The sequence below is a fragment of the Vulpes vulpes genome, chromosome 12 (assembly GCF_048418805.1).
Source record: "Vulpes vulpes isolate BD-2025 chromosome 12, VulVul3, whole genome shotgun sequence".
Classification (NCBI taxonomy): Eukaryota; Metazoa; Chordata; class Mammalia; order Carnivora; family Canidae; genus Vulpes; species Vulpes vulpes.
The window spans coordinates 16,032,407-16,288,411 of record NC_132791.1 but is presented as its reverse complement, the minus strand read 5'-3'; the positions used below and the strand labels follow the sequence as shown (position 1 = coordinate 16,288,411).

General features: G+C 40.8%; 4 protein-coding genes, 1 long non-coding RNA gene and 1 other non-coding gene across 14 annotated transcripts; 2 read left to right on the top strand and 4 right to left on the bottom strand.

Moving 5' to 3' along the window:
- Positions 1-12,716: 12,716 nt before the first annotated feature.
- On the bottom strand, positions 12,717-35,512 carry PGAP4 (post-GPI attachment to proteins GalNAc transferase 4). 6 transcript variants are annotated; one of them, XM_026013336.2, is made up of 2 exons: positions 35,423-35,512; positions 12,717-17,445 (listed from the first exon to the last, which is right to left on the bottom strand). In XM_026013336.2, the coding sequence occupies exon 2, from the start codon at positions 17,365-17,367 to the stop codon at positions 16,156-16,158; it is 1,212 nt and encodes a 403-aa protein (XP_025869121.1). In that variant the 5' UTR covers positions 17,368-17,445; positions 35,423-35,512; the 3' UTR covers positions 12,717-16,155. The 6 variants fall into 6 exon arrangements, with proteins under 6 accessions (XP_025869121.1, XP_072583939.1, XP_072583937.1 ...); XM_072727838.1 differs by having other exon boundaries at positions 35,189-35,427; XM_072727836.1 differs by lacking the exon at positions 35,423-35,512 and adding an exon at positions 34,540-34,672.
- LOC112930892 (U6 spliceosomal RNA) lies at positions 32,379-32,481 on the top strand. Its single transcript, XR_003237226.1, has one exon. It is a non-coding gene; the product is annotated as a U6 spliceosomal RNA (small nuclear RNA).
- Positions 35,513-55,100: 19,588 nt separating the features above from the next.
- LOC140594557 (uncharacterized) lies at positions 55,101-56,468 on the bottom strand. The gene is made up of 2 exons (XR_011995474.1): positions 56,340-56,468; positions 55,101-55,195 (listed from the first exon to the last, which is right to left on the bottom strand). It is a non-coding gene; the product is annotated as an uncharacterized lncRNA (long non-coding RNA).
- Positions 56,469-56,625: 157 nt separating this feature from the next.
- RNF20 (ring finger protein 20) lies at positions 56,626-82,594 on the top strand. Of its 3 annotated transcripts, XM_072727835.1 has the most exons (21): positions 56,683-56,830; positions 57,982-58,136; positions 60,895-60,967; positions 62,907-63,074; positions 63,194-63,341; positions 63,496-63,678; positions 68,114-68,232; positions 70,018-70,164; positions 70,342-70,419; positions 70,615-70,734; positions 72,258-72,437; positions 73,388-73,523; positions 73,852-73,973; positions 74,093-74,463; positions 75,665-75,782; positions 76,390-76,539; positions 78,586-78,798; positions 79,641-79,766; positions 79,924-80,064; positions 81,146-81,247; positions 81,477-82,594. In XM_072727835.1, the coding sequence occupies exons 4-21, from the start codon at positions 62,958-62,960 to the stop codon at positions 81,651-81,653; spliced, it is 2,748 nt and encodes a 915-aa protein (XP_072583936.1). In that variant the 5' UTR covers positions 56,683-56,830; positions 57,982-58,136; positions 60,895-60,967; positions 62,907-62,957; the 3' UTR covers positions 81,654-82,594. The 3 variants fall into 3 exon arrangements, with proteins under 3 accessions (XP_072583934.1, XP_072583936.1, XP_072583935.1); XM_072727833.1 differs by lacking the exon at positions 60,895-60,967 and having other exon boundaries at positions 56,626-56,830; XM_072727834.1 differs by lacking the exon at positions 60,895-60,967 and having other exon boundaries at positions 56,716-57,278.
- Positions 82,595-87,749: 5,155 nt separating this feature from the next.
- GRIN3A (glutamate ionotropic receptor NMDA type subunit 3A) lies at positions 87,750-239,037 on the bottom strand. Of its 2 annotated transcripts, XM_026013172.2 has the most exons (10): positions 238,086-239,037; positions 193,544-194,148; positions 175,716-176,763; positions 139,841-139,986; positions 135,819-135,934; positions 127,486-127,637; positions 97,364-97,528; positions 96,465-96,541; positions 91,609-91,937; positions 87,750-89,608 (listed from the first exon to the last, which is right to left on the bottom strand). In XM_026013172.2, exons 1-10 carry the CDS (start codon positions 238,782-238,784, stop codon positions 89,562-89,564), a joined length of 3,384 nt encoding a protein of 1,127 aa, XP_025868957.1. In that variant the 5' UTR covers positions 238,785-239,037; the 3' UTR covers positions 87,750-89,561. The 2 variants fall into 2 exon arrangements, with proteins under 2 accessions (XP_025868957.1, XP_025868958.1); XM_026013173.2 differs by lacking the exon at positions 87,750-89,608 and having other exon boundaries at positions 90,748-91,937.
- Positions 111,415-111,927, bottom strand: PPP3R2 (protein phosphatase 3 regulatory subunit B, beta). The gene has a single exon (XM_026013174.1). The coding sequence runs from the start codon at positions 111,925-111,927 to the stop codon at positions 111,415-111,417; it is 513 nt and encodes a 170-aa protein (XP_025868959.1).
- Positions 239,038-256,005: the final 16,968 nt, after the last annotated feature.

Sequence of the window (256,005 nt, the reverse complement as noted above, 5' to 3'; positions counted from 1 at the left end):
AGCCCAGAATGGGGAAGTGCGGGCCACAGGCTCTATCCTCTAGGGGGAGCTCATGCTCTTTGTCTAAGATCTGAGAAACCCTTTATTTCTAGTAAGGATGAGATGGCTTCAGAACTGGGTTAAGATAAATGCTCTGGTGCGTCTTGGTCGTTTTAGATGTTTCCTATTGAGTTGCTTCCCTCCTTGCTCCTCCTCGCAGCTGGTACTGTAGGGGGAGTCTGAGTCCTCCTCCCACTCGAAAAATTTGCTTCCTTCACTTGGAAGACAAAGCAAGAACCAGGGTGAAGTCCCCCAGGCAGGAGGATGACTCATGTAGGCGCAAGTCCTATTTCCTAGCCCAACCTAAAAAGATAGGCGACAGCAGGATTTGGAAATGATTTTCCCATAGCTGTCGCTTGTGCACATACTCTAAGGGGGTGTCCTTTGCCAAGATACCGAAAGGGGGTGGCAGGACAGGGTTTAGAAATTTGGGACCCAGACATACTTATCATTTACCACAACTAACAGATAGATTTAGATATTTTCATTTTATTTTGTATTCATGTTTTCATGATCATTTCATGACTACATGGTTTGTTGATTCAAAGTTCTGTTGAGAACTTGGCAAAAATGTGATTCAGAAACTTTCTAGAATTTATTTCTTTGCAGCAATTATATGTTATAGGAAGATCCTAGATTGATTCCCTTCTTTTCATCATGTATATTTTTATAATCTGTCAATGTTTCCATTTGCATACTCTTACATAAGGAAGCCTAAAATAGCCTCTGATTGTCTCACATGGAAAGTTAAAATGGGGTCTCTCAGTTTGTATGACATCCCAATCAAGGGAGATGGGAACATTTCTTCTTCACTTAATTTAACTTTTGTTTATTTATTTATTGACATGCAAAAGCTGTACTTACTTGATATATACCACTTGATGAGTTTAAGGATAAGCATATACTCATGAAACCACACAATATATACCAGTCATATTCATCACCTCCACAAGTTTCTTCCCATCTTCGTTTATTATTATTACATTTTGTGTATGATAACAATTAAAACAAGATATTAGCAAAGGTTTAGCAGAAGATTTAACATAAGATCTTATCAAGTTTTGAGGCGTCTGGGTGACTCAGTGGTTGAGTGTCTGCCTTTGGCTTGGGTGTGATCCCGGAGTCCTTCCCCATAGGAAGCCTGCTTCTCCCTTTGCCTATGTCTCTGCCTCCTTTTGTGTGTGTCTCACGAATGAAAAAATTAAATCTTAAAAAAAATCTTATCAAATTTTAAAGTGTATAATTGGTATAGGCTCAGTGCTAACTGACCCTTTACCATTTGATGAATACCTTTCAGTTTCCCCCCTTCCTCAGCCCCCAGATGCTAGGAGCCACCATTCTACTCTCTGTTCAATGAGTTTGACTATTTTAGATTCCTCATATAGGTGGTACAGTGTAGTATTTATCTGTGTTAAACTTGTTCTACATCTTCTCAGTTCATCCATGTGTTTTTTTTTAAGATTTATTTATTTATTTATTCATGAGAGACAGACAGAGAGAGAGAGAGAGAGAGAGAGGCAGAGACACAGGCAGAGGGAGAAGCAGGCTCCATGTGGGGAGCCCGATGTGGGACTCGATCCCTGGTCTCCAGGGTCAGGCCCTGGGCCGAAGGCAGCGCTAAACCGCTGAGCCACCTGGGCTGCCCCATCAGTTATCCATGTTGTCAATAATTTGCCCTTCCTTCTTTTTTAAGGCTGACTAATATTCCATAGCATGTGTACAACACATTTCCTTCATCCATTCATCTGTTGATGGACATTTAGATTGTTTCCATTCTTGGCTGTTGTAAATAATGCTGCAATGGCTACAGGAGTAGAGAGATATTTCTTTTAGATTCTGATCTCATTTCTTTTGGATGTTACCCAGAAGTGAAATTGCTGCATGATATGGTAGTTCTATTTTTAATTTTTTAAAGAAACCTCTGTTCTGTTTTCCATTGTGGCTGTACCAATTTACATTTCCACCAGCAGTGTACAAGGGTTCCCTTTTTTATTTTTATTTTTTTTTATTTTTTTGGGGGGGTTCCCTTTTTTTTTTTTAAATATTTTATTTATTTATTCATGAGAGACACACACAGAGAGAGAGGCAGAGACACAGGCAGAGGGAGAAGCAGGCTCCACGCAGGGAGCCCGACGTGGGACTCGACTCCGGGTCTCCAGGATCAGGCCCTGGGCCAAAGGCAGCATCAAACCTCTGAGCCACCCGGGCTGCCCACAAGGGTTCCCTTTTCTGCACATCTTGCCAACATTTGTGATCTCTTGTCTTTCCGATAATATCTATTTAATAGGTGTGAGGTGATATAGCAGTTTTGATTTGCATTTTCATGATGATTCGTGATCCAATTTGCATAAGTGTAACCAATTCACATGTTTAAAAAATAAGATGGATTCTGGTTACAGCCCTAACATTGGGGCTTCTGCAGGTTCTGGGCAAAGAGGAAACTTTGGCTCAGTTTGGGGTTTTAGTGTGCTTCATCTTTGAGAGACTGTGCCTGAGGCTAGCCACGGGGCTGAGACTACACACGGGCACCTTGAGCATATAAAGGCGGCCCTTACGCATCCTTTCTGACAGCCTTGGGACTGCCTGCTACAAAGACAATCCTCAGTCATACTTTTTTTTAAAGATTTTATTTATTTATTAATGAGAGGCAGAGAGGCAGAGAGAGAGAGAGAGAGAGAGAGACAGGCAGAGACAGGCAGAGGGAGAAGCAGTCTTCGTGCAGGGAGCCTGATGTGGGACTCGATCCCGGGTCTCCAGGATCCCGCCCTGGGCTGAAGGCGGCACTAAACCGCTGAGCCACCTGGGCTGCCCTCAGTCATACTTTCTAATATTTTTGAAATTGGGGTGAATCTTAAAACAAGTGTCATTTTATTGCTTTTGCTTTCCCCTCCAAAAAAGCTGTTAAAAGCTAGAGATATGGTGTGTCCTTTATAATTGATGAGGGCATCTTCAAATCAAAGGGACATTTACATAACTCATTTATAGAACTTTAGATTTATGAAGTGTCATAGCTGGTAGGCATTAAAGATCAGATGATTCAGCAAACTTTAAAGGCTTTTCCATTGTTTTCTGAATCTGGTCTATTTTTTCTTTCTTTCTTTTTTTTTTTACATAAGTCTTTAGAGAAGCTCTAAGGAAACCAACAGATCAAAGCACAGTGAGGTAATAGGTAACCCAGCACACTTACCCTCCTCTCTGCTGACCTACACTCTTGAAAAGAGCTTTTCTTTATTTTTTTTCCAGATTTTTATTTATTCATGAGAGATACAGAGAGAGAGAGAGAGAGAGAGAGAGGCAGAGACACAGGCAGAGGGAGAGGGAGAAGCAGGCTCCATGCAGGGATCCTGACGCGGGACTTGATCCCGGGTCTCCAGGGTCACACCCTGGGCTGAAGGCGGCACTAAACCACTGGGCCACCGGGGCTGCCCGAAAAGAGTTTTTCAAGAGGACTTTGAAACGTAATGAAAAGTTGCAAGCCAGCTCTTTCATCTTTGGTGCAAAAACCACTATGAGTCTTTTCTAAACAACAATTTTACTGAGATATAATTGACATAATAAGCTGCAGATTTGTAAAGTGCAACTTTGATGTTTTGACATGTAGACACCCATGAAACCAGGACTGCAATCAAGATATTGAATATACCCACCATCCCTAAAAGTTTCTTCATGTCCCTTTATAAACCCTTCCTCCAGGAGCACCTGGGTTGCTCAGTGGTTGAGCATCTGCTTTTGGCTCAAGTTGTGATCCTGGGGTCCTGGGATCGAGTCCCACATCAGGTTCCCTGCAGGGAGCCTGTCTCTCCCTCTGCCTGTGTCTCTGCCTCTCTCGCTTTGTCTCTCATGAATAAATAAATAAAACTTTAAAAATAAATGAATGAATGAATGAATGAATGAATAAATAAATAAACCCTTCCTCCTTACCTCACCCCATCTCATCTTCAAGCAACACTGATTTGCTTCCTGTCCCTATAGGGATTAGTTTTTATCTTCTAAAGTTTTACATAAATGGCATCATACAATACATACTTTTGTTTGTTTGCTCTGGCTTCTTTCATTCAGCATAATTACTTTGAGATTCACCCATGTTCAAGTTTTTCGTTGCTGACTAGTATTCCAGTAGATGGATGTCCCTCTATGTTTACCCACTTGCTGCTAATGCACATTTGAGGGGTTTCCGTTTTTAGCTATTAAAAAGCAAGCTCTATAAATATCCATTTACAAGTCTTCATGGAGACATATGTTTTCATTTTCCTTAGGATTATTACCTAGGAGTGGAATAGCTGGAGCTGATCAAATGGTAGGTCCATGTTTAACTTTTCAAGAAACTACCAGCTTGTTTTTCAAAGTGGGTGTGCCATTTTATGTTCCCACCAGCTGTGTATGACAGTCTAGCTGCTCCACATCCTCACCAACACTTGGTATGGTCATTAAAAAAATTTTTTTTAGCCACCTTAATGCATGCGTGGGGGTATCTGATTGTGGTTTTAATTTGCATTTGCCTAATGACTAATGACGTTGAGCATCCTTTCATGTGCTTATTTGCCATCTTCTGGGTGGAGTGTCTGTACATTACTGGTCCTTTAACTGCTTCAGAGTTTGTTTTCTTGTAAAGTTTCTGCAGTTATGAGAATACTTTGAGGTATTTTGCTCTCTATTTTTCTATTTTAAAATTTTGTTGACAGAGCTGTTAGATAAACAGCACCATTAGTCGGAAATAAGATCCATGTAAACTAACAGCTATCTAGGTAGGCTAGAGCTTACTGCATAGACGAAGACTCTTCATGCTTACCCAGGCTGGCAGAAACGAAGGTGAATGGAGGAAATAATGACATATAATTGAGAAACAGTGGGAGAGGTTGAGACAAAGAAGCCAGGTAGGGAAATATTAACTCTTCCCCACCCAAAGTCTTTCCTTTCACACTGCCTCTATCATAGCCGAGCTCTCACAGTCTTCCCCCCCCCCCCCAAATTACTTTCTAAATTATGATTATGGAAGAACTTTTTGTGATTTCACAGCAAACACGTTAAGGAGATGACAAACTTAGCTCAGCAGCAGAATCTAGCTGCAGGCTGTTCCTTGTGGTAAGGCTCCCAAGAACTTTTTCTTTTCTTTTCTTTTTAAAGATTTATTTATTTATTCATGAGAGACACAGAGAGAGGCAGAGGGAAAAGCAAGCAGGCTCCCTGCAGGAGCCCGATGTGGTACTCAATTCCGGAACTCCAGGATCACGCCCTGAGCTGAAGGCAGATGCTACAACCCCTGAGCCACCCAGGCGTCCCTCTCAAGAACTTTCATAGTGGGCCTCTTGATCAGAAATGCACAGATAGGCAAAAGAGTGTATCCATATACCAGTGTCAACCTGTAGTAAGTCTCGTATTTTTTTTTAAAGGACTTTGTACAAAAATGCAGTAATAAGCCTACAGTTTGCATTTGTCTAACAAATAGGTGTGGAAGAGTGAGGACACTGCCTAGACTGGGGTTCTGGAGGCGATCTGTCATGGAGTGAAATGGGCGTGGCCCAGTGTAAAGGACTGAAGGGTTTGGGCAAAGAGGAAAGTGAAGATGGCACTCAAGATGAAGCAGGGTAAAGAGCTAGGGGTAGAAGAGGTGAAGAGGAGATGGAGAATCTGCACCCAGCTCTCCTCCCTTTTCCTCATTGGCCTGTAGGGGATGAGGCATTTCTGCTGTTCCCACACCTTCTGTCCACTCTTCTTACCACCTTCTGTCCAGGTCCTTCCAGGGGGAGGAGGAATTGCTCAAGCACTCAAAGCACAGGGCAATTACCAAACTACATTCTACTAGAGGGTGGAGTCTCTGAGCTGATGTTTCTTCTTTCGCAAACAGTCCCCTTGCTGCAGTGCACTGGGTCAGGGCCTGGACATTTGCCCTTCTACCTAAGTACTTTTGCATCAATTGCATGTGGTCTGTTCCAGATCTTTCCATCACTCTTGAGTGATAAAAGTGATGCAGGCCTTCCTGAGATTCCAGGCCTAAATAGCATAATCTAATTTGGCTTAACAAAGAGGTCTGCACTGGCAGACAATTGGGTGCTTACTTATCAGTTAATAAAAAGATATTTTATTTTCCATTTGGTTGTTCTCATGTGCACATTCCATCATTAGGGATCCCTGAAGTTGTCTGAGTACTAGGACTTCAGCCACTCAACTGAGACTCTCACACTCCCCTAGTTAATCCTAAACAAGGTCCCAATCCAAAGGGAGCCCAAAAAAGAGGCAAAAATGGTGTCCAAGACAGAAGGACTGCAACGAGGGTCGAAGTGCCAGAAATTCAGAAGGTAAATAGAAAGTGGTAACAGGCTCCCTTTGAGCTTCCTCTCTGGGTAGAAAGAGACTTTATGATCCAGCAGTGAACAAGTCAGACATTGTCTGATGGAGGATTAGAAAAAAAGGGGTGTATGTGGATTTGTCATGAAAAAGAAAGAGAGAGTGAGGGAGATGGCACAGGACTGTGCCCCCATTCTTGGACTGTGCTGAAGCTCCTAATAAAGAGAAAACAATGGATTAAACAATGGAGTTTACTCATGAGAAAGTTTTTGGGACTCTAAACTATAAGCAGTACTGATTTGAAGGGGGCTAAGTCGGTTGAATGTCCAACTCTTGATTATAGCTCAGGTCCTGATTACAGGGTCTAAATAAGGCTCCATGCTAAGTGGGGAGTCTGCTTGAGCTTCTTTCTCTCTCTGCCTCTGCCCCTCTCCCTACTTGCACTCTCTCTCCCTTTCTCTAAATAAATACATAAATAAGTAAAATCTTAAAAGAAAAAAAAAAGAACTGGAGAGAGGACCATTGTTTCCGCTTTTTTCCAGAACCCAGCGCTGATCTGTAAAGTAGGTATTACTACTTATTCGCCAGAAACTGTTTCACTACGGTTCTTCTCCTCTTTCATATATACAGAGCACCTCTCTGTACTTTTCAGCTGTCTTGCAGTTGATTGGGGCCATGGCTCTGGACATTTGTAGTCTGATACGAAGAGCTGGTGAGTAACCAGTAAGCCTTTTCTTTACTTTTCTTTAAGCTTGCTTGGTTGACCAGGGAGGTTTCCTGCTCCTGATGGGGCAGCTACGGAACTGTGAAACTTCTCTGAGCCTGAATTGTTGAGTTGCTACATGGAAATGTAGCTACATGCTACATGTCCTAAAGGGTTCCCCAGATCTTTATTAGATTTTATGGCAATGAGAAATAAACCTTTGTCATGGCAAGCCACTGGGACATTAGCATTTGTTCTTGTGCCAGTCTGGCTTGGCCTACAGGACTGATAGTTTGGTAAGATTCAAAAATAGTAACCCTGGCACAGACTACCATAGCAGGGGAAAGAGAAAGGCCCATTAGAGTTACCTTGCAGACAGTGTGGCACCAAAATAGGAGAGGAAAGACAAGATAGGTGCTATGTGGTAATTGTGGCTAGCAAATTGCTATGTGACACATACACATAAGGTGCCCTTTTGGAGGTTTTTGAGAAATATTCAAGCGAGGATTTTAAGGGGTGGGGAAGTGTGTCAACAAAGAAAACTTTGTATTTTTTAATATTAACACAAATTCATTTGTACTCACAGGCTGGTGAGACTAGGTGTCTCTAGTGTTAATTGAGTGGTAGGATATCTTTTGTTGGGGAGAGCTTGCAATTCTAGAACTGATTGTAGTTCTTATATTCATCTTTATTCCTTTCTTAAAGAGTGAACTGCCAAACACTGCTCAAGAAGTTGCTAGAAATTTCAGGATCTCCCTAGAGTTCACGTCAGATTTACCTCTAAACTGGGATGTCGAGTTTTCTTGGTGAACAGAATTTCGATGATTTCAATTGAAACACGATTTCAATTTCATAGTTTTCTCATGAAACTGAATACAGACAGGAAAATACTTTCTAATGTGTATATATATATATAATATGTGTATATATATAGTGTGTGTGTGTGTGTATATATATATATATACACATACTATATATATACACATATTATACATACATTATATGTATATATTATTGTACATTAATATACATATATTAAGACTTGCCTGTTTCAGAAATTTCTAGCACAGTTCATACTATACATCAAAATTTATGTGACTACTTTCCAAAATTGTGAATTTGGAAAAAAAGATAAAGAGCTCTTGGTGTGCCCCAAGTCAATAATTCAGAACAGTTCAACAATGTAGAAAGCGGGACGCCTGGGTAGCTCAGTGGTTGAATGTCTTGCCTTCAGCTCAGGGTGTGATCCCGGGGTCCTGGGATTGAGTCCCGCATCAGGCTCCCTGCAGGGAACCTACTTCTTCTGTGGGTCTCTCTGCCTCTCTCTTTCTGTCTCTCATGAATAAACAAAATCTTAAAAAAAAACAACAATAGGCAGAAAGCATGATCTTCAGTTGTCAACTGGTCAATCCCTTATCCGATTTGAGTTTGAATATTTATACTTCCTTGAAACTGGCAGCAATGATCTTATTGTTTCTTATTTATTTATTCATGAGAGACACAGAGAGAGAGAGAGAGAGAGAGAGAGGCAGAGACACAGGCAGAGGGAGAAGCAGGCTCCATGCAGGGAGCCTGAGTGGGACTGGATCCCGGGTCTCCAGGATCACACCCTGGGCTGAAGGCGGCACTAAACCGCTAAGCCACCCGGGCTGCCCTCTATGATGTTTCATGTTCAGCAGCTCAGATAGATGCCCTATCATATTGGGAAGAAAATGAAGTCTTATGGGCCTCTAGGAATCTGATAAGCTAAGCGTCTCATAGCTTTTGACACCCCAAAACAATTAATCTTGCTGTGGTATCTTTTTTTCAAGGCTCCTATGACATAACTCTGTGGTTATATGGTTAAATATATCTAATCTAAATAAAATAAACTTCCATGTTGCTTCGATTTTGAAATATCATATGAAACAGCAGAAGCAGGAAGAATATTAAAAGTCTTGACTACTTCCTCCAGAAACAGGGCAGTCACTGTTCCCATTTTGCCCACCAGCTATCCATATCCATCTTTCTGGCTAACAAAAGCCCCATTCTGTTTGGGTAGTGGGTAGAGAGCACTTGAGGTCAAGAAAGATAAGGCCCCATCCAAGCTGCAAGGGAGCGATTTGGGATTGGGCTTATCCTATTTCCCTTTTCCTGGGCCAGATCCAAGGAGAGGATCTGGCCCATATCTGGCCAATGAAACAAAAGGAGAGGTCTCAGGGAGACTTCCTGAAATTGTTCTTCCTGGAAGAGAAACACAGAACTTGACAAGGAGAAAAGTTTCTTTATACCCCAGTCTCATCCCTCTTTGAATGTAGCCGTGTGAGGACTTACTATTTGAAGCTGTAGTAGCCATGAGCAAAAGATGGTGGACAAGGGGAGACAATCTGGATCCTGAATGACACCAATGCACTACTGAGTCTGCCTTCTCCAGACTGCTTTCTAGGGTGAGAAAATCAAACATCATTATTGCTCGAGGCCCTGGGAGACTGGATTCTATTTGCAGCCAAACGCATCCAGCCTTACGCTGCAACTATCTCTCACCCATTGAAACCAACCTGCAAAATTTGCAACACACCTTCCTGATGTATGAGATGTAATTCTGAATTTTAATGTGTGTCTCTGCCTTAGTGTGAGGATTCATGTTTAAGTGTGACAGAAGTTAATTTGGCTAAACCGGTTTTCTTCCCCTGGTGTCGATTGGCAAAGTGAAAGATGTGATTCTAATCTCTTCAAAGCTTTTTCTGTTTCAAATATGGGAGTGTGTTTCTGCAGAGTGGGGTGTTTCAGTTAATAGTTCAGCGAAAGTAAAAAAAGAAAGTCATCACAAGGAAAGGTGTTTTTTCTTTTTTTTCTTTTTTTTTCTTTTTATTGTGCCTATATGACAAGATAGATGTTAGCTGAACCTATCGTGGTAATAATTTCATAACATATGTAAATCAAACCAGCATGCTGTATGCCTTAAACTTATACAGTGATATACGTCAATTATTTCTCAGTAAAACTGGGAAAACATTTTAAAATAAGAAAACTTGAATCATCTGAATGAATATTGCTAATGGGATAGAGGCATTTATTAAGATGGAGATTAAACACTATATTTAGATTTACATGTGATTAATTTGCTTGATGTAATTCCTTGCAGAATAATACACGTTCTATGATTGTCAATGTGATAGACACAGACCACTCTTTTCTCTTAATAACTTTTAAAACTTAGATGGTTTTTCCTCTTCTTGTGCAAAAGAAGGAGAGTACTCCACGTGTAGATTCCAGGAACCCTGCCTCCTTTATCATAAATTCATTGCAGGAGCTAGATGGAAGCCAACCTTCATTTGGTGAATCCTAGCTGGCTATGGATTCTGGATGTATTAGGGCTGGCAAGGGTTTTGTTGATAAGGACAAGAGGAATTGCCCAAACGTGGTGCTAAGAAGAAATCTATCTAAACAGACTAGTTCACTTGTGTTTCCAAAGTATGGGCCACTGACTGTACAAGCAACCAGGTCTTTGGGTCACAGCCATGCCAGAGCTTACATCTTTTATCTGGATAAAACCAAACTGGGGTAGCATACAGTCTTTTCTAAAATGTTGCCAGTGTACGAGTTTTGCAGAGAATTCCCATTTAAATAAAGCCATACTAATACAACATAAAAGAACCTAAAACTTGTGTTTCAGAAAAGCGAACCTCTAAGAGTCACCTCTTCCTCACATCTAGTCGCTGGAAAGTTTACCTCTCTGTTCTTGGTTTGTGTTAAATTGTATAATGTTTACCAAAGGCCACACCTACCACCAGAGCCACTCACCCCTATAACCTGAGTTCACTGGTACAGTGTGGTGATTGTTCTGTCATTCTCTTTCCAGCCTCTTGGCCTAAAAGTCCTCGAAGAGGCTGTAGACTCACCACGGGTGGTGTTCATGACTAGATGATTCCCATTGGCAGCACCAAGAAGATGCAGCAGTTGCAGCCTGAAAGTAAAATCCCAGCCTTGGCTTGACAGTAACACACAGGAACACTCCCCTCCCCGCCCCAACACACACAACCCCCAATGCACACACTAGAAATAAAACCGTAACAACCCCAAAAAGCAGCTGTACGGTGGTGTAAAAAGGTCCTTTTCGTACTTGCCATTCTCCCTGTCTGGAATGCATGTAAAACACTTCTTTTCACTGGGGTCAGAATTGTACATCATAACGAACCCACACTACCCGGACCTGCTCTGTCTCTCCTAAATTTTCTTCCCTAGTCCCTTCTCTCTTCTACTGATATTCCTCTTTCCCATAGTCAGTTCCACTGTAGATGCTTCTGCTCTTCCTTTTCTTTTTTCTCCTTCCTTCTTTCTTGCCTTTTTTCCTTTCTTTCCTTCTTTTCCTCCCTTTCTTTTCTTTCTCTTTTATTCATTCATTTCCTAATTTGTATCAGGTATTGTTCCAAGATCTGGGCATACAGCAATAAATGAAAAAGAAGATTCCAGACAGTGTGAAGTTTATATCCTGTGTAGGGAGAAGGAGGGGGGAAATATCCCAAAATAATAAGGGAATTTCAGGTCATGACAAAAGCTTTGAAGAAAATCACTGGGCAGGTGATAGATGGGCCTGGGGGTTGGGAAGGGAGGAAGACTGCTTGAGATAGGATGGAAAGTTTATTGGGAGGGATTACAATTAAGTTGAGGCCTGAATTATAGGAAAGATTCAGCCAAAGGAAAAGTGTTCCAGATAGAGAGGATGGCCATGCAAAGGACTTGCAGTAAGAATCAGTGCAGCAAGTCCAAATAAGTAAAAGCAAGCTGGTATGGTTAGAGGCTGGAAAACAAGGTTGGGAGTGGTAATAAGACATGAAGTCAGACAATTTGCAGGGGCCAGATCGCATCTGGCCTGGAAGGTAATTTAGGGGGCTTCATTTTTATTCTAAACACAGTAGGAAGGGCACCTGGGTTGCTCAGTCGACTAAATGTCTGCCTTCAGCTCAGGTCATGATTCCCCCTGCTTGTGAGCTCTCTCTCTCAAATAAATAAATAAAATCTTTTAAAAGATAAATGCAGTAGGAAGCCAGGTCCTAGCAAAGTAATGAATTATTTATCTAGAACATTGACTATTCATTGTTTAGTTCCTATGCATTCATAGGCTGGTCCTATAAAGATTTCACGACAGTGGGGCACACAGGAAGAATTTATTACAGGGGCACCTGGCTGGCTCAGTCAGTGGAGTCTGTGACTCTAGATCTCGGGGTTGTAAGTTTGAGCTCCACACTGGGTGTAGAGAGTACTTAGAAATAAAATCTTAAAAAAAAAAAAAAAGAAAAGGAATTTATTACATACGGAGTTGGAGACACACAGGAACAGGTGAGATCCTTTGCTTCACTCTACATCTTTGTCTTCCTCTCCCATCTCTCAGACATCTTAAAGCTACCCCATCCCTACATACTTACGCCATCTTAAAGCTACCCCTTCCCTACATCCTTGTTTCTTTTGGATAAATTCATCATTTGGATTTGGATTTTCATCTGTTTTTATCCCAAATTATTAATAGAGATGCCTCTTTTGAATCAGTTCATTCATCCACATTATCTGTGTAGGACATTAGGGAAAAGATCAAGAAAATCTGTTAAGTTCTAAGCCAAAAATCCCCATTCATTACAAAGTGATGACTCACAACAAAGCTACAACCCAAGTACTGGAGTGACCTAGAAGTCACAGCACATTTCCACTGCAGTTCTAATATATTAAGTACTTTTTAATTACATTTTCAATCATTTTTTACATAGTTCTCAAAGGTTTTCCAAATGAAATCCAACCTAAGAACAAAAACAAAACCAGTGCCAGTTAATGAGCTTTTCTCAGCAAATTCATTGTAATTAGGATAAAAATGTCCAAATGGTTCACGTGACTTAAAATTAGCCAACTTCGTATCACACATTACTATAACTCACAATGTATCGTTGTATGTATAAAAATCCCACAGTAATCAACTCCAATTAGAATGCCTCTCTACCCAATTTAAGTTACCAATTAAATAAATTCTACCAAATAAGGTGTATCCAAGGTAAATTAGATTAATCTTATCATCCCATTAATCCGATTTATATTCTCCAGTTGCATGGTTGTATTCTCACTCTTCTTTCTTTAAATAGCAATAAAAAAGAATGCACAATTCAAACGTTTCCACTTAAGAAGTACAACAAAACCAGTTGTGAATTTTAAAGCAAACAGCCCATAATTGTGAATGGCTACCTTGGAACTCCAAAATGGTGTGTGTGTGAGTGTTTGTGTGTCTAGTTTCAATACTATTCACATTAGAAAAATCCATCCATAGAAATGAGAGAGAATGACAGAAGTCTTCTCAGGATGCCTCAGTGGAACAGGTGCTTTTATTTGAACTGATATGTCTATGCCAATATACCCAGCCACAATAGGGAACTTTGTGACAATAGGGAACTTTGTGACTGGGTATATTTGCATAGACATATTACTTCAAATAAAAGCACCTGTTCCACTGAGGCATCCTGAGAAGACTTTTGTCATTCTCTCTCATTCTCCTCTTAGTTAGGCCTGATGATTATTTAAACCCTGAAAGGTGAGCAGGTTCTGTTAGAGGCCTTCACCCTCCTGGTGATCTATGTCCCTTGTGATGGAAAGGGGGCTTCAGTTCTCCTCTAGCTCCCCTGCTTAGGATTAAATGAGACTTCAGCTTTGGTGTAAAGCTGTCAGTTGTCCTAATTAAGGACAGCATACAAAAATTGGGCTCTAGGAATGAGGGACAAAAGGGAGGGAGATCCAGAAGAGGGTGGAGATAAAACGGAAGAACTGAGCCTGCCTCTGCAGAAAATGTCCAGAGACAGCAGGCCCTAGTTAACATCTACAGGGGGAAGGCGTCTTAGTGTATAGGTAGAGAAATCTGGCAAGGCAAAGACGGCTTTAGCCATCCAGCATGGAGGAGTCAGAGGGGAGGGACATCTGCATGCGGTAGACAACTGAATCAGAAAGCAGAGATATAAACCAGCAATGATTCCCAAGCTTTTGCCTGGCTGGCTTAGATGTGACGCTCCTGCTGCTGGGCAAAAAACATTCACAAGGAGATCCCATCGTTAATGCAACAAACTCTAATGAGTTGTAGGCTGGGGGTGGTTCTGTTCCTGAACATGGGATGAACCAGTTACCGGACGAGGATGAAAGGAGGAGTGGGATCTGAACACCTTGGTAAAACATCCAGTAGCTCTGCTCACTTTGGACTTTCCTGAGGGACACATAATGTCTCAAGAGAACAGCACGACACACATTCAGACCTATTTCTTCCCCAAGACCAACAGGACAATGAGTTTCTACCACAGGAGCTTACAGAGATATTTTTCAGTCCAGGTTACAATCATATTCTACAAAAGAGAACTTGACAACACAGATATTGAGAAAATGAATGTGGTTAAGAAAAAAGTGCAGGAGCTGGGAGTCAGGGGAGCAATGTTCCCATCCTGGCTCTGCTGCCGTCCAGCCGAGCGAACCTGTGGAAACACGGTTTCACCTCCCTCGGTCTCAGTTTGTTCATCTGCAAACTGGAACTCCCAGGTACCGTCTTGGTGTTCTCCAGGGGATCTCCAGATGGAAGCTCACTGGAAATTTAAAAAGCAAACAGCAAACAGCAAACAAAGACGTGGCATGGAAACAAACTGTCGCCGCTTGTACTCCAGTGTGGACATCCATCTTCATAAAGGGACTTGTTGGCCTCTGGTCTCATAAGTATCATCAAAGGACATTTAAGCGTAACTTTGGAGTAGTTTTCAGATGCTAGTCTTGGAATAAGCTCAAGAGGAGTCTCGGATCATTTCCAGTCCGAACGAACAATTGTTTTTGGCGTGATCGGAGGTGGCGGTAGCTGAAAGCTGAGCTATATTATCTTTCACAAATCACAATGACAAGTCAGCCTTTATTCGAGCAGTTTGGTCCAGGCTGTCTACTCCCTGGGTGGGAGCTCTATGCCCTATTGCACACTTTAAAACAGCATCACTAGTATCTTTATCCAAAATACAATTTGAGTGTTCCACACTTATTACAAGAGAGAAAAGAACTCATATTTGCCAAGTGCCTTCCACGAGCTAAGCACTCGCTAAGTGTTTCACATACATTCTGTCATTTAATCCTCAAGGCAGCTCTAAAAGGTAGGTATCGCCATCCCCCATTTTACAGGCGAAGAAACTGAGACTCTGAGCGCTCGTGACTTGCTCAAGTTCGCATCACTAGGGCATGGCAGAGATCCAAAATGAAAATTCAGGCCTTTTGACTTCATAGTCTACACTTTAGCTTCTCTGACATCATGATGCCCAGAAGGAAAAAAAAAAAAATAATGAGGGGGAACGGTCAGCCAGCAAAATTAGAGAAAAGGATATGCTATTAGTAAAGGGCTCTCCCGCTTTATATCATTCTGCAACGTCCAACTTTGAAAGAACAAGAATATGATAGAAATGTTCGCTGTGAAATCACGTCTGAACATAAGCCAACTTGACTCTGACGAGCTGGAAGGCGCCTCCAGATCGTGTTGTGCCCTAAGGTTCTCGCCGACAATACTGACCATCAGCACACGGCAGCTGCGTGGGAAAGCAGGGCCAGGTAACAGGAGCGAGATCACCTGCCTCCGGGTCGCCGGGCACGGCAGCGGCTTTTGCTACAGCAGGTCAGAGACACGAATGCAGCCTGCCCACGTGGCCCTGCCTCTTGGACACCGACTTTAAACATGCATCCACCGTCAGGCCCTGTGGGCAGGAAACCGATTCGAAAGGATCCCACCTCTCGCCAACCTCTACCCTTAAAATCCTAAAGCGGCCCCGTCTCCGGACTTGGGGCAGTCACGAGCCCTATGACAAGGCAGAGCTGAGGACAGCTGGAGAAGGTGACTGGTGCTGAACTGGCCCCTCGGGGCTGGGTCCCAGGGCGCGAGGCAGTGTGGCTGCTGGAGGGGCAGGGCCCCCCCCACCCCGGCCTGGGCTCGGACATCGGCTCATCGGCTCCTGCCAGTCACCAAGGCCCTCGGCTGCCTCAGCGGCCGGTCCCCGACCACGACGACGAGCGACGACGAGACCCCCGCAAGCAGCCAGGTCCGGGGAAAGCACGCGCGGCGCCGGGAGGGCCAGGGAGGCCGAGGCGGGAAGGCATTTCGGGGCACGCTAGAGCAGGCTGGGATGGAAGTTGTACCGGAGGCTGGAGAAGAGGCCGATGTGCTTCACGAGGTTGGGCTCCACCACGTAGGCCCGCTCGCCCTTGGCCCTCAGCAGGGAGTAGAGCGCCATGTCCTTGCCGAAGCCCTTGTGGCAGTACACCTGGGACAGGTAGGTGAGGGTGCGGCGGGCGGCGGGCGCGGGGAAGAGCATGGCGGGGGTGCAGCACTGGGACGCGGGGACCACGCTGTACAGGGCCGGGCTCAGCCGCCGCAGTTCCAGGAAGTAGTGGCGGCCCACCAGCTCCACCAGCCCCATGCTGTACAGGGAGAAGAAGAGCAGGACGGGCCAGCTGAAGGCCGGGCGGCTGGCAAAGCGCATGTACAGCCAGGTGAGCAGGGGCCCCAGCAGCATGCCCACGCCCAGCCACTCCAGGATGCGCATGGGCTCCGGGTTGACGTAGTGCTGGAGCCTCTCGGGATGGTAGAGCTTCAGGTAGAGGGCGTCTCGGAGGTGCGGCTCGGAGAAGCGCGCCCGCAGGAGGTGCTCCAAGACCGGGAAGATCTGCTCCTCCGGCACGGCGTCGTCCTCCACCATCAGGACGTAGTCCGGGTTGTAGGTCTGCAGGGAGGACTCCAGGCAGTAGACATAGTCCTGCTTCTCTTTCTCGAACGAGTTGGTCGAAGGGTCGTCCCCATAGTCGTCCTCGGTGCCCTCATAGCGGTTGGCCACAGGGACGTACTTGGACAGCAGCTTGGCATCGAAATGGCTCACGCTACGTTCCACGTTGCACAGGAAGAGTTGGTGCCCCTCGCACTGCGGACCGCACTGCTGAAGAAGCCGGTGGAACTGGGACACCACCTGCAAGACATAGTGGAAGCCAGGCTGCCTGTCGACAGTGATGATGGTGATAACCAGCCAGGGGCGGGGGGTGGCCTGCCAGACGATGGGCACTGAGCCATTGGCAGAGGGCAGCTCCTCGAAGTAGTGGAGGGCAGCCTCCCCCTCTTTCAGGCTTTGCTGCAGGAACTCCTGGCTCATTTGGTTCAGATGCCAATGGCGCAGATAGAAGTAAGAGTGCAGAAGGCGGTGACAGGCCAGGGGGGCCAGCAAGCCGAACGTCACCACCGTTAAGATCAAGAGCTGGATGGCAGTGCTGCCCCAGGAGAGCCGCCTCAGCCTCCGGAGGAGCATGGCAGCTGGAAGGGCTGGTGTGCTCATGAGCTCAACTTCTGGTCAGGTCTGGTCCCGAGAACAAACCATCCTGGAATGCAGGCCCCAAACTGGCACAAGTCAACCCTAGAGACAGAGGAGTACAGAATGTTAGGAAGCTGTAAGAAACCCCAGGGACAGAACTCAGCACATATCAAGCCAGAGATTCTAATTCTACATTGTGGCTACTACAGACTTAGAGGTCTTTCCTCCGGGGCACCTGGGTGGCTCAGTGGTTGAGCGTCTGCCTTTGGCTCGGGTCAAGATCCTGGGGTCCTGGATCAAGTCCCTCTGCCTGTGTCTCTGCCTCTCTGTGTGTGTGTGTCTCTCATGAATAAATAAATAAAATCTTAAGAAAAAGAAGCATTTCCTCCAGGATACTATTCTTTGCTTGTATTGGTAATGATCCCTGGGATCCTGTCATTATGTCTGAGAGTAGGGAAATCTTGGTGTACCCAACCAAGCCGCCATACCCGCAGATACCTGGTTAGGCTTACAATGTGCCAGAAAGTCACCAGGAAGCCAGTAAGATAATTATTTCATCTCAGCAGCTACATAGACGTGCATTCTTTTTTTTTTTTTTTTTTTTTTTTTTTTTTTTAAATTTTTTTTTAATTTTATTTATTTATGATAGTCATACAGAGAGAAAGAGAGAGGCAGAGACACAGGCAGAGGGAGAAGCAGGCTCCATGCGCCGGGAGCCTGATGTGGGATTCGATCCCGGGTCTCCAGGATCGCGCCCTGGGCCAAAGGCAGGCGCCAAACCGCTGCGCCACCCAGGGATCCCTAGACGTGCATTCTTAAGATGGAAAAAGCAAGACTTGATACAAAGCAATTGCACATTTTTAATTTTTTTAAATATTTTGTTTATTTATTCATGAGAGTACACAGAGAGGAGAGAGAGAATGGCAGAAACACAGGCAGAGGGAGAAGCAGGCTCCATGCAGGGAGCCCGACGTGGGACTCGATCCCGGGTCTCCAGGATCAGGCCCTGGGCTGAGGGTGGCGCTAAACCACTGAGCCACCTGGGCTGCTGGCAATTACACATTTAGAGTAAATCCTGAAGTGAGTGTGCAGTAAGTGCTGGTTGACGGGCTATGCGTAGCAATTTCTGAAAACTGTCTTTTCTGCACATCCCAACCAAGAAAATGACTATTTATGAATCCTTGTCTTTGTCAAGATCTTCCATTCTTATTTCTCTAATCTCATGCAACTATACTTGAAACTGCATATTAGTTAAATCTTGATTGTTCTCCCATTTTATTTTTTATAGCACAACCATGGGAACCAGTGTGTCTCACATGCAAGCGAACTCCTGAGCCCCAGACTCTGGGAGGGGAGGAAATATCTGAATAAAAGTCCATGAGCGGCTCTACCAAGAGGGAGGGAGGGATAGACAGAGATGAGGATGGAAGAGACTTGCTCCCAACCTGGTCCAGAAAGGATATTGCATGATGTTACAGCTCACAGTGCAGGCCGGAGGTCAGGCACACATGTGACTCCCCATGCAGGCACTCAGTGGGTGGCAAGTCACATCACCTCTCCACAGCTGGAGGGGCCTGGCTGACTCAGTCAGAGGAATGTGTGACTTTTGATCTCAGGATCCTGAGTTTGGGCCCCACGTTGGGTGTAGATGACTTAAATAAAACTTGAAAAAAAATGTATACATAAGGGGGTGCCTGGGTGGCTGAGTCAGTTGCATGTCCCACTCTTGGTTTCAGTTCGGGTCGTGGGATTGAGCCCCACATCGGGCTCCATGCTCAGCTCAGAGTTTGCTTGAGATTCTTTCTTCTTGTCCCTCTGCCCCTCCCCACATTCGCACACACACTCTCTCTTTGTCTAAAATAAATGAAGCCTTTTTAGAACATGTATCCATTATAGAAACTCAAGTAATACCTTGGGAGTAAGTAGGTCTAATAATCTGAGGGAAAACAGACTAATCCCGAGAAACAGAATTAAAAAATATTATTTAAAGATTTTATTTATTTATTCATGAGAGACACACAGAGAGAGAGGCAGAGACATAGGCAGAGGGAGAACCAAAAAGCAGGCTCCCGTCGGGGAGCCCAAATAGGGACTCAATCCCAGGACTCCGGGATCACAACCTGAGCCAAAGGCAAACGCTCAACCGCTGAGCCACTCAGGTGCACCCCAAGAAACAGGATTAAAAGGACAAAGCCAGTACAACACCAGTAGTGTCAATCCAAAACTAAGCAAACAGAAGGTAAACCTATAAACCTCTTATGTCGGAAGCATAATAAAGTGTGCACACATTTGGAAGAAACTGCCTAGCTTGTGAGTTATCTTGAAGGAAGGCCCACCCAGGTACCATACAAGGTTGTGGGATAGCGTTCAGGGCTGTCAATTCCATGTCCTGCCCTTCTTGGGTACACAGAAAGACCATATTCCCTAGCCCATCTTCTTCCAGGTGAGGTCCTGTGACTAGGACTTGCCAGGAAAATATGAGCAAAGTGACAGCTGTGACTCCTGGGCTAGGGTGGTTGAGAGCAGATGCGCCTTCCAGACTTTCTCATTCTCCATTTGCCAATGGAGTGGACCTGGAGGGTGGAGCCACCAGATGGCCCGAGCCTGAGGTCTTGAATGACTGCCCAGAAGAGAGGTCCCTCCCACTGCTCACCTCAGGAGCCTCCCAATCTAGAATGGGCTGTGTGGGGAGTAACACATAAACCACCGTGTCTAGTCACTAATGACTTCTGGACATTTTTTGTAAAGATTTTACTTATTGATCCATGAGAGACAGAGAGACAGAGAGAGAGAGAGAGAGAGAGAGAGGCAGAGACACAGGCAGAGGGAGAAGCAGGTTCCACGCAGGGAGCCCGACACAGGACTCGATCCTGGGACCCTGGGATCACACCCCGGGCTGAAGGCAGCGCTAAACCACCTGGCTGCCCCTGGACATGTTTAGTAGAGCAGTTTCTTGTCCTCCCACTTGAATTTTGCAGAATACCAACTTCCCTCGATAGGATAATGACACAATCATTCAAGAAAGTCTCATTTCAGCATCAGAAGCACATTGTACTGTAGGACCCCGAGGGGAGACAGACACCCCGGTACTTAGTACAGGATCTGGTTAGTACCCGCAGAGGGGAGTAGCCGGGAGACGTCTGAAGAGTGTGCAGCCCCAGGCCTGCTGGTTCGTGAACGTTCAGAGTACGATAGACGGATGCTTCTCCCTGCGAGCTGCTCAGGCCAGTGGAGTTAATCATGTGGACGCACATCCCCTTGGCCTCACCAGTTTCTCATCACTCCTAGTGGAAGCCAAGGACTGACCTGGGGTTGAGCTTGTACTCCTGGTGAGGAATGGAGCCCCTCAGATGGCTTCCCGCTCACCTTGTCCTCCCTAGAGAGAGCACACCCGGGAGAGCCGTACCCACTTAGAAGAAGGAGCAAAACACAGTCAACAGGATAAGGCATGCAGCTGGGAGAGTGCCAGGCACACAGTGAGCACAAACATGACAATGTGATTACGATGACGGTGCAGAGCTCTGTGTGTGGTGTAAAATCCCTATCCACACTCCTTCAACACTCTCTTCCACTGACAGTTTCTGGTAAAGCAAGAATGTGACGCTCTTTTGTCCAGACAAGTCCCAGGGGTGGGATGTTTAAGGATTTTGTGCATGGGCGCGTGTGCGTGTGTGTGCATAGTGATTAAAATATAAATCCGATCATATCATTCTCCTGCTTAAAATCCTTCTTTAGCTTCCCATTGCTCTGTTAATAAAATCCAAATTTCTTTTTTTTTTAACATTTTATTTATTTATTCATGAGAGGCACAGAGAGAGGGGCAGAGACACAGGCAGAGGGAGAAGCAGACCACTCGAGGGGAGCCCGATGTGGGATTCGATCCCAGGACCCCGGGATCACGACCTGAGCCAAAGGCAGACACTCAACCACTGAGCCACCCAGGTGCTCCTAAAATCCAAATCTTATCATGGTCCACAAGACCCTTTATGATCTGGACTATGCCCTTCGCTGTCATCATGTGCTACTGGCTCTTTCTCAAATTACTCAAAATTAGAGGTTGGTAATTTATTTCTGTAAAGGGCTAGGCAACATACTATCTCTGTTGCATGTTCTACCTATACTTTTTAAAAACTCCTTAAAAATATAAAAGCTATTGTTAGTGCTCCAGCCACATAAAAACAAGCTGTAAGCCAAATTTGGCCAGCAGCCCATAGTTCACCAATCCCTGTTCTAGACTATCATTCTCTCATAGAAATATAGGGATATAATGCAAGAGCGACATAGGTATTTAAATTTTTCTAGCAGCCGCAGTAAAAAAGTAAAAAGAAACAGATGAAATTAAGTTTAATAACACATTTTAAATACATCAGAACTGGGCAGCTCCGGTGGCCCAGTGGTTTAGCGCCACCTTCAGCCCAGGGCATGATCCTGGAGTCCCACGTCAGGCTCCCTGCATGGAGCCTGCTTCTCCTTCTGCCTGTGTCTCTGCCTCTCTCTCTGTGTGTGTCTCTCATGAATAAATAAATGAAATCCTTAAAAAAAATAAATACATCAGAACTATTATTTCAACATGAAACCAACATGAAAAATTATTAATGAGGTATTTTATGTTCCTTTTTTACATGATGTCTTTGAAATCCAGTGTATATTTTACATTTTACAGCATATCTCGATTCAGACTGGTCACGTTTCAAGTAATCAAGAGCCACGTGTCACCAATTAGCAGGGTAGCTCTAGACCCACTGATCTTTCAGAACAGTGACTATGCTACACTCTTACCCAACTCCTGGCCTTTGCTCACACAACTCCCACACCCTGGAACATTTTATTCCCTCACCTTCCCTGCTTCTTCATATAGATAGCTCTTTCCCATCCTTTAATCCACTCTCCCTGGCCCCTGCAAAAGCAGGAGCTACTAAATTGGTACTCACATATTTTGCTAGTGGGAGTATAAATCAGCACAACCTCTGAGGAATTGATTTGGGAATATCTAAGAGAACCACTAATGACTCAGCAATCCCATTTCTAACATACCTTCTTGGATATATATTCTCATGTGTGAGAAATGACTTGCAGTATCATTTATAATAGCAAAACACAGCCAAGGGCTCATCAATTGAGAATGAGTCATCTAAATTATGATACATCCAAAGAACGGAATACAAAGTACCCATTAAAAGCAAGCAAACTTGGAAGAGAAGAAGATGGTAACAGAGAAGGCTCCTGAACTTCTCTTCTCCCAAGGACGCATTAAATGTACAGCCATACCATGAGAAATTCCCTGAGAGAAATCCAGAAACTAGCTACGGATCCCCTACACCTAGGGAAAATGAGATAATACCCATGTTGAAAGGGTAGGAAAGAAAGGCTGAGACACACTCCAGCCAGAAACACCCCCACACCCCCACACCATATAGCACCATATGATGGGAAGGGAACTTCCCATTCCTAGCTTCTCCCTAAGGAGTAAAGGGTTTAGACCCCGTATCTAGCACCCTAGATTTTTTTTAAGTTTTTTTTTTTAAAAAGATTTTATTTATTTATTCATGAGAGACACAGAGAGGGAGGGAGGCAGAGACACAGGCAGTGGGAGAAGCAGGCTCAGTGCAAGGAGCCTGATGTGGGACTTGATCCTGGAACTCCAGGATCATGCCCTGGGCCAAAGGCAGGCACTCAACCGCTGAGCCACCCAGGGATCCCTAGCACCCTATATTTTAAAACTCCTACTTGAAGGATGGGCTGCCAAACTATCTATCTCTAAATGCCAATAGGGCTTGCATCCATGAGAATAACAGGACCATAGCAAAAAAAGAAGCAGTTCTTAGTGGGTCCATGAGCACTTGCCACTTCTCACTCCAGGGCTCAGTACGCAGGGAGCAGGCAAAAATGACCATCCCCTCGTTTTTCCCTGGAAGGGTTTTGTGTGCATATTTTACAAGTTCCCACCAAAGGGTCTAGCTTCTAACTTAGCACATATATTTATAGGAGCTTCTTAGATTCTCCCCAGAACCCAGGGGGAACCGATTGGCACTTCTCCCACCGGATCACTCCAATGATAAAACCAGGTCACCAGTATCTCTCTGGAAGGAGCTTTTACACAGGCCTGGTGCTTCTGCAGCAACACCTGAGGGATGCACCCCCGGATCACCTGGCTCTAATCACCAATGGTATATGACTCAAAATACTGTGGGAACCAACAGATGAATTCAGTAAAGGCGCAAGATATGAGATCAACACACAATAATCGATTGCATATCTATACACTAACAAGGAGAAATTGAGAAAACAATCCCATTTACAATAGCTTCAAAAAGAATAAAATGCTTAGGTATAAATTTAACCTAGAAGGTGACAGATCTATACATGAAAAACTATAAGACATTGTTGAAAGAACTGAAAATGATACAAATAAATGGAGAGATATTCTGTGGTCACGAATGAGAAGAATTAATATTGTTAAAATGTCCATTTGACCCCAAATGATCTACAGATTCAGTGTAATCTCTATGAAATTTCCCATGGCATTTGCCACAGAAATAGGAAATACAATCCTGCAATTAGTATGTAACTACAAAAGACCTCGAAGAGTCAAGGCAATTTAGAAAACATGGGAGGTAAGCTCCTTAACATTGGTCTTAGCAATGACTTTTCTGTATTTAATACCAAAAGCACAGGCAACAAAAGCAAAAATAAACATGTAAGACTACATCAAGCTAAAGAGCTTCCACACAGCAAAGGAAACCATCAACAAAATGAAAAGGCAACCTATAAAATGGAAGAAAATATGTGTAAATCACAGAGTAGACAAGGAGTTCATATCCAAAATACACAAAGAATTCATACAACTCAATAGCAATAATAATAATAATAATAATAATAATAACCAATTTATTTAAAAACAGGCAAAGAAGGACCTGAATAGATGTTTTCCCAAAGGAGACATATAAATGGCCAAAAGGTACTTGAAAAGGTGCTCAACATCACTAATCATCATGCAAACACAAATCAAAACCACAATAAAATATCACCTCACACCTATTAAGGTGTCTACTATCAACCAGGCAAGAGATAACAAATGCTAGTAAAGGGTGGCTCAGTGGTTGAGCGCATGCCTTTGGCTCAGGGTGTGATCCCAGGGTCCGAGATCCGGGATCGGGTCTCCCTCTGCCTATGTCTCTGCCTCTCTCTCTTTGTGTCTCTCATGAATAAATAAATAAAATCTTAAAAAAAAATAAATGCTAGCAAAGATATGGAGAAAGGAAGCACTTGTATAGTGCTGGCTAAAACATAAACTCGTAGAGCCACTATGGGACATATGGAGGTAGAAGGTTCCTCAAGACATTAAAAATGTGTGTGGAGGTTCCTCAAGGCATTAAAATAGTGTGGAGGTTCCTCAAGACATTAAAAATAGAACTACCAAATGATGGTGCAATCCCACATGTGGGTATATATCCAAAGGAAACAAAATCACTATCTTGAAGAGGTATCTGGCATTGCAGCATTATTCACAATAGCCAAGATATGGAAACAACCTAAACATCCACTGGTGGATGAATGAATGCATAAAGAATATGTGGTATATCTACGCAACAGAATATTATTCAGCCTTAAAAACAGAAGGAAATTCTGCCATTTTTGACAACATGGATGAATCCAGGGGGCATTGTACTAAGTGGAATAAGGCAGAGAAAGATAAATACTGCATGGTATCATTTGTATGTGGAATCTAAAAAAAAAAAAATGTCAAACTCATAGAAGTAGAATAGACAGTTGGTTACCAGGTGCTAAGGGGAGGGGTCTGGGAGTAGGGAGAGGTTGGTCAAAGAGCACAAATTTTTTTTAGTTATAAGATGAATTAGGTCAGAGGATCTAATGCGTAACTCGGTGACTACAGTTGACAATACTGTGTTTACTAAGATACATACTGAAATTTGCTTAGAGTAGAACTTAAGTGTTCTCACAAAAAAACAAAAAAGCAAACTCTTCATATACAGATATGGAAAAATTTTAAGATATATCATCAGTGAAAGAAGACATAGAAAATTATGCCTAGCATGCTACCGTTTGTGTAGAGAGGCGGGGAGGGGAATACACTCAACGGGCACACTCTTAAATCCGGGTATGACCAGGGAGGCCCTGAAAGCACCAAATCTTCCCAGGCCTGTGGCTTCCTGGCTTATTTTCTACGATCTTGCTAAGGGGCCTGGTGTGCTTGTAGGGGTGGCTTCAAATTTTCTGCGCAAAAGAGGTCTGTATGTTCCAGCTGGATAGAAGGGGAGAAGATTTTCTTGAAGCCGTTCATCAAGCAACAAGATGATTTTCCTTCAATTTTGTTATTTATGTGGGGCAGGAGAAATTAAGGAGATGTCAGTCCTATCCAAGCAATCTGCACTGCTTAGGGAATCCTTATACTTCCCCTTGACATGCCAGGCTCCTGATTCTCTCTGCCCCCTGGCAGGTGCGTCGGGAGCACCTGGTGCTGACATAAAGACCTTTAATCCCAGGCAGTTTCCTTACTGGAGGCAACAAAATCATTAACACTTAGAAATACCTATCTTTAAAAATATGGTGTGAGACTGCTGTTCTCCTGACCATTAGGGAAGGAATGGGATTCTGTTCAGAGGACACATGGTCCCTGCCTCCACAGCTTTTGCTGGAGTGATGAGCAGCCCAGGCCTTCAGAGCTCATGATAACGACATGCATTCTTGCTCACGGGTCGGTGGATAGCTGTGGTTCAGCTGGGTTCAGCTCCAGACTGCAGGTCAGAATTGAGTAGTTCCATGTACCTCTTGTTCCTGGTCAGGTTGCAGAAGAAACAGCCATTGGGCATGCTCTTTTGGCGGATGGCAGGTACACAAGAGTCAAGACATGAAGATACATTTACAGCCTCACTTAATTAAGCATGCATAGATTAAGTCCACTCACCGTGCACTAGCCAAAGCAATGGAGCAGGGAGGTTTACTCCTCCAGAGCAGAGGAAGGGGAAAATGAAGGTTCAATGGAAAGCAAAAGGAGCAGGCCAATTTCTAAGCCCTCAGAGAAAAAAGAAAGGCTCTGGCAATCTGCTCAGAGTCTTGGACATTTCTAAAATGCTCACAAGGCATCTGGCCCCCATATCATTATACACAGAACGAGTCAGGACAGACTATAGTAATGACCCCTGCATCTCAGGCGTTTATAAGAAAAGATGTTTAATTCTTGCTCATGTTACCTGTCCACTATGGATCAGTTAAGACTCTGCTCCCCCTGTCATTTGCACTCCAGGACCCAGGTAGATGGAACTGCCTCTTTTCTAGACATTGCTGGTTTTGTGGCAGAGGAGAAACAGAGAGAGCAGACTATAAACAAGCTGGCTCTCAAAGCCACAGCTCAAAAATGACACACATCATGTCCACCTTCACCGACCAGAGCAAGTTACATAATAACTCGAGTTCAACAGAACAGAGCTACGTCATTTTCCTTAACAAAAGACATGTGTCCACCTGAAGCCAATGTTTAGGGAAATATATGTCTTGAAGAAAATATATGTCTTGAAGAAAGACAATAATGCAATCTAGCACAGCCATCTGGGGCCATGGGGGATGAGATCAGATCCTTCAATGATCAGATGACTTGTTTGCCTAAAATCCAGCCACGTGGAGTTAGGCAGGGATTCAAGACTATGTTATTGTTTGCTTTTTAACACATATTTTTAGGATTTAACCAATTGCTGCACAGTGGGGTGTGGTGTTCAAGGCCTCTTACAATTTATTTCACTTTACTGACTTGGTTTTAAGATAACTTATTTGCAGGCAGCCCGGGTGGCTCAGCGGTTTAGCGCCTGGCTTTAGCCCAGAGTGTGATCCTAGAGACCGGGGATCGACTCCCACGTTGGGCTCTCTGCATGGAGCCTGCTTCTCCCTCTGCCTGTGTCTCTGTGTCTCTACGAATAAATAAATAAAATCTTAAAAAAAAAAAGATTAAGATAACTTATCTGCAAACAGGATTTTGCTTTGGTAGTTTTAGGGAAGGAGGTCTCTACTTCCAGCCCAATCTGGGGGTGGGATAGAAGTAGGACCATGTCTACATTATCACTCTGTCTTTTTCCAGAATTCCATCATCACTCACGGTATTACTAGCTCAGGACTGCTGATGTGGACCAATGGTGTGGACTGATTGGCATCTGTGTGGTGGCCTGGAGACAACGACACCATCACAGCCTCGATTCTGCGACATAATGATCACTGTGTTCTTATCTATGCCTTACTGGTGCGCTTTGAAACACAATCATCTTGTAAATTGGATTATGTCTGTTATTTTTTTTAAAGATTTTATTTATTTATTCATAGACACAGAGAGAGAGAGAGGCAGAGACACAGGCAGAGGGAGAAGCAGGCTCCATGCAGGGAGCCTGATGTGGGACTCGATCCCGGGTCTCCAGGACCACACCCCAGGCGGCACCAAACCGCTGCGCCACCGGGGCTGCCCGATTATGTCTGTTATTGTGTCTCAGACAGAGGGCTCAGAAAAGACAGTGGAAGACAAAGACACCAAGAAATGAACATGAAATAGGGCTAGAATGAATAAATACAGCAACGATGACAGTCATATTTTACTGCAGCTTCTAACAATTAAGCTGGGGGCGCCTGGATGGATCAGTGGGTTAAGTGGCCAACGCTTAATTTTGGCTCAGGTCACGATCTTAGGGTCATGGGCTCGAGCCCTGTGTGGGACTCCGTGCTCAGCAGGGAATCTGCTTGAGATTCTCTCTCCCTCTACCTCTCCTGCTCATTCTCTCTCTCTCTCTAAAATAAGTACATATTTTAAAAATAAAATAAAAAATATTAAGCTGAAGGAGTCACAAAGGCATGTGAGGCAGTACACCAGGCTAAGCATCAGGAGATAAGCAGGGCAGAGGACTGTTTCCCAAGTCTGCCTTCCTACATGAACGGCACCACCACTCTCCCAGGAAGGTTGGGTCCAAATAACAGTACGTTCTGACTTTTCATTCCTATCCAGTCACTTCCCAAATCCTAGCCAGCCAGCCTTATGGCCTCATTTACACCTCTCTTCTCCTTTCCCACAACATGCCCTTCTGCACCGCCTCACCCTATTACTTACTCCTCATCACCTCCAGGCCAGCTGATGGCAAGAGGCTCCTAACTAGGCCCCGAACTTCCAGAATGAGCAACGGATTGGAAGCCAAAAGATCTTGGTCCAAGGTCTGGTCCCAACACTCACTAATTAGACCTATTTGTAAAGAAATCATTTATCTGAGACTCTTCTGTCTCTGTCAAGGAGGAAAATTAAAAATACCTCATTGGGATCCCTGGGTGGCTCAGTGATTTAGCACCTGCCTTTGGGCCAGGGCGTGATCCTGGAGTCCTGGGATCAAGTCCCACATCGGGCTTCTTGCATGGAGCCTGCTTCTCCCTCTGCCTTTGTCTCTGCCTCTCTCTCTCTCTCTCTCTCTCTCTGTGTGTCTCTCATGAATAAATAAATAAAATCTTAAAAAAAAAAAAAAAAACCTCATTGGGGCACCTGGGTGGCTCAGGGATTGAGCATCTACCTTTGGCTCGGGTCGTGATCCTGGGGTCCTGGGATCAGGTCCCACATCGGGTCCCCTGCAGGGACCTGCTTCTCCCTCTGCCTGTGTCTCTGCCTCATGAATAAATAAAATCTTTTTAAAAATCTTAAAAAAAATAAAAATACCTCATTTATAGAGGCATTTTGAGGATGAAATGAGACACCGGCTTTGAAAGCCTTTTGTCAGACAGAAAATACCGCAAACGATGGTAATGTTTTACGTTATCAGCATCTGACCCGCTGAAGCACAGGTCTGAACGTGGTGCTCTTTCCTGTGGAACTGCTTAACGGTTCCCAATGACTGTAGAATGAGGCCCAAATTCTTTTTTTTTTTTTTAAATTTTTTATTTATTTATTCATGATAGTCACAGAGAGAGAGAGAGAGAGAGGCAGAGACACAGGCGGAGGGAGAAGCAGGCTCCATGCACCGGGAGCCTGATGTGGGATTCGATCCCGGGTCTCCAGGATCGCGCCCTGGGCCAAAGGCAGGCGCCAAACCGCTGCGCCACCCAGGGATCCCGAGGCCCAAATTCTTCACAAAGATTCTTCCCAACCCAGTTTCAACTATCTCCAGCCTTATTTCTTCTCCTCACACAGGCTACTCAACCATTAAAAATCACCTCAAAAGAGACTTCTTAAAAGCCAACCCTCATCTGCCCCAACCAGAAATAACCTCTTATTTCCCAAGTGCTTGGCCCCTTTACATAAATTTACCCCTCAGAACATTCATTTATCACTTTCTACTTCAGACTGCATCTATGTATAGCTACCACTTATTAAGCTCCTATTACATATCCACGTTCTGTAGTAGACTCTTATATCTATTTCATTTAACCAAAATAGCAACTCTCAATCAGGAATGGAACTAATCCATTTAGAACTTCCATCTAGATGGAACTTTCCATCTAGATGGAAAAAATAAATGCTACCAATTGAAAGCAGGAATTAAAACAGAGGAAAAATTCCAAAGCCCATATTTTGTCCGCAATGCCTGCTGCCTTCCATGGCTTCATTCATGGCCTTGACTTATGCCCTAGTCGGACTTAAAAATATTATGTTAGTGGTTTCAGTCTGATAGATCTTTGGTATCCCTTGCAGCCTCATCACAGTACTATATGCATAGGAGAAGCTCAATGTTTATTGAGCAAATAAATGCCCATAGTCATGTCCTTTAACATCCATGGATCTCAATTCCTCAGCTATAAAATTGGGGGTATCAAAGAGCATGGCCGTAGACTGTGCAGAGATCAACTTACTTGTACATGTCTGCTGAGCACATATTATGCGCTAGGCACTGTTCTAAGCATTTCATCATTCCTCATAAGAAGCCTATGAGAAATACTATTATTCAGCCTGTTTTATACCTGAAAAAACTAAAGACACAATTAATTTGTCCAGAAGATTAACAATACTTTTTTTAAAATTTTATTTATTTATTCATGACACAGAGAGAGAGGCAGAGACATAGGCAGAGGGAGAAGCAGGCTCCCCGTGGTGTGCCCACGTAGGACCCAATCCCAGGATCCCAGGATCACAACCTGAGTGAAAGGCAGACAGACGCTCAACCACTGAGCCACCTAATAAAGTTTTTAAAAATGGGTGGGAAAACTTGAATCCAGAACCCATGGATTGGTTCCAGAACCCATGTTCTCAATCAATAGGCAATACTGTCTCTGTAGAGATGAGAAACTCAAGAAAATCAGCTGAAAAATCATTAGAAATGGTAATAGATTTCAGAATATGAATGTAAATATTAATATGTAAAAATTAATAATATAAAAATATGCAAAAATAATATAGTATTATGCACAAACTGCTACACCTAATCAGACAATAACCAAATTAATTAATGGGATAAAAGATTCCCATGAAAATGGGGTAAAAAAACCCTAAAAAACCTAGGTATAAATTTTTTAAATATGCAGATAATATACACATACTTATAAAATTCTACTGAAAGATATTTAAAAAGTCTTTAGTAAGTGGAGAGACATAACATTTTCCCGACTGGAAAGCCTCACTAATGAAGGAGGATAGAGATTTCTTTCTCCAGAATTAATCTCTACATTTAACATAATGTCAGTTCAATTCACTTCAAGAGGGAGTGGCCCAGTTCAACGAAAGGGCACTTGCGTATAAACCTATAAACCGGTGCAACCTTTGGAAGGAAAGTTGAACCAGTATCTATAAAAATTTTCTATGTGCATCCCCCTTGACACAGAAATTCTTTCTAGGAATCTATCCTGCAGAAATGCCAACACTTGCTACCAAAGATGGACAAGGAATGTTCATGGCAATTTTGTTTGTAATATAAAAAAGGAGAAAGAAAAAGAGGGGGGAAGGTAGGAGGGAGGGGGAGAGAGAATAGGAGAGCAAAAAAGAAGATGGAACAGCAGGGAAAGAAAATGCTCAGCAACAGGAAACATATTTTAGATAAATTATACAAAGGGATGACAGGAGCCATTAAAAAGGAAGAGAAAGCTTTATCTATACTAACATTTAAAAAGTCTTAGCTAGGTCTCTGCTATGCGCTGAATGTGTTCCCCGCAAATTTGTGTATTAAAACCCTACTCCCCTTGAGGCACCTGGGTGGCTCAGTGGTTGAGCATCTGCCTTTGGCTCAGGTTGTGATCCTGGGGTTTGAGTCCTGCATCAGGTCCCCACAGGGGACCTCTATGCCTATGTCTCTGCCTCTTTCTGTGTCTCTCATGAATAAATAAATAAAATCTTAAACAAACAAACGAAACACAAAAAACCCCACCCCTAATCCTCAACATGATGGTATTTGGATATAGGGTCTTTTTGGGGAGGTCATTAGGTGTTGGCAGTGGAACTCTCATGCTGGGATCAGTACCCTGCTAAGAGGTGAGAGAACACACCTCTCTCTGCTCCCTGCCAGTGAGAACACAGTGCAAAGGTGGCATCCATACACCAGGAAGAGGGCCCTCAGCAGAACTTAGCTACGCTGGCACGCGGATCTCAGACCTTCAGCCTCCAGAAAGAAATGTTTTGCTGTCCACACCACCCAGTCTATGGTAATTTGTTACAGCAAACTGAGCAGATTTTAAGTCTCCAAGGGAAAAATAATACAAACCATGTCAATGCAAATTGTAGAAAAATGTACCTAGTATGGTCATTCTATTTTTAACATGGAATATAATTTAGTGAAAAAGAGATGAGGTATGGAGGAAGGAGGCTTCCAGTTTTGCTTTCAACACTTCTGTAGCGAGAGTATGTATTACTTTTATGATAATTATTAAGCATTCACTCAACAAATACCAAGTCTTGTACTGGGATGGTGAACATGACGGCCAGGGCCCCTATACTCTGAGAACCCTTGTTATCATAATCCAGTAGAAATCCAAACAAGATTTTGCTTATTTCTTTTGGTGATGCAGGGAAAAGTTATAGTTAACTTGACCAAAGTATTCTAAGATTTTCTGGAACTGGTACTAATAAAAACTGCTAGGAAACTTTGCTGGCACATATACTAAAATTGGGAGGATGTAGCAAAGATTAGCATGGCCCCTGCGCAATGATGACATCAATTTTACCTAATGCTTCTTTTTTCTCTTTTTACTGTGATGGTGGTTACACTCGATAAAATTCATCAAAATATACATTTAAATGGTATGTTTTATTGCATGTAAACTATACTTCAATAAAATGTATTTTTCTAAGAGCCAGGAAAATGATAATACAGAGTAATAGAATCTGCCTAACCAGATCTTAAGCCTTAAGACTTCAATAATTAAAGTAACATGGCACCAGCACCAAAATACACTAATAGACAGATGTGAAAATCCACACAGATACAAACATATAATAATGTAATCTACCATAACTCAATCAATTTAAATCAGGGGTGAAAAAATGGATTTAATAGCTTTATGGCAACTGGCTAATTCTTCGGGAAAAGTAAATTAGCTCTCCACTGTATAACTTAAGCTAGAATAAATTTCACATTAAAAATTTCAAACAAAAGCTTAAAAGTAACTGAAGAAAATATACGGAAGAAAATGTACATATTTTAGGAATGGCCTAAAGATTTAGGAAAGCCCCTTCTCATCAAGGTCCGTAAACAGAAACCATTTTTTTAAAAAATGACTAAATGGAAAAGTTAAATTTGTATATAGTCAAAGAAGAAAAACTGACAAATCATCTAAAAGATTGGGAAAGACTACTTATCATAAATGACACAATTACTACTTTAATGAGTAACGTATAAAGAGTGCTTAAAAATCAGGAACAGAAAGACATTCCAGTTGAAAAAGGGGCAGAAGAGGGGTGCCCGGCTGGCTCGGACAATGGAGTGTGCAAAGGCTGATCTCGGGGTTGTGAGTTCAAGCCTCACACTGGGCATAGAAATTACTCTCCCCAGGGCGGCGGGGCGTAAGAATTAAGACAGTTCAGCCCTGCAAATGCAAAAAGCCAGTACACAGAGGAAAAGGTATTAATTCCCCCTGGGTAATCAGACCTGCAAATTAAATCGGTCTACTATTTTTGTCCACCTTATTGGTTTAGATGTTCGTAGGCAGAGAAAACTTTAGGAAGATATCCAGGAAATCTCAACAATCCAGATGAAGTCGTAAGGGATCTTTATTTTCTCCTTTCCATTTTTTTTTCTGTTTCCCGAAGGCTTTGTCATCCTCTTACCGTTTACCAAAAAAAAAAAAAAAAAAAAAAAAAAAATTCTAATAATCTTAATAACGTTAGGTGTTAGACACACATAGTTTTGTCCTGTCACCTCCCAGGGTAGGTACCTGGTGCAGTGCACTCCAGCAATGCACCCCGGAAAAAAAGCGACCCCCCCCCCCCCACCAGGTGCGGTCCTCCCGGGAACGCACGTGCACGCACACGCACACGCACCTGCAGGCTTCGCTGACGGGCCGCAGGGTGAGGTCATGCCGGAGCCGCTCTGCGCTCCCTCCGGGGCGGCCGGGGGCGGCCGGGGGCCTGCGGGCGGTGCCGGGGTCACACCCAGCCCGCAGGAGCCGGGCCCTGGCACCTCGGGCGGGCGCAGTGCGGCACCGGCAGCGCCCGCGCGCGGAGGCCCGGAGGAGGCGGCGGCTGCGGGGGGTCCCCTGCTCCTCGCGCAACAGACCACGCGGGCGGGAGACGCAGCCCCGGATCTAGCGTCGGCCGCTGACCTTGGCCAGTCCCCGCCGCGCTCGGGCCTCAGTTTCCCCACCCGCGGGTCGAGGCTGGCGGTCGCGATCGCCGCGCCGGCTCCCTCGGGCGGGTCTTTCCGGGAGCTGGGAGGGACGCCTTCCTCCGCCGGGTCGCCCTTCCTCCGTCCGCGGGCCGCCAGGTGGCCGCTGCAGCCCCACGCCGCGGGCGGCCCCCCCGGCTGGCGGGAGCAGGCGCTTACCTGGCGCTCCGGGCGGCCTCGCGGCGCGGCGCGGCGGACGCGGGCGGAGGCTGCAGAGGCGCCGCCGCCGCCGCCGCCGCGCGCATCCCTGCCCCGACCCCGGCCCCGGCCCCGGCCCCCGCCCCGGGGTCCCCGCGGTCCTCGCGCAGGAAGCGGCCGCGCCTCGGGGCTGCTCGCTGCCCGGGGCGCACGGCCGGGGCGCAGGCCCTCCGCGGCCGCCCGCGGGCCCCGATGCGCCAGGGACGCGGCGCGCACCTACCCGGCGGGGGCGGTCGGCTCCGGCCTCCGCGCGCCGCGGGCCGCCCCCGCTCACCGCCGCCGAGGAGCCGTCGCCCGCCCCCGAGGCCCGGGCCTCGCCTCCTCCCGCGGCGCCGCGGCCGCGCCGGGTCCCCCGCTCGGGCAGGCCATGTGACCCGCGAGCTGCCGGGCGGCCGCAGCCCCCAAAACCGGCTGGAGGGGGAGAGGGACGGCGGAAGGCGCCCACTGATGGGCAGAAAGGGAAACGCAGGCTCCGGGGGAGGAAATGGCAACGCGGCAGGCTTGGGGCTCTGCGCTCTCCGCGGCCGCCGCGGGCCTGCCGGCGGGTTCTCGCCGCTCGGAGTCGGCTTTGCCCGCAGCACGGAGATGAGCGACGCCACCTGCGCCCCATCCCTGCCGCGCCCAACCCCGCGCCCGGCGCCCTGTGAACGTCCCTCTGCGTCTCACTCATCCCTGGACATTACAGATCGTCATCCCCGATTTGCAAATTTGCAAATGACGGAAGACTTGAGAAGCTAATTGCCAAGTGCAAACCCTCCCTTATTCCAAAAGCTAGAAATGTAGACCTTTATGCAAAAAAAAAAAAAAAAAAACAAAAAAAACAAAAAACAAAAAAAAAAAAAAAAAAAAACATCAGAAAGGTGGGGCACCTGGGTGGCTCAGTGGTTGAGCGTCTGCCTTTGGCTCAGGTCCCTGGAGTCCTGGGATCCAGACCCCATCCGGCTTCCAGAGGCAGCCAGCTTCTCCCCTCTGCCTATGCCTCTGCCTCTCTCTGTGCCTCTCATGAATAAATAAAATGAAATCTTAAAAAAAAAAAAATCAAAAAGATTTAACCGGAGCACCAGCCAGGCATGGGAGTTAGGTCTGTGGCTCCTTCCACTTACCTGTCAGTCTCCCAGGACTGGCTTCCGTGGTTCAAGGACCCATCCCCACCCTTCATTTTGGCAGATATTTATCCAAGAATTGTTCTGACTTCCTGCCAGCACCATAGAGGAGGATGAGGTAAGAATGAGACCGCCTACTTTCAGACTTCTTTTACATGAGAAGGTTAAAAATTTTGCACAGAACATCTGGGAGAGGGAGCCGAGCAAAGGGAGAAGAGACTCATGAAAGAGATGCCTGTAGAGTGGCCCTCGTTACTAATGAAGGGCTTTCATGCATTGACAGAGGTCATTTCGGAGCTTCATCTCTCAGAAATCATTTTGTTAATAGGCCACACAGGTTTAAAAAGGGATCCAAAAATAACTAGGTAAGAGCTGAAGGAGATCATTTAGTGTTCATTGTGAAAGTGCCAAATACAAAGTATGTAATAAATGCTCATTTAAGTGGTATGCGAAGATGTGATCTGTCCTACATTGTAACTTTTATTCTATTCTCTTATCGTGGCTGAAACTACCTAAAATCTAGGCACCTCTAAAAGAGCAGTGAGGTCTCAGGCCAACTCGGTCTCCAATTGAGAACTGCGGAATATTTTTTCCCTTCAGATAGGTCATCAGCGCTTGTTTGAGCATAGGTATGCACATCTGCTCCTGCCTTCACGGCTGCCCCAAGTCATGCAAACAGGAAGCATGTTTCTTTTGTGAGAGGAATGGAAGGCAGCATGACATTTCATCTTGGGGCATATAGAGATGTATTCACATAAATGAAATAACATCTCTCAATGAACAAAAGCCCTTCATTGGAAAGCTATTATTTTGGGTCTCAAATGTTCTGGAGTCTTCCAGAATCCTATTTTAAGCAAATATGGTTCTGAATGACGTAATACTGGTGGTATGAGAAAATGGGCACATTGGTTGAAAACAAGTTCTGAGGAAGAGGAGGACAGGCAAGCGATGTGGAATGACCCTGGGGAGGAAAAAGGAAAGCCAGAGGAAAGTGAAAGCCACTCTGGCTTCCTGCAGTTTCCACCTCAGGGTTTTGTTGCATTTCTAATTTTAGGTCAGTTTGCCTTCTCCGCCCAGGGGTTGGCAAACTACAGCTCATTGCTGTTTTTCTGCAGCCCACAAACTAAGAATGGTTTTTTACAATACTGAATAGTTAGGAAAAAAATATTTTGGTATATGAAAGTTACATGAAATCCAAATTTCAGTGTTACTGGCACATGACCATTCATGTACATGTGTCTGTCTACGGCTGTTATCGTGAGTTGAACAGTTGTGACAGAGACCTTATGACTCACAAAGCCTGAAATATTTACTGTGTGGTTTGCAGACACCTACTCTATAAGGTCTCTTCAGGGGTCCCGAGATAAGGCAGTAAAGCCAATAAATAAATGCTCGTGAGATTTCTTATGTCAGCATAGCTGGTACTAGATATCAAGTTCCCTTAGAATCTTATCTCCATCCACCTGGGCAACCATCCATCCACCAGGGCATCCATCTGTCCCTAATTTACAACTGATATTTATTGAAGTATTGTTCTGACATGGTGGCAACACCGTGGATGAGAATGAGATAAGAATGAGCTATGTGGGGGTGCCTGGGTGGCTCAGTTGGTTAAATGTCTGCTTTTGGCTCAGGGTCCCGGGGTCGAGCCCCACATTGAGATCTGTACTCAGTGGGGAGCCTGCTTCTCTCTCTCTTTCCCTAAAATAAATAAATGAAATCTTAAAAAGAAAAAAAGAATGAGATGTGAGTCCTGCTCTCAAGGAGTCTGTCATTAGGAATGACGAAGTATATGTACGACTGCATAGGCTGACAGCTGGATCTGGTACAGAGAGCAGCTTCCCACTCCTGGATCAGTTCCAGACCTGCTACTGCCAGACTTCTTTTACATGAGAGGCTAAAAAAATGTTTTATTATTTTTACTTTGTCTCTATAAAATTATATGTGATTAAACTTTATCCAGTATGAAGAGAAATGATTTGAGGTTGTTTCATGCTCAATTTATTTTTTTTCAAAGATTTTATTCATTTATTCATGAGAAACAGAGAGAGAGAGAAGCAGAGACACAGGCAGAGGGAGAAGCAGGCTCCATGCAGGGAGCCTGACATGGGACTTGACCCGGGTCTCTGGGATCACACCCCGAGTCAAAGGCAGACGCTCAACCGCTGAGCCACCCAGGAACCCCTCATGCTCAACTTATTAAAATCATATGAGAAGGCTCTAATTTCCAGGATGGATTGTAGTTTTAAGGGTGTTTATTATTATTTTATGTGATTATCATTATGCATGGGTAATAATAACTATATTTTCTAACACAAGAGCAACATGGAGCTAGTTTTTCAGATTAAAACCCAAAGTTGAACAGCTAGCAAGGTATTTTATGGGGGGGGGGTGCGGTAATCAATTGAGGTATTCTAGAGAGAGATAGGAGGAGTGGTAACCTGGGAAAGACCAGGAAAATTCTTGGAAAGACAAGATTCCAAGATTTTCTGGTTCTTATTTGGCAAGCCCCCTCCTTTGTTCCACATTAGCTACCTTGCCTCCCTTCTGGTAGGGAGGGTTTTTTCTCTTTTTTCTCTTCTTTTTTTAAAAAAAGAATAGTCTTTGGGGTCAAAGAGAGAGATTAATCATAATTCTCATCATGTGTCTTATGTAAGGACTTCTATTAATAATAACATAAGAAGTGCCCTTGAAATCACCACCCAACATGGAGTGGTCCCTGGGTGGCTCAGTCGGGTTAAGCCACCAATGCTTGATTTCGGCTCAGGTCGTGATCTCGGGATCGTGAGATTGAGCCCTGCATCAGGCTCCAAGCTGGGTGTGGAGCCTGCTTGAGATTATCCCCCACTTTCTGCTCCCCGCCCCATTTTTTTCTCTCTCTCTAGTAAATAAATAATATCTAAAAAAAAAAAAAGAAAGAAAGAAATCACCATCCAACATGGAAACCAGAACCCTGACAACAGGTTCCATCTGTCTATATGATCCTTATTCATCTATCCCCTTGGATGCATTAAAAAAAAAAATTCAATGGCACTTATTGAAGACAGTAAGGCATCAAGGGGGGTCATGATTGTAGTTTTAGGGACCCCTGAAATGAGGTCTTGAAGAAGGGGATTAGACTCAACTCTGAACATAGTGTGGACAAGTGGGACTGTATAGCCAAGGAACAGGATAGGGATTAGTGTAGAGCAAATCACTAAGTGGAAGGAAGCATCAGATGTAAAGGGTGATTCTGGCTAAAGGTACTCAACAGGACTCTTGCTGAAGATAAGCCACAATGATCAGATATCCAGGGTGAGGTTTCTTGCTAAATTGATTTAGCAGGGTTCTGGCTAACACTGGATTTTACAAGGAAGCGTATAGAAGGGTCTAGAAGAAGATTCAGGAGCCTGGCTAAAGTTTAGTCAAGAAAAGAATCTTGTGAAGTTGTGAGGAAAAATTTTTATTGAAACTGTTGCTTGAAGCACCTGGGTGGCTGAGTCAGTTAAGTGTCTGCTTTGGGCTCAGGTCATGATCCCAAGGTCTGGGATCAAGCCCTGCATTGGGTTCCCTGCTTGATGGGGAGTCTGCTCCTCCCTCTCCCTCTGCCTGCAGCTCCCACTCCTTGTGCTCTCTCTCTCTGTATGTCAAATAAATAAATAAAATCTTAAAAAAAAAAAGAAACTGTTGCTCTATTAAAACACCATAAACATTTCGTTAAAGACACACTGCAGACTGTCCCAAGAAGTACCTACAATTTACCTGAACATTCTTGGTTTCCTTTTTCATCCACAGTGAGAAGATCTATGATTCCTCACCACCCTCCACGTTGGAAATTGTGTCTTGGTAACCTCTAACCATCACCTAAACCTGTGATGCTTCCCATTTCACAAAAGAGAAAAAAATCCAAAAAGCAGAGAGCTTCTGGTGTTAAGCCTCAAAGTAGACATTCTAATCTATTTTTATTGCAGTAAAACTTTGATTAGCTGGAACTAACTAACATTGTGAATCTATGAATAGTCAGATCCCTCACTCTGCTCACCTGACTTTGACAGCAGAGCATAGATAAAGACATCATCTCTCATCTGGTAATAGTCTATTCAGTCTTAGCCTCTGTAGTCTTCCTTCTAAACAAACCTGCAGAGGGCTAACCCCATGAATTTTCTAAAAATGTAAACCAGATCAGGTTTCTCTCCAGTTTAAAACACTCCACCAGACCAAAAGTTCAAGCTCATTTGCATGACAGATAAAGCCATTCATAACCATGGCCTTTGCCAATAGACCCTGCCCTGGGGAGGATTACCTTTCTGGAAAATGAGCTCATTGAGGGCACGGAGCAGTCTTGTCATACACCAGTTGTGTTTAATAGGTGTTTTTGGAATAACCAAATGAATGAATGAAGAAATGAAGGAACCAGTAGTAGGTAGGCCTGGATACTACCTATGTTATAGCCTTTGAAGTAGCCTTGATATGGTGGAGACTGTAGTTGATCCTTGATACCTATAAGCAATAGTTGCTTTATAAAATACAATATGGTATTCTTGCTGTGAGTCTGATTTTAAATTGTACTTGTTTTTATTGTCTGATGTCCAATTTATCTTATTTTACACGCAGAGTTCATAAGTGATCATTTATTCAAATTTCTAGAGGGATGTCAAAATTTTTATTTGATTGGCATGCATTTAAAAAATTTTCTTATTTAAATATTTTTTATTATTTTATTTGAGGGAGAGAGTGGGAGAGAGCGGAAACAATGGGGAGAGGGAGAAGCAGGCTCCCCACTGAGCGGGGATCCCAGGGCTCTGGGATCAGGACCTGAGCCAAAGGCAGATGGTTAACCTATTGAGCTTCCAAGCACCCCTAAAATTTCCCATTTAAATATAAGTATTTAGATTTTTTTGTTTCAAATAACTCTTTATATATAATTTTATATTTATATATATATAGTTATATCAAAACTGATAGTACATAGTATAACTGGAAGGAAGAACTAAACTTAAAAGGATATGCTGAAAAGATGGCGTTTGTGAACACAATAAATAAAAGTTCCCTCCCCCTCCCAACACCCCCAACAAAACAAAAACAAAAAAACCAGTTGTAATGTACATGGAAAATTGTGCACAGCAGATTTTTTTTTTTTTTAATAAAAAGTAGATTCAGGAGCACATCCAATTATAAATGATTGTTAGGAAAATCATATAAAACAATGGAATACATAAAAGTGTCAAGAGTAATCCTCAGGGTGTGAAATTCCTTGGTGGCCAGATGCCCATGGCAAACAGAAATTATCCTGGCAGCTTCACTAAGAGGCCGATGTCCACAGAAGATTCTCCAGGGGATGCAAGCAGCATGGGCAGGTGGAGGATTGTGATAAGCAAAGTTTGTGTTTTTTTAATGTTGGGGAAATGGCTTTTCTGCTTTTTAAGGAATACCTAAAGTTACAAGGGTTGAATATTAAGTGAATATATTAATGTGGAAATTCTTTTTTTTATAAATTTATTTTTTATTGGTGTTCAATTTGCCAACATCTAGAATAACACCCAGTGCTCATCCCGTCAAGTGCCCCCCTCAGAGCCTGTCACCCATTCACCCTCACTCCCCTCCCACCTCCCCTTCCACCACCCCTAGTTCGTTTCTCAGAGTTAGGAGTCTCTCATGTTCTGTCTCCTTTTCTGATATTTCCCACTCATTTTTTCTCCTTTCCCCTTTATTCCCTTTCACTATTATTTATATTCCCCAAATGAATGAGACCATACAATGTTTGTCCTTCTCCGATTGACTTACTGCACTCAGCATAATACCTTCCAGTTCCATCCACGTTGAAGCAAATGGTGGGTATTTGTCGTTTCTAATGGCTGAGGAATATTCCATTGTATATAATGTGGAAATTCTTTTTTTTTTTTTTAATTTCTTTTTAATTTATTTATTTATGATAGTCACACAGAGAAAGATGAGAGAGAGGCAGAGACACAGGCAGAGGGAGAAGCAGGCTCCATGCACCGGGAGCCCGATGTGGGATTTGATCCCGGGTCTCCAGGATCCCACCCTGGGCCAAAGGCAGGCGCCAAACCGCTGCGCCACCCTGGGATCCCTAATGTGGAAATTCTTAAAACCTATCTTTTTTTAACCCTGTAAGTTTAATTTATAAATCTGTTTTCCATTTAGAAATCTGATAGTTTTTTTAATGTAAATAAGCAATTCCCTTTTTTAAAGTAATTGATTTTAAATTACATTTGTATAATGCATTTGATTTTCTTATATGTTTTAGTTGCCTGACAATAAACTCAACACTTTCATAAGCAGAAGCTTAAGAAAACTACTTTTGTTATTAGTATGTTAAATAATATGTTAAATGACTTAAAAATCTGTTAAACAACTCTTGAACACCTAATACATTTCTGTATAGAATACCTCTAAAATTTTGTAACATTCAAAGCAGTTTCTACATTCAAGCAAATTCTCCTGTGTCTTCCAACTTTAAATTATAAGACTGACTGCCAGATTCTCTTAAACATTGTAAACAAACACAGCTTTTCCTGAATTAAATGGAAGTGTTAATACTATGTGCTTTTTAATATATATATATATACATATATGTATATATATTTATTTATTTGAAGGGAAGAGAAGTGAGGGAGGGAGAGAGAGAGAGAGAGAGAGGGAGGGAGGGAGAAGCAGGGATGCTGAGCAGAGGGCCAGACATGGGGCTTGATCCTGGGACCCTGGGATCATGACCAGAACTGAATTCAAATGCTTAACCAACTGAGCCAGCCAGGTGCCCCAATACTATGTGCTTAATTAATTCATTTTCTCTGTACTTAATGATAAATCTTCCCAGGATTGAAAAGTCACTCACCTAAGGAGAGTTGTTTTAGCTTCTCGGGGAGGCTGAAGATACTTGGTCCAAAATTCAGGAATAGGAATCATTATATATCTGACGTATATATCAAGTAGTCTGTTATAGTTACAATACCACCCTGTGTATTGGGAATTTGCTTGCCCATGCCTCTTAGAAATAATTTTGGTTACCTAATTTTCATTAGTAACTAACTTCTGTCAACTGATTGTATCAAGACTCTGCTGCAGTGCTAGCAATTTATATTCCTCTCATTTTTTCCCCCAGAGATATAGAGAAAGAGAAATGGGCAGGCAGTGGGGGGAGGGACAAAAGGAGAGAGAGTACCCCAAGCAGGCTCCAAACCCAAAGTGGAGCCCTGTGTGGGGCTGGATCTCACTACCCTGAGATCATGACATGATCCAAAATCAGAAGTTACATGCTTAACCAACTCAGCCACTCAGGCACCCTATCCTCTCCTATTTTTGTCAAGCTCTTGACAGCAGCCTCACAGTGATTCTTTCCTTTTATTTCCCTAGAGGGAGAGAGAGAGAGAGGGAAGGGGGAGGGAGGGGCAGAGGGAAAAAAAGAATCTCAAGCAGGCTCCATACCCAGTGTGGGGCCCAAAGTGGGGCTTGATCTCACAATCCTGCAATCATGACCTGAGCCAAAATCAGGAATAAGATGCTTAACCAACTGAGTCACCCACGCACTTCAACCCCATAGTGATTCTAAAAATAGGTTATACCTAATTGATATAGTTTCTGTTTAAAGTTTACCTATTTTACAGTTTATGCTCATTATAAAAAATTTACAAATATAGTCAAATAAAAAGAAAATCAAAATTTCCTGAAAGTAAAACTCAAAATCTAAGCTAAATTAAACAATTATTAATATCTTTATGTGTTCCCATTCTCTCATTCTGTGGGGACTGTGTGTGTGTGGGGGATGTGTGTGTGTAACAGGACACTTTTGGCTGTTTGAGGCCAGCAGTGACCTCACTGCAATTTCCCATCCTTCTACATTTGCATTCATTGCAATGCTGAGGTTTTTATTTTGGAACTAGAGAACATTTGGGTCGGAGGCAGGATGAACAAAGAGAAGGAAAAACTAACTAAAGGAGACAGGATGGTGTGTATCTCATCCTACTTGCTGAACAGGGAGAGACTCTGATTAGAGTCAGAAATAGAATAGACCATCAAGTCTCCACTGTTTTCCTCATTGCTTTTCACTAATGGGGGGATAGAAACAACTCCAGTTGGGAACTTTCTCCCCAAAATAACCAGCAGACACTTCCACTGGGACTGCTTCTGCTTTGGAGAGGGGTGGCTCAGAGATACCATATTTGAACATACATATAAAGTGATAATATTTTAAATTCATGCAATCCTCCAACTGATGCTTTGAAGGCTGTATTAGTTTCCTATTGCTGTTGTAACAAATTGCCACACACCTAAAACAACATACATATATTCTCTTATAATTTCGAAGGTCAGAAGTCTGTCTTCTGGACTAATCAAGAGGTGAGCAGAGCTGGTTCTTTCTGGAGGTTTTAGGGAAGAATCTGCTTTCTGATTTTTTTCCAAGTTCCAGAGGCTGCCCACATTCTTGGCTCATGGCCCTGCATCACATCACCTTTTCTTCCCCTTCTTCCATCAGCCCATCATTTTCTTACCTCTTTACTCTCTCTGCCTCCCTCTTAATAAGGATCCTTTAATTACATTCAGAGCTCACCTGGGTAATCCAAGCTTATCTCCCTGTTTTGGTCCACTGGGGCTACTATAACAAAATGCCATAGACTGGTGGCTTATAAACAACAAACATTTATTTCTGACTGTTCTGGAGGCTGCTAAGTCCACTATCATGGTGCTGTAAATCTGGTGTCTGGTGTGGGCCAGCTTCTTTGTTGATGACTATCTTCTCCCTGTAACCTCGGATGGCAGAGGGACTAGCCAGCTCTCTGGAGTCTCTTTGATAAGGGCACTAATCCCCATCATAAGGGTTCTGTTCTCATGACCTAATCACCTCCCAAAGGCCCCACATCCTGATACCATCATCTTGGGGGTTAGGATTTCAACATATGAGTTTTGAGGACACACAAGCATTCAGATTTCCCCATCTCAAGATCCATAAGTTAATTACATCTTTGCCATATAAAGTAACGTACTTACAGGTTCCAGGGATTAGGATATTGACATTTAAGGGCCATTATTCAACCTACTATGTGCCTACTATTTGCCAGTTACTACTGTTTGAGTTCCAGAGAGACAGCAGTGATTAAAATGAGAAAGCTCTGAGCCTGGACAGAGTTGGGGTTTAACGAATAGGTGGGGAAGGTGATTAAACCATGCAAATCTTATAAGCCTTAGCCACTTGATTAGATTTTATTCAATGGGCAATGGGAAGCCAGGAAGTAGCATTATTCAGTTTGTGTTTTTTTATTTTTTAAAGATTTTATTTATTTATTCATGACAGAGAGAGAGAGAGAGAGAGAGGCAGAGACACAGGCAGAGGGAGAAGCAGGCTCCATGCAGGGAACCTGATGTGGGACTCGATCCCGGATCTCCAGGATCACACCCTGGGCTGAAGGCGGCGCTAAACCGTTGAGCCGTTGGGGCTGCCCCAGTTTGTGTTTTTTTTTTAAAAGATCATTCTAGGGGCACCTGGGTGGCTCAGTCAGTGAAGCATCCTATTCTTGATTTTATTTATTTATTCACGAGAGACACACACAGAGAAAAGCAGAGACATAGGGAGAGGGAGGAGAAGCAGGCTCCTTGCAGGGGAGCCTGATGTGAGCTCAATCCCAGAACTTTGGGATCACTTCCTAAGCCAAAGGCAGCTGCTTAACTGCTGAGCCACCTACGCGTCCCTGTCATTAGATTTTTCAATGGCAGTCATGGAAGCAATCAGATAATGCAGTAGGATTTCCAAGTGATTAAAGGAAAAAAAAGTTAGAAACCAGAATTTTATATCCAGCAAACTGTTGTTCAGATACAGCTGTTCAGGATGACAAAACGCTTCTCAAGTACAGGCAGTCTTCACTTTGCACAAAAGTGCAGGGCCAGAAGCATGTGCAAGCAGAAGCCACACAGAACCAATTAATAATGAGAAAAGTTATGATTGTTTCATGACCTTAAACATTTTTGCCAAAACTTTAAAAGCTGTCTTACTGTTGGTTGTAAATGTATGGGGAAATGAAAAACATAGTCAAACTAAAATTTATTTAGTGCATTGAAATTTAAAGCCTAGAAACATCGAGAATTAAATATTTTATTTATTTGTAAAGAAAGTATCAATAGCAGTTTGATTAGTGCTTACCTTTTTCTTTTCTTCATATAAATTATGACATAAAGGAGTTAATCTGTCCTCAACTCTTTGTTGTCCACTTTGAGATTTCTCTGTCTTTCCTCGAATAAATTCCTTGATGGTGTTGCCTTTGGAAAAGGTTTTCCTCATCAACAAATAATATGTGATGATCATCATAACCACTTGGGTGTCCTGATTTCCTGACTCTGACCATAAAGAAAACTTAAGTTTTCTTAATATCCTCATAGCATGCCCATGCAGCTTCCTAGCAAGTCAGCCACAAATGAGTATATGCAATGAAATGGAATGTAAGCTTCCAGTAACCTCTCATAACAGAAAATGATGTATTCACTCATTCATGCTTCAAAAACTGAGGTGTAACTACTGAGAGCTGAGCTTCTTAACCACCTTCTCTAGGAAGTTTCCCTGTTCTGGAACAATCTGTATCTTGCTCAATAAAATATTCAAATTAAGTAAATTCTCTGAATTTTCTTTCGGCAGAAGCAATGAGCGGGATAGGGTGGGGGAGACCCTGTGGTTTAGTGTAAAGTTATTCTTGAGGTCCTCGTTTTGTTTGGAGAGCTTTGGTGTTCAGCCCAATGACTGCCATGAGCAATACGTTTCTCAGGACTCACCTCTGACTCTCCTTGAAGCTGTTAGATTAATTAAATGAGGAGGCTGCTAGACCGGTGTGATGTGGCACTCATGCTGTGGTGGCTGAGTTAAGCAAACCAAAATCTAAGCCTGCAAACGCCACAAGCTTGCAGAAATGAAAAAGCTAAGGGCAACTGATCACCAACAGCCAACGAGGCTTTAAGCTACACCTAATCAGTAATTTACTTATTTTGCTTATTCCTTTTTTTAAATAGAAGTCTTTCTGCTAGCTCCTCTTGGTAGAGTACTCCTAACTGCTTGCAGTTTGGCACTGCCTAATTCGAATAGATTTTTGGTCAAATAAATTCTTACAGTTTTTTTTAAAGATTTATTTATTTATTTTAAAGAGAGAGAGAGAGAGAGAGAGAGAGAGCATGCGGGGAGGGCAAGGGAGAGGGAGAGAGAGTGTTAAGCAGGCTCTGGGCTGAGCGGAGCCTGAAGTAGAGCTCAGTCTTATGACCCTGAGATCATGACCTGAGCTGAAACCAAGAGTCAGACACTCAACCCACTGCACCACCCAGGTGACCCACTCTTAAAGTTTCCAATATGCCTCGATTTCTTCTAACAAGCTTAAACCAGGCTCTATTCAGTTTCTTGTTGTAGGGGTAGAGGATGTCTTTTAATAATGGCAACAATATTGTCTCTCTCTCTCTTTTTTTAAAAAGATTTTATTTATTTATTCTAGAAACAGAGAGAGAGGCAGAGACACAGGCAGAGGGAGAAGCAGGCTCCGTGCAGGGAGCTCCCAGTGGGACTCGATCCCCGGTCTCCAGGATCACACCCTGGGCTGAAGGTGGCGCTAAACCGCTGAGCCACCCGGGCTGCCCTATTCTCTCTTTCAATAGCGAAGATTGTGCTTGATCAATTTACATATTAAAATCCTTTCAGATTTATCTGTATGTAAATAGTTGATATATAAAATATTTGATTTAGAAAATGGAGTGAATGGAAGATGCTGTGGAGACAGAAAGTGGTATAAATCCTCACCTGGTAGCACATTGGTTTTTAAAGGTTTCTCATTTCTTATAAAAATGAATGCTCCACTCACATCCCTATAATCTGTTTACTCCATTCAGGAACACATTGTAAGCATACTTCATGTTAAGAAATACAGCTCCAGATCATCATTTTAATGGCTGTAGAGAATTTTATATTTTGGATATCCCATAATGTGTCTAGATTGATTCTAGAATTTAAAAATGACAAATAAGACTGCAGTAAACATTTTTGTATAGTCATATTTAAACAATTATTTGCTGTTGTTTTCTTTAGAATACATTATTAGAATTACATACTCTAATCGTTGGGTAACTGGGTATGACTTATATTTTAAACTTTTAGTACAAATTGACAGATTGATGATCATTTTAAAAAGTAGGACAGTCTTCGTGAGAATGAAAAAAATACAAAACAAGATGTTCAGTACTTCAGATATCTTAGCATTTGCTAGCAGCTTAAAACTACACATCTCTACTGTTATTCTGCTTGCTAAGGCCACATTTCAAATAACCCAATCAAATTAGGCTTGGTGATCACTCAGGGGTAAATGTCCACATACATCATTAATAGCTTAGTAAAAATAAACACAAGCTAAAAAGAGACCATACCATACAGGTCTTAGAGGGAACTAGTCTTCAAGGTTAACGGACATTTGAAATGTCAATGCAGTGTCAAAACGTGCTCCATGGCGTGGACATGCTCAAATAACAGTATCTTTATCACTGTACTTTTGAATTGCCCAATACCCTGGCATACAATTGCTTTTAAAGCCCTATTCAATTACAGGCTGCAAATAAATCCAGCCTCTAGGCTGGTGCATAAATTATAATTTGAGGTTTTGTTCAATAACTATAGCATAGTGACTTAATCTACGGTGAAGGGAAAATATTACCAGCCAGGATTATGGTTAGTAGAAAAAGCAGGGAAGGGATGCTGCCTGAACTCCCTCCCAACTGTTCCAAATAATATGATGTGTCTCCTGCTTTATGACTCTCTTCAATAGGAAATAATATCACCATCCTACAGTAAAGACCAAGCTAGCTTCAAATTCCAAGAGCTACCTGTGAGAGGTGACACATCAACTTAATTAACTTCACAGCAGACTCTGTGTGTGTGTGTGTGTGTGTGTGTGTGTGTGTGTGCGCGCGTGCAAGGTCAGAGTGTCTCTGAGGTTTTGAGAGTGACAGAGGAGGAGTTGGCAGAGTGCCAGAAGTATCAGGGGCTGATGCAGCTGATGTTGGTTGGGAAGACTTTACATGAGCTGAGGTGCTTGAGGCAGTCTCCGGTTTCTTTTCTTTTTTAAAGATTTTATTTATTCATGAGAGACACAGAGAGATTCACTGACATATGCAGAGGGAGAAGCAGGCTCCCTGCAGGAGCCCGGTGTGGGACTCCATCCCAGGACCCTGGGATCATGCCCTGAGCTGAAGGTAGCCGCTCAACCCCTGAGCCACCCAGGAGTCCCATTGGACTCTCTGGGCACTCTCTGTTGACTTCTCAACTGTAGAAAATTATAACTGAGCTAGTCATCAGTGTAGTCAGCCTTATTCCTCTGAGGTGGGGAAGCGGTGCCCAAAGGCAAGATTTGAAACATATAGTTCTGCTGCAAGATCTCCTTTTTTTTTTTTTTTTTTTTTTTAAGTAGGCTCCAACAGGGGGCTTGAACTCACAACTTGAACAAGAGTCTCATGCTTAACTCAATGAGCCACTCAGGCATCCCAAGACCTCCTTTTAACTAGATTGGCTGCTATGCTTTTAGGCATCAGAAAGTCATAAATGGATGTATTGGAATGAATGTGAGTAACATCTTAATGCATACAGTTCATTGCAGTCAATGAAGCTTTAAATTGATACACTATGTCAGTTATATTATGAATTCTTTACTGACTGATCTCAGAATTGTTTAAATGCTAGATGTATATAGTCATCATGAGCCACACAAGACAGCACATATGCAATCAATAAATAATATTTTTCAGACTTAAGTAATGTACAGGCTCCTCTCTAAAGGAAAACAAATTTACCATGGACCACCTAGTGCTTACATAAATTATTGTTATTATTATGTTAGCTAAAACATATATAAACATAATCGTGGAATAAATGCCTGTACTTATATAGCTATACAAATCAAAACATATATGAATTTAATATAAAGAAAATCCAATAAGCTTCACATGAACAATATTTGACATGATGCTTGTTGTTTTGCTGAAATTAAGGCCATACTTGCACTGTGAACATGGTGTGTATAGATTCTTTGGAGTTCAGTGGTCTAGCTCACCACTCTTGACTGCCCATTGGGGAAGATGACTGACCTCTATTCAGGTGGTTTCTTTTGAGACTTCTATAAACTCCAAGACTGAGAGAGAGAGAGTGTTCCTGGAAACCTGATGGTCCAAATTTGTGCTCAGAGAGGGTGAACTGGACAAGCATGATTACCCTGGCCTGGGATAGTGTTTATTTTGTGTGTGTGTGAGAAATTTTTTATGAGAAATGAATTTTGTGTGTGCCAGAGAACATTTAAGTTCTACTTCTCTTAGCAAATTTCACTTATACAATATAACTTAATTTTAAAAATGAAAATGAGATTATACTATTCATAATGTCATGGTGTTCATATTATGACCATAAAGTTATACACGTTTCCCATTGTGAAGCTGTTCCATAACTTAAGCCAGCTCTTCTTTTTTTAAAAAAAGATTTTATTTATTTATTCATGAGACACACACACACACACACACACACACAGAGAGAGAGAGAGAGAGAGAGAGAGAGAGGCAGAGAGGCAGAGACATAGGCAGGAAAAGTAGGCTCCCTGCAGGGAGCCTGATGTGGGACTCCGTCCCAGACCCTGGGATCACGCACTGAGCCGAAGACGGACACTCAACCATTGAGCCACCCAGGCGTCCCTAAGCCAGTTCTTCTTGAATATATTCAAGAAGTATATTCACTAAGTACCTTCTGAGCTACCCAGGTGTCCCTATGCCAGCTCTTCTTGAATACATTCAAGAGAATATTCACTAAGTACCTTCTGATTATTTATAAATGTGGCTTCATGCACAGATCAGCTACAAGGAATATGTCATCTTATTGAAATAATTAACAAGTCAGCATTTTGGTTATAACATTGCATATAAGCTTGGATAACAAGTACTTTATTTAGTCCCTTGATCACTCCCAGGAGTTCCTAAAATTGTTGTGTATTTGACCCAGATGGGACATAGGTGACTTCACCTATATAATGCCACTCGGGGAGGAAACTTTATACTCATCAGCAAGCCTTCCCTAGGGGATGCCCCCTTCTTCAATTGTGTTTCAAATTTTAACAGTACCTTTATTGTCAGAGCTGATGGGTTTGCGCAACAAGAGCTGGGACATAATCTGGAAAGTCTTAGTCAAAGGAATAGAGACTTGAATTGGACTTTAGAAGACAGATATGATTTAGATGGTTGACCTAAATGGGCCAGTCAGCTGTTCACTTCTGAAAGACACGATTGCAAGATGCTATTCAGCAACAACCATCAGGAAGCTTTGAAAAAATAAAGGTTTATTTCTTCCAGAGCCTGGAAATTAGTTTATCTGGAGCCACACAGTGAGTTTGGGAGGTAGGATGGTAGCAGGTGGAGGGGTAAATATCTACAAGGGCCTGGGGTTTTGCTACTATTGGGGTTGGGGATAGGGGCTAGAGTTTCTTGGACTCGCTATGGTTGTATCTAAATGTAAGAGTGTGAATTTAAAATGATAGCAGAGGGACATGTGGGTGGCTCAGTGGCTGAGTGTCTACCCTCGGCTCAGGTTCTGATCCCGGAGTCCTGGGATCGAGTCCTGCATCAGGCTCCCCACAGGGAGCCTGCTTCTCCCTCTGCCTATGTCTCTGCCCTCTCTCTGTGTCTCTCATGAATAAGTAAAATCTTAAAAAAAAAAAAAAAAAAAAAAACAAAACCCAAAGCAATAGCAGAGAAAAAAACAAAACAAACCAGTGGCCTAAATGATCAGTTCTCAAATCCACTAAGATCTCTAAAACAGAGGAACTCAGGGGGTGGGGAAGTGGTCTGGCTCTTTATCCAATCTTGTGGCTGGCAATGTGTTTATTCAAGATAGTATTATTTAAGGTAGATGCCTCAGCAATCAAACCTATAATCATGTACTTGCATTACAAAGAGGAAAGCCAACTATGATGGGTTATTCTACAACATATTAGAAAAGTAGCAAGAAAACTATCATTATTTGCTGATTCTACAATTGTTCTCCACCCTCTGCTCCCCACCCCCCTTAGTCAACAAGAAAGTTTTCTAATAGGTCAAATGCAAAGATATATATAGCACTTATAAACAATTGGAAAAATATAATGTAAAAAGTCTTATTACTGAAAGCAACAAAGCCTCAGAGCTATCTAGATACAGCCTTGATAAGTGACATGAAAGATTTATAAGAAGAAAACCATGAAATCTAACTAAAACATAAAGGAAGATTTGAGATAATAGAGAGGTAGGATGTGTTTCTGGTTGGGAAGACTAAATATTAGAGAATTTCATTTCTCCCTAAATTATTATATAAATAATAATTAGTTCTATAAATAGAACAATTTAGTTCTATAAATAGAACTCACTATATTAACATCTCAATGGAATTTTGTTTGTAAAGTTTACAAACCTTACAATATCAATTGTTTTGATTCCCTGCTCCCTCCATAGGCTCTATTCCCAAATACCATCACACTGAGGGAGGGGTGGCACATGAGTTTTGGGAGAACACAATTCAGTCCATAGCACTGGGTTGTTGAAAGTGTTAGAAATGGGCTCTTCCATTCTCCCCTCTGCAGGAGTAAAAACAGCCCATATCTTTGGAGTAAAATACAATAATCTCTTTACAAACCGCCATCTGAGTGATCAAGAGGTTGTCTGTGGGCTAGGAATAGGACCACCTTTCAGCAAGACTCTTGAGTTCATTTGCTGGAGTCAGGTGGGAGACCAGACCTCTGTGCCTCTTAGCAAGACTCCAAAGTGACATTCTTTGAACTCTCATAATTTTTGGGCCACCAGCGCTGGCTATTAGCAGATGCTGTGATGTGTTGCCAACCTTTAATGGAAATCAAAACTATAAAAATCTTAGTAACTTAAACATAGCATAAAAACATAAAACCTCAATTCTATGACTGTACCATAGACACAACATAGCTTTTTAGGAGAGCATTAAATGAAGGGTGGCTTCTTTGACAATTTGTGACTAGATCATCTCTCAGGTTTCCTGGCTCCGTGGACTAAAGCCACAAGCATGATCCACAGAAATCATTCAAAGAGGGCATAACATAGTGGACCCAGTGATCCTGGGAGAAGGAGGCAGGGGTGTGGGAAAGAAGAAAGATGTGTTATGGCGATTGTCTGTAAGTGAGGGGAAGCTGAGAACAAGGGGGCTGGTTTCTGCAGGATTCTCTCAATCAGGCATAGCTGGGTATCACCACTTAGTGTTCCTCAAACATGTCCAAAAGGGGGGCATAATTAACAAAAGTAAGAACTTGCATTTCCAGAGTTTTCCTCTGGAGATTCTGATTCACTAAGTCTAGAGCAGGGGCCATGGAACCTGCATGTTTATATTTAACACATGATGTGGGATCCCTGGGTGGTGCAGCGGTTTAGCGCCTGCCTTTGGCCCAGGGTGCAATCCTGGACACCCGGGATCGAATCCCACGTCAGGCTCCCGGTGCATGGAGCCTGCTTCTCCCTCGGCCTGTGTCTCTGCCTCTCTCTCTCTGTGTGTGTGTGACTATCATAAATAAATAAAAATTTAAAAAATGATGTCAGGCTGGATAAAATACAATTGGATTAAAAGTAAGGATAAATAAAGGAATTATGTTTAGTACACAAAGAGCCCAAGCTAGGGTTTTAGAAATATTTGAATGCATGGAGATAGAACAATAATCTTACCATAGAACATTTTCAGGGAGCATAGCCAAAACGGTAAACAAAAATCCAAAGCATTTTAATTTTTGTCCTTTAGGAGACCATTAAGCCCACCCTAAATAGTTGGCCAGGCTTCTAAGACTTAAACTGAAGACATGACCGAAGGGTTAAATTGAAGACGTGACCGAAGGCAGTTCAGTATTCTGGAACCAAAGCTTGAAGAGAGGAACTGGGGATGAAAGCGTGTCACCTGCTGCCACCTCATGGCAGAATTGTGCAGTTAATAAAGACCGGTTGCAAGTCAGACTAGCAAATGCTGGTCTACTATTTATGAGGGCCAAATTTATTTTTCTAGGCCTATCCTTTTCCCTCTGGATTAAGACGTCGGACAGGAGGTGGCCTGTCAGAAATAGGGAATATGTTCAATGAGAGAGGTCTCTGCCATCCTTCCCTTCATCTATTCCATTCCCCCAATTATTTTGAGTGAGGCTACTTCTTTGAATCAGATGGGCAATGTCAGGGGTAAATGTAAAAAGTCTTATTCTTGAGGTGTCAGGTCACTGACTGGGGCTTTAAGAAAAGATAGATATCACCAGGATTTGGAGAATATATATGGTTATCAACATGATGAGAATTGAAAGATTCTATAAATATGTGCTCTCTTCTTAATTTTTCTGAGTGTGGGTTGAAGTTAGCGGTGAAGTTAGCACTCTGAAGTGTGGATTGAAATGAGGGGTGTCCTCACAATTTCCCTGAGACTCTCTTAGTTCTGCCTATCTTTGTGTTGGCTATCAAGCTGGTTGGCAAGAAGTGTCCAGCGGTTTCAGTCCTCACACAAAAAATTGGGAGGATAAGTAGACTGTTGTAGTATTCCAAGCAATTAACTCTGATCAAATGGTCCATTGTTAAGACTAGGATTTTGCTTGGGGAATGAGGCTTAGTACTTACATTAAGACAATCTTTAGGGATGAAAGTGAAGTTAGCTTCCCCTAAGACATAGGGGACTACATGGATACTCGAATAAAGTCCTGATTGTGTTCTGTTAAGAAAGTGAGGGGAAATGATGGATGCTGGGTAGGCAACCAACAATGTTCATTTAGTATCAGTGATTGATGTGTCACAGTACAACACACAGGTGGTGATAACCAAATGAAACCCAACTAGTGTGAGGCAACTGATATTAGTGTAGATTATAGTAAACAGAAATAGAAGAAGATGCATTTCTCAGTTCTAGACAATGTGACCATGCAAGACTACAAGAATATTGGAACATGTTAGAGCTTCAGCATTTTCAAGGAGTTGATAATCTGTATTTGTGTGTGTGTACACATTTTTATTATAACAAAGCAACCTGTACACTTCTAACGTTTAAAACTGAGCATCATCTTTCCTTTCCAGTGAAACAAAAAGAAAATTAAAAAATAAGCAGGAACAAAATCACAATAGAGAATGCCAATTCCAAATAAGATCCTACAAGTTCTGCTGACTCTCCCATCGAGTGGCAGGGCTCACGTCATCATTAGAAGAGAGTTTTATTTTAAAAGTGTCACGATAACCTGGATTTTTATGTCAAGTATCTTATTTCGAATGTTGTAAACTAAGTTGGTTTTTGTTTTTAACCAGCTAGTACTGCCCAAAATAACCAAAGCTTATGTGGTGACCAAATTCAGCTTGTGAAACCCTATTTCACAAACTTTAGGCTAGAAGAACCATTGCTTCCCATTCACTGGTTCTGTGGATACAAGGCTTGTCAAGAATAGAGCAGTCAAAGGAAGGAAATCAGAGAGTTAGTGTCATTATCTCATGCAATACATTTCAGTAGGTGAGTCTGATGCCAGGAGGGGGGGGTCTGGGGGGGCCCAAGAGGGTCCTGCAGGACTAGCCAAGAGGATCCTTAGCTTCATGAAGGATGAAAACCAAACCTTAGCCAGCAGAGAGTGAGAGAGCGTTCATTAAAGACATAAAGAGAACAGATACAGATGAAGCATCCAGGAGACTCAGAAAGGAAAGGAGCATGAGTTTTGTCTTTATTTGGGGTCTGGGGTTTTGAGGATGGTTCGTCTGGTGTACATGTCCTTTTAGGAATCCAGGTACCAGCTGGAAAAAAAAGACAAGGGCCTGGGTGTTATTTCTTGGAGCCAGGGGGTCTTGGTATTGAGATGTCTAGCTCCGGTGGTCTGAAACATTCATATGATAGCTTCTCCATTCATCCTCACCTGGTCCTTCCTTAGACGTTATCTATACTAGAGACATCATTAACTCCTTGTCCCTTCCAAGGAGGCAAAAGCTATTTGCGTTACGAGGCATGTGTAAAAGTGGGGTGCAGATCCTAGCAAGAATAGAAGCAGGAAAGGGAACAAAAAGCAGATTTTTGTGGAGTTCCTCAGTTTCTCTATCTCCGGTCCCCAAACACAGTTCTCAGGCTTCTGCTTCAACTAACAAAATCTGAATTCCATTGGAGCCAGTTATTCCTTTCCTGAGTAGCAAACTACCTTCGTCCCCAGAATCACAAACACTAGTTTACCCTCTTTCTTCATGCACAGGTGAAGACCCAGCGGCTACAGGGACTTCTTCCTACTACCAAAAATCCAGCGTGGCCTGGGCTTGATCCATTTTTTTCAAAGCTGCCTAAATTCCATTGGTCTTCTTTTTTCTTTTCTTTTTTTTTTTTTTTAATTTTTCTTTTTGAAAGATACGGCTATCATTCTTGCATCTCGGGGCCCCTACCTGATGTCCTTGGGCAGTTTCTCATAGTTCTGAGAGGCATACCGTTTTTTTTTTTTAAATTAATAAGTTAGATTGATTACCTTCCTATCATTCAAACGTTTAGGCATTTGGTTTAATTGAATGGGAAATAGCAGTTTGTTATGGACTAAAAAAAAAAAAAAAAAAAATCAATGCCTCATTAGGTTAAAATAGACTAATGTTGAGATCAGAAACTACTTATTGATCTATGTTTCTTATCTTTTCCCTGGTCAATTTCTTATTCTAAGGAAGCAAAAAAAAAAAAAAAAAAGCAGTTAACTGTCAACCCAGTTTGCACCTTAGAATCTCGGGGGCTGGAAGAGCGATTGAGGAACGAACGCTTTTTTAAAAAAATGCCAGACCCTACCCTCCAGGGACCCAAACTCCCCAAATACTTCTCTAGTATGTTGGCAGGGCTGTGTATATGAAACCTACAAGCCCCAAAACCCATCAAATCTTTAGGACTTTCTCCAGAACCCCTCAATTCTGCACGAACCGGCTCGGAATAACCCCGGCGGGCCGTGCCGGCGGCGAGGTCCTTCCGCCCGGAGATGGACGGGACGGCCAGCCAGTCGGCAGTCAGAGCGAGTCTCCCGCGTACCCGGAAGAGGCAACGGAACCAGGCACTTTATTCCAGTACAAACACTGGGTCGCAGCAACAGTGGCCGACGAGCTGAGGAAGCCAGGGGCGCTCTCGCCCGCGACAGCGCGGAGCGGCTGCACGCTGAGGTCGGCTGCCTGGGCGTTGCTAGAGCGACGGCCTCTGTTTCCGGGCGCGCGGCGCCCTCGCGGGACGTCACTTCCGCCCGGCCTCGTTGAAGCCCCTTCCTCTTTCGGTTCCCTTCTTCCTTTCCTTGGCCCCGCCTCCCGGAAGCTCCGATGGGTCCTCGCCTGCGGGTCAGGGGTGAGAAGTGGGGGCGCTGAGCGGACCCCGGCGAATAACTGCCCGAGTTCCGCTCTCCAGCGGCGCGAGGCGTTAGAGACCAGGTTAGATCTCGGCCGAGGGCGCTGCGGGACTGTGCGGGGCGTCGGGAATCTCCACCCTCCCCGGCTGCGGGGCTTCCCTCTCCTGGGCCTGCCATTGGCCGCGCGGGAGGCTGGGGGTCCCTGCCCCCTCGCGACTCGGCTTGGGGTTGCGGCCGGAGCCTTGCCCTTCTGTGTCCTCTCTCCAGGCGAGGTCCGACTCGGGTTACTGCCGCCGCTAAGCCCCCTTTTCCTGGAGCTTGGCTCGGAAGCGGGGTAGTGTGTCGTCCCGGTGATGGCAGGGCCGCTTTCTAAAGCAGCGAGGTGCCTTAGCATCCATTTCTCCTCCTCTGAGCTCCGAGACCCCGGGAGGCAGTTTGGGCAGACAAGAGTATTTGTTCGCCTCCCCTGTTGCTGTGAGGAAACTGAAGCTCTTGTGGAAGTCCTTCCAGGCAACACGGCTCCCTGAGAGGTAGAATTGTGATTCACGCTCAGGTCTGGGCTCCCTAGGGTTGCACCGACATCAGGAGGAGCGCGTTTGGCGATAGGGAGGAAACTGCAGATACAAGAAAAGGGAGCTGGTATTTCTGAGTGTGTGCTTCGTGTGCGGCGTTATGCTTAAGTCCTCTCTGTACTAACTCATCCTTTGAAAGGGGCACGGTCATAATACACTCTTAGGCCTGGTATAGGAGACTGAGCCTCAGTGATGCTACACGGCTTGTTCAGTGTTAATGATTCAGTGGACACTTCTCAGGTCTCTTTCAGCTCTGTGTTGTTCCCCTCCCCCGCCCCCCCCAACACAATAGATTTGGTTCCTGTCCTATTGAAACTATTATTCTGATTCTGGCATTTCAGGAAGTGAGATTTCTCTTTTTTCTTAGGCTCTTCATTCTTTGCCCATTGTCCCATTTGTCTTACTCCTTAGCAGCATCCTGTTTAGAAATTAGTAGTTGCGTAGATTCAGCCCTGACTCTTAACTCCACACTTCACTTTTTTCTTTCCAGGAGGAATATGGGGATTGTGTTCCTTGGTATGAAGTTCATGGATTTAGGTTAAGAGGCTGGCCAGAAAACTTGCTAGTTTTTACTTTGTAAGTGATCTCTTTATTGTTGCTCTTCTTTCATGTCTTACCTAAGTTTCTGTTTTTTTTTTTTTTTTTCTCCCCCCCTCTCCAGGAAGACAGCTATCATCTGGTGCCAAGATGTCAGGAATTGGAAATAAAAGAGCAGCTGGAGAGCCTGGCACATCCGTGCCTCCAGAGAAGAAGACAGCCGTTGAAGATTCAGGGACCACAGTGGAGACAATTAAGCTTGGAGGTGTCTCCTCCACGGTATGTGGAAACAGTTCTATGAGAGCGTGCTTTTCTTTTCTCAATTACAAGCCGAAAGTAAGAATTTATGGAAGCCTTCTGGTCTAAGAAAAATTTATTTGAAAAGAGGGAAATAAAACAGGCAAAAGTAGGTGAAATGATGTGGTCAGTTCTGAAAAGAGTATATTGACATTTGATCTTTATTTTCAAAGGTATGCTTCTGATCTCTGGAGAGTGTGGTGCCTGATACACATTGATTATAGGCATTTAACAGTGGGAAACTGTACGGTCATTTTTCATTCACTGAAAAGTTAGGTGCTAGGTACTAAGAGGCAGTATTCCAAAATCACTGAGAGAGTTGTGGTGGGTCACAGTCTGAGGCCAGACTGCCGGGAATTCACTCTCAGCACTAACACTTTCTAGCTGCATGGCTTATCCTCCCTGTGCCTCTTCTCCATGTCTATAAAATTTAATATGGTACCTACTTCATTGGGTTGTTGAGATGATAAAATGAAAGAGCCCCTGTTAAGGGTCGAAATGTTACCTTTAATATGGTAAGTACTCTTCCATGTATGTGAGCTATTAATAATAATTATTGGGCTTGGTATTATGACTATCATGGTGAATAAGATAGGTACTGTCCTTGCTATTATGGAGTTGACAGATTCATTAGACTGTTCTACACCAGAAGCTTAGAGTAATGTTATATGTCCATTAGACATCAGAAGTTCACTATAATAAGTGTGAATCTAGATTAGGAGTCTGTATTCTGAAACTCAGCCATGGGGATATGGTGTTAAAATGCTACATTTGTATAGCTTATGAAACCACATCTCTTCCTTATTTGAATTAGGCTCAAGATGAAGGAGAAAATGGGAACATTCAGAGTAAATAGTTGATGAAGTGTCATTTCTGAGTCTGTCTGGGGTTCAACTACTCTGTACTGCTGCCAGGAGGTGATTTTGTCTTAACACTGAATCGCGTTATGCATCCCAAGGACATTTGCTAATTCAGTAAATATAAATATTTGTTGAACATCTGTTATTTCTAAATACTATGCTTTACACTGAAGACAACCCCTGGACTTCAGTTTAAGATGGCACTGCCAAGAGACCAGACTGTTCTAATATTTATGAGTGGGAGATGTGATGTTCATAGGGATAAATAGCCATAGGCTCTAAGGGAAGCAGACAGGATTCATCCCAGTTTGGACATTACCCACAAGTCATTAGAAGGTCTTAAGCAGGAGAGTAACATGCTCTGACTTCTGCTTGGAGAATAGATTGTAGAGGAGCAAGATTTAGAAGTTGAAACGTTAGCAAAATTGTTCCCTCGTTCCTTTGCCCTCTTCTCCTTCCCATTATGGGTGGGGAGTTGGGACATATCTCCACTGATTCCTGCCCCAGTTGGTTGAAGGTTGCCTTTATAGGCAATATCTCTTCTTCTGCACTTCAAGGTTGCTGTAGTGAGCCAGCTGAGATTGTGGAATAAAAGTTGAAAAGATTCCAGGTGGCTTGAGGTGGGAACACTGCCTGTATGAATGGAGCTGTCCACCACGGCTGTGCTGAAGTCTGGGAGACTGACAGGACATGGCATGGGGAACAAAAGTGTCCACTACAGGAGACTGTTGCAGTAATCTTTTTTATTTATTTATTTATTATTATTTTTTTTTATTGGAGTTCAATTTGCCAACACATTGCAGTAATCTTGATGAGGCATCATGTTTGCATGGGTCACCGTGGAGGTAGTGTTGACAAGATTTGCTAATGGAGTGGATGAAGTTTATGAAATCCCCAAATTTGGAAGTATAGACTGTCCACTGAGCTAGGGAGAAGTAGGAGAGGAGCATACTTTTTTGGGAAGCTGTGGAGGATGAATCAGGAATTTGATTTTTGATATGCAAGTTTGGGATACTTATTAAACATCTGAGTGGGTAGGTGGTTGGATACTATAATCTGCAGTCTGAGGAGAGGTCGGGGTAACGCTGTACATTTGGAAGGAGGTATTTAAATCCATGAGACTAGAGGCTCTAAGGGAGTGTAGATATGGAAGAGGTTTGATTGAGAACAGAACCCTGAAGTGCTGTGATGTTTTCATTTCAAGGAGATGCAAAGAGACTAACCCAAAGAGACAGAAAATGAAGTAGATGGAGAAGAAGAGTGACTGGGGGCCCAGAAGTCAAATGAAGAGAGTTTCAGGAAGGAGTTGTTCAGGTGCTGCTGATGGTTTGAGTAGGGGGAGCACTGAGACATTTGGTTTAGCAGTGGAAGGTTCTCAGGAGCCTGGATAACCGTGTTTATGGAGTGGTAGTGCTAGAAGTCTGATTGGAGTGAGCTGAAGAGAATAGGAGAGGAGAGGAATTAGAGAAAAGAGGGTAGAGACCATGCTTTGCAGGAGTATTGATGACTTTGTCTTTGCAAGACAAAGAAATGGGGCATAAGCCAGAGGGAAATGTGGGGTTTAGGGAAAGTGGTTTTGTTTTGTTTTTAAGATAGGAGCTATTACAGCAGGTTGATTGAAATGATTTGGTAGAGATGATAAAGCTGATGAGGTAGTAGAAAGAGGAGATGGTTGCTGGTGTGAATTCCATGAATAGGGGAGAGAGCGTGGGATGTAACATACAAGTGGGGAATTGGTTTTAACTGGGAGCAGGGGCAGTTGATCCATAGCAACAAAGAGGAACACAGTGATATGAGTTCAGTTGTAGGTAGGTCAGTAGTTGCAGTTATGAGAGATAGATGTGGACATTCTCTCCTGATTGCTTCTATTTCTTTTTCAGTGAAATCAGAGGCGACTCATCTGAGAGTGAGGATGGGGGAGGAAGTGTTGGAGGTTTGAAGAGACAGGAGAAGGTATGAAGTAGTCATCTTGAAGAGGGAATGGACTAGAGAGATCGAGTATTGTTGCTGGGCAGCACTGAGGACCTACCTGACTCTGATCATGAGATAAAGTGAGCCCAGGCAGCACAGTACTTTGTTTTGTGGTCACATTCAGCTGCATGGATGTAGGCCTGGAGTAGTGGAGAGTTGGATGATACCAGGGGTGGGGTTTTTACCAGGTAGGTGTGGAGAAGGAACAAGGACGGAAGAGGTTCTAAAAGGAGATGATTATGACTGATCATGGAATTCAAGTTCAAGAAAGAAAGGGAGTGAGGAAGTGAGAGGAGTGAAGGATGGGAAAGATAGAGGACCAATGGATTGTAGGTGCTGGAGAAAGTGAAGAATTGGAGTAATCAGGGAACTAGAGAGAGTGAGCTGGAAAAGTAGGTGGTAATTGTGGGAAATGGGGTGTTTGAAATTCAGCTTATAGAGAGCATACACGTACAGCTCAGGCTAAGTATAAGAATAACAGAGTTTGGTGGCTGAGGGAGGTAGAGGACAAGATCATTGGAGGAAAGGAAGTCAACGACTTGATTTGAGATACAGGAAAGATCATCTATATGGGAATTGTAATCCGTAAGAACCGTGATAGTAGTAGCATTGGAGAGTGATAAGCTAGGTACCAAATCTTAAGGAAACGTGGGGAAGTGATCGGCACATTTATAGACCAGTGCAGGAAGGCAGGGTGGCAGGAGGATGCCTGCCTGTTTCCGGCCCAGGGCAGTGCTGGAGAAATGTGCAGGGAAACTGTATTCTCATCCTGGTTTCAGTTAGAGCAAGAAGGGGAAAGGAGGGCTCAGAGAAGAGGTTAAGGATATCTTTTATTAATGGTATTAATAACTATACGTTTGGAAAACTATTGACTAATTTGGCATATCAAGTGTTTTAACCAAAATGGAAGAAGGAGAATAAAAGCAAAACAGGACATTGGTGCTCTAATAAACAGTGCTTACTTTAAAATATTCATGAACTTCGAGGTAAAGTAAAAGTGTAATCCTTTCCAATCCTTTGTTTCTGTGCCAGGGATCTCCCTCCCTGACCTCTACCTCCCAACTTGTCCTAGGGAAGTAGTTAGGGAGAAAAGTTAAAGATACTGAGAGAGGTGTGGAATTACTGATGGAGTGATATTTTTGCAGAAACAGAAGGGAATGAGAACCTGAGCACAAGTTGAGGTCAAGTATGGAAGATAGTGGAGATAGAAGGGATTGACAAGGAAAAAGGAGAGAATTAAAATTCTGGAAGATCTAGATGAGGATTGATATATGGGGATAAGGGCACAAGGTATCTGGAAAGATAAGATTTTATTCAAGGAATTTAAGGTCTCAGTTGTGACAGAGTTACAGATAATGACAGAAGTCCAAGACATGGCCTCTGAAATGTGTGGCTGAAGCACAGTGGGGGAGATACTCACTGGAGTTAAGGAATTCAGAATGCAGCGTAGCTGCTAGAGGATTCGATGGTCTGTCCACATGTGTTCATGTCCACATGTGTATTGCGCTCACTGCATATGTTGGCAGGCACTGGGGCATAGAAGGGCCCAGGTGCCGAGGTTCTTGATTGAGTGAAGGGCAGTGCCGTGGAGATGGGTGGCAGCGTTGATCAGGGTGGAAGGTGCTCTGGCTGGACAGTGGAGCCTCACAGGACTTCGTGGATGTCCATGAGAAAGAACAGTGAGATGGGCAAAGGTCCAAGTCCTAGTATATGAGTGACATTCTCACTTCCCATCATTGCACATTCTTTCCTTTTCTTCTTCTGTTCCTACTTCTTATCCAATGATTTGTTGTAAGATTTTTTTAAAAAAATGAACAGCTTTAGTCATAGGCAATAACAAATTAATGTGACCTTGTTGAATTTAACAGCTGATTTGCCTGATTTCTTTGGGGAGACTAATAAAATTGGTTTCCCGGGGCAGGAGGAGCTAGACATTCGAACACTGCAGACCAAAAATCGCAAGCTGGCAGAGATGCTGGATCAACGGCAGGCCATCGAAGATGAACTCCGTGAGCACATTGAAAAACTGGAGCGAAGACAGGCCACTGATGATGCCTCACTGCTGATCGTCAACCGGTACTGGAGTCAGGTAGCTGCCTCGTTCATTTGCTCAGGTTTTTATTTGAGCATTTTTGTTCTCAGCACTCTCTTCATTTCTCAAGTTGTGTTCTTTTGGTTTTTCATAAATGTTGTACCCACCCTTCTCAGTTTGATGAAAACATCCGTATCATCCTTAAACGGTACGACCTGGAGCAGGGCTTGGGAGATCTCCTCACAGAAAGGAAAGCCCTTGTCGTGCCTGAACCAGAGCCGGACTCTGATAGCAATCAGGAACGGAAAGATGACCGAGAGAGAGGTGAGTATTTGTAGTGGATCTACCACCACATGCTGTGTGGGTGTTGGAAGTAGAGCTTTGCTTTCAGGATTTCCATTTGAGGCAAGAAAGAAGACTTTGGTATTTCCAGTTTTATCATGTTGACAGCTTCTTTTTTTCCCCTCTGTGTCCTCAGGGGAAGGGCAAGAGCCAGCTTTCTCTTTCCTTGCTACTTTGGCCAGCAGTTCCAGTGAAGAAATGGAATCTCAGCTGCAGGAGCGAGTGGAGTCCTCCCGCCGAGCTGTGTCCCAGATCGTGACTGTCTATGATAAATTACAAGAGAAAGTGGAGCTGTTATCGCGCAAACTAAATAGTGGAGGTGAGGCAAGAACCAGGAGACTGAGAGAACGGGGAAAAATAAGAGCTCACCTTTGTATGCCGATTTATAGTTTGCAGACTTAACGTATTTATTTTTGATTAAATTCCTTGCAATCTAATTTCCAGTATTACTAGTAATACCTGTAATGTCGTTGCTATGGCATGTTAGTATTTTCCAAGTGTTTCATATTTTGAGGCACACGGTAGTCCTGTAAGAAGGTGAGGAAAGCCTAATTCTGAGGAAAGCCCCATTCTATTTATTAAACGCTTTTATAAGTAGCAAAATAAATTTTATTATTTAAGGAATAACTGTTTCTGGACATTTGTGTAGTATTGGCCATTGATTTATTTATTAGTGATAATATTTTATTTTAAATATTGGTAATTATTTAAAAAATTTTGTTGGTTAGATACTGAACTTTAATTTCAAAGAGTCAGTTTTTTAAAGATTTATTTATTTTAAAGATTTATTTATTTGAGGGAGAGTGAGTGAGTGAGAGAGCACAAGCAGGGGGGTGGGGCAGAGGGAGACACAGGCTCCCCCCTGAGCAGGGAGCCTGACATGGGGCTCAATTCCAGGACCCTGGGATCATCACCTGATCTGAAGACAGATGCTTAACCGACTGAGCCACCCAGGCACCCCTAAAGAAAATTATTTATTCAAGAGATAGAGTCTGAGAGGTGGGTGGAAGGGCAGAGGAAGAGGGAGTGAAACAATCTTAAGCAGGCTCCATGCCCATTGTGGAGCCTGACTGGGGGTTTGATGTCACCACCGTGAGATCATGACTGAGTCAAAATCAAGAGTCAGATACCCAGGCATGCCCAAAGAGTCAGTTTTAATATGTTCTTGTTTTTGTTTGTTTGTTTGTTTGTTTTTCTCTTATCTCTAATATTTTCAAAAAGAGATGGCTCAGGTTTTAGAGCTGTTGAATGATTTCTGTTTACAAAGATAAAAGAGGGGAGGCTGGGTAGCTTAGGTGGTTAATCGTCCGACTCTTGATTTCTGCTCAGGTCATGATCTCAGGGTCATGAGGTGGAACTCTGTGTTGGGGTCCGCCCTGGGCATGGAGCCTGCTTTAAGATTCTTTCACTTCCTCTCCCTCTGCCCCTCCCTCTTCACACAAAAAAATAAAAAGATAAAATATTATATGGATGGAGAAGTGTCTATTTGAGGTAATTATGTTACTAGTCAGTGTTAATGGGGAACCTTAGAGATGTATAATATAGTAAAGTATTTGTGCAGTGAAGTTGCATTTTAAATGCCCCGATTTCACATTTTTAATAATCACGGTCTAGTTGTAATATCGTAATTTCTCTGATTGCTATTAAGATGTTTAACCTTTCAGGGTGCCTGGCTGGCTCAGTCAGTTGAACATGTGACTTTGATCTCAGGGTTGTGAGATCAAGCCCCACATTGGGGATGGAGCCTACTAAAAAAAAAAAAAAAAAAAAAAAAAAAAAGATTAATCTTTTATTTCTGAAAGTAATACAGAGAATGTAATGAACCATTGGATGAGCAAATAAGAATTTTATTACTCTAATTTTCTTTAAGGATACTTGGGCTAAATTATCAACAGAATTAAAAAATGAGAGATGTAAAAGACTTGTGCGTATTTGATGGGAAATGGTTTCTTTTGCTTTTCTATAAATGTATTTGTGTATTTAATTATTTGGATAACAGTTTTAGAATATACAGATCAAAAACATTTAAGAGTAGACTACAAAAGTTCTCCCCTTTCACTTCTCAAAGATAATCATTGTAAGCAGGTTATAGTACAAAGCTTCGTGTCCTCCTAGACGTTTGTATTCGTATATCACATCCACTTGTGAGTTCCCAGTTAAACTCTGTCCCCTGATGTAGTGCCGTGGCTCACTCTTCTTTGTTTCTCCAGTGTCTAGCACTGTATCCGGTATCTAGTGTGTGCTTAGTTAATAGTGAATAAGTGGCTATAAATCACCTAATATAAACTGAGCTGGGTGTTCCTTCTTTTTCCCTTGGCTATACTTGACCAGTTGGATGGTATGGTTAAATCCTAGTAATATGCCCGTGGATAAGCCATATGGATTATGGTACATACCATGTGTATATTATATGCAGATAATATGCCATGTGCAGAGGTTATGCCAGTGTTAAAACTTGATTTTATAAATGAAAGTCAAGTAAAAAAAAATGGCTATATTTTAAAAGGAACTAAAATGATTAGCATACTAAACAGTATTTTAAAATTATTTTTGATGGCATGCATTTTAAGGTTAGAGTTTAAGTTAAAAAATAAAATAAGTGGGACGGACGCCTGGGTGGCTCAGTGGTTGAGCATCTGCCTTTAGCTCAGGGCATGACCCTGGGATCCGGATTGAGTCCCACATTCGGCTTCTTGCAGGGAGCCTGCTTCTCCCTCTGCCTCTGTCTCTGCTTCTCTCTCTGTCTCATGAGTAAATACATAAAATCTTAAAAAAAAAAAGTTATAAATCGCTGAGCTATTATTTATAGCATAAAAGGCAATTGCTGTTGATAAGCTGAACTTGCGAAGAGATAAAGATCTATAAAGTATGAATTGTAGCATCAACTATACTTTTTTGGCAGTTCATTTTTTTCCCCATGTTTATTTTATGTATTTGTTATTATTACTATTTTTAAAGATTTTATTTATTCATGAGAGACACAGAGAGAGAAAGAGAGAGAGAGGCAGAGACACAGGCAGAGGGAGAAGCAGGCTCCATGCAGGGAGCCCAACATGGGACTCGATCCCGGGTCTCCAGGATCATGCCCTGGGCTGAAGGCGGTGCTAAACCGCTGAGCCACCCATGCTGCCCCCCCATGTTTATTTTATCTTTGGTTCAAAAGAATTGTATTTATCAGCTTATTAATTCACTATTTATTGAGCTCTTACTGTAGTCTAGGCTTTGTTCTGAGTATCTCAAGATATTAAAAGGACTGAAATTCAGCTCCTCGTTCTTAGCTTGGATTATGAACCAGAAGCTTTGAGAACTTTCAGAGCATATGTTTTTTTGACCGTGCTCATGGGTATTCTTATTTAGTAGGTGTGGGATGGATCCTAGGGAAGTGTCTAATCTTAAAAGTTCCACAAGTGATTCTGTAGGCAGTCCTGGTTGAAAACCACAAAACCCGCCACATGACCATCCTGTTCTGTATGGTGTTTGAGTGATGCCAGGGGGGTAGTAGGAGAGACCATAATTTTTCCTCCTGGTAACTGTCTCTACAGGGCATTATTATATATCCTGAGAATATCTTGTTTCACTTGCTAACATTTGGATTTGAGCTATTATATTTGTCACTCTAATTTGAAACATATTAACTTATTGTAATAAGGTCTGTAAGTTTATCTACTTTCTTTGTAAATTGTAGTGTACATTTTGGCTTTTGAGCTTCAGGCGTGCCCCTTGCATCCTATTCTAGAACATGTTAAATAATTCTAGGCTCTTATGTTTACTCTTCCATGATTTTATTTTATTTTATTTTATTTTATTTAATCTTTATATATCAATCATCACTCTAAACATTTATTTATTTATTTTTTATTTATTTATGATAGTCACAGAGAGAGAGAGAGAGGCAGAGACATAGGCAGAGGGAGAAGCAGGCTCCATGCACCGGGAGCCCGATGTGGAATTCCATCCCAGGTCTCCAGGATCGCGCCCTGGGCCAAAGGCAGGCGCCAAACCGCTGTGCCACCCAGGGGTCCCTTCTTCCATGATTTTAGAGGTGCTCATTTGTACAAGGAAATTTCTGTTCTCTGCCCTCCCCTTCTTTGTGTCAACAGAGAGACGTTTCATGTTGGTGTTAATGAATAATAGGAATTTGTGATAGCCTTATGAAATAGAATTTTATTGTTATGAAGTCTAACTGATGAGAGAGATCCTCTATCTTTTCTACAGTTGTAAAATGTAGTTTTTTTGGTGATTCTGTCTTTTCCAAATAAAGTTAAAGAATCTCCATTTCTCTTCTCATGGCATTTTGACTTTATAGAAAGGAATGGGAGGTAAGTGACCTTGGCTCTGTGTCATCTTCTACTGAAGCACCAGAATGGCTTATTTCCTTAAGCAAGTCATTTAAGGTCTGGGTACTTTTTTTTTTTTTTTTTAAGATTTTATTTATTTATTCATGAGAGACACACAGACAGGCAGACACAGGCAGAGGGAGAAGCAGGCTCCATGCAGGGAGCCTGACGTGGGACTCGATCCTAGGTCTCCAGGATCATGCCCTGGGCCAAAGGCAGGCGCCGAACCGCTGAGCCACCCAGGCTGCCCAAGTTCTGGGTACTTAATCAGTCATTTGAGGATAATAACAACCAGCCTACTTCTTGAAGGTTTTCAGGAAAATAAAGTGAGATAGCATGTTAACATTTTGGTGGGATGCATAGTTTTAAAATTTGACACTATAGATGCTAAACTAAAGTGCAGTTCTTCTCCCTCAGATAATCTGATAGTGGAAGAGGCGGTGCAGGAGCTGAATTCCTTCCTTGCACAGGAGAATATGAGGCTCCAGGAATTGACAGACCTCCTTCAGGAGAAGCATCGCACCATGTCTCAGGAGGTACTTAACCCGAAAGGAGAGAGAGTACTTCTCAGTGGCCTGTGGCAGACATTGACTCAGAATTTTGAGTACTTTGAAGGTCATCTGTCTGTAGAATGCCTATTTTTATATTGAAAAGCATGCAGAAAAAAAAAAAGAAAGGAAAAAAAAAAAAGTATGTAGGGCAGGCTCAAGTGACCAGTTCTGAGCAATCAAAATCTGAGGAAAGGTTAAGGAGAAAAAATAATCACATGTTTCTTCTAGACGTGTGCCTCTGTTAAACAGACACTTGATGATATTAGTTTTTAGGAAGAAATACCATCATATGGGGTTTTGTGAAACAACACAGCAATCCCCCCAATAATGAATTCCCCCAAATATAAAATATCATGTACAATGTTATGAGGAATGGGTTGGTAGAAATTTATCTTTAATGGGCAGTAGGAGGTACTGTTGATCACAGCCTGGGAACTTGAGGAATGTGGGTTTTCAATCCAGACTTGGGTGGAAATAGTGCCATGACCAAACCATGTCAGGATTTGGGTATTTATTTATTTATACACAGTGATTGAGATAAAGTGATAATAGCCCTTTAAGATTTTTTTGACTTTCCTGATTATTGTTTCAGTTTAGTTCAAAGGATATTGTGCTGAAATTTGACATACTTTAGTTTGGCCACCCATGCCCTTGTGCTTATTATTAGTAAGTTAGTAGTTACCATCTATTTAGTGCCTAGCACTTAAGCACTTGAGTATTATCTCTAATGGTCAAACGATTCCCATCTTACTGCTAAGAGAACAAAATCAGGGTGGTTGATGAGTGGTCTGAACCCACAGCCAGAAGGTGATCAAGCTGTGATTTGGATGTAGGTCTGTTTTACTTCAAAGTCATGTTCTTCATCGTGCCATTGTTTTGTAAACTCCAATGCCAAGGTCCATGCTGGGTGTTCTTATGAGAATCGTCTGGGAAGTTCATTAACACATGTGGATTCTTACAAGCCTTATAAAGGGTTAGAGTAAAGCAATAGATTGGAGTGTAGTAGAAAAACAGAAGAACTGCTGTCATGTTGGAGACATAAACTAGGTGCCACCAAAATGGGAAGGTTCATCTCTACTGGGCCTTTCCCAATCCTCATGTAATATTACGAAGCTGGAGAGTGACGTTGCTTTGCTCAACTTAGCTGATGTCCATTGTGGCTTTTGTGGCTGGCTGCTGATGTGGCCTGTCCATTGGGTGGAAACTCACCTTCGGTTGTCCACTAGAACGCCTGCATGTTGTCGCCTCCAGCGTGGCAGTTTCAGTGTGGTTAGACTTCATACATGGCACCTGGTTTCTTCCAGAGATTGAATGTCTCAAGAACTTCAGGCAGAGTCTGCATGGCCTTTCAGACATGGCCTCAAAGTTACATAGCATCATTTCTATTGGGTCACTAAAGTTGACCCAGATTTAAGAGGAGGGGACTGTGCCACCACCTCTTGATGGGAGGACTATCACAGATTTTTGGAACCATTTTTTAAAACCAACAAAGGGTAAGTATAGATTAATGTGAACATGTAATAGTTTTGTAATTAAAGTTTTCATGATTGTAAGTGACCCAGAAAGGTTAAAAATATCTGATTTCATTTTTATACTCATGCATTGGGAAGAAAGTGAAGGAGCTTCTATTTAAATTTTGTTTACAATGATCCATAAGCGAGGATTAATTTTGTGAAATTTGAGATGTAAGATAGTGATGGAAGGTATTGCTTTTCTGACTCCGTATTTTTTTGGCTTTCTCTTTCTGGATGCCTTGTCTTTGGGATATAGTTCTCCAAGTTACAGAGTAAAGTAGAGACAGCCGAGTCGCGAGTGTCTGTCCTAGAGTCCATGATCGATGACCTGCAGTGGGATATTGACAAAATTCGAAAGAGGGAACAACGACTCAACCGACACTTAGCAGAAGTTCTCGAACGGGCAAGTGCTGTTTCATTCAGAGCTTAGGGACTAAGATCACTTTTAAGGAATCTGCTCAGAAAGGGTGGACTTGGGTAGTAGTACCTGGGGACAAAATGGACTCTTTAAAAGTATTTTGGTGATCAGACTGAAATCTTAGGGCCTCTTCTCACTAAAGAATCTTTTTCCTTGCTGTAGGTGAATTCGAAAGGTTATAAGGTCTATGGAGCCGGGAGCAGTCTCTATGGTGGCACAATCACTATCAATGCCCGGAAGGTAAAATCGGTGACTCCCTTGGGACACATTTTTGAACTAGTATCAGCTGTTGTGCTGTGTACTTAGGAGTTCACAAGTGGCAGAGTGGGGTTTTGATGGAAGAAGGGGTTGGTGACGGTGGAAGCTTAGGAATGGAAGTGATTTAGAAATTCTTTTTCTTTATGCTTGTTTTGCAATTTTCCTGCTTCTCTCCAGTTTGAGGAAATGAATGCAGAGCTGGAGGAGAACAAAGAGCTGGCTCAGAACCGTCACTGTGAGTTGGAGAAACTTCGGCAAGACTTGGAGGAGGTCACTACGCAAAATGAAAAGCTGAAGGTAGGAGACACCTTTCTGAAGGGCCGTGAAATGAATCTTCTCACTGATCAACTCACATACATACCGGTCAGGCCTCATAACTTATGAGGGAAAAGAAAAATGTGAGTTTTGGGGCACCTGGGTGGCTCAGTGGTTGAGCATCTGCCTTTGGCTCAGGTCGAGGTCCTGGGATTGAGCCCCACATCAGGCTCCCCATGGGGAGCCTGCTTCTCCCTCTGCTTATGTCTCTGCCTCTCTCTTGGTGTTTCTCACAAATAAATAAATAAAATCTTTTTTTTAAAAAAAAGTGAGGGCAGCCCAGGTGGCTCAGCAGTTTAGCGCCACCTTCAGGCCAGGGTGTGATCCTGGAGACCCGGGATCCAGTCCTACGTCAGGCTCCCTGCATGGAGCCTGCTTCTCCCTCTGTCTCTGCCTCTCTCTCTCTCTCTGTCTCTGTGTCTCTCATGAATAAATAAAATCTTAAAAAAAAAAAAGTGAGTTTTTTTGGCATACCAATTTATTTACTTATTTGTACCCTGCCTTGTTCTGGAAAGTAATTATTACAATTTTTTTTTTGGAAAGTAATTAAAACAGTCTACAAAGATGTATAGACTGAGCCAAGATGTCCTAACTTGGAAATTGTTGAGAAAATTGAGGAGTAGGGTAAACTGGGGTGATGATCCAAAATGTATTTAAAAAAATGTGGCTTGTGTACAAGATACATGCATAGAGCACTTATACACCATAACAGGGTCAGCTATCACATGCAGTAGTGGCAAATATGGGTCACAGAATTTGGCTCTGCAGTACCTAGATATCAAAACCGAGAAGGAAACGTGATCAGTGATAGTACCTATTGGTTCTCCAACCTGCCTGTTAGAATTTTCTCTCCCCAGGTTCTTGGAGGGAAGGAAGAAAGTAGATCCTGAAAGTCTTCCTATCCCTCTTTCAGTAATAGCCACGTGTCTTTTATAATTTGATTTGTTTCTAGGTAAATACAGGAATAAAGATGTTTGAACTGTACAAACAAAACAAAAAACCCAACCTGAGTTAAATCGGTTAAAGTGTTTACATAATTAAAGCAAACCATTGCTTAAGAGAAGCGTAACTTTTTTTGATACAATGTCAAAAGTATGTTTCTCTGTGACTTCTCATAAATAGAACCAAGTTAGTGACAGGGGTCCTCAACTATGTTTTAAGAATTAAACATCTTGACAAATTTCATAAGGTTTCTCTGTGTCCCCACATCTGATAGATTTCACAGGGCTCTTCTGATGTTATTGGGTGTAAGTTGGTACATGTTGTAAAACATATCAATTAACACAGTTCTTGGGTGGAGAATACAGGTACCTGGTGTCACCTCTTGGATGGTCAGATTTAATTTGATACAGATTTTACCTAAGTGGAGGAGTGGGCAGAAATAATCCATAATCTTCATAAACCTTGTCTGAAATTACACAGACCTCATAGTGTTTAAGGTTTTATTTCCTGTCTAGCATCTAGGGCACAGACGCTAGCTTCTGATGTTTTTGGGCCCTCCTCAGGTGGAATTGCGGAGCGCGGTGGAGGAGGCAGTTAAGGAGACTCCGGAATACCGCTGTATGCAGTCACAGTTCTCCGTCCTGTACAATGAGAGCCTGCAGTTGAAAGCGCACTTGGATGAGGCTCGGACTCTGCTTCATGGCACCAGGGGGACCCACCAGCGCCAAGTTGAGCTTATTGAGGTAACAGCCTTGCTTTGTCTTCTGTATATAAGCTTTTCTGCCTCATAAATTCTATAATTTTACCCTCTCATGAGCAATTATCTCTCATTCGGCAAACATGTTTAGAGTGGTCATAGGCCTTTGCTCTGCCGGTTGGTGGGCATCCTGCCATCAGAGATCAAACAGCCTCGCGGGGAGAGTAGTGTCCATTAGAATGCAGAGTGGGACAACGAGGCATACTTAAAACAGGCAATGATAAAGGAGACGGAGCATCTGATTTGACTGCAGAACCTTCCTGATACAGCTTGCCAGAGTAAAGTGTGAATCTTAAGTTCCCTGGTAGTAAACTTAAATACAGGTTTTGTATAAAAATGGGTTCACTGGTAGAAAAAATAGAAGGGCATTCCCAGCAGTGAGAGGAACAGATTTAAAAATAGCTGAGCATGGCGTGGAGCCTTCTGTGCATGGGCAAGAATAGTGGGTAGAAGCTGCCTCCCCATTTATAAGCCATTATAGTGTGTCAGGGCAAATGTAAATACTGGGGTTTTTTTTTTAGGCAGAAACTTTTATTCATGTGTTCACTTCTGTACTTTCCATAGTCCTTAAGGTAATGTTTGTCATAGTTGGTCTTGTACTGTATGTCTGGCAAATGAATTGAATTTAATGTATCTTACCATACATACGTTTATATCCTGTTTTACCACTTTGTACTTCTAGTAAATTACAACATTCTCACAGGTAGTGGCTATTTCCCTTGTTTAATATCTTGCCAGTTCTCAAGTCAGTTTTTGTAGCTAACGGGTGCTCATTAAATGTCAACTAAATTGGAACATTGTAGAGTAATCCCTCCGAGTATTTCTTTTTTTTTCTTCTTAGATCCTTACTGGTCAAAATTAGGAAACCTAGTAACAATATGATGGTGTTTCCACATTTGGATACGAATTTTTGATTGCTTCCCTTTTTGTGTGTAGCGAGATGAAGTTAGTCTTCATAAGAAGCTGAGGACTGAAGTGATCCAGCTGGAAGATACACTGGCCCAGGTCCGCAAGGAGTATGAGATGCTGAGGATAGAATTTGAGCAGACCCTTGCTGCCAATGAGCAAGCAGGTATGATTATCCTTGCTCCACCCTGCAGTTTGCTGCACATGCTTCCCTTAAAAAGCATAATGTGGTCACCCGAATTTGTTAGTATTAAGTGGAGCTCAGATGTCTTAAAGACCCTTAAATCAAATCCTGTAATTCATTTTGGTTCACAGCCTGGGTGTTTGTTTTGCAACTCAGATTAGCCAATTTTGTTTTCTTCTTCTGAGAAGGAATCTGTCTTTTGGTAATTTTCCCTGTTTCTCAGAGGTCCCTGATGTGTGCTGCACTTTCTCTCCTTGTGCCTTTGCCCTTAATCTCAGTTCTTCATAACATTGCTATTGCTGTATTTAAGGCCCCATAAACCGGGAGATGCGTCACCTCATCAGTAGCCTCCAGAATCATAATCACCAGCTCAAAGGGGAGGTCCTAAGATATAAGCGGAAACTGAGAGAAGCCCAGTCTGACCTGAACAAGGTAACCAGGAGGGGTAGAATCAGTGCTGCCTGCTGTTCCGTTTGTCAGGCTGGTCTCGAGGGAGGCGAGTAGTGTGGTTACAGTAAGTGGTGTGCTTCTTTTCTGTCTTTGTCTCCCAGACACGTCTGCGCAGTGGCAGTGCCCTCCTACAGTCTCAGTCCAGTACTGAGGACCCAAAGGATGAGCCTGCAGAGCTGAAGCAAGATCCTGAGGACGTACCTGCCCAGTCCTCCGCATCAAAGGCATCTCAGGAGGAGGTCAATGAAATTAAGTCCAAACGGGATGAGGAAGAACGAGAACGAGAAAGGAGGGAGAAAGAGAGAGAGCGAGAAAGAGAGCGGGAGAAGGAAAAGGAGAGGGAACGAGAGAAGCAGAAACTGAAAGAATCAGAAAAAGAAAGAGACTCTGCTAAGGATAAAGAGAAAGGGAAACATGACGATGGAAGGAAAAAGGAAGCAGAAGTTATCAAACAATTGAAGATTGAACTCAAGTAAGAGAATTTAGAGTAACTGTTTCTGACTCACAAGCTGAGGTTAGGACATCATGCACGAAATGTTTGGTTGATGGCGTGGGTTATAGAGTGTTGTAATATTTCAGGTGTAACTAAACGTACAATTAATTGTGCTCTCAATCCTTAATCAGGTGTACAGTCCTTAGTACAGGTGGCTTGCACGGGCTGTTGCATAGTCTGGGTCAGTGGTCAGGTCTCAGTAAACCCTCCTTGTGTAGCCTTGTTCTTCATGAATCCGAGTCAAGGGACAGGATGTCATGATTTAAGCGATACAAGAATTAGTGAAATTAACTGCTTGGGGATTGCTACCCTGAACTGTAATTTAAATCATATTAGGTTGAGTTTGTATCACTAGAACTTGAACAATGTTGATTTGTTTGCCTGGCAGTTAACTAGTTTGTGTATGTATCAGATCATTTTAAGAGCTGTCTTAGGAGGTTTACCCCTGCGAGCATTGAAATGGTAAGACAATCCTGTTGGTTAATGAAACACCAGCGTGACTTCACATGCTGCCCCTTCTCTTCCTGCATAACCAGTAACTTGTCTGGGAGAACTAGTTATTTCTTGTTTCCCGTTGGTCGTGCCTTTATTGATACTTAGATTTGAAGGACAGCTGCGCCCAGAACGTTTGAACTTCTTTGGTATATAAAAGTATAGTAAAGAGGTTTGATAAATTAGTAGATGAAGATTCAGTCTTCAGCTGATGGCTGATCACTGCACTATTGAATCTAGTTTTCTACCCTTTTTTTCTGCCATTCTTTCCTCTTGATCTCTTTAAGGTAAATGTTTTTTTCAAATGTATCAGAATCCTCTGGGTGACTTATTTAAAGTATATTCCTGGACCACATCACAGACCTGCTGAATCTCAGTTTCTAAGAGTAGGGCCCCAGAATTTTACATCTTTAATTAGGGCCACAGGCATTTATTTTTATAGCTTTATGTTAGAGAACTTAGTCTGAAGGGAGAAATGATTCCATTATCCAGCTTGCTTTTCTATAGTTTCTGAGTATATCCACAAGTCTCCCGTTGGGTCTGTGCAGAAGATTTATCTTTTAGATCTGTGATATAAGGTGTAAATGGAACTGTTGTAAACTATTTTGCTCAGTTCCAGTTTCCCTTGCTCTGATCTCCTGTGTTTTCTCATTACACCCTTCCCCTCCCCCTACTACCCTCATCATAGGAAGGCACAAGAGAGCCAAAAGGAGATGAAACTATTGCTAGATATGTACCGCTCTGCCCCAAAGGAACAGAGAGACAAAGTTCAGCTGATGGCAGCTGAGAAGAAGTCAAAGGCAGAGGTAATCTAGTCTGCCATTACCTGTCATTCTGATTACAATCTGTATTTGTGGGATTTTCCTTCACATTTCTGAAGGATGTAGTTTCTTTCTTTATCTTTAAAGTCAGTGTTTAAAACTCAGCGGCGTTTTCTTTCCTTTCAGAGACCATCTAAAATAAAATAGATTTCTGTATTCTCCACCAGGTAGTAAGGTATTTCACAATTTCTGGGAATAGGAGTAACCTTTTCAGACTTTTTATTCCCTCTTTCCCATTAATGATTTCCCCATAAATCATTGTTACAGTGAGTTTCTTTTCTGATTACTTTTGGGAAGAATGTCTTAGTTTCTTACAATTTGGAGGCCTTAAAAAAAAGGTGAGAACCACTATCCTAAAGAGAGGTACACGTGCACTTCTCACCAGTGTTCCTTATACAAGTGTGTCACGTTGGAACGAAGTGGAGTTACAACAGTGTTGTGCTGTGGTGGACCAGTATATCATTTTTCTCCCTTTCTAATTCTGTCAAGGTACTTTTGGTGTTGGGGGCCCTCCATTTGCACGTGATTAACTGATTTTTGAAGTTTTATTACGGTTTTTTCTTCTTGTATGTGTGATTCCTTACTTCTCTAGTTGGAAGATTTAAGGCAAAGACTCAAGGATCTAGAGGATAAGGAAAAAAAGGAGAACAAGAAAATGGCTGATGAGGATGCCTTGAGGAAGATCCGGGCAGTAGAAGAGCAGATAGAGTACCTGCAGAAGAAGCTGGCCATGGCCAAGCAGGTGGGGGCACACTCTCTTCATTTAGTTAGGTTTTTAAGTAAATGTTACTTGACAAGTTATTGACAGTGCAATTTTCTTTCATTCCATTTTTTTCTTTTTCATGAATACGTTTTTCTCCTATATGTACGTTCGTTTTTATATTGAAGTCTTTCATTCTTTATTATTTTGTTTTATGTATTTGTGAGGCAGGAAATTTACTTTTATTTTCAAATGGATAGCCGGTTGTTCAAACATTGTTTATTGCGGGATCTATCCTTCCTCTGCTGATCTGGAGTCGGGGATATAGTGAGTATAAATGAAAAAATATATATTATGTAAGGTTTTATGTATGTTATGATTACAAATATATGAAACTAAGAAAAAAGAACTGTAGAGATTTTTCTTCTCACAATGAACATATTTCTTTTTTTTTTAAGTCCCCATGAATTTTATTGATTTTCAATATTAAAGATCCCGAAAATGGAAAAGCTATGTACATAGTACACTGTGAGGAACATCTTCACTGCCTCTAAAAAATAGCAAAATGGCAAAGTGAAGGAGTTTTAGTGGTGATTTGATCATTAAGTACCTTGAGAAGAGGAACTTTATTGGAACCTGTATGCATTCTTTTTATAAAAAGTGGGCTTCGGCTTTTCTTAAATTTGGTGATTGCCAATTTTCTCTCCTTTGCTCTTTTTAAAAAAACAAAAATTCTTATGAGGAAATTGTACCTCATATGAACCTCTTAATAGGTTCTAGTAGCAGTGGAAAGGCATATGTACTCTTATATAGGATAACTCACTATCTTAAAAATATGTTAATTCTCCGTAAGTTAATGTATAAATTTAATATGATCCTAGTAAAAATACTGATTTTTGGTAGTAGGCAGACCAGTATTAAAGTACATGTGGAAGAGTAAATAAGAGTGGCCAGTAAAACTGAACAAGAAAAGCAGTAGGGTTGAGGGGTGGCCATTCCTATCAGATGTAAAAACATGAAGTTTCAGTAGATAAAATAGCTTGAGGCTAATATAGACTGTTAGGACTGAATAGAAAGTCCAGAAAGAGACCAAAGTACCTATGTGTATTTAATATGTGCCAGAGATACAGTTTAAAGTCAGTGGAGGAAAAGGAAGACTATTAAATGTGGTAGGGCAAAAAGAAACAATAATACTGGAAAAAAGTTGGGTGTATACTCAGACACTTTTATACTAGGATAATTTCCAACTGGGTTATAGCTGTAATATTAAAGAAGTTAATCCACTAAAAGAAAACAGACAAATTCTTTATAAATTTGGATGGGGGAATCTTTTTAACTGTTAATATAAGTCTAAAAAATATGAAAAGAATTGATAATTTCAACTTATGAAAGAAGCCCACAAAAATTCTACCTGGCAGAAACCACTGTTAGCAAAGCCAGAAGATAATGACAAACAGGCAAAAAATATTTCTGACTCTTAGCATAAAAGGGCTTATCTTTCTTCAAGAAAAACTCCCCAGAAATGATAGAGAAGAAAACCCAACGCCCTAATAGAAGAATAGGCAAAAGATAAGACTCGTTCACAGAAAAGGACACAGATGGCTCTTACACATCTGAAAAGATGTCCAGTCTCCTATTAACACAAAATGTAAGTTAAAAATATTTTAGATACTGTTCTTCACCCATCAGATGGTTGTGCAGTACTGTTGGAAAGTCTAGTTAAATTTGATATTTCAGTTGTGGGGAAATCATGAGAAAATGTGAAGGTTTCGTGATAGAAGTTCACTTCACCAACTGCTACTTGATCATTTTGCTAGATTATGTATGGTATGTGTAAGCTTTGTCTACTTTGTGGATACAGATCACCCAAGCATCAGACCATCAGTGCCAGTAGCTTCAGATAATAAGGGCTTCTTTTGTATTCCTAGGGCTAACCTAAGTGACAGAACTAAGCTTCTTAACACTGAGTCCCTCTGTCACTAGGTTAATTTATTTCTGAATGAACACTGGGAAAATTTAGTTTCCAGTGCTCATTTCTTTGGAGCTAAAAGATTTTATTAAAGTGAAGGTTCTTTCTCCTTATTTTAGGAGGAAGAGGCACTCCTCTCAGAGATGGATGTTACAGGCCAGGCCTTTGAAGACATGCAGGAGCAAAATATCCGTTTAATGCAGCAGTTGCGGGAGAAGGATGATGCAAATTTCAAGCTCATGTCTGAGCGTATCAAGTCCAATCAGATCCACAAGTTGCTCAAAGAAGAGAAGGAGGAGCTGGCTGACCAAGTTTTGACTCTAAAGACTCAGGTAATTCAAATAAAGCTTTCCAGAATTCTGTTGAAGTAGGGGGCTTTGTACGTGAAAGTATGCCTTAATGATTATGTGGTATTAAAAAATAAGAAAAAACCCTAAGAACTACATGTACCTTGTAAGCATTCTGGTAAATAAATTATACATCTCTGCAAGGAAGTACAGTGTAGCTGTTAAAACAAATATGGATCTGCTAATATGGAAGATGTTATCCTTAAGTGGTTTATTATCCCTTTTATGTTAGTAATGTGTACGTTTTGTGTATATGTGTGCTGTGTATTTTTACAAATTTCTGGGAGGCTGCATGAGAAACTGTGAGAATGGTTACCTGATTATCTCTGGGTATTGGGATGAGAGCCTGTGGGTGTGTGACTTTACTTCTTACCCTTTCATGTTAATTTCACCTTGTGTGTGAATTTCAAGAAAAAGGCTGCTTTAGACCTTCTAGCCATTCTGAAAGATACACATGACCTTTATTGGAGCTGTAATTTTCATGGTCTAGTATGAATTGCCAGGCTTTGAGAATTAGTATGGCCGAAGGAGATGAATTTTTGTGAATGGAATTCCCTTTGCTTTTGGCAATTTGAGAGAAGAATTTTCAGTGGTTTCCTAGACTCCTGCTTGAATCATCAACAATGAATTTTTAACTTTTTTTTTTTTGTATGAAAGGTGAAGTATTGTGCTCTTGCATATATTTTGAAGGGTTCATAGGTAAAGAACAGTGATGGTTTGAGATTTCTAACAGACTCTCTTTGTGGGCCTACGGATTAGCAGCACCTAGCAGTTAATTGTTTTTTTCTTTCCTGTTTGTGTTAAAAATCTGATTTTCTTTTTCAAAGGTTGATGCCCAGTTACAGGTAGTAAGGAAATTGGAAGAGAAGGAGCATCTGTTACAAAGCAACATTGGCACAGGGGAGAAGGAACTGGGTCTTAGGACTCAAGCCTTAGAGATGAATAAACGCAAGGTATGATTGCTTACACTGTAATCTAAAGTGATGATTAATCTCAGGGGAGCAAATAAGTAGGACACTGATGAAATTACAGGTTCACTTTCTTCCTTGAACCGGGTTAACATTTTGCCTCACTAGAAATAAGATGATGCTATTTGTATGTCCCACCTAGGCGATGGAAGCAGCCCAGCTGGCAGATGACCTCAAAGCGCAACTGGAATTGGCTCAGAAGAAGCTACATGATTTTCAGGATGAGATCGTGGAGAACAGTGTCACCAAAGAAAAGGATATGTTTAATTTCAAACGAGCTCAGGTAAGAGCAGTTGTGTTTTTTTTGCGTTTCACCTTTTAGGTATTTTCTGGGCTCTGGAATTTTACGAAAGAGTCATTGGTCTAATGTATGTCATTTTCTACTTGATTATAATAAGTTCCTTAAGTGAAGAGACCAAGTCTGTTTTCTTCACTGCCATACCCCTAAAGCCTATCCTGATACCTAGCACCTGGTGGGCATGAAATAAATACTAATTAATTGAATGAATTGGTGAATTTGTAAACTAGCAACATACCAAATTAGAGGATTTTAAAGTTCTGTAATTTTTCTATTTTAGGCATGTCAAATGTTTCTCATGATAACTTTCTATCCTTATCCATACATCTGTAAATTATTATTGTTATTATTTTAAAGATTTTATTTATTTATTCAGGACAGACACAGAGAGAGGCAGAGACATAGAAGGAGAAGCAGGCTCCCTGTGGGGAGCCTGATGTGGGATTTGATCCCGGGATGGTGATTTGAGCCAAAGGCAGACGCTCAGCCACTGAACCACCCAGGCATCCCACATCTGTAAATTATTTTAATCCAATCTACCTTCAGCTTGAAAAGAATTACCTTAAAATAAAGTGGCTTATCTAGTTTTTCAACTTTTTTTTTTTTTTTTTTTAAATAAACTATTTCTGTAGAACTAGATTGACAGTAGTTAGGCGCAACTTGAGTTTGGTGACAGGGTTATGGTTTTTTGCTCTGGAACAAAAGAAGGTATTTGCCATCTGTAGTTCTCCGCATCTCTAGAAGATAATTGGATTTGGGACACCTGGGTGGTTCAGCGGTTGAGCATCTGCCTTTGGCTCAGGGTATGGTCCTGGAGTTCTGGAATCGAGTGCCACATCAGGGTGCCTTCGTGGAGCCTGCTTCTCCCTCTGCCTATGTCTCTGCCTCTCTCTCTGTGTCTTGCATAAATAAATAAATAAAAATATTTTTAAAAAGATAATTGGATTTGAAAGGACAGAAAGTGCAAATAAAGCACAGCAGAAAGTTCCAAGTTGGAGCAATTTTTTTTTTTCTCAAAAATGGCAGGTCTAGGAGAGTATTTCTAATGTGTGCTGTGTTACCGCAGGAGGACATCTCTAGACTCCGAAGGAAGCTGGAGACCACAAAGAAACCAGACAATGTGCCCAAATGTGATGAGATCCTGATGGAGGAGATTAAGGATTACAAGGTTAGGACCACAGTGATTTCTTTGTGTGTTTTTTTTAAGTGGTCTACTAATAGACTGGGAGAATAAATGCTAAACTTCCTTACATGAAGGTAACCAGGGGATGGTTTATTTTAGTGGGGAAGTGACACTCTCATCTTAGTGCATACAGGGTTTCCTGGTTGTTTGCTTACATATGATAGCCATTTAAACCTTTACAGTTGATCAGACTCTGATTTTTTTTTTTTTTTAGGCACGCCTGACCTGTCCATGTTGCAATATGCGCAAAAAGGATGCTGTACTTACCAAGTGTTTTCATGTTTTCTGCTTTGAGTGTGTAAAGACACGCTATGACACCCGTCAGCGCAAATGTCCCAAGTGTAATGCTGCGTTTGGTGCCAATGACTTCCACCGCATCTACATTGGTTGAGCCAACCCAAGAGAAGAAGAGGGAATGGCTAGACAGGCACTTCTTCATTAACCACCAAACCTCTACCTCTTCTCTCCTTGACTGTCGCCTGTAGGGCAGTTTGTCTGTCAACTACCTTTCCTTCACAGACTTCACGTCCGGGTTCCCCTCTCTAATGGCTAGATGACTTCAGGGAAAAAGACTGGTAAAGGCAAGGCTTGGGTTTTAGAATGAATTAGAAACAAACAACTCTTATTTGTCTTCCCGCCAGCTTATTTCTTTCCTGCTTTTAGGTGTCTCAGCATTTTCTTCTTCAGGCTTACCGTATAATCTTGGACTTCCATTCCTCCTGAAGAAGTAAATTGGCATATTTGACATGGAGAAGGGAACAAAGAAGAATGGAGGCCTCTGGCTGTGTTGGAGGGTCAGGGTGATCTTTTAGAAATAAGCTGTCTCTGGGCACAAACATTTCTTGAGTTGGGTAGTAAACTTTTTGTAAAGTTGGATTATAAAATGGTGTAATTGTGCTACCTTTTCCTGGATGGATTGAAGCCTTAATGAAATTATGTCCAGGATGATTCAGTCCATTTCCTATTTACTAACAGAGTAACTTGTCAAGGTCAGCTGGTTTCCATGTTCAAGTTATTTAAATTTTGAATGTTCCACTCATTAAAAAGTCTTTAAATTTCTTGAGGCCAGAATAATTTCCATTTCAGTAGCCCTTTTGATCTTACAATGAAATCAAGATTGGAGAGGATGGGGAACAGGACTGAGATGATGAAGAGATCTTCTGGGTACTTCAGGAACTTGATATGGGGAGGCCTCAGTGAGCTATGAATTACTCTCATCTGCCTCTCCCTGAGGATTGCTGTAATCCCTGTTTTCTGGAAGATTCCCTGTAATGTTTCTGTAGGACTTTATACTCCACCATCTTCAATTAAAGCAGGAATCAGTTTGTTTTAGAGTTTGTGTTTTTCTTGGGCAGCAAGTGGTTTGGGTTTGGATTTTTACTGTTTATGGTGCTTGGCTAGGAGAGCTGGTTGTCCAGCATCGGGGGAATGCAGCCTGTGGAATGTTGTGGAAGAAACCACTAGTCCCATGGGATTTATGGGAACTTCCTCTAGCTGAGAACAGCAGAGAGCCCCTTGTCCCAACTAGTTTGAAGTCCCAGCAACAGAGAGAGAGAGCTCCTAGAGACATTTTGAGATAATTACCAAAAATAGTGGTGATTTTTGGACAGTGAGGCTTCTAACTACGGAAGAGGCCAATGAATGGGCTCCAGGAATACCCACACATTGTATACAAAATTTTGTTTGTGTTGTATGTACATTCTTCATAGCTTTTTTCAGATTCTCAAAGGAATTTTGAAGCTTCATAAATCCCACAAAGGTTAAGAACCACTGCTCTAGGAGGACCTGGGTAGCTCAGTCTGTTAAACGTCTGACTCTTGATTTTGTCTTAGGTCATGATCTCAGGGTCCTGGGATTGAGCTCCACATCAGGCTCCTTGCTCAGTGGGGAGTCTGCTTGAAGATTCTTTCTCTCCCTCTGCACCCTACATCCCCGTGCATGCATTCTCTCTCTCTAAAATAAATACATCTTAAAAAAAAAAAAAATCGGGATCCCTGGGTGGCTCAGCAGTTGAGCATCTGCCTTTGACTCAGGGCACGATCCTGGAGTTCTGGGATCGAGTCCCTCAACAGGTTCCCTGCATGGAGCCTGCTTCTCCCTCTGCCTGTGTCTCTGCTTCTCTCTGTGTTTCTCATGAATAAATGAATACAGTCTTTAAAAATAATAATAATAGAAAAATTTAAAAAAAGAATCACTGGTCTAGATCCATAAAGAATATTTTAGAAATTGCTTTAATGCTATATGTGATTCCAACTTCAAGGATTATTGATCTCTTTTTTCTTTCTTCTCTCTTGTTATCTTGGAAATTGTCTTGGCAATTTGGACCAAAATTAGGATTGATGTGCTATAAGACATATATCTTAACTACATGGCTTGGCTCCTACTATATTCTTACCTCTATAGGGATCTTTTTCAAAGGTGCTCAGCTATTTGTTAGCTGTTGCATTCTTACATGAATTTCTATTGGGATTCCTTGTGTCATTTTGTTTTTTAATCTCTGTCCAGATCCACAGGCATCTTTGTTCTTCAAGGGCAGGAGTTCTGTGCACCTAGTACTGCGTGCATGCCATTTGAGTGGAATGTGATTTGTTATTTTGGGGATTCATGGGAAGATTCTGGAGAATAGAGAAATGATCACTTGTCTTCTTTCAGACCTATTGGGATGGTGATACTCACTTTTTTTTTTTTTTTTTTTTTAGATTTTATTTTTTATTTTTTCACGAGAGACACACACACACACACACACGGGGGGGGGGGGGGGCGTGCAAAGACATAGGCAGAGGGAGAAGCAGGGTCCATGCAGGAAGCCTGATGTGGGACTCGATCCCAGGACTCCAGGATCACCCTGGGCCAAAGGCAGGCGCTAAACCGCTGAGCCACCAGGCATCCCCTGATGCTCACTTTTTGAGGGAAGCTGTATGCTGCTCTCATCAATTTCCATGATCAGTTGTTGGTGTGGAATGCCTTTAAATTTTGATCTTTAAGGTTTTTGCTAAGGATTGTCCAATTGATAGATTGATTGTCATTGATAGATAGACCCAAGTACTGGTGAGTATGCAGAAAAGTTTTGACTAGTTCTTACCATGGAAGTCTACCTGATTTAACATGATAAGACAGCTACATTGAGAGTTAGTTAAATTGGTGGGTTGTGTACATGTTGGATTGGGTTTATGCAATAGGAAGTATGGAAGGTATGGAAGTAACCTAAGCATTTCCTAAATCTGTAATTGTCCCAGCACACAGAAAAATTGAGCTTTACTCCCTGGGGATTTCTCCCTAAATTTGTTTTTTTCCCTAATGTCAGATATTAAGGTCTTATTTGTAGCATACTTCACAGGTACTAAAATTAGGACATAGAAAGAGCACTGTCTTCTTTTTTAAAAAAATTTTATTTATTATAGAGAGAGTGTGTGCACAGAGAGAGAGAGAGAGAGAGAGAGAGAAAAGCAGATTCCTGCCACAGGGAACCTGACATGGGGCTCAATCCCAGTACTGAGGGATCCTGACCTGAGCTGAAGGCAGGCGCTTAACTGACTGAGCAACCCAGGCACCTGGAAAGAGCAATATGTTTACAACGTAGTCCTCACTATTCAGTAGTAGGCCTAGCCCACAGCACCCCGGACAAGTCTGCAAGGTTAAGTTAATGCAGCTCGTTGCTTCTGCTAACAGTTCCTCAGAAGTCTGCTTTATTGGTCCAGTGTGTAATTCAGACCTTACTCTTTTTTTTTCACTCCTTTAAGTAGAAACAATTTTTCCTCATATATTGAAGTAACTTCAAATTTGGATTATCCTAAATATAGAACTATGTTAAATTTCCTTTCATGGTGATAACAAAAGGAATTATTATGAATTCTGAAACTGGTAACTCTGAGGTAATCCATGATAGCTATGGCTTTTTTTTGTAGGTTTAGTCTTTTTTTCTTCTTTTTTTTTTTTTTAGGGAAATTGAAGACAAAGTTGGAAGCATGGTCTATTTGTATTAAGAGTAATGCCATAGGATTTCAGGTTACTGAATCTACAGAGTGGAATGGTTTGAAGACTAGGATGTGGAAGTTAAAAGGGACTTCAAATCATGTCCTTATTTTAGAGATGAGGAAACAGGTCCCAGGGTCACTCAGTTTAGCAGCAGAATAAAAATGTGGCAATCAGACCTCTGTTTTTTTCTTTTTTTCTTTTACCCTAAGTGGAGACAGGTACCAACAGAATGCATGACATCAGGAAGATAATAAACGAAAATACCTTGAGTCTTTTAAGTCTTTTCTGAAAATTTGTAATTTAAGTAGGATCTCTGCCAGGCCCTCGATTAGGACTTTTTCTTCCCCTATTCCTTGAGAGTTCCCATAGCACTTTGTTCCAGAGCAGGACTGAACCAAAGGGATCTTCGATTTCTCCTTATTCACCCAGCCCAGGCCATTTGTGCGTTTGTTTAGTGCTTATTGTGATTCCAGGCACTGGGCTAAACATGTTTCTTGTGAAGTCAGACTTTGGATGAGTATGGCTCTGCCTCTTGTCAGCAGGTTACTTCAGCTCTCTGTTTCAGGTTCTTAATCTATAAAATAACTATATTACAGAATTGTATTGAGGATGAAATGAGTCAATATGTATAAAACATTTTAACAGAGTACCTAGCAACTAGTAAATGCTCAAAACATTAACTTTATTGCAAAGAAATTGAGAGGTCAATTTTTCTTCTATATTTTCTTCCTATTTCTAGAAATAAAAAATAAAGACTGACATCTTTAGAATCTAGACCAAATGTGTTTATTTAGGTCTGTCTCTCAGTCCACCTGTCCTGGTTAAGTGATGTCATGGCCAAGTCATTCCCAGTCAGCAAAAAGTTAACTTCATTTGCTCTCTGCCCTACCAACAAATTGAATGCGTGTGCATGATAGCCAGTTCCACCTAGCTATGAGGACCCTGATTTTTTCCTATAACCCTCTTTTAGCTTAAAGTCCGTTACTGGTTCCTGAAGTCTTTGGGATACAAATCCAATTTAGCATAGGTTATCTTGCCTCTGCTTTTCTCTTTCCAGTCCAGTCTGTTACCACATGTGCTTTATGTGTATCATTGAATTATTTGATGTTCCTAAGTTTTTTGATTGTCATCGTTTCCCACCTCTGGAACTTAGCACATTGCTTTTTTTTACCTGGGATGTTGGTTACCCTCCTTTCAATTTCTCCACTGCGAGCATGTGCATGCACGTGCACACAACCACACACACACATGCATGTGCACGATGTCTTTTTTGCCTCTACAGTACCCGATGAGCATTTATCAGAATATACACCGTGTTGTTTTGCCAGTTTGTGTCTCCCCATTGAACTGAGCTCCATGGGGTCAGAATCTGCTTTTTATTTTTCTCTCTCAAGCAGCTAGCTTGATGCTTGGCTCAGAATAAACATCCAAACAATGGATGATTGTATGATGCAAAACAACCTTGGGTAAGTTAGCAGTTGAATTAGGTTACAGTAGGTTTATATTTGTCTGAGGTTTGACTTGAGTGTATTCCAAAAGAATGTGTGTGAAGAATGCATCCTGCTAGCAGGTTCATGATGGCAGGTTTGCCAGCAGCTAAAACTGCCAGGTGTGTCAGAAACCCGTGCCTGAGGCTGCAGGACTGCTGAGGGATTTTCAGCTCTATTTGTACCAGTTCTCGGGCCAGGAAGCCAAAAGAGACGTCTAGAACAGCTGTTTCTGTGAGACTTGTGCGCTGCAGTGTTGAGTTCAGTGGACATGGCAATACAGGTGCAGTACGTGCATTGGTGGAGCTGGGGGGCAGGTTGAGGCATGGGTCAGACGCACTATGGCAGAGGGACTGAAGGGGAGTTGGAGGAAGGAGAGGGAGTTAGTCATAAGCCAATGATCAGAATCCTGACGACGTCAAATAGGTGTTCTGGAATTGCACTGCCTGTGTGTGAATCCATCTCTGCCACTACTCTTATTAGCTGTGTGAGCTTGGACAGCTTCCTTAATTCCCTGAGCCTTAGTTTTTCCATCTGTAAACTAGCTGTCTAGTTTATCTACTTTAGGTCTAGAAAGCCTGTGTCTTGGGGTCTAAATGAAGCTTAAAATATGCTTAATAAATGTTAGCTTCTAGATCATTGTGTATTTACAGGTTGTGAAAGGACAGATTGTGAGATCTCAGAGACTATGCCCATCCTATTCACTCTTGTGTCCCAGCACCTGGCACGTAAATACAGGCCATGTAGCAGATGGTTGTTGAATTACTAAGTGAGGGTGGCCAGGGCAGAATTTTTTAGAGATCTCTCAGTATTGTGGCTTTTCCTAGAATGTCTCCCAGATGAAGCTATTTCATTTATACTTTGTGATGCCCAGGCTCTGAGTTTTCTCAGCAAATTTTGTGCCACGTTGACTCTACTGAGGAAACAGTGTACATTATAGCATGAGTGAGTCTCCTGTGAGGAAGGAGCTGGTCCCATGTCCACATCTGAATCCCCAAAGACAATGCCAGCAGTACACCAGAAAGTGAAGTTTCTATCTGAACATTTATTCCACAGTCATAGAAACTGAAGATGGAAAAGACCTGAGAACATCTAGTCCATCCACATGGTTGTACAAGAAAAGTGGCTGGAGCAAAACAGCCTGTTCACTTCATGCTCACAAGACAGCATTTCAGTTCTTCCTGGAGTGGAGCGATTACACACACATTAAAATGAAGACACAATGCAAACACTCTTTACAAACCTTAAGAAAATACTTCTAAGTACATTATTTTCATAAAACGATTAGGAACTAAACTTAAAAAGAGTGAGGGACTCCTGGATTAGATGGGTGGCATTAAGGTGAGTAAAGAAGGGAATAACTCAAAAGTGCAGATAGTGAAGTGGCTTTGATGATCAGAACTCAAGTTCTTTCCATGACTGGTTGAATTTTCTGGTTTGCTTATCAAAAATGAGTTGGGAGGAAGAGAGGCCCTAAAGTAGTTTCTTTCCCCTTCATTCTTTATCCACACCGAGGAAACGCTTATTAGCTCCAAGGCCCTATGAGACCCAGCACCAACACTGAGAAGCTCACTGCCCAGAAGATGTAGCTTAGTTTGACTTGGCAGTTGCTTCACTGACCACTTGTCTGGTTGGCGCAGAAGCAGCAGCCCCGGTATAGGGTTTGTGCAACAGCAAGATCCATGAATAATGGAGTCCCCTCCAGGCACATTAAAGACCTCAAGTGATTGTGTCGCTGTGGCTGCCCCACTTGTCTGTCTCTTTTTTTCCAACTTGTCTTTTAATTGTTGGAGGAATCCCCCTTGTTCCTCTACCCCAAGGCATCCACACTCTGGGGCCTTATAATTATTATTTACATGAACCACGTTGCCCTATCTGTTCCTGCTCACCCCGCCGTATATTATTGTGTGCTTCCTGTGCCAGGAACTTCCCCTTTGGAAAATGGGGTGGGGTGTGCTACACAACCAGGCCGTCTCGTTTCCCAGCAGCAGAGCTTGGAAAAGAATGGGCCTTCCTGATGTCATGAAACGGGAGCCCGGAAGAGGAGGCAAGCATCTTTCTCCTTTACTAGACTACCACCCTCCACCTGAAGCCTTGGATCTTTGTGTTTTTGAGCCCGAGGGAAGTTGAAAGAACAGGTGGAGCAGAACAGAAAGGAGGGTTTCCAAAGGACCCACCATTTCATGAACTCTTTTTTATGAAACACAACACACTGTTTCACACACTGCAAAACACTGGTCAGTTACTACCGATAACGACAACCACTGCTACTTGAGACTGCTTCATTCCACCACAAGCAACTATGCAGTTTCTCTTCATCCAGAAACTGGAGGTGTTTCAAGCGATGCTGATGGCAGTAAGCCTGCCTCCAGCCCCTGCTGCTGCTTGCCCCGTCCTGGCCGCAGTTTGGCCAAGTAGTTCCTCAGTAGATACTGGGGAAGCCGGGCACTGGTCATCCGCTTTGCGGGTAGGCAGGGCCGTCTAGCTTGTCACCACTGCTCAGAGTGCCTCAGTAGAGAAGCTTAAGGTAAACCCGAAATACAAAAATCCAAACTTACAAAACAGAGACATTAAGGGATAATTAATTGCATTACAAAAGGATTCTTTACTTTACAAAAGAATTCACCTCTGGGTTCCTTTAAATAGCCAGCTTCTCAAGTACAGTTAGTCTGAGTTCAGTTACAAAAATGTCCATGTACGTTAGGAGCATGGCTGTCACGTTGAGTTTAGAGGTACACCCGCACGTCGGCCTTCCAGGCCGCGCAGAGGTTTGGGGCGCGCAGAGCATGATGGCAGGGTCTACGGCATCCTCAGCACTTGCAGACGGGTGGGGATGGCTACGAGGCATCATCTTCCAAAGGCAGTTGCAAACCTACGTCTGGGCCTGGGTGAGAACACGGGAGGACAGGGCATTTCAAAGCAGGGTTGTCCTTTCTGTTTCCAGGGCTCCCCCCCCACCCCCAACACCCGTCGTTCCCTCACTGTTTCATCTGCAAGGTTACGAAGTCTAACTAGAAGCCTCTTACCTCCCTCATCAGTCTCCGTGCCTCCATCCACCCCAGGGTTTTCTCAGATAATTAGCCAAAGTGCTACCTAATCATAGCTGAAGGGGTTCTCTTTCCCTGGGGGCCTGGGTAGCTCCTGGTGGGAACGCAGGAGAAATTTTTTGATTGCGAGCCCTTCCAGGGATGGGAAGCTGTTCCAGGGCACAGTGCGGGGACAGTGCTGTGGATTCGTTGTGCGCATTCCCGTTGATGAGTCCGGAGCAAAGGAAGTGATAAACGAAGTCTCGTCCTAAGTGGTCCCCTGGGGTGGGAGCGGCTGTGTGGAAGGTGAATCAGCAGGTGTGTGCTAACATCTAAAAACCTCTTAAAAAGGCTCTTCTCTCCAGGCTGGGAGCAGCCATCGTTCTAGAACAGTGCTTCCTGAAGAGGAATTTTTGGATCACGTGTGTCAGTCACCTGGGGGAGTGGGGTTAACAGGTTTCTTAGCCAGACTCCCCACCACTTCTGGGAAAAAAAGGCCCTGGCAATCAGCATTCTAACGGGTTCCTAGCTGCTTCCCATCTACTCTAGCCCTGGGAACCGATGTGCCACGGTTCCCCATGACGTGCCCTTCCTGCATGTGTGACCACGCCGGTGCACCCGGGACACGGATGCTTAGGCAGAGGGGGAGGGGAAGCCAGGTTACTGATGATCAGTTCCTTGGGGGCGTCCGATGGGGCCTAGGGGAGAATGGGAGGGACCACATCTGGCCACAGCCCCTCAGGGAGGAGTGGGTGTCGGGCTGGGAGACTGCTCGGTGGTTACCTGTACAGAGATGGACGGCACAGGGCGCACCGTCCCAAATGTTAAAGCTTGTGGTGTTTGCAGGGGAGGTCCGCTTTTGGGATTCCTAGAGCTCAGGGGCTAATGTGTGGTTCGCAGAGCCTTTTAACTCAACCCACAGTGCCAGCTCGCGTGCCCCGTGTGGGCAATAAGCAGGGATAGTCCGGTTTCATCTAAGGCCACGTCCTTGCTTTGCTTTTTTTTTTTTTTTTTCCTTTATCAAAGGCACACTCTGTTGCGGAGATGCTTTGCTAGATTAGAAGTACAGTCCTATGCATGCATTAGCCAAATTGTTTTTTCTGGCCCAGCGCTTTGGTTCTTCAGCATGATGGCCGTTTTTAACACCTCTTTTGTCTGTCCTCTGTTCCCTCTCACCACATCCCTGTCCCCTTCCAGAGTGGCAGGTAAGCCGTTCCTACTAAATGTTGGTGAGGATGGTGCTGGCGATGCGGGACCCTCTCAGAAAACATGACTCTAATCAATCCTTGGTCTGCTGTGACGCTAATGAGTTCACTTCATTATTTACAGACCCACACCTCTGGCTCTTATCCGGCTCCCCGGTCAGAATGTAGGAACAAGTCTAGATGGGGGGAGTTAGATCAAAAGCCACAACCCTGGAGAATCCTGTTCCATACTAAAAATAAAACCAGGTATGAGTAAGCATCTATCTCTTGTTGGTGACAGTGCAGAGAAAGGGCTAAAACCCCGAACTACTAGTGTGGCACCCGGTGAGAAGGTTAGCAGGAGCCAGGGTTGCCTGGTCATTCATAGATCCTTTCCACAGAGTTTACCCCTAAGTTACCATCCCTGCTCCGAAAGACCCCTTACCCTGGAGAGCTAGGGAGTCGGCTTGGGAAGGGTGACTGATCACCCAAAAATCAGGCTGTGGCTGATTTTTAGGCTAGGATGGGCAGACTTGACCTCTAAGAAGACCTAGACCTCCATTCCCCACACTTTTGTCAGTAGTTACAAAAGAGCATCGCAAAGTGTCTCAAGGGCTCAGAGGAATGCCCAGAACCGAGAAGGGGAGCGGCAGGCAGGGTCACCTAGGACTCACAAGTCCGGTTTGTCCTTTGATACTCTTCAAGCTCCGTCTTCCTGCTCACAGCCAGCTGCAGCTCCTGCCGGATCACCTGAATCTGCTTCTCGAGCTCTGAGAGTTCCTGCATCACTGAGTTCCGAGCTCCACTTAGGGAGTCCGCCTTCCCGTTGGTGGTCAGCGAGGCAGGGAGCTCTCTCCTCCTTGGAGGGAGCGGGATGTCCTGGTGGGTCCGGACGCTCAGCTGGTTTTGTCCTCCCTCATCACTGAAGATGTACTTTCGCCGGTTATCATGACTCAGATTGGAAGTATTCCACACAGTGAGCTGACGGGGTCCCACACTGGACCTGGGAAACAAAGACACTTTAGATTCACCTTCCACTCTGCAGCTCTCAAAAGTGCTGCTCCCCATCTGTTGGCCATTTCAAACTGAATATGGAGCTGGGTGTGTATTCAGAGAGGAAGTAACAAAGCCACGGATGGACTACCTGCTGAGGTGGTGTAGGGACAAAAAGAGCCATTTTACTGTTCTTTTCAACTGAAGTTCAAAGCTTTGCCAAGACTTCCGCTGCCCTGAAATTGGAATGGATCATTGGGAGGGCGGAGGGACCAGGGTGTGGCATATATCTTTTATGAAGAACCTTGGCCGTCTTTCCATTTCCTTCCTACCGGTGAGGCTGAGCGAGCAGCACTGCCTTGAAACATTCAATGGCTACAAAAATGGTGCTTTAGTAAAAGTGAGAATCTGTTTATTCACCTCTTGGACTCTAAGCATAAGCCTGCTGATAGATACCATAAAACAGCTCATCCTCTGTCCCATAGGACTACCCTGATGTTTACTACTTGAGTTTGAGGAGAATAAAAACATTCAAGCTGCGGGTTTCAGCCAAAAGTGTTCCATTATAGGGAAGACTTTATGTGGGTTGAGAATGATAGCTCAGGTCTGAAGCTAAAAAGAAACCCCAAGAAAGCCTCAAATTCTTGCTGGAATAATGAAAGTCAATAGAAATAGATTCACAACCTTCTTTCAAGCCTGAAAGAATTCCACTGTCTCGGAGAGATGGCTGTGAACAGCAAGAGCTACTGCTGGACAGGCCCAAGAGAAGGGGGATTTGGTGCCCGAAATAAACTTTGACAGTTAGATGCAGTGAGAAGAGTTTCTTGCCATAAGAACAGACTAGAGCCCTAAGCAGCATGGCAGTTGCTGTCTTCTACTCTTGTAGGAGGAGGAGGGTTATGACCATTTTTGCATTTGGCCATGGGGCGAACCTAAGTAGAAACGCTCTGTTAAGTTCTTGTGCTTTTGTTCCCAACGATGTAACTGAATCAAGACTTTATTTCTGGGCTCTTTCTTCCCAGGAGAAGAAGGGGAGGACCTCCAGGGGAAGGAGTAGAGGGAGGGCCAATAAAGTCTTGATTCAGTTACATGGATGAGAACAGAAACACAAGGACTTAATAGGATGATTCTGTTTCATTTTGCCCTCTGGTTGACTGCAGAAATGGTCATAATCCTTTATTCCTCCTTTCCATCCATGTCCCTCGGTACTGGGACTTTGTGGCTCAGCTCTATCAAGGAGGATTCAAGGGGAGAAAGTCTGGCTTTCCCTCCTTCTTGAATTTAGTCTGGTTTCATGACTTGTTTTGGGCCAAACTAGCAGAAATGGCAGGCAGCAGTTCCACACTTAAACTTTTAAGAAGCCTCGTCCACCTCCACTAAGGGTTTCTCTCAGAATCCTGCTGCCGCAGTGTGAACAAGTCCAGACCGATCTGCTGATGATAACGGAGAATGTGGAGAGAGTTCCCAGTCTCCCCAGTGGACCCAGCTGAGGCCATACACCCACCAGCCCTTAGCTGCTTTCCCCCCTCTCCACAAGCTGCCTGCAGATGTATGGGCAAATGTAGCCAAGATCAGCCAAAGTCTGGCCCAGACCAGTAAACTGCACAGCTGACCCATAGATTGCTAACTCGCAGTTGTTTAAAAAATTAAGTTATTGAGATAATTTTCTCACACACCAAAAACTAAGATACCTGCCCCAAGCTACTAAAACGCATATTCCAAACTACCCTGCAGTTCATTTACATTTCTCATAGTCGCATATAAATGAGTGAGTGGCACCAGAGCTTGACTTTCATGTGTCCTAGGCAGAGTAAAAGTCTATAATGAACCCACTTAGAGCTCCGCTGGCTTTAAACCTGGGTCAGGGGTATGGTTAAAATTTTAAATTCTAGTCCTATAGTTCCCTTTAATTTTTCCTTCAAATCTCTTCCAGTTGAATTTGAAAAATTTCGAGACAATCTTGTTTGTGTTTGTGTTATGTGGATTATAATTTTTTTATACCTTCGGGCAAGGAGAAAGGGAAAATGAGGGTGTATTAGAAACCTAGTGGGATGAAGTATAGACCAAAACTTATATGAAATCCCAGGTTGAATACACCAAAGACTGGGTAGTGTCTTGCAATATTTACTTTTTTCTCTGCATTAAATGGAAAAAGAGCAACATCTACTTTGGTATCATGGCCCAGAATTTCTTTAGGCCTTTGCTCAAATCCATATGTTAATCATTTGTTCATCTATTTTTTTTTAAGCTCAATTAAATATTTATTTTCCAGAGGGTACACACACATCCATCGTCCCTGGTCCTCAGGGCCAGACTCATCTGCATACACCCACTTATCTATGGTTTTATTCATTCTATAAATATAGAGCATGCTGGAAGGATGCCAAATTGTAGCAGGCCCAGGCATTTGTGTAGGTACTCTTCCAAAAAAGAGGGAAAGAGTTTTCGACCCAACAAACCTAACTGTAGTACCACAGAATGATTCATAGTAGGACACCTGCACATTTTCCTGGCATGTCCAGGCAACCACAGAAATCAGGCAAGTAGAGATAGCCAATCTGGTTTTCTCCAGAGCTTTGTGCATATATCTGGGAATAGAATATAGAGAAATAAGCAAAAGCTGGATTCCATCACAAACTCTATCAAGTGCCCTGGTAATTGACATGTGGCTCTGGGCCACCTATGAATAGAAGATGACAGATACTGATGTCAGAATTGGTTTCTCATTGGAGGCCTCTTCAGCATTTTGTTATGTTTTCTATGGAAACTTCCTGAGCCTTGGCATGTAAGGTGACCAGTGGGTGAACTGCACTTGGCACTTAAAATGAGCAAAACGAGCTTCCACAGACCAATTCTGTAACCTTGGAGTTCAATACTCCACTGGAGCATTCAGAAAAGGGATGACAGCTGTGGGACCTCAAACACTCACTGCATTTGAAAGGTTATGGCTGGGTGTTGGGTAGTAGGGAGGTGGCACCGGAAGTGCAGGCCCAAGGTAAGCCAGGAGGGCATGTTCTGCTTTAGTGCCTCAAAATAAGGGTCTTCAGGAGGGAATCTGCCAAGAAAGTGCATACACTGAGTGAAAGACACATTTGGTGCCCAACTCAGGTGAGAGAGATGTGACTAGGAATCACACCACGGCTGGAAATGGGATCACTGGGCTTCCTGTTTCTATTATGGCTGGTAAACAAATGCTTTGTCATGAGATGATGTCTTTGCTGCTATGTCTGTCTGTGTTCCTCTGGTTAAAAATTTGTTTTAATTGCAGAAAGAATACATGTAACATGACACAGGACAGCTGTGACCTGATTAGTCTACAGCTTGTCGCTGACAGGGCTGCAACATGATCCAGGAATACCACAGACTGAGAGGGCGAGAAGTGCTCACTGACTGGAAAGAGAGGCTTCCAGAGAGAACGGAAATGGTTCTGACAAGCTAGATGCACACTGGAGACATGGGCACAGCAGCCGTCCCAGAGGAGGTATAAACAATGAAAATGAATGATGCCTTTCACCCCCTTTTTCCTTTTCCTCGATTAGGAGTGGGAAATGTGAGGGGCAGATTTCAAAATCACCCAGAAAGCCAAGCTTTGAGCTGATGATCTGCCACAGATGAGAGTCATTTAGAGGCAGTGCCCTGAACTGAAGGCTCTGGTGTAAGGGAGGAAGAGGAGGAGGAAGAGGAGGAGGAGGAGGATGAGGAGGATGAGGAGGAGAGGAGGGCCACCGGGGCAGCATGCAGCACAGCCGGCCCCTTTAGCTGCACCAGTCATCCACAGGCTGGATGTGGGGAAGGCGGGAAGCTTCGGTGTTCAGATGTCCTCTCTGCATTTACTGCTTGTTACTTCCGATCCATGAGACGCTTTGCTGGGCATTTGTAAGTAAGAGTGCCAGGAAACGAATTAAGCAGAACACGTCTGTTGCATATTTCAAATATTCCTAGGAGTGCTGGAAAGGAGTGGGGAGCAGAAAGGCCCCACGGAGCCCACATGCCAGAAAGGGCACACTGCAGGAAACGAATTGTGTGCAGTACTCATGAATTAGGGTTTGCGTGTATTTTGTGCACAAGAACAAGAGCTAAAATAGCTTCATTCCCGGGGCTTTACCTGTATTATTATCTCAATGAATCCTTACAGCCTCTCTAGGAAGTGAGTACTGTTTTTATCTCAATTTCACAAATGAGGACATTGAGGCCCAGAGAAGTTAAATAAATAATTTGCCAAGCCACACATATGGCAAGTTGTCTGGGACAGGTTATGATCCAGGTGCCTGACTCCAGAGACCACAGCCGTGCTTTTAACCATACGTGGCCTATAATGCATTTCCCTGTCCATTATGTACAGAGAATTTTTTTTTTATTCTGTCCTATTTCTGTTTGAAACCACACATACTCTTACTGGTTGTGTTATCAACAACTTGGTCCTGATCTGATCTGAATTACTTACACATAATTGCCCCTATGTGTAGGGAGACCCAGTTACATGTCTCCGCTTTTATTTTCACAAACATAAAGACACCTGGCCCTGGCCTCTTCTTACCTCTTTTCCACACGTTTTGTCTTGAAACGCTGCCGCTTTTCCTCTCCAAATGATGTGTTTAGTGCTCTGTGTAATCTCTGGCAGGAAGAACAGATTCACACGTAGAGATTATTAGAAACATACAGTTAATTGTGTATCTCACGGTTAACAGATCTTGGGCTCTCGAAACAAATTTCCAGGGATGCCCGAAAACGGATCAACCTTCAGCCCGAAATCTCAAGAGAACCAAATTCTAAGATATTATTCTTATCTAGAGGGGGAAATAAAAAAAATAACTTGGTAGGAAGCTTAGAAATGCTCTGGTTTGTAAAAAGGCACATGATACAATGAAGATACAACTAGCGTGTGGGGCAAAGGGCCTTGCAGAAGTGCTAGAGAGGAGTGTCAAAAACTTAAGTGCTGGCATCTGGGTTACTTGACAGAAATTCCATCCTGTGGCACTCGGCTTTGGCACCAGCCAACTTCAAAGCTCAGGGCCACTGAAGATGGGGACAGAACAAGGGCTGCTGGGTTCATCTAAAGGGCAACAGGGACTTCAAGCTCACTTAAGGAGTTTCAATTCTGGCTAGAAAAGTCTTTAGGAAATACACCTCTCACACCATCTCTTCAGGTTGTCACTATTAAGTGAAACGAGGCTGAAAACAATTCTATGGCTTCCATGTGGGCAATAGTGGAGGGTTCCATGAAAGGACGGGGAGTTTTGGGGTAGGCTAATTTAAGAGGGAAGCGAATTAATGAGATAGAAGGAAAAAAAAATGAGATAGAAGGAACTCCGTCTTCTACACCAACTGTCTACACCACCCTAGTTTTCTTGGGAACTTGTCACCCATCTGACTTGGCCTCTCCCATCAGTGGGAGTTCTGAGGTTAGGATACTGGGCAGGATGCTGTGGCACTCACCTGGCTGGTATGGAGCCAGTACTGTAGCCTAGATTTGTTCTTGATTCGTGGTAGTAGGAGCCTGTACACTATGTGCTCACCAATGGTTGTCAAGATGGATAGACCAAATCCGATGCACAGCAGCACGAAAAGTCCAGAGAAGTGTTTGATGCCCATTTGCAAAGTCTATGGCGGAACAGGAAAGGAAAGGCCATGAATGTGTTGCTTCACCTGGCCCCATGCTGATACATGTTCCTGGGACCCAACGAGAGCTGGAGATCACCCCTCCCTGTGTGCTTGACCGGCTTCACTACAACGTGTTGTGGATGAACCAGCCTGGACCGAGGGCCACTGCCCGGAACGCTTCCTGGGAGTCCTATCGTATGACTGGTCCCAGTGTCTGGACCACCCTATAGACTCTAGAGAGAGACTGAGAGGTAGAGGGACACAGACCAAGAATTGAAACAATTTAATTTCCTAAAGTGCTGCAGAGTTGTCAAGGAAAGAACCTTTCTCAGGGACACAGAACGAGTAGGTTTAAGGGGAAGAGATGATGAGTTCAATAATTTTGACATTTAGATCTGGTGGGAACATGGAAATCATCCACTTCAATGTTCTCATTTTACAGATGAGGAACCTGGGACCAGGGGAGTGAAGTAAATTCAGGCAGGCCACAAAATTAGTCACAGAGGAGGAAAAGATAGGACCTAATATTTATTGACTGCTTACTTTTTTTTGCACTGATCTAGGTATTAAAACCACAATTTACAGTTGAAGACACTGAAGTCCTTGCAGCTTTTAAGTGACAAAGCTGGTCTATAAGTCCATGTTTGTTTAGCTATGAAGCCTGGGCTCTTTCTGCTGTACCCCAGAACAGCAGCTAGGGCACCTGGGTGGCTCAGTCGATTAAGTGTCCAACTCTTGATTTTGGCTCAGGTCATGATCTCAGGGTCATGGGATCGAGCCCCAGGTTGGGCTCTGCACTGGGCTTGGAGCCTGCTTGAGATTCTCAATAGTTACAACAACTATATGTGGCAGGTACTTTGCTAAGTGGTTTACATATGAGATCTAAGAGAATCCTCACGAGTTCTCTATGAAATGGGTATTTATTATTCAGTCACGGGTATCAATGACTACAGAAAAGACAGACTTTTGACACAGTGAGTGTGTATTTCAGGCACTGGTTGAGAAGTACCACAGGATTCGGATAGGAGGGTTACGTCCCTGCCTTTAATGGGCTTGAGTCTAGGGAGGAAGCAAACAATTTATACCCCATGATACAGACACTGATCCATGCCTTCTCAGTTTTGTGGAGAAGTGGGCTCATGGGATAAGACGTAAAGGGAGAGAGGTAGAATGTGGAGGCTTGGGTGAGACGTAAGCACTCTGAAGTTTGCAGAAACAGGGAAAGAAGTGACGTCTGGCACCAGTGATGTAGGGGGTTGTGAAGCAGACCGTGGTGGCTGAGGGGTAGGTGGTGCAGGAGGCATGTGCTGTGAGGAAGAACCATACCAAGCAAGTCCTCGGATGCCAGTGCTTAGAAGCCTGATGTCATCCCTCTGCCGGGGGCTTTTGGTCATCATCCTCATCACTGATAATTATTTATCACTTAATATGTGGCAGGCACAGCTTTGAACACTTTATCACTCACAACTTGCTTACTATTCATAACAACCTATGAGGTAGTTATTGTCATTGCCTCCATTCTATAGGTGAGGAAACTTAGGAACAAAATAACTTAGCTACTTGTCCAAGGTCACACAACCAGCCAAGATTAGAGCTGGGGTTCAAAGTCAGGCAGTCTAGCTCCAGAGCCTATATTTTTGATCACCCTCAAATGACGGATGTCAGTGTCCTCCCATTCTCTTGAAGGGAGTTTCCTTTCTTCCATTCTCCCCGCCTCTACCTCCAGTCCCGAAGAAACACTTAGCCAGACATGGTTCAGGCATGGGTCCGTCTACTAGGTATGCCAGGAAGTCCATCTGGGGGCAGCGTTCAGAGGTAGAACTTGGGGACTCCAGTGGAGTCTGGGCATGAAATCTCTTTCTCCATGACAGTACATCCTCCAGCGATGGCTCTGCATCAGTGACAGATGCTAGGATCCCTGGAGAACTAATGACTGGAGGTGAGCAGAGGCATGACCTGGTCTAGGCCACTGAGAACAAGGCAAGATACCTGGGCAGACCACCTGAGACAATGAGGCAGAAGCCCAGCCCTAGGGAATAAGGAATGCTGCTCTAGGAAAGGGAAGAGGTGTGTCAGGTCCGGAGAGCTACACAAGTACTAGGGCTTCTCCTGGGACATCTCTGCACAAGTGGTGACCAACTGTGTAACGCTGACCTCCAGAAAGTAGGTTACAAATATGTCTGAAAATAGCCCTCGGGCGGGACCTGTCGTAATGCGTACAGGATATGGTTATTACGTAAGGATTCAGTGAGTTGTTGCTGCCATGGATGAAGAACAAAATGGGGGAATTCATTTTTGACGTTAACATCATCAAACATTTGGCACAACGCTTAACAGACTGGCACTTTCTTACAAGGTGCTGCCAAGACGACTGAGAAAAACGCAGCTTACGGTGAAACATCTTGCCTTTATTTTTTATTTTTATTTTTTTATGATAGGCACACAGTGAGAGAGAGAGAGAGGCAGAGACATAGGCAGAGGGAGAAGCAGGCCCCATGCACCAGGAGCCCGACGTGGGATTCGATCCTGGGTCTCCAGGATCCCGACGTGGGATTCGATCCTGGGTCTCCAGGATCGCACCCTGGGTCAAAGGCAGGCGCTAAACTGCTGTGCCACCCAGGGATCCCCACATCTTGCCTTTAAACACATGGCTCCCCCCTCTGTGTTTTTGTGCGTGACAATAACCAGTCTCATTTTCCTCTTATTACCTCAGTATCAAATAGGCTGTATTCAGTTTATTTTACACATTTTTCTTTAAATATTTATTTATTTATTTATTTATTTATTTATTTGATACAGTGGGCACATGAGCAGGGCGGTTGGCAGAGGGAGAGAATTTTTTTTTTTAAGATTTTATTTATTTATTCCTGAGAGACAGAGGGAGAGAGAGAGAGAGACAGTGAGAGAGAGAGAGGCAGAGACACAGGCAGAGGGAGAAGCAGGCTCCATGCGGGGAGCCCAATGCGGGACTCGATCCCGGGTCTCCAGGATCGGGCCCTGGGCTGAAGGCGGCACTAAACTGCTGAGCCACCCGGGCTGCCCGAGAGGGAGAGAATCTTGAGCAGACTCCGACACGGTGATTGATCTCATGACCCTGAGATCATGACCTGAGCGGATACCAAGAGTCAGACATTTAACCAACTGAGCCATCCAGGCACCCCCTCATTTTTTCCTTTAACTTGTTTACACCCATATACTAATAAACTAGTAGATAAAATTACTGTTTGTTTTAAATTGGGCAACTAATATGTGTGCCAGGCATCACATATGCATATTATGATTTTTAATACCCTTTAAATATTATTATCCCTATTTCACATTCAAGGAAACTGAGTCTCATAGAGATTAACTACCTTCCCCAAGATCTTACAAGCTAATAAATGGGGGAGCCAGGTTGTAGATCCAGGACTGTTTGATGCTAAATCCCATACTACCTTTCTTTTCTCTCTCTTTTAAAAAATATTTTATTTATTTATTCATGAGAGACACAGAAAGAGAGGCAAAGACACAGGCAGAGGGAGGAGAAGCAGGCTCCATGCAAGAAGCCCGATGTGGGACTGGATCCTGGGAATCTAGGATCATGCCCCGAGCCAAAGGCAGATGCTCAATTGCTGAGCCACCCAGGCGTCCCCCATACTACCTTTCAAGTGAATACCATTTATAGGTATCCCTTGCTACCTGAACTCTTACCGTCTATTTCCTAAAACAACGTGCAAATATTTTAATTCAAAACTCAACATCCGAATTGAAAATCCGCGATAATCTGCCTGTGAGCACCAACGAACATGTTTAACTTGTGTGTGAGTCTGAGTGATAAGATGTACAGCTGCAGTTGTAATTCAGCAATTCTTCTCCTCGGACGTGTTCCGTGTACTGCGCATTAGCTATGTGCATCTGCCCCACATACCACGTGAAAACTTTCTAATAAAGTGGAACTTGCTCAACTCCACATTTATCACTGGCCAGAGGAAGAAGAGAAACAGTGGATATTCAAAGTCATATCTTAAAAATACATTTAAGCAACACAGACAAAATGATGGGAGTATGAACATCCTGTTCAGAAATGCAATCAGAGCCCAATGGTGTGTTGTCAGGAGCTGCATAAATGACAACAAAGAAAGGCAAACAGACATAAGGTTTTTGTTTTCTTTATCCTGTGGCTTTGTCTGCAGCTTCATTTGATAGCTCACAGCCATACACTTCTGGGGTCTCAAGTCTGTCCTAGGATTTAGCCATGGGCAAATCTCGGCCATTTATGGCTTTTTTTCCATCATACACTCATGCTAGGCCATCCAATCTCACTGAGCTACCTCTTTAATCCATATGTAACCACTCAGAAAACTGCCTTGCTTGACTATTTTGCTAAATGTTATTTATATATGTTATGCTTCTTTAGCATTTTATTATTTACATTGGCATATATTCATTGCATTGTGGAGGGAAAACATACTCTGCATATCACACCCATGAATATCCAATAATTATGCATCAAATAATGAATAAGAAACGGTGTTTTAAATGCTTCCTATTATGCAGAAATCCTTGATGGACTGTTATATGCACTGTGCCTTAGATATTAAACACACGTGTCTAAGGGTGTTTTAGTGATATTTAAAACTGGTTGGGGTTTTTGGATGAAGTAGGAATGCTTTGTTTTTGGTTTTTCTTTTTTTATTTAAAACAATGGAAAGGACTCCCACAATCTAGAAGTTCACCAGCCAACGTATTTCCAGGAATGGACTAGATTCAGATAAAGGGAGATGCCTGTTGTGTCAAATGTTCTAAGTGGTCCCTGCCCAGATTATGAGTGCTCCCAGCATAAAGAGGCCAAGACCACCAATTTTGTTGCTGCCTAAACCGTGCTTTGCATCTTGCTCAGATGTGGACATTTGAAACATCTGACAGCTGGTTAGATGACTAATTCTGAAATCTCCAGCAAGAAATGCAGTTAGAGTGTTTCATGCATCATGCTTCAGATGTCACTGAGTCCAAAGAGCTAAGCCTTCCTAGCCCCCAGTACCTATCTCTCAACATACCAACTGCACACTTTCTCTGGTCCTCTAAGGAGTTGGCTATACTTGTTTTCAATTTCTCTGTCCCCATTCTCTTTTGAACTCATTCCATTTAGGCTTTTTGTCCCAACCTGTAACCTAGACAACTCGTGTCAAAGCCGTCAATGACCTCCACATTGCCAAATACAACAGTTTTCACCTTATTCATGTACCAGGTTGGACACCATTGATTATTTCATCCTCTTTGACATATTTTCTTCACTGCTTCTGGGATACCTCTCTGTTCTACTTCAGTCTTGCTTACTGGTTCCTCCCCATCTTTATGATCATAAATATTGGCATGCCTTAATTCTTTAGCTACATTCACTTTCTTGTCCAGACTCACGGCTATAAATCCTACCTACAGGCCAATGATTTCTAAATTTATATCTTCCCCAACTTCTTATTCAGTCTTGCTGCTAGGATATCTAACAGACATCTCAAGCTTAACACATTGAAATAAACTAATTTTCCTCCCTGACAACTGCTCCTCTCATAGTCTTTCTCTTAAGAGAATCCCCATCCTTGCTATCATTCAGGCAAAAAGTCTTAGAGTCATCTTTGCTCTCTTTCTTTAGCATCCATACCTAGTATGTCTGCAAATATGGCGAACCCTACCTTCAAAGTATACCTAGAATCTGATGACTTCCCACCACCTCAACCAACCACTCTGGTCTATGCCACCATCATTGCTCACTTGGACTATTGAAATAGCCTTCTATTTGGTTCTCTGATCCCCTCAGTCTGTCTTCTGCACAGCATCCAGCTTGGCTCCCTCAACAAAACATGTCATTCAATGTCTGGTGACGGTTTTCCATCTCCTCTAGAGTATACATGAGTTCTTACAATAGTCTAAATGACCTTCCATGATTTAGTCCTGTACTTCTGACTTCATATCCTTCCCTCACTTGTTCATTCTGCTCAGCTACTTGGGCTTCCTCTTGCTTAAGTCTATGGAGCAGTTGAGAGTCTTCATTTTCTGTGCTCTGCCTGCAACTCCTGCCAGTAATCAGTATTGTTCCTCTCCCTCATTTTCTTCAATTCTCTATTCAAATGTCATTTATCAATAAAGTCTCCCCTAACCATGTGGTTAAAAAGGGCAAAACTTCCTCCCCTTCCTTTTCTGGACACAACTTAACCCCCTTACTCTGCTTTATTTTTCTCCTAACATAATATATTTTATTTATTGCCTACTTCCCTTCTTACATAGAATGTAAGCTCCAAGAGGATAGGAGTTTTGTTCATCTTGTTCAGACTGTACCCTGATTGCCTAGAACAGTGCCTAGCATTTACTTGGTCTTCAATTAATATTTTTTGAAAGAACGGATGAAAGCATTCAAAAGCTAGAATCTTATTGTATAATGTAAATGTGTACCAGTTTTTCTCCCTGAACACGTTATTTTTTATTTTTTTAATAATAAATTTATTTTTTATTGGTGTTCAATTTGCCAACAATAGAATAACACTCAGTGTTCATCCCGTCAAGTGCCCTCCTCAGTGCTCGTCACCCATTCACCCCCCCCCCCCCCGCCCTCCTCCCCTTCCACCACCCCTAGTTCGTTTCCCAGAGTTAGGAGTCTTTATGTTCTGTCTCCCTTTATGATATTTCCTACCCATCTCTTCTCCTTTCCCTTCTACTCCCTGAACACTTTTGTATATCTCAGGAGATTTTTTAGAATAATTTTGTGAGGGAGAAAGAGATGGGTATTCTCAATTGATAGATGAGAAAACTGAGCTTGGAAAACTTGCCATCATGACTGCATAATACCAGTATTCATCACTCTGGGACCTAATTGGAGGGAAGTATATTTGCAATTAATAAAAAGTTAGAGATTGAATGCAGTAATTTCAGCTGACTTGTGTTGGGCATGTATTGTATTGATTTTATTTGTTTAGGACACTTTCCTTGGGGAAATGCGTAGTTTTCATTTATCAACCAATCAGACTCCTCATTGTTTGGTCCCTTAAAGCCAAGCATGTGACCTAAGGTAAGCCAATTTGCATTTGAAACAGAGATATTGGCATTGAAAGTTATTTGAGACTGAGTCATTTCCAGTGCCAATGCCTCAAAGTCATAGTCCCTGGAGTCCTGTGGTTCCTGAGGCATTATCAGTTATTCTTTTCCTTACTTCAAAACACTGAGCTCCCCACTATTCTTTTGATAATCCCCTTTTTTCTTGCTTAATCTGTTGCTTGCAACCAAAGAACATGACCCGATAGACTGCTTAAAGGACTAAGCTCCTCTAGCTCCAAGCTATAAATAGAACCTATCTTGAAATAGACTTTATTTCTCAATGTAGAACCCTGAAGTGAATTCATGAGTCTGTTCTAGGAAGATTTCTCTGATACAGTGAGGCTTTGCCTTTCTTTATATGCCTCCAAAAGTTTGGTGTATAGTAGGTGTTCAATACATGCCTATTAAATACAATATGTATCTGAAAAGAAACTTAGTTACAGTTAATCTCAAGATTTCCAGTACCCATTAAAGTAGGCTTCCCCCAGGGTAAAATAACTATAAGAACCAGGGGAAATCATTTTATATTTTAGTGATCTAGTGCGTTAAACTTTGCATTATCTCTTCTCTGAGTCTGTAAAGCCCAATCCTGGTGTTCAAACTGATATTCTTTTTCTTTAGTAAGAACAAGAGTTGGGGACAAATGATGATTTTAGTGAAAGGTAAAGGAAAGAAGAGCTATGGAAAGTCTGAACTATGGATGACTCCTAGATACTTGGAAGTAGGGTGCATACATAGGAAGCAAATACAGTTTCTAATCTAGAAGACCTGATTTATACACTTTTGTTTGCCACCCACTATTTTGCCTGGAAGAGCAGAAGCTCAACAAATTTGGCAGCTTCATTGTTGTATCTATACAAATGATCCTTTGTGGGGGAGGGACAGAAGATGGAGACTTGCAGGAGGCTGGGCTCGGAGGTCCCAAGGACAGCTCCCAAGGGATACAGTTTACCTGGCTGGAGAGTAGGGTAAAAGTGTAAGGTGCAATCATTTGGGATTTCTAAAAAAAAAAAAAATAACAATAATTATGAAGAGGGAGAAAGAAGATGTTCATTCAGAGGATCTGGAATTTTTTCATCAATGAAGACAGATGGAAAGATCACATTTAACAAAAGAAACAAGAGGAGATGATCTGCAAAATCCAGCAGGACAATGCATAAGCAAAGTTAATTAACAGTGCTCACACATTTGCATTAGCAAAATGATGTAGATGGACAGCGACCAGTGTCTGTGGGAAGGTCTCATCACTTTCCAGGCCCTGGGGGCTGGGAACCTCTGTCTTCTTTAATCTGTAATCTGCTTAATGGCTCCGTCAGTGTGGCACTGCCCATCCTGTTCAGGAAACATTCCTTCTGTTCCTTGCCTTCTCCAAGCCCCTGCCCCTTCTAGGCTTCTGCAACCACTTTTTAGCCTCAGACCTGGTACTCAATTTGCTACATTACTCCATTGTGTGGTCTTTTGAAAATCTTGATTTATTATTAAAGCAACTCAGAAAAACATTTCTAAACTTTAGAGACGATTAACCATAATCCTTTACCCATACATAGTTTCTTTTTAAAAAATAAGTGTCTACATCCCATGGGGGGCTCAAACTCACAATCCCGAGATCAAGAGTCACAGGCTTTAGCCAACTGAGCCAGCCAGGTGTCCCTACAAAATACTTTCAGTTCTTATTTTCCTTTTCTGAACTGCATATGAACCATATATATATATGTATTTTCCAAAATTATGTAAATATATAACAACTCTGCTTTTTAAAAAAAATACTATTTTCCAAAAATGTGTATTTACAGTCATTTTATTTATTAATTTAATGGCTTTATTTTATCACCTATTATTTACCATAATTGGCAACTAATCTCAACCTGTCAGGTGTTTAATTTTCTTTAATATTATATATACATGATAAATATTGCTACAACAAAAAAATCTTTTGTGCATAACATTTAAAAATCGGTTTTGATTCTCTGAGATATATATATATATGAGATTCTCTGATATGTGTATATATATATATATATGCATATATATATACAGTGGCTGGGATTAACAAGTCAGATGATATTACTGTTTTGAGGCCTCATGAAGTGTGAAGCATCCTTCACAAAGTGTGAACACTGTAGCTGATGCTGCCCGATGCACAGAATGCTCACATCCCTGCCAAGCCTGTTTTATATGCAATCATTTTTTCTTGTTTTAAACATTCTGATTTGTATTTACTTAGGGAGGCTATTTTTTGATGTTTTTTCCATCTCCTTTTGTATGAATCATATATTTATATCCTTTGCTGGTTATGCATTCCAGACAAGGCAAGGCTTTTTGTTGAAAAAAAACTATTAACCTCTCTCCTAGGTATTATTTATGTTTCTCTAATTTCAAGTTGACTGTTAGTTTTTGTTAGATTTTATTATATGGAGGTTTAAAGTATTATATGGCTATATTTGTTTTGACTATTGCAAACTTATTGTTTCAGCTGTTAGAAAATATTGGTTGTTGGGATAAATGTTTTATGACCAGATGCACTATTTTTGAAAAATAATGAACACTTTAGTCCATCTTGAGCTTTTGTACTAAAGAGTGGAGCAGGTTTTCTCTTCCTTGAAACTTTCCATTTTAGCCACATGCTTCATAGGTATCTTAGCCAATAAAAGGTCACTCTCATCTTGGGGTGGCATGCATTCCTTTATGCTCATTTTGATTTGATTTAAGAGCTTCAGATTTTAAAAATATTGGCAAATAAAAAACTTGTGAGGACAAACATCACATAAAACAACAAAAAAATTTACTTGCAGGTCGGATAAAGCCTATGAGTTTTCAGACTGTAGCCTTTGATGTACACAGCTGTCTTGCTGCTGGTGTCTCTTCAATGTTGTGGTTTTTCATTGTGAACCAGCCAATGCCTTTAAAGTTGACACATGATTTGCTGCTATGTGCACAGTCACCAGCCTTTGGGACAGCTACAGTAACCAGTATGAAAGGAGAGGCGTCCAGTCTGATTCTCAGTCTAGTGGCCTATTACGGTGCCACCTTGTCTTAAAAAACATCCAAGCCATTCCCTTTTCAAGGCATGCAAAACAGATAAAACACAGTAGCCAGATCAATGACTTCCTATATGCTAACAAAGAGATTCAATAGTACAAGTGAAGAATAGAATTTGTAACTAAACAAAAAATATTTCCTGAGAGGTTTTTCCCTGAGAATGCCTCTAAAGCATGATAGACTTTGAGGATAAACCAACAGAGCTAAGGCTGTATTTTCTCCTATTTCAAAAAAAAAAAAAAAAAAAGTGTCTTGTGGTTTGGGATTGCAACATATGGTAGAGAGCAGATACAATCCATTAATATTGGATTTAATAACAACATATTGTTAGTGATCTGTATAGCCTGGAAGTATATTGGTTGCTATTATCAGTTTATTTTTTATTTTTATTATTTTTTTAAGATTTTATTTATTCATGAGAGACACACACAGAGAGAGAGGCAGAGACACAGGCAGAGAGAGAAGCAAGCTCCACACTGCAGTGCATGGGTGCACACTCTCAAATGAATGAATAAGTCTTAAAAATAAATAAAAAAATAAAAATAAATAAATAAATAAATAAAAAAGCCTAGTTCAAGTTCTTGCTTTGCCACTTACCAACAGGGAGATCTTGGAGAAGATTCTAGATCTCTCTACAGCTTCATGCATTAAACCGAATGATGGCACCTACTTTGCAGTGTTGTTATGATTAAATGATATAACAAATTCAACAGTATCTGGAACAGTGGTTCAAGAAATGTTAACTACCATTATCACGCAAGGAGTTGTACAGAACTATATACGTTGGCAACCAGCAACTAACAGAAAAATCAAAGCATTCTAACTTGGAAGTAAATGTGATCTTTCTCCCCAAATATCCATACAGTCAGATCTTTCCAGTTGCTAAAAGTAGAAACAGTTCTCAGTTCAAGGTCATTACCATAAAGCTCTGGGTAACTACATTAAGTAGACTGATGGAGCAATTAGCTTGTTAATTCCAGCCATTCCAGGAGCTGAAATATTTTTCCTCCTCTTGTTAAATTTAAACATGTAATTCAACATGTTTCAAACCCTTGGTCGTAATTTTTAAATTTCCATATTTTATTGTGTACATTGCAGAGTATATAAAAAAAAAAGTCTCCGAGAGGCCTTGTCAGCTAGCACTACACATGCTGACTTTCCTCTTGCATAGTTTCCTCCACAAAGTCAAATAGGTTGGGCTAGAATGAGAGTCTTCTAAACTTTCTCTGGCCAAGAAGTCTCTCGTTACCTCTGCACATGAGGGGGTCGGGAGGGCTATGACATTGTTTCTTTTCTGGATTAGGATTATACAAACATTCAGCTAATTTTACACTGCTATAGCTAAGTACTAAGAAAGAGTTCAAGACGAAGAATTCTTTCCCTTATGTATCTTGATCTAATAGAAGTGGAGTAAAGGGGGGAAGAGAAGGAAATTACAATGAACTCATTGTGCTCTAGGCACTTTACTTTTATTATTATTATTATTATTATTATTATTATTATTATTATTATTTTAGTAGGCTCTACACCCAACATGGGGCACAAACTCACAACCCTGAGATCAAGAGTTGCATGCTCTACTGACTAAGCCATCCAGGCACCCCTTACATGTTTTACATTTTTGAATCTTCAAAATGACCATATGGTGGATCCTCGTTTTAATTAGGAGAACTGATCCTGAGAGATTAAGTAACTTGCTTATGCTCACAGAGCTAATAAATGACCGTCATAAAAACCCAGTTGTTAGCAACTCCAAACCCAAGAGTGTCTGAATTGATGCTATCCTGCAATGGGGGTATCACACAGGGTTGGGGCCATTTCTTGAGTTTTAATACATTTTCTAGGACTGCACAGGAATAAAGGACAGAGACTCCTCTATTTTTTGTGGTTCCTAAATAATCTAGAAAATAAAAAGTGTGGCAGGGAGCCTTGGTAGATGGGTGCCCTGACAGTAATTAAATTTGTGGACTTATTTTTCCTACTTTTGTTTTTTTCAAGACCAGCTACTAGCTTCTTCAAAATATAAGGATAATAGTATCTTTCAAACAGATATTCCTCATCCTGAGTAAAATCACCTGAGTTTTGTCCTGTGTAGGGAGAGAATGTTTCATTGTACCGCTGTTTTGAAAGCCTTAAGCCCTTCCATGGGGGATGGAAGGGGAGTGGTCCACTGTAAGGAAGAGGATTGGTGTGAAGTGGCAAATGCTGGGACCAAGGACACCTTGTTTTCTAAGAACTGACAGTTAAGTGGGACCTCAGAGATCTGGTAAGATCTGCAGTACAGGCAGTGATATACTTACTTATACTGGTTCTCCAAACAAAATGAAAAGTTTTTGCTCCTTCCCGTGATGTGCTAGTTCCACGGTGGCCAATTTCAGTCTATCAACGTGATGACGTCACTAACACAGAGCTAGCAAGAGATGCACACACGTTGCCTTTGCCCAGTGTAAATAGGCTCCAGTACACACCTTGGCTGCAGGTGTATTAGGGTATGAGGAAATATGGGCTGAGTCTTCCAAGAGAAAAGCTTCCTGGGGTGAAAGAGCTCTCAGCTTCCCTGCCAGGCCCGGGGTCTGATTTCTAAAACTAAGTTTAGCTAGTACAGATGGCACCCTGCTTCTGCAGAGACAGGTCTGCCCGTATCTGCATCTTTTGATTGTGTTTGCCTCTGTCCTGTGGGAAGAATGACTCTGAATCTGTCCCTTTCCCTGTAACTGGGGTGGTGGTGGTGGGGCCTGAGTTTTGGAGGTAAGAGCTTTCTGGGAAGGCCCCCACCCTGTTTGGCTGGGAGCAGTCTTAACTGAACTTCGTATTGGGATGGGTAGCCCACCCTGAAAGACTGCCACCGAGGCTGATAGTTGGGCTGGGCACTTAATCCAGGTTCAGTATTTCTTATAAGAGTCCTGAGACCAGTTTCTGGTCAGGAGCTGAAACGATGAGACAGGAGGAACCCTCCAGACAGGCTCAGGGATTTCTGCACATAGGGTGGGCAGTGGGCTGCAGCCCAGGAAAGGGAAAGACGGGCTTTCGCTGCCCAGAGAGAGCTGATCAAAGAGGTGTTCAGCCAAGAGAAATATATCTGCTCCTGTTGCCACCACAGGAAGTTAACAATCCGTCGTGAGAACCTGGCTGCAAGTAAGTCAAAACTATCCACCCAACACCTGATTTAAATTGTGCAATTTTCTCCCATATATAACACCATGAGAGGTGAAGGCCAAGATATGTATATTTTCTCATTTTGGGATTTTTAAAGTTCTTTTTGACTCTTTATAGTTTGGTTTCTGCATCAAAACCAAGAAAAAGGGCAGCCCGGGCGGCTCAGAGGTTAAGTGCTGCCTTCAGCCCAGGGCCTGATCCTGGAGACCTGGGATCGAGTCCCACATCGGGCTCCCTGCATGGAGCCTGCTTCTCCCTCTGCCTGTGTCCCTGCCTCTCTCTCTTTCTCTGTGTCTCTTATTAATAAATAACTAAAATCTTAAAAAAAAAAACCCACAACAAAACAAAGCCAAGAAAAAGACGTTTAGAAAAGCCATTTGGTTTTCTTTCCCCACCACGCTCCTTCATCTTGGTCTCCCCCAGGTAGAGCGTTACCCTGAATCGCTGAGAGAGAAAGAATGAATGACACCGAGTTGGTCATGAGGTTCGTGTTAGAAAAACGTGGCTTGACAAAGAGAAGCACTTCCAAGTAAGTCAGAGAGAGGGCTGCTGGGCTGCCTGGAGCCCATCTCAAAAGGGACAGAAAGGGAAGTAAGGGTTGGTGGGTGGTGCTCGTAAGGAAAAGCTCACACAATTACTACCAGCTTCTTGTGCACCTCCAGGCCTCCGACCGCAGCACTGAACTCCTCGAAGGAGATCTTCCCGTCCCCGTCTCTGTCCAGGATGATGATGGTCTTGTCCACCAGCTGCTGTAACTGCCAGTCTTGCAGGTTGTCCCCGACCATCATCTTCAGCACCTGGAAGAGCTCCCCGTTGGAGATGTAGCCGTCTTTATCCATGTCGTAGATGCTGAAGGCAAACCTCAGCTTCTGCTCCTCGTCGCCCCTGACGCTGAACTGGGAGGCCCCCAGGATGAACTCCCTGAAGTCCACCTCCCCGTTGCCGTCCGTGTCGAAGACGTCGACCACTCGCTGCACCAGCGGGTTCTGCTGCAGCTCGGGCAGCGACAGGAACTCGTCCACGCTCAGGGCGCCCGAGCAGTCCAGGTCCAGCTTCTTGAACCGCTTGCCCAGCCTCTTAATTTCGTCCTGGCTGAAGTGGGAGCACATCTCCTCGGGGTAACTGGCTTCGTTCCCCATTGTGCACGCGGGCACCCCTCGCTGGGGCGCTGGGGGCGCGGGGGGCGGACGGTTGCGGGGCGCGGGCAGCCTTGGGGGGCTCGCGGGACCCCCACGACCAGAGGGAGCCCCCAGCCCCAGCGAGCGGGGGTGGGGAGCCAGGCGGGGAGCAGGGGGGAGCTGAGGGTTGCAGGGGATGGGCGCCCCGGGGAACCCAGAGGCCCACAGGCTGCCCCTGCGCCCTCCTTCCTTCTCTCCTGGCCCTCCTCGATTTTCTCTCTAAATGTTTTTTAAAATTTTTTTATTTATTTATGATAGTCACAGAGAAAGAGAGAGAGAGGCAGAGACACAGGCAGAGGGAGAAGCAGGCTCCATGCACCGGGAGCCCGACGTGGGATTCGATCCCGAGTCTCCAGGATCGCGCCCCAGGCCAAAGGCAGGCGCCAAACCGCTGCGCCACCCAGGGATCCCTCGATTTTCTCTCTAGTTCCCTTGCTAGGATTTTACCTTCTCACCTCCTCACATTTCCTTAGCAAGTCACCCCCAAAAGGGCAGTCCCTCCCCCCCCCCCCCCCCCCCCAGCACCTGTCCTGCAGTACATAAGCTTAATAAACCTGCAAGGCATTAGGGAGGGAAGCGCAGTCTTCGGCCCTTCCTGCTTATTATGCAGGCCTAGTGGGGGGGGGGGGGGGGCAAGTGAGGTGGCGCATCACAGGGTTGGTCTTACACCTATTTTTCCTAAATTCTCTGGGAGGGGAAGCCAGCCTTGATCTCCTTCCCGTTGTGGTCATTGACCCTTGTCAAGGTACGGGGTTCAGGGCCTTTCTAAGAGACCACTCAGATGTCGCACAGGATTTCTCACATGATCACCTACAGGCGGCGACATATTCTTGAGGAATGCACGCAACGCTGGACCCAGGGCATTTTTCAAGAACACACGGTTCCCCAGAATATTAGCCTTGCTTGCCCTATTGTTACTTGGAATTCATCATCTTACAACTGGTCTTCCTCGCTGTTGAACTGGTGCCTGATGGCTGTCCTGCAGACCACTTTGGGAATGGCTGTGATGAGCCCAGAGAAACCTTTGGCTTGTTCTGAGAGTGCCTGTGGCCCTTCTGCGGTGTCACTCTTTCCTCTTTGCTTAAACTGGATTTGTCCTTTCTGTTAAATGGGAATCTGATGCACTACCCCCCCTTCCCCATATTCCTTCTTCCTTTGGAAGCACATCAGTTACTCCAAATGCATAAGAAATAAATAAAAAAAAAAAAAGAAAGAAATCAGATTCAATAGCAATGATGTTCAAAGGGACTAAGGGGGGACCCCAGGCCACTAAATCAAACCCAAGGGGGGCAAACACTCACTTAAAAAATGCTAACACCTTCTTTGTGCTTTAAGTTCAGCCAAAATATCACTCTACGGCGATTGTGCTGAAACATGATTCTATCCCACAACAAAGCTATGGGGTATCTTCCCCAAGAGCTAGACAATTTAAAGGGAAAGGCAAGCTTCGTAGACTACAACAAACCACTGAATTATTATCCCAAGTGACTGAATGAGCTAGATCTGAAAGAAGCATGATAGAGTGGAAAAAATTTAAATGAGAATCACCTAGCATCAGCTCTGAACGGCCCACTCAGTAGCGGTAAGGCCTCAAACAACTTGCTTAACTGCAGTTTTTCCCATCTGTAAAATGGGGCTAATAATACATGTTTGCAGCTGTATGAGGATTAAAGTTGATCTTAACTGATATGATAAACCTTAATCATTATTAATATTACTACTAATTTCAGTACTATTTACCCTGCTGGTGAAGATGAAATCTTAAAGAATGAACAGTTGGCAGCCTGGGTCCCTACGTGTCTGTTGTTTACTGAGCATTCCTCGTGTGCCATTTACACGGCGCCACTTACTGCTCTAAGCATTTTCTCAGCATTGACTTTGGCTCCCCCAGTTCAGCATACTCCTTGAGGACTGACTGCAAACCTTCCATCACAGGCTTGAGGAAGCCAGTGACGACCTCACGGGCCCATCAGGCATGCTTCTGGAGTCTTCACTGGCTTACCCTTGATGGTCATCATGTGGAAAGAGATACTGGCGTGGAAACTTTTAGTAAGTGTATTCCTCTATTCTTCTATGTAGTGAGGGGTAGTGGAAAGAGCATAAGAATTCAGTAGACCAGGTTCCAGTCCCTGATCTGCCCAGATTAGCGATGAGCCCTTCGAGGAGCCACTTCTGTACCCACCTCAGCCTCCTCATCTGTAGAATGGTGATAGTAATTATACCTGCCTTCTCCACTGCATGTGGTTGTTCTGAGAGTGAGATGTGGGCATGCATATAGAAATGTTACGTGAGAGGAGACGTTAACTCCTGGTTGAACAGACACTCTCAGGAAGATGGTCCCACTTCACTAAAACAATTCAGTGTGTTACCAAGAATTGCTTTACTCCTGTCCTGCAGAGGATGCAATGTCATGCTGGATGTTAAGTTTTGGTCAATGTGCAGTTGAGTCCCCCATTGCTCCACATATCATAAACCTCATAGTTCAGCATTATTATGCAGCTCAATGCCATTGCTTCAATGTTCTCTGGCTGTTATTCCTAGTCATTTTCAGTGTTACTTTTCCTCTTTATCACTGTGGAGGGATCTGGACCATTGGACATTCACCGCAGTAAGTAAATTAAAAGGGTTCACTGATTGTGCCGGAAGAAATCAGGAGCCTAATGGCACTTCCATTTCAGCAAGTCATTATTTTTTCCTCAAGAATTTTCAGGGAAAGAACTGTGAGATGGTCACGTGCAAAAATCACTGATATTGGAAAATAAAACCAATAGAAATGGAAGTGATGGATCCTTTGGCTCATTTAAGGCCTCATCTTCCAAGTCAGGAGAATGGGTTTCTGAGCAGTATCACACAGCCATTCTGGGAGCTTCCCAGGTAGTGGGTCATTGATCTTGACCTGGAAGCCCACACCTATCTGTGGTGTTGCAAATTACCATATTTAACATTAATCTGTGTTGAGGTTAGCCATCCTGTAGACTGTGGAACCACACAGCCCCGAGTTTAAAACCTTTTCTGAGCATCAGCTTTCTCATCTGCAAAGCAGGAATAATACGGTGTCGTAGCGACGTCTGGGTGGCTCAGTCAGTTAAGTGTCTGCCTGCCTTCAGTTCAGGTCATGATCCCAGGGTCCTTGGATTGAGCCCCTACATTAGGCTCCCTGCTCAGGGGGCAGTCTGCTTCTCCCCCTTCCTCTGCCCCTTTCCCTGCTGGTGCTCTCTCTCTCTCTTTTTCTCTCAAATAAATGAATAAAATCTTTTAAAAATATATAATGGTGTCATAGTATTATTTTAGATTTGAGTGAGAGAACATCTAAAATAATTAAAAAGCCATCTAAAATAGCATACCATGTGCACCTATCTTTTGTACCCTATCTTCTTTCTTTTTACTTTCTTACTCTTTATTTGCTTTCTCCAAAGCAGATATTTAGCTCTGGCTATGTGTGTTTTGTTTTTCTTGGATGTGACAAATGTTGTTTCAAGTTCAAATCCATTTAACAAATATATATCAAATACCTACTGTGAGCCAGGCCCTGTGCCAGCTGATGGGTCTTCTGTGGTGAACAAGATAGAGTCCCTTGAGAAATAAACAGTTTTGCTATTGAGAGATCTACAATTTAATAAACAGTGTGACTGGAAAGATGTAGCACTATTTGCTTAGTCTTTTATGCGTAACGTGTATTCAAAAGGATCAAGAATAATATGTTTGATTTTCTTTTGTAATTCTGGAAAGGTGTTTAGTATGAGCACTGGTTTCCTTTTCTTTTTTTTTTTTTTTAAGATTTTTATTTATTTATTCATGAGAGAGAGAGAGAGAGAGAGGCAGAGACACAGGCAGAGGGAGAAGCAGGCTCCATGCAGGGAGCCGGATATGGGACTTGATCCCGGGTCTCCAGGATCACACCTTGGGCTGAAGGTGGCGTTAAACAGCTGAGCCACCTGGGCTGCCTAGAGCTTTCAATTTTTAACAATTTCAATTGTTAAATTTGCTATTTAACATTTTCAATTTTTTCATTTGCTATTTAACATATTCAATTTTTAACAATTTCAATAGTTAAATTTGCTGTTTAATTGCTATTAGCAATTGTTAAATTTGCTATTTGATCATTTATCCAATCATGTTTCTTCAACATGTAGAGCACTGAGAAAGCCTACTTGCTGCTGAGTGACTTGAGGCATTAGAAAGTTGTAGTTAATTATAACATAAGGTAGAAAAGGAAAGATGTCATCAGAAACGTAAAGCTAAGAGCTATAAGAATTCAGAGAATTGAGAAGTTGTTGGGAAATTCCTAGAATTCTTGCTGGTAACAAATAGAGGAAGACTTGTCTTTGCAGGAAGTACTGTTTGATCTTGACGAAGACAAGGGGGTGGGCAGGTCCCATAACCACAGAAATGGGAAAGGGAGAGGTGGGGATCACAGCAACTGGTGCAATGTGGCTGAAGGACTGGAGTAAAATACCAAAGTGAAATGGAAGGAACCAGCTCAATGGGACTTTTGAATATTTGGCCAAGATGTGGTTTTTATAGGACACCAAAAGAGTGATAGAAAGCACACAAGAATGACTGAATCAGGATTCTATTCTACAAAGATTAATCGGGCATTGTGAAGGGGAGAGACTGGCAGCTGGGAGGGCAGCTTACAACCAAGGACAACCACATGTGCTTGTCTGGAAAATGAGAGCCTGCAGTAGGCGGAACGAAGCCCTGGAGGTGAAAGGCTGGGTGCACTCAGCTGCTTGGCTGTCGTAGCAAAGTACCACAAACTGGGGCTTGACCAGATGCTGTCTCCCAGTTCTGGAGACTACAAGTCTGAAATCAAGATGTCAGCAGGGCCATGTTCCCTCTGAAACCTTAGAGGAGTCCTTCTTTGCTTATTCCGAGCATCTAACAGTTTGTTGGTGTCTTTGGCATCTGTTGGTTTGCAGTTGCGTAAATCCAGTATCTGCCTCATGCTCAGGGTGCTCTCCCTGTGTCCGTCTCTCCAGAGTGACCGTCTTCTTAGAAGGACGCCAGGCATGTTGGAGTAGGGACCCATCCCTCTAGAGTGTGACCACACCTCAATTTAACTAATCATGTCTGCAAGGAGCCTATTTCCAAACCAGGCCTTGTTCTGAAGTACCAGGGGGTTAGTTCATTAGAACCTCATCATATCTTTTTGGGGAACACAATTCAACCCATAACACCAGGCCTGAAGTCTTACTGGACAGGATGGGGGCGGACAGAGGCGAGGCCCCACATGGGGCTGCACTGGCTCCTCTGGCTGAGCAGCCCCGCGTGCTCAGATGTTGCAGGAGCCACCTAAAATGTGATGAGAGGGGCACCCCTTACGGGTCCCTGGGCTCCCCCATGATGCCACCTTCTCATCTGACGTGTCCTGAAACTCCACCACTTCCCACAGCTGCATCGGGACAGGGGGTCTTCGGAGGCCTTGGGTATGACAGAGGGAATGTGAGCTCAATTTCTCAGCTTCTTAGACTTGATTAATGATGTTTGTGAAGAACAAAAAAAGATGGTTTTTCTGACCGTTTGTGACACTTCACATCATAGCCGCTAGATGGCAAGCTTCCCACATTTCCGAGCTTTCTGGGTTTTTTCCAGCCAGAATCTTGAGAGCCTTGGAAGCAACTACTTATTAGCACGAAGAATAATTAGGGAGGAGTCCTGTTTCATGTGATTCCCCTATAGATTTCAGCGTATGGAAATCCGAAAACCTGGAAGGAAGACTGTCTCTCAATAATCCTAATCAGTTTGAGCACTGTTCACACCTTTCAGTTGCATAGTAAATAACTATATTCATAAATATTCATGACTCCACTGAATGTAACCAGGGGAAAAAGCAAAAACTATTAACAGTATATCATCTTGGGCATAATTTATGCCCAGGCATCTCTTGTATACAAAGGAAGAGACCCTTATTCCATGAGCTCTGGTTACTTGGTCATTAGCAAGGGTGAAGGGGGCACCCGCTGGAATTAGTTTTTCCTCATAACAAAATTCAAACTTCTGTCATGCATTATAAGCAGAGAGCAACAGAGCACCAGCCCCACCTTTGTGATGATGTGGCAGGAGAGGAAAACCACACAGAACTCTAGGGCTCCAGCCTGCCCATCCGGTAACCTGACTTTGAAATACCAGTGATCACATTTGAAGAAAATAGTTAACTGCTGTTTCCCTAAAAATCTGATCCAAGTGCCTCTTAATGGTCTGCATACACCATTTTCAGGTTTCCCCGCTCAAACTTAGAAGCTGAGTTGGAAGAAAGGAATAACACGATACGGTAACAGCTGGTTAGTCCAGCACTCTGCAAGGCAGAAAATTCCAGAATCATGCATTTCCCAAGTCCTCCAGGAAAACAGTCTTCAGTTTTATAACATGTGTAAGTAACACAGAAAAGAATCTTTACGGTGGAATTGTAAGAGGCGTGTAATGATAAGAAGCTCCCGCTTTTTTGGAGACGGGTCCAAAAGTTGGTCCAGAGGGTGCACCAACTGTAATTTCTTACACGTGCTTGTTATTTACCAATTTTTTTTTCTTCTGCACACGTAACTCTATACTCAGGGCAAGAGGAGGGAATATTTATTAACATCAGTATTCTTCCTAAAATAACTCATTAAATATAGAAGTAGATTTAGAAGTAGATTCCATTATCATTCCCAGTTTGGGGGGAAGGATCTGAAGTTTTGGAAGCTGCATGGCTTGCAGGGACACACAGTGATGGAGCGGGGTGTCAAACCTCAGTAGGTCTACTTTTGGAGCTGAAATTTTTCCAGTTATTTCAGACTGCCTTCCATATGGAGATTTAAAAGGATGTCTCTGTGGTAGTGGGAGTAACAGGGGAGCTACACGTCAGAACACAAGGCAAGGTGGCCGTCTATGATCTCAGAATCCCGAAGGAGGGCACCACTAGAAGGGCATAAAGTCCTGTCCATCCAGCAGAACTGGGTGCAGTGTCTCCGGAGGGTGGGGCCAAACCATATCGCTTGCAATATGGTTTGCAATCCGTGCCTCAGTGTCTTGCTCATGCTCTGGCTGGAGGGTTCTTTCCCCTACAGGGGTGACCTCCTCCGGGAAGCCCTCTCTGATTCATTCTTACTCTTCCATAAGTGATTCATGGGCTTGCCTGTGTCTTCTTCTCCTGCTGTCCCTGTGACGATGTGGTGTATGGGGTTTGTTCACAGGTCTGTCTCCCTGCCTGTGAGTTCTGTATCCTCTCTGCATCGGCTGCACCTGATGCAGGGCTGGCACACAGGGCTTCAATACATGTGTGCTGATGAGTGGGTGGGTGGATGGATGGATGGATGAATTTGTTCAGGTAGCAGAGCATAAGAAGGTAAGGCCTTTCTGAGATTGGCCTCCCTTTCTTCATGCACAATTCCACCCCACATCATAAAAGGACACACGTACAGTGTTGTGCCTCTCAGGTTTCCAGAAAGCACTACCTGGATAGGATCCATCTGACCTTATGCTTGGCTTAAATATGAAACTTAATTACTTAGGCTATTCCAAGGGAAGCACTCAGCTGTCAAGGTGGCTCCCGACATACACGGGTTTTCAATTTAAAGCAATCTACAGTCATTAACTCTCCTTGCCTCGCCATAACTTTCATCAGGTTGGATAGCAGTGACATTTTAAATTGAAAAAGGAAGGGGTAGGGATGAGAGGGGCAGGAGGCTGTTGAGATGTGACCTAGTTGTCAAGAGCAGAAAAGACTGCATTAAAACTCACTCCTCCCCCACCCCCATACCATTCCCTTTGGGTTTTAAAGACAAAATGGAAGGAAAACTGACCAGCATTGAAGCCTCTTGATGTGACTTATGTGATCTATTCGGCTTTCAATGTGTAGTTGGTTAATCCTTTCCTCCCCGCCCGCCCCCCCCAAATATTAATGGAAGGAAGAATGGATTTACTGCAAGACAACTCCATTTTATCAGTGAACAAACTAGTAAGTCTCCTATGGGATGCACGTTTTGGTGGTCTTGGGCCATGGTCAGAGATGGAGAGCCCAGACTGGAGGCCAGTCAGTTCACTGTCCTCTGTGTCCCAGGATCCATATCTTTTAGGACAGGATCCCTCTAAACCTGTTAGCCTGAGAACTACAGCGTTCTTTGAGCTGGACATGCTACACAGCTCAATCTTAAGGTGAGAAAACAAACCTGAGAGAACTTTAGTGATTTGTTGAAGGTCACTCAGTTGGTTCGTGGCAGACAAATATGATGACTACCATTCATTCAGCACCTGCTTTTCTAGATGGCAGGCGCTTTTATGTACATTGTCTCTGTTCCTTACACCAAGCCAGAAGCACCAAATATTGTTCTCTCCAATGAGCAGAGGAGACTCAGAGAGGTTAAGCAATTTGCATTCGATGTTTTGATGTACCTTTGTGACGGAGATATTTTGAGACCGGTTATTTTTACATTTGCACCTCTACAGTGCTCTTGAAAACAAATCATTTACCGTCAGCTTTAAAAAAAATAACCTAATAATGAGCTTAGCAGACATCTCACTTCATCTCTGCCCAGTGGTCCCATCCCTTATTAAATGAAGTTCAGGACTGGAGAGGCCATGGATGGAGCAAATTCAGGGATGTAGTAAAGGTGAAGTTGAAGATGAGCTCAGAAATGGAATGGGGGCAAAGCTTCTTATTGTGCACTTCCCTTGAGATTAAGAAACACCGAAAAGTACAATGATTTACCTTTAGACTGGTCCAAAATTTACTTCTCCTTTTCCTTACACCATGCAGTCAAGGTCTCTGAACTCCTGAGATGGAACTCCTTCCCCGGCAATGTTTAACTTCCTGCTTAGTATGTATTTGTTTGTCTCAGCACTCAATAACAGCACAAGGACACCCTTGGATTCAGAGGAATCGTTTAACAATCCGGCAAGGTATGGATTCAATTGAGGTTGAGAGAGGTTAAGTAACTTTTCCAAGGACATAAAGCTGCCTCCTCATAGTAAAGCTGGAGCCACGATGGCCTGGCTCCCAAGTGTTGCTACAGTGGACCTGGTTGCACTTCTCTCTCTTTTCTGACTAAGGCAAGGCATGAGCGGTCTGCCTACAGGTTGGACCTGGGTTTGGGTGCAGAAAGTGCACATTCTCAGATGGTCAGGCTGCGGGCACTTTCCTCTAGCTGTCCCATCTCCATCTTCATCTACCATGAGGGGCTGTGCTAGACATTCTTTTGCCCTTCCGGATCCACTCTCCATCTTTCTCCATCCACCTTTGTGCCCTGGGGAGGTCCTCTGTGGACCCTAGTGATAGGATCCCTTTACCTAAGGCAGTAGTGGGAGATGATGATGAGGCAAGAGGAGGCTGAGGTCAGGAATTTATTCTCTGGCCATTTCCTAGCTGGGTCACTGTGGGTTGGCTATGTCCCTTGTCAAAGGCTACAGCTCCTGTTAGGAAGCCCTCCGCCATTGCCTCCCTGAGCTCTAGGAATGGCTCTCTCCATTTTTCCTCTTGAGCCTAGATATGATAATGGCTTCTTCACTTTACTTGCCCTGGGAGAATGTGCTATTTCTGTTGGTTTCCTTAAACCATACTTTTGCAAATGGTTTCTTAGAAACTCCTCGGACTCTGAGTGTGATATCCATTCTCTGCCAAGACCACTATTTCCTCTTCCTTCTCTACTATTTCCAGTTGGTTAAAAGGTTCAACCAATTAGGTCTTCAATCCATTATTTAAAAGAGATTTAAAAAAAGATATCATCACAGATCTTCATAGTTTTTTAAAGAATTTTGGGAGTTTGCTAAACTGTGGTCTATGGTCTGCCATCTTCCTGTTCCTGGTTTGCAAGTAACAGATTTCACAAAACAGTTGCCCTGGAACCCTAAATTCACTCAGTGACTTTACTAAAAAAATTACATTTTTTGCTTAGTCAAAAGGAAATGGAGGAATTTAAAGTCTACCATACATTTTCTCCAGTGGAACTGAGTGACAAGGAGTCTGCTCTGGGCACAGAGTTGTGTTAGGATGACTATGGAGAAACAACTGAAGTCAATTTAAAATTCCACTCTGAGAACTGCCCGAGTCTGGTCAGCAGAACTGGACCTGCAATTTTCTAGGTGACTCTGGGGACCAGATAAAGCCCTGGAATTAAAAAAAAAATGAGTTTATCCTCCAGAGAGACTGCAGCTAGACAGCTCTGGGGTTGCCAAGAGATGGGAGGTGAATACATCAAGATTCTCACGGGGGAGGAAGTACTAATGTCCAATTACCAGAAATAGGAAGAAAAAGCATCTTTCATGTCATGTTAGTAGGTGACCATATTACTCATTAGCCAAACTAGGATATTTTTTCAGAGTACAAGGGTGCTTAATTACTCTGTGGCTTAATTACTAGGACTGGACCTGGAAAATGGGAGGTCAGGTCAGAAATTAAGAGTAATGTTTTCCACAAAAGCCCCTATTGGGAGAGGTGCCCTCCAGAATATACCTGCTTCTGCTGCACTGTGCACTGTAGCCCTCCCTCTGGGAGGGGGGGGTGAAAGAGTGGGACGTGTCTATTAAACTACTATTTTATTTATTCTACACAAGAAGCCACAGAAGAGATGAAGAAGTGGAGACTGAGTGACTTAGCAACTTGCGCAAGGCAAGCTGATGGTAGAAGCAGGCTTCCAATATGGGGTGTCTGATGTCAGAGCCAGTCTTTGTTTCTCTACACTATCATAGCCTAGCAATGTATGGCATTTAAGACAAAAGGGCTGATAAAGTACTAACAGGTACGCTTCCTTCTTCTGACCTTTTCTGGGAGAAGAGTTAAAAAAAAAAAGCAGGTGGAAAATCATGGATCAAGCAAAGGGAAATCCAGCAGGCACAGGGCCTTCACAGAGGACACCAAGCTCAGCGGAAGATTGGCTTCATTTAATTACATTCTACCTGTAGGTTTTGTGAGGGTGACATTCAGAAATTCTATCTTAGGTTGTACAAGACAAATGTGTCAGCCTGCACAAGGATGTGTACTGCTGTTTAAATGTACACAGGTGAGCATTGTCATAAAGCAGTTATTGCATGGACTGGGAGATGCCATAGTACAGAGCACCATTCCTCAGAAACAATAGCTCCCTGTATGTTCAGAATGTTCCCCGAGGCTGGGAGTGGCCCTCTTACCACCACACATACAGATTCTTCTTTCATTTCTGTCTCTGAGACAGAATTAAGAATACGCATCTCTTCCATTCTCTTCATTCCTACCCCTCCCCTCCTTCCAAATTCAGCTGATCCATACGACCAGGTTGGTCTTAACAATCATAACTTTTTAAAAAAGATTTTATTTATTTATTCATGAGACACACAGAGAGAGGCAGAGGGAGAAGCAGGCTGTCTGTGGGGAGCCTGATGTGGGACCGGACCTGAGCCAAAGGCAGACGCTCAACTACTGAACCACTCGGGTGCCCCAACAACCATAACTTGATCCTGTTATCAGTCTCTTATTCAGCTGCTTCCAGTTCAATACACCCAGAATTTCCCACAGTGCCTCTGCCCTGAATTTGGCCCATTAAAATCCATGGTTGAAAAAAAATTTCAGTGTATTTTGTATGCATCATCTAAACAGTTTATGACTTCTGCTGATTATTTGTTATTCAAAATATGTCCTCTTATTTGTCCATACTTAATTGGTTTTGTTTGAAATTACTGACAGTCCTGGGATATTTATTTATTTATTTATTTATTATTTTAAAATATTTTATTTATTCATGAGGGAGAGAGAGAGAGAGAGAAAGAGAGAGAGAGAGAGAGAGAGAGAGGGAGAAGCAGGCTCCACGCAGGGAGCCCGACGTGGGACTCAATCCTGGATCTGCCAGGATCACGCCCTGGATCGAAGGCGGCGCTAAACCTCTGAGTCACCCAGGCTGCCCTAGTCCTGGGATATTTATGATAAAACTTCAAAATCCTTAAGAGCATAAGTGACCTTGTGGTTAGTATATTTGGGTATAAGCTCAATATTTTACAAGCTTTATCTGACAATTTTTACTATAATCCTATAGATATTCCCACCACCAATTTACAGAAGATGAGGCTTAGAACCGTCAAGTATCACGTCCTATATCACAAACCTGAAAGGGTTAAAATCCAGAACTGTCTCGAAAGCCCCTGTTTTCAACCATGTTGTTATACTGTAAAGAATATTAATATTTTTATCTCAGGATAATATAAAGGGAAACCATAATCACTGGTCAAAGCTGAGAGGACTCCTGTAGATGATAAAATCCAAATACCTTATTGTATAGATGAATGGAAGTGAGTGGGATGAGAGCAGAAGCAACTTTCAATTTGTAGAGTGAGTGTAGAAGAGGTCAGTGATTGCTTATTTAGCATCCACTCTCCCATCTCCTTCTTCCTAAGGGAATCTTGCTTTTGTTTAGGTCTTCTCTATGTGATCATATATTTCAAGGGAAGCTGGCCCATCATCAGTCCTAGGGGATGACTCATGATTGGTCTAATCCATCATGGTGATCTCATTCCCCTCACACTGACTGGATTACATAGAGCAGATGACACAATTTTGGCCAATGAAATATGAGGAAATACACTGCTGGTCTTTGGGGAAGGTTTTCTCACTTCTATAAAGAGCTGCAGGAAGACACCTGAAGATATCTATGAACCTCAGGAAATTCTCCTGATGGAGAGGAATATTAGCACTTCCATTATTTACTATTTATTATGTCAGGTTTCTTACTAGGTCTATACATAAATGATCTCCTCTTCTCAGAACAAAATAGCAAGGCAGGTTTTATCATATTCATTTATGGATGAGGAAACTCAGACTTAATAGCAGTTAAGTCATTCAGTTGTTAATTGGTAGATTCAGGATACAAGTCCAGAAATGTATGGCTTCAAATTTATCATGCTTTGTGGTAGCTCCTTTCATATTGGAATAAATAGACTTCTGCTAGTCTCCAAAAGGATATTCCCCTCTATGTGTCCAATGGGCTCAGATGGTCCCTTTAGCTGATAGCTCCATCTGATGGTCCTCTGAATAACCTAGAGGTGTGATCAGGAGGTGCAAATCACTCTATATGGTTGGCTTTGGGGACATGACTGGGAGACAACTTTTATCTTGTCTAATGTCTTGCTGTCAACCTTCAGTCACTTGGAAATTTTAGCATTAGTTAACCATGGTCACAGCAAATAGTAGAAAACACCAAGCGATTTGTACAATTTAAACTATTGGTTTGTTTGCTTCTTGGCTGACTTGACTTAATTCAGTTCATTAGTATAAGACCAATTTTACTTCTTTTAGAAAGAGCCATGCAAACCACTCCAAATAAAAATAAAAATGCCTGACTAACAGGGTTGTAGTAGGAACCAATGAGTTCATTGGTTTTGTCACATGGTAGGAAAGTGAACATGCTAGTTTCCTAAGTCCCCCATTTTCCTCTTTGCTTTCTTTAAATCTTTGCCCTATGACCATCTTCTCAATGAGCTATAATAGATTAAAAAGGAAGATATGATTCGGATTGAAACAGGGATTATGGGCAGGGTCTGGAGAAGTGAGATTTCAGCTGGGAATTTATTTATTTTAAAAAAAGATTTTATTTATTTATTTGAGAGAGAGAGAGAGCGTGAGAGAGCACAAGCAGGGACAGGGACAGAAGGAGAGGGAGAAACAGACTCCTCGCTGAGCAGGAAGACTGATGCAGGGCAGACACTTCACCAATGCAGCTAGCCAGGGGCCCCTCAGCTGGGAATTTATAAGAGGCATTAGCTGGTAAACGTCAGGGGTAAGAGTATTTGGGAAGGATGATCCAATAACATGTGCCAAGTTGCCAAGGCAGGGAAGCCACTGGCATTTCTCTATCTAAAATAACATTGTGAAAAACAAAAACAAAAACAAACAAAAAATAAAATAAAATAACCATTGTGGGGTCCCTGGGTGGCTCAGTTGGTTGAATGTCTGACTCTCTTGGCTTTGGCTCAGGTCGTGATCTCAAGGTCGTGAGATCAAGCCCCAGGTCGCTCTCTGGGCTCAGCTCAGAGTCTGCTTTAGACCCTCTCCCTCTGCCCCTCCCCCTGCTTGTGAGCACATACACGTGCGAGCCCTCTTTCTCTCAAATAAATAAATAAATAAATAAATAAATAAATAAATAAATAAATAAAATAAATCTTTAGAAAAATAAATAAAATGGCCATGGTTGTGGGAATGCAATGAGGCAGGAGGAAAGTGGTGTGAGATGAGACTGAAGATGTAGGCAGTCCCACAGGGCAGTGTAGCCATGTTCTGCATTTCAGATTGTTCCCTAATTAACATGACAGGCCAATGCAGACTTCTAAGCAAAAGAGTGAACTGCCATGTAGAAAACAAATTGGAGAAAGGCAGGCATGAAAACAGAAAACAGTTAGGAGACTTTTGCAGTGGTCTGGATGAAGGATGAGGGCTTGAACTACAGCAATGACAGTGAAGATGGCAATAAATGGGCATACTTGAGATATATTTTATAGAAGGAAAAATATGGCTTGTTGATGGATGCAAAAGGGGAGATGTGGAAGGCATGAAGGATCCTTGACAGTTTCTGGAATGAGTAACTGAATGGACAGAGGCACCATTACCCAAAATATGAAGCACAGGAGGAAAAGCAGATTTAGGAGAGAAGATCAAAGGTTCAGTTTTTGACAAGTTGAATGTGAGATGCCTGTAGGATATTCAAGGGTGGAAAGTAGACATATGGTTCTGGAGCTCAGAAGAATATTTAGATATGTAAATTTGTGAGTTGTTGGCAAATAGAGGTTATGTGAAGCCATTGTTGTTGACTGTAGTGTTGTGTTTTTAAATGTCTGGCTGATCTTGTACTAGTTTATTTGGCTTCTCTTTTAAATACCTGAACCTATGGTTCTTGTTATATCTTTTAGTTTCCTATCTTAATTATTCACTTTCATGGTTTCTTTCTAATTATATTATAAAGGCACAGCACTACAATAGAAATAAGTGGATTTTGACTATTTGTGGGCCTTGGGCAAATCACTTAGATCTCTAGGTATTAGTTTCTCATCTGTAAAAGAAAGGTTTCGGTTGTTTTCAGTTTAAAAAATCTATGATTTGGTAATCTAAGAATTACCCATTAAGGTGTGTTTATTTTTGTGAACCCACAAAGGATTCATGGTTGGACCACTGGGAAATACTTTGAGTAGATCCTGAAGGATCTACTGAAGTTCATATCATTAGTCCAGTAATTAACAATTGAACCAAACACTGTTAATGACAATCTTAGATACTATTGCTGTAATTCAAACAGCATTTCTTCTGCATTTTGGGATATAACATATAGAAAAAAAGTGGAAAATTCAGACATTGACTCATCAAAATGGCATCATATTTAAATCCAAGACAAACTAGTCTTTATGCAAATTCCTACCGGAATGTACACTCTTCAAGTGGAGTTAGGAGTAATGCAAACATCATGGTGAGTTCTAGTAGATGTAATAGCCTAGATTATTGACCACAAGACATATGTAACAGCATTTCTTCATATTCTTCAAGGTAAAGTGATACAAAGAATCAACATTATCAGCACTCTTTTTCCTTACCTCAGTGACAGCAAAGCTTCTCTTTCCACAGGGAACCACTTTGTACCACTTATCATGCAACACATCCATGAACCCATGTGACTTGTATTGGCTGATTAGCTCGGATATATTGGAGGTCAGTGGAGAGTTGGGTGGGAGGCCAATGCCGTATCCTAGAAGAAAATATAATACCAGATCAGCTTTTCATTCGAGAGGATCCTAAGATGTGCCACCACACTTATGTGATATTGCTATCAGATCTGGTAGCAAGGGTAGGATGAGCTTTCACCATCTTTCTTTCAAAGGACTCAGTAATATCCAAGGTATGATTACTATGCATCTGCTGCCTTTCTGAATAGAAGAGATGAATCTGGAAAGGAGAGGAATGGGCTGTGCACTGTGTTTTGGTGGCACACTGTATTCCAAGGCCTTTTGTCCTTCCTTTCAAGAGAATTTTGAGAAGATACCTTTGAGGCCTTTACCAGGACTAGGATTGCCTACCCACCTCTCTTAGAACCCCTCCTGTGAACCTTAACACACAAAATTGGATTAATTATAATCCCTGGTTTATGACATTCTCTCATCATTGGCCATGCATGAACCTCTCTTGTTTTTATTTTGTCAATTTTTAAATAATGAGACCATGTGAACGTACAATATAAAACGAGAATTAAAACGTCTACAAAAATTTGTCAATAAGAAAAAAAGAGTCTGGTAAGGCCAGGTGTTGGAGAAGATGTAGGTCCATAACATCACTTATTATGTTGCTTCTGCGAATACAAATTAATATAACCATTGTGGAAAATAGTTTGCTATTATTCTGTATAGTTGAACATTTATATCCGCTAGGACTAGTAATTTTAAAGTACATTCCTAAAGAGCTCTCTACAACCATACCAGGAGATATGTGCCAGAATGTTCTAGAGGCACTATTCATAGTAAACATTTAGAAAAAAATGTTCTTTGAAAAAAGAATGGATAAATAAATTGTGGAATATTTACAAAATTGGAATATTATATAGTGTGTAACATATGAACTAGAATTATATGGGATAATATGGATGACTCTCAGCAATACTGAATAAAAAAGGTCAGTCCCAGAAGAGTATAGCATGAATCCATTGTATAAATATAAACACATCCAAAATAAAATAGCGTATTTTTTAGGAATTCATATGTATGTGGCAAAAGTACAGTTAGAAGAAATTCAAGGAACTAATAAGCCAGATATCCAGGATAGTGGTTATTTAAGGCAAGAAAGGCAGGGGAAAGGATGAAGGAGGAACACAAAGGTGAATGTAATGTGTTGTTAGAGTTTTATTAATCAGCTTGGACTCTCTATCCTCACTCTGTGTGGTTTTACTTCCTTTCCAAACTGTTAATTCACTGTTATTCTCTTTGATGAGCCATGTGAAAGGGCTATTTAACTAATTTTATCTTTAGTTATTGGATAACATAGTCAAAAAAGATGTTTCACCCTCAGGATGATTGAGGAAGATAAATTAAAAGTATAGCTAGTTCTTTTTTCACTGATAAAGACTAAAAGGCTGTCAAGAATTCAAAAATACTTCATGAAAACAAATGCTTGCTATAATTATTCTATCTTACAATTTATTTCTGGACATTAGTTTTTGTTCCATTTTTTTTATTGCAGATACACAAATCCTTTTTTAAAAAAATGAGGCCTGAGATGTGTTTATAACCAATAAAAGAGAAGAAATAAATAATGCAGAAAATATTTTTGAATTTTAAAGAGCTGTATGGGATTTTGTCTGTTGCCTAACAATGGCAAGTCAAGGAAATGATGACAACGTCAAGAGCATGATTAGAATTTTCCATTCAGAGAGCTATTTTGAGTGCCTACTTTGTGCTTAGTAGTTTTGGTTTGAAAAGCAAGACTGACAATACAAGACTTTACATAGGCAGCCTGTTCTGCTGATGTTATCATTAAATAACATTTTTTTATAATGGGTAACAACAAGGAAGTAACCAGTTTTCTTTAGAAACTTTTATTACAATGAACACTACTGACAACTCAATTGCATTTTCATTCATTCAGCATTTATTTACATGTCAGGCACAATACTAGTCATATGTCTAATAAAATTCAATGATTTACTGACTCATCCATTCATCATTCATTCATTCATTCAACAAATGTTTGCTGAGGAATAGGCACTGCATTAAGTGATCAGGATTTAGCAGTGAACAAGGCATATATAGTCCCTGTTATTGAGTGTATATGACATTAGGGAGATAGTTATTATTGCACTATGTAATGATTATTTCATTACTAGTGAGATAGATGCCATGAGAGAGAACTGGGGCATATAGAACATATAGTAGGAAGACTTGGAACTATCTGCTGGAAATGGGTTGATCATCAGGATAACTAATACCAGGTTTGCTGAATATTACACCATTTTCCCCCTGAAGCAATAACTTTCAAAACAATTTCTAACAGGTATTGAGAGATTAGTATACACTATGTGCCAAAATAAACTTTGTATGTACCTTACCTCATTTTATAGATCATGCGCTAGACTAAGATTGCATACTAGACTGTGGTATGTAGTTGAGTTAGATCTTTCTGGAATTTAATAAGAACTAGAACATATTGATCCCTACTGTCTACCAGGTAATATTCCACATGTGTCTAACCCCTGTATGAACTTATACATGATAAGTATTACTTTAGGACTTAAAGAGTGAATAAGTAAACTGACTAAGGTCACACAGTTTGTAGTTGGCAAAGCTAGCATTTGGAAGTAGGTCTCTTTGAGTCTAAAGCCAATGCTCTTTCTACTGTGTCCAAAACTTTTTTTTTTTTTATGATAGTCACAGAGAGAGAGAGAGAGAGAGAGAGAGAGAGAGAGGCAGAGACACAGGCAGAGAGAGAAGCAGGCTCTATGCACCAGGAGCCCGACGTGGGATTCGATCCCAGGTCTCCAGGATCACGCCCTGGGCCAAAGGCAGGCACCAAACCGCTGCGCCACCCAGGGATCCCATCCAAAACTTGATATGATCAAGACAAGGGAATACTTGGCCTATTTCCTCCTCTTCAACACAGGTTCTATCACTACAGTCATATTGATGTAATCTCCCTGAACCAGGCAATTCAGTAAAGAACCACAATCATCTAAACTGATGGCTTTTTTTCAGCAAACAGATATATATGTCATTCATGGACAGATTGTTTATACACTTTTCAATAAGTTGTGTAAATAAATGTAAGTACAGCCCTGACTGATAGATGATTATACATATATGAAGAAATTAACTAGCAAGGATATTCCCTGACTATATCTTTTCTTCTAAGAATCATCTCAAAGCTAACAATTTGAGCCCAGGTTAAGTTAATAATGGCAAAATGTTTTCATTTTTCATTTGATATGCACTTATTACACACTTATTCATCTATTCATAATTCCACAAACATGTGTTGAATGCTTATTCTGTGCCAAATACTCCACCAAAGGCTATGGAGGCTTCCAAGCTAACTCAGACACCATTTCTATCCTTATGAAGCTCATGGGGGCATTGGGGAGATGAAGCAGACATAAATAGCTACACAACGTGGTAGAAAGTTACAGGACTTTTCTGGAAAACAAGATAGATGATGCATAAATTCAATAAAGGTCAAATAGAAAAACTGGATGCAATGAGGAGGATAGATAAAATTCTATGGAGTTTAAAGGAATGAGCTTGCTACCCAATGAGAGGATGAGAGGAGGCATCTTAGATTGATTCTTGATAGTGGCATTTAGGGTAGATGAGACAAAAATGCATGATGTAAAGTTTAAAAAGCTGAAATTAATACTTATGATAAATCTACATATTCTAAGAATAGAATTTTGGCACTACAACAAAAGTATTAAAAATGCCTTAGGGAAAAAGCTATGTTGAAGTTGCAGGGACATTTATAAAAAATTGCTACCTAGGAAATAATAAATATTAAATCACTCTACTCCATCACTTCAAGGTTAATTTGCAATCTACTGCTAAAAATAGATTACTATCCTTTTAAATTTTCTATTTTAATATATATTGAGTATTGATATTTCAATGATTATTAGCATTAATAATGATTATTATGAGCTAATTAAAATAAACTATGCATATAGAACAAGGGGGGAAATTTCTCTTGGGAAAAAGAGTTATGTGGTGATTAGAAGAGGTATTTGTTAAAAGACATAAAAATCCATTTTATTCAGAAACACAAACTAGTAAAACCTTGAAAGTTTCATTTCTGTCCTTCTCTTTATTAGTTGCTTTTCAAATTTGATTGTGTTCATTGGTTAAAGAATTTTTTATTTTTAAATTGCTGACTCAACCTAACAGCCTGAGTTGCTTTCATTATCATTAGAAACATGGCTTTGCAATAAAGAAGAGGTTGACTATTTTGTGGTTGATGGATGAAGCAAAATGGAATCCTTCAACCCTAAAGATGAAGGCATCAGGCACCCTGGAAATTGGATACAGCTTAATAGCCCAAGAGAACAATTTTCAGAACAGAATTCTGATCTTTTCCCCATGGATAAATCAGCTTTACTCAGCTAAGAGTGGGGGAAATATATTTTGGCTAGCAAATGTATAGTTGGAAATTCATAGACTAAAAGAATCTTCCTGAAATGTAGTTGGGTAATAGATATTTTGAAAATGAGATCTTAGATAGGGTTAAAAAGGCTTCAGGAAGAAAGATTAATTCATTTTTGCTGTCTCTCCTTGGAATACCATATTTAGCTACTCTGGGGCAATGGTTGAGAACATATTGTAATAGTCCCAACTGTAAAGCAGACTTTAAGAATGGGTTTCCCTTACCCCCAAGCACATGAGAGTGAAGAGAGGAGTGCGTGGGAGAAGCTGAGATATATGAAAGCTATCTATCCTGGGATAATTTTATAGGGAATCCGTCTCAGTCTATTAATTCAATATACCGAATAATAATTTACTGGGCACTCTATGCTTATCCATGCTTCATATGTATTATTTTACTTAACCCTCACGACTCCACTCTAGATGTGGCATTCATAAGCCCATTATGCAGATGAGAGGCCTGAAGAACAGATGAAATGACTTGTTCAATGGGGCACAGTTGGTAACAGCAACTGTATTCTAACCCAAGCACTCAGGTTCCAGAACTAGTGCTCCAAGCACTGTATTAAATAATTAGTGGAAAGCAAGTAAAAGAACAAACTCAAAAACAGGCAAAGGTCTTTGGCAGAAAGGTCACAAATCATTACCGTGCAGTTCCATTACTCTTTCTTCCCATCTGACCTTTATTGTCAGCTAACTCCAATGCATAAATTTGGGACATGTATTCATTTATCTTAACACTTTCTTTTTCTCCAGAGCACATGATATGTCTTTGTGTCTCTGGTGTATGGTATTTAATATGACGAAAGACTTTCCACATGCTTCTGAATTCTGAATAGTTTCCGTTTGCTGGGCTGAGTCCTCAGGAAAAGGTTTCAAACTCAAAGTGGAGCCACTGGCTCACATGTGCCTCACCTTTGCCTTTGAATCCTAAATAAGGGGTGCCTGGGTGGCTCAATGGTTGAGTGTCTGCCTTTGGCTAAGGTTGTGATCCCCTGGTCCCCTGGTCCTGGGATCATAGTTCCACATTAGGCTCCCCTCAGGGAGCCTGCTTCTCCCTCTGCCTATGTCTCTGCACCCCCCCTGTCTTTCATGAATAAATAACTAAAATCTTAAAAAAATATTGAAGCCTAAATAAATGCAGAATGGTGAAGTTGGGAGGGGTGAGCAGTACTCACAAGGAGTTGGTGGGGTATCAGTACTATATAAAGTGAAGGTAGATTCAACATGAAGAAATCAATGGACTCTGTCTTCCCCTCCTAAGTTCCCAAAGCCATTTAAGCACTTGGGAAACTATTTGCAGATACCAAGGTCCTTTCATGAACTCCATCAATATATGAATTAGATACTTATTTCAAATTTAACCTCATGAGTTACATACTAGGTAATACATCATCTATTACATCACTGTTATTACACAGGTGATACAGATACATATATATAAAACATTCCTGCAAGCTAAAAGGGTAAGAATTGTTTGTAAATTTCATGACATTTTAATGCATATAATGTCTAATTAATTAGTAAGTCCACATTTTTATAAGTTCAAAAAACATAAATGTTGTCAAAGCATATAATATTTTTAAAAATTTCCTTGAGAGAAATATTCCCTAAAAATTTATGAGATTAACATTTTTTAAAAATAGATTTTGCTTATTCATGAGAGGCACAGAGAGAGAGAGAGAGAGAGATGTAGAGACACAGGCAGAGGGAGAAGCAGGCTCCATGGAGGAAGCCGGATGTGGGACTCGATCCCGGGTCTCCAGGACCAGGCCCTGGGCTGCAGGCAGGCGCTAAACTGCTGAGCCACGCGGGCTGCCCGAGATTAACATATTTTAAAAAAGCAGTGATCAAGACTTTTACTAGTATCCCTATTACATTGTTGTTTGTGACTTTTAAGTATCCTCTCTTTGTGCTTTACCAAGTTGTTGTCAGGCTGTGAACTTGTTGGGAGGGGTAGTACTGAATTAAAATTTCTGATTTGCACCTTACCCAGAATAAACCACCAGTGGGTTTTATTTATTTATTTATTTATTTTAAGAATAAACCAACCAGGAGGAGAATGTTTCCTATTCAAGTCTGTAGTCTTTCTGTTCTCTTGCTGAGAGAGTTCTTTCATGCGCCATTTTGTGCTTATCCCCTTTGAAAACAATGTGGTGTGTGGAGATGATGGGAACTGTAAGATACTAAGTCTCAGGAGCACAGATGGAAATGTAAACAGGAAACCAGTGGGGAGTTAATTGTGTGGCATCTGGCACTGGGGTCTAGCAGAGGCAAACAAGCCATCTCACCACTGTTTTTTGACAAGATAGGGTTGCCCCCTGAAGACAAAGGTGGAGAATGGAGTCCCTCATTCTTATGCCCGCTACAAATGATTCATTGTTAGTAGCTGCTAAAGGCAGAAGGGACCTCAGTTACCCAGTGTATCTAGGACAGAAAAAAAAGTAACATCCCTTTCATATCCCCAGATGCCACAAAAATGGGAATTTTTCCATTGCTACATCAAAATGGGGTTCTATGATAAATGTTCTATTGATTTTCTTGCTTTTTCTTTCTTTCTTTTGTTCTTTAGATTGTGCTGCCTCGGATTGTAGTTTTAATAGAAGACAACTACCACTAAATCTCTCTCTTCCTGAGTTCTATCCCTGGTTCAGGTGGAGGTCACTTTGCCTGGAGAAAAGATTGATTTCTCTTAGGAGAAGGCTCAAAGAAACATCAGCTCTTACATTCTCATTTATCACAAAAACAAAGACTGAAGTAAAAAATTTGCTGATATGTTTAGAGGAGACAGAGACCAACTGTAGCTGGGAGATTGGAATCAGAATAGTTTTGATACACTAGTTAACATACGGAAAAGCAGGGTTTTCTGGGATAGGAGTTGGGCACCCTCATGGGATTGTTTCAAGTCAAAGTGTTTTCTGACAAGTGAGCATGGCTGTCTTGAGAGCCAGCATGTACTGTCAGAGAAGGGAAGCTGGGAATTGGGAGATGTGAAATTTGCTGGTTCAAACTATCAGCTCCATATATCAACTGTTGTCCAGAATGAAAGGAGCAACTGACAAAGCAATCCTTCTCTGGCCCTGAAGTTTGATTGATTGGTTGATGAAGTTGGGAGTAAAAATTTGCTACCTGTGGGGAGAAAGGCAAACCTGAGGTCCCAAACAAGGTTTTATTTAGGATTCTTAAAGGTTATTAAGGTATAGAAGGAGATTTCTTTTTCTATTGTTTTCCCATCCAGTGGAAAAACATTTATTTAGAAACCATGAGATTTGGATTCTAATTCCAATATTATCATTTAATTGTGATTATGAAAAAAGTAATGTAATATCCCTGAGCTTTCTTGTGGGTAAAATGAGTAGATTGGATTAGATCGACATTGAGGTCCTTCCAGTTGTAGAATGCAATCATCCTAGCTTTTGCGTCAGATTCATTGTAGGAATTAGAAAATAAAGATTAAATTAAAATTGGACTCCCTGTTTGTTACACTGCGCCACCACTCTCAGATATTTGAAGCAACATCATTTGGGTAACAGTGTTTGTTCTCTTTTTTTTAACAATTGGGTAAATAAATTTTTGTGGAGTAGGTGAAAAATAACTTCCTAACTCCAGCAACTTAATAGCTAAATACTTATGAGTTGAAAATGAAAACAAGGCAAGATGAATAGCTTTTTGCCTCTGACTTTGGCATTTATGACTTGCTAGGTTGGCAAACCGAGAGCATCCTGAGTCAAAGTGAATCAAGAGTGACTGGCTAATACCTTCTATAGCAAATGGCTTCCCCACGGTTAGAAGTTTGCAGTCAGCGTCTATTGACACTTCATAATCCAGAAGGGCTTTGTCCATGATGAAGGCATCTAGTTTCTCTGGATCATTCCTATATTTAAGACCAAGAGAATAAAAGAGAAAAATGATTCATTAATAGACAGAAAGTTTGACAGCCGGCTTTTGTTTAGGGGACAGAAACCTGGAAAGGACAGCACAAGTTAGGTAGCTGCTGACTCAGCCTTGTTGCCATCTCACTGACCCGTAGAGAACAGACCAGGGGAAACAGACACTTTTCTAAGAGAGCATGACATCTCTCCAATGGGTTTATCTACCATTTCCTTTTATTACTTCTAAAGCCAACAATAAAGCCAAAGTGACTGAATTGAATGGGAAGGCTCAGTTCTCTTACATTAACTGAGTGACTCGATTGTTCTCCACACACTGTAACACTCATAATGACTGTGAGGTGGGGGGTATTATCCCATTTTAGCAGATGAGGAAATTGAGGCTCAGAGAGTCAAAGTAACTGGATCCAGGTTACATAGCTAGTAAGTATTGGAGCCAGGTGGTCTCACTAATCAGTATGTGGAGATTTTTATTTCTTTCTGTCAAAATCACTATCATATTCTTCAGCAATCAGGCATCATTTCACATTTAGGAATACATATTAAGGAAATACAAATATGAGATCCAGCATTCCTGGGGAAAGAGAGCTAAGGTCTCTTTAAAGTCCATCGCTAGCATCCATTAACTGGAAGCGGAAGCACAGGTAATAAGAATAGGTCTTAGTGATCTACTTTATTAATACATCTCTAAAGATCCATGTTTCACTCCTATCTTAGGAAGTGATTCAGACAAGGGTCATTTAAAGTAGGTGTTCCTGGACTGTATCAGTGAATAAGACGTGGACTGGGCTCAAGATACCAACAGATGACTTGTGCATTCTTCATGTGTTCTCCTCATTTCTTAAATGTAGGCACAGAAATGGTCCAGAGATAGGTATGTCTCAGCACCGGTTGAGCTCTCAATTACAAAGGAGGTAAGGAAGAAGGAATTTTAAAAGAAACTCTTTTAAGGTATATGCAATGACTCTTGTTTGCAGCTACTTCAAATCATTTTTGGACAGCTGTAGGACATATAGCCATTTAAGAAAGGCTTCCGACCCTCAAGGCTATCCAAGCATCTTGGCAAAGAGAACAACTCTTTTTCTATTCTATCTGGACTCAGTCATTCCTCAATTAGAGCCAAAAATGAGTCTATTGGAATTCAAAGTGGAGTAGCCTCAAACTCAGACTAGAACACGGCTAGGGCCTATCAAAAATCTAAAAAGGAAAGACACCCTTAGCCACCTCTAAGGTTTATCAGTGGGAAGGAAGTACATATTTATATGGATGGCTTTGTTGGGGCCATACATGGACACAGAGTAAATAGGCCAACTTCCTTCTTGATGCCAATGACCCTTGCTTCCTCTTTCTACTCTTTGAGGAAGTGAAACAGCCTATTCAAAAATGTGTTCCTTTTTCCAGGGGTATTGGATTTAAGTCATGAGACTTGTCTTTAACCAAAATAAAAAAACATCTCCCAGCTCCACAGCTGTGGGAAGCTTCAGAAAGGGTTGAGAATGTGAATTGTCTCCTAGGAGCTGATGATGAGGAACCTTAATGGAATCTTGGCAATAAAATAAAAATCAAGCTGAAAGATGTTTCTCCAATAAAGGTTTTACTGCCACAGTAACAAAATGTACCTTGGGAGCTACACAGCAACTAGTTACCATTTACCAATACTCTGCAAATATTTGAGGTAGCAATAACAATAGAAAAAAATTGGGGTTCAGTTTTTCTAAGCAGTAATTAGTGAGGTCCAGTCTCAGTGGTATCCTTAAATAATTACTCTTGATTTTGGATTGCAAAGTGAATTTAGTTATGACAAGTCTCTATTGCATAGGAAGGTGAGAAGCAATTAACTCACAGACTCCCTTGGGGCCCTGCACCGGTGAGGAAGTGGCTGGGTATGATTCAGGTATAAGCAGCTTCTAGACGGCTGAATCATCCTTACAGTTGGCAGGGCCTCCGTTTTTTTCTCCCATTATAGAATCATGCTCTTTTTGAGAACTCTTTTAATAATACATGTACCACAAAATAATGCACATATCACAATAATACACATATCATAGGCAACCATAGAGGTGTGTTCTGCAAGTCAGGGCTCTGGGATGTCAAAGGGGGTAATATGAGGACTGTGGTTTCTTGGAGTGGTGGCTAAGAGCATAGGCAGTGACTGGGCCAAACATGGAGAGAGAGAAACCCAAAGATAAGAAGTCAGAGGGCATTAATGTTAAGTTCTGCCTATATTCCAACGTCACTTCCATTAGCAAGTCACCTAGAAAGCTTGTTAAAATGCAGTTTCTGGGATGGGGCCTGATAGTCTGCATTTCTCACAAACTCCCAAGTGCTAACAGGAGCATGAATTCTGCTGGAACATGGACTATTCTTTGAACATCAAGGACCTACTTTTCTGTTGCAGTTTCTAGACTAACCTGAAGCAGTGATTGGATTCTAGAGATCTGGTTTTAGTCCTGACTCTGGCTATATTACCGTGGGCAAGTTGCTTCTTTAAGGTCTTGGCTTCTTCATCTCTGACTGCTTTTCTCATGATTTCATCTCTCCAGGCTAACGCAGGGCCAACTCTGAGTATTGGGGCCTTCTCAGGTGAAGTCTCCAGAAAAAAAAATGAATACCCTGAGAGGAGTGGAACTGGGGACAGCCACAGTGTGGCTCATCTAACTCTTTTTATACTGCTAGAAGAGTCCAGTCTGTCAGTGATTACTATCTAGCTGGGAGCCACTGCCATCTCCCTGACATCTTATTCTGTCTCTCAGGCATGAATTTGCCTGAAGGAGAGAATACAGAAGGGGGGGGGGCGGCTGGAAGGCAAAGGAGCACTCAACTCTGTGTTAGAGAGGGACTCTAACATTTTAATGTTCCTGAAAAACTGAAAGTGCCATTTCATGGTGTTTAAACATGCTACATAACACTGCAAATCTGAGAGCACAAACAAGGCTTCCTCTCTAGACTCTATAAAAGTCCATAAGGAGTTTTAGGGTCCTGTCACCAGAGCTCTTGAGAAACATATAGCTCTCATGTCTCATGCAATTATGTATTTGTTTCCCTTCTTTATTAAAAGAGAATTTGAGGTGGCAAGTCCTTCTGTTCATTGGGAAGATTATTGTGGTTGACCATAGATAAACCAGTTTTCTGGGGCTGCATGATTTTAGGGATTGGAAGCTTGAATTTATGTCACTGTCCTGAGGCTATCAGGCACAAGGGAGAGGGCTGCTCACCCTCATGCTGTGGTGCTTATCAGGACCCATTCATTCCCTTTTCCCAGACAGATGAGATGAGCAGATCCATAACTGCACCACCCTTCTTTGCATTCAGCTTCACTGAATTACAGGCTCTGATAATCTGCCATGGCAATGTGATTGCTCTTGATTGCTTCTCATAAATTCTGATGAGAAGGATGCAGGCATGGGAATCACTGCCTTTTATCTTATTTCCTTTCTACAGGAAATCTCTAAGATAAATTCCATTTCCTTGTGGCAAGAGGAGACAGTCCATGGGCTTAGAGATTCACTGTGAAGGAAAGGGTTGCTTTGGGACACTTTATCCTCTGGCCACATTCCCTGAGTGTTTGATCATTTCAGCACCATTGTTTTCTCAAGTGATGTCAAGCCAACATTTACTTCCCCTACCATCTGCTACACTAATGACCCCACTGGCACTTTGAGCAAAGCTACTGCCAACTGGGGACTATGCAGGTAACTAGTAATTTAGGTCACATAATTAAATGCACACTATTCCATACTGCCTTCTCAGTCTCACAATGTGAGGGATTACTGAACACACAGTGGGTATATTTAGCTGTCATTAAAACAACAACAAATACTATATATGTATCAGTAGCTAAGATATTTCTTTTGGTGAGAACTTTCTGGATCCAAGAGGTTGATACTCACTTCAGATACTCCACTCCGTCAGGGGTGGCTGGAACATTGTACCTTCTCATATACTCATGCATCTCTGGGAAGCTTTGCCTCACATAATCTTCAGCACTGCTCTCCCGGACAGTTCCAAAGCGGAAGCCTTGAGAGGGATGATGTAGCTATGAGGGCGAAAGAAATGTCTTTAATATAAATTATTCTTAGGATTGTTTTCAAAAATTTCCTCTTTCATCATTCTTTGGAATCAAATAGTGATCTAGAATTTTTCAAACACACAGCATCATAAACATGTACATATAAATGTGCGGATATGGACATACTCTTTCATATCCGAGCTTTCATGTAAGTAATTGTTCCATCTTCAGAAGCAAATGTATGGAAACAACAAACAGAAAACATTAAATGGTTTTCTGCTCTATACTGAGAACCTATCAGAATTCATTAGACATTTTATAAATAGGCATGCAGAACCAGCCTCATTATTATAAATTACATATCAGAGAAAGGATAAAGGTAATAAAAGTTGTGCTTCTTCTTGGTTAGAACTACACAAAGACCAAGTTAAAACCTGGCATCCTGAGACTGAAATATACTTGACCCAAAGTAGTAAATACAGCTTTCTTATGTTTACCCATTTTTTGCTATATTTTAAGTTTGTTGAATTTATTTTTGGAATAATTAGGAAATTCTCTTTCCTTTAGGATAACTGTATTTTCCAGTGCTGAATCATGTTACATATTTGCTCAAATGGAATGGGATGTAAAATAGTTAGAAGTCAAGAGGAGAAGGGTAGCAGGGACAGACCCTCTAATATAGTTATCCAAGGTGCAGGACCTTCACAGTGAAGAGAAGTAGCACACCTAGAGCTCTGTAGAAGCTTTTGGTCACCAAGGATAAAAAAGATATAGCACACACAACATTATTATTCATGAAAGTTGTGTAGAAGTGTGAATGTAGCATCTAGACTTAATATTCTAATGTAAGAATGAACTGGGATTGGGCCATGTTATAAAGATAGTTGAATATCCTGTAGTCAGGAGTATTTTAGAGAGGATACTTCTCCACAATTGTCACATTAGATTTCCTGAACATTTTTCTTCTGCTTCATGTTAACATATTTGGTATCCTTGCTTCTGACCTGAAGTCCTGGGACAGGAATCCATGGATGGGCTTTGTGAAGTTTATAGAACTCCTGAAATTGTAGGCAGCATCTTATATAACTATGTTTATAATTTTCTTCTATGAAACCCCAAAAGGTTAAGAACTCACTGAATATGTAACAACTTATATTTAAGATGAATTAGTTTTGTCATGTGCCAAAAATCTAATAATATGGCAATAAATTAACAAATAATAAATTACATGGCACATGCTTATAGACTATTATGCAATGTCTAAATCATTTTTGAAGCATATTTAATAAAACAAGGCAAATGCTCCTATGATAAATGGAGAAAAATCTCTTGTACAGTATGATCGAATAAAATATCTGTATAGCTACTTTAAATGTTATGATCTCCAACATGTCTATGTCTCTCTCTCTCTCTCTCTCTCTCTCTCTCTCTCACACACACACACACACACACACACACACACACACCCCTTGGGAAAAAATGTATCAAGATATTAACAATGGTTGTCCCACTGGTGTTGAAATGACAGTTTACTTATTTATAGATTTACAGAAACATACTTCATGTTTATAAATAGAAAAAAACTTTATTTTATGATCAGCAGAATAAATTCCTCACTAATTTATTCAACATTTATTGAGGCCTACTTTGTACAACTTGCAAAGTTACTGGGACCACAGAGGTAACTATGCAATCACTGCCACATAGGAACTCACCACCTGGTTGTTCATGATATATTTTGGAGATTCCCTGTTGAATAGGTGATTAGGTATATCTTTGTGTTTAATGTAATTGCTCCATACACGGAACAAATTCTTATGTTCTGTGTCAGCATAACCTTAATGAGGCATCAACAATAATAACAGCTAACTTTTACTAAATATTTATTATGTGCCAGATGTAGAATTTAGTGCTTTACATGCATTATCTTGTTTATTCCTCATAACAGCTTCATGAAGAGGGCACTATTATTATTTCCTTTTTTAAAGATTAGTGGACTGAAGCTCAGAGAAGTAAAGTAACTGGTGTAAGATCACACAGAAACAGGAGGGACTGAATTTGAACCCATGTCTATCTGATTCCAAAGCTCATCTCATTATCCACCACATTGCCCCGCCTTGCAGCTCATGGTAGCAACTGGAGAGAAGATGCTTATTAGAATACACTCACTAGTCTTTTAAAATATTCTCCTTATGCCTTAGATCCCCCTTTGCATTCTCACAGGGGCAAACTGTAGACCCATGCCTAGAGCAAGGCAAATCTAACAGCACTGTCTGCCTAATACCTACTCATTTTTAAGGCCTAGATCAAGACTTGTCTTTGAAATCTTTGGTCTTATCTAGCTTCACCCTCCTGTCTAGAACATAAACAAAAACAATTTACTGCTTATTTATCTGTGCTGGTACAGCACCTTGCACATACATAATATGGGGTCTAGCTATTTACTTAACCGTATTTAACACTTCTCCTGCAATACCTCTTTCAATCCTCCCAAGAAACCTATGAGGTATTTCTATTATCTTCTTTTTATAGGTGAAGAAACTAAAGATCAGAAAGTTTGTCATTTCCTCAAAGTCATAGAGCTAGTAAGTGGTGGATCTGGGATCTGAACCGAGGCAGTCTGATTGAAGATAGTAAGTTTTTGAACAGTGTGAACACTGCTTCTGATACTGTGTCATACTGACTCTTGGTGTGGTCATTACAAAACTTGCTACTTATGTGTCTCACAGTGTCTCCCATTAGATATGTTTAATTCTCACAATAATCCTGCAAGATAGATATTTTCATGTTTTACAGATTCAGACACTGAGGTTTGGGTAGTTAAAGTGACAAATTCTCAAAGCTAGCAATTAGCAAGACTCAGCCCATGTTCTTTTCTCCAACATGCAGACTGAGTTTTATTCACATGCGTATCACAGAGACCCATATGACATTTGGCACCTGACAGGTGTGCTATACATGTTTGTCAAATTAACTCACTTTACCACTTGCCTTATTCTCTCTCCACCCACCTGACTTTTCTCAGTTCATTCATCATTTCCCTAACTTGCTGTTTATGTGTCACCTCCTTCCATAACCCCCACAGCATAAGCAATTTTTTTTGCTAGAACCTATCACAGTTGCACTTCTTAATTTTTTTTCAGAGAGAGAGAACACACACATGAGTTGGGGGGGGGGAGGAAGAGGGAGAGAGAGAGAGAGAATCTCAAGCAGACTCCACACTCAGCATGGAGTCTGACGCAGGGCTCGATCTCATGACCTTGAGATCAGGACTTGAGATGAAATTAAAAGTCAGATGCACTTAGCTGAATGAGCCACCCAGGTGCCCCTGTACTTCTTAAATTTAATTGTATAATAGCTTAAGGTCTAGACTTTTGGCTTCTTCGCTGGACTGGAAGCTGTGTGTGATGAACATGTGATGAAGCACTGTATTCCAACGCCTTTTATCGTGTGGTTGTTCAACTCAAATGCCTGACAAATGTGGATAACTTTTCCTTGAGCCCAGGGGGAAGTGAGGGCTTTGTCATCCCACTTAGCACAAAAGGGGCTAACAATTTAGCTTACAGCTCCAGCTTTGAAATGAACCCTCCTTTTAAGGTAAAGGGATCTTAGGCTAGTAATTAAAAAATACTTCGGTCTTATATATGAAAAGAATCCCTTTCAGAAGTCTATTTTCTCCGGGCACCTGGGTGACTCAGTTGGTTGAGCAGACAGCTCTTGATTTCAACTCAGGTCATGATCTCAGGGTCCTGGGATTGAGTCCACATCAGGCTCAGTGGGGAGTGTGCTTGAAGATCCTCTCTCTCTCCCTCTCCCCCTGCCCTACTCTTACTCCCCCTACTCTTACTTTCTCTCTCTCAAATAAATAAATAAGAAGTCTATTTTCTCACACTATTCTCTGACAATACTTTTATGGCCTATGAACTATTTCTAGACAAACCCTGACCCTCTTTTCTCTGCTGAATTCATTAGCACTTCATTCTGCCCTATGTCATGGGATGGAATCACAAATCAGCAGATTCAGGCTCATATTCCAGTGCAGAACTAGTCTTTTGTGTTTCTTCTTTTCCATGCCTTTCAGTTGCCTTTTGCTCATAGGCTTCCACATCTCCCTTCAGCTCTAATGCTTGTGAGGGGAACAGTTTTGAGGTTTTGAGGAGGGAAAGTTCCTTCAACACTAACACAGATAACCAGACTCCAATGGGAGGAAGTCTTTTATTAGTCTGACAGGGACCTCATTCTACCTTGGAGATGTTTTACAAACACTGCCACCTCTTCGGTCCGAGCCACCATCATTTCTGCCCTCTGCACACTTCCTCTCTTCCTTTCCAGTCCAGTCAGAGCAATCTCAGAGCCCAAAGCTGATCATTCCCCCACTTTTTTTAACACCTATCCGAGGCTCCCCCTTGACCTTGGGATAAATATGACCTCCTCATGGAAACTCCAAGATTCAGTAAGACCTTGCTCTACTATCTTCTCTCCAGCCTCATGTCCTCACTCTCTTTTTGGTCCTCTAGGCTTTAGCCAGTTCTCTCAGTTCTTCCAACGTATACTTTTTGCTTGATTAGAGTTCTTGCCCATAGTCATCACTCTGTCTATAACGCTTTTTCTCCTTAACCTTACCTTTTCTTTGTGTAGATAACCTTTAAATATTGCTTTCCCAGAGAAGGTTTCACTGACCCCTAGATGAGATTAGGCCACCTGATACACTGTCTCATCGCACCCTGCCATAGTATTGATAAAACTTGGAATTATTTATGTAATGTCTACTTTTCCTGTTGGTTTATAAGTTACATGAAGGCAAGGCTCATGCCTATCTCATTTGAGTGGTCATAATTCATTAACAAATGTTAGCTACTATCACTAACATCACCATCATTATCATCATGCAACAAATACACTGCTTAGCACACAGTTGATGCCTGATAAATATTGGTTATTTTTAACAAAATTCCCTTGGGTTACACACATTACAAACTTGATACTTTTGTCCCACTTCATGTTGTCTTTCTTTCCCCTTAAAAGTTAGTTTTTTTCCCTTTAATTCTTAATTCTTTTGAAATGACATATTCTTTTTTATTTTTGTGTGTGAGATTCTAGTGGAAGAATACAATGGCCTACTCAGGCAATCACAGAATAATGGAATCAGAAAAGGGATCTTAGAAACAATTGATGCAACCCAGTGGATGAGCGTAGTCCATCCTGTGTATCCACGTGGCATGTAATTCAAGCAGCCAGGGATGTCAGAAAGCCTGCATCACGGAGGCAGGATAAAAGTATACAAAGAGCTGAAGCAGTTGTGCTGCATTACAACCATCACCAGAAAGTCCCAGGGAGAAAAAAAAAATTCTTTAAAGTTTCAGCTAAATATTTCACCAGCTCTTCTAGTTTTTTATATTTGTTTCAACCTCTTCAGGCCTTGGGGAAATATCTAAGGTTAAACTATCTATTTGTATGTGAACTGTTCAGTATTAATGGAATATTGAACTCTACCCAGAGCACCTGCATAGAGAATAATCAGATATGCATTTTGCAGAAAGCAGAGAAGTGGCTCAAAACAAAATGGAAGCAAACTCAGGGAATGATCAAGGGCCTATGTCCAAGGAGATATGATGCTTTAGATTAAAAAACAGTCTTAATGTTGGTTATTTTTATTCAAGGTCCACATTCGTATTTATCTGAGATTGTACTCTAATAAATGGAATGTAGTCACTAGCCTTGGTTTAATGTTCTTTGGAACTGGGTGGAAAGGGCCATTGTTAACCTGTCCAGTGGAATGGAATGCAGTAGTTATTGGGACCATGGCTTCTCCCCATGCCATTACTTTATTCACTTAAAACCTGTGGACTCTAGAATATGCAGTGGTCTCAGAGTTCAGAAGGGCTTTAAAAGTCATCTACTGTGGGATCCCTGGGTGGCGCAGCGGTTTGGCGCCTGCCTTTGGCCCAGGGCGCGATCCTGGAGACCCGGGATCAAATCCCACATCGGGCTCCCGGTGCATGGAACCTGCTTCTCCCTCTGCCTGTGTCTCTGCCTCTCTCTCTCTCTCTCTGTGACTATCATAAAATAAAAATTAAAAAAAAAGTCATCTACTGTAATAATCCACTGGTTTCTGAATCCTTTATAGCAGGCCATACCACCTGGAGTTTCTTTAAGATGTAGATTCTGATTCATTAAGTCTAGGTTGGAGCCTGACAGTCTACATTTCTGATAAGCTCCCAGGTGATGCTGACACTTGGTTCATGGACCAGACTTTGAGTAGCAAGGCTTATTTATAACATCACTATTAAGGGCTTGTTAAATTCCTGCTTGAATGTCTTCAGAGAAAAGTAAGAAAAGTAAGTCACTCCTCTTAAAGCCTATCTTCTGTATAGGAAGGATGACTCTATGTCCCATCTAATCAAACTACCCACCTGAATCTATAAAAATAATGAAGTAATACTGAATATTTTTTATGTATTAACTATATGTTAATACATTTAAATCTGATGAGATTGTTAAATTTATTATTTATTATTATATATGAGGCTAAGATTCAAGGGGATTCAGCACATTGTATAAGACCAGCAGAAAGCGATAAAGATTTGAATCTGACTCTGTATGATTTGAAGGCCTCACCCTATCTAACGCCCTCACCCTACCTAGCACTATTTTCTGCCTTTATAGACTTGTGTTATTGTCCAAATTTTAACATTAAATAACACATACCTGTCTATGCTACAATTTCAAAACCATTTTGGTTCTTACAGCTTTGGCTATATAATTTATATTGCACACTAGGACACTTCTCCAACAGGGGTCACTATTGATTATCACAGAGGGACAACAGGCACACTAAGACTATTCCCAGCAAAAGGGATGTGTATTCACCTAGTTATTACTCGTGCTCTAAACATTGGAATACAGAAAAATTAGGCTGCAAACAACATTCCTGAGCCCCGCTCAGTCTTTCTCTCATGTGAATTACTGAATACATTTTATGTTGTAATTCTTTTTTTTTTTCATGTTATTCTTATTTTCTTCTACAAAATTTAGGCTCTCCATTTACATTTAAGCATTTTATTTCCTCTCTTCATTTTTCGCCTGAAGCCCTCCATGTTAGGTCAGGTAATCTCTAGTCAACAACATTCTTTGACCTCATGTTTGATTTATATGAGCTTTAGTCCTAATGCTTCTGACAACTTGAGTCATTGCATCAAATCCCTTGTATAGTGTAGAGGTTAGCAACTATGCCGTATGGGCCAATTCTGGCCTGCCACCTGCTTTTGTAAATCAAGGTTTATTGGAACACAGCCATGCCAATTCATTTACATATATGTACTACATATACTCTTGTACTACAACAGAAGAGTTGAGTAGGTGTGAAAGAAACTATATGGTTTCAGAAAGCCTAAAATATTACTATCTGGCCCACATAGAAAATGTCTGCCAGCCCATGGTATGGGCAATATTGACCTATTTCATGTATTCTCATATTTGAAATTTTACTTTCTACTCTAAAAACCCATCCATCACTTAAGGGATGCCATCTTCGCAGGTGAATGAACAGAGGTAGGTGTGATAAATCTCAGCAGGCTTCCTGGCACTCCACAGATTTTGGCTTTAGCATTATGCACATCTCTCACATCTAGCTAAGTGAAGTATCAGTATTCCAACAGGGGGTCCCAACTACTACAGTCCTTTGTTTCTTTTTAGGGTCAGTAATAGAAAAACTGGTCACAAAATTTCAAAACAAAGCATTAGTATGATGCTTGGGTTAATTTGGAATTAAATTTTAAATCCAAGGCCAGGTGCTACTGGGGTGGTCCCCAAAGGACTGAAGTTGGGAGAACTGGCCAGGGACACATCTATTCACTCTAGCTGAACTTTTCCTTTCATTTCATTCTCTACTTTGCCACTTTCCCCCATTGCTTATCCCGGAGATGTAGACTTTGTGTATTTGTCATCTCATCAAAATTGGAGTTATTAATGATTCCTATAGTATTTCTTTCATTATTTTAATAATGGTAATAGCTAAACCTTACTGGATCTTTCCTTTATTCTAGGCACTGTGCCAAGATCTTAAATTTATCACCTCATTTAATCCTTACAGCATCCTTTTAGGGTACATATAATCATCATCCCCATTTTAAAGACGGGGTAACTGAAGCTTAAAGTGGTTTAGCAACTTGCCTAAAGCCATACAACCAGAAAATGGCAGACCAAGGAACTGAATCCAAAGAACTTGTACTATTAATCTCTAGTTTATACTGCCTTCAGGTTAGATTTTTCTTCTCTGAAAAATACTATAGATATGATAGGCTTCCTCAAGACTAATGGTCAATTTAATGCAAACAAGTGCCAGTTTAAAGAAGTAAGACAGAAAGCCTATACCCTTCAGGTTTTTGAACAAGGTATTAATCACTATTATAGCAACAGCAGCAAAAACAGCAACATTTGAACTGTGCTATTTACAAAACTCATTCATGCATATTGTTCCATTCACAAGGCACAAGCAGTCTGATGGGTTTTGTGTTCTATTCATAAAAGATAAAAAACAAGCTAGATGGGTTGGCCAAGCTTCCCGAAAACAAACACATTCATCCTGTATCCCATGGTGGGGGAGGCTGGTGGGGGGGCAAATGCTTGTGCTCCATATCTGGTAGTCTAGGGATGGCTGTAGGAAGACTGAACCCTGCTCCTTTTCCCTTGTCAGCATCCCCACATCTTCACACACATTGTCGCTGCTGCCACACTGGCCATCTTAATCCCACTGTCTGTGAGTTACTGGTGGGGCCTAGGTACTGAACTTGAAAAGAGATGCCAAAGTCGGGGAGGCTATAAAAATAAGGAATCTAGGCTGGAGGACATGCTACAGATCATTTAGTCTATTTATTTTTATAGCTAATAATATAGGTAGCTTCCATTTATTAAGGCATTCTCTATATGTCAAGCATTGTGCTAAAACCTTAACTTGGATTATATATTTTAAGCCTCGTAACAACCTTATGGGTGTATTTACTACCATCTCCAACTTTCCCACAAGAAACCAAGACTTGCATTTAAATAAATTCTCCAAGATCACTCTGTCAATAAGGCATATAGGAGGGTTCTGAACTTAGACTCCAGAGTCTTTGTATCTAAACATTCTCTTGTAGTACTTTCTGTAAAGAAATTTAGGTCCTTAATGAGAAAAGTGAAGAAGGGACTTGCTCTAGGTCTCAAAAATTAGGCAAAGTTGAGCTTGAAAAACCCAAAAGCATCTTCCTCTGCTGGCCCTCCTGCTTGTGCTCTTTCATTCTCTGTCAAATGAATAAAATCTTTATTTAAAAGAAAGTAGGGAGGCATCTGGATGGTTCAGTTGGTTAAGCATCTGTTTTTGGCTCAGGTCATGATCCCGGGGTCTTGGGATTGAGCCCCGGATCGGGCTCCCTGGCCGAAGTGGGAAGCCTGCTTCTCCCTCTCCCTCTGCTGGCCCTCCTTCTTGTGCTCTCTCACTCTCTGTCAAATAAATGAATAAAATCTTTATATATATAAAAAAAGAAAAACCCTAAATCAAGCTCAAATGTATAATCCTGTTGAATGGATAATCCCCTCCCCAAACAAATATGGCCATTAAAAATTATTTCTTCTTTTTAGTATGCAATATTCAACATTTCCCCATCTACTATTTATGAAACCATTAAGTTCTAGACTTTTTAAAAAAATTTTATTTTAAGTAATCTCTATACCCAACATAGGATGTAAACTCACAACCCCGAGATCAAGACTCACATGCCCTACCAACTGAGCCAGCCAAGTGCCCACCATGGGCACTTCCCCCCCCCCCCCACCTCTATTTCCTTCTTTAACAAATAAATTCGTTCAACAACATGTATGAAATAGCATTGTAGTCTTCATTTACTAGGCCTCTGGTAGTCCACAATATATTTGTGTCATGTATAGTAATACAAGGATAGGGCCCATTATCATGGGGTATCTAGTCTTTAGATGCTAGAAACCAAACCGAAGAATTATAGGATTTCTGCAGGGAAATTTGTAGCTATTTTACTACAAATGTTCAACCTATGTCTTTATTTCCTCTTTCCTTTCTTTCATGGAAGTCTCTGGCTTCTTCTCTAACCCTGGTTTCAATCTTATTCAGTTCACTGAGACTCTTCCAATTGTCTTCTTCAAAATCCCCTTCTACTCCCAATTTATTTTCAGTGATCTTGTTGAGCAAAGTCCATTTCTCCCTCATATGTCAGACGAATTATTTCACTACTGTTGCTATCCACACTACTGGTATTTCCAAAGAAGAAGCATGGAATAATCATAATCACAACAGTGGTGGTGGCGATGATGTAGTTCACCATGTGCCACACGCTGTCTCAATGCTTTAGACATATTAGCTTTCTAAATACTTACAACCCTACGAGGATGATCCTATCATCTTATCTATTTTATAGATGAGAATCCTGAAACACAGAACAACTAACTTGTCTAAGCTATGGAACTAGTAAATGAGAGAGCTAGGCAGTCTGTGCAGCTCTATGGTTTATGCTCTCAACCACTACGGTTTTACTGGCTATCCCCTTAACTGCAGTGACCCATTATCTGCAAAATGGTTAATTCAAAGAATTTAGCCATTATACATGGACCTAAGAGCTGATTATAGGATCTTAATTAGCTCTTAACAATATCTTAATACCCATAGCTGTCATTTCATGTGCTGATTATATACGGGCTGCCCACATTCATCATCTCATTTCAGCCTTGCTTTTTTGAAAAAAAGATTTTATTTATTTATTCATGAGAGACACACATAGAGAGGCAGAGACATAGGCAGAGGGAGAAGTAGGCTTATTGCAGGGAGCCCAGTGTAGGACTTGATCCCAAGACCCTGGGATCACAACCTGAGTCAAAGGCGGGTGCTCAACTGCTGAGCCACCCCGGTGCCCCTCATTTCAGCCTTCCTATAGCCCTATATGGTAGGTTCTGTTAATAACTCCAGTTCATGAATATGGAAATGAAGCTCAGAGACATGAAATAACTTTCTCCAGGGTCTTCAGCCCATGCTATTGGAGTCAGTTATACACACTTATCAGATGATTCTAGAACTCAACTACATGTAACATATTGTCTTAATGGGATTTTCAAGTGGGATTTAATTATGATCATAACACAATTGTCTAGAACCATAATTCTGCCAAAGATGTGATTCCACGGTAAGCGGCACAATTAGTGCATGAACCAGGTCAGCTGAGGTCAGAACCAACACCTTTTACGGAAAAAGGGAGGATTCCTTTAAGCCATGGCATGAGAATAACCCTGGTTTTATAATTGACTGGCTATCCAGCCAAACTTCAAGGTGAAAAATGACCTGTAGACTATGGAACCCAAACTTCTCACTTGAGTCATTGCCCATCACCAGCAGTACTGTACCCTGCAGAATGAGCAGGCAATAAGGTCCCCACTGAACCTAGAGTCAGCAATTCTGGGCTGATTAAATGCAAATGAATGAAAACAGATATAAATTTACCTCCAGTCTGGTGATGTAAGCTTTTTGGCACAACTCCATCCAAATCTATGGCATAGGAACTTGCTTTAATGCCAGTTTTTATCTAACTATATAACTCAGAAGAATTAAATATTAAAGCATGTCCAATTTGGACTTCATTCAGGGTGGGTTGTGTACAAAAGTACCGTAGGAAGTTTAGCCTAAAGGTCAGTAATCCCATAGCATGGGCCCAGGAAACAAGCCTCTTAGAGAAGCTGCTAAAGCAAAGCATCAAACAAACAAAAAGACAGGATACCAAATACAGTAAGATGAGAAATCCTTCGCTTCTGCTTTATTTTTCTCCTAGGCTAGCCCTTGGGGGTGACTTGGGCTATATCCAATAATTTTATTTGCCACAGCTGAACAGGCAATCTGTCTTTCCTCTGGAGCTCAGGGAATCAGTGATCGAGCTCTTATGGTGAAGGGGCTCTCAAAGATTCAAGTATTTATTCTGAACAAATGTATCCAGGAGAAGATGCCTCTCCCCTTACCAGGGCATCTTGCCTGTACCATTGCTCCCAGTTTTTCCACTTGAGACTACCTCCCAGTTAATGACTGAGCCGGTGTTTGCTTATCTTTCTTTTCTGTTCAGCACATTTGCTCCTGTTAAATGAATCACAAGAGCAGCACAACCAAAGTAGCATTTTGCTTTGTGAGCTAAGCATCAGAGGGCAGCAGTCAGCTGAGTTAAAAAGGCATTTTCTTTCTCTCTCTTCTGCAAATTTGAGAAATTTTCATGTAAAAGTAAGAAAGAAAAAAAATCATGTGATGATTCATAAAGTTTGCAGTTGAGAAAAATGAGGATCAGCAAGATTAAGCAATTTGGCCAATATTATAAAGAGCTAAGTGGAGCTATGTCATACGTGCATTTAACATACTACTTGTGTGTGGCCTCTGACACTTAACCTGAATGTGAGTTCTGATTCCACCATCTTGAGTAATCCTAGCAGCAAATAAATTAAGAGAATGAAATGAATTTATAATTCATATGCAGAAGCTGGCTTGGTGCAAACTGGAAGAACAGATCCATGAACTGTGTCTAGTAACTAGATAGTAGAAATAAATGTTTAGTGAGTGTTTTTTTTTTTTAAGTTTTATTTATTTATTCATGAGAGAGAGAGAGAGAGAGAGAGAGAGAGAGAGAGGCAGGGAGATGCAGGCTCCATGCCAGGAGCCCGACGCAGGACTTGATCCTGGGACTCCAGGATCCCACCCTGGGCCAAAGGCACGCACCAAACCGCTGAGCCACCCAGGGATCCGTGTGTAGTGAGTGTTTGATGAGTGAATATGCCCTTAATGTAGAGAAGGAAAAGACAAAAGCTAACTCAGAACTTGCAAAGTTTAAAAAGCATACGTTTTAAAACAAATTAAATGTATTTCATCAGCTTAAAAAAGTAGTTGTAAGTGGAAGGTATTTGTTTTAAAAATCATCATCTGTTACATCAGTATACATTAAAAATAATGAACTTTTTTTTTAAAATTTTTATTTATGATAGTCACAGAGAGAGAGAGAGAGGCAGAGACATAGGCAGAGGGAGAAGCAGGCTCCATGCACTGGGAGCCTGATGTGGGATTCGATCCCGGGTCTCCAGGATCACGCCCCGGGCCAAAGGCAGGCGCCAAACCGCTGCGCCACCAGGGATCCCAATAATGAACTTTTTAATGAAAAATATTGATTTAAAAATCTGTTTACTGATTAAACTTTGAATTAATACTTCCTTTTAGAATTCACTACTTTTAGAATTTTTTTTTTTGTTTCATATTCTGACTGGTAGTAGATAAGGAGGTTCATTTGCAAATGAACCATTTTCTTCCCAGAATTTCAGCATGCTAGACTTAAGGTGATGTTAGGACCATTTAATTAATTAATTAACCACTTAATTAATAATCCTTTAATTTGGCAGATGAAAAAACTAGAGTTGACCGAGGTTACATGAATAACCCAAGACCGGGAAGCCTGGGTGGCTCAGCGGTTGAGCCTCTGCCTTTCACTCAGGGCGTGACCCTGGGGTCCTGGGATCGAGTTCCGAAGCAGGCTCCCAGTTGGGAGCCTGCTTCTCCCTCTGCCTGTGTCTCTGCCTCTCTCTCTGTGTCTCTCGTGAATAAATAAATAAAATCTTTAAAAAAAAAAAAAAGAAGAACCCAAGACCACAGACTTAACTATGGCAAAATTGAGAAAAGAACCTAGTTTCCTGGACTCTTGAGAATATATTAGTTGCAAATTAAAATAATGTTCAGTGAATACATAGATATTGAAGAATGAAAAGTGAACATAAACAACCTTGAATATCTGGATTAACATTTAAACTGTTGAAATGGTAATTATGAGAAAACTTAGCTAGTTTCACTTTCTGAAAAAATTTCAAAAGCATATTCATTTATTTAATGCTATAAGTAATATACAAATCTATTCTCACTGTAAAATCCAAACAGAAGTTTCATGGCATAAAACATTATAGTATCTGTTTTTCCTCCCTGATTCTACTGCCTCCTCTAAAAGTAGCAATTGCTGATATTTTAGTGGTTATCATGGGTATTCTTGTTTTTACTTTGAGTTCTACAGGATTGAATTTGGTATTTAGATGTCCTTTTTTGATTAAAGCCTAGAAAATGTACTAGCCTTGATTGAGATTATTGTTTTGTTTAAGGAACATGAAACAGAAGTTTAAGTTTAAATGTGTGGCTACCTGGTGTGTCTAACCACTGATTGCTTAGATTTCCAAGGTAACTTTCTTTGTTATTTCTCTATTTATTCTCAGCTAAAGAACTTTAAAAACACCTTCTATACATATCCTCCTCCAAACCCTGGGATGTTAACACAGAGGAACTGTTGTATTCTCCATTCATTGACGAGGAAACTAAACTCTAGAGACATTAAGTGTATACAGCCTATTAATTGTATTCATGGCTCCAAGTCCTCCCTTTGCCATGTCATCGTGACTATCCTCCCTCTTTGACTCTGGTTCTGCCCAGGTGACTTACTTTGGTCATTGGGATGTTAGCAGAAATGATATAAGCACAGTTCTGGAAAAATGCTTTTACCTTTCTGCTATAGCCCTCTGCTATCATCATAAGAAGGACACACCCCAGGTTAGCCTGCTGGAGGATGAGATATGTGGAACAGAGCCAAGTAACCTTACCAAATACTGAGGAAACCCTAGATCAGCCAACAGACAGCTGACCCCTCAATATGTAAGTGAGCCCATACTAGGTCTTCTGAACCTTGCAAATTTGAGAGCTACGTAAATGTTTTTTTTGTATACCACTGGTGTTGTGTGATTTGTTACATGGTATTATTGTAATAAGAGATAAATGACAGAGTGGTAACAACTATAAATGAGGATCCAGAAATTTAACTAAGATCTTCTGTCTTTGAGCCTATGTCATCTGGCCCAACTTTGCCTTTGCACACATTACCTCTGTCTGGAGTTCCCATTTCCCTTCTCCTAGTCTTCCTAGAAAATCCAGATCAGATACATTTCCTTTTAGAAGCCTCTCTGATCTTCCCAAGGAAGAGTTAACTATCCTTGTGGGAGCTACTTCTCTCTTTTACATATTTTTTTATTTCACTAAAAATTGTGTGGCACGATTAGTGGTTTACTTGAATCTATTTCTTAAGGGAATATGAGTTTCCTTGAACTGTTTCAGAAACCAGCTCAATATCTCATCATTATTTTTGGAATTATATTAATTGGTAGAAAGAACAAAGAATAAATGTTTTCTTCCTAAAAGTTTTCAAGCATATTTCTGATTTAGTTGCCTGCCATCCTGGGTCAGGTGATAGGAAGAACAAAGAATTCATTGATTGAGCACATATATATCATATATATATATATATCACATATATATATATATATATATATATATATATATATGTCATATATACCCTGTTCTAGTTGATAGGTCACTAGGATTAATAATATAGAAAAGGTGTCTACTCCTATAGAGAAAAACAATTAACAAAAAGCAAACCAGAAGGGCCCCTGGGTGGCTCAGTGGTTGAGCATCTGCCTTAGGCTCAGGTCATGATCTCATGGTCCTGGGATCAAGTCCCACCTTTGGATCCCCTCTCAGTTTAGTGGGGAATCTGCTTGTCTTTCTCCTTCTGCCCCTCCCAGGCTTGTGCTCTCAATCTTTCTCAAACAAAAAATAAAATCTTTAAAAAAAGCAAACCAGATAATTACAGATTAGTGATCAATTGAAGAGAAAAAAATGGTATGATGCGATAGAAAGTCAGGTGGAGAGGCCACTTCTAATAGGGCAGTCAGGAATACTGATATCCCCACTGAGTACTTAATGGTGAACACACTTCCTCTCCTGTTTTCCGTGGTGTTTTAATCTCAACTTGATTACACATTTTATGAGGACAAAAATTATATGCATTGCCCTTTATATCTTCCACCAACTCTAGGCATGGAGAATAACTTGCTGGCTGATTTATTAATCTGATAACGAGGGGGCACAATAAGTTCACCGTGTATATATGTGTGCGTGTATGTGTGTGTGTTTGTGTGTGTTCCTTTCAGATTTTAAAATTTATGCTACTTGCTTGGAGGGCTATTATAAGTCTGTAAATTCTACAAATAAATTTCATATTCCTTGGTAATACTTCTGGGCTTCTTCTGAGATTTCCCATTAAAAATGGTCACAGGCTTTATTTTAAAGATGAATGTTAAAGCATAAATCCTGAGTGCCATGAATGTTGGCTGTAATTCTTCCTGGAGAAGTCAAGGATGCATTTGGTCTTGGCCTACTGTTAGAGGTCTAAGAAAAGTAACCAGAGTACATCCTCAGTCCTTGTATTAGATACAATTTGTCCTTCTTCATTCATCCAGTCATCTACAACGCTGGGATTATGGTTATCTACAACTCTGGAGAATTTAGATTTAGCAAATAATCATAGAACACTGTCAGAGGCCAGCACTCCGCTCAGGAATTTTATACATGTAATATCTCCTAATTGCCTAAGGACCATGCCAGGAGTAGGTATTGTTTTCATTTCTATTTTTAGGTGAGGAATTTGAGGTTTAGAGTTTGAGTACCTTGTCCAGGATCACAAAGTCCAGTTATATAGCAAAGATAAGACTCAAATGGAAGTTTTCTGACTTGAAACAGAATTTAGAGAACTTTTACGTGGTTTTCTTTTCTTTTCTTTTCTTTCTTATCTTCTTTCTTTCTTTCTTTCTTTCTTTTTTTTTTGGTGGCAAATATTTATCAAGTGCCAGGCTCTGCACTAGGTTCTGGAAATATATAATCAAAATGGCATGGGGCAATTCTCATGAGCTGCTTTCATGTTACCCTACAAACTTCAGAAGAGAGAGAGAGAAGAGATATTGAAAGGAGGAGGAATAGGTTTGAGGTATTCTTTGTAGCACTTTTTCTGTTTAGAAGAGGAAGTTTTGTATTGAGTTTCCCAGACAGCCAGTAGTTGCCAACATCCTCCTCCCACTGAAGGCACTGTCCTCTAGTGAAGCAAGTGACCACCAGTTGATTATGGGTGCTAGGCAGTAAATGCTGTGCAATGCCCTATGGTTGGGGTTTTCATGCTTTTCCAGACCTCCTTGGACCAGAGGCACCTGGGGCTTAGGCAGGCTGGTGAGCTCTCATATTTTCCTTCACTACAAAATAGTCAAGTAAATATGTCTTTTGTGAGGCTTGGTTTTCTATCAGTATTTAGTTTTTATATATTCAAACTTTCCTCTAATATGCATAATTGCTAAAAGAAAAAGGCTGTAGAACAGCCATGAATTATGGCTTTTAGGAGAATGAACACTGCAGTTAATGTTGCAAGACAGCTTCCATTATAATCCCGTTTTCACATCCTTGTGATTTTTTAAGGGGGAATGGGGGGAGGAAGAATTTTCGTTTGAGCTAAAATTTTCCATAGTTTGACTCAGCCCAAGGTGATTTTAAAAAATGAAACATTTGCACAAATGTTTCCATTTATTCTTGAGTTATTGTATTTGGAAAATGCTGTTCATTTTTACTCCAAGTATTATGAATGCATAAAAAATTCCACGTACGAAGGGCTATTAACACTTCAGTCATTATGTGACACTTGTCTCAGAGGTCAGCTAGATTCTTTCTTCATATAACTATGTTATAGCATTTACTGTGAAATGGTTAAAATATTTGTCTTCACAGTTTCATTGTAATGCTTGGTTGGCACACAGATTTTCAGGGAGGAAATAAATATTTAGGTTACTTTTACTATTGTAAAATTTATGATGAACTCTAATGTAACAAAATACACTTAAATAATTTCTATCCTTTTTGAACTATAGTAATCAAGCTTTTAAGTTTTTAGCCCAGGTATTTTTTTTTTAAGAGGGAGGAGGGGCAGAAGGAGAGAGAGAGAGACTGAGAATCTTACGCAGACTCCAAGCCCAGTGTGGAGCCCATGATGGCACTTGATCTCACAATGCTGAGATCATGACCTGAGCCAAAATCAAGAATTGGATGCTTAACTGACTGAGCTACCCAGGTGCCCAAGCTCAGGTGTTTTAAGTGTCTCTTGTAAATGGCACTTGTTGAGACTTTTAAAAAAAATGTCACTTTCTTAGTGGAACCAACTTTCAGGGAGTAGAATTACTAATAATTGCCATAAAAACAAAACCAATTCTTCCTGTATCTAAGGATTTCTATCTAGAATTTGGGGCATGTGTTTAAGTAAGTATCTTGTCCTCATGTTTTATGTCTCTAATTTGTTTTCTCCTCCTACCTATTCTTAGATATTCTGAAATACAATCTGTATTGTATATAATTTTCATTTAATGTGTATGATTTTAGATGATTTATTGATATTTATGCTAAGGCTCTGTCACTGTACCTCCTCACAATATAAAAAATATGTACATATAAAGTGATACAAATGAAAATTATATTGTCACTGAAAACAATATAATTTAATTTTTGAAATGATATTAAAATATTGAGAGATGACTTGTGCAGTCCAGAACTCTTTCCTGCCTTTTCCATTTGGTGGCAAACTTTATATTCTCCAAAATGAATGACATCTTCACTAGGTGATTGTTTCACATTAAATAACCTCTTGTTCATCTCTTATAGAATCTTGGACCTATTATTGTTCCATTCCAACACATTATTTTATTTTTTGAATTTTAATTCCAGTATAGTTAACCTGCAGTGTTATATTAGTTTCAGGCAACACAATATTTTATGATCTTATCTAATTTTTTCATCCTAATTATTTATCCCTTGAATATTATCTCTACAGTTTTTTTTTCTTTAAGATTTTATTTATGTATTCATGAGAGACACACAGAGAGAGGCAGAGACATAGGCAGAGAGAGAAGCAGGCTTCCTGCGGGCAGCCTAATATGAGACTTGATCCTAGGACACCGGGATCACGCCCTGAGCCAAAGGCAGATGCTCAAACACTGAGTCACCCACGTGCCGTCTTTGAATCTTATTCTTTTGCAATTGGAGGTGAGACATTTTATAAAAAATGGCCTGATGTTTTCTCATTGCAAATTCTGCTCTGGTGCACATACATGTATATATACACATCTATACACACATATAAAACGTATGTATATACCATATACTTCTCATGCACACATATATCACATATACATACATTATATTATACAGAATATATATGCGCATGTTTGTATATATGTGTATATATAAAATGAGAAATATGTATATGCATTTTGCTATACTACATTTTAATTTTTTTTTAAAAGATTTTTATTTATTTATTCATAGAGACACACACACAGAGAGAGAGAGGCAGACACAGGCAGAGGGAGAAGCAGGCTCCATGCAGGGAGCCCGACGTGGGACTCGATCCAGGGTCTCCAGGATCACGCCCTGGGCTGCAGGCGGCCCCAAACGCTGCGCCACCGGGGCTGCCCCATTTTTAATTTTTTTAGCAAATACACATGACATGGAACATTGTGAAAATTTAAGGTGTACAATGTGTTACTTTGATACATTTATATATTGTAATGACTGCCATCATAGTGATATTTATCACAGTACCGAGTGACACTGCAATATTGTTATCTATATTATTATACTGTGCATTAGATCTCTATGGCTTATTTACTGCTTGTTGCAAGTTTGCACCCTCTGAAAACATCAATTTTATTCCCTCTACCTCTCATTCCCTGGTAACCACCATTTTACTGTCTGTTGTTTACAAGTTTGATTTTTTTCATATCCCACATATAAGTGATATCATTCAGTACTTGTTTTTCTCTGTCTGACTTACCTCAATTAGCACAATATGCTCAAGGTCATTATTTTCTGATTCTCTTTCACTTTTTCCTCTAGCATATCCACACAGCTGTTCTTACCATTTGGAGGGGGTGGATGTAGATTAGATTTCTGTGCTTTCCTTTCAAGATCTTAATATCTCACTCTCAATATGTGCTTGCTAAGAAGCTTTGCCCTCTTCTTATCCTTTATGATTCTGACTCAATATACAGAGTTTAGTTCTGTTTACTTCCTCAAGGAGGCCTACTTTGATTGTGTCCTTCCCTTCCCAGTTGGTCGGGTTCCTGTTAATACATTGGCATAACCTTCTATTCATTAGCATAACATTTATATCAGAGTTGTGGTTATTTAATGTCTGGTTCCTCTGCTAAAATGAAAGTTCTCTGAGGGCAGGGCTAGGGATTGGACTTGTCTGTTGCTATAACCCCAGTCTTTGTCTCAGTGGCAGATAAATGGTGATGTATACATATTTATGGAATGGTGGGATGAATGAATTGCCTGCCATTCTCGTTTTAAAAAATAATTCCTACATTTAAAGTCATTAGTCAATATGACTAGGCATTTAAAATAGTTTTCCCTATAATTGCTGTAGAGAACAGGCTAGTTATGGTACTCAATGGCTGAAAGCATTTCAACAACTCTTGCCCATGGGGAGCTATAATTTCACCTTATGATATCATAAACCACTCAAGGATTTCATGTAGTTACTAGAACCTTGGGCTAAAATTATAACCCTGAAAGCCCCTGCTGCCTATTAGTCATTTGGTACATGACACAAAGCAAAATGTATTGTGCATTCTTGGACTTCAGATTGGCTCTTAGTACACTGGCTGTTTGATTGCATTATTTGACCTGCAAAATATTCAGCTTTCTGAAAGTTTAAACCATCCAAAAACCCAAGGTAATTCACAGTACTTGATCTATATCAAGCAGTGAATAAATGTATTATGAATTTCTTATTTGCTCTGATCATTGTTTTCCTCAAATTACATTCCTGAAATGCTGACCAAGCTTTGGGGGCTACCCTTGTACACTTAATAAGTTTTTGAATATAGTTTATATGAGGCAGCACATTGTATTGAAATCATGATGGATCTGAAATTAGGAAGCGTGGGCTTAAGTAGCAGCTTGAACTTTGGAAAAAAAATCACTTAACTCTTCTTAGCCTCTGTCTTTATTCCTATTAAATAAATGCTTTTTCTGCTGCAGAGATGTAGGGGCAAAACTGAGGTGCCAGACTGAAGCATCCGGGAGGCAACGGAGTGCTTTACAAATGGTATGTGTCACTCTTGTTGGTCATATTAGAGAAGCATAATGGTCATTTTCTAAAAGCATGTAAAAGTGAAAAGAGAATCGCTGGATCAGGATAAAATCTTGAATTTCCTATATGTAATATTTGCTCTTCTTTTAGTACTCTGTTGTAGATAAGAACTTGTGCAAGAGCATGCCTACGATAACGTGATGTGAATACAGGGACAGCACCTTTCATTCCTCCAGATGCGCTGGAAACGATGGTTTGTCAAGTGATTCACAAGATGTGAAGAGTGGGGTGAGAAATGGGTTAATCACAGTTCAACGGAGAAGCTGATAAACTGGTTACTATCTCCATAGAGGAAAGAACAAGAGTAAAAAGGCTTAAGATGCAATACAGAGAACTTTTTTGCATTGACAGCAGACTGGTGACAGAGACCAGGGAGTTTTTTCTGAAATTCTTTAGATGATGGACTGGTGTGTTGCTGGTTTGGCTAGAGGCACAAAGTAGTGTAAATCAGTTTGGTGGTGAGGCAGGTAGACAGTGAAGAACAAAACCGTATAGGCCCATCATCCAAGATGTTTACCAGCTGGACTGAAATTGTAACTGGCAGCCTGAGGCTCTGAGTCAAAACATCCCCCAGATGTTGGGAGAGGACCAGAGCTAGAAATCACTAGAAACTTGAAATTAACGACAGTAATTATAAGACAGATGCAGATTTGGTCCTCGAACATGTCACTGACTGGAATTGCAAGGTAAGAGTAGGGCCAGCAGCAAAGTGCCAGATGCTGGGTCACGTGGGAAGTGGCCAACAGTGATGTTTCTCCCATCGTACTATGGAAATGAGACACCCAGAGATCTCATGAAAATACAGATTCTGGTTCAGCAGGACTGAGTAAGGGCCTGAGGTTCTTCATTTCTAACAAGCCCCTGGAGATGCTGGTCCTTGGGCCTCACTTCTGAGGGGAAAAGACATAGACAGGCCATATTAAATTCTCCCTGAATGAGAATGGGATTGGTTTCTGAGCCTGTGGGGGGAAGGTAAAGAAGAGGTCTGTGTCTGAGTATGAGGCAAAAGTGGCCTCAGCTCTAAGAAGTCGAGAGTGAGGAGGAACTGAATCTTGGCAGCAAGCTAGACTGGCTGCCTCTCTTCTGGACCCTTCCACAGAGTTGACGGTTCGTGTCTTCTCCCTAAAATTGATCAAATGGTCCAATGGTATATATTTCCCTTGCTCTCTAGGTAAGTAGAATTATCTAGTCTAAATTAATAACCCATACAGGAAACTAACAGAGGTATCACCTCTTTCAGGGAACATTTGTCTTATCTTGAAATAAATGCAGTATTATATAGGAGCCACCAGGAGGAAAATTTCCTGTTGGGAGAATTTCAGGACCCGTGCCAAGAAGAAAGAGATGCCCTTGATATCATTGTATTCTAGTGCTGAGCAACCCTCGTACAAGGGTGCCAATTTAGCAAAACTAAAAATTTTAATAGCATATTTTTACAGACTTTTATTGTATATGATTATTTTGTGTAATCTACATTTTTTTTTTTTTTGTAATCTACATTTTAAAAACTTGACTATATATCCCATTTTTTCCTTAACAGTAACATATTTCACTGAAAGAATGTGCCCTACTTTAGCCAATCTCCTCTTACTGACTAGAAATTCTTTCTAGACTTTCAACACTATAAATAATACTTTGATAAATAGAGACTGATTTAGTCCCTCTTTTCTTTGAATAAAATTGATGAGTTGAGTGGTGCTGAAGGTAGAGTGGGATAATAGTTTAAGGGATTTCCCAGACATTAATTAGCACCAGGGTTCAAACATGAATATTACAGCTCCTTTTGAACACCCCTAGCTGCAGCCAAGAGAAGAGAGGCTGCCATTTCTCAGGAGTGGTGGCAGGGGAGCAGGGTGGCATCTGAGGCTGTGACAGTGTGCCACGGTGGTGCTGGGGGGAAGACACAATGTGGATAAACAAGTCATCCTTAGTTTTTGAAGTGCCCAGAAAACCATATTCCTGCTGCAACACTTCTCTGGGTAGGGCATTAGTGATGATGGTGATGAGGGTGGAGTGAGAGTAAATCCTCCCTGGATCTGTGGGTCTCTTACTTCTTCATCCCGTATGAACTGTGTGCACAAATTCAAATGCCCTGGCCTCAGCAGCAGTCTCTGCCCATGAATGACCTTTGCGTGTGAACAACTTTCCCAGGTTATGTCCAGGGGTGGGAAAAGGACTACTTAAAATACATCAGGGCGGAGGGTGGCAGGGGGGCACCTGGGTGGCTCAGTTGGTTCAGCATCTGACTTTGGCTCAACTCATGATCTTGGGGTCCTGGGATCGGGCCCCACATCGAGCTCCCCTTAGTGGGGAGTCTGATTGCCCCTCTTCCTCTCCTACTGCCCTTCCGTCTCCCACTCATGCTCTCTCTCTCTTTCAAATAAATAAAATCTTAAAAAAAATACATCATGTTGGGAAGAACATTCTTACTGCATATGAAAATGAAACACTGAGTAGGAATAATCAGTCAGATTTTGTTGGGTATGAATCCTGCCTCTACTATTAATTAACTAAATGGCCTTGGACACGCTAGCTGATTTCTTTTAGCCCTGTTTCCTCATTTGTATGGATGCAGTAAAATTTAAATGAGAAAAATCCATGTAAAGCAGTTAGCACAGTCCCTGGAACATGGCTGGTATCCAACAAATATTGTTATCATTATTATTTATTGATGCTATTTTCAGTTTCTGTCCCTGAAACTCTATCAGAAGTCTTATTATAATGCTAATACATACATACGTAAGAAGGTTCATATGTATGACCCTCAGGATTGATCATCATGTTAAACATGTAAATCACGGGGGATACATGTATTTATATGCCTACGTTCACTTATATTCTTATTTGCCAATAGAGTCACCTCCATTAATTTTATATCTTTAGATCATGCATGGAAAAAAAAAGTGCCAGTTCAAGGATAATTTAAGGAAACGTCGATAAGTCTTGTTTTGGTTGGCACTGCTTGAATTTTCTATCATTTGGCATTTTTTAAGGTAGCAGCTTCCTAATAAAATGCCATGATAAGTTCTTGAGTTTGAAAAAATTAATGGATTCTGATAAAACATCTTTCTGAATTCAAGTATAAATAACATCATATATATTATGTATACATTAGATATTATATACACATTATATACACCTATATAATATACACACACGTACATTGTATGCACTGTATATATACTATATATACCTACATATTTTTTTACATATATGTATCTGTGTAGTTGGCTGGAGTAGGCTTGTACGCAGTTGCAGTTGGGGAAAGCAAGCCCTAACTTGGCTGAATTTCCCAGAATGAACTCACAATGAAGCTGAGCTCACAGTTAAGCTTCCTGACATGTCACTAGATAGAGACACAGGGTGGTTAGCTCATGCTAGCTCCTGATCTGATTAAGGATCAAAATGTGAAGTTGAGGCTACATCATAAAAATCCAATATTCACCTTAATTCACACTGTTTGTGGAGCTACAGTATGTATTTAGACATAAAAGAAGCCTCTTCGGGGTTTGTCTGCAACTTCTTCAGGTACAGAGATATTTATTGAACATGCAAATGAGATTCTTCACAGAGCTAACCTTCAAACCTAAGTTGCACCAAACATTTACCTATCCAACACTGGGACTTTGTCCTTTGTATCACCCTACGTTGTCTCCTACTGGGGATTTCCTTCTATCCCTTCTCTAGCATCTAATATGAGAGTGGTGTGAATGCTTGTGAGATCAAGCAGAGGTGGCCAAGGTGTGTCCAGGAGGACAGAGGCAGAAGGTGGGAGCCTCTCTCACTTGCAGTTGGAGGGCGTAGCCGTGAGATTTTCACATTATGTCCAAGAATGGCTTGGAGTAATTTAGCTCTCCCTAATTATAAATGTGTGTGTCCCTTGAACATTTATTAACTTTTAAATTATAAATATTCGTGTACAAACACACAGTTGAGAGACATGTGTACTGATCATAGTTTATAATTATATAAGATGTGGATATTTATAGATATCCTATGATACATTTATTGGTACAGAAAGCATGCTTAAAGATAGTGCTTGCTAAGCAGGTCAAAAATGTAAACAAAGTTATAAGTCAATTTTCTTCTAATTTAAGAGAAAGGTTTGCAAAAATTTGGCACAGTCTCTGTATTCAAATGAAGGAAGTGATCTTAGACATTCATTAATGCAAATCCAGCAGGGTGTCTAATTGCTAACACTTTGCCGCTGTTAGTGTGAATTACTGTATCTACTTGAAAGTCATAAAACTGCACTTATATTAAAAAATTCTATAAAGACTCCATCTCAAAAATATTTTGGAAGTAGATGAGGAAGTAAACCGATCACATGCTCATTTGTTCATTTTTTCCATTTACCAATGTGAAATAGCACAATCTTTTTGGTTTTCCAAAGTTTTTTTCAATTGAACAACAGTCAGGAAGGGAAGGGAAATATCCAGTTGTCCAGCTCCCACTAGGTGTCAGGTGCTGTGTGTTTGATCTTTACTGCAGCACTAAATGTTTCTAACCCAACTCCACAGTCTGCTGCCAGGGAACCCAGAACCACCCAGGTTGGGGCAGCATTATCAGTCTCATGCTCTCATTCAAGGAAACCTACAACTCTGATCCTTGGCTCCACAATGGGCATCATGGTCTTAGGTTTTCTTTGCTTTGATGATCTGATTGTACCAAACTCATGGCTCAAAGAGTCCAGGTCACTCTTTGGATATAATTTGGAACTCATCTGGGTATATTCTCCAATTGCAAGTGAAAGGATTCCTATCTTCTACCTCTATTCTACTGGACACATGTTGATCACCTCTGCTTCGCCTCATGGCAAATCCATAATTTACAGAACACTTACCTACATGAGTGGTTGCTATATGTTTAGGCTCTAGGGATACAGGTCTTTTATTTTATATAGATCTGGTCTCCAGTCTCATGGAGTTTATAATTTAAATATAATTTAAGTAAATATAATTTTTTTTAAAATTTTATTTATTTATGATAATCACAGAGAGAGAGAGAGAGAGAGAGACGCAGAGACACAGGCAGAGGGAGAAGCAGGCTCCATGCACCAGGAGCCCGATGTGGGATTCGATCCCGGGTCTCCAGGATCGCGCCCTAGGCCAAAGGCAGGCGCCAAACCGCTGCGCCACCCAGGGATCCCCAATATAATTTAAATATAATTAAGTACATCAAACTTAGATCTGTCCAAAACCAGAATTTTGTTCCTTGTATCATAGAGTACATTGCCGCTTACTGCGGCTTTCCTTCTATATGTTCCTTAGCAGCTAGTAGTAGAATGGTTTTAAATGGTCATTTTAAGTGATGCTTTTGAATCAAAAGCACGGATTTCAAAGTAATCCCTATAGGAGACTATAGCCCTATTCCAATGATGCCACTATTTTTCATTCATTTATTAATCAAACAACATTTACTGAATATTTACTGTTTACCCAACACTGTGAGATTCTAGTGGTGAGCAGGACACAGTGGGACAATTAACAAGTAAACAAATAGATGATATGACAATTTCAGATTGTTCTAACTCCTATGAATAAACTGAGTGGGAATGAAAATTTGTTTCTGAAACTTTCTGTAGAAAGCTCAACATCTTAAAATGTAAACGTTTTACTATGGGAGGGCTACTCATTGAGGAACTCAACCTGCCTGGACTCGAAAGTTTGCCGACAGCTGCACTGCATGTGGAGCCTACACTGCTGTTGTGACTACTGTCTCTTATCTAAATTATTCTGATTCTTACTTGGTTTATTATGAACTTCCTCATCACATCAATATTCCATGAACACTGTAGAAAATATGGAGTGGAAATGAAATAAATATCACCTGTAATAACACTGCTCAGATACCAGTGCTGTTAACACTTGTGCTATATTTCCTTCTAGGTCTTTCTCCTTATCATTGTACATATATATATATTACAAAGCTGAAAATACAGTATATGGTTTTTATCCCAGCTTTTCACTTCCTCTTATATTTTGAGTTTTGATATTTAAATAAAACATTTTTTATTATAACTTTTTTTTAGTTGCAGTATGGTTTGACATATTATTATAATACTAGTTTCAGGTATACAATTTTTTGACGTTCTAAAAGCTTTTCAAAATCATCTCTATTGGCTACATTTTTATAGTACGTAGGAATATTATAATGCATTAATTGTGTTACTGTTGGATATTTACATGGTTTCTAATTTTTTGTTATTCTGAGTAAGCAATGAGTCTTTGTAATAAATTATTGTTCATATATTAAGTTACTTCATTTGCATAGATTCCTAGAAGTAGAAGTCAAGGGTGAAAGGGCCTAACCCCCTTCAAGGCTCGCTCTTAACAGAAATGGCCAAATTGATTTATGAACTATTTTACCAACCTACCCTCCCAATAGCAGTAATGCTGGTGTCAGTCTTAACGTACTTCGACCAAGATTGAGAACTATCAGTAAAAGATTCCTAATATGACAGGTAAAATACCATCTCATTACTGTTTTAATTAGCATTTCTTTGATTATAAGATTTAACTTTTTTTTTAATTTGGTCAATTTTATTTCTTTTTTTGAATTGCTGTGAATATTCTTCATTTATTACCTGATTTTGACATTACTTAATGTATACCTTGCTCTCTTCCTGAAAAGATTTAAGGCAGCAGCTTAAAGGTCATGCAAAATACAAGACAGCATAAATTAAAATACATTGAAGCAGAAAAAAAACCCAAAATGAACCCAGGAATGATGTTTCTTAAAATGCAAACTGCAACGAAAATAAATCTGCTGTTAGTAGGCAAGAAATTTGCCTCCAAGCTCTCTAGGAGTTAGCTCAGAAAGAGAATCTTGCCATTTACCGAGTTCACAGTGACAAGAGAGAAATAATTGTTTGAGATACATGTAATTAATATTAGTGTTAAAATCTGACAAGAGTTTTAACTATTCTTACTTTCTGCCCCCTAGTTGTCAGACACAATGCAAGTTGCTTTACTTGGATTATTTTAATTTCCATGACTACTCAGTGGGAGTGGATAATACGTTAATGTCATTTACAACAGTGCCTGGCATATGGGAGCAGTCAATGAATACTAGATTTTCTGTTATTATTACTAATATTAAGTATCTCAATATATAGAAGAATAAACCCCTTGAATCTTCTTAGATTAAATTTAATATATATATATATATATATTATTTTTTTTTTTCCTTAGGAGACACAGCAACAATCATACAAGTCAACAAAAAAGTCCATTGGTATTTTCATTGGAATTGCTTTATATCTATTAACTAACCAAGAGGAAACTTACCATCTTTAAAAATCCAGTCTTCCAATTCAGTAATATGGTGGTTTGCTTATTTGTTTATAATTGATTAAAACAGTCTTTTTGAGCTATAATTCACATACCATACAATTCACCCATTTAGAGTGTATAATTCAATAGCTTTTAGTATGTGCAAGATGCACAGAACCATTAGCACATTCAAATTTTTTTATCCAAACCATTTTTGTTCTGTACATTAGAAAGTGTTTTATTGCAATTCTCATGGAGAGCACTTCCCTGATCTATTAAGAGTTTTTGCTGCCCAAGTGAAAGGGATGTGTCTCCCATCATGTCTTCTATTTGGAAGTACACAGAGCCCATGGGAAGTGTAGCTTTTTTCAGACAATAAAATTTCTTAGATTTTTCTTCTTTTGAGAAATTTTCTCTGTAGAATGTCCTTTACCTTATTACTTGTCCTACTCTCCTCCCCCTTTCTCTGGCTTTCCAATCTCTCATAGCTCATGATGGAGTGGTCATGACTGCAGTCCTCTTCCTCTAGTCTTGGGGCTTCTGCACAGGCTGCCATGTCACTCTGAGGTGCTCTTCTCCTAACACCCCCTAACACGCCTGTCAGCTCGTTTCCATTCTTCAGATCTCAGCCAGACTGGAGACCTTCTCTGATTCTCCATTGGATCAAGTCTCCTGTGAGTAAGTAAGATCTTATATATATATAGAGAATCCCTCAGATTCTCTTGAATTTTCTTCTACAGTAACATACCATGATTTAAATCATTAACTGAGTCATGTGCTCCTTTTATTAGTGTCTTTCTTTCCCACTAAACCACATGTTACAAGGGCAGTGTCTGTTTTCTCACTGCTAAATTCCTGGCCACCTAGCACGGTGCCTGGAACAGAAGCTGCTGTTACTGGATGAATTAAAGAAGGAACGAGTGAATGGTTTGGTGTAGCTCAGTTTTCTTCCTTCTCACTTCCAACATCATGTTTGGTCTTGTCTGCCGTGGAGTTCTGGTACCCCCTCCTTTGTTCAAGGCCAGCCTTTATTGCATGAATTCACACGTTATATGAAGATCAATAAAGCTGGCTTTTATTATTTTGGGAAATGCTTATCATACCCTAACAGGGCTACGAGAGTGTCCTTTACTTTAATGCTTCTGGTTAAAGTTTGCTCTTGCCTTCACAGCAAGCCTATTTAATTTTTAATATTTACTTGAATGTTCACCAGGATTGTTTTTCTAAAGCAGCACCATCCTTTGCCTGTACAAAAATGACACCAGCCTTGTGTTCTCTATATGAAGCTGACTTTTTTTTATTATTAGACACACAGAGATAAAGGGGGCATTTTATGTGAGAAGCTGGAAGAACACTAGAAGGTCCATTGTAATCAGCAGATAGCTAATTTCAAATGCTCTTGTGTCCTTTCACCTGGGCCTTTTCAACTCTATGAGGGGAGGTGGGGCTTTATTTCTTAGTGTATTTGTGCTTTATGAAGAAATTTTCTCATCTTGTCTTGTATCTCTGCAGATCGAATGTCAATGGCTAGAAGGTTCTAAGAATGCCTATGTCTACACATTAGATTATAGACTCAGATGAAGACTTTGCTGGATAAAAATAATACTGCAGTTTCTATCCACCTGTCAGTCATCCCAAAGTGCTAAGAGGAAATGGCTTTGGATGAGGCAATGGGTGCTTGCTTCCATCTGTCTACTTTACCCTATTTTTTGCATTGCCTATAATGAATAGTGCTAGTTTTATGTCAGGAAAATACCCATCTAAGCTCTATTAAATATATCACTCATAAATTCTTGCTTTCATGGTCTCATGCTTCAAGAGCCCACCCGCTTTGAAGCATGGAGCTTGCTTCCCAGTAGAGTCAGTGGGAGGTTGGGAAAAGCTGCATATATTACTTTTAGTGTAAAATAAATTATTCTGGCGAAAATAGTTAAGTGAGGGTAGCATCATCCTCTTGAATTTCATTTGCACAGCAGTCCAGTCCCTCTTCCTTGGGGTTAGCTATAGGAGCAGCCAGCAACAAGATGATTTCTTCCCTCTGACCCTCGTCAGTAAAAGAAAGAAGTATTCCAACCTGCCTTGGCTCCTGAAACATGTAGTGAATCATAAACTGGTCTGCCCCGCACAGCATTTTGCTTTTAATTTTATTTGATTCAAAGTAGTTAGTTGAAGCCAGTGAATTTCAATTCTGAAATGGTAATAAAATACTCACGCTCTTAAATTTTATTAATTGTGATAAATATATAGCCAGCATGCTAAACAATTATGATCAAGATGAAATATGGTGCTATTACATTCACTCTAAGTTATTTAATATCATGGTTACAAATACTTATGTGGCTCAATTTGCTGATGGGTTGTGTATAAATACAGATCACAAATCTCACTTTTTAAGTTGATAGGTTTTCATCCAAACACATTTTCCCACAGGAATATTTTAGAAGTGGTGTTTGGATTCCAAGACTGATATTAAAAAAAAAAAGCTGTAGCCCAAATTTTAGGCTAGAAATAGAAACCATTTCCGAAAAACCCCACTATTATTATAATTGAAGATATTATATGTAACAGAAAAGTAGTTTTAAGGAAAGAGGAGATGGAAATCTGAGGAGTCCCTTTTTCAGATCCAGGGGCTTAGATGGCGTCTAAGAGCTGAAGACATCTATTCCCAGGAGCACATTTCTTCATAAGCTGCTTCTAGAAAAGTCTGAGAGGTGTAATGCTCAAAGTTTTCAGGCACAGTCGTAATGGGTAGGCATGGGGAGCTTATCCGGAGGTAGCTAAAGAAAAGTTAGAGAAGGCAGGTGTTCAAGAGCATTAATGTAGAGGCACAAGGAAATTTGCCTGAGGTGAGTTAACTGAGCTGTGAGGACTGTAACTGGGATGAGAATTGGCAGCGTGGCATAATGGGGGGTGTCCTAATACCTAGCATGTGAGGAGCACAAAAGGAAATGAAAAGAAATAAGACACATAGGGAGTCGGGGGTGCAGGAATCTTCAGAGTGTGACCAATAGGCTATATGTCACCTTTCATTCAGATTTAGGGGATTTTCACCTTACAGCAGACAAACAAATGTCCCAAGAAAACTACAGACATCTGTGATTTCCTCATAAGTGACATGTTTTCCCTATTCTGAATTAAAATGCCATCAAAAGAATTTGAGCGGAGTTTGGAAAAAAGACTAGGAAAAAGCAAACCATATAAAACCGAGTTTCATCAGACATAAAACACACACACACACACACACACACACGCATGTGTGTGCTCACTAACAATTCTCAGTTTGGACTGGGCATTGATCGGCTTTTGTCCTCTCTGATAACTGCTGGAAAGAAGCTAGAACGCGGCAGACAGGATAATACCAATCTTCACCTCAAAAAAGTAAAAATCCAAGGTATAGAGAGAGGGGCACTCAAGGGCCAGTGTGACTTTGTTATAGGGCACCTTTATCTCCTTGTTCTCCACCTGGTCTCTCCACAAATCCTGTCCTCCAACACCATGAGGATCTTTGTGCCTGCTGCTCTCTTTCAGACAGCAATTTTTTTTCTGTACCACCTTCTCCCTTGGGGTCTCATATTCTTCCGAGGACTTTAATACACAGGATCACCTCTCTGGTCAGGAGTCCCACCAGCTTCAGTCTCACTCCTGAACTCTGGCTTCCAAATGCCTGCTAGATCTCACCTGGATGTCCAAAACAAGATTTTAAAATGCTACGTGTGAAACTGAACTGACCACTCCATATTCTATTCCATAAACTGCCTTCTCTCCTTCCTCGAATGGTCCCAGCATCTCAGATACTCAGGCCTGTGACTCTGAAGAGGACTTTTGGATGCCTCTCACGTTCAGTTAATCACTAAATCCTATACAGACTTGATCACCACCCTATATCTTGCATCTGTCTTCTTTCTTTTTTTTTTTTTTTTATCTGTCTTCTTTCTATTGGTGACTATAGCTATCACTTCTCTGCATCTTTCTCTTCTAATCTTGTTTACATGCTGCTCCCACAGCAACCATCCTAAATGGATACTGTTCCACTCTGCTCTTCCATTGTTCAAGAATGTCAGTGGATCTCTACTGTCAGACGGAGTTCACTAGTCTTAGCTTGATGTCAAAGATCTGATATCACAACTGAACTTAATTTGCAGACGTGGATCTCCCCTCCTTCCCTTCATGTAACATATGCTATGGCTGAATTGAACTCCCCGAGATATCCCGACTACACCGTACACTTTTCCCCTCAGAGTAGTTCATTCTGTTCCTTGGCTTGGAATGACCACTCCTCTTCCCCTGACACATGTGTCATTTCCAAGTGTTCTTCAAGAATAGGCACACATTTTTATCTTGTTAATTAAGCTTTCCCTTAATGTATTAAGTGGAAGGTGACGGCCCTTTCCTTTAACTTTGACAGTATTTCATGTTTCTGAACTCCAGCATGTTTACAACTTTCAGAGTTGTTTTCTCCTCTCCTGGACTTATTTACCTCTCAATTTCTCTCCATCATTCAGTGTAAGAAAAAAGATACAGTCCTCTAAGGAATTTAGCATGAGTAGGACAGAAAAGTAGGCATGTGAGTAACTGCAATACACTTAAGGATGAAAGTTGAGTGACTGAAAGGGTATGAACATTATCTTAATCATCTCTCTCTGGGAGAGGGTGACGACACTCCATCATTTGCATAATGCCACATCTCTGGATGAAAATGTAACAATTCTGTCACCAACATTATTTGTCCAAAGCCCAGATGTCAAGTATTGCTTAGTCAAATGATCTGGGTATCTTTATATGACAAAAACCTATATGTGAGAGACTTTACCATAGAACAATACTGGGGAAGAAATATAGATTTGGGGGAGAACTGTAGTGGAAATTCATTTATTATCTCAAATTGAAAGTCTTTTATTTTTTTTTTTAAAAGATCTTATTTATTCGAGAGAGAGCACAAGCAGGGGGAGCAGGAGATGAAGAGGGAGAAGTAGACTCCCAGTGCAGGGCTCGATTCCAGGATCCTGAGATCATGACCTGAGCTGAAGCCAGAATCTTAACTGACTGAACCACCCAGGCACTCCAAATTTAATGTATTTTAGATACTTGTCCCACTTCATTAAGAACGTACTAGCTATAACACAAAGTTGACTTTGTCTAGTTCTGCTCACTTTCTCTTGTGGGTGGGGTGAGGTTGATAAAAACTTCACCTTTTATTCTGGTGGAATCAGAGATTGAATGGCTGTCTTGTTTTGTTTAAAGAAACTATTTTCTGCTGTGTGCCATCTATCTTTATGATTTTCTATTTAATCCCCTAAAATAATCATTGCCACTGGTTTCTCACATATAGCATCCATGAGTTAATTTTGACAATCTTTGGTTTTGATTAATGAAGCTCTAGTCGAGATTGTGTTCACCTTTTTTTTTTGTGTGTGTGTTCACCTTTTTATATTAGATAATGGTCTGGAATCTTCACAACAGGCACATATTAGATTGTTTTTTTGTACTAGATTGGATTGAATGGTTTTCACTTTGAATTCCTAATTTAAGCATCACATTGCAAGATTCATGTAACATATCTGGGTAAGCCGCTAACAAGGCAGTGAACCTTTGGGAGATCTACAGCCCAACTTAGCAAAGAATAAACAGCAGCTGCTAATACCACTGCAAAGCATGAATGCAAAAGCATGATGAAAATCTCTCTTTAGGGTGATACATTTATTTATGCTACAGACTTGGTGTTCATTGGATTCCAGCTCATAACCTGAAGCCCTGAATGTGCATTAAAAGGCTACGTAATTCCTTGCCTAATCAGTAAGCCATTGTTTGCTGGACTGTTTCCTGAGGTTCATGTCATTTACCAGGAGGTTTGCAGTGTATGGGTCAAGTTTCTCACGTTCCTTTTCTTGCAGAACAGACCTTATATCTTAATCCAAACTGTTTATGAGAGTCTCTAAAGGCACCACCAGCCCTCTGGGCCACTTCATCATTCGATAAAGATAGTTGCAAATATCCTGTGTGTTGATGCTCTATGAAATTAATTTTATTTAATTTTATTTTTTAAAAAAAGATTTCATTTATTTATTCATGAGAGACACACAGAGAGAAAGAGGCAGAGACACAGGCAGAGGGAGAATCAGGCTCCATGCAGGGAGCCCGACGTGGGACTCGATCCTGGGTCTCTAGGATCACATCCTGGGCTGAAGGCGGCACTAAACTTCTGAGCCATGCGGGTTGCCCTGAAATTATTTTTAAATGTTTAATAGAAATTTATAGTAAAGTTTTAATACCTTGAGACTTGGTATGAAAGGGGGTATTTGGAAAGACATAATGAGTGTTTCCCAATTTGAAATGCTCAGCTGAGCTGAGCTCAAGTTGCTTAAACACAGTGTGTCCCTTTAAAGGCACACTTGTCTGTGTACACAGTGGAGTATGTCCACTGAATTGCAACTTCCTCTGATCTCTCCTAGGTAGGTTGTATGCATTGGAACATACTTCTGCTCTGGATCTGAATTCTGTTCCCCATCAGGACTGTAGTACTCTTGGGCCTTAGTCCAATTTCCTTGAGCTTCAACAACCACCTCCTCCCTACTCTCACCAGATTGGACTAGGTTCTCCATACCCCTAGTCTCTGGAAGGCGTCCTGTTTTAATTCAGACAGAACATACACATGGCTGTCCTTACTCGAGTATCACCACAGCTTTGCCTGTATACCTGAACTCTACCCATCTCCTCCCTTCTACCCTTGCGGTAAAAAATCTAGGATACCAAAGGCAGCCTAGAATAGACATACTTTTTTTGAATGTCCTTGGACATTATAATATGACTGTTGGTACCAAACCCTCAGCCAAGGTGACCAGCTATATGGCTTTCCTTACTGTGAAAAAGACACCCTGTTTTTAGCTAAGCCTGACATCTCAGTTCAGTACTCTTTGTTCTATACCGATTGAGTTCTCTAGCATTTGACTTTGGATGTTTATGATAAAATGTTAGTTCTTTGCTTTTTTATTTTTTTTAACAGCAAAAAAAAAAAAGATTCTTTACAATTTAAATGTGGATTCCATTATTTATTTCCATTAATTCCCAAGAGAAGTAATCCATCAGTTTTTGAAGTCTGCTTTGGGTGAAAATAACTTTGTACGTCTATTCCTTGATGGCCATCCTGTCAGATTCACAAATAACACAACTAATAGATGTTCCTACCAGAAAAACCTTCTCTAGAAAAAACACCCTCTAAGGCCCCTCACTCTTTTTGTTTCATTCAATAAAACAATAAAGTATTTTGTTTAGCTATTAGTCTGTAGATATGGCTGAGAGAATACTGTGTTAGATGAAAGAACATAGACATACTATAGCGTAAGACCCGATATATGCAGTTACAGTGGACAAAAAAGAAAGCTAGAGTAAAAAGAAACATTACCTTAGGATCATGTATTCCAGAAAGCTCTTCGTAGATCTTCTCACCTACCATGACAGCAGCCAAGTTTGCGGTGTATGTAGAAAGGCAAAACATACAGAAAATGGCCCAAAGGTTCATTAGAAACCTGCCAGTCCAGCATTTTGGAGGTTTGATGGCTGCTGTTCTACCAAACAAGAGGGCATAACAGACATTCAAGGCTGAAGAGAAGGAGAAGACTTTACTTCTATTTCGCCCCTTAGGAGTCATACCAAAAGGGCTCTTCCATTCATACAGAGTCAGGAAGATGGCAGTGATGTGCAGAGCCACGAAAATCCCCAGCCACATTGTCCAGTGGAGTGGCCACATGAAGGCTCCAATGGGAGCTGCTGTGTCTCGGGTCCTCACTAAGATGCCCAAGCTGGTGGAAAAGAAAGGACTGGTGAAATCTATTACCTGGCTTCGTGCAGTATTGATGCTGAAGGAAGTGACTGCCAGGTGGGCCGACCCACTCAGGAGATCACCCACCAGCCCAGTCCAGTGCCCATTTTTCCAGGCTCCATACTTGCCATCCCCAACAATATAGAGGTCAAAGTCAAAGTTCATGTCTTCCGCTAGCTTTTCCAGCAGATCAATGCAATATCCATAGCAGCACTTCTTGAATTTGATGGGCACTGTATCATTACTGCTATGAAGGCTGTTAAAAAGGCTGTCCAGCACAGAGGAGTCATTAGTCATGGGGTTTAGACAGAGTTGGCCAGCAGGGCACAAGCCTTCATCATCTACCTCCCGTGTAAAGACAAATGGATGCTCAATCAGGGTAACCACCCTCAAGTGTAGTTTACTTGGGTATTGGAAGTGGGTTTTGTGCCTCTGGGCCTGCTCTGGCCATATTCCATAGTCCATGACAATCTTGCCCCCTTGCCATCTGCCCAAACGGGTCCACATTGGCTTTCCCATGGGGTCATGTTGCAGATTCCAGATGAAAAAGTTGTTTTCTGAGCTGATGATAGTGGAACCTTTTACTCTGATGGAACCACTGATGCCTCTGAAAGTGGTGTTGGCTAGAAACCTGGCAAAGAGGAGCAAAGGCAAAAAGTAAGGAAGAGAGGTGAGACCAAAGACAGGAAGCAGTGCTCAGGTTTGCTTCTCTGCCTTAACAAAAAGAAACTCTAATTTTTTTTAAAGGCATTGCCTATAATTTCCTCAGGAATTAATAACCTGGACTCTTTCTAAGAGTCTTATTTCATTGAGCAAATGAGATCTCACCCTTAGGTTCTCACATCTGGGCTAGGTATGAGACTCTTGGTCTTACTCCAAATCTCTTTATTCCTAGTTAAGGGAGGTGTTAATTGTTTCCTGTTGTAAACTGTTAATTACATATATTTTTACAACTTTCTAAACTATGGAGGTTCTCAGCATCTTTAAAATGCTTCATTTCTAACTGTTCACTCTATTCAATTGCAATGAAATCAGCTCAATAAATACTGTTTTTGGTGCAAGGAAGGAGTTTTTTTTTTCTTTTAAGATTTTATGTGTTTATTTGACAGAGAGAGAGAGAGAGAGAACACAAGTAAGGGGAGCGGCAGAGGGAGAGGGAGAAGCAGGCTCCCCACTGAGCAGGGAGCCTGACATGGGGCTCGATCTCAGGACCCTGAGATTATGACAGGAGAGAAAGGCAGATGCTTAACCGACTAAGCCACCCAGGTGCCCCTTAAGCGATTAATTTTAATAAGTATGCCTATCCTTTTATAATTGCTTAAAAATTGGACTCATAATTCCAGAAAGTATCCAAATCTTACTTTCAACGTTTTTCTTTTCACAGTGGAAAGAATCAACACATCTGTCCCCATAAGACTAGTCAAAGCATGTTGGATATCATCCATGGAACACAGAAAATGATGAGAAATAGACTTGCAGATCTCAGGATAGCCTCAGGCTACCCTCCCTCTAAGTCATTAGAGAAAAACAATTGACTCTGGCTGTGGAGAGAGCTTCTTTGCCCAAGTCAAAGAAAGGAAAATTGCCAACTGAATGATATACTGATTCCTAACCAAGTGAACCAGGCACTGTCGAGTATATGTTCTGATTTCTTCTGATTTGGACAAGGCAGGGAAGTGCTTGGTCAGTGTCTGGGAAGATAAGGCAATACGAGATAACATACAAACTTGAGGTATTTTTCATACTCTTAATTATGGCCTGTGTCCAAAGAAAAGCCTGACTTTGACATCAGACCTCTCTGTTTGGATTTTGGTCCAGCCACCTTCATTGGCTGGCTTTTTGGTGCCAGAACACTTAGCATTGTCTTTGGTTTTGTCTTCAGCAAAATGGGGAAAATAATACGCCCTCCATTACAAGGGTTGGAAATAATGCATGTAAAATATATACCATAGCTTTTGACATAGAACAAATGTTGCAGATATAGTACCTATTATTCAGTGTCATTTGTTGGGGAATGACTACATGGGAAAGTTTCCAGAAGGAACTGGCCATACAGAAAACTCTGGAAACAGAGATGAGAGCCTCCTTGGAATGGCAAGGGGCCATGCGTGTGATGGTCCAGATGGAAACTTTCCCATGTAGTCATTCCCCAGCAGTCACTCAAGTTTTTTTTTCAATCAAGGCTGTCCCCAGATCACTTTTCCCTTATCTGTAACAGAACTTTTCTAGTTGGAGACACAAAGTACTACATCATGGGAAAGTCAAAGGGTACTCAAGACACATTTTAAATGAGAAGGAATTGCAATGAAATGTGGAATGTAACATAGAAGTTTTTTTTGAGGAATTAGATGATACAAATCTAGACTCTCAGCAAAACACATTCATCCATTGCCTGCCATCAACACGACTCAATAATTTACAAATGCCAATACAAGTAGTAAGAAGTTATGCTGCCATAGAAGAGACACAGAAAAATCAGAAAGTATGACGAATGTACTAATTTTCATTAGAGACATACATGTAAATCACATTTGAAGATTCTCCTATTACTAAATGCAACGAAACTGTTCATTTTGGTAGATTGCATGTAATGGTGATTATTCATGTTAGCACTCCCCAGTGGGACTCTCTACCACTTAAAATGAATTTTATTTTGCAACAAGTAATGAAGTCTCAGTTATCTTAGATTTTAAAACAGTTGTATCCTTCTTTAGAGAAGTAGGAAACCAAATTATTAAAGTATACAGATTAATCAACTGATAATTACCTAGGTACTATAAAGGAAGAGTGACAATTGTTTAATTGTTTTTCTAATGAGCAGTCTACTGTTTGATGTGTTTGATGTATTTATCTCCACTCCCCCTGCCCCCTGCCCCCCAACACACACACACTGACATAGCCTAGGGAACAAAATGGTTTGTAGTAAATAGGTTAGTTTCATTTGGTCAATTTGGTGATCAGTAAAGTAAAGTTGGAGTTGTATATAGAGAAACCCTTCACTATTTTAAGAATATTTGGGGAATTTTTATAGATTTTTAGCTGGATGGACCCTTGAAGGACTACCACTGAAAAAATATACACTTAAATCATCTCAGAAAAGAAATCTTGCAGAGATTACATAACTTCTTCATTCCAGGAAAACTAATTCCTCATTATTGATGTTCAATAACCTCCAAGATGGTGGTGACTGAAGGACAATGTTCATTTGTCTCTGAGCCATTCATTTGTCACAGAAAGGCAGATCTACCAGGATCTAAAGGCCTTCAATTTTCCCAGACCAGAAAATCCAGTGGTTGTTTCACTATGCAATTGGCACCAAGAAATTGGGTCTCAGATTATTTCTGTCTATTTTATTTTCAGTTTTACAGAAAGGATAAGTTAAAATAAACTCATTGAGGGATGCGTGGATAGCTCAGTGGTTGATCCTGGGCTGAGGTCATGATCCTGGGGTTCTGGGATCAAGTTCTGCACCAGGCTCCTGACAGGGAGCTTGCTTCTCCCTCTGCCTAGGTCTCTGCCTCTCTCTGTGTGTCTCTCATGAATAAATAAATAAAATCTTAAAAAAAAACTCACTGATAACTTTTGTTATAGTCATTCTCACTATGTATTCTTTGGAATATGATGACAGTCCATAAGCAAAGTTTAAATGCCCACTGAGTAAATGGCTGAAATCTTCCTTTTGCTTTAATCAGTTTCTACCATGTTCCTTTTTATCCTGCCTGGATTCTTTCTGGATGAACAAGAAAATGCAAAATCGGGAATACTTTTACTTACAGGAGAAACTGATGCAAATATGTTTCTTAACATGAGAGTTAGAGATGAAAGACACACTCATTGTTCTCAGGGACCTTAAGTCTTCCAATGGAGAGAAAGAAAAGCAAGTAGGCATTTCTAAACCAATATAATGAATGTCACAATAGAGGTAAATTTGGGTGCCACTGGGACAAGACCAAGGCCTCCTGCACATTTCACTGCAGACATGGCGGGGAAGGCTTCATAGAGGAGGGGTGCCAGAGTTGACTCTGTTACGAAAGAATAGTTAGCCAGGAAGAGAAGCTGAGGACCGATCCTATTAACCCAGGGAGATGTGTGTGCAAAAGCCAGACACAGAGTACAAGATGATGTGTGGGGAGAAATAAAGCTAAAGACAAGGTGGGAAATGAATTTCAAAAGGTCTGAGGTTATGATGAAGGTAATAGGGAGCCACTGAGGGGGTTTCATCTGGGGAAGAACATGACCAGATTCGATTTTAAAAAGGTTTTTCCCCTTGTTAGCTATATAGAAAATGGTTTGGAAGGAGGAAAGGGGTGAGCACACTTTCATATGTGAAGAATAATGCTCCTTCCCTCCTTTTCTTGCTTCTCTCTCTGCCTGTTTCATAAGGGGCTTAAGGTGGCAAGAGCTAAGGTAATAGCAGTATAAGTGGAGAAAAGATGGCATAATCAGGAGATATATAGTCTTCAAAAAGAAAAGTAGTGATTTTAAGGCACCAAATGCACAGGGTTGCACTTACTCCACAAACCACATGAAAGATGTGTGAAACTCAGCTTGATGGAAGGTCACATAAATAAGTCCTGGAGTATTTAGTTGAATATCAGCTCAGTGTAAGCCCATATAACAATGTGGGTGTAAAAAAGGAGAAAAGCAATCTTAAATTCTTTTAATAGAAATTTAGAGCCTGGATCACAGGGACCAATAATATCACCACACTCTGTGTTGATCACACTACTGCTCTAGCCTAGAAGTGAATTCTAAATAAACCTTCCAGCTTCAGGAATGTTATGAAGAAAGGTAGGGAGGGGGAAAGTATAACAAGGGGTAGGAAGCACAAAAATTCGATTGGAGAGCAGGGTAGAAAAATACGAGAAAATAATATAAGAGAAGCAGATTGCAACTAGACTGGAGAGACTTTACACGTCCATTTTATGAGATTGGATTTTTTTTTTTAATAGGAAAAGGGGAACCGTGAAGATTTTTGAGCAGAGTAATGATATAAGCAGAGGTCTGCATTAGTAATATTGATCTGGAAACAGGTACCCTGTGTACATAGGAAGAGATGGTGACCAGGAGACCACTTAGAAGAATATTACAATAGCTTTGTCATGTATGATAAGGGCTTGGATCTTGTGCTGAGTAAGCGCCCACTTTAGCACTGTGCCTTTCCTGTCAAATGTTTAACAAAGCAGTCAGGTATCTGTGTTTTTTTATCAGCAAACCTCCCAAGATAACACTCTGCTCAAAAGAATGAAGCTCATTAGTTATTTTGCATTGAGGTAACTTATCACTTTAGTAAAAGCTCCCAATTATCTCACCAATTAAGAATATATGTTGATTTGTATAGGAGCCAAGATAAAATGTGTACTTTGCAAATTATGTAAAAATTGTTTTTGAGACGGTTCACAGTATAAGCAAGATCAGCATTTAATACATTTAAGATACATTTTAATAGCCTCACTTGCACACAAAACTTGACTTGCTAATTCAAGGATTTTCTTATTCATTTAAACAAATGAGCAGTGTTTGTTTAAAACAAAAACAAAACACAACACGTCACCCATTCAATCACTGATTCATTCAACAGTCCTGTGTGCCAGGCACTATGAGAAGGGCTAGGGGATATAGTAGTGAACAAAACAGGCACAAATCTTTGTAGCTTATATTTTACTGAAGGAGACAAAATGAATGTGCTAAATAGGTAGTATGTATGGGATATGAGAGCTGCTAGGTGCAAAGGAGGAAAAATAAAGCAGAATAAGGAGATAAGGTGTGTCTGGGGTGGCAGTAGTAGTGTGAAATTTCAAATTATAGAGGCCAGCAAAGAAGGAGATATTTGAGTAAAGAGCAGAAGAAAGGGAAGCGGCTAACCAGAAGGGGGAGATCTGGGTAGACTACTCCCTGTAGAGGAAGAACCAAGTCCAGCTTTCTTAAAGTGAGGGCGTTTCTACTGCTGGAGGGACACCTATGGGAGCGAGGGGCATAAGAGTTTAAGATAAAGTCAGGGAAGGGACACCTGGGTGGCCCAGTGGTTGAGTGTCTGCCTTTGGCTCAGGTCATGATCCTGGGGTCCTGGGATCGAGTCCCACATCGGGTTCCGTGCAGGGAGCCTGCTTCTCCCTATGTCTCTCCCTCTCTCTGTGTGTGTGTCTCTCATGAGTAAGTAAATAAAATCTTAAAAAAAAGTCAGAAAATTCATACGTAGTGGGAGGTGGGGAAATAGCATGTTGTGGGTCATTATGAGGACTCTGTTTCTTCTCTGCATGAGATGGAAAGCCGTGGGTGGCTTTTGAGCAGGGAAGCAATATGACATGACTTACATTTTAACAGGATCACCACAGTGCTGTGTTAAGAATGAACTGAAAAAAGAGCAGCAGCAGAAGACCAGTTAGGGGGCTGTTTCCAACACCCAGATGAAAGAGTGAGGATGGTTTAGCCTGAGGTGGTAGCAGTGAAGCTTGGATCTTGATATATTTTGAAACTGGAAATGACAGGATTTGCTCAGATATGGTTGCTAGGAAAAGGTGACACAAGGATGACACCAAAGTTTTTGCCCCAGCAAGTGGAGGCATGGAGTTGCCACTGAGATCAAGAAAACTGTAGGAGAGTCAGGTTTGAGGTGGGTGAGAATGACCAGTTCAATGTGCTCGGGTTAAGCTGGAGATAACTTACAGAAATTGAAATGCAGATGTCAAGTAGGTAGTTAGAGATCGTCTGGAGCTTAGGAATGAGATCTGGACAGGAGCTACGAAATTGGAAGCCATCCCTAGACGTGGTATTTAAGGAGACCAAAAGAGATCCCAAGAGGAGTAACAATAGATGAGAAGACCCCGGAGTAAATCTGAGCACTCTGACACTAAAGGTGGTGCCTGAGGAAGAACTAGCAAAGGGAACTGAGAAGTTGGCCAGAGAGGTAAGAGAAGAGCAGTCTGCGTTGGGTTCTAGAAGCCAAGTAAAAAAGATATTGCAAGGAGGGACAGTGATCAACTGTGTCAAATACTTCTATATTCCTTAATCAGAGGATGTTAACTGCAGTGTTTATCTTAATTTACCTAATTACATTATTCATGTACTATTTTTACTTTTTAAAAACTTGGTCTAGGGACACCTGGTGGCTCGGTGGTTGAGCACCTCCTTTAGGCCCCGAGTGTGATCCTGGAGTCCCAGGATCGAGTCCCTCATTGGGCTCCCTGCATGGAGCCTGCTTCTCCCTCTGCCTGTGTCCCTGCCTCTCTCTGTGTCTCTCATGAATGAATAAATAAAATCTTAAAAAAAAAAAAACTTGATCTAAAATGTACTGAAGTTAAATAAAGTTAGCAGGAGTGCTACAAATGATGTTGCTATGTTCTTAACCAATTTTAAGATCTGTTGTCCCTGTTTTTTCTTCTTATTTGGCATATAGTTTTACTAGTATTATGTTTTTTTCTATTTATTATAAATCTGTACCTTTTCTTACCTTTGAACTATTTCTGTAGTAATCCATTGTTTCCAGTCTTCCTTTTGACCACTGAGGAACTGAACCATTGTTTATAAACATCATCATCCTCCCGTGTCTTCTTCGGTGCCCAGTTGTTTACAGGTCAGATTTTTATTTCTATTTTGATCTTTTTTTCACTCAGCTTTGTATATCTACTTCTCTCATTTGTTTTTTATTTCTTTTTAGATTGCCCTCTTACCTTTTTTTTTTTCTGCTACCATTGCCTTCCGTTAATCTTATTTGTACACAGGCATATCTATTTTGCTCTGTAAAGCCATAAAATTTATTTTCCCCTTTGGGAACTTTCTTTTGTATCATTAAAAAAAATCTGTGTTCTCATTGTCTTATATCTTGAAAAATGAGCTGAATTTCTTTTCCTCTGATCATCTCATCACATTTAATATTCCCCCCCTGAGGAAGGGGAGACTTGTTCATCCTCCATAAAGCTCTATAAAATTTTTTAGACTGTGAAAACTTAATTTTGAATTCTTGCCTTTGCCTATATTATTGTTAGTGACATTCTCTCCAACTTCCCTCCCAGCAGCACCACCTAATCCTTATCAGCTTGACTTGCTCCTATGCAGTGAATCTAAATATTTATTTCTTGGTCATTTTTAATTTAGCTCTAGAGCTACTAACTACAGCAAAAGCTCAATAAAGCCCTCTTAGTATGAGACAAAGGAATATCCTTAAAGTTTCTCATTCTCCTTTTCATGGGGTAGGGGTTGGGCGTTGGAGAGGAGAGTTGGGAAGAGACCTGCTAATGTTCAGAAATCCCATCTTTTCTTCACATGATTCATTATCTATAATCATGTAATGAATCGCCAGTCAAAACTCACAGCCTCCAAAGTTCTACACTTTTACATTTGTGACAAGCTCATATTCATAGGGTTTTTTTTTTCCTGCTTTTTATCACTGGAGAGCCCCAATCTATTCTGTCTTTGGATAGTCTTATCTTTTAGAATTTACACCCAGTCCTGATCTTTTACAACCACTGTAGTTGTCTGAATTATTAGCTATTTATATTTTATGTTTGTATTTTAATCTATGTGTGTGATTTTTCTTAACTCTTCAAGACTTTTCCCTTAATGCCGCTTATTCTCTAAATTATCCTCATTTTGTGTCTCTTCCCCAGGCTCTAGATTTCTTCCCCTCCCTCTCTAGGTTTCTTACAGTTTCTGATATATGGGTTAACCCGTGGTTATCTCATTATTTTTTTTGCTCTTTTCTCTTATTTTTCTGAATTTTCTTTTCTTCCTCTCTTTCCCTCTTTTCCTGTTGGTGGACTTTGTGTAACAGAATCACCAATATCCTGTCCCGTTAGAAGGAGGTCTTGTCTTGAATCAGCTCTTGGCCATCTCTAGCTAATGTGATTATTTTTGTTGTTGTTGCCACTCTAGTAGGTACTTTCCCACTCCTGAAATCTGTTTACTTCCCTTTATTCTTTTCATGTCTCTTTTGCCATCTCTCTCTCTCTCTCTCTCTTTCTCTTTTAAATAGCCCTGGAGACCCTTTGCCTATTTGTATGGCCAGTTGCTATTAGTTCAGCTTTCATTTTGTGGCCTCTTTCATTGCAGCAGACCCCTGCCTGATGACATGAATTTGCCACCTGAGCCACAGAGCTTACCCATGGTCCAATTCTGTCAGAGGACATTGCTTTCTTTGGTTTTGTTCTCTGTGTATGGGATAGCTCTCCAAAATGAATATTAAATATAGATGATTTCTTGAGCTCCTTGTGCAATGATGCCTTCGCCCTCCTTTCTAATCGTTTTCAGTAATCCTAACCTGCAAGTATTTGGCAGATGATCACCTACGTCTTTGACTTTTTGTACCATAAGTCTATAGTGTGGATTTTGACATTCTTCACATTCCTAGAGCAGTCTCTTCCACAAGAGTGGCTGGTAGGAATAAGCAAACTCTCTCTACCCACTGCTCTGCTTTCTAACACTGCAGGCTGTCAAGCTGAAAGAGACTGTAGCGTGCATCGAAGCACCTACAGAGTACTGAGCCATCTTTGAATCTGAGGCACGACACAGTGCTTGGCCAGAGTTTCTGCTCAGTGATGTTTATGGGGTAAATGCAACCAAAGGCATGTCTTCTGCTCAGATCAGACATGTATCACTTAAAGAGCTCTTCATCACTTTACCAGAAGAATGGGGCTCAGTCAGGCAGGGAGTATTTGCATCTGCAATTTACAAATTGTTCAAAGCATTAAAATTCTCATATATTGGGCAGCCCCGGTGGGCTCAGTGGTTTAACGCTGACTTCAGCCCAGGGCATGATCCTGGAGACCCAGGATCGAGTCCCACATCAGGCTCCCTGCATGGAGCCTGCTTCTCTCTCTGCCTGTGTCTGCCTCTCTGTGTGTGTGTGTGTCTCTCATGAATAAATAAATAAAATCTTTAATAAAATAAAATAAAATAATAAAATAAAATTCTCATATATTTTCCCCTCAAATAATGGGTAGTAACAAAATTAGAAATTAGGTTTAAAAAAAAAAGAAATTAGGTTGATAGGAAACCTCTCTGATGATAAGGAATTTAATAAGAATCAGAAACTGCTAAATTTCAATCCTCAGAGCAGAGGGCCCCATGTATTTTGATCACTGATCACATCAGCTCCAAAACTCATCTTTTAAAACAAATTTATATCAGTTAAAGGACAAGAGCAATTTAATAATATGTCAAATATACCTATGTACAAACATATGAATCATTTGGGTCTGTGCTTTGCCAACATCAGCAAAACTCAGTTACTTATAAGCAAAACTGTATAATGGAAGGACAGCTCCTGTCCTTGTTAGCTTTTTTTCCCAAGAGGAGAAAAATAGCCCATGTGATTGTGTTAATATACTTTTTGGGGACACCTGGCTGCCTCAGTGGTTGAGTGTCTGGCTTTGGCTCAGGTCATGATCCCAAGGGTCCTGGGTCGGAGTCCCACATCAGACTCCCCACAGGGAGCCTACTTCTCCCTCCGCCTGTGTCTCTGCCTCTCTCTGTGTGTCTCTCATGAGTAAATAAATGAAATCTCTAAAATATATATACCTTTTGGTCTGTGTTACTACTGGTGTGAATAATACACACCAAAATATCAGACACATGGGGATGTCTGGGTGGCTCAGCAGTTGAGTGTCTGCCTTCAGCTCAGGGCATAATCCCGGGATCCGGGATCAAATTCCACATCAGGTTCCCTGCATGGAGCCTGCTTCTTCCCCTGTCTCTCTCTCTCTCTTTCTCTCTCTCTCTCTCTGTCTCTCATGAATAAATAAATAAATCTTAAAAAAATTAGACACATGGATAGAACATTCTCTTTTTCCTGTTTTTGTGTGCCACAAATGACAAGCTGGCACTTTTTTCTTTCTGTGTTTTTCTCTCACATTGCAGTTAGATCTGTTCCATACCCTTAAGTAGTTTTCCTTACTCCTTGCTTTTTAGTATGGACCTTGACTCTTCTCCACAACTGTGATCTGTGCCCAGCCCTTGGACTGCTCCTAGTTGCTCTGTGTAACATCTCAACTTAACTTATTCTAGCTCTCTGGATCTGGCTCCAGCACTAACCTAGGAACTGATATCCCCTCCAGTACTGCCCTGGCACTTCCAGTAGTAACATAGCCCTGGCATTGGCACATCATGTGGTATTTACCAGTCAATCATCCATCCAAAGTGTTATAGGGTCTGGAGATTGAAGTGGCCCGAGAGATAGATCTGGAATTCAGTAGAGCTGCAGTATTACCCTCTGCACTTGCATACCTCTTTCTGACATATTTCCAAATTTTATAGTAGATGTATACAAAGTAAAAAAGTCAAAACAATTTTCTCTCCAGCAAATAAATACAAGCTTGGAAGCTCTCCTCATTTGGAAAAATTCCACAGTTTAAAAGTTGCTGGATGCTGAACTAAGCAAATTTGAGCTGTTTTCATCAAAATAGGGTCCTGAGGGAATACCTATTTTCCAATGTTCCTTATTTGAAGCTTCCATGACTTTCTGAAAATTTCAGACTCAGCTCTTGGCATGACTTAAGTGACACAAAGAGAGAACAGCAAGTTCAATCAAGTTAGTCCAGTGACAGGAGTTCCTACTGGAAGCATCTGGAAACAGATCTTAAGTGTTGGACCCAAAGATTCACGACACAAAAGCATGTGCTTCCTACACCTTAGACAGCCTAGCATAGAATATTAACTTAGGAGTAACAGCTGGACACACTAGATCCCTGCATAACAATGGGTTCTCCTTAGGGATACAAGGAACTAGTGTTACCAGCCTCTAACCCCTGGCTCCATATTCAATGCAACTCCACCTCTTCTAAGTACCTGATTAAACCTATAGGCTAGCTAGTTTACTCAGTAGGGTCCTCGGTACAAGAATGCCTATACATGAGTAATCATGCCTGCTGGTGTCTATAGCTTTGACTGAAAGAATATAAACTGTCAAGTAATAGGATCCTAATTAAGGAATATATATATATTATATATATATATTTATAATATATATATATATATTTTAAGGAAGGTATATATTTTAAGGAAGGTATATAATATACATATATGTATATATATATATATTTTTTTAAGGAAGGTTTATATTAATTCTGAATTGGGAATTTGGATTTAGATGAACTGGTTTAAATCTTCCCCTATAAGGTACTAGCTGAATGACTCTAGGTATACCACTTGAGTTTTCAAGGTGGGAATCATTATAGTTAAGGAAATTAAAGTTTCCAAAGATTAAATAACTTTGCTGGGGTCACAGTGCCAGCAAATTAATGTAAAGGAGGGTGAGAACATCTAAAATTAGAATTTTATTATGCAGCCTCAAGTTCTTCTGGAATTCTCTAAATATCCAGGAATAAAATGTGGACCGTCAATTTAGATCTTGGGATTTTTGAATGGAGATTTATTGTTTTGGCCTTTTATTCCTGAAGCTTCCTAGTGCCTCACAATACCTGTACATAGTACATTGTAAGCAATATGTGCAGAATCAATAAGTAAAACAACAATTTACTATTAATGAAAGGCCAGTGAATCTTGGTATTGCTTGACCATGCAAGCATAAAGATGGACGTAGCTAGGAGGAGAGTCTCTAGCATGTTGGACTATTCATTAAGGATGAATGAGGATGGGGCCTAACAGTGCGAGCTAATGCCAGAAAATAATCATAGAATGGGTGTTGTTCCAATGAAGAATGATGAACAAACAAACAGGTCAAAGAAAGTGGATTAAAAAATATGGATAATTAGAGGAGCATATCTGCTCTTAGTGTGAGAACAGAAGGGGATTGTCAGCTTCCTGAGAGCAAGACCCATGTGTTCTATTCTTTGTGTCTCCAGCATTAGCCAAGGGCCTCACCTAATATTAGTAAGCTTCAACAAATGTTTGTGAATAAATAAATGAACTAATTACTGCCTACTTGATACAGAACTGACCTGCAGAAGCTGTTCAAAGAATCAAGGCAAGATTCTATGGCCTGTTTAGCAGCTGAAATAACTACCAGGACTATAATTAGTAAAGTAAAGGGTCAGGGACTTCTTAGGCTCAGGGAATGAGGTGTCTGTAAGTGTCTAGACTCTGAATTCTTAAAAAAAAGATAACAGTCTTTGACCATGCTATGACTAACCCAAGAGAGCTCTTTCTCTAGGAACAATAGATTCATTAGAATCCAGTGCCTAAAGTAAGCATGGAAAAACCCTAATCCTAGGAACAATAGGTCAAACTCCTACTCACTTTTGCCAGATTCTGGCATTTATAATGCAGTAAGGCAGTAAACGAGGGCAAGGCTAAAACCAGTTTTGAGAAATAAAAACAATTTTTTATCATAATGGTTTAAAAAATCACTTCCAAGGTTTTTATGCTATATTACTTTTTTTGCTTAATTCGTTACAGGATTATGATTTTATAAATATGTCGTGGCTAATGTTCAGTCATTCAAGTGACACCCAGTATGCATATAAAATGCACACTTCTTAGCTTGGCATGAAAGCCCTGTGTGGCGCACTATCAAATTAACTACTTTTCCAGAGTCATGTCAAATACTCTTCATATGCAATGTATGCTCCAACTGTACCAAATTTCTCTTTTGAGTCTTGGTGAATATACATATGCCATTTTCTACGAGTGACTTTGCTGCAAACCAGAAAATGACTCGTTTAGAAGGATTCAATTCCAGTGTTTCCTCCTTGGTGTCTGAGAAGAGTTCATTATTTCCTCCTCTGTCTGTATGGACATATCTCTACTTTAAAGAATCATGTATCCTTTTGTTTTATAATCATTTCCTTACTTTTCGACCTCATGCACTGAGCTGTCAGCTTGAAAATGGCAGGATGCAGGAGGATCCCTGGGTGGCTCAGTGGTTTAGCACCTGCCTTTGGTTCAGGGCGTGATCCTGGAGTCCCAGGGTCGAGTGCCGCACTGGGCTCCCTGCATGGAGCCTGCTTCTCCCTCTGCCTGTGTCTCTGCCTTTCTCTCTGTGTGTCTCTCATGAATAAGTAAATAAAATCTTTAAAAAAAGTTTTAAAAAATGGCAGGATGCAGGTCTTCATTCTGCCTACCTCACCCTAGTTCAGCAAATAGCCATCAGCTGCCCCAAACCCCTCATATTACCAAGTAACATACCAGATTTCATTGCCTCAAATAATTATTAATAAAATAACTTGCAAATACATTGTTAAAGATCATACTATGAACTTAGCCCCCCAGTGGTTTTGTCTACATGTACTTATGATGGACATTTGCTCTGGGGTGTGGGGACCCTGAAGAATAAAATCCCTTATGCCTATAATTACATCTATGTAGCCTGTCATGAGAAATAGTTTTTCTAGTCTAAAGCATATGTTGAAAAATTCATGTTTTTTGGCGATTTCATTAACATTTTAAAATGTTAACAATTATGTCAGCCCAAACTGAAAATGATTGTGTGAGAAATGAAAGCTTGCATAACTGACACTCGCTATTCAAGGCTCATTATCCTCATGACTTTCGTGACGCAGTGAAGGAGTGGGGTCAGCCTCACAAAATTTAGGAACAATTAAGAAAATTACCGTATGCAGATGTGACTTATGGACTGAGAATAACGAACTTCCTAAAAGACCATATTCAACAAAATAAATAAGACTGATGGAAATTCCACAGATGTTTTATGGCTTAAGGCAAGCTTTTCAGTTATTCATTATAAAGACTCCTTCCAGGGTTTAGCCCACTTCCCTTGAACCTTTCCCGAACACTTTGAAACTTTCTCTTTGACCATGTTCCTCAGGGAGTCCAAGAAGTCCTAGGCATATTTCCTGAAGTTCCTGGAGTTCACTCTCAAACACATCCATGGAGATAAAAACATGGTCACTGACCCTTACACATTGTGAATTGCTACTGGGCTCCAAACGCCTTACATTCTTCTTTGAAACATTCAAACTTAGTGGAATAAACATATGGTAACAGCCACAAGGGCAAAGGTTATCCACAAACCTGACATTTCATTCCAAAAAAAAGAAAAGGAAAAAAAGACTACATTTTTAATTTAGACAAAATGCTATTTATCAGCCACCTATTTTTCTTCTACAGCCACAGATAATGAAGGATGTAAATATAATATAAAATTTCCTTTCCTTCCTTCTATTTCAATAAATGCCTATTAAATGGCTGCTATGTGCTAGGTATTAAACTAGGCTGAATAATAGTGTCTCTACTTAATAGAATTTATACTTTAGCTCAGAAGTCAGACACATAGACAAATAATGATGATGGAATGGGCTAAGTACCATCATATAATTTCATGTACAAAGTACCATGGGATCCTTGTGAAAGGAAGCACATAACTTTAATATAAATTAAACCTTGAGGAGCCAGAAAGATCAGTTTGATCTTGATAAAATGAACCTCTAGGGTATATACAACCCAAGTCAACAAATATTTCTCCCTGTAGTTTCTAAACATTTTTAGGATCCAAACAGAATCATTTTTCTTGTGCTCTCCATTTTATATGAGGCAGAAAGATGCTAAATAACTTAATATAGCTTTCATAAGGGGTTTTTCCTGTCTGCTGTTTATGATTGCCCTTCCTAAATAATGACTATTCAAATTATACATAAAAGTTTTGCTTATATTTTTGTATGAAGGAGAATTTTCTTATCCTAGATAAAATCCTGAGCCTCAATTAGGTGCTAGTTCAAAAATAGTAGATTAAATCTTGATAGCGGCTGTAAAATAAAATATGCAAAGACTTTAATCTTGTGGAAATTCAAATACAATATGGGGAAAATGGAAAAATGGAAAGTTCACATGATGATGGAATATCTAATTTTATCATTAGTAGATTCCTAACAAATGAATTTTAAATTATTTTATTGTATCAACATTCCTTAGGGAGTATACAGGCTATGACTAAACTGCCAGTATATGGTATTTAAGATGTCTCCTTGCACGTAGTTGATGCTCAATTCATATGTGTAAGATTAAATGTAAAATGCTTGTGACGGCCTGACATTCCATCAAATAGTCATATCTTTTCAAAAGGCAAGACACTATGAGGTTGTCTTTTGTTTTTCAATATAGTAAGATGTCCTTGCTCCACAAGGGCTGCATGCTCAGTCAGAAGAGCATGTGACTCTTGATCTCAGGGTTGTGAGTTGGTGCCCCAAATCGGGCTTAGAGATTACTAAAAATAAGTAAATAAACTTTAAAAATGGGACCAGCCTGGAGCTAAGCCCTCACCTCTAAAAGAGCAAAAATTTCTCTGATTTGGTCTTTTTGTTTTTGTTTTTTTGATTTTTTTTTTTGATTGATTTGGTCTTTTTGATTACAGGTGGTTTTTTTCAGGAAAAAAGCTAGGCCCCTATTAAATATCTTTTAAAGATATTCTCCTTTTGCCAGGGATCATGAAAATTATTTCCATATTATAGATTATTCTTGAAATTAAATGGGCTATTTCATTCTATCCTCTGAACCAGACTGAGAACCTGGAGAAGAAAGGTACCTAAATAAAAAGTTACCTAATTAAAGGTGCCCAATTATCTATCTATCTATCTATCTATCTATCTATCTATCTATCTATCATCTATCATCTATCTATCATCTATCTATATATAAAATCCCATGTTTTTGTCAATTAAAGTCTTGTGGAACTCTTAGTTGTGTCCAGCTATCCATTCTCTCTCTCTCTCTCTCTCTCTCTCTCTCTCTCTCTGTCTCTATCTATCTACCATCTAGCTAGCTATCACCTATCTTTACAATGACCCCATGGATAGTAAGATCTATTGTTAGATAGATAGATTGTCCATTTTAGAAAAATGGAAACTAAGACTCAGAGAAGTTAAAGTAACTTGACTGAGTCACACAAGCAGTAAGTGGCAGAGCTAAAAAATCAAGCTCAGAGAGTCTGGCTCCAGGCTCTATGTCTTTACCACTCTATACTGCTTTAAGCATCATGGCCTGAGAGGAGAGGGAAAAATCCATTTCCTACTTGACTAATTTTTTTCTCTGTATAGATTTAAAGAGATTTGTCTAAGTCTGTTGGTTTAAGAGTGGGCAGGGACAGAAACATTTGTTGGGTATCTATTATGAGCTGGCACAGTGTTAGGTACTTTTCATATATAATTTCATGGTATCTTAATTATCATATATCAAGCTATTCAATATAGTCTTCGCTTATTAATTAGAAAGCTGAGGGTCAGAGTTTTAAAATAACTTGTCAAAAATATCTAGTAAGGGTCTAGGCCAGGGTTTAAAAGCAGGACTGCATAGTCCCTACTATACACAGTGTGCTTTCAAATCTGTAGATCAAATTCCAGATGACAGATCATGAAACACTAGCCTATGTAACCAGAAGTGTCTCAGAAATATTATTAGAGTTAAAAGCTACTCAGTCAAGATTTCTGCAAATGGGTGAGGGAGGGGAACTTTACTTCCTGTCAAAACCCTACGAATGGGGATGTAACATAGGCCTTGCATCCTACCTTGATAAATATTGTCCTGAAGTGAGATTTGCAGTTTCCACATCCATGCAGTTCATCGTGCTGGGAATAAGTGCTAGTTCTGGCTGGATCATGGTGGCTGTGGCTACAGCTCTTGCGACCAGTTCCATGGCATCTTGTACATAGTACTCAAAGATGGATTGTGTTGTTTTTCCATGAGCAATGAGCCCTAGGGGCAAACCTTCTGTCCTCAGTTCCTCAACATTCTGGGAATCCCCCAGCACCCAACGAAGCTCAGGGGGTGTTACTCCAAACTGGGTGGTAATTTCGAAAATCCGCCGGATACTTTCCATGTCACAGCCAAACATCACCATTGTGGGCGTACTGTTCTTAATGCTCTCAAGCTGGACCTGCAGGAAGCTCAAGAGGTCCTCGGTAGAGGAGAGGTTGGTGGTGATGTTGATGACAGATCCAAGGTGGAACTTGGAATTCTTCTGGGTAAGGAGGAGGAAGTCGGTGATGTTCCAGTCTTCTTGGCACAGCAACAAGCTAAAATTGTACCAGTTGTTCATGGTCAGGATTGAGACAGTGACATCAGCATCAGAACTTAATGAATTTTCTAAACTCAGTTGTAGGTGAAGGGGATTCTGTATTTAAAGATATGAAAAAGAAGAATTAGAAAGCATTGGCCAAAGATGGTAACATGGGGTATTTTGCTTTCTTATGAGGCTTACTTAATCCTTTATTTAAAAAAAAATCCTTTATTTTTCCCTGCAATAGTCAAATGCCTCTGGGATAAAATTCCCATCATCTGGAAAACAACTTTCGTATCTAACTGAATTATTGAATACTTACAGCTGATCTTCCTTGCTAAGAGTACCAGAGAGCAAATGGTTTTTGGTGTAAATGTCAGGGCTGAGGCAACAAGTCTTAAATTTTTATCAAGCTTTTCTACTTCCTTATAGCTTGTCCCCTTCATGTATTCCATTACCAACTATGGCTGTTTTTAACTCATTTGTTAAATTCTCCTCTCAGGTGAAATAATTAAAAGAAATTATGTTTGCTTTCCTTTAAAATTAATAGCAGAGAAGGCTAAAACAGTGCAGACACCTGTATAAGAATGGTGTGGAAAATGGACACATCAGTTTACTAAACTTTTAGCCTCTGAGAAAGGCATTTTTAATATATACGGTGCTACAGTCTGAATGCTTGTGTTTCCCCAAAATTCACATTGAAATCCTCATTAATGCTCAATCTGATGGTATGAGGAGGTGGAGCCTTTAGGAAGTGACCAAGTCATGAGACCAGAATCCTTATGAATGAGATTAATGCCCAAGAGGCTCAAGAGAGCTCCCAACCCCTGCTACTGTGTGAGTACATAGTGAAAAGTTGGCAGGTTGTTACCCAGAAGAGGGCCCTTCCTCGATTATACTGGCACACTGATCTCTGACTTCCAACCTCTAGAACTGTGAGAAATCAATTTCTGTTGTTTAGAAGCCACTCAGTCTGTGGTATTTTGTTAGAGCACCCTGAATAGATGAAGACCTATGTTATAATTAGCAATATATACATTAGGATAAAGTGTATAGCTCAATACTGAAGGCTTGATTATATTTGTGTCTACTGAGAAGGGATTTTTCCTGTGAAATGTGTGCCATTTAAATACATTGATGGAACTTCCATCACAATTTCATCTACTTATGGAACTCACCAAATCAATGAAGGAAGAGTATTTTTTTCTTATTATCTTTTCTTATTCGAAAAGTCGCAAGTCATTAATCATACAGGTGAAGTGGAAATAGTTTTCCAATGAATAAATTTGTTAACTGTTCTTCCTGAGAGCAGACATTCGACTTACTTATCCTTTACCATTCCTGAGAATGCTTAGCACAATACCTTACAAATATTAGGTGTATAATAAATATTGGCTGAATTTAGCTAAACATGTTCTCACTGGAAACTAATAGACTATTGGCCTATTTTTGAGAACTTCCAAACATTCAGCCAAATAATATATGTAGAAAAATGAGGAAGGCTTTCTTAATAAAGTTTCAAGTGCTGAACAAAATGCAAGTGTGGCCTCCCCTCTCACCTAAAAATGTGTAATGAAAAATAGGATTTGAGATGAAATTTTAATTCTATGAAGGACTGAAAGAATCTTAATATGAGCAGACTAAGGAGTGAAGATTCAGAAGGGACTTATGGGAGAAAGACTATGGCTAAAAGCATTAAATGAGAGCAATCATGCTAAGAGGTAGGATGGAGTTTTAAAATTTATTCGAAGAAGTTAACTTCTGTTTTTCAAGTTAATCTTTTAAGCAGGGTTTGTAATGATCAAAACAGAACTTCTGATCATCTATGGGCAACATTCAACACGGAGAGGGAAAAAAAGCCCTTCAGGATCTTGAGTAGGTGCTATATGTTTAACCTGGAAGCCAGTATTAGTAATGGTAGGAAGGACATGAGAAAAGTTTTTTTTTTTAATTAAAATTTAATGACAAGATTAAATGTGAGAAGCAAAAAAGGGAGAAGTGTTAGAAACCAGGGGACAGCATCCAATAAGAGGTAGTTCCTGGTTTCCAGGCTTGAGATGCCATACAAGATCTTGAGCTTGCCTTCCTCACTCCTACTCTTGATCAACATAAATTCCTCCAGAATGTTCTTCTTGTCCTAAAAAAGCTAAAAGGCTTTTCTTCCTTTGTATTTCCTCCTCTGCTTTAACCCTCTTCCAGAAGCAAAAAGGAATGGAGGGCAAGCTCTACATTTAGCTGGCAGGAACAAATTATTCCCAACTATCTTCTTGGCCTCAGCTCCCTATTTTGTTGCCAGCTTTCTTTGTACAACATAAATATGACCATATCGTTCTTCTGCACCATAATCTCTGAGTCACCCATAGAACAAATTTCAGAATCAATAGTATGGCTTAGGAGGCCATTTCTAGTCTTTAGCTTCACCTCCAACACTCCAAACATGTACACCAAGATGAGTCATAGTGGACAATTTATTTTTCTTGTATCAGAGTGAGCATTTTCACACCTATACAAATTTGGTATGTTGATCCCTGCTGATTTCCTGTAATGGTGATTTGGGTTTTGTTTATTTAATTGTTCCTCTCACTCCTGACCAAGCAGAATTGATCACCTCATGTCTGTGTCACGGTCTCATTTTGGTCATTCCTCTAATACAGAATTCTTGACACCATAATGTAGCTAGTCAATTAAGTGTTTATCTTCCACACTAGACTGGAAGTTTCCTTAGGATAAAGATCACATCTCAGTCATCTCTTATCACACAGTTCTTAGTTAATCAGAGATAGTATTTGTCAAATGCCATTTTCTTTTGCTTGCTTCAAGTCCTAGGCTATGATCATAATCTCTGACTATGGACTGAAAGACTGAGAAGAAGACCAATTCTAGCAGAGCTTCAAGACCCGATATTTTGCTCCTAGTTGGAACAAAAGCTCATCCATAAACTTCCTTCAGAGGGATTCATTAAATTGGTATGTAAGGAGCAAGCTTTAATGTAAGCAGGGATAAAAATATTGTCCTTTGCTAAATAGGGAAGTGAAATTAGCTAATCATATTGAACATTTAGCACCAAGCAGAAACAACTGCATTTGGCATGAAAGTGACATGATAGTAAAATGAAGGACAATCTTCTCTCCTCCACCATGAATACTTATTAATCCATATAACCACACTCATCCCTATAAACAATTCTATTAAGAAATTCCAGTTGTTGGAAGTTAATCCTTTAACAAACTTAACACCATTCTTCAAAAAATATTTATTATAACAGTTTGGAAGCATCTAGTGATCTTATATTTATCTAGTAGCCTCAGATGCAACATCTTTCAACTTCTCTCTATGTAATATAGTAAAAGCAGAGGGGCAAGTGAACGTGCATGCACGTGTGCACACGCACACACACCTATTAATCCTTCTGTTACTACTTCCCTTTATTGGTACCTAAGATGGTACGCCATTCTGTTCCATTAATTTGTTAAGATTTAATTCCCATTATAATCTGCTTCAACATTATTTTGGAGTCTAGAATTCCCAAAAGTATAGGGCAAGAATGGTCATGCTGAAATGCACACATGGAATGAAATCTCAAGTCAAGTGCAGAGCTGAAGAGAGCAAGGAGCTGCCAAGATGGCAATGCTGTTGCCAGTGTCAGAAAACTGCAAGAGTGTTAAGAATCATTCAATGGTGTAAGGAAAGATTTCTTCATCTGCTATGTATTGATAACTAACAGAATACTAAAATTCCACAGAAAGTTAAATCAGGCAAGAATCGCAAGAAAATTGGGAAATAGAAAAATGATAGAGGGGCCTTGCCTTAAGAGATATTAGAATACATCAGAAAATGCAATTTTTATAAAACAAAAACTAAAACAGGGAAGTAGTAACAGAAGGATTAATAGGTAAATAAATAGAACAACTGAGTTAATGTATGTAAAGAAGCACATTGATTTAATAGACACTTTGATTTAATTGATTTTAATCTTGATATATGTTGCAAATCATAAAGGACTGTGGAAGAAGTACACATGGAATTAAGAGTTGAGAGAAGAGATTGTTTTTGAAAATAATTTCATTTAAATTCCTAATTCCACCATATATATTTTTTAAGATTTTATTTATTTATTCGTGAGAGACACAGAAAGAGGCAGAGACATAGGCAGAGGGAGAAGCAGGCTCCCCTCTGGGAGCCTGATGTGGGACTCGATCTCACACCCTGAGTCGAAGAAGGATGTGCTTAACCACTGAGCCCCTCAGTGGTCCCTCCACCATATATTAAAAATCAATTCCAGACCACTTAAGAATTAAAAGTATAATAGTAAATCATTAAAAGATAGACCTAATAGGTACATATGTTTCAGAAATCACAATGATGAAGAGAAATATATTAAACTAAAAATTACAATATACCTTATTTCTAGCATTAATCACCTATCATAAATAACAGCAACAAAAGGGGAAACATGAGAAATAAGAGAATATGTGCAACAAATTAGATAGACAAAGAGTTAATGTTCACTAAATATGAAGAACATTTACTAATCAATCAGGAAATAGAATCCTCAACTGAGCACTCACTCAATCAAGAAAAATAATTTTTAATCTTCTACTGTGAGCCATGCCTCTACAAGAAATTTCCCGTTGCCTGTATAGGGATTGAGAGACAATATAAAGGTATGTAGACAAATAAACAGTAATTATAAATTATAAAAATTACTGTAAATGAAACTAAGGATGTGGTAAGAGTGGGAAAGGGGGAAGGGGGTCCCAGGAAAAGTTTGATAATTATGATTAGTATGGTAGTGGATGCAAGTATCTGTACTATATAAGCACTCTGCAGTTAGGACTTCAGCAAAAATAAAGAATGTATATAAAATGAATAATCACTATATATAGGTAAACATATATAACAATTCATAAAAACATACACATTTAACTAATATTGTGGTCTCATTTTGACCATCCATTCTCTCTCATCTAGATACTACCCTTCTAGTCCCAGATAAATGGTTGGAAGCACCACCTGCTTCCGTATTCCCTTTGATTCTTCACTTTCCTCTTTTATAGTGTCTGCAAAATTTTTCCTTAAGCCCTAAACAGTCCATGCTGGCTCAGCCACAGTTGAGCTTGTCTCTCCTTTCCTGGGGCAGTAAGTATAATGGCTAGGGATTAGGAATCTTGGTAATCTCTGAAATTCTGGCTCCTTCATTTGTAAGCCAAGTGGCCTTCTACAAGTCATGTAAAGTATCTCGGAGTCACAAATTCCTCATCTCTAAAACTAGGATAATTCTACCTCCTACCTTACAGGTTCATTGTGAGAATTAAATGTGAGAATGTGTAATGCATGGGGAGTGCCTGGCACACAGTGAGGGCCTGGTTGGTAAATGGTAGCTGTTACAATTTGCTTAGAATTAAGTCATTATTCTTTAAAAGTGCTTTTAAAGTGACTGCCATGTATTTTTTTCTTTGCTATTGTTCTTTTTTGTCTATTTTCACAAAATAGTCCCTGCCATATGTATCTTTTACTAATACCAATTACACCAACTCCCTAGCAGGCAAACAGCCACTCTGTCTCAGGCTGTGGGAGGCTATTTATTTGGGAGACAGTTGTGTTCACCGCAGAGTAGCAGAGTATCTGCCTTCCCCCAACCCCCCCTCACCACCGCCCCCCATCCCCCCACCCCCCCACCCCCGCCACACACACACAAAGAAAAACCCCCCAAACTCTTTTTTCTTTGGTGCTGGTTCTAGTGTCACTTTACAAGTTAAGGAATTTTTGGCGCCAACTGCTGGAAATCCCCCATCAATCTTTGTTCTTCCTGAGAGCACAGATTCAGCTATTTTCTGGATCAGTAGAAGTTTCAAAAACAAGATTGGCTGCAGTAAAGAGCTTGCCAGATGCTCTGAGACGTTCTCTGACAAGAGAAAAGAGGTAACGAAGCCAGGTTCGTTTTGAGAGTGAAGAAAAAATGAAACTCTCTCAGCTCTTTCCTGGGCAAGCAAACCATTGAGTTTTGCCTTGTAGGCCAAAGCTCAGAAAGCTCAAGTGAGCATAATATTTCCACTACTTTTAACAGAGATGAAATTCCCTTCCTTTCCTAAGTCTGCTGATTACTGAAAGTGTTCAAGGAGCTCAGAACTGGCATTCTCTTCTGCTACTGCTTCTCCTCAGCCAAGGAGGCTGCAGTTTTGTGGTTTCTCATTATCTCACACCTCATTTGACCTATATTATACAGAAGTCTTTTTTTTCTGAAAATTAAAGCCTAGTCTTTTAGAAGCCTAGGCTTTTAAAGAAATGAACTGTTTGTTACCATTGCATTAGGGATTCAGGCAAAAATAAGGCAGAGTCCATGCCCAGAAATTGTAATCTAATAATAATAATAATACAAATGAAGAGCCAGTATCTACTAATGGCCCTGGTGCTTTACGCATATTGTCTTATTTTTTCTTCACAATGGCCTCATGAGGTGACTCCCATGATTAGCTTTTAAAAATAAATGACAAAATTAAGGCTCGGAAAGGGTAATTTTTTTTTAAGGTTGCACAGCTACTGAGAAATAGAGCCTGGATCCCAAATCCAACTTTGTAGGACTTGAAAGCCTGTGCTTTTGGCTAGTACTCTGTACTACTCCTTCCACTTTATAAGAATGTGTGAAGTAGAACCTTGACATTTATAGACTTAATATTTATAATTCTGATTATTTGCAAGTAACCCTCATGGAATCAAGTCACTTTTAAGATGCATCACAGCACGGGTTAGAATGACATGCCCCCTGTGGCTGGCACCTGGGAGCCGGTGAGGGGGCTAGCCTGCTGCCCAGCATGCACATAGCTTCCCAGCAGTTTTCTTCACTCATCCTTCCATTTGTAGGAAGGAAATGACAAGATATGTATTTCTTCATTAACAGCAATTTAACAACAAAAGCCAGTCGTATAATTAATGACATCAGTTTTGTGTTCGGTAGAATAAGAAAGTTTGGAAAGGCTCACTTAAATTTTTCATTTAGGTTCTACTGAATTTTGTGGTTGAAACTATAATCTGTAATGGTGTTCAATCATTATGTATGGGGGGTGTCAGCAAAAATCTTAGGATACATCCCTTGGATTTTTGAGTGATATATAAAATAGTACATAACAAAGTAGTAGAACACAACGAATGCTTCAGAAGGCAGGATTGTGGATGCATGGGGCGGTTGGCATAATATTGCCAATCAGGCTGGGTGCAGTCTGTTTCATTAGACTAGAATCCACCTGGAATAGATAGGACACTGTAGACTGACCTGGCCTTAGGAAGAAACGTTGGCAAGCATAACATTGTCTTCAAAAACAACTGACTGATTTATTCATCCAACAAAACATGTTGAAAGCCTATTATATACCAGACCATGGATAGAATAATGCATGTCTTCAGGTGGAGGAAACACTGGAAGTATGGCAAGCTATATCCTTTGAACCAAATCAGTCCTTCTTCATTTCAGGCTCACTTCCAAAAAGGGGAGTCAGAGGCATAGCAGGTTGGTTTGGGGTTGATTCCTCAAGTTACCTACACTCAGCTTTTGATCACACATTTTTTTTCTCATTCTATTTCCACTTAATTACTGCTATTCAATTTGTTTACCCATGTCCCACTCCATTTCTGCTTTTTGTTCTAGATGGTTATACTTTATTTCTCTCATCTGACCTTTTGTAATCTTCAGAGCCGGGTTTAAATATTTGGCTCTTTGGCTGCCACTCACTCTCTGAGCCCTGCTCTCCCAGACCACTCATGTAAAATAGACCTTTCCCAGATGCAACTTCTGGTGCTTAAAACTATCACTGGTAAACTTGGGGCAGGGAGGGCTTCGATCAAAAAGATGTGGCTGCCGAAGACATGTAGTCATAAGGTGCTTAGGAGAGTGGTCAGCTCAGGTAAAATGTCCAACACAGAAAAAGGTGAACCAAGGACAAAGGGTCATTGGAAATGTGGGCATTTGACATCAGGAAAGACTGTCAGCGAGCAAGAAAATCCAATACCTTGGTCTAGGGTTCAGAAAGTCACTGTAATTTCCAGGAGAGTCCAAAGGAGAATATAGTGGCTGTATTTGGAGTTGTAATTGTGGTTCTTTTATCAGTTGTGTGTAACAGACTTTGTGAAAATCATTTAGCCTTATGGAGCTTCATTCTTCTTTTCTGTGCAATAAAAATGATACTACCTACCTTGCAAGGTTTGTGAGGACTAAAATACATAATACATATAAAACATCAGCACATAGTAAATAGTAAGAGGTAATCTATAATAATGCTGCTGCTGCTGCTGCTGAGATTAGGAACGTTATAGTAAGAGAATCTAAGTATAAGGCCTAGACTGGTGGTATACTCGGTTTATTTAATAAACAATTGAATATGTTTTTTTGAGCAACTGTTTTGTGCCAATGCTGAATGCTGACTATTGGGACTGCGGTAGTGAAAAAGACCAATATTATCTCTCTTTCATGGATTTCAAAGTCTGTCATCCCTATCAGGACACAAATTGATAATTTAGAAATAAAGCAGAAGACTGGGACAAGAAATAGGGCCCAAGTAAGGTGAACTAAACAGAATGGTGGTTTGGTTTTTGAGTTTTACATTATGGGGCAAATAGCATCACAGCCTTCCTGCTTACATTTTGGACAAGCTCTGGATACTGGGGCAAGACCAAATCTACAGGTAGAGGTCAAGGGGCCATGGATGAATGGGAAGGGAAGAGGAGGCTAGATGGAGGAAGAATATGATGCTTTGGGAGGCTTTATCATATGCCTAATGTGTAGTAAATGTGTGGTAAACATAGGCCTCTTTCTTCTTAGAGTTGTGAATAAAAGTAGCACGCTTCTCTGGGCTGACGTAGTCGATCCTTCCCTGATGACTCAGGTCATTTTGATGTCTGCGCTAGTCATTGTACCTGGCTGCAGGACCGTGATGTGTTCAGGGGCAATGGAGCCATCAGGTGTCCATGTTGACTGAACCAAGGGGAACTGAGCTTATGGCAATTCCAGAATTACCGAGCCTCTTTAGAAACTATATTTTCTCTCTTTTCCTGCCACAGTGTCAGGCCGTCCCCTATCCCTTTTCATTATCCCAGCATGCCTTCATCAACTTCTTGAAGCCCCTTTTAAGATACTCTGACTTAGAGAAAGAGCATAACTCTCATGGGCACCTGGGTGGCTCAGTTGGTTAAGCAACTGCCTTTGCCTCAGGTCCTGATTCTGGAGTTGCCTATCTAGTCCTAGGGAGCCCTAGGGCTCCCTGCATGGAGTCTGCTTCTCCCTCTCCATCTGCTCCCCCCTCCCCTTCGTGCTCTTGCTCTTACTTTCTCTCCAATAAAATCTTTAAAAAAAAAAGAGCATAAAAAATAAAATTAAAATAAAATTTAAAAAATAAAAAAGAGCATAACTCTCATGTAACAATTTTTTCTAAAATATGAGTAAAATACATCAAGACCATCCTATAAGCAAAATGGATCAGCTTTAGCAGTACTGAGGAGGCTGTGGACTGGTTTTGAGATCAGGACTATTCTGGGGATTGTGGTTTCCATTTCTTCAGCTGTGATGAGAGAATTATTACAATAGTCGACCAACTACTTCAGAGCAGTGGGGGACCATGTGATGCTATGCATGTGAAGGTGCTTTATGAAGCACTTTATGAACACTATAGAAATAGAAGGCAGGATCTGTTTGCATATCTATGTTCTGGACAGTAGGGGTGGCAGGATCAATAACCTAGAGAGAAGTAAAGGAGGCATCGCTGGAACAGGATATTAAAGCTAGATTTAATTGTAAAATTCTATGCCATTTTTAAATGCTCATATTACAAAATGACAAGATTATTTGTTACATTTTAAGAACTTTTAGAATACAGATGTCAGTTTGAGACTGATTTTAGTTACTATTTCACCACCCAGATTTTGGTCAAATTAAGTAATATTTGAATGAATGTACACATTTATATGTATCAGCAGGCAGATGATTTATAAGATAATTAAAATTTATTGAAGTGTTCAAACTATTGTTATAGACACTCTCGGTGACAAACTCTGGCATATTTTCTTATAATGGGAACCACTGAAATGTGCACCAGATAATTAAACTGTCTAGCATCCAAGTTAAATTTCCTATGGAAATTTGATTACTTTATGTCAATGCAGCTTGAAACTATTATTAAGAGATGGCTTATGTCACATGCTAATTTGCTTTATTACAATAAGAATGAAAACTCAGCTAAATGATGAGTATTTCTATTTTTAAATACCCTCTAGGACTGACACCACAGTTGACATAAGCTTTTTTTCTCAATTTCTTAAACCATTCTTTTCTTTTTTTTTTTAATGATACAAGTACATGTTTTGTACATTTAAACCATGTTTCAACTAATAGTGATGTAATATGGCTTTTATATTATACTGGTTTAGCACCCTAGATTAATTTCATAATTGTAAAATCAGTTTAATTGCATAACAGCTTCTTATTTCATTTTGAAATTAAAAAAAATTTGTATAGACTCATATTCATTGCTTGCTCCCTGGCATTGACCAGTTTAACACTCTAAAGAGTATTAGCATGCCATTAAACAGTATTTCAGTAAATTTCCATTTTAGCACCTTATTTCAAAACTTGTGATCCACTAATTATGATTAAGCTTTGCTGCAATGACATTTTATTTTACTTGCATTACTAGGCCCACATTAGCATAATTAATTCTTTGTACCTTTCAGATCCTGGTTCAAAGTAAGAAGGCACTGGAAATGTTGAATTTAGTTCTTAGAGTCTCTGGTTGCAGAGGCAGTACTTTCTCATGAATTAGTGATCAAACCCAGAGGCTCTTTAAGCAGTTCTGGTGACCTCAGATCCAGAACAATGAACAGGTCTATGTTCTTTCAGGGGGGTCTGTGTGAGCATTATCACTAATTATGCAATGAAAAAAGGTCTAGTTGGCTAGTTATCAAGTTTAAGATTTGGATTACATCTGGCTCTATTGTGAACTCACTTGTCAAATCATTGCTTATATCTATTCAAGCCCAATAATAAACAGGGCAGATTTGTTAAGTTTGAATGATCTACCAGAAGCCAATTAGTGTACTTATGATCTTATCATTTGGTTTGGAAGGGACCTTAACGTTCAGCTAACACAAACTTTAAGGAATGCCATGGAGTAAGGGGTAAGAATGAGTTAACGGCATTTCTCAAATTAGGAAGGTTACTAATTTTTTAAATTGAGGCAGTCTGTCTTCCTTATATCTTCAATGAATATGATTGCATTTTAATATTTATGAATATCTGCTTGTGTTTAATTTTATCTTTTGAATTTTAAAGGAAAGATTCAGGCTCAGCCCAAACTTGCACACTCTAATTCTCTCTGTAATCCTTAGGCCACAAATAACTGACCCTTATAAGGGAAGTATGAAGAGTGCATTGATTTATGAATTCAATAATTTTTCTTCCCCATCGTGACAAACATATATAATCACATCATGTCTTGAGAGCACAGAAACATTAATTACTAATATATTTAGTGCTAAAAAGAATCAAATCAAATACAACGAGTTTTCCGGGTTTCCATCTGATTTACTGTATGAGCCCTGGAATTATGTCTTTCTGGAATTATTTACTGCCCATATACAGTTATTCTGTTAACATTTTTTAGCCTCTGTTGGCATTATTTTCTTTGAAACTCTTCCATATCACACCAGAAGCTTTTAGGCTTTAAAATGGGAAGAACCTCCAAAGACCATCTCTATGTTTTCCAAGTTGGTCCTGGAGCACAAACCCAAAAAGAGAACAGGGACCTTGAGAGGTCTTTATTATTTCTGGAAAAAAAGGGAATTGATAACACTGTCTTTATAATACAGATCAGCACTCATAATGCTAAATTCATGATGTTGGTGATTTTCTCTCCTTTCTGTGTCCTGGATGTTCCTGGAGAACGCCGATATCCTATCTCTTGCTTCTCTCTCCAGATTACACAGGATCCATCAGAGTGGACAGTGATTATTTCTATGTACTCTAGCCCTCATGCTTATCTCCTCTGAAGCACAAGAGTGGTGTCATCTTGTCCTGTTTATTCAATTGTCTAAATATATCAGTTTCCTTTTATCTTGGAAGCCATCCCCCAGAACTTGGAATCCCCCAAGCACTTCAGCTGTGTCACCTCCACATGCATAGGTAGGTCATTTTCTGTGCCCAGAACACTCTAGCTCTCTTTTGATCTCATGAACTTCCACACAGCTTTCCTCCAGCTACACGTTGCAGACTTGCTTCACCCTCAAGTTGTGTTATATGCCTCACTTTAATCTGGTGCCCTTCCACACTGTGCACATCCCCCAATCATTTATTACATGGCATAGTCATTATTCCTTTCTTCAACTCTCTCCTTCCCTGGACCGTTCAGGGGCTATATGGTCTTTTATATAAAGTAAAATTCTGAGAAACAGTGCCCAGAAAATATGAGACTCGCAGCAAAGATTCGTTGCTTAAATGAACAAACAGTGATGTGTAGTTTAGATTTAGACAGAGAAGCCTGACCTTTAGCTGAGATGTGGGTCTATTTTTTATGACTCATTTTCCTTCCTATTTGACTAGTAGGGTTCTCTCTGGAGGCAAGAGTAATTATTATCTGCTTTCCCATAAAATCTTATCCTTCTAGATGACACAAATATTCTCTGATGTCAATCAGAAAAATGGCACCTGAATGCTGAGAGGATTGACAGGATTGCTCAATTGCATATGTGCCCGAGGCACTGTTTAGAAATACAAGTGAATCATGACATGTGCAAACTCAGTGTGTGTCACTCATTTTCTTTACACTAAAGATAGTTGTGGGGAAATATCTATTGTGCCTTATAAATTATTCATAGTCAATTTTGTTTAAATGATCAACAATGATGCATTTAAAACATAATCGAATATACGAAAGTATCAATATTGAGGCAACCGTTCAGTTGCTCATTGGTTACGTAAAGTGAAGTACCGTAACAGCACTGGAGAAATGACTTTGGAATCTCTGACCGACTGAGAATGGTATTTGAACAAAGTACGTGGAAGTGACAGTAAATAAAGAAGATTATGTTAAGAGAAAGAAGACTGACTAAAGCAAGATGATAGAAGTTTTATCAGGATTTTGAAACTTAAAATAATACACCTATTACTATGCACAACCATACATATCTTAGCATTTAGCATAAAAAAGCAAGTAATCAGGCTTCTATTTACTTGAATTCAAAGACACAGCTATACATGGCCTGGGGGAGGCGGAGAGGGGAACTTGGACAACCAAATTACAGTACAATTCCTGCTGCTCCTTTTTTATGCAAAGTGAAAACACTTCCCCCAGATGGCTGGTTCGTTCTCAACAGTCAGGTCTCAGCTCAAATTTCTGGACTTTCTGCTTAACATTAACAGCCTTCCCACTGAACCACCCACCATCAAATCCATCACCTTCACGGATCCTAACTTCATCTTCTTGAGCACTGGTCAGTGATGGAAACTAACTTCCTTATTTGTTGATGGGCTTGTTCAACATTCTCTCACTATGAGGCTGAAAGTTTTCTGGGGGGTGGGGGCAGAATAATGTTTGATGGCATTTGTTGGTTGAATGACACTGACTCGAGTTATCTATTAATATTAAAATTTATCTTTTCCTCTAAAAACTTTCAAAATCTCATTTTTTGGCTGATAAGACATGTTCCAGAAGTTTTCCCCTTGAAATTAGTTTGGGATGGTTGACCATAGAAATCTGTCCTTCTTTGCTACCTCTGTCTCCACTTTACCTCCACTTCCTCCTCCATCCCTGTCTCTGTTTTCATCTTTATCTTGGTCTTTAAATTTCTTTATCAACATTTACTTTCTTTGTGGCTGAATCTCTGGTTTTCTCTTGCTTAAACACAAGGCAAAAAGAGCTTTCTTTAAAAGGAGGATACTAATGGCAAGGGACTGTATTTACTGAGCATTAGAAATAATTGTCATTGTATTCAAACAGCTTGCTGCTTTGGCTATTGTCCTAAAAAGATGATACATTTTAGATATTATTTGAAAAAAACTCATTATGGTACAGCTCTTTACTGCAAAATTGGCTATCTGTGGATCCAATCATGTTTCCTAAAATATTCTCATACAGTATTTTCTGATAGAATGGGGCTCATTTATTCAATACCTTAATGTAATGCTGTAGAGAGGCAAAATTTAATCCTTTGGTGTTTGACATCATATTCACTTCCAGAGTGTATCAAGTTTCTAGGCAATATATTTTAGATACATTTCTCTACAGAAAATATTTGGTTGAGTTGCTACTATATGCCAGGCACTGTTACATATATTGGGAATGTAATGGGAATGAACAAAATAGACATGCCCTCTGTCTTCACGGAGCTTAGAGTTTTAGGGGGGAGGCAAATATTAATAAAAGAAAACGTTAATAAGATAAAGAATGATAATAATAGGTAACACTTATTGGATGAGTGTTTACTATGTGCCAGGATGTGTTCTGAGTGTTCTACAACTATTAATTCATTCAATCCTTACAATTCTATGCTGTTGGAACTACTAATGTGCCCATTTTCAAAGGATGAAACTAAGGTCACACAACTAGCTAGAAGCCAGGATGGGATTCAAAATGAGTCTCTAGCAGCCATTCTTTTAAACACTGTATTTCACTACCTGGTGAGACTTGTTAAAAAAAAAAATGAGAGATTCATTCCAAGTAAATTTGTAATTATGACAGTAAGTTCCATGAACCGAAAGAAAGTAAAGAGTCTAGAGAATATATTCCAGAGTGGCCTAGTCTGGGAATCAGGCAAGATTTTCTTAGAGAAAAGGAGTTAGAATTGAGACTGGAAGGATTTAATTAACATATATTTCATTCCTTCCAGCTTAGTCCTGCCCTACCTATACTACTGGAACTTTCTTTTCAAAGGAATACACAGGTCTTTCATTGAGAATTGGTCATTAATTCATCCTTCTGACCTTTCCATTTCCTGCAAAATAATCAATCTCTGCTGTTGATTAACATAATGCAAAGTCAGAACAAATGAATATGGGTCAGAGGCACCTAAAAACCCCCTGGGTGGCCATGGTCTGTCTTAGGATGAATATGATGCCATCAGTAATAACCCTAAGAAGAAAATAATAATAACCATGATTTTTTTTTTGTGTGTGAAATATTCTAGCCACTTGTAGATAAAGCTATAGTTTGGAGAGGAATAATTTAAGAACAACAAAATCAGATTATGCAATCAGGGAGCTGGGAGGACTGACATTATTGCATTTAATTCATGACACGTTATAGAGTAAACCATTTCAGGGAAATGGAGCCTCTCCTTTTAATGCAGGTCATTAGGAAAACACTCCTCACTGTCCATGTGGCTGAACACTAGAATGTGCTGCCAGAGGAGGTCATCATAGGTTCTTTTTAAGCAACAGCTCATTTAATTCCCAGATAGGCCAGGAAGCTTCAATTTGTTCCTTGGACACAGATTTCATTCTTCACCCCAGCACTTATCTAAAAATGTAGAATGTTGCACACACGGGAGACCAAGAGAAAGAACGAGAATGAATGTATTGCCAAATGACCAAATTTTATAGTCTCTCAGGTCCGAGAGACAATTGATCGCTTTTTTTTTTCACTTGCAGATAAAACTTACAGATTTCAGGAAAGAAATCACAGACTTGTAATGAGGTGGTGAGACTAAATCAGCAAATGAGAAGCAAGAAACATCCCAACAGCAATTATTCAGCAGCCACTGAAATTTGCAAAAGATGCCAGTATCTCCCAGGAGAGCAAACAATCATGATGTTGAAATGTCAACTGTGGAAATAGTATGTTAAAAATGCAGTGCGAAATTTCCCAACAGTGTATTTTGTCTTATGGAGTGTAGCATCATGCACAACAGTCCGTAAGTAGCCCCGGGGTTGTAGCTACATCAGTAGAAATCTCTACTTCTCTGTCCATGGTAATAGTTAATGAACTGAGGACGCCTGGGTGGCTCAGCGGTTGAGCATCAGCCTTTGGCTCAGGGCATGATCCTGCAGTTCCGGGATAGATTGCCACATCGGGCAACCTGCAGGGAACCTGCATCTCCCTCTGCCTAAGTCTCTGCCTCTCTCTGGGTCTCTCACAAATAAACACTTTAAAAAATAGTTAATGAACTGAACTGGGGCCACACTGGCTAGCTTAATTTATTATCACCAATATCAACAATGGCATTCAATCCAAACCTCATATACACCCACTTGACTGCTCTTCTTTATGGCTAGTTTCTTGTTTGATCCTGCATATCTTTAGCACAGCAGAGAGGCCTCCCTTTTGGTTGCCCTTGTGATGCTTTCTTCATAATGTGTTTTAAAATATCGCAGATTGGCAGCTCCTCTGATATAAGATATGGACAGAGATGGGGCTCAAAGTATTTTAGGCACAGACTAATTATTCATACACTTTTGTCTCTAGCTTAAGTAAGCACTGTATTTTTTTGTTTTAGATTTTTACAATTGCTCCCAGTACTAATAGAAATGTTTTGAACACCCCATAATATGCCCATAGTTTTAAGATAATATTAGTGCAATTGTTTTCATTCTTAACTCTGGCAGACAATCTATTGTAAGGATCTGGGATTAGTCGACAGTGAACTTTTACTCCCTTGGAATGCGAGGTACCTCCAGGCAAGGGTAATGTTCTGCTATTCTTCACATGTAATGTTTCTGCACAGAAGGAGAGTGGAAAGGAGCATGAAGTCAGAAGTGGCTCACTTCTCTTTTGAAAGTTCTTTGGCAAGACTTTCCCCTTAATGTTAACCAGTTGTTTCTTGCTGAAAATCCAGTGAAGAAAAGAGGGAGTTCATCAATGCAAAAGGTTGAGGGGTGGTGGTAGTGCTCAGAGGTACTGAATATGTAACAGATTTACATTAAAAGGGAATGAGAATAAATCTACCATTTGGATGAAGAATGTAAAATGAGCTAGCTGGGGATCCCTGGGTGGCGCAGCGGTTTGGCGCCTGCCTTTGGCCCAGGGCGCGATCCTGGAGACCCGGGATCGAATCCCACGTCGGGCTCCCGGTGCATGGAGCCTGCTTCTCCCTCTGCCTGTGTCTCTGCCTCTCTCTCTCTCTCTGTGACTATCATAAATAAATAAAAATTTAAAAAAAAAAAAAATGAGCTAGCTGATGAGGGTAAAATATTTACGTTCTAAAGGGTCCTGAGGCCATGTCAGTGAGTTAAGTGTTAGGAGTAGTCAACAGATCTCTAAGTGACTAATACAACACATTTAAGGACTTGAATAGCTAGCTTTATGTTTTCAGAGATTTAACATTACTTATTATGGGCAATGGGTTGTCCAATGATGGGGAAGACTGGTGTCATGTGTCCTTTAAATATCTCTTCAAACAAGACAACGTGGTTTTTGTGATGGTTTTGTAGATAGGACCAATTGAAGCATATTTTGCGCCAACTGGGAATTTGCTCCACTGAGAATTATGTGATAGTATTGCTAAGTCATAGTGTGGGAATGGAATTCTCTGCATGAAAAAAGAGATGGGGTACTGTGGGTTAGCCCCCACTGAGCTCAAGGTCATGGATATTAATATAGTCTAGGAATTATCTATATGATACCTACCATGATAGGGTTCTATTTATATAATTAGAATTAATAATGAATGAGTCATTTTGATTTAGAGATCCAGAATTAAATTTATCATCTGCTTAAGGTATAAATCTTCAGAAATAATGGGATAATGATTTGTCTTATGCATTTCTATGGCTAACCTGACATTTTTATACCAGATGACTGAGCATCCAGCTCCAAAATTATAAGGTCTACACTAATGTCTCCCAGATGTTTATTAAAAGTCCTCAAAGTAACTTTGCAGACTCTCAAATAAAATTTTGCAGTAAATCCTCAACATATGAATATGTCATAGGACGTATTTTATGAATCTCATATAATAATAGAAAGCTCAAGATTAAAATTTTAACTGTCGTAAATGTTTTTATAAACCTTTGAAAAAGATGAATCTTTTTCAAAGACCAATGACCATAGCACACAGGCAATTCCGAAATGCTCCAATGACCTTTGGCCATAGACCTACTCTTAACTGCAAGTTCTGGTTTTCCCAGCCATAACCTGTATTACAATTCTTTGAGTATTTCTTTTTCTCTTTTGAAACCGATTTTTCCTGAGACGATGGATTGCTTAAAATTTCTAGAAGTTAGACACGAATAAGGGAAGCTGATGATAAAAATATTAATATGTACTCAAGGTCAAATAGGTCTCAGAAAATTCAAACAATCTTTTCCAGAAAGAAATAAGATTATGTATCCATCTCAGCAGCTTCGGATGATAATAAACAATGTTTTAAGATGCCAAAAGGGTAATCTAATGGCAATTTTGAAGAATATATCATTTATTGAAACAGAATACAACTTTATGCTTCTGGGATCTTTGGTGGAATATCCCTGTTTTTATTGAGGCAGCAGACTCCGGTGATTAAAGTCTCAAGAGAGGAGTCAGGACCTTTGGATTTTGAAGTTGGTGCCATAACAGCTCATACATTCACTACTAAGCTCTCAGAAGCAGAATCTCTGAATCCACGATGATTTAGAGGACAGAGCACTGGACTTAAAATCAGCAAATTTCATTTAATAGTTGCATGGTAAAATAGTCTACCTGAGGCTCAGTTTCTTTATAACTTCATTTGTAATTTGGGTGGGTAACACCTTCCTCCTAAAGATATTGTAGGTTGTTATGTGTACGGGAGTTTATGTGAGCTGAAATTACATTGTAAATTGTAAAATCTTCATCAAATGAGAATGAGTGCTTTATTGTACACATACCCAAAAAAGCCCATGCCCTGTACCCAAGACCTAAAGGGAATGAGACATTACCCTAAATTCACATTGCACTTATTCCTCTTTCAGTTGTGATGGAGTCTGGGTTAGAAAATGCAGGAATGGTATTTCTAAACCTATCAATATGATGGTGTAAAGAAGGGGCCTATCAAACAGTGTTATTTGGATATCCCAAACTTAAACTTATTCTACATACAATCTTTTTTACTATTATTCCTGTAAATTGTTTTTCATGGAAACCCTTTGTTTTAGAGAATTGAGTGAATTCCAGTAATTTGAGAGGCCAGAGGAAGAGCTATAAAGAGATTTGAAGTATTGTCAGTATCAGGCCAGTCATTAAAAACTGGAACTTTATAGGTAAACGATAACTTGGAGACTGGGCAGAGTAGGGGTGGGTGAGTGGAAACTAGGGAGCTAACATATTGAGGATTTAAACCTCAACTATCAACAAATCTTGAATAATAGATAATAGCGGTATTGTATTCCAACGAAATTCTGTCAGAGAATTCTTATTTTTCTGAGTCTCAAACAGAAACATAAATTAAGATAAACATTCATTTATTGTTGCATGGCGAATGCCAAAGTATGTGCAAATATTAGTAATCTTTTGCAGACATTAGTGGATATATTAATGTCTGAAGGTGACTAATGTCCTACATCTATTCTCAAGAGCAGTAATTTCTTAACTAAAGAGAGATCTCTACTAGTTTAGAGATCTGTAATAGGTTAATTCTTTCCAAATTCTACCCTGTTCTATAGATTTCTATTTATGGCAAAAATGTATAATCAGTTTATCCAAGTTGCTTTTCTAATGGAGAGGCTACTGAGGACAGTCAGCTTCCGGTGATGAGGTACCTGAGGGAGGATTTTTGCCAAACAATGACAGTGACGTTACAAGGGCATAAAGTCAACTGGCAACCAGTCATTGTTCCAGGCAATCTGAAAGACAAAGTACATGGCCAAAACAAATAATTCACATTAACATATTTTCCTAAACTTCGTATTGTCTGATTCAACTATCTGTTTAGTTCAGATGAATTGGAAAATTGCCCAGTCTCCACAGCTCTCAGCAGTTAGGCACACATGCCCAACATAGTAAGTTAAATGTTGTGAAATAATAATTTTATTGAGAATAAAACAAAATCAAACAATGTTGAGCAAAGAGACATTAATTACTCACAAATGCATCTCAGAGTTAGAAGAAATCATAGCATCAATGCCAGACATGATATGAGGCAAAGCTGCATAGGGACTTTGGAGATACACAGAGTGAATGTGACTCCTAGCTATGCCTCTTTGTAGTTGAGTGACCTTGAGTAACTGAGGTTCTAAAAATAAATGATGTTAACCAAGTAACTCCTGATCTCTTCACCAATAATATTTGGGTAAAAAAATATTAGCTACCTCAGAAGATTTAGTGAGAATTAAATATGAAAATGCACTATGCCTAGCGCATAGTAATGGTGCAATGAATGACTCACTGAGTGGGTATGGCTATAGTCTCTCAGCTCCAAACCCACTTTTTCCCTCTCCACTTTGGGATGCAAGAGCTAGTACTCTAGTACCAGCTAGTACTCTAGTACATATCACATTTTGCTTTGCCAGGAGGATCCTGGTATGCTCTGCCAATAGAGGCCACCAAAAGGGGAATCCAAGACTGGAGGAAGAACAGGGTCTTGCTTCCTCCTGTCCTCTCTTTGCTTCCGGTGGGTTTCCTGTCTGCTTCTGATTCCTTTCAGTATCGCTCCAGCAATACATGTGCACCCCTTCAGAGGTTCCTTCTCAGGGCAGAATTAAATCTGAGGCAGCCTAACACTTGCAGAACCACTTTTTCCTGTACCCTTAGAAATACCAACACCAACCAGCCAGTTTGGGGTTTGGATCTGAGCCTTTTAGGATCCATCCTTAGAGCTTAGAACCACCACCACCAGCTGAACAGCCCCACTTTTTTTCAGATATCCAAGTTTCAGCTTCACAAGCTCTTCCTCTAAGTTTCTAAGTGTTAATATTAACACTCTTCCTATTGTTTCCTCAGCTCTGGGATGGTAACTGGTTCCAGATTGTTTCTTTCATACCAGGGAGTTTTCTTCTTATCCTTCCAGTACTTGACTAACAACTTTGTACCATCATGTTAAAAATTTCTCTCTTTAAATAATTGGTGTGGCTTCTATGTCTTGTGTGGCCCTCACTGATACACTGAATATCTGTAACAGTTTATATAATCACTTGGACAGCTTTTTTTTTTTTAAGATTTTATTTATTTATTTGAAAGAGACAGAGATAGTGAGAGAGCACGAGTGGGGGAAGAGACAGAGAAGCAGGCTCCCTGCTGAGCATGGAGCCAGAAAGACATGGGATCATGATCTGAGCCAAAGGAAGATGTTTAACTGACTGAACCACCCAGGCACCCCTGGACAGCTTTAGAAGATCTTGGTTTTGAGTTAAACTTCCCCCTAGCGACTAGCACCCATGGGGTCCTTTTGAACCACACAGAACTACTTCCTTCATGAATGTTACTAGCTTATCCAGTATTGGCATGTTTCAGACCAGATTACTGCTCTAAAGTCATAGAACTAGGTGGAAGAAGAAATGAGGCAGACAAGGCAGCCAGTAGGAAATGGCATGAAGGCATGGATAGAAATGAAATGATTGATACTCTGTTCAAGCTTAAACCACAGTGATGGATAACCGTTCTAGAGCTTATTCATAAAATTCCAATAAAATGCACAAACTGATATGATGCAGCATTCCTCAACTTCCCACTAAAAAACCAAATAAGACATAAAAATACATAAGCTCACAACTCTAAAAACCTCTATTAACAATCAAGAATGTTGCACAAACTGCAAGCTGGTGGAAGAAGAAAAAATATGAAATTAATATTGTATCTGAAAGTAATAGTGGCTAATATTTCTTGAACATTTCATATGTATCAGGGCTTTCTTAACACTTTCTATAGGTTATTTCATTTAATCTTTTTAAAATTCAGTGGAATAGATCCTATTATTATCCCTATCTCATAGATGAGGAAACCAAATCATAGAGAGATTAAGTGACTTGCCTAGTTGCAGTTAGCTAATGTAAGTGTCAGGATGGGATTCAAACTCAAGTAATCTGGGTCCTCTAGCTCATAACTTCTATACTGACTATAATATCTTTCCTTCTACCAGTCAGTTAAATTAGTCACCAAGGCCCGTCTATGGTATGGGCCCTGCTTTTTGAGGTAGTCAGAATGACATTCAGTCATTTTTTCCCTCTGGTAGTGTTTTTTATTCCTGAATCTAGATAAAATGCATCTCCATGGGAAGAGTGTATGGGAGAGGTTTAACTCCCACATAAAAAGCACTATAGAAAAAAAAAAAAGCACTATAGCAAGGGGATGTCTGGGTGGCTCAGCAGCTGAGCGTTTGCCTTTGGCTCAGGGTGGGATCCTGGAGTCTCTGGATCAAATCCCACATGGGGCCCCCTGCATGGAGCCTGCTTCTCCCTCTGCCTGTGTCTTTGCCTCTCTCTCTGTGTCTCTCATGAATAGATAAATAAAATCTTAAAAAAAAAAAAAGCACTCTAAAAGTTGGCAGAATCAGAAATCACCCTAAGAGACATGCAAACCAAGAGCCCTGTGTGTATATATGTGTGTTGTTGTTGTTTTCACATACTTCATTATTTCAGATTAGTGAGTCTCAACCGAGTGGACAACTGGAAACACCTGGGAATTATTATTGTTTTTTTTTTTTTTTTTTTTTTTTTTTTTACATTTGCAAACCGATGTTTCTTAAGGTTTTGAGCCAGGAGATCTAGGATGGAGCCTAGATGTGAATTTTGAAATGGTTCCCTAGGTTGAGGAATTGATTAAGAGCCACTGGTTCATATCATCAAAAAGCAGTTCAGCAGGGGAAAAGTAGATTCCAGCTTGGTTCAGCAGAGTCACACCACATGCTGGATGGCTGCTAAAGACTGGGATTTGGCTTAGGTGATAAACAGCAACTTTGTGTCCACTTGTATTTATTAGAGATTTAACCAGAACATAAGTGAATTCAAAGTAAGGCAATTAGCAATCTAAGCAGCTAGTCTAGTGACAACAGGTATAGACAGATCTCTTATTCTATAGTAAGAATTCCTCTTACCCAAGAAAGAGATAAAACAACTTGGGCCCTATGCAAATGCTGTAGAACAGGCAAAGAGAAGGAGAATGATTTATTTTAGAAGCCAAAAAAAAAAAAAAATTAGAAAAAAATAAATGAAATACACAAGCCCCCTGACATTTCAACAAAAGCAGGATAACATGGTTTTTATGAAATATAAGTGAATCACAAGAGGCAAACACATCGAGATGAGTAGTAGGATGGAATAAAAAAGAACAGTGTCATATGGAAAGAAACAGGGAAACTAAATATCCGATAACATTTCAAATATGCTTTGGAAGCACAAAAGATATAATAGATATCGCAAAGGATTAAATTAGTGATATGGAAGGCACAATATAGAAAATCTTTCAGGATACAGAACAAAAGGATCAAGAACTATAATAATGAAAAAGTATGGCAGGGAAGTTATGAGTCTGTTTGTGCTCACACAGTTCCTGTTTCATGCCTATTGTCCTGTGCAATCATTAACTCCTTCCACTTTCAAAAGTGTCCTAGTTAGGACATAATCTATTTGGTCACCTAAATATGGGGGTCGAACCTAACAATTATGGTGTATCTAAGAAAGAAACCGTAACCACAGGACCAGAAGGACTAATCCAAGACATCTCTGAAGAAAAATTTTCTGTTTAAAAAAAACAACAACACAAAAACTTCAGTTTGATGGATTTACCTCATTCGCGGCATAATCAATAAAGATTTAGTTGTACTTAGACATATCTGGCAAGGTGTTTTAATTAAAAAAAAATAGCATTAGGAGGAAAGAAAAGGAAAAAAGTAACCTTCCAAAGGATGATTATAAATATCATGGGTTTCTCATTTCTGCTACATTAAATGCTCAAAGATAAGAAAAAAACAAATTTATTTGAGAATTTTATGCCTGGTTAATCTGTCTTTGATTTGTAAGAAAAATGACAAAGACATGCTGAAATATATAAGGGTGTATAAAATATGCCATTCATATGCCCCAACTAAGTAGTATTTATTTTCCTCTTCCAGGAATCAATGCTAAGGAAATAATCCATAAGGTAGACAAAAGTCTATTAACAAAGATCTTTAGTGTGGAAAATTTTATGGCAAAAATTGCAAAAAACTTAAATGTCAACATTCTAGGCATATCCAAAAACTTAGGATAATATGCAATTAATACAATAATAGTGACAGGGATGCCTGGGTGGCTCAGCAGCTGAGCATCTCCCTTCGGCTCAGGGTGTGACCCCGGAGTCCCAGGATAGAGTCCCACATCAGGCTCCGAGAGGGGTGCCTGCTTCTCCCTCTGCCTATGTCTCTGCCTTATCTCTGTGTCTCTCACAAATAAATAAATAAAGTTTTTTAAAAAATAATAGTGACAACTGGCTTCCCGTGATATGAAATACTAGCAATGCTGCATCAAATGAAAGATTCTGAATAGAAACTGTCCATGTTTACAGAAAAAGGTTTATGTAACAAGCACTAGGAGAAATATCTCAGCAAATTAACAGTATTTCTGGACAGCAGGATTAAGAGAGTTTTTCTAGGCTTTCATATTTTCCTGATTTTATAATTAGAAGAAAGTCAACAGAACAGAAATATTTGTTTGAAGTTTGTGGAGACATAAGATTCACGACCTAATGGGATTGAGAGCAAAGCAGAATACAAAATTGACTGTGTACTTATCATTTTAGAAGTGCATTCATTCATTCCTTAAGTATCTAAGTGACTACCATGTGCAAAAGACTAACAGGATCTTGGATTGTAATGGCAAGTAAAACAACACTGTCCTCAGAGAGATAAAAATGTACATAAGAGGATAAAAATTAGAAGGAAATAGATGTGAAGGTGATGAAACTGTTAGTCTTTATTTTTTTTTTTAAGATTTATTTATTTATTTGAGAGAGAGAGAGGGAGAGCAGAGGGGCAGAGGGGGAAGGAGATGCAGACTCCCTGCTGAGCATGCAGCCCGACTCAAGGTTCGATTTCACAACCCTAAGATCATAACCTGAGCCGAAATCAAGAATCAGACACTTAACCAACTGAACCAAACAGGTGCTCCCAAATTATTAGTCTTTAACATTGTAAATACATTTTTAAACATCATCATTACATTGTTTTCATATAAAATTATTTTTTGTTATTTTTTTAAAGCCCCTGAATAACAGAATGCTATAAAGTAAAGGCAACCTTCCTACTCTGACCAGAGTATTATCAGGATTTTTTTCAGAATAATCCAGAATTCTTCAGACCATTTGTTGAGCAACTTCCTTTGCACAGCATTTAGAATCACTGAACTCATGGTAGAGGAAAGAAACCCAATGATGAGATACAGAGACATTTTTGTATTCTGAAATGACTTTTCCTATGAGGGACTCGAATCACTTTGTCATCACTACCTTGTTAATGATCTCATTATAGAAGTATTATCAGCTTTCTTGAAAACAAAAACAAGACTATCAAGGGAATTTGTCAGCTTTTTGCCATGAGCTTACTTTTCTTCAGTGCCTGTTGAATTTTAATGCGAGGCAAGAGAGCCTTAAAGAAAGGGGAAATAAGAGTGGCAGGATTTTTTTTAAGAACTTGAGTACCTGCTATATGTCCAATGACATTGTTAACCCACTTGATACGGTCTAGTTAATCAATACCTCAAACACCACGAATAGTTATTATTATCTCATTATCCCTATTTTATTGAGTAAGGTTTCTAAGAGTTCATTTATGAGCACACCTGGAATTGATTACACTCATTATCTTCTAATGCCCTTTTCCCCTCTTGTTCTCTTGCTTTCAAATGAGGGTGGCCACCTGTCCTCTACAATATGTACTTATTTTAGTTCTTTCTCCCTGTACCTTAAAGCTACGGTACTTAAGGCCTATGTCACCTCCTATTGCTTAGCTGGTCACTGAGGCATTTCTAGTTAATACTTGTCTATGACAAATGCCTTGACACTTCCCAGTCCAGAAGTGTCACACCGGTGACCCTCCAGCCCTAGTGAACCTGCAGATTGTATTTTAAAACGTGAGTTACTTAATCAATGTGGTGCGAAGAATCCTTTCACAACGTGTGTGTGTGTGTGTGTGTGTGTGTGTGTATCAAATCATCACGTTGTATGCTTTCATATGCCTCACAATTTCGTCAATTATACCTCAATAAAGCCAAAAAAAAAAAAAAAGGTGAGTGCAGTATCAACATTTAAAGAAATGTTTACATTAAAAAAAAAATCCTCACCCTGGCTTCCTTTGAAAATTCAAAGTAACTGGCAACATCTCAATGGGTGAACAGCTGGTTGCAGCTGAGTGGTAGCTGGCTGGCCCTTAGAAAGGTTAGGCACTCTTTAGTTGCCCACGGTTTTTACTACTCCCTACTGTATTATCTGAAACTGTTTTTCACATTTCCATTATCTTCCTGACCCCTATAAGGCATCTGAGCTTGAGACCCTCTGCCCCAGATCATTGATTCTCAAACTGTACTGTGCATATATGAATCACCTGGGGGAGTTTCTTTAAAAAAAAAAAAAAAGCATATAGGAGGCCATAGCATATGATTTAGTGGAACTCAGTGAGGTTGAGAGGATCTGCACTTTAAACGTTACCTTAGGCTTTTTTTTTTTTCAGGTAGTACTTAGTCACAGTTTGAAAATCACATCAGGGGAGACTCTTAGGATCATGTGATCCCAAAATATGATACTCCAAATCCCCCATGGACACAATCACCGGTGAGGGTGTTTGTTTTTAGACAGATTTCTGTGCTCCAATCCCAGGAGTTCTGATTTGATAAGCTCGGGAATCCCTATTTTGAAAAGTTATCTGTGTGTTGCTGACACACAGATGGCCACCACTCCAGAGGTCTGAAAGCCTAAGGAATTATACTTAATGAAAGAAAAGGAGCCAGGAATAGAACCAGTTAGTCTTGGCCAGATCTGAATCCTTGTCTGATTTTTTGATCATTTTGTTTAACAAAGGATGACAGGATAAAATACAATTCCAGGCTTTTTCTCTTCTTAACTGGTGATTATTCCAGTAACTTTACTTTTCATCAATTCTGACATTCTTTAATTTTACATGTCGAGAATCTTTGGCTATACGATACAGTGAAATTGGCTGAAGGGGGATTAAAATTCGGGAAAGCAGTGGCTTAAAGATCTGAGAACAATATCACTTTTCTGTCACTTGTGGTCTCCAGGAAATTGAAAAGCGATTTGTGGACAATGAAGGATGCATAAAAAGCTTAATAGGGTAGTAGAAACAGGTTTTCTACTTCTTATGAAATCAATTTCCTCAAGGCCTTACTCTACCAGCTTTTTCTACATAACAGTAAATTCTGGGTGGTCAAGAACTCTCTCCACCACAGTGAATGAGGATCCTTTTTCATAAGGTGATACACTTTCTTAGGTTCACATCATCCCACCTGAACAGTCAGTGGGTTTTCCACAGGCGTTATACTTAGTTCTATTACACTGGAAGGGATGGAAATGGACCACTCATTCAGTTTAAACAATAGTCACTGAGCATTTCTATTATGAGCCATGCACCGTGCCAGAGGCTTAGGGTTTAATTTAGTGGAGGAGCGAGATATGCAGGTAAATAAATAATTACATGTCTATCCGATAGATCTAGTAAAGAAGAATGTGCAAAGTAGAAATGTCACACAGAAGTGGTTAACTGTGGTAGGGAAAGGATGAGCAGTGACCTGTGCACAGGTGATATTTGAGCCAAGATCTGGAGGTCGAATAGGAGTTTCAGGCAGACACAAGGGGGAAAGAGCATTGAGAACAGCATGTGCCCAGGTTTGGAACAGGATTGTGCATTTCAGCATTGCTGAGCAGAGTGCAAGGGCTAAGGGTTAGTATCAAGAAGAAATGAGAAGAGTTAAGCAAGACTCGGATAATGAAAGGTCCTGAATGCCTGCCCTAGGCTGCTTAGAATTCAGCCTATAGGAGCACCTGGGTGGCTCAGTGGTTGAGCATCTGCCTTTCGCTCAGGCCGTGGTCCTGGGGTCCTGGGATCAAGTCCCACATCAGGTTCTCCCCGTGAGAAGCCTGCTTCTCCCTCTGTCTATGTCTCTGCCTCTCTCTTTGGGTCTCTCATGAATAAATAAATAAAATATTAAAAAAAAAGAATTCAACCTATAGGTTAGAGGCTGGCGGAGTGGAGGTGGTTCATGAGAAAATCTTAGGTTGATCAGGGGCTTGACATTAAGTAACACTGACTCACACAGTGAGAAAGTTAATCCCTTTTCAATTAGTATTTAATCCTTCTGCTAAATCCAGGAGAAAACCTCCATTTGGTGTCAGTGTGCCTTTAACACTTCTCTAACACCTGGAAATGTTCCCATGTAAAGAAGGGCTCAGGCAAGGCTACCTAGCTAGAATGATTTTGTTTTCACGGTGTACTTATCTCGTTGTATACTTTTTTCTATTTGTGGCAAGGGGGACTGGTTCTTCACTGATATCACCATAAAAAGATTTTTAAAAATAAATTTATTGAAGTAAAACAGTAATTTAAAAAATTAGTTGCAGGGGTGCCTGGGTTAAGCGTCTGCCTTGTGGCTCAGGTCATGATCCCAGGGTCCTGGGAATGAGCCCTGCGTCAGGCTCCCTGCTCAGCAAGGAGTCTGCTTCTCCCTCTCCCTCTGCTGCTCCCCCTGCTTGTGTGTGTGTGTGTGTGTGTGTGTGTGTGTACCTTCTCTCTTTCTCTGTCAAATTAATAAAATCTTAAAAAAAATAAAAAATTAGTAGCTATAGGCGATGTCGAAATACAGCATAAGTCATAAAGGCAGTACACATTGTGCCTGAACCAGGCAACAATGATGTCATTTTTAGGGAGGAGAGGGGGGGTAAGGTGGCCAGTGAACCATCTCTCTTTCAGACAGCAGCTTGGAGACTGTCGTGGAAGAGCCAAAATGGAGGCAGAGAAGTCAGCTAGGAGGGCAATGAAATACTGGAGGCACGGATGGTGTGGCCGAGGTTGAGCCTGTTGGTTTATTCCTGATCTTTCCCTGCATTACTTTGCACAAAGGGGATCCTAAGGGTTCTCCTGGCCTGTGAGGAGCTGAATCCAGAAGTAATTCTGAAACATGGAATTGAAAGATTTTTACACAACTGCTACCCAGCAAATGTTAAAGGCAGACTTGGAATGAAGGTTAGAGTGAGATTTGATTATTTTCCAGGATACCAATGAATCATGAAATATTACTTAGAAACCGATGAAATCTTAAATCTGAACTAATGTGTTTTTTATGAATGTAAGTGGCCAATCTGAGCTTTAATATCAGATTTCCAAAGTGTCTCTCATTCTAACCTGTGTCCTGGCTGTCACTTTGCTACCCTGTCAGCAACTCAAAGCTCCTTTCTTTCCTCCTTAGGCCTAAGACGAGCACCTGACGCTAGGGACATTCAAAAGAAGCACTTTTCAAGTCTCTGTTTGGAAAGTGTGAAACTGCCCTGCTCTCCTTTCCTCCCCTTCCAGCTGCTGCTGACCGTTGAGGAGTTACAGCATGACCACTCTGGTTCAGTGCAGAAGGACAAGACAAGGCCGGGCTACTCCCAGTGTTACATTAGTACTGGGAAAGATTAGTCCTGGCTTTCCCAAAGTGGAACTAGGAATGTTTACCTGACTAAACAGATGCTTCAATAAGAATGTTTCTCATCTTTTTTTTTTTTTTTTTTTTTTTAAGATTTATTTATTTTAGGGAGAGAGAGAGATGTGAGTGTGCAGTAGGGGGTAGGGATGAAGGGAGGGCACAGGGAGAGGGAGAGAGAGAATCTCAAGCAGACTCCCCAATGAGCAGGGAGACCGATGCAGGGCTCGATCTCTCCACCCTGAGATCATGACCTGAGCGGAAATCAAGAGTCAGATGCTTCATCGACTGAGCCACCCAGGTGCCCCTCATCTGTTTTTTAAGTCTGAATGTAGAAAATGTTTTTATGTATATTAACTTGCTGAAACCCATATCGATTCTTTAAAATAGCACAGCAGGTACACTCCACCAACCCCTGCTTAATGATCAACTATTTATAATTTGTAATAGAAAAATGGAGACTCCGAGAAGTTTTCCAAAACTGTACAGATTACTCTGGAATTATCTTTGAAAGCCAGGGCTTCTGGCTTTCCTCCTCACTCCATACCCGCCCCCACCCCCCCTCCTCCCCCACTTGGTCTCAAACAGAAAGAGCCTGTAACAGCTAGGGCTTAGTGTCTACAGAACTAATAGAATCCTGTCGTAGTATGGGCCAAAGAGGATTTTGTGGCCTGGCCTGAGGTCTTAACAGCCACAGATAACATTGTTTCAATGGAAAAATCAATTCTAAATAGGAGCTTAATTCATCTGCAAATTGTGACAACTTGAGTGTATATCTGTCTTTCTATATAGATGTATAATAGAGAAATGCTTCTTAATATAATAACTTACATGTATTGATTTTTTAAAAGTCACACACACATATTTCTATTTCTAGAGATCTTATGCTTTCTGGACATCTGTATCTGTATCTCAGAAGGATGTCATGAATTGGAAAGAGTTATTTGCACATTGTGAAAGGTCTTGAGGACCAGGTTCTATCAATTTGCTAACTATTAACCTATGTTTCCCTAGCTTCAGGGGAGGCATGTCAGGATCTTGAGAGTGGGGGATGGAAGGCTTTTTTGGACTATACTCCCAAAACTTGGAGAGTCTGATACATTCTCTTAAGCATGGTGTACCCTGCTCCAATTCTGGGAATTACTCTTGTAGTGAATCATTGTTATTAAGGTGTGTTTCATCCCTCGGGAGAGTTAGGGCATGGAAGAAGAATGATAACACTGCCACGATAAAATGGCTTTCCAGCAGGGACGTAGCATGAAGCTTAGTGCATTATACTTGGTAAGTGTTTGTTGAATAAAAAATGAAGAATGAATAAATAGATGAAAGTTGTTTTGCTTTCAAAAGATTTATCTAGCAGTAGTGTGCAGAATGGTTTGGAGGAAAGAAAGTAGAGTTAGAGAGACTATTCAAGAGTGTTGGCAGAAGGAGCTAATGTCTTGTGAAAAGAAGGAAAGATGAAGATATGGGAAATATACTAAGGAAGGCAACAGAGCCTGATGAGAAGAAAAGAGAGAGGTCCAAGGTGAGATTTCCTGTTATAGGTGGGATTTCCTGTTATAGGGATTTTCCTGTTATAGGCATATACCAATGCCACCTTTGGGTATCTCTAAATATTTTGAGTTTAAGGTGACAATGCGAGATATTACTGGAAATCCCAGTTAGAAATTCCTGGTATTGCCATATGCAAGAAGACAAATTCAGTAATCTAAACCTTAGGAGATTTACCTTCTTTGAAAATGTCCCACTGACAAATGTTATAATGGCTGGTACCTTAGGATAGTCCATTTATTCATTTATTCAACAAATTTTTATTGCTATGCTCATTCCTACCTCAGAGGTTTGTACTTTTGTTCTCTCTGCTTGTAATGCCCTTCCCTTAGAAATTTGCATGATCGGGGTCGCCTGGTGGCTCAGTGGTTGAGCTTCTGCCTTCAGCTTAGAACATGATCTCAGGGTCCCAGGATCGAGTCCCACATCGGGCTCCCTGCATGGAGCCTGCTTCTCCCTCTGCCTTTCTCTGTGTGTCTCTCATGAATAAATAAATAAAATATTAAAAAAAAAAAGAAATTTGCATGATCCACTTCTTCATTCTCTGGTCAGATGTCATCTCTTCAGACAGGACTTAATGACTAACCAGTTATTTTTTAAAATCTTTTTAAAATATTTTATTTATTTATTAGAGAGAGAGAGAGAGAGAGAGAGAGGCAGAGGGAGAAGCAGGCTCCACGCAGGGAGCCCGACGTGGGACTCGATTCCGGGTCTCCAGGATCACACCCTGGGCTGAAGGCGGAGCTAAACCACTGAGCCACCCGGTTGACCCAACTAAGCAGTTATTCTCTCATCCTTTACCCTGCTTCATTTTTTCTCCATTGCACTTGCCTCTGCTTAAAAATATTATATTTAGGGACTCCTGGGTGGCTCAGCGGTTGAACATCTGCCTTTGGTTGAGGGCGTGATCCCAGTTCTGGGATAGAGTCCCACATCAGGCTCCCTGCATGGAGCCTGCTTCTCCCTCTGCCTGGGTCTCTACCTCTCTCTGTGTGTCTCTCATGAATAAATAAATAAAATCTTTTAAAAATATTATATTTATGTTGGTATATCTTATTGTCTGTCTCCCCTGCTGGAATGTAGATTCTTTGAGAACAGGAGTTTTGCTGTTTTATTTACTGCTGTATTCTAAGGCTTATACTGAACACTTAACTCAGAAGTCTGGCCATTGCTACTGGATTAAGGAAAGGTGTATAACTTGAGATGGAGGGGGAAGCAATGATTTGTTTTGGTTCATTGAATATCTGCAGAATGTGAACTAAGAGATACAAAACACATAGATGATTAAAGTTGAAAGTCCTACCAAGTTCAGGCTGCATCCTGTCATGGTAAATTGAAACCACATCCATGCAGAAGTTATGGCAGGGCAGAGGAAGAAGCTGGTATCTGGAGAGAAGGATGGAGCAGATGTGAAGTGAGAAGCCAAGAGAGGATCTTTGGACCCCAGGGGATGGAAGGGAAGGTAGTAGCTGCCCCAGCACTTTCCAGGAGTGCAGGCTAGCTGGACCTCCTGCAATTCAGTTCCTGATCATGTTTTGTAGTTTCCAGCACAAACCCCTCACTTTTGAGCTCCTTAGAGTGAGTTTCTGTTTCTTACAACTACGTACCCTGACAGCAATGGAGATATCCAACAGAACTTTCAATGAAGATAGAAGATGTTGTCTATCTGTGCTGTCAAATTCAGTAGCCACTACCTACATGTGCCACTGAGCCCTTAGAGCACCTGAGAAACTGACTTTCAAATTTTACATCATTTTAATTAAAACTTCAGTATCCATACAGGGCCAGCAGCTATCTTAGCTGCTTAGAGCTGGACAGCACAGCTCTAGGATTATTACCACAAGGGCTCAAAGACAAAAAGCACAAAAGATAATGAAAGGGCCGAAACCCCCCGCCCCCAGAAACAACCTTGATGATATCCCAGAACTCAAGCAGAGTGTTCCACAGGACCAAAAACTAAAGAATGTTAAAGAGAAGAAGTCTGGTAAAGACCCATTAGTTATTGATTTTTTTTTGTGGGAAATAACTTGGATTCAAACAAGGGGCTAAACAAATGAAATGTAATGGGTAGTTTGCCTTTGGATAAGCAAATAATTAAATTATTGCCAATAAAATAATGAAAAATTATTAATGACATGGGAAGATGCTTATAATATGCAAGTTAAAAATCATAAAATAGCACAATTCCCAATTTTATAATATATACATATGTCTAGATCCTTGGATTGTGGGTTTGTGTGTGATTTTTATTTTACTCTTTGGCATTTTTTTTATTATTGTGATTATCCACAAAGAACACACCTTTTTAATAATTAGAAAGAAGGAGCAAAGGATATGCCTAACACAATAAAATGCCCACATCTTTTCAAGTTGCATTATAAACCAAAGTGATAGTAAATATACCTACTACAATAATTAACCACTCCGCCTTGCTAAAGTTAGTAAAAGTCATTCACGTTTGCCTCTCCATACCTTGAGACATATACTTTCAGATATCTTTAAGGTTTCTAATTGCAATTATAGATATGGTGGCCAAACAGCAGAAATTGTTGGATCTTCTTAGAAGGCAGAAAGAAGGTCTTTTCTGTGATGGATTAACCTAGATTTCCCACAGTCAAAAGAATAGGACACAGATGAAAAGCTGTTTGGAATCCTTCTCTTGCCTTGTCAGGCTGGATTTCTAGGATGCTTTAACTTAAAGCCAAAGCTGTATTTTAGGGGCCACTAGATGGCTCTCTGTGCCTGCGACCAAGTGAAGGCACACTGGATTAACTCAGGTATGGATTTATTATTCATTTTCAGGTATACATTGAAGCATTTTTTTAAAGTGTCTAACACAGTGTGTGAGGTGACTCAAATTAATTTCTTGTATAGCATCAAAACAATGACAGCTCTCCATCTGAACCTATTGAATTCACAATAGACAGAAGCAAATTCTTTGTTTAATGGAATCCCCACTTAAGTACTTCTGGTTGGGACTGAACAAATAGAATTCCGCAATAGCCAGATTGTGATTCTGTTAGATGAAGACATGCTGAGCATCTCAGTTTGCTTTATGGAAATAAATTTTTAACATTTTTAATCTGGAGAGTATTAACCCAATTGTTGCTTGGCTTTGAGTTGAGGCTTTCCATACAAAAAAACACCAATAAATTGTATGCAGCTTTTGCAACTATCAAACTGCTTGACACTGAAAGTTCTGCTAATGACCACCCCTAGCTGAGAAGAGATAGTGGCAACCCATTTCCAAGCCATTCTTAGGAATGGTACTGAAAGATCCAGACTGAGCCATTGTTCGGAACTGTACAGACTCAGTCACTTGCAAAATGTTGAAAATATAAAGCTAGATTGCAAATACAAAGGAAACTATCACCTTTTAATATAGAAATACCATCAACTCAGAGCGCCCAAGATTCAAAAAGTCCTGTCAACTCTGAGTTTTTAGAAAATTAAAAAAAAAAAAAAGGATTTTCCTTTCTCTTATCCTTTGACAGCAATGCCTAGTTGGACCGACAAGAGGGCTTTCTTTAATTGTACCCAATGGTTTCTGAAAATTTTAAACAAAGAGCCTCAAGAGAATAAAATACATCAATATGTTACTCAAGGTCATCTGTGGACACCCATGGTGAGTAGTGCATATATATGCATTACTTTTATAATCAGAACAGCAATATGCATGTAAAAGGTCCCTTAAAGTTGTATGCATCAAACAGTTTTGATACAGTCAGTATTCAATAAAATACAGTTTGCCTCATGGGTATCCTTTTTCTGTAAATCTTAGTGTATAATAGTGTTATTGTCACTAAACTTTTGAGCTAATATATGCCACAAGTCAGTTACATTAATGTATATATATAAAGCTTATATGGAACAGGGGAAACTTGTAAACCTTGAATCCATGCCAAATTAAGACTCTACTCTAAACAACCTTATTTCCCCCAAGGAGTCTAAAATATCAACTGGCTCATGGTTCTACTGTTCCTTAAGTATAATTTCTGGGAGGTTCCTAGGGGAAATTAGAGTAGTAGATAAGGCAAGAATTATGAGTTCCTCACACCAATGAATAGAAATGAACATTATTTTTTACCTCTAATGTAACTGATCCAAAGATCCTATCATTCAGAACCAGTAGAAAGATGCAAGTAGTTGAAACCGGACCTCAAAGTTCACTTTCTTGCTAACCAACTTTACATACACCTAAACTTCAGTGAATGGAACTCTTAAGTGAGGTTTTCAAACAGCAGATTTCTTTGTTTATCTTAGGGTTGGCCTACTGGAACTGGATCTCCTAAGCTTGAATGTCCTATGCATATAGAGGGGCATTGGGTTGGCTCAGTCACATGAGCATCAAACTCTTGGTTTTGACTCAGATCATGATCTCTGGGTTGTGAGACTGAGCTCCAGGGTCAGCTCCATGCTCAGCAGGAGTCTGCTTGAGATTCAGTCCCTCTCCCTCTGACTCTCTCCCTTCTACTCATTCTCTCTCTCTCTCTCTCCCTGGAATAAATAAATCTTAAAGAAAAAAAAAGAAAGAAAATGGATATAGAAATACTCCGGAGAGCAACCCAGAATATTTGAGTTCTTATCCAGATAATTTTAGTTTTGTCACATCAACAATTTATATTAAAAGCATGACCATTATCATAATAAGAACACATAGTGTTCTAAGGTACTAAGAACTTTGCATACATGGTGTCATCCTCACTACAACTTTAGGAGATCGTCATATTTTATGGATCAAGAAATTGAGATATATTTCCCCAGGTAAGATGTCTAGAAAGCTGTAAACCTAAGGTTCAAATATAGGTCTGTATTTTAAAAAATCTCCTAACTCCTACTTTGTATTTCTTTCCTTTATATTACTATTGTTTCATTTGCAAAATAAAGGCAATACATACTATTTGTCTTGCTCACCTCACACAGTTAACTATGAGGATAAAATGGAAAAAAATAGATGTGAAAGGACTTTGTTAAATCTAACCTACTCTACAATTTATTTTCCTATAATCTATACTTTCATATTGAAGTATCATAGCATTGGTGAAGAAATGTGAAGCTAACTCATCATTTTTCTCTTAACATTTTTATTCATATAGGTAATACATACTTTTTTTTTTGTTTTTTAAAGAAGCACATTGGGATGCCTGGGTGGCTCAGCGGTTGAACATCTGCCTTTGGCTCAGGGCATGATCCTGGAGTCCCGGGATTGAGTCCCACATTGGGCTCTCTGCATGGAGCCTGCTTCTCCCTCTGCCTGTGTCTCTGCCTCTCTCTCTCTCTCTCTCTGTGTGTGTCTCTCATGAATAGATAAACAAACAAACAAACAAATAAATAAAGTCCTAAAATATAAAATAAATTTAAAATAATCTTAAAAATTAAAAAAAGCACAGATAGGAAAAAAATGGGCTCTATTACCATTTTTATAAATAAAATCCAAGACTTCGTATTTTCCAGGATCAAGGTCATACTTATATAAAATTTTTCTCTATCTCTGTGTCAATATATTTTCATTTGAATGGGTATTAGAACTCCATTGTAAAGATCTACCATGATTCATTTAAGTCAATTCCTATTATTGGTTATTTAGTATGAAATATGCATTTAACAATCAAACTTGTATATATCTCTCTTATTTATCTTCCTTTCTTACTTAATTCAAAAGCAGTGATGGATCCAGTCTGTTCTTGGATTGTAGGCTAACAAATACACTGAATTTAGAAGGAGCTAATAGTCTGTTTTTCTTCTTGATGATTTCTCACTTCTTAGAATGCATAGGGCTCTCTAGTACTCTGTAGGTTGTATGTATTGTTTTTTACCTCATAGGACTGTTTGAAGGATTCTGTGAACACATTTGTGAAGAAGGCCTGAAAAGCACAAATGCTATAAAAACATATATGATGGAGTATTTTCCTAAATCTATGACTCAAATGAAAAACAATGGTGCATAATTCAACCTGACTGAAAAAGAGGGCATTCTGTTTAATTCTTCACCACTTGAATCTTTGAAGGCTCATCTCTACCAGTAGACTGTCCCTGGCCAACCAGATACTAGCTTTTCAGCGTCAGTATTTAGTCTAGTTGACACAATACCAGAGTAGGTCTGTATAATCAATCTTCTCCCTCAATGCAGGAGATCACGGTGTCCCCTTGTAAGTGACTGAATCTTACACTTTCAGAAGGAAACCTGAAAATGTGGCTGATGTTTTAGATTGGGTCAAGGGGAGGGATGTGGCAAGAGAGGTAAGTTACTCCTTGTTTATCTTTTCCCCATTGTTTTTTTCTCCCACGATCCCATAAAGAAAAGATCTGAGAAAGACAAACAAGTGGCTTAAAGATTTCCATTAGTTTGTTATTTGTGCATTCACTCAAAAACCAATGTGGCAGATGCTGAGATGTTCTTTCTTCTTTCTTGCTTAGTTTTATAGATTCAGCATCACATTTCTGGTGTTGTACACTTCCTCTACTTTTCTGTGTATGTGAGTGGCAGTAGCTAGAGTAGTCAAGACAAAAGACAATGAGATTCTTTCTCATCTCTACATTTAGTGATGTCATCAAAATGCACAATACCTTGCTATGAGAGCCCCGGCAAAATTATCTACAGCAATGGTACCCAAAGTAACTGGTGTGCAACTCTTTGTTATCTGTCCATGAGATAAGGAGCTTGTGCCAGTATGAACCAACACATTGCTTTTTTTCTTCAAGAAAACTTGCTGTGAAAATAATATCAGATGAGCCAATGTACTTAGTGATATAATAGGTGAAGAGTCCATACTTTTATGAATAGTCTATTATTGTTAAGTTTGCTTATAGGAAAAACTTATAACCAATGTGAGAGAGAGAGATCTACATTTCTGAAAAGCCTTGGGCATCTTATTGAGGCTTCTATGGCAATACCCAAGGCTCTAGATACTGTGTTAGATGTGTAATAGGTAAAAATTTTCCATCGGTATAGAAATAGTACCTATGGCACATATCCCAGTTTGGGGCAAGTGCACAATGTACTTAGAAGCCTAGTTCTTTTTGTTTTTTGTTTTTTCCTTTTTGTGGGAGGGCTAAACCTACTTACTTTTTTTTTTTCTAAAGAGAAAGAAAATAAAGGAGTAGAGAATAAGGTGGATGATGAAGACATGTTACACCATGAATCACATTCCAATTTGATTGGTAACTATTAATAAGAATTAGTGAAGAATTAAGACTTGGATGATTCTTATCAGACCAACACTTCTCTACCAGTTGTTTGGCTAACACTATAAATTTTCCCAAAGTACTTCAATCTCTTATTTGATGTAAAAAACAACTCTGTCAGAAGGGTAATTACCTTCTTTTGAATTATAACCATAGATGTTCAGAGACAGAAGCACTTGACAAGATTACATGGCCAGTAAGAGGCAGAGGAAACCCGAGAACGTTTTGATTGTTGTTTAATATACCTTCCATTATATTGTGCCCTTTTAACCAACATTATTGGAATTTGACTGGAAGTTTTCTTGAAATAAAATCTAATGACACAAAAATCCATTGTGAATTCTACACCACCAAAAGATAAAACATTAAGGAATTAGACAATGAAACTGGCCTTCAGAGGACTCAGATACTTAGTTCAGTTGATTCAATCATAAATTAATTCCAAGATGGAATAGTCAAAGAAGGTCAAGACCAAATATTCTCTATGACTCTACTGTGGTAGGCACAAAGAAAGTGAGTGAGACAGATTAATTGCCAGTGAATGTATATGCTAATCTTTTCTGATCTATTTATCTGGAAAAAAATTTTTTTAAGTATTGTAAAGGAAAAAAAAATCCCCAAATTGAAAATAAAAACTTCCAAATTAATCCCAAGTCTCCGTTCCTCAAGAGGAATCTGTAAAAGATCACTTCCAAGAAAAGTTTTGTATCACTTGACATTTAATTTGAAATCATTTATCTTCAAGTCAGCAACAATTAGGTGCTACTACCAGCCATTCATCATGAAGTGCAGAAGAAATATATTTCCCCCAGAGGACAGAAAACAGTGCTTTGCATGAAGCAAGTCAAGGAAAACCAATACAGTTGAGAGCAGATACTTTAAAAATAAACGTCCTTTACTTGTCCCCTAACGACTCACCTAAGTCATATATAGTAGTCCCTCCTTATCCATGGGGGCTACGTTCCAAGACCCGTAGTGAATGCCTGAAACCATGGATAGAACCTATACTATAAATACTGTGGGGTTTTTTCTACACATACATACCTATGATAAAGTTTAACTTATAAATTAGGCACAGTAAGAGATTAACAACAATTATAACAATATGCTATAATAAAAATTATGTGAATGTGGCCTCTTTCAAGCTATCTTATTCTTTTGCACTCACCTTCTTCTTGTGATGATGTGAGATAATAAAATACGTATGTGATAAGATGAAGTGAGGAGAAAGAAGTAGGCATTATGATTCAGCAGGAAGCTACTATTGACCTTTTGATACTATGTCGGCAAAGGAGAAATCATCTGCTTCTGGACCATGATTGATAGCAGAAAGCAAAACCTTGGCTAAAGGAGCACTACTGGTATCCCCAACTTTCTGAAACTCCTCATTATGCCACTTTGCTTTCATAAAAATGAAAATCCCCTTCTGAATTTTTTCCATTAGGGAAAACAGGTACTAATGTAGGTCTTTCCTCAAACTGAAGTGGCATTACACTAACTTCTGGAAAGAGAGGGGGATACTCTTCACTTTATGCCAGTTTGGCTTACAAAAGGTTTCATAGGGATGCTTTACTTTCAGATAGTGGGGGAAGCCTGTACCTTAGTGGTATTACTGTTCTGGTCCCTCTATCATACAGAAGTGGTGCTGTGTTAGCCAAACTAATAAATAGACTTCAGTGCTTATCCTTGTGCTGTCAGAGAAAAGGGACCATCTAAAACACTTAGATATCCATGGGAATAAACATATTAATTAGCATACAATGGTTAATGAGACAGGCAAACTATGTTTGGTATGTTCAACTGGAGTTGAAAATAGTAATACAGTCACTTTTTGTTTTTTACTTATTTTTAAAAATATTTATGTATTTACGAGAGAGAGAGAGAGAGAGAGAGAGAGAGAGAGCAGCCCAGGTGGCTCAGCGGTTTAGCACTGCCTTCAGCCCAGGGCATGATCCTGGAGACCCAGGATCAAGTTCAACATCGGGCCTCCTGCATGGAGCCTGCCTCTCCCTCTGCCTGTGTCTCTGCCTCTCTCTCTCTCATTCTGTGTCTCTCATGAATAAATAAATAAAGTCTTTCAAAAGAGAGAGAGAGAGAGAGAGCACGCACATGACCTGGAGGAGGGGCAGAGGGGGAGGGAGAAGGAGAGAAGAAGATTCCTCACTGAGCAGGGAGCCTATGTGGAGCTCAGTCTCAGGACCTCAGGACCCTAAGATCATGACCTGAGGTGAAATCAAGAGTCCACCGCTCAACTGACTGAGCCACCCTGGAGCCCAGAGTCAGTTTTTGATTGTATGGGTTTGGACCTAAGCCAATTATATTACTCCATTAACTCTTCCTAACGGACCAATATGGAATTAACATGAGATATTCATTTTAGAAATAAACCTGTATCTGTCACTAACTCAATGGGCAAATTTTGAGGAGTCAACTTTGGAGAAACAATATAAGAACCCTAGAAGATAGGATAGTATGGGGATGGAAGAGAAAGAAAGAACAATTATGGGAACTTCATATAACTTAAATGTAACTGGGGATCCGTGGGTGGCTCAGTGGTTTGGCACCTGCCTTTGGCCCAGGCTGTGACCCTGGAGTCCAGGGATCAAGTCCCATGTCAGGCTCCCTACGTGGAGCCTGCTTCTCCCTCTGCCTATGTTCTCTGCCTCTCTCTCTGTGTGTCTCTCGTGAATAAATAAATAAAACCTTTAAAAAAACCTTAAATGTAACTGGATCCATATGCAGCATCATTATTTGAAGGTCACAGGAATAGAATTTAGAACTAAGAAATTATCATTTTAATAAATGAGTGAGCCTCAAGTGGAGGTTTGAGTGTGTAGTAAAATCAGAATTTTTAGATGGGAACAGGCTTTGATCCTATCCTTGTATGAAGCTTTTATTATGTAATAATAATACATATCACTAAACTACCACTAGTAGTAAGAAAATAAACTACCACTAAAAGTGGGTAGCTTATTATCTTACTTAAAATGGATTTCCCTGCTTGAAGAAAGTTGGTTCCTCACAAGGTGATGACCTTATGTGTTTATTTAGTGAAAGAAACTATTTCAGTGGTATCACTTTCCATTCATGAACTGTGACAGGATGTTATCAAAACCACTATTTATTAATTAAATGTTTCATATCAAGGAAATCATCAACCCAAAAGAAAGTGAGAAAACTGTTGCCACTAATGCTCCAAGCAACTTTGATTTGTCTGAATAAGACACAATTTTATTTTACTTGGTTGTGTAGACAAGTCCACTTCCTTCTGGAATTCTCTATTCAGGCACTGGCCCAATCTATTAGGTCATTGGGCAGTAGAATCCAATGAGAACAGTGGCTAAATTAAGTCAATTTTATTTATTTATTTATTTATTTATTTATTTATTTATTTATCTTAAAATACAAAATGACACTTACATTCTTTGATATTTTGAAAGTTGTTCCTTTTTTTTCAGTCACAACAGTGTTGGGAGAAAGGTCTACTCTTTAGTAGAAGCAAGGGAAAGATCAGTTATTATTTTTGCTGAAAGAGGATTATGGTCATATCCTAAAATTATACGTTATAGTGACTTGGCATTAAGTTGGACATTCTTAATATAGAACATTATAGAATGACATTTAAATGATATACTAAAAGTGAGACAAGTTAGATATGTTTGAATTTAAAATACAAAGATAAATGAAAGAACATGTCAGTTGGGCAAACGAGATCTGAATTAATATAATCATCTCTCTGTGTGCCATGAAAATAACAGTGACAACAGTGATTTAAAATACATTTCTGAATTGAAGTACAGAAGTAAATGTGCTTGGCGGAGTGTTCATTTTATTGTCAGCTTGTAAGGGTTGTCCCTGGAAGACTGTTCCCACAGTAGTCCTAAAGCTGTGAAGCTGTCTGATTCTAGATGCTGCTTCATCGTTTCTCTGGTCCCCTTGTTGTAATGTGCTGTATACTGCACAAATCCATCATGGAACATGATTTCCTTTCTAACTAAGGAACACTAATTTGGGGAAAATTCTTGCTATTTAAGATCTGCCAAGCAATCTACAAATGGAAAGGAGTCTAGAGACCGTGAACACTATTGGCAACTTATGAAGTATTAGGTAATAAAGAAGCAATGATGAGAAGCACGTGATGCTGACTCTTGCATTTCGTTCAATCTGATTCTGCATATATATTAATAATGATGCACCCTATGGATGCAATTTCATGTTTATAACACTTTGGCCATTGGCAGCATTGTGCACCTGTGTTTTCCCTGCCTTCCCATCTGCTGCCTACAGTCATTCAGATTCAGGTGACGGAAATGTTTTAGATAAAAGTTAATTAGCCTGCACTCTGCAGATCAAATCTCTATAGTTCAGCATTAAATAGCAATCTTCAGGGTAACTGCTGAAAGTAGCGAGTGCCCAGCCCGCCTAAGATTAAAAATGTAAGATTCATTTTTCTAGAAAAAGAGATCTTTAGTACTCTCTTGATATTTTATGCATAGATTCTATCAAACTTTTCACTTGTATTTGGCCTTACTCATTTTCGCTTTTATCTCTGTATATATATCAAAAGTGGAAGATATTAGAAATATTTTTTTTCCAGCTAAAGGGATAGCGAGAAGGATATGTAGAGTTAGAAATTCCCCAGTGTCTAGACTCTTTTATTAGTACACTGATCAAAACTTTCCTTAGTCCCTCAATCTTTATCATGGGGCCAACACCATTTGCCTAGTTGTTTCATAAATACTGGCAAGTCTTAATGAAGCTTGATATTTTGATAAAAATAATGCACAAAATGCAGCAAATGCACAAAATTCCTGAAAGGACCCCACCCTCTCTTTAAATATCTATATCATTATTGTCAACAGTAAGTTCACAAATAGCTTTTTTTTTGTTGAAAATATATTCAACTTTTTAACCCATAAGAAACAGATTCTTATCTGTTGATAATATATTCAACTTTTTAACCCATAAGAAACAAAATCATTAGATTCTTCTTCCTTTATTCCCAGATAATTGAGACAGAAATGGGCTGAATACAGCAACTGCATACAGCCAGTCTAGTCTTTGAGCCCACATCACACAGAAGGAAGATAGGGACTAAATAAATAAATAAATAAATTAATTAATTAAAAAAATGAAAAACCCCAAGTGAGTCCTCCCATCCATTTTTACGCCATCAGATAATAATTCTAATGCATTCCAATGCCCAAGCGTAACTGACCGCCCTTCTTTACCTATTGCTTCTGTACTAGTGCAGATTTCCTATTTACTCATAGAAATTCAGAGAGATGTTTTCTTCCTTACACCACCGCCCAAGCCTCAGGCACACCTTGTAAAGAAGTCAGAGCTGATGCAGCTCTTCCCGCCACATGCTCAGTTCCTGTGGGGAGTCAGACTCCAGCCCCGTCAGGGATCTTCCATCCCCATCCCCCGCGCCGGCCTTCAGAACCTCGATTGCTCTCCAGGGTCCTGAACTTTGACTCCCCCCTTCCCTCCGGCATCCGCTGGGTTTTCTCAGCTAGTCCAAACAGGAGTATTTTTTTCGCTTATTTCCCCCACTCCCTTCCTACCATCTGCTACCCCCACCTCCTATTTTATTTCCATCCGCACTTAAACTGTCTTATTTTACTTTTACTGAGGTCCTTCAGCCAACCACCTCTGAATACGGTCCGATCTTTCAACAATGCCAAAGTTGTAAAGCCCCACGTCCCTCCGGACTTCGCCCTTCTCCTTTCTCCTCTCCTCCCCTCCAGAAGATCCCGGCCCCCAAAGCGCTCCCCACTCCTCTCACCTGACTCTCCCGCGGAAACTCGCGGCGCACGATGCTGATCACCGGAATGTGCAGGACGGAGCTGACCAAGTCGAGCTCCATCATCTCGCCCTGGCTCTGGGGGAAGGCGAGCAGCGCCGACACCCCTTGCACCACCACGGTGTGGCACACGCTCTGCAGGAAGGAGAAAGGGTCACTGCTCCACGGCGAGCTGGGGGAGGAGAAGGGCAAGAGCGGCAGATCGCCCAGGCCCGCCTCGATGGCCATCACCACTTCCAGGGACAGGTTGTAGGGCAGCAGACCTTCCACGCGGTTCAGGTTGTCCACGGCGAAGAGGAGGGCGTCCCGAGGCCACAGGGTCTCGGCCCCCGCGCCCTCCCCGGGCTTGCGGGCGCGCGGCGGGCCCCGGCCATGCAGGGCGCTCCCCAACCAACGTGCGCCCGGCGAGGGCGCCGGGGGTCGCCAAGTCCCTGGCTCGGGTTCATCGCGCTGGGCGCCTGCCCGGCGGCCGTCCGGAGCGCGGCTGGCGGCGCGGGGGGCCGTGGTCCAGGGCTGCAAGTGCACCGCGCCCACCCTCACCGCGTGCCCGATGCGCTTGAGGATCTGGCAGGGCTGCGGGTGCGAGGAGGAGCCGGGCACCCCGGCCAGCACCAGAGCGCAGGGCGGCGGCAGCAGCAGACAGACCCTGCTCAGCAGCCACCACAAACTCAGTCTCCTCATTACTGAGACCCGCAGGGAGAAAGCGCGCCCCCTCGTGCGCCCGGCTCGCCCCCTGCAGCCGCTCTAAGGTCTCCGCCCCCAGGTCCCGCGGGCCGCTCACTCGCCGCGACCCCGCGCTCCCCGGAGCCGACGCGGTCTCCGGGCCATGCAAGTCGGAGCCTAGCGCGCGCGGGTCCCTCCGCCTCGCATCCTCTGGCCGCCCGGTCCCCGCAGGAGCCGGGCAGGCGGGCGCCGCTCAGCCGCGGCTTGGGCGCGCGCTCCCTGCCCGCCCCATCTGCAGGGCGGCCCCGCGGGGAGGCTGGGCGAATCCCGAGGGGGCACCGCGACCCGGGAGGCTCGGCGCTCCCTTGGACTCTTCGCTTTTCCCTTTCCGCCCGGGCGAGACCCACTTATTTCCTTGGGGTCGCGCCGGAGAAGGGTTCACGCCCGGAGTGCGGAAGGGAAGCCAGATCCTCCTTGCCCCAGCGCCGGCCACCCTCTGGCGGGGCCCCCCGGCACTGGCTTCATCTTCCTCCCCGATCCTTGCTGTGCTCCCCGGTGCCCGCCGCCGCCGCCTGCTTGCTCCGAGGAGCGACGCGACTGGCCAGCGAAGGGTGGCTCGGCTCGGAGCGCAAAGTTCTCCCCGCCTCGGCCGGCGCCTCCCTGTTGCTGAGCCCTGGCGCCGGCCCGTCGCTTGGCTGCGCTAAGCGCCCACTGATGGCGAGAGGCGCCCCGGAAAGCCGCCGGCCTCGGTCTGCGAAATTCCGAGCGGCCCGCGAGCGCGAGGACTCGGAGCCGAATTCGGAGCCGCGCCCCAGGCGCCTTGGATGGGCTCTAGGAAGCCGTGATTTGAACGAGCCCCTCTTCCACGTGCCACTTGAAAGGTTCTTCTGGCTTAAGGGCACCGAAGCCAGAATCTTCTACACGTTGCATCTCCCCCAGCCTCCTCCTCCCGGGCACGTGGGCCTCTGCGGTGTTTAAGGATTCCCTGGGTTCGTAGATTCCCAGAGGTAAAAAGTGAATGTGCAGCAATTCTGTGAACAAGGAATTAAAGGGATTCAGAATGCTTTTGGAGTTCCAAGCCCAATCAACAACAATTTCTAGTTTAGACCAAGAGCCCCTCCACACCACTGTTTCCAGCTAAGTTCTTTCATGTGTATGGTAATGCAGTGAAGTCCGTGGGTAAGGATCTGGTCTCTTCCCTCCTGGGTCTGAATCATCCGAAATTAAAAGCAAAAGAGAGGGTTAAGGGCAGGCCCGTGGTTTCCACGCCTACAGTACATTGAGTTGGTGCCCTGGTATCCTTTAGAAGATTAGGAGACGCATCCTTGGGGCCAGCAAGACTGGGGACCAGCAGTTCTGAATTCCAATACCGCTTCAAGAGAACAGTGACCTTGGCAATTTATTTCACCTGACCTTGCCCTGCAGTTTGGAGCTGCTAAATTGTTATGCAAATAAAGCTTGCTTTTAGCTCTGGAGGGCTGCTTTGATTCATGAGCTCAAGTTTCCATCCTGCTTTAAATCCTCGGGATGAAGAGGCTCTCGCTAAGTAAAATTCCCAAGAAGGTTGCAAAGTGAATGCTGTTTTCCTCAGAACAGACTTTTAAAGGTGTCTCAGAGCAAAACTTCTCTGGCAACCCAAACAGCCCCTGTAAGGCTGGTGTGCCGGAGAATTTGAAAAGGAGGGAAAATCGAAATAAAGGATGAACGGCAAGAGAAAGAAAGGGTCCCTCCTGGGGCCCTAGACAGCATCCCATGTATGGATGCTGGAAATTCTTTCTTGCTTCAGAAGATTCCACTGATTGGGCACTGAATAAGAAAAGTTTAGAATCCCGTGGTCCTTGCATTGCAAGGAAAACCAGGAATCTATCAACTGTACAGTAAGATGTGCTGGCCTGTGCACGTGTGCATTGAGGAGTGTAACATTCCAGATTATGGCCATGCCCTAGAGCGGTTAGCTTAGTACTTGGTATTATATACATGTTCAAATCAGGTTCTCAAGAAAATAGATTGGTGATGAAGCAATGGTTGGTTCGTTTAATCCTACGTTCTTTAGTCCTCTCAAGTCCATGACCACCTTGAGGGAACAGCTGAACTGCTTGTTCACAGGAGAGGGGCCGATTCCCAAGGTTCTGAGGAATGTGCTCCACCAGCTCATGATAAAAACCAAAGGTTCATCTTGCGAAAACTGAGTACTCACAGTGATGAACAGCCTTTCCTTTCTGTGCTTCATTTTTTGCTCCTTTCCTGAGCTTTTTGATGATGATATCCTGCTTCCCTTTCTGTTGCCTTTTGCTGATTGGTTCTTTTTATCCATATCACTGCAATCGGAGTGTCTCTGACATGATTCTTTTCTCTCCTTTCCTCATGTCTCCCTTCCTCTTTCCCCTTCCTTCTCTTTTTTCATGCTTCAATGGTCATAGTGTTGAGAGCTCTTTTAGATTCAGTCATCAGTTGAACGACCATTTATTAAGCTCCAACATCATGCCAGGCATTGCTACAGAACTGTCCTGGGGTTAGATGAATAAACTCTAGATCAAAGAAGTTGAGGGTTCCCCCCCCCCAAACCACATATTTAATGAGCGAACAAAATGCTGACATTGAGCCTTTATGCTAGTGGGAGAGACAGACAGTGAAGCATACAAAGAAGCAAATGTATGATATGTTAGATGATGCTAAGAAGAAAAGTAAACCATCAAAGAGGAAGCATTAGATACGAGAGCCAGAGTAAACCCCTCTGGGAAGATAACTTTTGAAGTTAAAGGGAGGTGATTCATATTAATATTCAAAACAAGAATTTCCAAGTTAGAGGAAACAATGAGTGCAAAGGCCCTGAGGCAGGTGTGTTTCTGGCATGTCTGAGGAATAATGAAGGGTCCAGAGTTGCTGAGGCTAAGAGTGAGAGTGGTGACAGGTCAGGCCAGAGAAGCAACGAGAAGGTGGCAGGTAATGTAAGGAAATAAAGAATTTTGGCTTCTACTCTGAAGGGGATGAGAAGGTATGGGGGCAGGTGTTAAACAAAAGTTTTAACAGGATTTTTCTAGCTGCTCTGTTGATAATAGGTAGGCAAGGGTAGAAGTCAGGAAACCAGAGATGAGGCTGTTGGCAATAATCCATGTGAGAGATAACATTACTGTCAAATCATCGAACCACTTCGTCAGATTAGTGTTATTATTCCCATTCTACAGGATAGGAAATCGTATTTGAGAAAAATTTGCGTTATTTGCACAAAGTCATTGCATAGTTAGTGAGTGGCAGCCTGGATTCGATATTCTAAGTTCATCCCAGCTGCATTATTGGTAGCAGGAATCAGCCAAATTTCAAAATTGGCTCACCCAGAGAAGATGAAGCTCTTTTTATTACCAGATTCTAAATGGGAACTACTGATATAAGAACCCATGTTGGAGAGTCAAATAAACAAAAACAAATCCAAATGCTCACAATTTAAAATGTGCTTTTGTGCACATCTGTGCTCTCTGGTACCAGCAACCGGTATACTAAAAGCTGAGATATTCTGGAGGTAGCCCAGGAAAGCTGCGGTGAAGGATGCTGTGGGAGTCAGAAAGTTAGATTCTATTTTCAGCACCATTTCCCTATGGCTACAACATTTAACCTCCCAAAGCACAGATTCCTCCTTTGTACTGGGCTATGGTGACAGCTCTTGGCAGTCGTCTACGCGGCAGTGTGTGGACTCCTGTTGAACTCTTTCAAGTTCCATGGGAGTGGGAGGCTTTTTGTAGGGCTTTCAGTTCAGTCACATTTATAAAGATTTGGGAAATTACCCATTTTTCTTTCTTTTTACCTATACCCCGACATATTTCCTATACCCTACCCATATTTAGCTTTGTTTTGGTAGGTGGCAATAATATGAAATGACATATTCCTATCTCTGGATCAGCCTTTTATGCAATATTAGCAGTGTAGATTGTTGTTGTTGTTGTTTTTATTCAATATCCAAATGAAAAACATGCTTACCTCTGGCTAATAATCCCCAAAGCCCAAATTGTACCCTCTCCCTTATCAACTTCTTTGTCTTTGATGGGGAACAGGGCTAGCTGAGGAGAAAGCAAGGCTGATATCCCACAAATGACCCCCACCCAAGGTGGGATATTTGTGACATTCTTCAGGAAGCTTCCAGTTGTCTTAATGTTACTGCCTTGCTAGAGGGAAAAACAATCTTTAACTTGACAATGGCAAGGCCTCCGGTATCTTGTAGGTCCTCCTTAGCATGTGAAAATCCTGTTGGAATCTCTCTTCTGCTTTTTGTTCTCCCCCAACTCCTGGGTATCTAATCAGCCTCCCCTCACAGGCCCAGGGCAGCCACTCTACCTGCCTACAGGTCCTGTTCCCCTGCTTTAATAAAACCACCATCTTGCACCAAAGACGTCTCAACATCTCAAGAATTCTTTCTTGGTCTTTGGCTCCGGACTTCACCTATATTCCAAAACTTCATCAGTCTCTATTGCCAGAGATCCTGTTGTTATGGGAATCCTCCTGGGTAAAAACAGCAAACAAAACAAAGAAACAAACAAACAAAAACCAGAAACAGAATCACAAATACAGAGAACAAAGTGGTGGTTGCCAGAAGGCAGGGGGGTTGGAGTGGGGGTGAAATAGGTGAAGGGGATGAAGAGGCACAGAAGTACAGCATAGGGAATATAGTCAATAATACCATAATAACATTATGGTAACAGATGGTAACTACACCCTGTAATGTATAGAATTGTGGAATCATCACGTGGTGCTCTGAAACTAATATAACTTGTATATCAACTATACTTAATAAAAATTTAAAACAATGTGTGTTGTTGGTAGAGAAGCAATGGTAGCAGAATTTGAGGAGGGTATGAATCACAAAAAAATCTGGGTCAGTTTTGAGGAGCAGATCCTAAAGGTCAATTTATCTAAAACCTAATTATTCTTTTTCTGTTCCCTCAATTGAAAAAAAAAAATTCCTTAACCACTTGACATCTTGTAACACTGTTTTATGTTCTACTCATTAGGCATTAATTTTGGCACTAGTCCTCCTCAAAAAATGCAAGTAACTTTCATGATTATGGGGTTATTAGGATAAATTATTTAACCCTGATTGTTGTAAAATTAGTGTCCTGTTGGGAATTTTTTTTTTGGGGGGGGGGTAGTTCATTTTGCATGATAAGGGGATTTAGATACATAAGAAAGGACCAGGTGGAATTTCACTAAAGGAGTTTTAGGCAATTCAAGGAACTGGAATAAAAGAAAAGGAGCTTTAGGAGCTAGGAAAGTGGGGTAAAGAAAGGGAAGCAAAATATTAGTTTGTCTTATCTATTTCAAATAGTGCTCAGTCTTTGCCATGACCCTGGAAAATATAAAGGGGAATGTCTCCTCCTTTATACCACATAATCACCTACACCCAGGAAACCAAATACAGGTCAGGACTATTACCTATCAACAAATTAGGAGCTGCCAATAGTTGTTTGCCTTTCCACTATGAAAAAGAACACTGTGGTGTCCTCAGTCTAGTTATTGTCAGGGGAGTAAGTTATCAGTTGTGACAAGTGCGTGGCCTTTTCAACATCCAGCAGGATTATTAGCTGAGTGTTTGGATTTCCTGATTCTTCTCTTAAACCACACACTACAGAAAACTCAAATAGGACTTGGAAAGGCCAATGTGGCAGTCTCTCTCTCACTCTCTCTCTCTCTCTCTTTTGGTAATAATCATTCCAATTTAGTGTTTATCCAAATGAATTTTGGGATAAAACTTGGCCCATCCCAGACTGCAACATTTTTAATGGACTTTTTTGTGCCCAGTTTGTAGCACAAATTTTATAGCTGTAGCCAGAGAATTGAGGACTTTTGCAAAGGCTATTTGCCTTCATGGTTCTCATGCCTTAAATCTGGAAAAGCATTTTGTTTAAGAAAAAAATGTTTTTTTTTTCTTTAGAAAGAGGCTTTATGGAAGTTTTTCATCAGAAGACAAGAATTATGAAATCTCTATCACTCTAGAGTTTATTATCGAGTGACTTGTACATGTGAGGCACTTTGCATACATGATCTCCTAATTTTATGATTCAATAGACTGTGTTATCCTTATTTTATAAATGATGAAACTCAGGCTTGGTGAGGTTGAGTTATTTGCCAAGAACTGAGAAGCAAAGTCAGATTTGATCCTCTGACTCCAAAGTCCAAACTCTTTTTTTTCCACTTCCAAGTGTGAATGGCCACATGATGATCAGGCCTAACTGACTGTAGAACCACTATCTAGTTAATGTACAGGGATAAACATAATCATAAAGTTACTTGACTATGTCAACTCTAGAAATCTTAATATTTTAGGAAATGGTTTCCTTACTGTTTAATACTATACATAAATAGGCATGGATCATTATGACTTTGTATTTTCTTATTGGGCCACAAACTTTCCAGTGGATACTTTTTGTTTATTTCGTATGTGAAATGACTCTCACCTTGGCTACAGGCTTAAATGTCATTGGGAATATATTTTAACTCATTATCCTCCTTAGGACCTTTTTTCAGCAATCATATAGTCAGGATGTCAAGGACTATTTTAATATGTGAAAATGTGAGATGGTGCTTCTAGAATGTTCTCATTGGGATGAGTTCAATTCAAAGGGAAACTCTATGTTCTCAAGGGAAGACCACAGCCTCCTCTTCACATATTTAATTGACAAGACTTCTATCTTGATCAAAGGATTTAAGAGTTTGCATGGTATAAGCTAGAGCACTAAAAAATGAGTTTGGATACATACTTCATATTGTGATGTATGACCTTTTGGTAGATAGAATTGTCCTCCATGCCATTTCCAGGTGCATCAATTGATGCAGACAGACACAAAAAAATCTCGTGATTATGCTGAAGGAGAACCTTCTGAGAACTGAACCTCTCTTTGAAGTAAGGGCTAGTCATCTAGAAACTGTTATTGAAATAGTCTGACCTCTTCCAGAAGTTGAAATTCCCTCAAAAATACACTGTCCCTTTTCTTTTGGTGTGCCATCACTGGGTTAGAAAAATCAGTTGTGGGCGCCTGGCTGCCTCAGTTGGTTAAATGTCAGACTCTTGACTTGGGCTCAGGTCATGATCTCAGAATCCTGGGATGGAGCCTTGCATGGGGCTCCATGCTCAGCAGAGAGTCTGCTTGAGGATTCTCTCTCTTTTCCTCTCCCTCTGGCTCTCTCTCTCTCTCTCTCTAATAAATAAATAAATCTTTAAAAAAATCAGTTGGCCCATACCCCCAACAGTACTACCAGTGCAAGGTATACTATAGAGAACAAACTGAGCAAGTGATACAGTAGCAGCAATGATTAGCTTGTGATCACATGGAAGTCTACGGAGTACTCAATGGAAAAACATTTCATCCATTAAGAGTGCTGGTCTAATGAGACTGATTAGGATGAGACAGGATGAAAATAGTAACTACTGTACTGTGAAATGGGATGACACCTTTTTGTTTGAAGAGCTTAATGCTTTCTTGAAGAATTTTTTAAATTCTTTCTCAAGTCGAAGAGAGTAGACATATTAATATATTTATATAGTTTTAAATCAATTATGAATAGCTGATGCCTGAGGCAGAGAGTCAATAAATGATAGCCCAAGGTTCCACAGCTTAAGGCAGACACAGAACTACAACCCCATTTCTTTTACAGCAATCAAAACGGGAAGGCAAGATATGCGACAATGACTGTAGCTGGTGGAGCTGGTGGGGTGTAGGCTGCTGTTTCTCCTCTGATCTGCTCCCAGGCAAAAAGACCCCTGTTTGGTTCTGACATCTGATGCCTTGAAGACGAGAGCTGAGCTTTTCTGATAATAAAAACACATGCAGCTCATTTGTTTATAATGTTTATATCTGCCTTAATCCTCATTCATGGTTTTTAACTGAGAGATTTGCACTTTGCTCCCTCCTTAGCATGGCTTTGTCCCAAAGTCCTTCATCTGGTTGGTGGCAAAGTCATGTTTCTGTGAATTTTCGAAATGGTCTTCAGCAAAAGCAATCTTCTTTTCTATTGTACCAGCTATTCAATCTTCCTCTTTAAGTCTCCCTACTAGCTCCCTGCTGCTTTCTAAATCAAGCTGTGATTTTCCTGGTTTATCAGCCTCTCCATCATGGGGTTTAAATTTGCTATTACATATATATATATATATTTTTTTTTTCTTTTCTTACTAGTATCTTTCCCAGTGCTAAAATACATCATCTTCACTCCATAAGTGGGTGGTCAGAAACCTCTTCCTGACAACGTCCACGGTTAGTGGTACAGGCATCTGTATATGTATGGGATGGATAGGGGAGATTGCCTATAGCTTGTTCACTTTGGCATCCACAGCTTTCAAGTGACTACAATGTGTGTAGGTTGCCTGTGCATTATTTCATTCTGATTCTGCTAATACCAGCAAGTCTTCTTCTGCTAATACCATAGCCAAGAGATATGGTTTTAAAAAAAGAAGCTAGCCAATACAGTCTCTGACCATTTTTCACAAGATCAGAAAATATAACAATTGGTGAGATTACACTGAACCCTCTGAGTGCAGCAGGAAAGGCTATAGCAATGTATTCATATATAATATAATGTAAAATGTAATATATGCATAATAAAAATATAATTTAGCAATAGTATAAGTTAAATCTATCTCAATTCTGCATTGCCCAAAGTAGTAATACGACCTTATGGTAGAGTGTATTTATCTAGTCTTTGACTTTGGGTTGGCTAACTCATTACTTTGACCAATGGTTTTTGTTTTTGTTTTTCAAAGATTTTATTTATTTATTCATGAGAGACACAGAGAGAGAGCCAGAGACATAGGCGAGGGAGAAGCAGGCTCTATGCAGGGAGTCCTATGTGGGACTCGATCCTGGGACTCCAGGATCAGACCCTGGGCCGAAGGCAAGGGCTAAACTGCTGAGCCACCCAGGGATCCCTTTTTTTAATTTTTAAAGATTTTACTTATTTATTCATGAGAGACACAGAGAAAGAGAGGCAGAGACATAGTCAGAGGGAGAAGCAGGCTACCCCCCCCCCAGGGTGGGAGGGGTTAGGGGTGGGGAGCCTGATGTGAGACTTGATCCCTGGACTTCAGGATCACTCCCTAAGCCAAAGGCAGATGCTCAATAGCTGAGCCATCCTAGTCAAGGGGATTTTAATGGACATGATGCAAACGAAGACTTGAAATGTGCTTGCACAGTTGAGCTTGTTTTCTTGAGTTCCTACTTTTTACCCATAGAAGGATATTCTTTGAATGACTACTGGTTCAAAGACCATGAGGGGCTTGCAAAACAGACCTAGACCCGACTGCAGGTAGGAGCCAAGTCCAATGGACCTCAGCCTAGGTCAGCTGAGCCCCGGTAAACAATAGTCTGGTGAGTGACTATGTTTTATGTTGTTGAGGTTTTCTTGGTATCCGTTCTGCAGCAAAGTGACTGAGACATATACATAAATCTGTGGGAAAAAATCTAATTAGATGCATCTTGTTCACTTTTAGGAGAAATATTCCAAAGATAAAGCAGAGATTTATGGGTTAAGAAAAAACCCTCAAATGTCTCCATAGCATATTCTGGGGATAGTTTACATTCCATCTAAGCACTTACATTTACTTCTACATCCTCACATGGTGAAGGTTCACATTCTTTGCATGATCCAACACAATGAAGATTTTCAACCATCATGAAATTGAACATACTCAGCGTGCACTTATGAACAAAACATCCCACATATTCATACGATGCCTAGTATAAGTAGTATTAAGGTTAAGATGAACACATCCAGTCACAAAGTAATCTTAAAATAATACTTTATTTGTATTTTTCAAATAGCACGAAGAGATATACATACACTGAAGTAATACCTTAAAACTTTCATCTTTCCCATTCATTTCCTTTCTTCATTGCAAATGCTTTTCACATTTCTTTCATCCTGAATTGACCCTATAATCTGCCAGCCTATTCTTGTTTGAAAATTTCCTCAGTGTTAGCCTGTTTTCTCCCAGTCGTTCTCTGACTCTAGCTTTCTTCCTGGTTCTGCACGACAAACCCTAAAAGAATGAGGTCCAATCTAGTTGTCAGGTGACTGAGGACTTCAAGCCAGAATCTTCCCCAGTCGCCAGAGTTAGATAAAGTCTGGGAATACTCATGATTGAGTAACTGTTGACACATTACATGTCATGGCTCTGTTAGGGGCATGATAGTGTAAAATGCAGAAACAAATGAAAAGGTCTCTGCTTTGAGATCTCACTAGTGTTGGAGAATGTCATTCTAACAAAGCATTGAAAAGATATGGTTGCCTGGGTGGCTCAGTGGTTGAGCCTCTGCCTTTGGCTCGGGTCATGATCCAGGGGTCCTGGGATCGAGTCCCACATTGGGTGCGCTGCAGGGAGCCTGCTTCTCCTCCTGCCTAAGTCTTTGCCTCTCTCTGTGTTTCTCTCATAAGTAAATAAGTAAAATCTTAAAAAAAATATGAGGAATAAAGTTTGATATGGAAGATACTTCCTGAATTGCAATTGGGTTCTATAAGAGGAATCGGCAGAAGAATGACAGATAAAAGAAAATATAACATATGCCAGAAATCATAATGTGTGGCTTATAGGATAAAACAAAGCCTAAATATAAGATTAATATATGTATACAGACATATAAATACATATTTTATATTTGTCATAGTAACTATAGGCGTTTCCAAATTTTATGTTTTCCAACTAGGTGGTATCTTGGGTTATAAAAATGTCACTTCACTTCTGCATAACTAAAGTTTAATTTAGCTTTCAAATTTAAATTTCTACTGATGCTGAAAAACTTAAGTTGGCCAATTTAAGAAAAATTGATTTTCAAGAAGGAAAAATATATCAAAATATAAGTCTTGTCCTTAAGTGTAAAGTGACCACTTCTTGGAAGTTTGCATAAACTGAGAAAACTCACTCTTAACCTAATATTCTTCAGTGGGATTAAAGAGTTAAGTACAATCATATAGGAAAATTAAAATATATAGATCAAAGTACTTAAGGCCATGTCGTTGATGCCCTGAAGAAGTAGGAATACTGGGCAGCCCAGGTGGCTCAGCAGTTTAGCGCCGCCTTCAGCTCAGGGAGTGACCCTGGAGACCCGGGATCGAGTCCCACCTTGGGCTCCCTGCATGGACCCTGCTTCTCCCTCTGCCTGTGTCTGTGCCTCTCTCTCTCTCTCTGTCTCTCAGGAATAAATAAATACAATAAAAAAAAAAGAAGTAGGAATACTTCTATGCTGATTGTAAAATCAAGCTGGGAGGGGCACACAATTGTTAATCCTTTCTGATAAAATGATCTGCTTCATAGAAATTGATACCAGAAAACAAAGAAGAGAAAAAGGACAAAAGGAAGGAAGAAAGGAAGAAAAACCAAGAAGAGGTAGAAAGACATTTTGCAGTATACTTGAAACTTGTGGAAACTTGGAAACTGGAAAGCAACATAAATAATTCACAAATAATAGGGCAATAAGTAAGTTTTTTATGGCATGTTAATTCTATGTTATTTCATTCAGTTAGTAAAAATGATGAATATGGAAATTTTAGTATTTGGTAAATTACCTACAAATATGGAAAAAAAGTATGGATTGCATACACTTTGATTACAATTCTGTCTGTAAAATTTTCACTGGGGAACTCCTGGGTGGCTCAGTGGTTGAGCACCTGCCTTTGGCTCAGGTCATAATCCCATGGTCCCAGGATGGATTCTGTTTCTTCCTCTGCCTGTGTCTCTGCCTCTCTCTCTGTGTCTCTCATGAATAAATAAATAAAATCTTTAGAAAATGTTTTCATTGGTACATTGGAGACGACCAAAAAATATTAGTAGAAAATAATGGTTATAATTTTTAAAAATTAGCAGCACATCATTTACACATTTTAATGTAAAAAAGTGATATGCAAATTAAATTTCCAACTAATTTAGCAAGTAATTACCCAGTTACCTCTCATACTTGAAACACATTTAGGAACCAGAAAATAAGCAAGTGCATTTCTAAGGAGCCAAAAAACAAAAACCAAAAAAACATTGCAGTGCCGATGCTCTAAAGTTCACACATTTTATTTATAGAGAAACACTTCCAACTTTTACTTAGAGCATTCTAATGAGCCTGATTCCTATACCAGCGCAGATTTGAAGAGATAATCAGAAGAGAGGAATCAAACCACAGGAAATTAATGATAATAAGATCCCTACAAAACTTCTACTATTGATAAAATACATTCATATGCATTATTTCACTTGATTTATACAAAAACTTTGAGACATCATTTTTTCATTGTGTTCATTTTACAGAAGAGGACATTGAGACACAGTGGTTAAGTGACTATCCAAGATCACATAACTTAAACTCAAGTGTCCTAAATTCAAATTCCTAAATCTCTTTACCTTCATGGCACCCTCTGTCTTACAATAGTGAAAAGTGACATCTGATTGTCTGCCAACTTGGAATGTCAGCATAGCAGGTCCCTGATCAGTCAGATTGAAGTCAGCCTCCTGATTTATCTCTTTTCTGACAATTCTAAACCTTGGTTTCCTCATTTGTAAAATGGGGAAAGCATTTATGGGACTTTTGTAATGATTAAATGAATAGATGCAAGTGAAGTGCTTGGAAGGGTGTCTAGCTAGTAGTATGGAAAATTTTAAATTTTCCAAGCTCACAGTAAACATGTACTCAAATTTCGGACACAATACAGAATAAGCTCAATAGACAGATTACCATATATTCAGTTTGGAATTTGACATTACCGTAAGGTGAAATATCTTCAATGGTCATATAACTGTATAAATGTTGGTTTCTTTTCTTTTAGACTATCCTTGCAATTCTGAATCTTCACACTTCTCTTAACCTCCATGGTATTCATTCTAATCATGAAATAAAAAATTAGGAACATTGAGCTTTTTCCATATACAGGTGCTAATTTTCATTCTACAACATTTTAATGAATAGAAATACATAGAATTCTACTTGGTGCTCCTTTATATCATGGATTTTAGAAAAAAGACAAGGCCCTGAATAAATGGACATTAAAAGCTTCAATCATGAGCAAAGACTTCTGTGATCTATAGAAACCTGAATCAAATGATACTCCTTTGAAGTGAGCTTGAAGCATCATGTTCTCTTTTCTCATGTTGTCTTTTGGCTTTATGAGGTAGCTAATATTTTCCAAAGTCCTTTCAGGTAGATGAATTGATATTTTCTAGATTTTCTTGAACCCATTAAACTTTTACTCAGGGAAATAGTTTTGGTGCTGGTAATTTTTCACTCATACACACACACACACACACACACACACACACACAATCACACACACACATACCACATAGCATTGGCATTTAGAATCTTAAATGCATTGTATTGCATTTCTGTCATGTTTTTGTTTTATTTATTTTTTATTTTTTTAATTTTTGATAGTCATACACACACACACACACACACACACACACACAGAGAGAGAGAGAGAGAGAGAGGCAGATACATAGGCAGAGGGAGAAGCAGACTTCATGCACCCGGAGCCCGATGTGGGATTCGATCCCGGGTCTCCAGGATTGCGCCCTGGGCCAAAGGCAGGTGCCAAACTGCTGCGCCACCCAGGGATCCCTCATGTTTTTGTTTTAATAAGTGAACCACTGAACCAAGAAAAACAAGTTCAATTATACAAAGAGATATTGAGATCCGCTCTCCCTTAGATCATATATATGAGCTCAACTCTTTGGTACCTCCCTAAACTTACTTTTGATACCAAATAAATACACAATAATGGGTGGCAGACTTTCTTACTTTCAGCAGATTAGATACTAGCTGTTATTACCCATATTATACTTGCTCTCTAGCAATCAGGAGAATAGTTGTATCACTTATATGGAATGATGAATGAAAAATTGGTAGGGGCCGCTAGAGGTTTCGGCTTTGGCCCTCCTTCCTATTCTCTACCTCTGGTCTGCAAGAGTATCAAAGTGATTCATTGTAGAAACAAAACAATAGAACAACAACAAAACAAAAGTCTTCACCCACAAACAAACAAGGCAAAGAAGCACCTGATAGAAGCTGCTGGGAGCAGAATCTACAGATGTAGACAATGGCTCTAAAATGCCAATCCTTGTATACATAAGAGCTTCCGGTTGTGGTCAAACAGACTCAGCCACAGCTGGGAACTAATTTTAGGTTGAAATGTTCTAATATATATTTCTTTGTGTTAAGATAACATAAGCATTGGGATGTGGTGAGAAGTGTTACTGGTGATTTTGGAAAATTCATAAAGAGGGACACCTGGGTTGCTCAGTGGTTTAGTGCCTGCCTTCGGCCCAGGGTATAATCCTGGAGTCCTGGGATCGAGTACCATATTGGACTCCCTGCATGGAGCCTGCTTCTCTGTCTCTGTCTCTGCCTCTCTCTCTCTCTCTCTCTCTGTGTCTCATGAATAAATAAATAAAATCTTTTTAAAAAAGGGAAAATTCATAAAGAGGAAGTTAAGCCAAATGGTGTACAGAGTGGATAGAATGGGTCAATAATCAACTCCAGGGGATCCCTGGGTTTCTCAGTGTTTGAACATTTGCCTTCTGCCCAGGGTGTGATCCTGGAGTCCCGGGATCGAGTCCCACATCGGGCTCCCTGCATGGAGCCTGCTTCTCCCTCTGCCTGTGTCTCTGCCTCTCTCTCTCTTTCTCTCGTGTATGTGTGTGTGTGTGTGTGTGTGTATGTCTCATGAATAAAAGAATAAAATCTTAAAAAAACAAAATCATAAACCCCAGGACCTAATGTCTGGAAAGAAGGCTCAAGTTTTGAATGAAGTAACCTTTCTTAACTCCTGAATTAATCACAATGGTTCATAATAGGCACTGAGTATTAGCTATTATTACTGACTAAACACAAATTCTATATACCATAAAAAACCACCACCACGACCACCACCACTAAAACTATGAAAAATATACGGCTTCAGTATATAGGTAAACTGTATTACTTAATTCAAAAGTCTTTGAAAGCCTCTTTACATTTCAATAGAGTGCAATAGAAAGCATAGATCAGTTTATTCTCCCTCTCAATTGGATTCAATCACCACAAACCTATACGTTTAGATTGCATTTGTTGTTTTCCTTTAAGAATTGCACATCATAAATTATACTTAATATTTTGCACTTGTCTTTACTTTCACTTGTTACAACAAAATTTGCTAAAGCATTTACGGGAAATAAGGTTGAAGATTTTCCTCTACTATCTAACTTAGTTGTGCTTACATTAAATTATCTGTGAGCAACTCTTTTAGAAATAATTTATAGAAAAATCTTAGTTGCCCTTTAAGAACTATCATGTTCCCTCCCTTCTAGAAATAAGAAAGGTAATTGGTTCTAATCACCCCTTTCATTGTCTTTACCAGAAAACTCAGTACCAACTTAGAGATTCGGGTAAAGCAAGAATAATGACATTATTTTTTTAATTTTTTGCTTTAAAAATTTTTTTTTGATTTGTGTTTTACATGCATTTATGTCCTACAATTGCATTTCATGGTTTTTGTTTGCCAGTTGTCTCAAATCCTTTGTGTGAAGCAATAGATTCAAATCTAACCATTAAATCAATCAATCAATCCCACCATGTTCTGTATATTCTGCTTGAATTAATAGAGAAGTGTGCAAATGACACATTATGCATTTATCTAAATTTATTAAGTCTGATAAGGGAAATACTCAACCCAAATGCCCAAATTCTAGATGTTAGACTCTTATAAATGAAAGGACTTCAGAGGTCATCTACTTATACCTTTGATCTCTTAGTTTTTGCATTCCTGTTGACAGCACATTTTCTTTCCTTTTTAAAGATTTTATTTATTCATTTGACAGCGAGAGAAAGCACAAGCAGTAACAGCAGCAAGTAGAGGGAGAAGGAGAAGCAGGCTCTGTGAGGAGCAGGGAGCCCAATTCAAAGCCTAATCCTAGAACCTGGGATCATGATCTGAGCCAAAGGCAGATGCTTAACCAACTGAGCCACCCAGGAATCCCTGATGTCAAGTTTTCTAAAGATTATTTTTAGTGTTTTAATTTTTATTAACTTTTATTAGTTTTTAAATCCAGTGTAGTTAACATACATTGTTATATTAGTTTCAGGTGTACAATATAGTGATTGAGCAATTTCATATGTCACCCAATGCTCACCATGACAAGTGCACTCCGTAATCTCCATCACCTATTTCACCAGTCCTCCCACCACTTCCCCTCTAAGCATGACTTTGTTCTCTATAGGTAAGAGTTGTTCTTGATTTGCTTTTGAAGATTTTTTAAAGCTTAGTTTATAATCCTTCCATGTTAAAATCTTGTGGTAAACAAGCATTTTAAAAACACACTCATTTAAATTAGGGTAGGAATGCTCAATAATGATAATGTACATTGCAGTACATCAAATAATTTTAACTAAAAGAATGTATTTTGATCCCTCTTATTTTTCTCATAATTTATATATTCATAAATATCCTAAGGTTCATTCAAGCCACTTGCTTCTGAATTACTTATCTGCATCTGAATGCTGGGAGGTAAGAGTTACCCGCTATTTAAAAACAACATCTAATTTGTGTCTTTGTAAACTTTTCTTGAATCTGAAAAAAAAGGTAAAGCAATTTATTTCATCATTATTCAAATTGGGGTCTAAGCTTAAAATGTAGAATATTTTAAAAACTTAGAAACTTAAAAAACTTAGAAACTTTGAAAACTTAAAAACTTAGAACTTTAAAGACTTTACAGTAGTCAATCCCCAACACAGACACCTGTTATACCCTTAGCTGTAAAATGACAAAAGCAGCAAAGAATAGTCAGTTAACTACACCCCACCTCCCTGACACCCTGTCAGTTTGCACATAATATGGAAAGATGGCTTAGTAGCTCTGGAAAAACTAGCCGAGGGACTGGGAACATCTGATTCATAAAAGGAGCTGCCAGTGAAAATAAAACCGCTAGTTATGGCTGGTTCTGTGTAGGAATGGGCAGTCATCACAGCTGGGTTTGCTGGACTGTGTTGGAAGAAGAGGTTTCTGGAAGTTTTTTGAGTAGAATCCTACCCTTTGTATCATGCACTTTCCGGATTCAGTGAGCCTCTTCACAGGCACTATTTTGTGGAATCACTACCTTCTAAGAGACTCTGAGTCATGTGTAGATAGATGGTTGTGACATTCCCCTTCTCTGAGAAGGAAAGGAGAAAAGCTTCACTTATTTATTTTGGGTAAACTTAAAGTACTCCTTCTGTGGGGGAGAGCTTCTGTGGAATCTTAGAGAAGT

What these genes read in the sequence shown, in the direction of transcription:
- PGAP4 (XM_026013336.2), bottom strand. Translation starts at nt 17,367, where the DNA reads ATGAGCACACCAGCCCTTCCAGCTGCCATGCTCCTCCGGAGGCTGAGG.
- RNF20 (XM_072727833.1), top strand. Translation starts at nt 58,008, where the DNA reads ATGTCAGGAATTGGAAATAAAAGAGCAGCTGGAGAGCCTGGCACATCC. An exon ending in TAGCAGAAGTTCTCGAACGG is followed by an intron (nt 70,165 to 70,341) that starts GCAAGTGCTGTT and finishes TCCTTGCTGTAG; the next exon opens with GTGAATTCGAAAGGTTATAA. An exon ending in TGCTGCCAATGAGCAAGCAG is followed by an intron (nt 73,524 to 73,851) that starts GTATGATTATCC and finishes GCTGTATTTAAG; the next exon opens with GCCCCATAAACCGGGAGATG.
- PPP3R2 (XM_026013174.1), bottom strand. Translation starts at nt 111,927, where the DNA reads ATGGGGAACGAAGCCAGTTACCCCGAGGAGATGTGCTCCCACTTCAGC.
- GRIN3A (XM_026013172.2), bottom strand. Translation starts at nt 238,784, where the DNA reads ATGAGGAGACTGAGTTTGTGGTGGCTGCTGAGCAGGGTCTGTCTGCTG. An exon ending in GACGGAGTGGAGTATCTGAA is followed by an intron (nt 135,935 to 139,840) that starts GTGAGTATCAAC and finishes TCTTAAATATAG; the next exon opens with GAATGATCCAGAGAAACTAG. An exon ending in ACAAAACGTGTGGAAAAGAG is followed by an intron (nt 91,938 to 96,464) that starts GTAAGAAGAGGC and finishes TTTGTTTCCCAG; the next exon opens with GTCCAGTGTGGGACCCCGTC.